This window comes from Solenopsis invicta, chromosome 16 (assembly GCF_016802725.1).
Source record: "Solenopsis invicta isolate M01_SB chromosome 16, UNIL_Sinv_3.0, whole genome shotgun sequence".
Taxonomy (NCBI): Eukaryota; Metazoa; Arthropoda; class Insecta; order Hymenoptera; family Formicidae; genus Solenopsis; species Solenopsis invicta.
The window spans coordinates 10,670,121-10,888,680 of NC_052679.1; the positions used below are offsets into that span (position 1 = coordinate 10,670,121).

Below are 218,560 nucleotides of genomic sequence, written 5' to 3' on the forward strand. Positions count from 1 at the left end.
AATATTAATTAGTAACAAAATAATTAAATAAAATGAATACCATATTATTATCTTTTCCTTTATATAAATTCTTGAACCTCAGTTTAAATATTTATATTATATATTAAAATGTGGAATAAAAAATACGTTAATTAAAAAAATTTAACCAGATTGAACACATTTAGGCAATCCTAATCAAAATATTTTATTTTAAAAATTTTACTGTGATAAATAAGATTAAAATATTATTAAATTTTATAAAAAAATGTTTTTAATTAATTCATTTTCAATGTCATTAGAAATTCAATACGTAAAAATTACAAAAAATTTAATAAAATTCAAAATAAAAACCAATAAACTGCAACAAAACTAAAAAAACAATAAATTTAAATAAAATAAAATAATTTATTTAGCAAATAATGAAAATGTTAGGAATGTAATCATAACAGAACAAATAATATTAAAAAATCTTAAATATTATAAACTTAAGGGGCAAACCTGGTTTAGTAAATCGAAAAATGAATGATTTTTAGGAACTTTTTTCTCAGCTAAAATAAAATCAATCTTTTCTAAATTTTAAGGACACTTTATTACAACTTTAAAGTGTATAAAAAAACATTTTTGATAAAATAATATTAAATTTTTGTTTACAAAATGGAAGCATGTTGGTAAGCACATTGCCGTTGTGATTTGTGTACACTCTAACGGTCTAATTTTTGTTTAAAACAACAAAACCAATTTTATACTTTATTTTTATGTCATTACTTTCCATATATACTAAAAAAATTAAAAAAAGAGCGAAAAATGGAAAATTTACACGACTTTGAAAAAAAATTTGCGATTTTTACAAAAAAAATTTTAACTTTTCTTGCAAAAAATTAGTATAATTTAAAATTTTTCAAAAACATTTTAGTACATATAGAAGAGACACTAATTATCTATAAAACAGGACCAGAAAATTCAATCGGATGATTAGATTTTTCTCGATTGTGTATACAAAGTCGGAAAATACGGTTTGGAGAAAAACGCATTTAAAGTTTTCGGAACACATAAAAGTATTACGTTCAACTCACGTTCAACTCACGACCTTTTCAAGGCTGTAACTCAAAAAAATACTTTGAATCTCGATCTAATATTTTAAAAAGATCTCAGATAGTGCTACTATTGATTAAGACAACTTGTGAAAAATCAATTTTTGTGACCCTATAAACCAGGTTCTCTCCTTAAACATTTGTAATTACAATAACTTTTAAATTTAAGTATTTATATTATTCAAGTATTTATATTATACAATAACTTTTTATATTTAAGTATTTATATTATAAATTATTAAAATATTTAAATAGAAAAACTTAATTAAAAACTTAACTTAATATTGTTTATTTTGTTTCTATATTACCTTATTAACAATTTCATTATTTGTTCTTATAATTTATAGGATTTATATATCTTAACATGTTTTAGTGTTAATAAATCTGTATAATTATATATTTTGCATTTCTTTTCATTCCACTTGTAACATTTTTAATAATTATTTTTCGAATTCATATTTGTACGTCACTGGATTATTAATATGATTTATATTGAAATATATTCAACAATATTTTAGTAATTTTTATTTCCCGATTCAGAATTGTAGCTTTCAAAGATTTTAACAATTTATTGTCATTAGGAAAGTTAACAACTTTTTTTCAGTGTAAATATAGACACATGAAATCGACTGTCGAAATGTTGGCGGAGCACAAATTTTTGAATTACACTGTATACTTGGCAATTGGAATGTTCGGAATGTATGCGACAAGGCCCCTCCGTCGATTCGACCTCCATCCTCCGCTCGACTATATAAAAGCTGGCCGCCGCTGATGGGCCGCTTTAGTTTTTCACTCTTGCCCGCAGAATCTTGTCAGCAAAAAGGAAAATTATTATTGTCCCATACTCCATCGATTTCTTTACGTATTGAACATCAGTCAATTTGCACGATGAAGGGATATTTTCTGGTTGTGTTAGTCTCACTAGTGGTTCTGGCCGTCGCTGATGAAAAATATACCAGAAAATACGACGACGTGAATGTGGACAAGATCCTCCAGAATAATCGCGTTCTCACCAATTACATTCGATGTCTGATGGACGAGGGACCTTGTACTGCCGAAGGCCGCGAGCTGAGAAGTAAGTAAGAATAAGAATGGAGAAATTAATAAGTCGAAAATACATGAGAACATCAACGAATTTAGGTCCTTCCCGATAAAAAATTATTTATATATAAATACGTAAACATGTATAATTATATGTAAAATATGTCCGTACATGTTTGTATTAATTTCTTTTATAAAATTTCTGTTTGGTAAAAGAGGTATAAGAAAAATAACAACAATAAGACAAAAGAGAGAGAAGACAAAAAATAATTAAAAAGATAATTTTCGCATTGTTTTTCTTAGAAAAAGTAATATTTAACGAAATGGGAAAAAATTGCCTTTATATAATTACATATATACATGTATATATACTTATATTATTATAATTATATATAGGCAATTTTTTTCATTTTTTCAAATATAACTTTTTGTAAAAAGAACAATGCAAAAATTATCCTTTTAATTATTTTTTTGTCTTCTCATTATTATTCTTTTACACCAAACAAATATTACAAAAGAAATTAATATGAATTTAATGGACATATGTAGTATATACTTATATATGTTCATATATAAACAATTTTTTATCGGAAATATATTTTTGCAAAAACGTTTTTATAGAAAAACAGAAATATTTTTAATATTTATCAACAATTAATTTATTTAAAATTGTACACGAATAATATATTATTGTTCTGATAAAATTGTAATTTTTTAAATCAAATTAGTAATATACAATACATTAGAAATTTAAATAAATTAAGTATTAATAAAATTAAAATTGAGTTTTTGTTTTTATTTTTTTCACTTGGAATAAACGTTTGCTCAAAATTATTTTCTCGCAATTAGAAAATACTTAAACGTACCGAACAAACGTAGTTGTAATTGTATAACTGTAATCATGGCAAAGAATTCGACATGTACTCTCTCTCCGTTACATAATTATCACAGTAAACTTTCTCGTGCGTTTTACATCCGGGCTTGCTTTTGAATTTACATAACCATTAATATGTAAAGTTTATATAAGTTTTAAAAAGTTTTATGATTTTTTTTATTATTATATCATATAAAATTGTATTTCTGTAAATTTTCATTATAATGTTCGCGAGCTTTTTAAATTTTATTATGTTTATGTAATAATATTAATTAAAATTATGTTTATATAAACTTAACAAAATAGAATGTAAAAATAGTTATATTTATATTCTTATAATATGTCAAATTAAATTTCCATAAATTTTGTTATTAAGTTTACATAACTTTAAAATGAATTTATATTATTAAGTTGCACTATAAAAATGAACGATCCAGAATTTTCATTAAATTAACCAGACAAATTTGATAACTTGTATTTTAGTTACTAGATAAATTTGATTCTAGATGTGACTATATATTTTATGATTATCTTGGTAAAGTTTTCATATTTTCAAAAATTTTTTTGTATTGTAAATTTATAAAAATTTCTTTAAAAATACCTTCAATTTCTTCAAGTAAAATTTTCTTCAAAAATTAGAAAATAAGGATAATCATACATACATGTATATACACTGCTCAAACAATTAGGGGATTCTTTTCAGCAAATTTTTGCCTATCTTTAAACTGTAATTATTTAATAAATAATTACCGTAAAAATAAATTTAGGTAAAAATTTTGTAGGTCAAACAATATATTAAGGTGCTTTAGTTCAAGTTTTTTCATCAAGACTATTCAAAAAGTACAGTTTGATACTAAAGACATATGGTCAGTTTTGAATAAGGATGTATTAATACATCCATGTCTAATTAGAAATACTACTGTCCAAAAAGTAAGACCAGTTTTCAATTTAAATCGTGCGAGTAAAACGCACATCATAAATATTTTTTTCTAAGTTAGCATTGTCACAGACATCTGTGGCAAATTTCATGTCAAAACATTCATTAGTTTTTGCTTTACGCTTGGTTTTGTACGACGCTAAAAGTGCATTCGGCGATTTTTACAATGTTTAATTATATTACGCAAAGAAGTTGCATTAAATTTTATTTGAGGAATGAACTTTCGGGTGTAGAAACGTTCAGGATGTTGCAGAAAGCCTTCAAGGACCATATTTTGTCAGAAAGAAATCTTGACAAGTGGTATAAACTTATAAACAGTTCAAAAAAGGTCAATCAAAAATCAAGATTATGTTGACAGTTTTCATCAATTATCGTGGTGTTATCCATTCAGAATTTCTTCCACCCAACCAAACCGTCAACAAAGAGTATTATTTAAGTGTTATGCGTCGTTTGCGTGAAGCTATTCGCAAAAAGAAACCAGAATTGTGGGCAGACAATTCTTGGTTTTTGCATCACAATAATGCACCTTCTCACACTGCACTCGTTCTTCGTGACTTTTTCATCAAAAATTCGATCCATATCGTTCCACAACCACCATATTTGCCTGATTTAGCACCGTGTGACTTCTGGCTATTTCTGAAATTCAAAAGACCACTGCGGGGAAATCGTTTTGAAACGATAGAAGAGATATAACGTGAATCGCTACGCGCTCTGAAAGTCATCCCGGAAGGAAACTTTAATTCTTGTTTCTGGAGGACTGAAAAATACGTTGGAATAAGTGTATTGTGTCAGGTGGGGATTACTTTAAAGACGACAAAATAGATTTAAAAAAATAAATAAATATTTTTTGAAATAAATAAAAACTGATCTTACTTTTTGGACACAGTAATATGTAAAATCACTCTTTCATCACTGTTGAATAAAAAATTGGCGAATATAATCATTGATCACCTTAAAGTACAAACTTTATTTTTTCAAATAAAAAAACAATTTTGTTCTACATCGATTATTTAGCTAAATAACGTTTTAAAGTTTTCATGATTTTAGCACGCTAACATTTATATAATCCAATGTGTATTACCCCAATGAGTAAAGCAATATTTTTTTAATATTTTAAAAAACATTTTCTGCAATAAAGAAAAATATTTTTAAAAACGTTAGAAATAATACAATTGATTTTTTTTTACATTAAAAAATATTTATTTTATTATTGTTAAAAATATTTTCTAACATTAAATAAAATAAAAGTAAATTCGTTCTGTTAACATTAAAAAAATGTTTATTTTAATAGACTGAAAAATATTTTTTTAACATTAAATAAAGTAAAAATAAAAATGTTGTTTAAAGCAAAACATAATTCGGAAATCTTTTTTTCATCTCTGTGAAGCTAGGTTCCTCGATATTAGAATTATACCTATATTAGAATTATATTCCTAATTTTTTTATGTGTGGAGATGCAACTTTGCAGAGGTCTTCTCAGAAAAGTTTTTTTTTATTTCCAAACCGTCACACATCCAAATCAAAACCTCTACCAAACATCGTTTTACTTCTGTGTAAAGAAATTGATACTTGATGATCCATAAATACTTTGTGTAAATACATATACCATCACTGACAGATCAGTTCAATAAACGTTGCTGAAAAGATCAAACGTACATAATTAAAGCATATTTTTTATACAAACATATATAAAATTATAACTTTTTTAATGATTTTTACAAATGCGGAATAGCATCTGGAATAACTTTTTCAAAGATGAGTTCTTGAAAGCGACGGCACTGAGCGCGACCGCGGCATGCGCGAGAAAGCGCTGATTGAGAGCGAAAGTGACAGAGATCGAATGAACGATCAGCTGATCGTTGAATAGAATATGAACTGGAGCAGGAATTAGCTGGTCGAGCAATTCAATCGTACATAGATTTAGGTATTTAAATTAATGGTCTTTAATGTCACTAAATTTAAATCTGGTTCTGCACACTGAAGTTTTAAGACTTGCTCTGTTTTGTCAATTTGGATTTAAAATTTTGTCACTCGGCGCGCGAGATCACTATGCCGCACTTCACAAATGTTTTAACTTGTTCCCTCGACGCTCCTGACACTTAATAAATTTCGCATTCGCGCGAGTTGTTTAGCTCAGATTATGGATGCGATGTTACTTGACTCTCGTCGCTCGCCGCGGTTACTCTGATCGCGCACCGTGATTTTCGGAAGAGCTAGCTCTGGATCAAACGTTGGGTGAGAGCACGAGTCGGGGAAAAGAATCGTTGCGGGAAACTTATTTATTGTCCGACGCCTCTCTGTCGTTTATTAAACAGCAACTGATTTGAACATAGAAGACCTTACCCCGGATAGGCAAATATTTTGGAGACTCACAACCACCAACTTTCTCTGATCTGTAAACTTAAAAAAAAAATGCTTATATATAGAAGATTAACGGGATTATTGTTTGAAACTGAAAAGATTGCCTGTTTCGAAATTTCTCGTGATTAACGGAATAAAATTATCACTTTGAAAAACGCGTATTGAACAGAAATTAATAAAATTAATATAATTGAAAATTACAAAATACATTCTGTTTAACGTGAACTGTCACGAATTGGCATTATTAACAATTAGTTTAGGATTTATTTTTATCGCAACTTGAATAATGTTATCTTTTTAACAATTTTACATTTTACGATGATGAATTTTCGATTAACATAAATTTAACGTGGCGAGATTTAACTGATCACAATTACAGTTCTGACCAACAACTATTATAGCGTTTTTCATTGGGAAAATTAGTGCGCACTGAGTGTGCACCCGCAGATAATTGGGCGTTTTCGTGGCACCATCATCGCGCGAACAGAAACGTCCAATTACCAGCGGCGAATGCACATTCAGTGCGCACTAGTTTTCCCAATAAAAAAATGATAAAAAACGCTATTATAAAAAGAAAAATGCCAATATAATACAATATGAAAAAAATTAAATATGAAAATTTTTCATTCTTTATATTTATCACTTTTATATTTATTATTTGCTCGTTATTGTCATACAATAATATCAATATTAAACGCCAGATACGAGCAAACTAAAGATGTAAATAATTGTTCTCCTTTTAGTATCTCGAAAGCGACGTCTACAATGGGGGCGTAGAATCGCAAGAACGATCGTAAACCCAAATAAAGTTTTAGTTAATACGAGATATACTATGTTTTCTTGTGATTGGTCAGTAGTAATGACGATAGTCTCTAGAACTGAAATTGAATCAACTCTGAACGACTACGACTACGACCGAAAATACAGAAATTTGCGATAGCTCCTGCGACTCTACGTCCCCATTGTAGACGCCGCTTTATTCAGACAGTCATTGCGAGACTAGTTTCTACCTAACTTGGTTTTTTCAATCGCTAATTCTAATTAATTAAGCACGTCGTTGATACATAATATTCATAACAAAAATAGATATAAAGTTACTTTTATGAAAGTCTTGCAAGAAGTAAGCTGTTCATGTTTACCATATAGAATTTTATAGAATATTACGTAGTGTTCTTTTAAATTTCCTAGTGGTAAATGTATAAAATCCATATAAGTAGTATGGCTTTTAGTTTCCAAGTTCCCATTTTTTTTTTCAAGCAAAGTCCAAATTTTATATATATATAAATTTTTTATTTAAAAGCAAAATCCGTACTTTGATTAACCATGCATTTAAACATTAAGGTTCTTGAGTAAGTGTTTAGAAACATCACTCAAGTGCACCTAGATATAATTTTATTCTTGTACCATTTTGTAAACAAGAATAAAATAATCGATATATCTGATGTTTCTGAATAAGCAGCCAGTTAGCTAAGAACTTCGCATTAACAGTGGTGGCATAGTATTGCGGAACGAAAACTAATAAACATGAAAAGTGATATGTTGACGATGAAATTTTGTCTTGTATGCAATTTCGTAATAAGCTTCATTGTGAAAATGTAGCTCGTATTTATCAAAAATCGGCCGCAAGTAAAATTATCTTTAAAATTTATACGTAGCATATTTTTCACTATGTCCGTGTGTCTTCCTGTCTGAATAGATTTCACTTCACATGCCTTTTACGACTATTTATTGTCAGTGAAGAAAAAGATAGTTGAAGTGTTATAAATTTTTATAAATTAGTGATAAGTGTTTCAAAGTAATCTCATTTTGTTTTATATAAATTCTTTTTATTTACAAATGGCAAAAAATTTTTACGTATTATTCCTCGCTTATGACGTCATGATTTCAATATGACCAGGGCGACTACTCAGGAGCCTTAAATTGAATAAAAACTGAACAAGCATTTTAAGTAAAGAATTTGCCCTGTAAAACCTTTTTAAATTTATTTTTATATTAATTAATCACTGAGTAATTACAATTTAAAGATAAGTAAAAATTTACTTAAAAAAAGATCCCTTAATTTTTGGAGCAATATATTGTGTGTGTGTGTGTGTGTGTGTGTACACATATATAAAATTAAAGGATCGTTTTCTTTAAGTAAATTTTAATTGTAATTGTATTACACACGCACACGCACACGCACACGCACACACGTATATTTGTATATGTATATACCTAGGCATATATATTTTAGAATTCACATATAAAAAACACTAGAAAAGGTAAATGTAGACTTTTAGCATTTTTCAAATATTTCAATACGTGTACAAATTTGAAAAAAATTCTGAAATTTATATATACCAATTCTAAAATATTATCTAAGGAATTCTAAGAGGAAAATTTTCATCTAAAAAAATGTTTCTATAAAACATTCTATAAAAGTTAATTTTTATCATGATAGCGATGTATTATTTGTATAATTAAAATCAAACAAATATTTTGTTTTTATAATATAATTGTTAATAATTTTACAACTTTAAATAGAAATTTGTAAAAATGTTCTGGCAAAAATATGCTTAATGCTACATAAAATATGCTTAATGTTACATAAAATATTTATAGAATATAATGTATTATATATATTAAATATATTTTGAAAAATTTAGTTCCAACTAGTAAATTTATCGATATCAAAATAATGACGTATACGTTTTTATTTGTAGAAACTGTGCCGGATGCCTTGTCGAGCGGTTGCGACAAATGCAACGATAAACAGAAAGCAATGACGGAAAAAGTGATAGATCATCTCAAAACAAAACGATCCAGGGATTGGGATCGTCTCGTCGCCAAATACGATCCAAATGGCGAATACAAAAAGCGCTACGAAAAATCGTAATTCCTTGAAAGTATTTTAATGAACATTTCTTTTTTATACGAAAAGCAATGAAAATCATTGTAAGATATAATTTGTTGAAATAATATAATATTGTGTTATGTTCATTATCAAAATTACAATTGATATTTATGAATAATACATGATCGATGACGCAATCGAATGGCATTAAGTCAGTATACAAAAGTTTGTTAAAGGTTTTATTTGATAAATCAGCAGTTTTTGCAATTTTATGCAAGTTATGTAATATGTCACTCACCGCTCATATCGTCATCATTTCTAAATAAAACAAAAAGATGCTATGTTACACAAGTGTTTGTAATAAATGTATTTGGCAATAAGTATACACACAGTTGTCGATCGTAAAATGAAGTTATAAACAGATATATCTGAAGAATATATCAAGTATGATTCTTTCTTCCAGCAATATATTTTTTCATTCAACACGTCTCTTCTTAACTAAAGAACCAAGCTGAAACACATAAATATCCATAGAATTTACATATATTCATATATAAAAAATAAATCTAACAAATGCGAAGATCCCCGATTCAAATATTTAAAAAATTATAAAACTTTGATAATATCTGAGAAAATATGCAGAATTGGGTCTTAAAAAAATTAAAAGTTAAATAATAAAGTTAAAAAATTAATAACTTATCTTAGTTAATTTTTAACTTCAACTAAATATTCTTGGACATTAACTTATTATATAAAATTTTCTTTCCCAAGTAATAAATTTACCTTTTATATTTTCCTATGAAAAAAATATATTCTCATATAAAAGATATTTGTCTTACAAACTTACTTTACAAATAAAATATGAAATTTATTTAATGATCCTTATCGTAATTATTTTGTTATGTAATCTAACTTCAAAAAGTTACAATATTCTAAATAATACTATAAATACTATTTAAAATTAACTTTCAACTTGAATCTTAATGCAATTTTTAACTGAGTTTTTTTTGTAACTTTTAACATAATCAATTTTTTTATTACACAAATTTTAACTTAATTTTGTTAAAAAATATATCGAAGATATGGAATAAATTATTTTTTTGTGCTACCTGAATTTATTCTCAAAGAATAAATTAGCTCCTTTTTAGTTTTTGTTTTGTTATTCATCAATGAAAAGAAATAGAACAATACTTTATAAAGAAAATTTAATTCTTTTAATGAGATTTGTCAATTATAAAATTTATTAAAACGTAATTGTTTAATAAAACAAAATAAAAAAATAGGTCAACTTTCAAAAATAATTTTAGTCTTTCAGAGTGAATTCAGGGAGTAAAAGAGATAATTTATTACATATTCTGTATTGCTAGTTTTATAATTTGTTGAATTTTCAAGTCGGGGACTTTCTTTCGTAAATAACATATGTATATATTTATTGTGTTCTAATAACGTACAAGATCTGAAATCGCAGGAAGATTATTAGTTTGGTCGGTAACAGTGGGTTCTTGTTCACGGTTTTCTTTTTGCGCAGTCGCCTTTTTCATGTTTCTGTGTTGTGGAAAAGTAGGCATAAGTTTTGGATCACAAGCTGCAAATATTGATATTAAATTAATTAGTTAAATTAATTAATTAATTAATAACTTAATTAATATTAAATGATAATATTAATTAAATAAATTTTAACTATTAGTTACATCGAAGGAACAAATAACAAAATTTTAATGATACTAACGTAAAGGAGCCTCTTTGAAGTAGCTGCTCTGCAAACATTCTTCAGCGGTTGCTCTTTTCTTTGGATCGTACATAAATAAGAAATTCAATAATCTAAGTCCTGCAGCGCTTAACCAGGGAAATCTTTGTTTCAAATTGTTATACGGTTGCTGTTTAAGGGTGAAATTCTGCAGCGCCGGCAACGAATTAAATTCTGGCCAGATAGCTTCACTGGGTGTACCCAATAAATCGACAATTAACTCTAATTGTGCAATTTCTGATCTGCCGGGCAATAAAGGTCTGTGTCCTAATAATTCTCCTAATAACAGAATAAGTAATCCTATTTTAAAATTGTCATTTAATTTGAAGCCTGTTTTCCATGCTTTTAATTGATTATAAATTTGCTAATTTAATAATTGTTTAATTAACATAAATATAATAATGATATAATTGGATTATTATAATTATTTAATTCAATAATTGTATAATTAGGTAATTATTATAAATATTTATTTAAATTCGTAACAAAAATCTGTGGAAAAAAGAAGGCGCGCGCTGTTATAACTTAGTACTATAAAAAATATATAATACACTCATAAATGTTATAAAACAAATTAATGTAACATGTTAATATAAGTTTCCTACAAAAATCAAACAAAAAAATGTATTTATTTTTTAACCCTTTCTTCATATCGTGGAGTCATTCATGTTCAAGAAAAATTTCCTACATCGCGTACACCAATACGTGCTGCATACGCCTGTACCTTGCCTAAAAAAAATTTCGTTGGTAGAAAAATACAGCGCCACAGTGGCATTTCTTAACGGGTTATTTCAATAGCTAGATCGGAGTGATAAATTCATAGTACACGACTGACCCCAGTCTATGGAGCGAAGGTGCTAAAATTAAAAGTAATTTTCATGTTTCTTATAATATTTTATTTTATCAATATATTTGTACGATATTTGTAGTTTTTAACTTATTAATAAAAGTATATGATTTTTATTTTATTATGTTTTGTTATTACAGAAATGTAGCATCATATATATATATATATATATATATATATATATATATATATATATTTTATATGTATATATATATATATATATGTATGTATGTATATATGTATGTATATATATATATGTATGTATATATATATGTATGTATATATATATATATATATATATATATATATATATATATATATATATATATATATATATGGTACTTGAGCCGAATAAGGCCCAGTACTAAATAAGGCCCACTTTTAAATTTACCATTTAAAAACTCGCTTTATGTTTGAAATATATGCTTAAAAGATATGTCATAGGAAGTAGATAAAAACTGAATAGGAAATTAATACCGCTGGCAACACGTTTATTCAGTGCAACGAAAACTTGTAACAAAGTGGATAAATCAGTCGTTTTAATAAAAATGTGTTGTAAATTTAATAAGTATACATTATTTTATAGTTTATTACAACGTAATTAATATTATTCAACTTTCTAATTATAGGAAAAAACAAATATGTATATCAATTTTTTGGAATAAATATAGTTTTTTCTAAATAATGTATTAAGAAATAAGGCTCACTTGTACATTAATTGTTATAGCCATTGTCATTTGTTTATTATGTATGTGGCTTGTAACAGAGAATAACGATTTTCAATGATGCTAACTTTCCATAAGCTAAAATTGCACTAAAATAGCGAGAATTTCTTATAGTTAAAATATTAATTATAAACAAAATTAAAAATAATTATGATGTTTTACTAGTATAATAGAGCTTAAAGGATTTCGTATCTGTGATTAATAAATTATTTTAACAGTGAGTTGAAAAATAATATTTAATTCCTTTATTTTCAATTTATTTTTAATTCGAGCCTTATTAAAAACACAAGAATTTAATAAGGTCCAATATCAGAGTTTAAAAACATTTTTTTTTTGTTTACTTAAAAATGTTTTATATAGAAGATAATTTTATTTTGGCGAGTGATTGAAATAAATATTTTATTCTCATTTAGTTTATTTCAATATTTTTGTAAATAAAATTTATAAAAAATAAAATAAAATAAGTTAAGTGGGCCTTATTCGGCTCAGGTACCTTGTGTGTGTGTGTGTGTGTGTGTGTGTGTGTGTGCGCGCGCGTGCGCGTGTGTATATATGTATATACACACAGGATGTCCGGAAACTAGGGAACCTACCGCTTTGAGAACATAGAGAAGATGAAAACGGACAAAAAAGTCTTGTTCCATTTTACAATATTCGCTATAATTATCGTGTTATAAAATAAAACGTCTGAGCCAATGTGCAGTGACGCCGCGCCATCGCTCCTAGCTCGTAGGCAACTGCGCGCGGCGGGACAGGTGACGCGTCGTTGTTTGAATTTGCACGGTGCGACGGTCTGAATTCACCTCACCACGTGTACATAGACTGCAAAAATCAAATGTGTTACTTTAACTAAAGCTTCTCCTTATACATTTGATAAATAACATATTTGATTTTTGCAGTGTATGTACACTGTGAAAAAAATTTTCATAGTTCAAGTAAATATGTTATTAGGACCATTCAAGCAAATTATGTACTTTACATAAATAAATATTACTTGTTTGTAGAAAATATTATTTCTTTAAAATATTATTTACTTCTTTGAAGTAATATTTATTTGTGTGAAGTAAATAATTTGCTTGAATGGTCCTAATAACATATTTACTTAAATCACAAAAATTTTTTTTACAGTGTACACGTGGTGAGACCTTTCCAAAACACTACAAGAAAGTTTATTTTCGTTGAGTACTTTCCGAGTTGCGAGACTTGAATCTACGGTGTACTGTAACTTTCAAGCGTCACAACTCGGAAAGTACTTAACAAAAATAAACTTTCTTGTAGTGTTTTGAAAAAGTCTCGAAATAAGCTACAAGAATATGCAATAAAAGATACAATATTAGAGTATCGGTAGTTCCCTAATTAAAGGGTATCAGTACTCCCCTAACATTCTATATTTTTTATTGCATTTTCTTGTAGTCAATTTTGAGAGCTTTCTAAAACACTATAAATAAGTTTATTTTTGTTAAGAACTTTTCAAGTTATGACGCTTGAAAGTTACAGTATACTGTAACTTTCAAGTCTCACAACTCGGAAAGTACTCAACAAAAATAAACTTTCTTGTAGTGTTTTGGAAAGATCTCGAGATAAACTACAAGAATATGTAAAAAAAAAGAAGGCAGTCCCATTTAAAAAATTGAAGGTGTCCTTCATGTGACTTTCAAACAACTATTCAAAGTCAAATTAATGACACCATCTTATGACCCCCTTGAAATCATACAACTCTTGTCTGAAATATTTTTGTTTACTGGGTTTAGTTTTCGAGATATTTGGCTGGATCATTTAAAATGGGACACCCTGTATGTATGTATGTGTGTGTGTGTGTGTGTGTGTGTGTGTGTGTGTGTGTGTGTGTGTGTGTGTGTGTGTGTGTGTGTGTGTGTGTGTGTGTGTGTGTGTGTGTGTGTGCGCGCGCGCGCGCGCTAATAAATACTTGCAATTAGTAATATGTAATTTGCGTGCAAATATTAAATGTTACAGAAGTGACATACTGCGGGGTCCTTATGTTTGCTGTGGCACATACGCGTACACACACGCGCGCGTACACACACGCGCGCGCGCGCGCGCGCGCGCACACACACACACACACACACACACACACACACACACACACACACACACACACACACACACACACACACACACACACACACACACACAAACACGCACATACAAACACACACACACAAAAAAAATCGTAGAGAAATTTTAGAAAAAGCATTCTGTACGCAAAATGTTGTAGTTCACGAACCTTTGCTTGAATTGTTAAAAAAAATTCTTTTGTCGAGCTGCAAAGTGTCAAAAATACGAAATTTTAAGGAACAAAACAAAGTGTGCTTTTTTACTGCATAAGACAAGAAAGTTAAAAGAACTTTAAAAATCTGTCGATTTAGCGTTAAAGTTGAAACTTCAAGCTTCAAAATGCTTTTTTTATTTTTTATCTGCAATGATTTTTTGCCGAGCTACAACCATTGGAAAATAGCCTATTTTTTAGTGTCTGGAAAGTGTTCCCCATTTTTTGTTGACGAGTGTATATGATGTAATGTGTGTATAAATTGGGTATATAAAATTATATTATGTACATGAGCCGCTTACATTACTAATATTACGACTATTCTTAAGACTTTACAACAGACGTTGCATAATATTTTTCAAAAAAGAATTATTTTAAAAAGTTATTTTTAAGCCAAAGAAATTATTTTAAAATTTATTTTTCTTTAAATAAATTTTATAAAGCATTCATAAAAGCTTGTTTTGTGACACTTTTTAGTGTGTAAGATCTGCAAAGAATCATTGATTTTTTTACATTTCAAAGTTATTAATATGTCACAATTCTTTCATTATTAATTGTTAGTATGTCATGACCCTCCTCTTATTTCAAACACATTACTTTTTCCCATTTTCAATAAATTGTAAATTACGTTTGTTCTATATACCTGATAAATTTTTATCTGTAGGGTGATTAATATAACTCTATGGTAACAAACTGATGTTTATAATTATGTCGCGTTAATATTTACCGAGTTATTTAAAAAAAAAAAAATAATATTCCATCACCCATTTTCTCCTTTAAATATAAAATTCCCACAAGAATAAAATAAGCCCACGTTTTTTTTTATTTTATTCGTTTAAATGGATCTTAAAAATATTAATCAAACCTTGTAACTTTGTTCTTAGATATAATATCTGAAGAAAAATTATCATATTTACACAATAAACAATTTGAAAATAAGAAACGTTTTTTTCATTTCTTGAAACATAGGGCCTGCGCACAATAGAGGAATGTTTGATATTAGGAATAGGAATTAAAATTTTAAGATAAGTTTCCTCAATAAATACTACAGATAAATAATAAGTTATGTTGTATCGTGTACGGCACATTTATGTCTTACGTTTTATTCGCATCAATTGCATTACATTTAATATTCATTGAGAAAACTAATACTTAACCTATACCCCTATAACGATTTCTGCAACTGCAAAGGTTGGTAACAGATTTTGGTCTGCATATGGTCCGCATACATTGGTATTTTTGCTACTGTTAGCAGATTTATACCAAACATACTACAACCTTGTTGGCAGAGTATATGACAAATTGGCGTTGAAAAGCAAGCAAATCTGTTAAAAGTTTTGACGACAAATTTATAAATATTAAACAAGTTTGTTATTGAAAAAATGTTAGCAATTTTCACGCAAAAATGCAATATTATCCCTTTGTCAAAATACACGACAGATTAGAAGTTGATAGCAGACAGATCTGTATGTATGATTGACAAATTGATGGCAGATAGTAAGCAAGCTTGCTATTACGAAAATGTCAGCATTTATTACACAAGAATGCAACATTAGTTGAGTTTCATAAAGCGCATAACATAATCCTTGTTGATCACCAAAAGTTAAACAAGGATAAAATATTACATTACGCACATCATGCTCTCTTTACGAAATTTGTCAAAACACTTATGCAACTAATTTGTTTATAAGTATAACAACTATAACAATTATAAAAGCGTTATATGTTTCTTTAGTAATTTTTTCCGGTGAATCAATTGGTGCAATCAGTTTTTCTCTACAGTCATTTTTAACAATTTGTTTATAACAATTAATTGCAAAATTGACTTTTGCAACGTACTCTTTACGTCAATAATGTTTTATTATGATACTAATCTACTTCTAATTGTTATTTTTTGACTGATCTGGCCATGGGCAGGAAAAGATTTTAATTATTTATATAGTTTATATTAAAAATATCTAAGGCTAAATAATCATAGGATTAGTGAGTATTCGCGCGATATTCAAAACGCAAGTTTCTTTCGGTTCAATTCAGCTTTACTTCGAATATAACTTTTTATTACGATATCACATGTGTACGATTAGCTCAGTGTTAGCGTGTTAAGTTGTTATTCCAAAATCTTAGGTTCGAATCACGCCGGAGCCGACATGCGTTTTCAAAAATTTATAAAATAATGCGTAATTGTAATAAGTGAATTAAAATGTTATATGTAAAACAGTGGATATAGATTAAGCTATAAAAATAATAAAATCTGTTAAAAGAAAAAATTAATTTTTTTGTTAGTCTTGGAAACATCAGATTTGATCTGTATTTAGTGTCATTCTATTAGCACGTTTGAAAACAGATTTGATTTGTATTTGGCATTATTTTGTCAACGCATTTGATAACAGATTTGGTTTGTGCTTGATGCCATTTTGTCATCACATTATAATTATCAAATTTGTTCTGGTATTGGTTTTAATTTGACTTCAGACATATATGTCAGATTTGGTTTACATTAGGCATCCTAATGCGGACACAGTAGGATACAGTTTTGGTACCAAATTCCACTGGAATTTGGTGCCAATTTGATATCCCTTTGCGTACAAAATGTTTGCTGGGTAATTCTTATTACTAATATCTTTATATTTCTCTATTATACACAGACCCTTAACTTTTTGGATTTGTCTGGTTTTTATAGGAAACCCTTTATAAACGTAATAAAAATATAAATATAAATAAAATAATGTAATAAGTTAAATTATAAATACAAATATTACAATTTATTATAAAATATTAATATATATTAATAATAAAAATCTTTTGAATATCTTATAAATCATAAAAAAGATAAATTATAATAATCTAAAAGTTTATTATTAAATTTAATAAAATAATAAAATACTCTATATTTAGCATTGATTTCTTACCCAATATACACCCAGCTGCCCACATATCGACTGAAGTAGTCTGTGTCTTGGCTTGCAATAACAATTCAGGTGCTCTGTACCACAGCGTCACAACTCTAGGAGTCATTGGCTTCAAAGGTAAACCGAACCACCTGGCCAATCCAAAATCAGCAATTTTCACACAACCCTTATCAGTCATAAGAAGATTCGAGACTTTCAAGTCTCTGTGAACAATAAAATTATGATGCAGATAACGTAGGCCCTTCAATACTTGCAACACTATGCATTTGACCTGACTTTCTGAAAATGGTGCCTGCATGTTGTCCAACAGGCTTGCTAAATCCTGTTCACAGTACTCCATTGCAAGAAATATACTTTCCAAACTTCTGCCTACTACCACTTCTCTCAAATGCACAATGTTCTCATGACGGCAAGACAGTAGGACTGAAATTTCCCTGAGACCACTCACTGGTAGCCCATCTTTCTCATGTTCCATTCTCACTTTCTTCAATGCAACAACTTTATCATTTTTTGTGTCTCTGGCTCGATACACAATCCCATAAGTACCCTCTCCAATGCGATTTAACTTTTCAAATTCAGAGACAAACCTGCATTTGCCAAGCTGCAAAATGTAATTAAAGTTTAACATTATGAGTGCTTTCCAATTGCTTAATATGCCTTGACACATACGTACACAAAAACGCACAAAGTGTAACGGTGTGCATGATTCAATTGGAACAAAATGTGTGCTAATGTGTACAGTTTCAAATAGAGTTAGGATTATTTTTCAAATTTATACCCATGTCTTATTCCTGATAATGATAAAAAGTGTGTTTGAATCACTTCGATTTCATTTATAGCTGCTGCAGTTAGTAACTATTTAATTGAACTTGAAACACAAGCTTACACATCCGACTAGTAGCTCTTGGGCTGAGTATGGATGTGTAGTGTTGTGTCGACGATTACGATAATTGGAATGCAACTTGTGTCACCGTGTGCACAAAAGTGTCTAGGAATATTGCAATTGGAAAGCACTCTATGTGTGCTTAAGAAAATTTCATAAATCTTTTAGAATATGAAAAAGAAAATAAATTTATTACTAAATTAATTATCAATTAACTAAAATAAAAGTAAATTAAATAGATAAGATTAAATATTAAATAGCTAATAAGTTAAATAACAATATTAAGGTTAAGTTTCAAATGTCCTTTCAGAGAAAAATTTTACTCAAAATATATAGTACACATAATGCATACAATATCATATCAAATAAAATTTTCCTCAAAGAGAACTTTTTAGAATGTAGTTCAAATCTATATTACGATATCTTGTTCTGGTATCTCCATAGCTTTGCCAGTTAAGAAGGATGTTAATACTCCTTTTCTCGTAATTGGAGCCGAGGGGTCGGGTCCCGAATCGGACACTGCTTTTTTATCGCTGTCATTACACTCCGCAGACTTTTTTTCTAAACTCTCTTCTAAAAAGCAGACATCTCATTAGTTTTTAACAATGATGAATGTAAACATTCATCGATTTATCTTATTTGTATTTAATCGATTTAAAAGTAAAAGCTGCATCCTTGTTATACTTACCCTTTGTCATTTTTCGCACTAAATTGTACGAAAAAAAGATCAATTGTTTAATATTCAAGGATTAAAAATAATAAAACAAGCTAATAAATATTGACAATGCCGGTAATATATGGTAATATATAGACGAGGGCACAAAGCAACGTATAAATGCGTTCCGATGTACTGTAGTATAGACTGCGTTCGGAAATACACACTGGTGTGTTCTAAGGCCACTACACACTAGCCGTTTGGAAAACACGAAGGTAGATTCCGGGGGTGTATTCCGAAAGTTCTATCGAAAATATCCTTTTTAATAATAAAGTTGGTTACACTGTAACAGTTACAGTGTAACTAACTACGGGCCAGTTTCACAACCATCGGTTAATTTAATCGGCTGATTATTCTATCGGAATTGACCAATTGTATTTGTCGTTAAGTAGAATTGACCAGAAATAGCCAATCACGGTTGACACTTAACCGGTCAGTTAAGTTAATCGGTAGTTGTGATACTGGCCCTACGCTGTGTTCCGTAATAAAAGTTGAGTTTGTGATTTCGGAACGCACCCAGTGTATGTTCTGTTGGCGAGCCGGAGGATTGCGGGGGATCCCCATTAGTAATGATAAAAAACGATAATATTCTCGCTTGGCTTTGAGCAGTTGCATTATTATTTGTACGTCTATTAAACAATTGAGTTAAAAGAGTTGTTGTTACATACGTGTAAATAGTACCGTGAGTTATTGAACTTCAGATTTGAGGTAATTATTAATATCCATATTAGTAATCAAAGTTAAAGTACGTATTTTATATACTTCGTCGTATCACTGCTGCGTAGTAAGATAATGACCTAGTTTATACCGAACACTTGATACACGTACTAATAATTTTCTATTAAATTATCTTAATTTCGGCAATGAATTTAAAAAATAGTATACTAAGCTGGTATAATATGAATCGAGATAATTAAATATATGTATCATATATATATATATATATATATATATACACATATACATATACATATATATATATATATATATATATATATACACGCATCGTCGAAAGAAAGATAATTTAATAGAAAATTACGAGTTAGTACACGTATTAAGTGCTCGGTGTAAACTAGACCAGTATCACAATTTGCGAATTTATTGTATATACATGTACATATATTTTTATTGTATGTACATTTTTAACTTTTAGAGTAAATGGTATTTTTTATATCTATTATCAATGATCAAGTGTGTGATTGTCATAATGAATGCTATTTTTCCTATTTTTTAAAAATTGAAATTTATGAAACATTTTTCCACATCATAATGAATTTTGTAATTATTTTAATAAACATTGTTTATTTTACTTTTAATAAATCTAGAATATTAGTTTTAGTTATGAGCTATGTTTCAGATGATATAGACCCATGTATCCACTTCGTTAACTGTCTTAACTAGGATTATTCCTAAATTGTATATAAATTTTACACTACAATAATTTTATGATTAAATTAAATTTTAAGATTTACATGGATTATTTATATATTATTTATATTATGTTTACATGGATCTCTTTGATGTAGTTAATACAGTGTAAATTGTTATAAATAAATAGGTAACAGTACAAAAAAAGTAATTATAGATTATTAATATGATTTCAATATTGATAAAATAAAAATAATATTGAAAGTAAAAAAAATAAAATATAATTTTTATTACGAGACTACCAATAAAATTGGAATGATGTATACATTGTGATTATTAGTAGATTGTTTATATCGATAACTCACCAAATATAGTTTACATTTCATACATGCAATGTAGTTTATTAATAATAGATTAATAACACTTTACTATTAATAATCTAGATTATTAACACTTTACATGTAAATATATATGGTTTTAAATATATGGTTTTAAATATGCTTAACTGTGCATTTAAAATAAATTTATAAAAGAACAGTGAAATTTTATGAAAGAAGACAAAAAGAAATATAATATAAATTTTGCAACTAAGACTAATAGATTTTCTATTCTAACAATTTAATTTTGGAAATTAGAAACAGGTTTTCAAACATTTTATCATTAAATTTATAAATTTATTTTAAGGACATGGCTGACGAACAGGAGGAAGTCAGTATAAAGGCAAGACTTTCAAAATTACATTGTCCGTTTACGTGGGAAATATTGGACAGCACCGTAAAGTACTCTACGATACATTCTAAAAGTGATGAAAATATGGATCCGGATGAAACATATTATCCTTTAGAACGGTTATTAGTAGTTTTGTTTAAATGTTATCAAGCTGTATCAAGTGCAGACAGTATCGGAACACAAAAAATTGAACAAGCTGGAGAATTGTTAATACAAATTCAGCAAGAGTATGATTATAATATATAATATTTATGTTTTAATTTTAAAGTTTCCTAAGTTTTCCAACTTGAAAAATAGAGGAAAATTATGATTTTTTATTAATCTGCACACATGTGCACACATACTGCTCAAAAAATTATATTACTTTTTAGTAAATTTTTGCCCATTAAACTAATTACGCAGTGAATAATTAATATAAAAATAAAGTTTAAAAAAAGTTTTACAAGACTCACTGTATAAGATGCTTTTATTCAATTTTATTTAGTTTCATACTCAAAGCGGTCAGCTTTGAATAAGAAGGTATTTGAGATATCCAAAATATAGAAATTTGCAATTTTTTGCTAACAAAAAAATTGGCAATCACAATCATATCGATATCATTTCAAAGTACAGATTTAGCTCTTAAATAAACAAATCCAAATAACAAAATGCGCGCATAGTGAATTCACGGAGCGCGCATGCTGTGCAGATTATCCGCACGATGTGAGCTTACGGTATCTGATAGATGCGTCATCATATGAGAATCATATCGGTCGCACGCGTGCGGTACTCATGCGTGCGAGCGATATGCACCTCAAATGCGTTCTCCAAATAAGACTCATATTGCTCGCATACATGCATACGGCACTCAAAAATTCTAATCATTGCCCATTTTTTTCATGTTCAATCAGCACATATTTAAAAAATGTTTTTACAAACATTTTAAAAACTTTTGCAATAAAAGTTTTTCAAAAACGTTAAAATTAATGAATTTATGCCTCTTTTTACATTAAACAAATTTTTTTCTAATATTGAGGTTTTTTCTTAAGAATTATTTTTCCGAAATTTCCACGCGGTTACTCATCCAAGTTGCGACCTCGGTGAACGTTGCTTGGAATCTATGATCGCTGCGAATTGATCCCTTGTGATAATCTGTAAACACTTTGTGCTAATACGTGTACATCACTGATATATCAGGTCAATATATGTTATCGAAAAGACGAAATATACGGGTGTCCCAAAATTCCCGCATTTGGAGTACAAGACGTGATACTTTACGATAAAAGAAACAACTTTTTTCTTTAGCAAAATTGCGTGCGACAAGTAGTTTTTGCAGGAGAGCACATTAAAGTTAACGAATAAGCGTTCTTGACTCTGCGGCGCTCAGGGCCAGCGCGCGCGCTCCTCACTCACTTGTACCTAGTTGTTGGCTAGTGGTTGTAAGTAATGTCTTAAGATGCTGATACAATTCTGTTATAATTAGTTACATTTTAAGAATGTAGAATCAATGAATATCGGCCGTTAACTTCTTCCGTATTGCTTAAAATATGAAAAGTTAATAAATTAAATATTGATTTCATTCTTTACGTAAAAAATGAATAAAAAATTATCTAATTCCGGTTTTTTAAATCTTTATTTTCACCTGAAAATAAAGATTAAAAAAAAAAAAACATCACGTCTTGTACACTAAATGCGCGAATTTTGGGACCTGTATATAATTAAAGTATTTAAATATAATATATAATTATTTAAATTACATAAATTATTTGAATACCTATATAAATATATATAATTAAGTAATTTTTTTACTGATTTTTATAGATGTTATTAAAACATTTTTTAAACGAATTTTAAAATTAATAATAATTAAAAAATAAATAGTTTGAACGATAAATAATAAATAAACATAATTTTATAGAGATGAAAAATAAAGAAAATAATTAATATTAAATAAACATTAAATAAATATTAAATAAACATCTAAAAAATGCTTACTAAAATCATTTTTTCAATTAAACAATTTCTGAAAATAAATACTTAAATAATATTAAATAAAAGTTTAAAAAACGTTTATTTAAAAGAAAAGAAAATAAATATAAAATAAATATTAAATTAATATTTAATAAATGAACGTTTTTGAAACTGTTTCAAATGAAAAAATAAATATTAAATTAATGTTAAATTAATGTTTTTAAAAAATGTTTTTTTAAATGAAAAATTTATATATGAAATAAATATAAATAAACGTAAAATAAACGTTAAGTAAATATTTTTTCAAATCATTTTAAATATTTAATTAATGTTAAACGTTAAATTAATATTAAATAAATATTTTCTCTAAATAATTATTTTAAATATTTAATTAATGTTGGACTTTCGTTTCCGGTAGCGAAGATGATTGACGTGTGTGTGGAGAGTGCGATTGATAAGCAGGTGTTAGGGGATAAGGTGAGACGTGGTGGAGTGCAAGGAGGTGAAGGGAAAGGGAAGAGGCTGGTGGTGGAGGATGAATAAGGGTAAAGGGCGGGGGTAAGGGAATAGTGAGACACGAGTGATAGTAGGGTTGAGACGGGATTTGGAGGTTAGACGGGAGAGCAGGTATAGAGAGCAGAGAAGAAGCAGAAAAGAAGAAGGGTAGCGACATCGGGCGGTAGAAGTGAGAAGCATAGCAGGAGAGAGTAAGTGCAGTTGCGGGAAATTTTGAATTGGAGTAACTTTTGAGTAACCGATATATTATCTCAGTATATAATTTTGTATTTTTACATTTGCTACATTTATATAATGATTTTACAAATAAGTTAAAAATATTATTTTATATTTAAAAAGAGTTATATTTTCTAGTAAATATTTTCTAGAACTGCAAAAAATATATTACTTAATTTAAAAAATTTTTTTTATTTACATAAATATAAATAAATAAATAAATATTTCAAAAAAAAATTTTTTTTTTAACTTGATTGCAAGTAAACAAACTCTTGAATAGGGAAAGTTGGCAGATTAGAAGACGAGATGGAGGAAGGAAAGGAGGGAGAGAAGGAGAGGGAAAGGGAAGTAGAGGAGTGAAAAGGGGTGGAGAAGAGGAAGACTGAGCAAAGCAGAAGGTTTAATGAGGGATAGAGTATATAGTTTGTCGTTGATAGATGCGTTTAAGAGAGGAGAGAAAAGAAAGGCGATAGATGCATTACAGGCAGATATTTTTAAGAAAAGTATAAAGGTATTGAGGTCGCCGGAAAAGCGAGAAGAAGGGGGGTTAAGTGAGATATTAAGAGAGGTGAGGGAGGGTTTTAAATTAAAGCGGAATTAAGAGAGGTAAAGGAGGGGAAAGCAGAGATGAGGGAGTGGATGGAAGATATTAGGAAAAGATTAGCCAGTTTAGAGAAAAGAGTGGAAGAGATTGAGAAAGGTAGGGGGAGGGAGGAGAAAGAGGAAGGGGGTGAAGAAAGGAAGGAGGAGGAAAAGGCAGATAGAGAGAAGGAGAAAGGGAGAGATAAAGGAATTAGAAGAAAGGATGAAGAGAATAGAGTTAGAGGGGAGAAAAGAGGAAAAGGGAAGAGGAAGAAAAATATAATCATAAAAGGAGTGAAAGCAAAGGAGAAAGGGATAGAGGGTTTAAGAAAAGAGATAGAAAAGATAGTGGGGGCGACAGCGAAAGTGGAAGGGATAAGGAGTATAGAGAAGAAAGATAAGGAAGGAAGGGAAATGGTATGGGTAAGATTAGCGAGTGTAGGGGCAAAAATTGAAGTGATGAAAGGAAAAGCGAAGCTGAGGGAAAGAAGGAAGTGGGTAGTAGATGATCTGACAGAAAAGGACAGAAGGATAGAGTAGTGGATAAGGAAGGAAGCGGAAAGGATAAGGAGGGAAGGTAGGAAAGTAAGAGTAGGATATATGAAAATATGGATTAAGGAGAAATTATGGGTATGGGATGAGATTAAGGATGAGTTGAGAGAATGGCACGGAAAAGAAGTAAGAGAATGGAGGGAGGGGATAGAGGAGGGTAGAGGGGTGGAGAAAGTACTTATGTAACAAGGCAAATAAGAGGTATTTTTGATTAAATCGTGTCTAAAATTGAAAATTGATGTGTTTCATGATATATTTCGGAAAAACTCCTTTTTCTACAGCATTTTATAGTATTCCAACTTTAAACAAAGTATATGCGAGTAACATTCGCAAACCTGTTCGAACGTATTTTGTCCAGCTTTTTTATTTTACGTAAAATACAAAAAAGTTTCACTTACACACTATATGGGTCGCATTGACCCTAACAAAACTTTGCTGCCGTGCCGTTCGAATTCTAGTTGTCCAAAAATGTTGATCAACCATATCAATCGAAAGAGATTTCAAACTTTTTTTACGTCTTGGTCTAAACCTCCTATCTCATTCCGTCTTCACATAGCAAGCGTTCAAAATTTCATATGGGGTCTCTTAGACCCACTTACGTGTTTAAGGGTTAAATAAATATTTAATAAATGTTTAATAAATATTTTTTTATAATGAATTGTACAATGAGAAATTAATATTAAATAAATATTTAAAAAACATTTAAAAAATATTGTGTGCTGACTGAGATACTTTTAATGCATTGTATTATACATCAATGTTTTTTATTTTTTTTATGATTTACAATTAAAGATTAATAATATTATTATTTACAATTCCTAATAGCACAGGGACATCTACGGGACGTCTTAAAGACGACCTGTCGTGACGAGCGGGATATTCTGGGGACAAACTGTTATAGTCCCGAAACGTCCTGTGGACGTTCTGTGGACTACCAAATAAGCGCCTCATTTTTGCCTTCTGGACATCCTGTGGACATCGGGAGTCCTAAAGATGTCCATTTGCAATCCTCGGGATATACATACGCATTTCAAGACTATTTTAGGATATTTAAGAAATATCCGCATAAATATATTATATTTTTACACCACATAATTCCAATTGAGCAAAACAATATTTTAATAACATTTTAAAAAACATTTTTTGCAAAAAAAATTTGGGAATTTTTTCTCGAAAATTCCCAAGCGGTCACCCATCCAAGTCGCGACTCCGGTGAACGTTGCTTGACCTCCATGATCGCTGTGAATTGAATCCTTTGCAATGATCTGTGAACACTTTATGTTAATATGTGTATATAACTGATAGATTAAGTTTTATATTATTGAAAAGATGAAATATGTATAATTAAACCATATTATTTATATAAATATATATAAAATTATAGTTTTTTTACTGATTTTTACAAATGCGGATTAGTATTTGGAATAACTTTTCTGTTATTATGTTTAAATAAGAATGCAACTAAAAAATATGTCAATATAATACAATAATTAAATTAAGTACACAAAAATTTTCATTAAAAAAACATTTAAAAAATGCTTTTTGCTGCTCATTAGGATGTAGATTAAGGTTTCTTTATTCATAGATCTATTTTGTCCATTGATACCGTTGTAAAATTCTTTGATTAATATTTGTCCTTTTCTTGTCTGAATGTATAACCATTTATATTCTAGTATAATGTCCTATGTCCGTCTATTGTTCCGGAACATTCAGGACGAATTCAGGATTATCTCGAGAACGTCTTGTGCTATTAGGGATATCTTTAGTGAATTAACATTGAAAGCATTAAAAACATAAAAAGTACTTGAAAAAAATGCGCAATGATTGGAAGTTTATATAGTATTTTGTAAATTTGTTAATTTAATATAATATATGAGAGGGTCTTGTTTGATCACGTTACGATTGACCACAGCGTGCTCTCATCACATCGTGAGGGCAGCGTGATATGTTCTTGTGCGCACGGTGGGATTATCACGTTACTCTCACGCCGTGAAATGTTCCCATCACGCGTGATTGCAACATGCAAGTTTTTACGCGTACACGCGTGCGCCCATCACATTGTGAGGGCACTGTGATACACTTTTGCATGCACAACGTGATTGTCACGTCGTGAGAATAACGTCAACTCACGAATTGTTATCTGGTTTTTTTTTTTTTTTTTTTTTTTAGACCACTGGCATTTGCGTAATTTGATTTGCATTATGAGGAGGTTGCTCAATCAGATTTTGCACATTATATGTGTCTGTATCCATATAAATTTTTTTGTAAGAAGTGTTGTCTCTTTGTTGTATCATGTCGTGTAATTGTGATTTAATATTGATATATTTTTTTTATATTAATTTCAGAAATTTTATTCTAAAATTGACACAATGCTTCTTCCAATAGAGTTTTTTACTGGGAAAACTGGAAGGGTTCCGATAGCGCACATCCCGATAGCCCACCAACCAATCATCTTGATTTATCTAACCCAACCTACGGAAAATCTCTAGGCATCTGCCATTGTGAGTGGTTTGTGTGCTATCGGGATGTGCGCTATCGGGACCCGCCGGAGAAAACTAGTGCGTCCTGAGTATGCACTCGCCACTGGCAATTGGACGTTTTGGTTCGTGCAATGATAGTGCCAACGGAAACGCCAATTACGTGCAGCGAGTGCATATTCAGTGCGCACTAGTTTTCCCAAAATCCTATGAGTCTGCCATAATTGCGGAAGGGTTCCAGTTGCGCACAGACCCAATTTGACACCACCAATGATAGGCCGATGCCTAGAGTATTTCCGTTAGTTGGGTTAGATTAGATTACGTGATTGGTGGTGTCCAATCGGGTCTTTGTGCATCTGAGACCCTTCCATAGTTGCCAGTTGTCTTCGACGATTTCTTAAACGATATTTTACCATGAACGTTATTTCTTCTTTAACTTAATAATACATTTATGATACATAATAGAACATTGTTACATTATGAAACAAAGCACTGTGTCAACTTTGAAATGAAATTTTTTAATCTAATATAAAAGAATGCATCAGTGGTTGCGTTCAGCAGACTTAACAGTTGAGTGTTTGCTGTTATTGATGTTCTTCTAAATCTAAGAGTTTGATTAGATGATTTAAAAGAATACATCAACATGTTGAGTCTGTTTAACGTGGCCAATATGAGATCACGATTGCGCGAGGTACAGCGAAAAGATAGCAACACTTCTTACTAAAAGAAAAATTTCTATGTGTATATAGCAATTTTAGGAAAATAGTAACTGACTAGGCAAATAGCATTTGCCTGGTCAAATAGCTTAGAATTAAAAACACAAAATACCTGCTTTAAAAACCCAATAATTATACAATTTTTGTGTTTTTCAAGCAGGCACGTATTTAAAGTAGAGAATTAAAAACACAAAATGCCTGCTTTAAAAACAAAATTTATATAATTTATTCTAACCTAATCTAACTTAACCTAACCTAACTTAACCAGGCAAATGCTATTTGCCTAGTCAGTTACTATTTTCCTAAAATTGCTATTTGCTTGCGACATATACACATGTACACTTCATATATATATATATGTATATATAATGTGCAAATTCCAAGCCAACAATCTCCATATGGTGCAAATGCTGGTGATCAAATCATAAAAAAACAGGAGTTACTTTAAATTGCGATATCTTGCTAAATAATAAGAGTAGAATAATTTTTTTTTTATTTGAAACAAAGTTCGTATTTTGAAATATCGATGTGATTGAAATCGCCAATTTTTTTGTTAGACGAAAGACTGCAAATTTCAAGATTTCAAGATTTTGGATATTTTAATACATTCTTATTTATAGCTGATCACACCCTTGAGTATTAAACTGAATAAAAATTGAACAAAGGCATCTTATTGTAAAGTTTTCCCTGTAAAATCTTTGTTAAATTTATTTTTACTTATTTGCTGAGTAATTACCGTTTAAACTAGATAAAAATTTACTAAGAAAAAGTAATTTCCTAATTTTTTGAACAATGTGTGCATGTGTGTGTGTGTGTGTGTGTGTGTGTGTGTGTGTGTGTGTGTGTGTGTGTGTGTGTGTGTGTGTGTGTGTGTGTGTGTGTGTGTGTGTGTGTGTGTGTGTGTGTGTGTGTGTGTGTGTGTGTGTGTATACAGGGTGCGAGAAAAGTTCCGGGACGGCGAAATATCTCGAAAACTAAGCATTTTAGGAAAAAGTGTTTCAGACAAAAGTTGTAGGGTTTAAAAAGATCTATTTACTGATCTTATCAGCTTGACCTTGGATGGCGTCGCCAAGGTCAGATCGAAATTACATTAACTTTTTTAAATGGAACACCTAACTTTTTATTGCATATTGTAGCTTATCTCGAGACCTTTCCAAAACATTACAAGAAAGTTTATTTTCGTTGAGTACTTTCCGAGTTGTGAGGCTTGAAAGCTACAGTGTACTGTAGTGTGGGTCCAGCCACTCTTGCCTTAACTGGCCGGACACACGCCACACTTGCCTTAACTAGCCGGACACACGCCACACTTGCCTTAACTGGCCGGACCCACACGCCACTCTTGCCTTAACTGGCTGGACCCACACTACAGTACACTGTAGCTTTCAAGCCTCACAACTCGGAAAGTACTCAACGAAAATAAACTTTCTTGTAATGTTTTGGAAAGGTCTCGAGATAAGCTACAATATGCAATAAAAAGTTAGGTGTTCCATTTAAAAAAGTTAATGTAATTTCGATCTGACCTTGGCGACGCCATCCAAGGTCAAACTGATAAGATCAGTAAATAGATCTTTTTAAACCCTACAACTTTTGTCTGAAACACTTTTTCCTAAAATGCTTAGTTTTCGAGATATTTCGCCGTCCCGGAACTTTTCTCGCACCCTATATATATATATATATATATATATATATATATATATATATGCATGTCATTTATCAAAGAAGCATTGTCATCTACAAAAACACGAATAAAATTTGAACAATAAAAATGATAGTTCGTTATTTTAAAAAAGTATATTTGTGAAAAAGAATTATTTATAATTTAAATTTAGTAACAGAACGCCATATTTTTATTAATGTAACTTTATATTTAAAGAGAATTTGTATAATTTCAAAACATGTTATTTTCTTACATAGAAATGATACGATAAAACTTTATTTTTTAATTCCAAAATATTCTTCAAACTCCATTTTATTCTTATGAATATAGTTTTTAAAGTTATATTTTGTTTACAATTAAATTACTTAAAACTTTCTACACAAGTAAAAAAATATAAAAATACATAAATGTTACTTATAAAAACTATATTTATCATTGAAAATATATAAAAATGTGCGGTTTTTCCAAAAATTACTTTTATCTTAATTATGTAAATATATATCTTTGTATTAGTTAGAAAATTATAATAATAATACGTCTATAGTTTTTATGTAAATTTATCACAAGTAAATTTGAATAAGTTATTATATTTTTTTAACTTAAAGTTAAAGTTAATGGCTTACAAAATTATTTAGTTATGTTAAAAATTATATGAACAGAGCACTAATTATTAAATTCCATTAAGATTATTAGGACCTTAACTTAGTTTTCGCTCGAAAAAGACTGAGAAGAAGCATTTATTTGTACAAATTATTTCAATGAAAGTATTTTCCAACACAACTTTTTTCCATCTTTCTGGCAACTGAGCGATACCATCTCGATAAAACAATGTCGGTTTCGAAGCAATCTATTTGTCCACTTATTCTCGGACTTTTTCAACATTTCGAAAGCGTGTACCACTCAAGCCGTGCTGCATCGATCTGAACAAGTGGTAATCAGAAGACGCCATGTCTAGTGATTACGCTGGGTGAGGAAGAGTTTTCTATTCGAGCTGCGTCAGTGTTTTCTTGACGATTTTTCCAGTGTGTGGCCAAGCGTTATCGTGAAGGAGAATAACTTTGCGCCTGTTACTCGCTATTGCTGGTCTTTTTTGCAACAGCTCATCATTTAATTTGTTCAATTGACGTTTGTAGACATCGGCAGTAACAGTTTCGTTCTGTTTCAACAGCTCGTAGTACAGCACTCCTTGCTTATCCCATCAAATGTAAAGCATTATCTTATGACCATGGATGTTCCGTTTTGGCTGCAATATTGATGGTTGTCCTGGCTCTACCCATGATTTCTTGCGTTTGGAATTGTCGTAGTAGATCCACTTTTCATCGCTAGTCACAATATGCCACAGAAAACTCTTCTTTTTTTGCTTGGCAAGCAAGGAAACCGTGATATTGAAACGGTTGTGAATGCCACTTTCAGATAATTCATGTGGTACCCATTTTTCTTCCTTTTGGATCTTTCCTATGGCGTATAATCGTTTGAAAACAGCTGCTTCAGTAACTCCTAGCTCTTTTCCAAGATCTTCTAACGTTCGAGCTGAGTTTTCATGCAATAATGCCAGCAATTCATTGTCTTCGAATTTTTTTAGCTGTCCTGAGCTTGGTTTGTCATTGACATCAAAATCATTACTTTTGAATCGTCTATACCACTTTTTACATGTGGTATGCGATGGAGCTTGATCATCATAACCTTCTTCAAGTAATCGATGAACTTCTACTGCACTTTTTTTCAAATCAAAGTACAAAAGCACATGTCGAAAAAACACTTTATTGCTTTCCATTTTTCACAAAGCAAAAAAATTGTTTACGCAAATAATTGTGTATGCTATCGAGAAATATCAAAACTAAGAAAAAAGTATTAGATGCGTTAGTAATGACTACTAAAATAGAGACCTTATAATAAGAGACTGGTCATCAGCCAAATTTTGTCAAATTTCTGTGAGTGAGAAAAGAACATCTCACTATCTCGCTCTTTCACAAATGACAGAGTATACGTGATATGTTCAGTGTAATATGTATGTGTAAGTTTCTTTTACGCAGTGGTGCAGCGTGATTGAAGTTTAATATGGTGGATGTTCAGCTGAATTTTGCAGTAATTCCTCATCAAAAGGATACATCATGAAAGTATTCCCAAGAAACTCGAAACGTCATGCTAAATGGGCGAAAAATGTTGGACATTAAGATTGGACGCCTACAAATAATTCGTATCTTTGTGAGGTTAAGGAACATATTCGTTATAACAAAATCATTAGAAAATTAAAGATTGTATTAATAATTAAGAGAGAACATTATATATAAAAATTATTTTAACATATATTATTTAAATTCATATACAAAACAAATTTGTAGTATTTTTTATAATATTTATTGATAAATATTACGTATATTTAAAAGAAAAGAGTAATTACAGTTTGAATTTAAGCAGAAGATGACGAAAAATTTTGCTTCAATTTAAAGTGGCCCCTTGATGGCCAGTCTCCGATTATAGGATCTCTATACTAAAACTGTTTATATCGCCATCTAACATTTGCGAAACTAAGTTAAGGTTCTAATAAATTAAAAATTAATTTTGTGCATTTTTTATATTAAATTAGAAATAACTTTGTGAAGTTAGATTACTTAAAACTGTTATAACATGGAATATGAAATTTAATATTTTATTTGTTAATTAAGTTTATATGAAATAATAAAGAAATATTTCTATATAAAGAAATATTTTTTATCTGGAAATGTACTTTTTTACAATTTTTTTGTGTTTTACATGAATAAAGGTTTAAAAAAATTAATAAATTAAAGTTTGTGTATCAAAAATAATTAATTAAAGTTAAAAATTAAATTATTTAAAATTAACTTAAGTTAATGTGATTATAATTTTGTAACTTTGTTATTGAATTTTTTAACTATAGTTACTACTTAATCTTAAAATTTATTGATCTTTGTAATATTGTATAGAGAAGAATGTAACCTTGATTGATGTAACTCTATTTGCATTTTGTACAGTAACTTTGTAACAATTGATATTTTAAATTTAAAAATTTAATGATTTTAATGTAAAATATCGATTATTATAAAATTATTGTACAAAACTTTATTGTATAAATATTTTGATCATATTGTTCTCTTTAAACAAAGCTGTTTAACGAGAATTATATACAGGGGTTGGACAAAATAATATGAACATCTATTTTGACTCCAAAAAATAGGCGTAATTCAAGAAAGTAACTTTGTCAAAAATCGTAAAAAAATTTTTAAAACATTTTAAAGCTTGAAATTTCTAGTTTTGAAATTGATAAGTCATTAAACGATTTATAGATTGTTTACGAAGTTACACGGATTTAAATGGGGATACGTCAAATCTTAAAGTATTTTACAAACTTTGCAAAGCTCCACGACGCGAAATAAAAATTGCACGCAAATGCAATTTGCAGCAGTCGAAAGCGTAGATCTTTACCTTTAATTTTTGATGAGCGTTGTACGACTTTTTTTCACTAAGTTAGGCAACTCTGAAGCAAAAATGGCCTTTTTTTTCTTGAATTTCTTCCTTTACTTTCTAGTGTAAAAGAATCTTCGAGGAAAATCAACTTAAGTAATCAAAAGGTTTCGGTCTTTAAAATAGCTCTGAAAGATTTTATACTTTTTTTTTACGAAGTTCAAATATCGACTTTAGCAAAGTTTAAGTGAGCGTTCAACAGCAAAATTAAAAAATCACCTACAGTTACTCTCCAAAAAAATGTGTAACGTGATAAATCAACAAAAATGATAAGTCAAATGTTTTAAAACGCATTTTACAGCTTAATGTTTCTACATTTTGTTGTGCCCCGGTGATGGCTCCAGGGACGTCGGTAGGTATATCGGGATTCGCTTTTGCCCAAAGAGTTAGAACTCACGGGAAGGCAGCAGCTCAGACGGGTTGCCAATCAAGAAACACCTTTCTTGATGTAGTATAATGTAGATTTATTCTCAATACTTCTTCTTATACAGTGGTTGCTTACACTTAGATGCCCTGTTACTACGGGCTGCGGTGCGCGGTATCTTCTTATCGCTTCACGGCTCGACGTATTAGTTACGCACGGCCGTGATGTTGCTCTAGCGGTTGTTCGAATTATTCTCCACCGTTTCCCGATTCGGAGGCCCTTTTTATCCTCCACTATTGCTGACGCTAAATTGCAGGTCGGCTATATGCTGAATCGGCGGCGATGCGGCATCCGGCGAAAGACTATCTTGTCTTCCGTCGTTGTCGCGTTTTCTGCACGTCTTTCGGGAGGAAGTCTCGAAAGACGATCCGTTACTTTCGCGTTTAGCGAATATATGCATAGCAACGAAATCGCTTTTTGTTGCTATGCACTGGTGTTAGCTTAGGCTACAACACTCTTCCCCCGTTGGGAAAGAAAAACGAAGGGAAGGAGTTTTTCTGCATACCCCTCCCCCGTCGGAAAAGAAAACGGAGTTTCCAAAAAAAAAAAAAAAAAGGTTATTAAGTTAGAAACGTGCACTTCTGTTACGTTTGAAAATTGATTTTGGTTCATCGTTATCTTTTAATTCTATTGTTACACGTTTCTCGGAGTTACTCCGTTTCTTTTTCCTTATAACGTATATTATTAGGCTTATAACAATTATTGTGACTATTATCATGGTAGAGCCACTGGTTGCCATTGGATAAATAAAATGTTTTGATTGAAAATACGTATTATTATTTTTATTCATGTCATCATTCAATTCTTGTAACTCTGTTTGTAGATTTTTCAATTCTGAATGTTTTGTATTGATTTTCTGTATTTGTATCGCTTGAGATATATTTACATTATCTCTTGGTAGTGAGATATTGTACTCTGGTAGATATGATTCTATTCTCGTTTCATTCATTACTTTTGGTGATTTTAGTATTATTTCATGACTTATAATTTCACAATTATTTCTTAATTTTATTTTACCAGTATTTTCAATTTCTTGTTTTATTTGTCCGTGGTCTTTACAATTTATATTAATATATTGTTTCGTTGGCGATGAGTATAACCATGCATGTGGATTTTTTAGGGGTATCCACATGATGTTACTTGTTATGATTTGCTTTATCTCGCAATTTTCTTTTTGAATTTTATTTTCTATATATATGTTTACCTCACAAATTGGGTTGTTATTTATTTTTTGTATTTGGAAATTTTGTTTGCATAAATAATCAGTGTTAGTAAGTTTACACGCTTGTAGATCATTATGCGAAAGTGTTATGTACGCGCGTTGCTCGGAGCTTATCGCTATTAACGGATTCTTTATCTTGATGATCGTAGCTATATTTTCGCTTTCCGGTACAGGTAACGAAATTATATTTAATATTTTATATTTTGGATGTGATATTAATGGAAATTCTAATATCGAGAATATATTGTTAGTGTCGCAGTACGCGCTTATAGTTATTACTTTTTCTATCTCGAACCATTTATTTTTGTTAATGCGGAATGGGAAGTAGAGTCCTTCCGGCAATTGTAAGCTCGCTTCTTTTAGATTTTCTATTATATTTTTTATCGGTGCTAATCTGGGATGTAAGATCCCTTGTTTTATTGTGGTTAAATAATCTAGTGTATCTTTTATGTCGCGGTTTAAGTCTGCTACGATTGCGTTGATTGTGATAAAATGTTCGTGAATATTACTTTGACGTTCATTGGTTATTAGGTGTTCCCTTAGATTTTTTGTCGCGTTTGCGAGAAGATTTTCGTTTTTTTGTATTATTTCTTCCGTGTTATCCATATGAGCTATTGTTTGTTGCAGTATTTTAATTTGATTTTTTACTGCATGTTGTGCCTTTTGTTGTTCGTCATGTAATGCGGTTAATTGTTCGTTAATTATTTTTTCGTCGTTGGAATCCATTGTGCCAAATAAAGACTTGGCTATTGTGCCTATTCCGTCAACTAGGCCTCTTTTTCTTAATTCTGATGATTCGCACATGGAATTTATTTTTATTAGCTCTTTATTTATTTCTTCATAGTCATCTTTTGTAATCTCGTATAGGTTTTGACATGTATCTTTATTTGCGACTGCAAAAAAGTGGCACATACTTTTTGTTTTTTGTAGATATTGTCTCAATTGTTCCAATCGATTTGTTAACGATGTGGAATCTATTCGGATCACCATTTTCCATGTTGAGTCTAATTGGTGAAGGTTTCCTATTATCTCGAAATATATTCCTGGATGGTGGACAAATCTCTCTATTTCGTACGGTTGATTTTCTGTTCCTTTAGTTGGTGCGGTCTTTAGTTTCGTTCTCACGATGTTGGTCCACGCAATGCAACACCTGTAAGCATCAGGGTTTTTATTTCATGTTATCATCTCTCTTGATAATTATATTTTATTCAGCAAGATTTTATTCTCGGCTTTGACTATGTCGTTTTTGATTTTTTATTCGGCCGACAGTCTTTCCTTGACTGTTGGTGGTGTAATTAAATTAATCTAATTATGTATTTTTATTCGCCGATTTTTCCCTTTTGGGAGCATGAGGGCATATATCCTCTCCTTCCTGAGGATGACTTTGATTTCGAGGATCCCGGTCCGGTCCTCGTAATGGATTTTGTTGATGACGCTGATTTTGAGCGTCGATTTCGAGCGTTTTTTGGGGAGGATGGTAAGTTTTCTTTCGTTTTGTTATATTCCGTTTCTTTTCTTCCTCCTCGTATCTTCTGATGTCAGGTTTCTACACCTGGTGTCTCTTGACTTTGTAAACTCTTGCTGCCCTTTGCTCGTTAATTTTTTTCTCAGTCTTTATTTGACCGTCAGACTGTTCACGTGAAAAATGTATTTCTTAGTGCCGCCTGCTCCTGAAGAGGTGGCTCCTGAAGAGTCAGTGGCCACCGGCGATTTCGACGATCTCTACGAGATTGATCCGGAGCTTTTAGAGCTCCATTTTGGTGCCGAGATTCCGGAAGAAGGGGTCGAGATTCTGGAGGAGATGGAACTGGAGGAACCTCCTGTGAATGAGGAAATCGTCGCGGTGGGCGAGGTTTTTGATGAGGCCCTGGACGACCTCGTTGACCCCCGAGCCTTTGACGATTTTGATCTATTTATTCTTTCCGATGATGAGTGGGAGAATATTGCTGCCATTGATCCCTTCTTTGGTGATCCGGAATTTGCTGAGGAGCTTCCCGAGGAGGGGGAGCAGTAACATTCTTGTGGTTGTGTGTGTTTTCTTCCCCCCCCTTTTTTTTTTTTGTAGTTTCATATTTTTAGTGTTTAACGTAGTTAAGTGACTTTGGACTTTTATCTCGTTTTTGGATTTTATTTGGAGTCATTGGCTTATCCTCATGTTGGTGAGTTTTTATTTATTTCTTTTATTTTCTTTTATTTATTCTATTATTATCTATTATTGTATATTTATATTTTTATTTGTTATTGTCCTTTATTATTATTTTATTATATTCTTATTATCTATTTGAGCTCCTTTCGCGTATATATAATTATATTTATCTCTTCGTTACTCGTGTTTGTTAATGTTCGATAAATAATTTCAGTCTGTTCGCATGTACGCGTATTTCTTTTCGGCCCTTTTTTATCGTATAATTTACGTCACTGTGTTTTTTGATCACCGTGTACGGCCCTGTCCATTGAGAGTCGAGTTTCTTCGATCTTCCTCTTCGTAATGTTTCGTCAAATAATAGTACTTGGTCTCCTATTCGAAAATTTTCTTCATTGGTTTTCTTGTCGAATTGAAGTTTTGCTTTTTGTTTTTCGTTTTTTAATTTCTCCCTTGCCACTTGATTTGTGGCTCTTATTCGTTCTCGTATTTCTTGTGCATAATCGTCGTATGTATATCCTTGTTTCGGCGGTTTTGTCAACGCCGTAGGTATGGTTGCCTGGTATCCATATAATAATTCAAATGGCGTGAAACCTGTAGCTGTGTGGGGCGTGGTATTGTATGTGAACATCGCGTACGGTAACCACTCGTCCCAGTTTGTTTGATCTTCATTAATATAATGCCTTAGATATTCTGCTAAGGTTCTGTGCGATCGCTCTAATGCTCCATTCGTTTCTGGATGATAGGCGGTTGTCTGAATTTTCTCGATTTTTAGAAGTTTACACGTGTTCTTAAAAATTTCACTTGTAAAATTTGTACCCTGGTCTGTTAGGACTTTTTCGGGTATTCCGTGTTCCAGCACTATTTTTGTTACAAACTCTTTTGCTATTGTATTTGCCTCTTGATTTATTAGTGCAATTGCCTTGCTGAATTTTGTTAAATTATCTTGGAATGTTAGTGCGTATTTATGCCCGGATGTAGTGACTGTCAATGGTCCCACTATATCCAATGCACATTTCTCGAACGGCTTCTTAGCCGTATCCGTTATTACTAACGGCATTTTAGTTTTTTGCCTTAATTTATTTTTTTGGCAATATTCGCATTTCGCGATATATGTCTCTATATATTTTTTCATTCCGTGCCATTTATGCTTTAATTTAATTCGCTCAAGAGTTCTTTTTGCTCCCTGATGTCCTCCGAGGGGGGCATCGTGATATTCATATAATATTTTCTCCTTTTCATCTTCGGAGTAATTCGTTTGTTCTTCTTCATCTCCTTCGTTCTCTCCCTCTTCGTCGTCGTCATCTCTTATCAAGTTTATATGCTCGTCCGCTCGGATCGGATTTCGACTCAAAGCATCGGCGTTCTTATTTATTTTACCAGCCTTGTGAATTATTTCGTAATCGTACTCTTCTAATTTGAGTCGCCATCTGATCAATCGTGAACCCGGATCGTTTACATTGAATAGCCATATTAGTGGCTTGTGATCCGTGATAATTTTAAATTTTGTACCGTATACATATGGCCGGAAGTGTCTAACAGCCCAGACTATTGCTAATAATTCTTTTTCGGTCGTATTATAGTTCTGTTCGGCTTTTGTTAATACTCGGCTTGCATACGCGATCGGTTGATCTTGGCCTACGATACCTTGCGAGAGCACGGCTCCGACAGCGTAATCTGATGCGTCCGTCGTGACGATAAACTCCGCGTTGAAGTCTGGATACTTCAGCACGGGTGCCGTTATCAATTTATTTTTCAATGCATCAAATGCATTCTGTTGATCGTCCGTCCACTCGAATCTTTCCCCCTTTTTCGTTAATTTTGTGAGCGGCTTGGCGATTTTTGAAAAATTTTCTATAAATTTTCTGTAATATCCTGCCAAACCTATAAAAGCTTGAATTTCCTTTACTCGTCGAGGAGTAGGAAATTTACTCACAGCTTCGAGCTTGGATGGATCTGGTGAGATCCCCTTTTCTGTTATAATGTGTCCTAAGTATATTACTTCCTTCCTTAGAAATTCACATTTGTCAGGTTGTAACTTTAGATTATTCTTTCGTAGTCTTTTAAATACTTCAATTAATCGTTTATTGTGTTCTTCTAAACTCGGACCGTATATTACGATGTCATCGAGATATACTAGACATTTTAGTCCTTGTAACCCCGTTAGAATACTATTCATAAGACGTTGAAAGGTTGCAGGCGCATTCTTCAATCCGAACGGCATTCGATTAAATTCGTAGTGTCCGTATGCCGTGGAGAAGGCCGTTTTTTGTTTATCATTATCGGACATCGGGATTTGATGATATCCCGACGCCAAATCTAGCGTTGAAAAATATTTCGCATTGCCTAGCTGGTCTAAAATGTCAGTGATATTAGGTATTGGAAACGAATCTCCAATTGTTAAGTCGTTTAGTTTTCGAAAGTCGACTACGATACGTAATTTTGGTTTGCCTGACGCATCTAATTTTTTTGGGACTACGAGTAATGGCGCATTCCATTGACTCGTGCTCGGTTGGATTATTTCTTGATCTAGCATGTTTTTTATTTGCTTATTTACCTCGATTTTATGTTTTTCGGGTAATCGATAAGGTCTGACATTTACATTGGCTGTATCCGAGCGTGTTTTTATTTCGTGCGATACCTTTGAGGTGCACGTTAACCGTTCTCCTTCTAAGTGGAAGATATCGCTAAACTCTTCGCAAATGTTTAAGAGAGTTTTCTTCTCTTCTTTATTTAAATGGCTTATTCTTAAGAGGTTATTTATCTGTTCTTTCCTTGAAAGTTTTGGTACATTTCCATTCTCGATTTTATTTATTGATTTTTCGAGCGTATCTTCGTGTATTAATTCCTCGATTTTGACTTGTGGCGCTTGGATTTCTATTTCCTCCTCCGTAGTGTTTAATATACTCGCAGGACACGTGAACTCACTTGGTTCTACCAAGCAGCATCCGATATAAACTCCTGCTTTTAATTCTTCTGATTTGACTATACCAATTTTATTTTGGTTTGTTGACACTTGTACGATCGTTTCGCTTCGTGGTTTTAGTATTATCCTTCGATATGGAAATAAGCTGAAGCTCGTTGTGCCAATGGTCACTTTTCTTGATCCATAATCGCACGTCAAATTATTTCTCCTGACAAAGTCGGCCCCGAGTATTCCATCGTACTCTAGAGGTTCGTTATCTTTAATTACGTATACTGGGTGGCTTATTTTTCCATCTTGTACATGTATATGTATGTACGTCTTTCCAAGAGTAGTAATTGAATGGCCTGTTATCCCAGTTAGTTTTATTTTTTCATCTTGTATTATAGTCTCATCTTTTAATGTTTTCAATTTTATAATCGAGATTGTTGCCCCTGTGTCGAACAAGAAAGCAATTTGATTTCTTTGCGCCTCTCGTACCGGCAGGGATATCATATCCAACCCGGTATCTTCCCTCGGCGCGTGCCGCATGTGTGACACTCGATACGCGGCGGCGGTGCGCGGCGTTGTCTTAATCGTCTCTTCTCTCTCTTCTTCTTCGCTGCTTTGTGCGCCCGAGCTTTTTATTGCTCGTATTTTTTCTGTTTTATTATCCTTACCGTTCTGATAAGTTTTCGTTTCCTTTGTTGCGGTGCCTTTTTGATTGTTTAGCCACCAGCATTCCTTGCGGGTGTGCCCCTTCTTCTTGCAATGATTGCAATATTTTTCGAAAGTATTTATGTGAGAGCGATTTTCCGGTCTCGGTAATGAGAAGCGGTTTGCATAACGGCTACTACGGCAGTCTTGTCCGTAGTGCCCGGTTTTCCCGCATTTTTTGCATTGCGGTGTTCTATACGAGGGGATCCGTTTTTGGAACTCTGATTTATTCCTTGGATAAAAATTCGGATTGCGATTGCCTGGGCCTTTAACTTTTTCCTCGGCCGTTGCGCCGGTTATCGCTTCAGCCAGTGTCGGATATCGCTGTGCGCGTACGAGGAGCTTGATATCCTCGTGCAATCCGGTTTGATAATTATGGAGGGCTTGTTCTCTAATGCTTTCTAGAATGGCTCGTTGTTGTTCTTGAGTATGCTCCTTGCCCTCTTCCATTGATTCGTACAGATCCATTGCCAGTTTATCTACTCGGCGTCCGAAGTCTTGTGCGCTTTCTCCACTTTTTTGTTTTAGTGAGTTAAATTCGATTTGTAAATGCGCAGTGCTTCGTTTACTTAAATATTCATTTTCTAGCTCTCTTTTTAATTGTTCGTAACTTCTTATATCCCGTGTTTGGAAATCCGTCATTGCCTTTCCTTTAAATTTCGTGCATATCATGGCCTCAAGCAGTGAGTGCTCTTCTGCTGGGTGAATATTTTTCATAGCGTATGAGCTAGCATTTATAAATTCTTTTACGCGATCTCGGGAAGTTCCGTCTATATTTGGGATCATGTTTCGAGCGTCTTTTAACGTTAAGAAGTTAACCGTTGATCCTCTCTGATTTCTAATATCGTACACTGATCGGCCATAAGAAAGTTCGCGGGCGTGATCATGGAAACTCCTATTTTCTTGGTTCGGGTCCCTAGGTGGGGTACCGCGGGCTTCGGGTAAGGTTCCCGTGAAGGATACCCGAAGTTCCCTTATTTCACGTAACAATTCGTGTAAAAGGAGATTATCCGCGCCTGGCATATAACTAGCCCTTCTATTTTGTTCAGATTCATTGTTATGCCGACTTGTACTTGGTAAGTTTTGCGTTTCGTTATCTACCGTATTATTTGATAAATTGAACGACGGTCCGGCAGGAGAATTTGCCGTGGTGGCGCCGGTTTGGTGTGTCGTACCGTTTAATCCGTCTCTGTCCATATTTAAGAGACTAAAGTCGAGCGGGTTTATAGGGAACTCCCTTTCTGTTATCACGTTCTCCGTGTTGCTCGTTTTTATTTATTTATTTATTTGATCGCGGATCAATTTTAGCGCAGTTACCGCGATTTTTTATGAAGTTATTTGAGGGATCTAGCCTACCGTTACTGCTTACTAATTTATCGTGTCGGAAATTTACGGAAGTAATTCGACTTACAGTAGTAGCGCAGTGCTCGCTCGCATGTTGGTGTCGGGTTGCGCCTCCTCTGGTGTTATCTGCACGCTCCAGCTGGGCTCGCGTTCGTCGGCTCGCTGGTTGTTGCGGTAGGTCGGCGGTGATCTCAGGGATGGCCTGTTGTCTCGTTTCGGCTGACGGGACTGTGATCCTTCGCCCTGGTCCTTTATTTCGCCGGTTGTCCCTTGAAGTATTATGATTTCCTCGATGTTCTCGATTAATGGCAGGTGTCGTCCTTCTTTGTGCGATTTCCCTGGCGTTGTTTCTCAGCTGACGTCGATGCGACTTGCAGGATTACTCTCTTCCTGGCTTCTTCTGAGCGATATGTTAAGCGGAATCCCACCGCTGCCACCAATTTTACTGTTGTGCCCCGGTGATGGCTCCAGGGACGTCGGTAGGTATATCGGGATTCGCTTTTGCCCAAAGAGTTAGAACTCACGGGAAGGCAGCAGCTCAGACGGGTTGCCAATCAAGAAACACCTTTCTTGATGTAGTATAATGTAGATTTATTCTCAATACTTCTTCTTATACAGTGGTTGCTTACACTTAGATGCCCTGTTACTACGGGCTGCGGTGCGCGGTATCTTCTTATCGCTTCACGGCTCGACGTATTAGTTACGCACGGCCGTGATGTTGCTCTAGCGGTTGTTCGAATTATTCTCCACCGTTTCCCGATTCGGAGGCCCTTTTTATCCTCCACTATTGCTGACGCTAAATTGCAGGTCGGCTATATGCTGAATCGGCGGCGATGCGGCATCCGGCGAAAGACTATCTTGTCTTCCGTCGTTGTCGCGTTTTCTGCACGTCTTTCGGGAGGAAGTCTCGAAAGACGATCCGTTACTTTCGCGTTTAGCGAATATATGCATAGCAACGAAATCGCTTTTTGTTGCTATGCACTGGTGTTAGCTTAGGCTACAACAATTTTAATATTGGCTTTTACAATTTTAATATTGACTTTAAAAACGTATACTAATTTTTTACGGAGCTATACGGATAAAAATAAAGATGCGACAAAATTTATTATGTATTTTGCAAGTTTATTTGACGTGAATTAAAAAATTGCACACAAATGCGGTTTACATCATTCGAAAGTGTGAATCTTTACTTTTAAGTTGCATTTTTGTTGAGCGTTGTACGATTTTTATTTACTGAATTATACAATATTGAAGCAAAAGAGGCTATTTTTGCTTCAGTGTTGCCTAACTTAGAGAAAAAAAATTGTACAACGCCCATCAAAAACGCAAATTAAAGGTAAAGATCCACGTTTTCGAATACTGTAAACCGCATTTGCGTGCAATTTTTATTTTGCGTCGTGGAGCTTTGCAAAGTTTGTAAAATATTTTGAGATTTGATGCATTCCCATTTAAATCGCGTAACTTTCTAAACAATCTGTAAATCGTTTAATGACTTAGCAATTTCAAAACTAGAGATTTCAAGCTTTAAAATGTTTTTTAAAAAATTTTTTTACGATTATTTTTGACAAAGTTATACTCTCTTGAATTACGCCTATTTTTTGGAGTCAGAATGGGTGTTCATATTATTTTGTCCAATCCCTGTATAATAAAAAATTTTGAAAAAATTTAAGAATGCCTGTATTAATCAATAACTTATTCTTAAAATTTTATTAATTTTTAATGTGAAAAGAGAACTTTAATATACTGAGTGTCCTTAATCTATAATATTATTATGTAATTATAGGAAGGATTTTCAACAAATTATTAGAGCAATTGAACATGTGTTTTATGGTACAAAATGTTTCGTTTTATACGAAACTGATAACATGGATTATCTAGAAGAAATATTAAATAATATTATTAAAGTTGAAGACTTCACTAACGTCGAAACCGGCGCCTTATCTGGTTGTGAAAGTGTGATATGGTCTTGTCTAAATGATTTTGGCATAGACAAAGCAATTGATGCTGCCAAAAAAGCAGTGGAGAAAAATGAAGATTGCGCATTATGGCACTATATTCTTGCGAAGAATCTCAGACGTCAAAGGCGTTTAATAAACGTCTCGTCTAACGTGTCAAATAGTGAAAAAAAGCATTTTGAAATAGCATACGCTATGAGTAATAATCACATATTTGGAATGTATTATTTGCAAATGCGTATTGAATGTTTTCATAGATTCAGTAGAGCAAGCGATTATGTAATGAAAAAAAATGTTAATGAAAAAGAGGTAATGTGTTTAGCTAAAAAAATTTTAAAGACAAAACCTACTAACAAGAAAGTACTATTACGACTGGCTCTTATGTTTCTGCGTGCAACTTCGGATGAGAGAGTATCAGCAAAAGAGTGCCTTGATGCTCTAAAAGAAATGGTGCCAAATAATCCCACGTATTTGCATTATACTGCGATGTTATACGAGCAATGCGGAGATTATAAAGTGAATATAACAAAAGAATTACGTAATATAAATCTTATTTGTATACTATTTAAAGACAACATATATGTATACACGCGCGCGCGCCTACCCACACATATACACACGATGTTCGAAAAGTGTGGCTTTCAAACACCCTATATGTATGTGTGTGCGTACTTGTGTGTATATATACATATATTGTGTGCGTGTGCGTACGCGTGCATGTGTAAAAGGAAGAGTGAGTTAAATTGAACCTTTTTGCTTTCTATAAGGCGCAAATGAAATTTGATCATTAAATTAAAAATACTCTTGGAAATTAAAATATTTCTTGAAAGCATAACTCTAGCTTTAAAACGTTGTATTTTAAAGTTCTTAAAAGTTTCTTTTGTTGCAAAAATATGATTTTTTGAAGAAAAAGTGAATTTTTATTTATGGAAACAGGTTTCATTTTTGCTTAATGGTTTTTCCTTTATAATTTCACAATAAATCATTTTTCGACAATACCGATTGTTCTGTTACGTTTCTACGATTCTGAACTTTCAAAAAAATTGTTGAAAAATATTGATTGAAATCAAAGTTATAGCTCCTCAAAGTTGAAAAAGTTTTTTATACCGGAAAATGTGTTAACGTAATTTTCCAGATTGGTGTATATAACGGTTAAATTAATTACCTTTTAAAACTTTTACACGTTTTACACAGTAATGAACTACATGGTTTGTCCGGAAAATAATGATTTTTTCTCGACCGCCAGAAGCGTTGGGAGACGAATATGTCGGCTTGGGCGAGTGGTGGGTGATGTTGGCTAAACAGTAGACCGGAGTAAGCCGTCTCTGAGTTTGCGCAGAGTGTAGATCGCTATTTAAATAAGGTGCTGTTTCATTGATGCGTCACGCACCAAAATGCAACGTACACTTGAAGAACGGTACGCGATAAAGTTTTGTGTAAAACTCGGAAAATCGGACACAGAAACACTTGAAATGTTACGACAAGCCTACGTAAAAAAAGCTCTGTCCTCTGCTCAAATTTTCCGATGGCATAAGGCCTTTAAGGATGGACGCGGAAACGTCGAAGACGAACAACGTTCTGGACATCCCTTAACCCTTAAACACATAAGTGGGTCTGAGAGACCCCATATGAAGTTTTGCTTGTGAAGACAGAATAAGATAGGAGGTTTGAACCAGGATATAAAAAAGTTTGAAATCTCTTTTGATTGATATGGTTGATCAACTTTTTTGGTCAACTAGAATTCGAACGGCACGGCAGCTAAGTGTTGTGTTTTGTTAGGGTCAATGCGACCCATATAATGTGTGAATGAAATTTCTTTGTGAGTAATCTTATGTTAAAAAACTGGACAAAACACGTTCAAACAGGTCTGTCTGCGTATATTACTCTGTCTGCGTATGTTACTCTGTCTAAAGTTACAATACTATAGTGCCATGAAAAGGAGGACTTTTGCGTAGGATCCAAAATATATTATCAAATACATCAATTTTTAACTTTAAACACCTTGAGTTAATCAAAAATACCTAATATTTGCCTTGTTACGTAAGTATATTTTTCAATAGAAATGGCAGTGACATAATTTTTTTTTTTAAGTATGACTCTTTAAAACGCCATATTGTAAAGTCTTTAAAGTTTTTTGTTGCAAAGATATGATTTAAAAAAAAAATGGATTTTTAGACACCTAAAAATACTTCACATTCTCCTTGTTATATAATTCTACTTTATAAAAGAAATGACAATATCATATTTTTTTAAGTATGACTCTTTAGTTTAAAATGCCGTATTTGAAAGTCTTTGAAAGTTTTTTATTGCGAAAATGTGATTTTTTAAAGGAAAAGTGGATTTTTGAACAATTTTTAATTTTTGCTTAATGGTTTTTTTTATAATTTAATAAATCATTTTTTGGCAATATCGATTATGCAGTCACATAATGAGATTCTGAACTTTTATATGAAAAAATATTGTTGATTAGAATCAAAGTTATAACTTCTCAAAGTTGAAAAAGTTTTCCAGACCCGAAAATGTGTTTACGTATTTTACGGGATCGGTGTGTTTAAGGGTTAACGATGATATCGGACCAAAATGTACGAAAGAAATGTTGGACTCAAATCGACGTCTCAGTGTCATAATGATCGCCAATATTGTTAAATTGCCTAAAACAAATATGCATAAAATTATTTCTGAAAATCTGCATGAGAAAAATTTGTGCGAAATTTGTTCCCGAAGTTTTGACTGCTAATAAAAAAAAATGTGTGTCTTGTTTTTACGCAAACTGACTGATCGTTTGATAAGCGAACCCAATTTTCTTCGGCAAGTTATAACCGGTGATGAAACTTTGGTATTTAAGTACGGCCCAGAAACAAAAAGTCAAAGTTCCGAGTGCCACACTCCGGCTTTATAGCGACAAATAAAGACGCGAATGAGTAAGTCAAAAATACAAAAACATGCTCCCCTCCCCCCTTTTTTTCTGTAGAGGAATTGTTTACAGAAGTTTATACCGATCGAACAAACAGTAAACGCAGCATTTTACGTCCAGGTACTTGATTGTTTAAAAAAAATAAAAGAAATCCAGCACACTTGGATCCTTCACGACAACGCATCGAGCCGCACTGCGTTAACGATGAAGGAGTTTTCGCCTACGAATAACATTCCAACGTTTCCACAACCTACAACGCATACATGACCCAGTGCGACTTTTTTTTATTCCCATTTGTTTCCATTGGAAACATCCAAGCGGCTATGACGAAGATCTTGACAGTGTCTCCGTTGAAGAATTCCAGCACTGTTATGGACAGTGGCAGCAACGTTGGACGCAGTGTATAGACTCTTAAGGGGACTACTTTGAAAATTATTAAGTATATTTATATATAAGTGAACCTAATTTCAATAAAAGTATCTCTTCAGAATCATTCTTATTACTTTCCGGACAAACCATGTATTTTTGATTTTTAACATTTTTACACAAAAACTGAAAATACACATTCACAGTTTTCTATAGATGTTATTGTATAACAAAAAAAAACTGCCCACAAATTTGATTTTTTATAATGACTTTAAATTATAGATGGCAAACAAATCTGTTAAACCATATTCATTTAAATTCAAAAGGTTCTATTTGAGACTAAGGTTCGATATACTCCACTTTCCTTTATATAGGATCTTAAGAGAATCATTTTAAATTTCACGGCATTTTGTGCCTGTCATAAATGGAATTGTCATATTTGACAGTTGTTGAGTAAAAACTGCGGTTAATAACAATGGATCGATATTCGCTTGAACAACGCATAGAAATAGTGAAAACTGACTACAAACATGGTGAGAATTTTGCGGAGACAGTTTGTAAAGTCATGTCTCAATCGTAGAGAAGTATCTTCTCATCCAGCAATTGTGAATTTAATCGATAAATTTGAACGTCTCGGCCAGGTTAGTGATGTTAAGAACCTAACCCGTTTAAATTTATTGATTAAATTCAAAAATGCTGCACGAGAAGGTGCTTCTCTACGACTGAAACGGATTTTGCGAAGTGTCTCCGCGAAATTTTCACCATGTTTATAGTGAGTTTGCACTATTTCTCGGCCAGGTTAGTGATGTTAAGAACCCAACCCGTTTAAATTTATTCATTAAATTCAAAAATGCTGCACGAGAAGGTGCTTCTCTACGACTAAGATGAATTTTGCGAAGTGTTTCCGCAAAATTTTCACCATGTTTATAGTGAGTTTGCACTTTTTTTATGCGTTGCTCAAGCGAATATCGATCCATTGTTATTAACTGCGCAGTTTTTACTTGATAATTGTCAAATATGACAATTCCATCTATAATAGGTACAAAATGCTGCAAAGCTTAAAATAACACCTTTTAATAGAAGACCCAATATATCTTATAGAATTTAATATTGAGCTATTTTGTGTGCGTGCGTGCGTGCGTGCGTGCGTGCGTGCGTGCGTGCGTGCGTGCGTGCGTGCGTGCGTGCGTGCGTGCGTGCGTGCGTGCGTGCGTGCGTGCGTGCGTGCGTGCGTGCGTGCGTGCGTGCGTGCGTGCGTGCGTGCGTGCGTGCGTGCGTGCGTGCGTGCGTGCGTGCGTGCGTGCGTATAATTAAATTTTAAATTTTGTGTACGATTTCTATAACAATGAGAAAACAAGTGTAAATTGTATGATTTTGCTACTGACGCAAAATTTATGTTTTTTTATATTTAATTTAAATTTTTACATTTTAGTATAAACATTTAATTTGTTTTTAAAAATTAAAATTAAATTTTATAAATTTAAATATATTTATATTTATAAAATTTAATTGTAATGTTTAAAAGCAAATTTTAATTTCTCGAAGATATATTTTTTTACCATTCATGTATTATACTTATTTATTAATATCTCAGTAGTTCAATATTTCTAATATATCTTTTTTCTAGTTTATTTTAAAAATTACATATATTGCATTTTTTAGGAAGCTCTGCAGTATTTCAAGAAAGCTGCTGAATGTAATAACTTCGTGGCAGAGCTTTCTTATATACAATATGGTTGGGAAGTGGGAGAACTGGAACCAATTCCGCATCTTTTACGAATGTTAAAAAAATACGAGCAGTCGATTAAAGATCGACAAATAACTGTACTATTAGCGATTGCGGTAGCATATTATTCGCTACATAAAGATATACCAAATTCTTCGGAATTTTTTTTAAAAGCTCTTTCCGTGGATCCATTAAGCAAAAAGTTCGAGGTATTTAAAAATATAAAAGATATAAAAATTGAAACATACGTATATATGTTTTATAATTTATTATTGTTGTATTTAAACTATTTTAATATATTATTCATACATAGAGGATGTGACTAAAATAAGGTAATAAAGTTCGGATACGAGTTCCTTACATCAAAACATGAAAAAAGTTCATGTAAATATATATCCGCAAATCCATTGTTATAGAAATTAAGTCAAAATGTTCAAGTATTATACAAAGTAATACATGATCCTCTGATATCAATCCTCAAAATTTTTATTTGTGAGCACACTCAAAGTTCTTAGTTTATGAAGTTCCAACAAAGATACACTACGCTAACGCATCTTTGATTCTCGTAACATTTGTAATTGCCCCTCTATTTAAAAGAGTACGACAGTTCATGATCCGACGTGTGCAAGCGTGTATTGAATCAAATAGAAAACATTTTGAATATTTGTTCTAATTAAAAATTGAAAATAAATAATATTGCATAATAATAAATATTACTTTTTTACTTTTCCTTGTTAATAAATATTTTGAGCTGTATCTCAATTTGCAGACATGATTTCAACTTTTTTTTATATTTTAATATAGAAATCTCGTTCTCGAAGTTTGTTACCTTTTATTAGTTACAACCTGTATATTTATATAGCCAATAAAAATTAATTATACAATTAGAAGTATTGTAGCTCAATAAATGTTGTACATGTGTGCGTGCGCGCGAAATACGTAGACTAGTTTAAATACTCACAAGGGTAGGACGCGGTGACCTGAGATTTCAATCCCGGATCTTATGATTGTAAAGCAAGCACCTAACTCACGGAGCCAACTGCACTGGTTGAAAGGAAAGTTACCGGGAAAGCTCATACGGCGCGCCGCGGTATAGCCAATTTTCACAAATTTATTACTCCGAAACCAAGGCCTATTCAATCAAACGCCGGGAGACGTAAACTTTTTTTTCATCTCTAGAATAATTAAAAAAATTGAGATAGAAATCCCAGGGTAAGTCACCGCGTCCTCCCCTTGTCAATAATAATCAATAAATTTAATATAAAATGTTGAAATTATTGAAATTACTTTTTTTTTCTAGGTTTATTATAAGTGCTTCGACTTTAAATCCTTGAGTATTTCATCGTTTTTAAATAATGAGTTTTGTCCTCTTCTGGAGAAAAAATATTCAAGAACACTTAAAAAAACGTGTGAGGAAATAAAAAAGCTTCTGCATGTAAAGGATGTAAATAATTTATTGGGAGAATTGTGTAACTTATCTGTAGATATCACAGAAAAAGATTCTAACTTAAACATTAATTAGAATTACAGAAATGTTTTTAAGAAGTTATTGCTATTTAAAACGTTTTAATTTCATATTTTGTGACATATTGTTTTAAATATTTTTATTCTTTATTTTATTTCATATTAATTTTATACCAGTTATCTAATTAATTTAAAATACAAATAGATTACAACTTGTGTATATCAACCCAATGAATAATAAACAATATTTATAAAAGTTGATTTCACGTGTATTAATTTTTTAAACATTTTAAAAATGATATATAAACATTTAAACAACATTTGATACATGATTTTTTTTAATATTGAAATTTTTTTAACGCATCATGGTCAAAGTTAATTTATATTAATGTTGTATAAATCTTGAATTAGGCACATTTAAAAACGCGAGATATCGCGATGCGTTCAAATTTCGATGTTTTACATCCTAAGAAGCGTCATTATTATTATTATCGTCGTCAAGCGAATCTTGTCCAGTACATGTTTCCGACACAGAGTGGCGCTCGTTAGTCGTTCTTGTGGGGACTGGCAAGTTCCCCCACTACTTATCTAGTAAGTTTGTGGTCTAAGGAAGCCCAAGGTCCGTGGATTGGCGTTGGAGGGGAAGGAAGGTCGTTGCATCCACTTCAACGATGTGGAACAAAAATGGCGGCGGCCATACTTTTACTGCACACTCGCTCACTCACACAACTAATAGCTGTAGTACCTACGTACACTAACACTGACTCGCTGTCTCGAAAATGGCGGCTATGCAACGACCTTCCTTCCCCTCCAACGCCAATCCATGGACCTTGAGGAAGCCGAGCACATTCGTTGTCGCCTTGTGATGCTCGCTTATTTAAGTTTGTCGTTGTGACACACACACGCTCGTCAGCTCTCGCATAGTTAACACGCTTTTTCGCGTCCGCGAATTCTAAGTATTAAGTTGCGTCATTCTGTATAACAGTACCCTTAATAAATTTGTATTGTTACATTAAAATTTGCGTACTCATTAGTCGAACTATTTAATTCTCGTGGGCCTTTGCCTACATTCTATGCGTTCTATACAAAATGAATTGTCTCATAAAAGAGAATACCTTTTGTAAGAGGCTCAGAAACATTATTAAATATCAGGTTACACAACGAGATTACATTTTATTAAATTACAATTAAAGGAGGCTAAATATACACCTAGGAGGCTAAAAAAATGACAATTTTCTGGAATTTTTTTTTTTGGAAACTGTTGGAGTTACCGAATTGGAGTTTTGTTTTAATGCAAAATAAACATTTTGAAGAAACTTCATGATTTTTTTTATTAAGAAATTGCGTAAAATGACATATAGTGTCGTGAAGAGACAGTCTTGAAAAAATCTCCCAAAACGGTGCCAGGTGTACATATCTTCGTCAAAAATCAACTGGAACAAAAAATGTTTGTGGAATATTAAAATATATAATATCTTGCGGAGCCGATTTCAAAAATATGAATTTTTGACAAAATGGCGGGCGTTTAAACTTAATGTTGCAATTTTTAAGACAAAATTCGTTTATTCCCTCGCTCACCCCCCCCCAAAAAAAACTATGAGTTCTAAAAAAACCCCCTTCGATACGCGATAGATAATCGTGTGTAAAATAGTCAGGATAAATTTCAAGCAAATCATTTTAATGGTTGTCGAGATATTTCTGGTACCAGTTTGAAAAATGTTGTTTCGAGAAAAACGCGTTTGAATATTCAATATATGTTTTTGTTAATAAAACATGAAATTTTTTTAACTTACACAGAATCATCAATTCCAGGCCTATAATACAAGTCTTCTGTAGTAGATGCGATGCACATATCGTCTAATTTTTGTTGTCGGCGACGTATTCGCTTTTTTTTCATCTGTTTCTGCGCGCGTACTTCGGCTTGCGCTATACGGCGATCATCTTTGCGCGCAGCATATTGGTGTGCATTCGATCCGAGAGAAATGCCTATAATGCTCATTATTCGTAATATTGAAGTTACACCATTGTTGAATATGCAAGCAGCTACGTAATGCAGCAATTTCTACTGTAATAGCATTGAGGCTGTTTTCCAAATTATATTGTTAAAACTTTTATTGCTATTCTGAGTATAGCTACCAACACAGCACTTTAATAATGCGTCTTTACTAAGGTATTAGACACGAAACCGAAGGGGTTCAACCATGATGGCGCGCGGCGCGGTGCGACGCGCCAATGTGCTACCAGGGCTGTAACTTCATTTTTCGGAATTTTGATTTTGAATTTTCACCAGACATTTTCGAAATATTAAACATTATAATTATGTAATAATCAAAAAATCGATTTTTTTTACCTTTCTAGGCGTATATGCCCCCTTAACATTTATTTTGTAAAACAGCGAGCATATACAGGGTGTTAATTAATGGTTGTATACACCTTTTACCATAAGAGGTGACTTACGACTTTACTCCATATAAATTACATGGAGTGTAGTCTGTAAGTCATGGTTAAGGCGCGCTCTTATGGTAAAAGGTGTATACAACCATGTGTACACATTAATGAACACTCTATATTTAATATCATGTATTATTATTTTAGTTTAGTAAAGTCTATATACATTGTAAAAATTACACTTAACTTTATTTAACAAACAGGATTCAAAATGTACTTGCCTTGTTAATCCAGTTACAAATTTTTGAAACTAGAGAGAACACGCAGCGTTCAGGCCTCTAAGACTCAACTTGTAAAATTAAACGTACAATAGGTATTAGAATCATCTTTATATTTTTATTCAATCATTTGACATTTGACATCAAAAGTCAATTCATTCAAAATGTACATTTACATTAACGCTAGAGTTAAAAAATTATGACTTAGAGGCAGGGTATCAATCATATAACTTTTTGGACGGAATCCGATAACGTACGGTGCGATAGCCCACATCCAGATAACACGTCAAATTTAAAATAATTCCCGATAACCCACGTCTCTTTAGCACACGTCTCGATAAGTCACGAAGTAGAATACGCAGCTGCTCGACACACGGAGTAAAATGTACACCTGCCTGATAACGTACGAAGTAAAATGCGCACATACTCGAAAATATATGTCCCGATAACCCACGTCTTTCTAGCACACGTCTCGATAATGCCCCTAGGTCGATAATGCAGGCAACACGCAGTGCGGCGAATTCAGACAACGACTTTCCTACCGCGCGCCATTGCTTACGAGCTAAGCGTGATGGCGCGGCGTCACCGCACATTGGCTCAGACGTTTTATTTTATAACTCAATAATTATAGCAAATATCGCAAAATAGTTTAGGACATTTTTGTCTATTTTTATTTCCTTTATGTTCTCAAAGTGGTAGGTTCCTCATTTCTCGGACACTCTGTATACTTTCTAGTTGCATTCTTATATTTGAACATAACAGAAAAGTTATTCTAGGTGCTATTCCGCATTTGTAAAAATAGTAAAACTATTATTTTATATATGTTTATATAAATATGTTTTAAATTTCATCTTTTCGATAACGTGTATTGACTTGATCTATCAGTTATATGCGGGCAGATCCCATTTGGACATAGCACTGATTGGACACCACCACTAACAGCGGTTGATGCCTAAAGTTTTTCCGTTGGTTGGGTTAGATAAGTCAAGATGATTGGTTGGTATCCAATCGAGCTGTGTCCAAATGGATGTCACACATTATATACACCTATCAGCACAAAGTGTTCACAGTTCATCGCGAGAGATCAGTTTGCAGCAGTCGTAAAGGTTAAGCATTTTTCACCAGGGTCACGACTTGGGTAACCGCTTAGGAATATCCGAACAAAATTTCCTAGAATTTTTATTGCGAAAAATGTTTTGAGCAGTAGTACTGAATGCACTCAATTAAATACATATGAGAAATACATGAAATACACGTCTTTTTTTCGTCTAGTGCATACGTTTATTAGACATTTTGTAGACGTCTAATAGATACGTCTGTTAGACTTGAGATCTAAAAAATAACATTTCGACAATTATCTAGATGCGTTTATAGACTTACTTCAAACGGTCGAATATACGTCTATTAGATGTCTATCTGATCTCGCGTTTTTTCCTGGGAAAGGATAAAATTCTTAAAAAATATAAAAAATAGGAAGAATGTTATAAAATACAAGTTTATTTATTAAAGTTGAGTTTTGTGATTATCAAAGTATATTGCGTGTCTGCGGAGATTTTTAATATATTTAACATTTTTAATACATTTCTTCCTATCAAACAATATTATGGATTACATTATTGTATTTATATTAATGCAAATCGTTCCTATATTTTAAGTACCATATAGTAAACATTACAGATAATTATAACAGCTATTCTATGCAACTTTTGCACAGATCGAAGAACTGTATAAATACCATATTATGTAAGTTATGTAAAAAAATTAAAAATATCTTTTATATTTTCCCAATACCAGTCGTCATGTTTTTAGAAGAATAAAGAAATTAAAAATCTACGATTAAATAATCTTGATTCTCTTTCTTCTCATTCTTCAATACTTAAATATTCCAACTTCGGCAAACCAGGTTCAAGTTCTGTAAAATATATTAAAGTTAACTCAGAAGCTTTGCAAAGGGTTAACGTTACTATTTAATAAATTCATTTAATATAAAAGTAATGTTAATATATTACAATAATTATACATACATAATTTATATTGTATTATACATATTTATTATATTATATTCTTACTGAAAGGCTCCCGTTTGGACACAGCACCGATTGGACACCACCACTCATAGCGGCCGATGCATAGAGTTTTTCCGTTAGGTCGGTTAGGTTAGGTTAGATAATTCAGGCTTTAGAAGCCTCTTGGTCGAGGGCACTCGAGTCGAGGTGAAGTCCCAGATGAAGTATCTGGGACTGATTCTCGACTCGAAGTGGGGATTCCAACCCCACTTTGAGTGGATGGCCGCCAGATTGGGCGCCGCTGTCTCCAGTTTCAGCCGGCTAATGCTTAACCTGCGCGGTCCATCCGAGAGGGTACGCCGCCTCTACATGGGGGTGGTGCGGTCAATAGCGATGTATGGAGCACCCGTATGGTGTGGGGCTCTGGTGGCCAACAATAACATAAGGTTGCTCCAAAGGGAGCAACATAAGATGGCCATGTAGCAATTACTTATTGTATAAATCACTAGATTTATATTTGATTGAGAGAAATTTATTGAGACATGTAAACTATTTGACAAGCTGAATAATAATAATAAAGAAGTAAATGTTTATAATAACAGATGTTTAGTGTGTTGCTAAATAATAAAAGATAGTTGAATATGTTTACAAGGAAAATCGATAACAAGTGTAGAAAGTGTAAGTGTAAGTGAAAGAGTGTAAGAACGCCACAGTACTCCTCCCAAAGCGACGACTACGTTGCGAAATGAACTTTTTTTTTAGCTGGGTAAGTTCTTAAAAGTCTTGAAACAGGAACGGAAATAGAAGCGGGAACATCCAAACTGGTTGCAGGTTCCGTAGACGAAGAGCAAGGTGAGGAAGTAGAAACTGCAGAGAAGTCTTCTCTAGGAAGGAAAGCTGGTTTAAGTCGTTCTGTAGAAATATTGACAATTTTACCTGAAACGTTTATAGAGAACAAATAATCAGAAATGCGTTTGACAACAAGAAATGGTCCAGTATAAGGAGGTTGAAGAGATTTCTTGACAGCATCATCACGAATCCAAACATGAGTACAATCAAAGAGATTTTTATGTACAAAAGGAGATTTCTTGATGTGATGACTGGTTGGTGAAGATCTGACATTTTTCATATGAATTCTGTGTTTTTCTAAAAAGATTTCAAGATCTGCAGGAAAATCCTCTTCAATAAAAAATTCTCTAGGAATCCGAAGAGTGGTTCCATAGAGTAATTCCGCAGGTGAAGCTTTTAAATCTTCTTTAACATGAACGAAGACCAAGAAGAACAGAAGGAAGAGAGTCTAACTAATTCTTCGTCTGATAACACATAATGGCAGTCTTGACAGTCCTATGCCACCTTTCCAAAATGCCATTTGAAGCAGGATGATAAGCAGAAGTTCTTTTCCTGTCACAACCAATCAAATTGGTTAAAGCCTTGAAAAGAGATGCTTCGAACTGCAATCCTTGATCCGTGGTGATAGTTAAGGGAGAACCGTATCTAGCTACCCAATGAGTGTAAAAAGCGGTAGAAACAGTATCAGCAGAGATTTCCTTAAGAGGGATAGCTTCAGGCCAACGTGAAAAACGGTCAATAATCGTAAGGCAATAACGAAAATTTTGACAAGATAGAAGAGGACCAATCAAGTTTAAATGGACATGTTGAAAACGTTGATCAGGAATTACGATTTTAACAGGAACATTCTTCGTGTGTCTTGAAATCTTAGAGCGTTGACAAGGTAGACACGTACGAGTCCATTCTTTAATGTCCTTTTTTAAAGATGGCCAAATAAATTTTTGTAAAAGTTGTTTAGCTGTTGATCTTCCACTGGGATGAACAACATCGAAAATTCTCTTGCGGTTTAGGCACATAAGGACGAATTAGTTCAGAAGAACAATCACAATAAATAGGAGAAGTTGAGCCAGTAAGAATAAGTTTCCTTAATTGAAGAGAAGAGTTCGAAGAAAGTAAGTCTTGAAGTTCTTCATCTTCTTTTTGAAAATCAGCCAACTCATCAAGAGATACTATAATTGGCATTGAGACTGATTCAATTCTTGAAAGAGCATCGGCTACAGAATTTAACTTGCCTGAAATATAAACAATATCAGAAGAAAATTGGGCTATAAAATCCAATTGTTTGATCTGCCTAGGAGATGCTTTATCAAGTTTTTGACGGAAAGCGTAAATCAAAGGCTTGTGATCTGTTCTAATAATCAGTTGACGTCCTTCAAGTAAATATTTAAAGTGCTTGATAGCTAAATAAACACTAAGACGTTCTCTATCGTAAGTGCTATAATTCTTCTGAGTTTGATCAAGTTTTTTAGAAAAGAATGCAATAGGTTTATTAACATTATCGATGGTTTGTTCTAGAGATGCTCCAACAGCAAAATTAGAGGCATCACAAGTTAAAATCAAAGGAACGTAAGGTGCAGGATGAGAAAGAGTAGTAACTCGAAGAAGTTCTTTGCAATTTTGAAAGGCTACTTCAGATTCATTATTCCAAAGGATAACTCTTCTATCTCTCTTGCGACTATCCTTTAAAAATTCAGTAAGTAAAGCTTGATGTTCGGCTGCATTTTTAAGACAACGACGATAATAATTGATAATGCCAATAAATCTACGCATATCATGAATTGTCTTAGGTTTAGGATAATCAAATAGATTTTACTTTTTCTGTTGTAGGTCTAATACCTTGATTTGAAACTAAGTATCCGAGGAAAGAAAGTTCTTTTTGTCCAAAAAGACATTTGGATATGTTAATTGACATTCCGGCTTGTGATAAACGATTAAAAATAATGCGCAAATGGGCAATATGTTCTTGTTCATTTTTGGAAGCTATAAGAATGTCAAGATAGCAAAAAGCAAAATCTAAATCACTGAGAAGTGAATTCATTAATCTTTGGAAAGTTTGAGCCGCGTTACGAAGACCAAAAGGCATGACCAAAAATTCAAAAAGTCCAAAAGGTGTGGTAACGGTGGTCTTGTGAATATCCTCTTTGGCGACGGGTACTTGATAGTACGCTTTTACTAAGTCAATCTTGGAGAAGATATTCTTACCGTAAAGTCCAGAAGTAAAATCTTGAATATGAGGCAGTGGGTAACGATCAGAAACAGTGACCGAATTTAACGCACGGTAATCACCACAAAGTCTCCAAACATTTTCCGATTTGGGAACCATATGTAGAGAAGCTGCCCAAGTACTACTCGAAGGTCAAATTCCTACACTACAAATTCCTTGTTCCATCATGAACTTAAATTCCTCCTTGGCGAACTTGAGTTTTTCCGGAGAAAGTCTTCTGGGAACTGAAAATTTAGGAGATCCTTCCGTGATTATATGATGTTCGATTCAATGAGACTTCACCGAAGAAAGAGGAGCAAATCGAATAAGTCCAGGAAATTCTGCTAAAATCCTGTGATAAGGAGAGTCGGGAGACGTAGTACATATAGATAATTGTAAAACTTCTTGGATCTTTCCAAAATGTTTAAGGCCAGTAACAGAGTCGATCAAACGTTTGTTTTTAATATCAACTAGGAGATTAAAATGTCGAGGAAATCAGCACCTAAAATGGGACGTTGAATATCCGCGATGCAAAATTTCCAACGGAAATTTCTCCTGAGGACAAGATCCAAAGAAAGAGTTTTAGAACCATAAGTATGAATTTGAGTACCATTAGCAGCAAAAAATTTAAAATTAGTTGATAAACTTTAAACAAAACTGTCTTAGGAACTAAGGAAATATCAGCGCCAGTATAAACAAGAAAATGTAAATTAGAAGATTTGCCAAAAATTACGAGGCGGTGACAAGGTAAACCGTTGTAAGCAGCCTCAATCTTCAACGGCGCTTCTAGTTTTCCTGAGAGTCAGTAAAAGTTTTTGACATCGTACAAGGAATGGTACATTTCTTTGCTTTATCACCAAATTTTTTATGATAAAAACAAATTGACTGATCTTTAGAATTAGGTTTTTTATTTCGTGAATTTGATCTAAATTTTGATTTGCTTCTAGATCGGCTAAAAGATCTGCCACGACGACGAGAAACTTCAAGCGTAGCAATTCTTCGTTCCAAATCAGAAAAATCCGATTGTTTAGAGGTTGATTGCGTATTAACTTCCGTGATTTGAAAACCAGTATCACGTTCAACAATTTTATCCGCAAGTTCCGAGAGCTTGACTAAAGGTACGTTTTCAACAACAGCAAGAGTCGCTTGAACTCTATATGGTAAGCGTTGTAGCCAAATCGAATGTAAAATATTATCTGCTAAAGAACCACCAGATAATTGACGGATTTCACGTAAGAGTTCTGAAGGTTTCTTGTCATTTAACTCAATACCGGCTAATAATTGTCTCAAACGTTTTTCTTTCGAATCCGTGAAGCGGTGAATGAGTGCTTTCTTTAATTGATTATATTTATCAATTTTAAGCGGATTTTCAACAATTTCCGAAATCGCGACTAAAGCTTGTTCATCGAGATGACGTATAACGGAACTATATTTAATATCTTCGGAACGGATACGGTAAATTTACTCTCAATCTGAGCAAACCACAGCTTAGGTTGCTTATGCCAAAAGGTTGGAAGTTTCAACAGGCGAAATTCATTAGAATGGATCTGAGTGGACTCTCCCGATGATTGATGTTCAATACCAGAAGGTAAATTTAAAATTTCCATTCCGACTTGTTGTTGAAGACTCACAGTTGACGCTGAAGTTGAAGTAGTCGAAGTCGACGGAGTTGACTCAGATTTAACAGGAGTTCTATCCACAGGCATCTTATTAATGGTTTGATGCTTCCAGAGAAGAACCAAGACAATCCAGGAATCAAAATTCGAAGATTCTTGTTGACACCAAATAGCACTTCAGAAATCAAATTTCCCGCGTCAAAAGATATTTCAGCACACACCGTTATCACGTCGGGGTCACCAAAAATGTAGCGATTACTTATTGTATAAATCACTAGATTTATATTTGATTGAGAAAAATTTATTGAGACATGTAAACTATTTGACAAGCTGAATAATAATAATAAAGAAGTAAATGTTTATAACAACAGATGTTTAGTGTGTTGCTAAGTAATAAAAGATAGTTGAATATGTTTACAAGGAAAATCGATAACAAGTGTAGAAAGTGTAAATGTAAGTGAAAGAGTGTAAGAACGCCACAGCCATCAGGGTCTTGCGCGCGTACCGCACCATCTCCTGGGAGGTGGTGTGTTTGTTGGCGGGTTCGCCTCCGTGGGCTTACGTGGCGTGTTCCCTTGCGGACACCCACGAGTGGAAGGAGGAGCTTGCCCGCGGGGGCGAGCCTGCCACACAGCAAATGCTGGAGGCTCGGCGGAATGAAGCCCGCCGAGAGGTCGAGCACTGGCAGGGACCCCTGCCCCACGCCAGGGCTGGTTTGAGGGTGGTCGAGGCCATTAGTCCCGTTCTCAGGGAATGGGTGAGCAGGGGGCACGGGTGTCTCTCGTTCCACGTGACGCAGGTCCTCTCCGCATGGGTGCTTCGGAGAGTACCTGCACGAGAAGGTTGGACGGGAGGCCATCACAAAGTGCCACCACTGCCCAGAGGCGAGGGACACGGCGCAACATACCTTAGAGGTATGCCCGGCCTGGGCTGTCGAGCGCCGTGCTCTCGCCGACAGAATAGGGGCCGGTCTCGACCTCCCCACGGTGGTGGAGCGGATGCTTGCTAGTGCCGACGAATGGGCGGCGGTGGCCTTCTTCTGCGACACTGTCATGTCGCAGAAGGAGGCGGCAGAGCGGGCGCAGGAGGAAGCTCCCGATGCGCCGCCAGAGAGAAGGCGAAGGGGGGGGGGGAAGGCGCAGAAGGTTCCTGCAACATCAGCAGGGACTTCTTGCTCCCCCTAAATGATAAAAAATGCAGGCAGTGGGTAGGGAGAGGGTGAGTTCTGTCGCCCTCTCCCTGCCCGCATTCAGAGATCGCCGGTGTCCTGGCGGCGACGGATCTGTTGCCGCTAGGGACAATCCACTGGCGTGGCTACATTTCTCTCCTTCCCCCTTCCTCAGGGAAGGGTGAAGGGGGGATGGCCGGGAAGGAACAGTGGGGAGGGGGGACTCACAGCGCCGGCTAGACCGGACAAAGAGCCCTACCCTCTCCACTGTTGAGGAGGTACGCCTCGGGCGGAATCAGCGGCGGGGTAGTTGCCCGGCTGACCCGTCTCGGGGCTTGGGATGCGGGAGTGCATACCTAGGGCCCTCTTCTAGGGGGTCCGACGCATACCCGGTATCCCGGTTCGGGCGGCTGGGGCACGACTTCGGTCGAGCTCTGGCCGCTAACTCCGGAGGGGGGTTCCTGCTCTCGGGCGGGAACCTGTTTGGGCTAGGACGGATCGCGGTGCATGCTTAGTTCGATCCCGTGATCCGTTCCGAGCCCAGACGCCGGAAAAAGTTGGGTTTTAGTGAGTATGCTGGCTACTAGCTAGGTCGTCTCACATACCCCGCGTTCCTGTCCCCATAGGACCGGGGACCCATAAAGGCGTTTTCCAACTATTAAAAAAAAAAAATAAATAAAAGGTTAGATAATTCAAGATGATTGGCTGGAGTCCAATCGAGCTGTGTCCAAACGGGTGTCACCCATTCTTACTATATATTTTACTAAAAACTTTTTACTGTTAAAATTATTGTATTGCTAAATCAACAAACTTATTATGAGATATATCGGACTTTCAATTTTGTCGTTGCAAAAAAAATTTTTCTAAATTAAAAATTAATTTAAGGTTATAATAGTACTCTACAGCTTTGCTTAAGTCTACTTCGACCATGACTTGACGAAGATCATCTTATTTAGCTGTATATATGTCATACAAGACGTTTTATTACGACTATGAATTCATGACTAATAAGATAGTCTTAAAATAAGCAGGAAAAAAGGAAAAGAATTAAACAAAATGTAAAAGTAAAGAAGGAAGAAAGTAAGAGGAAAAAAGCATGTTATAAAGTTCAAAGGAGGAAGAACAGAAAAAAGCGAATATAGTGAATGAAAAATAAATCAATTTTTTAATATCCAATTGAATCGGGCATACCTTGATTATTGGTACCAGCATTACCAGTTGCACTTTTTTTAGAATCTATGAAAAAAATTTCATTAAAATAACAAAGTTTGAGGCAAAAGAAATAAGACTGATTAAAAAAAAGATATTGGATTGCAGAGAAAACTGCAACTTTTAAATTTAAATGACCCCAAATATCTTTAAAATAGAATATCTTTAAAATAGAAAAATAAATAAACAATAAGATTGATCATTTGATGAGTCGTACTTAAGCAACTCATTACATAATTGTGTCTTATTTTCTTGAAGTAGCAGGAAACATTTGTGTTTATGTGTTTTACAATTACTTGATTTATATTTAGTACAGTAAATGCTGTCTTAATGACAAAATTTAATTAAGATTGGAGTTAATGAAGGACTCTTGAAATTTCAAATAATTAAATCTCGTCAAAAAGTCCAATGAGAGTCAGCGAGGGTATAAGTGCGACTGATGATGATGAGAGTCTGTATATATTGCGCTGAAGATGACTCAAAATGAGTCGAAACGTCCGTAGTTATTGTAATTTGAAATGAAAGTAACACGTTGAAATTGTTTGTTGACAAGAAATAAACATTTGCGCACTTATACTTGCGCTGACTCTTATTAGCCTTTTTGACGAGATTTAATTATTTAAAATTTAATTAAATTACATTTAATTTCGTATATGTTAACATAATCTAATAAAAATCAGTCATTACTCTTATGGTAAATCTCATATCATAATGTAATAAAAATTTAATAGAGTATATAAAACATTATATATATGTGTACTATACATATATATATATATATATATATATATATATATATATATATATATATATATTACTCATACCTCTGAGATAAAGAATCAGTCTGGCAACAGTACCCAAGTATTCTTCCTATAAGAAAAAAAAAATAGTAATGTTGAAACGCTTGCCTAAAACAATATATAAAATGATATAATATAATCTACGCGATAACAACCTATTACATGATAACTCGGAGATAAACTTTTAAGAAGGGATTTTAGTCTAAAAAGCGATGTTTATAATAAGTTTCATTGTTTCTTTAAAGAAAAACTATTGAATATAGAAATGTAAAGTTTTGAATACATATTTACTCATATTTAGACGATATGTATAAACTTTTCTAGGTTCAATTTAGTTTTAATGTTCAATATTCGCGAAACTGCGCAATCAGCACACAATATTTTTTAAATGTTTTTTTAATATTTAATATTAATTTTTCATTGTACAATTCATTATAACAAAAAAATTTATTAAACATTTATTAAATACTTAAAATAATGATTTAGAAAAAAAATTTATTGAATGTTTATTTAACATTAATTAAGTATTTAAAATAATGATTTAGAAAAATATTTAACTTTTATTTAACGTTTATTTAATATTTATTTTACATTAATTTTCCATTTAAAAAAAACATTTTTTAAAAACATTAATTTAACATTTATTAAACATTAATTTAATATTTTACATTAATTTTTCATTTAAAAAAACTTTTTAAAAACATTAATTTAACATTTGTTGAACATTAATTTAATATTTATTTCACATTAATTTTTTATTTGAAAAAACATTTTTTAAAGACATTAATTTAACATAAAATAAAATAGAATAATAGAAAGCTAACGAGTCGCGTAGGTTATTATACGCCAAGAAACGAACAAGACAATTAAGTTTACGAGATTCAAACGTTTCGACTCTTTAATTATTGGTCATCTTCAGTGAAATATAAAATAATCTATAAACAATAAGCTTGTGTTACAAATTCCGCAGTTAGGATATAATTAAAAGAACATATGTGTAAAAATATACCAAAAATTATAAGTCAAAAAACTCTGCGCTATCCGCTTATTAAAATGAGACGCTTTATTCCGTAGTGGCCTTGTGGAACGTGCTAAAAAGATAGAATTCTTGGAACAGTTGATAGCAACACAGACTGCAAGTTAAGGAAAATGCAACCGGTCACATTAAGATAACAAAAAAATATTTTTTTTAATTAAAAAGAGTAATAATATAAGCAATAAGTCGAAAATTTAAAAAGTTGTAAAGAAGGACGTAACAAATAAATAAAATAAAACCGTGATAAATTAAAAAAATGATAATGTAAGCTGTACAAGTCAATAATTATAAAATTGTAAAGAAGTAAAAAATTAACAAAAGATTAACAAACCTAAAAGTTTCAAAAATTATATCACAGATACTTGAGGAAGGATGTTGACGAAATGCTTAGAGACGAATATCAGGGAACATATAAGAGAGAATTGTCGAAATGGTTAGATAAGGATAGGAGAAGGGAGGGATACAGACTCTAAGAGGGGAAATACGTTCGAGAATGGGAAGATATGCCTCTGAGAGGAGTTCGGTATCGCTTTGCTTGTTGAGTCCGTTTTGTTGTTTCTTAATAAATAACATTTCAGGTATAGATCTTTTCCCATACAGCACAAAAAATTGCAGCAATGTTGCAATGTTGCAGATTGCAATGTAATATTACGGAGACATTGCAGAAACATAAATTAACAATATGCTTGCAACGTCTCATGGCACATGCCAGTAATATTCCGGAAATATTGCAATATCATAATTTTTTAATATTTATATCAATAGACGAAATGGGCCCATACATGAAGAAACCTTGATCTACAGCCCAATGAACAAACAATATTTCTTAATTGTATTTTTAATAAAAATTTTTTTATGTTTAATTTAATTATTATATTATATTGATATATATTTTTTAATTACATTTTTATTTAAACAAATAACAAAAAAGTTATTCCAAATGCTATTCTGTATTTGCGAAATTAGTAAAAAAAAAACTATAATTTTATATTTGTTTATATAAATACTGAGCTTTAATTATACATATTTCATTTTTTTCAATAACGTATATTGACCTGATCTACCAGTTATATACACATATCAGCATAAAGTGTTCACAGGTCATCATGAGGAATCAATTCGCAGCGATGGAATCACGGAGGTCAAGCAACGTTCACCGAAGTCGCAACTTGGATGGGTGACCGCTTGGAAATTTCGAAAAAATATTCCCAAGATTTTTTTTACAAAAAATGTTTTTTAAAATGTTACACAAATATTGTTTTGTTCATTGGAATGATGTGGTGTAATAATATTTATGTGAATATTTTGGAAAAATGTTTCAATGCAATATTTCAAAAAGCGGACATCTTAATGTTGCTGCAATCTTCCAACTATGTTGCAGCAATGTTTCGCAATCAAATTGCAATATTACAATGTTTCAATGAAATCATTCTGCAATGTTCCTGGAATCTCTCTGTGCTCTATGGGTTTACATACAAAGATTCTTTGTCTAAAATTTTAACATTTTTTAAATCAAAATCATGATTATTTCCCATACGATGTATGAACATAACAGAAGAGGAGCTGGCCTTCTTAATATCTGCTTTATATTCTGAGACTCTCGTTTTTAATTGTCGTTTTGGCTCTCCCAAATTCATAACTACGGGGAAAGATCATATCAATCGTCTGTTCTGTAACAATGTAATTTATAAAATCAATTGTAAGGATTGTAACTCATCTTATGTGGAACAGACAACATCCTTTGTCAAGTGTCTGTGATATAACTTTTGGAACTCTTAGGTTTGTTAATCTTTTGTTATTTTTTTTACTTCTTTACAATTTTATAATTATTGACTTATATAGCTTACCTTATTATCTTTTTAATTTATAACGGTTTTATTTTATTTTATTTATTTGTTACGTCCTTTACAACTTTTTAAATTTTTGACTTATTGCTTATATTATTACTTTTTTTAATTAAAAAAATATTTTTTTGTTATCTTATTGTGACCGGTTGCATTTTCCTTAACTTGCAGTCTGTGTTGCTATCAACTGTTCCAAGAATTCTATCTTTTTAGCACGTTCCACGAGGCCACTACGGAATGCAGCGTCTCATTTTAATAAGTGGATAGCGCAGAGTTTTTTGAATTATAATTTTTAGTATATTTTTACACATATGTTCTTTTAATTATATCCTAACTGCGAAATTTGTAACACAAGCTTATTGTTTATAGATTATTTTGTATTTCACTAAGGATGACCAATAATTAAAAAGTCGAAACGTTTGAATCTCGTAAACTTAATTGTCTTGTTTGGTTTTTGGCACATAACAACCTACGCGGCTTGTCAGCTCTCTATTATTCTCTTTTATTTTGTATTTATTATATGAGCCTAACTATATTTATTTATTTTATTAAATTAACATTTATTGAACATTAATTTAATATTTATTTTACATTAATTTTTCATTTAAAAACAGTTTTTTGAAAACATCAATTTAACATTTATTTAATATTTATTTTACATTAATTTTTCATTTAAAACAACAATTTCAAAAACAATAATTTAACATTTATTGAACATTAATTTAATATTTACTTAATATTTATTTTTTTTTTTAAATAAACGTTTTTAAACATTTATTTAATATTGTTTAAGTATTTATTTTTCATGAATCATTTAATTAAAAAAATGATTTTAGTACGCATTTTTTAAATGTTTATTTAATATTTATTTAATGTTTATTTAATATTAATTTTTTTACTTATTTTTCATCTCTATAAAATTATGTTTATTTATTATTTATTTAATATTTAAGCTCTTTATTTTTCAATTATTATTGATTTTAAAATTCGCTTAAAAAATGTTTTAATAACATCTATGAAAATCAGTAAAAAATTTACTTAATTATATATATTTATATAAATAATATACTTTAATTATATATATTTCGTCTTTTTGATAACATATATTGACCTGATCTATCAGTGACGTACATGTATTAGCGCAAAGTGTTTATAGATCTTCACGAGAGATCAGTTCGCAGCGATCATAGAAGTCAAGCAACGTTCACCGAAGGGTGACCGCATGGAAATTCCCGAGAAAAAAATTCTTAAAAAAAACTTCATTAAAAAAAAATTTGTCTAATGTAAAAAGGGGCATAAATCCACTAATTTTAACGTTTTTGAAAAATTTTTTTATTGCAAAAGTTTAAAATGTTTTTTTTTGTTTTTTATTGTTTTGCTCATTTATGCTTTGTAAAAAGTTTTTATAATATAACATATAAAAAAACATTTTTGTAACGTTAAAATAAATATTCTTTTAATGGAAAAAAGGCACTTAACCCATTATTTTTAACATTTTTATAAATGTTTTTTAAATGTTTTTAAAAACATATTTTAAATATTGTGTGCTGATTAGATGCCCTCCTTAACAGATGCTCCTCAATGATAGACATGAAGGATTAAGGCTAACAAAATTTTTCATATACATAAATATTATGTAATTGAATAAAAGTTGTTAAGATTTAACAAAATGACAACATAGTAAGCATCAAAGTTTTATTTTTACCAAAAGTTCTCTTTTTACTCAATAAGAAAACATAAAGAATATAACTTCGCCCATTTTCAGAAAAATTTTAGGCCATCCGCGTCTAATTGTCAATTATATATAATTTCGTAGATAATAATGGTTTAGTATTTAATTGTAAGAAACAATAAATTTAGATCCTCAAACTCCTGTCGAAAGTAGTTCTATATTTATCTTACGTTATCTTCATTTTGTTCTATATAATGTTTCGTATTTTCAATCACCTAAAGATTTTTTAGGAAGAATTCACACCTTGACAGAAAAGCTGTTTGCAAACCGAGCTATATTCACTTGAGTTTGACAGAACGAGTGGATGATTTCGCTCGAGAACGGAATGAGCGTGCGACATACCTTAGATTTAGCTTTTTGAAAGACATGATTCTCCATTTCAATGCTATTCTTTGATGTACACATACCAGACTCTTTTATCTCTTCATCACTGTCAATAAAATGTTTACAATTGGATATTAAATAAAATATTGGAATTATTTCTTTTCATTGCACTATCCATATGTTATAAAACAGCAAAAAGGAAAAAAACAAAAAATTTTTAGAAAAATTATACAAAAAAATAAAAAATAAACATTAAGAAAAAGGATCACACATACATACACAAATAATGTACCACTTTATGTCAAACAAAATAAAAATATATAAATAATAATAAACAAAACCCAAAAGATAAATCTATGTAAAAGTTTGTTATTCTTTAAATGATAAACTTTTATTGATATCAATTGATATAAGTTTGAACAATATTTTTGTTTCACAAGAATGATGGTAAACAGATTCGACTTACATCTTCGCGACTACGCTCTGTCGAAAGTGCGACGTTTTCCAATGCGAATCATCTGCGGCCATAATGTCAATTATTGTAAGTGTGAATAAATAAGACCCGATAAAAGTATACACAAGAGAAGTATACATCGAGAATACACAAGAGTAATATGCACTGCAGTTGAAGTCACATCAAAAGCAGTTCAGTTTAGTTGAATTTTGGTTTGACTAGTTTTCGTCTCTTGTATTTCACAGGGACGATACTATCTCTTAACACTGGTAACACTTAATACTATCTCTTAACACTTAGATTACAAAATCAAACTTGGAATACAATGGCAATTGATTGTATCAATATCTTATCTAGACAAAACAGATTCCAACACGGTTTCGTTCTCCACGAAGTTCGAAGTTCAGTCAAGTTAGTACTCGTCTCTCAAACGGATTGTAGAAATAATATGACCATACTACAAAGGCATACTACAAAGTGTGAAATACAAAGTCTTGATATGTAAATGAAATCAAATTTATAACTAAAACACAAATAATTGCCGATTGTGATGCATTTAAAAATATTTCCGATAAAGGGGACAGAGCGGACTTTGTTTTCCGCGAACGCTTCACACCAAACACAAGGACCATGAAATCTAACACTGCCGACAGCACAAGAAATTTTATTACGATAAAAAAATGCTGATAGTACTGATAGTGTATGTACACGCACCGGCAGAAATGGTGTCTCTCCGCGTTGACGCTCGGCTGCCGAACACACGCGAGCTAAGTACGCGAGGCGCGCACGTACATGTTTCGCGGCAGCGCGGCGGAGGTCGGGGTGCCGGCAGAAAGTAGTGGGAGTCGTTTTAATAGCGCATCTTCCTTGCTAGACTCTGGGTCGAGAGAGAAGACACGAATCAAGGTGCTCAAGAAACTAGGCAGAAATGGTGTCTTTTGCGCCTATACGGCTGATATACAAGATACCACGGTTGGTCGCGCGCTGTTTTAATTTTTAATTGCATAAAGAAATTTACTCGGATACGAAGATTTTTTTGAAAAATAATGTAAATAGAAATACAATTTTTAATAATAAATTAAAATTATTTTATCACGACAATACAGCTTCAATTCTTGGGACTATTTATGTCGAGACATAATTTTAATTAATTAATGAAATTTGTAAATTTCTTTAAACAATTACTTATTAAAATATTCTATATTAGAAAATAATTTTAATTCGATAAATTTATAAAAATGTTAACATTATGTAGCAAGCCAGTTCACTTTGTAATTGGCGTAAAACAATATTCTGAGAGAGGACCCAAATGAACGTCTGATTCTGATTTTTCTTAAAGAATCTTTCTTCTCGTCTAGCGAGAAGAATGTGGGACATTCGGAAAAGTGACAGACTTCTTCATATTTTGACGTTACTGTACGAAATTTAAGAAAAATCAGAATTAGACATTTATTCGGATCCTCTCTCAGAGTATTGTTTTACACCAATTACAAAATAAACTGGCTTGCTACATAATGTTAACATTTTTATAAATTTATTAAATTAAAATTATTTTCTAATACAGATTATTTTAATAAGTAATTGTTTAAAGAGGTTTACAAGTTTCATTAATTAATTAAAATTATGTCTTGACATAAAGTAACAGTCTCAAGAATTGAAGCTGTATTGCCGTGATGACATAATTTTAATTTATTATTAAAACTCGTAATTCTATTTACATTATTTTTCAAACGAATCTTCGAATCCGAGTAAACTAAAAGTTTAAATTAACAACACAAATTCATTGTTATTCATCTAAAGTTGAAGTTAAGTTTTTTATATTATATTTATTCAGTTTGAAATACATAGCTGACTATTGCATATACAACTTAAAAAATTATTTAAAAAAAGAAAGTATTAACTTAGGAAAAGTTTTTATTTCTTAAGTTAATATTTAAATTAAATATAATGAGATTAACTTCATTTTAATAGTATTTTAAAGTTCAAAATAGAATACATACATACTAAAAACACAAGTTAAACATGCAAACAATAAAAGTCATTATTAATCATCATTAATGTATTACATACCTTTGGTCGTTCTAAATAAATTAAAATTCCTAATAAAATTTCAACTTCTTACGCTGCCCTAAAGATCGCAATCACAATTGAAATAATTGCATAAATCTTAGATTAGCAGATGTTATCACAGAGAAGTTTACTATGTAAACTTCTTTGAAATAACTGATATAATGATATCAGTTTTTTGTGTTTGTTTTTCTGAAATATTTTGTATATTTAATACACATGTGTATTAAAATATTTTTGTATCTTATTATTAAATACTGTGATTTGTAAAAATCACGGTATATAATATATGTATATACATAATATATACATATCAACATATTAACATATGTATGTACTTGTATGTATAATTTATTACCAACATAAAATGTATTTAATGTATTTCCTTTCATTCTTTTTTACTTTGCGTCTTGCATTACATCATTAGTAATAAGTAAATGTATGATTTTACAATTTCGTAGCATGATCACATTAATCTTTTATTTGTCCTGTGATAACATCTGCTAATCTAAGATTTATGCAATTATTTCAATTGTGATTGCGATCTTTATAACATGCTTAATAACAAAAATACCAACATTAAGTAGAATTTTATGATTTTAAAGAAATTCGTATTTCTGTAAACATGCGTTCTACGTTGAAAATAGATATATAGGTTATATTTTACAAACCAAGAGAGGGGTACGCTCTTTCTAACTTCTTACGTCTTTTTTCTCTATTTTTATATTTTAAAGAAAATACAAATTTAATTTCTAGCTGATGTTGCTTCCCATTTTTTCCCCTTCATGAGAATCACCTTGACGTGGTGAAGGGGCTCAGCTATTTAAGCTGCTAAGATTCTCATGTACGAGTATGATGCAAACATAATTTAATTCGCATGTGTGTATATCAGTTTTATGACGAATTATGTAAATTATTACAATTAAATGAATATTATTACAATTAAATCGTAACTATATTAATTTCAATTTGTGCATCATACACGTGCCGTGTGTTTGTGTGTATGTGTGTGTGCTGTGTGTGACACAAAGAATTTTTTTTTAAAGATGAATGTAAAAGAATATTTTCTATATATATTTTATTGCATGTTAACATGTACTTTATACTTTGTATACAAGGTGCGTATACTAATGGTGTGTATACTATGTGTATACTAATGATAATGAGCGAGTATAAATAAAAACATGCATATTTATAATTGCAAATTCAAGATGAATTGTAACTTTACTTTTAAAAAGAAAAAAAGAAACATTTTTGAAGAGAAAGAGATTAAAATTATGTAAAAATAAACGTTACAATAAAAAATAAATATATGTAGAAAGGAACTTATTTATTTATTTTTATTTCTAACACTTTTAGCTCTATACTTAGATATCTATTTGTACTTATATCTATTCTGTATTCTGTATTCTGTATTCTATATTCTATTTTATTCTATACGCTTATGTACAACCTACACCTTACATCCTATCTTTTATTCTATAATTTTATGTAAAGTACAACGTAATAAAATAAATATTATATTTTTAAAATTGCTTGCCGAAAACCTGGCAAACTTGTACGTGTATAATGCTCGCGAGTCAAAGCACTTGTCCGTCGCCGCGGTAGCGTGACGGAAAGTAAACAAAAAAGCATAGAGCTTCCAATTCAGGCACGTTAGCGTCTATCCTTTTTCGTTTACTCTCTGTCTTGCTGTATCGTGATTATGAAGAGATGACACTGGATTCTGGCCACATACACACACACACACACACGCGCGCGCGCGCGCGCGTGTGTATACATATGATTATAATAAAAATAATTTTTTAATTACATTACATATTGTACACTGCGGGTACTGACAAGGAGAGACCACGCGGTGATCAAAGCCAAGGTCCGTGGATTGGCGTTGGAGGGGAAGGAAGGTCGTTGCATCCACTTCAACGATGTGGAACGAAAATGGCGGCGGCCATACTTTTACTGCACACTCGCTCACTCACACAACTAATAGCTGTAGTACCTTACTATCTACGTACATACACTAACACTGACTCGCTGTCTCGAAAATGGCGGCTATGCAACGACCTTCCTTCCCCTCCAACGCCAATCCACGGACCTTGATCAAAGCTGATGATTTTTCACCTGTCGTCGTAGGAAAAGATTGACAAAATACGTCATCACTTGGACGACGAAGTCAATGAATTTTTTTTTTTCAAATCAAAATGTGCAACTTTACATAAAATAATTGTAAAAATCACACGGGTTTATATATATTTGTTATCATTTGCCTTAAAAAAACATTTCCAAAAAATTACTGCGTATATCATATAAATAAAATTAAATATTTTTACATATGTGAAAATGTAAAACTTATGAATAATTTGTTCAAAGTGAAATTATTCGTGATATTCTTACGTTTCTAGATGTAAACATTTTTACATAGTTTTATCTTAAATAGACAGCAATTCACAGAAAAAGAATTTTTAAAGCAATGGATACCTAAAGGAAAATGTATAAGTTTTTTTAAATGGAAAAAAAAAAAAAAATATATATATATATATATAATGTATAAACTTGTTTGATTCATTATGATTACAATTATTTTGTGTAAGAATTGTACGCATATGCCATTATAACAAAATATAAGACATGTATAAAAAGTGGGCGCTTTCTGGCCTCTCTACGTTCCTGTCCAGAAATCGTCCGAAATCCTCTGAATTTTACGGCCAAAACGTGGAAAACGAGATGGGCGAGAGGGGAGTGGAGAGGAAGGTATCCGTAGAGATAACATCGCCGCTCGCTCCGTGTTTGCCACCATGATGCTTTCTCTCTCGAACCGATGGTCTAAACAGACGACGGACAGAGACCGATTGTCCGTCTTTATCTAACTAACGCATCTCTCACTCCTGCACATAGCACGGAGGAGAACCGTAATATCGACATAGCGCTGCTAAGAACCACGAAAACGTGGACATTACCGACGTGGAAAATGGACCTTGGCTACGTAGTTCAAGGTCCATTTTTCGTGAATCACAGAGGCCCTCTCAAAATAAAGTCGCACCTAAAATCGAAGCATGACCGCTCTCAGGTTCCTCTCTGCCTAGAGTCCTATATAAAGAGAGAAGTGACATCAAACCCCCACCACAACCTTCAATATCCAATTGAGTGGCTCCACCGCCATTTTGGGACCGCTCTAACGTCATCAAACACCATTCGTATCATTCTGCAACAGCTGTGTTCACAATATGGCTGCTCGCTTAGCCAATCAAGTATCAATCAGATTACCAATTAGAGCTTCGGACATCGATGTCGCTTCTCTCTTTATATAGGACTCTATTACAGCCTAAAAGAGCCAACTAGCAGTCCATATTTATATAAGGCTTGTTTTCTATTCCTGCACTAGACTGCACTGGAACGTTCCTTCTTGCTTTTATTAACTTTCAAATATATATCTATTTTATTTTAAGTGCACACTAATTCAGGGAGTTCAGGAACAGAAAACAAACAGATAGTCAAAAATGTTGCTGCCCTTTTTGAATTAATTTCTTCGTCGTCTCTCTCTTTCTCACGGTTGAATATATATTTATTTCATCTCGAGTGCAAAAATTTTTGGGGATTTCAAGCAACTCGAACAAACCTATTGACGTCGCAATGCAAAATCTGCACATTTTTGCCAGCCAATCACAGAGTCTGTTAAATGATCCCCCTTGACGATTCTCTCTCCTAGGCTGAGTTCAGATTCCTCACCCGGTGCCGCTGATGCGCCGATTTGCAGCACACCGCTGCCAGAAAGAACAGCACTCGCTAGCATCCGTTAGCACTTTCTCCCCACTTATCGGCCTGCGTCGAGCAGCCGAGGCGCCGAGTGGGGACCATGGTGGAAGGGATAGCATGGTATGTGCAGTTTGGCTAAACCACGCCCACTTTTGCTCTGCAAGGGCTACAATGTACCAGACAGTCAACTGTGAAAAGTAAAATTATTTAGTGTCAGCCTGTTGGTATGCTGGATCTACCTTCTTTGTTTCACACATGTTAGTTTCTCTTTCTACCCTTGTATGTATATTTCCATGGCTCGATTTACATATATCAGAAGGAAGGTGTGATTTGCATGTAAGTGATATTTTTTAATATTTTACAATTGAACAAGTTTGTTGTTATATTAAAATTAAATATTAAATTGGAAAGGCTTAACAATAAGACAAGCAAATATAGTTATTTTCGCTCAGTTAAATTCTGAGCGTCCTCATTATTGTATAGATTTTTAGCAATAAAAAGTAAATAGATAAAAAATAAATAAGTAAATAAATAAATAAATAAAAAATAAAAAGACAATAAAATTAAACCTAAAAAACATAAAAATATAATAATACGAAAAGTCTTGTAGTCATGAAAAAAAAAATATATGTATTAACAATAGACGCCATAAAGCAGAGATGGATGGGGCGCGTATATAGCGATATAGATATTTTTAGTTTATTTCTGAAAAATGTGTCAAACTATAACTTTACCATGTTTGAATTTGTTGTTAAATATGCTATAAGTTTTGATATAAAATAAATGTTAAGTTTTTCAGAAATTTAGAAGAGAAGGAGAATTTCGAGAAAAATGACATTTAAAAAAAATCTAAACAAAGTGTTATAAAATACATAGAAATATATAAAACTTTTATTTGAAACTTTTTTTTATATTTTTTACCATTTCGACGGTTTTACTTCAGAAATTAAAAAATCAATTTATTTCAAGAGCGTGTTTTATCCTCTTGACAATCATGTGGGCCCGTTGTAATACATATAAAAATACGTGGCCCATATTTTTATCTGTATTGCAACATATTAAAGGCTTGTCAATTTCTTGCAAACTCTTACGCTGTTTCCTAGGGTTGGTCCCAATAGCACACATCCCGATAGCACACAAACCACTCACAATGGTAGATGCCTAGAGATTTTCCGTAGGTTGGGTTAGATAAGTCAATATGATTGGTTGGTGGGCTATCGGGATGTGCGCTATCGGCACCCACCCGTTTCCTATTTCTTTCACACGTGTCTCGTGATGAAGAGGAAATGGAGGAAACTAACCTAATGAACCGAATCTTCGGTCAAAAATTAGTGTAACACTTCACGTGCATAACTGTTCCCGATAGAAAGAGAAGCAGATACTTGAATAAGTGCATGAAACAAGGATAGATAACTCAGCATACCAACAGGGTAGGCTGACGCTAAATAATTTTGCTTTTCACAGTTGGCTGTCTTATTAACTATAACCCACCGATAGACGAAGAGGGCAAATTTTTAGAAAGAGACACGCGCGAACTGCACACACCATGGGCTGCGTTCAGATTCCCCACCCGAGTGCACCCAGGCACCTAAAGAGCGTTCAGATTCCTTTAGAGTGCCCCTACCGGACATTAGGTGGGTCGTTCACTTTATCACTCTGTCTATCCCGAGAGAGTGGAAAAACCACATTGGTCCTTGAGCCGGGCGAAACGGGTGGGTGACGTAAAGGTGCGTTCCAAAATGTATCGCTATAAAAATTTCTATATATTTGTGATAAAGCTCGTATATTTAAAACAAATTTAAAATAAAAAAATAAATTTAATTTAAAATATTATAGTAAATAAAAATTAAAATATATAAATATAATAAAGAAAAACGTTAATAACCAAGTAAAGTTTAAACGTTTTGTTTATTATTCTGTTTATGTAATTACAGATTAATAAATATTAATCTTTTATTCTATTAATGTAAGGTTTCTTGGTCTACAGTCTCACAAAACCGTTATATAAATATTTATATTTGAGGTTAGTATGTTAAAGATTTTTAGTATTATTAAATATTTTCTGATACTAATAAAATATACTGTTTGTTTTCTGTTCCTGAACTCCAATAATTAGTGTGCACTTAAAGTGAAATAGATATATATTTGAAAGTTAGTGAAAACAAGAAGGAACGTTCCAGTGCAGTCTAGTGCAGGAATAGAAAACAAGCCTATACATATAATAGATGATATGCGCAATATATATCTTCATCTAATTTGTTAAAATAAAAATTTATTTTCATTGTTTAAATTGATTCGTCCTATTCTACTAACATTTAATTTTCATCTACTTTAGCTATATTGATAAAAATATTCATAGTAAAATATTTATGTATTATCTTTATCGTTTATCTTAATTTATTATGTAATTTATTCTGAATCTGAGATATTTATGTTACTATTTCTCAGCGTTATTTGCTAAACACACCCAATGTTTGAGAGTGCGTTCAGATTCCATAAACCACTAGGGAGCTTTTCATTAGCTCCGCCCATTTACCCAGTCACCCAGAGATCACTCACCGGGTGGAGAATCTGAACGCAGCCATGGCTGTGTTCCGTTTTTACTGGCAGTGCAGTAAATGTGACGTCATGACAGTACACTGTCACAACTGTTCCAATATTACTGCATTACTGCCAGCACTGCTATAGCATCGTATTTCGGAACAGCATAGTAGCCATATTGCACTGTAGCTACCTCACCTTGGAAGCTGCAGTAGTCACAGTGGCAATATGGCTACCATTCATGACGTCATTGATGTTACTAGATGCTGTCGCAGTGCGCTGCGTACCAATAACGGAACGGATTTTTCACCACTGCCAGTACTGGCAGTTATATCGGAACACGGCCTATGTAGAAAGTGGTGACTTCTCAGTTTAGAAAATTTCCCCATGGACAGAATCAAATTCCATGGGGTCGATCATGAAACTTTTTCCCTAAGGCGGAAACGTGAAAAGTGAAAAATTTCTTCATTAACTTCAATGGTAAAAATGTTCACTTTTCACGTTTCAGCCCTAGGGAAAAAGTTTCATGATTGACCCCCATGGGTGTACTCTAGATAGAATAGGTTTGTTCGAGTTGCTTGAAATCCCCAAAAATTTTTGCACTCGAGATGAGATAAATATATATTCGATCGTAAGAAAGAGAGAGACAATAAAGAAATTAATTCAAAAAGGGCAGTAACACGAACAGGCCTAATGATGTCTTGGGTTGTGTTCCGATATTGGCTGTGTTCCGTTTTTACTGGCAGTACTGAAAATTTATAGTTCATGTCACCTATACTATACATTTTCAGTACTGGCAGTTAATATCGGAACACAGCCATAAACTGCCAGTACTGAAAATGTATAGTATATGTGACGTGAACTATAAATTTTCAGTACTGCCAGTAAAAACGGAACACAGCCTTGGTGCACCCTGGTGGGGAATCTGGTGGGGGCCTAGTCTCGAAAAATATCGCATACGAAAATACTAGGGAACTCTATAATATTTGTAACGTATACTATAGCATTTTCGTATATTTTCGTATGCGATATTTTTCGAGAATAGGCCCCCTGAGGGTCGATTATGAAACTTTTTCTCTAGGGCGGAAACGTGAAAAGTGAAAATCTTTACCATTGAAGTTATGCCTCGTGCCCACAGGACGCGGCAAGGCTTGCCGCGAGGCGGAAATTACATCCAGGCGAACGAGACGTTGATTGGCTATCGAAATATTCCTCAGCCAACTTCTGCCGCGCGGCAAGCCTTGCCGCATCCTGTGGGCACGAGGCATTAATGCAAAAATTTTTCATTTTTCACGTTTCCGCCTTAGGGAAAAAGTTTCATGATCGACCCCCTGAACGCAGCCATAGAGGTTCTCTAATAGGCACCTATCAGCGGCTTTTTTCGCTCCATGAAATGACACTTTTATTTTTATAGGATCGATCTTTGGTTTCAAGAATCGATTTATTGGCTTAATCGAATCTTCGATTCTTCCATTTCTACACCCAGAGACGCGCGTCTATGAATGTGAAATTCAAACGTCAAGACACGATCGTTGCCGATATGCGAGTGAGGATATACGACAAGGAAAAATGTATCTACGAGCGCGAGATCGTCCGGTCTGACGGAAAAAACGACCTAGAAATATTGATGCAGAATCTGCGAGACGTGCAGTCGGATGTCAACGATTTTTTAACCACGTTAATTCAACGGCAAGATCCGTCCGTTGATGGTACGCAAAGCATAATTATATTTATGCGTAAATAATTTTCTCCCTCCCTTGCAATCTACAATTTGATTTTTACAATTTGCACAATAGCAGCGAATCGATTAATTCCCTCGGATACTGAATCAGACTGCATCGAGGATGAAACTGAGGAAGAAGAGAAGGAAGACGAGACGCGGACCAATTCCAAGAAATGCAAGCTGTCGACTTGAGTCGTGTACATTCCATTAATAGAAGAATAGAAAAGATATTTATTGGTCCTCTTGAGGTTATATTTTATTTACACTTCGCCGCAACTTAACCTGAACCTGAACTTAACTTAGCTATGTCTTTCTTAGTTTGCACCAGTAGATTAACAATAAATTTAGTTTAACTTACTATCTTTTTCTAATTCTTATAACTAGGTAAGAATAAAAGATAAATCGAGTTTAAAGTTAATCAACATTGGTGCAAATGGACCTTAACCTTAACCTTAACCTAAACCTCGCTCCACTTTTTCGCTTATATTCCGTTAATAAATATTGCACCGGTGCTTCGACGGAATATTTGAATGCCATTTTGCGAGTATCATTGTCATTTCCATCTACGTCGTGTTCAAACACGCGGGACATTTTCATATTGGATATATTGTGCGTAGCTGTAGTGATAAGTTTCCAGAACGTGATAACGCGCTTCCACCGCGTGAGAACGCGATTGCCGTTGATCGACGGCAACGAACGTGGACAGCGCGCGTACAACCTAAAGCCGAGGCTTCGAGAATACGACCTGGTAATTTGCCGTTGCGAGCTTCAGATGGATTGTTTTTATCAAGGACGGGCCACCCGGTTTTCGGGTTCGGCACCGAGAATGGCGTTCATAACCTAACGAGAAGCATTTACGCGATTCTTTTTCGTCAATTTATACAAAAGACATCTTTATAGGATATTTAAGAACATTTATATGTTCCGAGGATATCCTTTGGATAAAATGTGCTGTGTGGAACTATCATTTATTGGTTTTATTTGTGTGTCTGCGGTAGATAATATCAATTTGATTTATTTAGCAATGAAGATGGGATGTAAACGAAAAAAAATAAGCAGTTGACGGTTGTTTTAACAGATTTCCTCGTTTTCTGAGGACAGTCTTAGGATTGATCTTTGTATCCTTGAGGGGGGCAAAGTTTATCCCTGGCATGTTTCTCCTAAGTAAATGCCTTCAAATTTACATGTCATATCTGTTTAAGTTTTGATTATATTTGAATTGTTAGCACACTCTAATTGAAAATTTGCTAACATCTGCTAGCATCAATTGAAATCAATAACCTCAACTGAAAATTTTTTAAAGTTGTTCCACATTGTGGAACGCTTCAAAATTTCAGTATAATTATAGCATGATTTGGATATAATTAAAGTTGAAACAAAATTGTACATTTTTTATGAATATCTTTATTGAAATTGATTAAAATTCAGCAATAACATTCAATAAACTAAATTGTCTATTGTCAAAATATTTACTTTCACTTGGGAGCTCAATTTTAGAGGCTCGGTTTTGAGAAATTTTTTTTGGAAATAAAATTTTATTATTTCAAAATGTATATACTCTTGTCAAACAAAAATAAAGCATCACATAATACTACGCCTCTCAGTCTATGATTATATATAGTTTGTTACTTACAAGAAATATAAAATTTCTAAATAATATTTACTTAGCGGTGATGCCATGTATTACTTGCAGTTAAACAACTTCCATGATTTTCAATATCTGCATATTTTTATCAATTTTGCAACATTTTGATACACTTATAAAATTTAATAACTTACAAATAATGTTATGAAAATTTTAATAATATAAAAATTTCAATACACTTCCAAAGAAATATCAAATTCTTAGAACAATTTGGCTGATAATCATTTTTAACAAAAATGTCAAAAAAGTTTCCATAAATTTTCAAAAAAATTTAAACCAATTTTCAGATAAATTTTTAAATAAATTTCTAGGCAAAATTTCAGCTCAGTTTCAGTAATTTTTCATTATTTTTGTTGAAAAAAATCACTTTCATTGATTTTTAATTGCAGCAAAATTTCAGTAAAATTTTCCTTCAATGACAAGAACAATATCTTTATAATTTTTTCAACATGATGCTCCATACAGCACAAATGTTGAATTAAAATTTCAGAAATATTGAATTACAATATTGTAAATGTGGTATTATTTCAAAATATTGATTCAATGTTGAAAAGACATTGTAAAAATGTCTAATGTCCATTAAATTAATATCCATTGAATATCTTGCAGATATTGAAATTCAATATTCAGAAATATTGTTTAATATTGATTCAACATTTATTTAATGTATATGCAATATGTGGATTTCATACACACACACGCACACGCATTATAATGGCCTAGTTTACACCGAGCACTTGATACGCGTACTAACTCGTAACTTTCTATTAATTTATCTTACTGTCGACAATGCGTGTATATATAATACATATATTTAATTATCTTGATTCATATTGTACCAACTTAATATACTATTTTTTAAATTTATTGCTGAAATTAAGATAATTTAATAGAAAATTACTAGTTAGTACGCGTATCAAGTGCTCGGTGTAAACAAGGTCAATGTGTCTATTATCACAGGCCCATACCTCAAGTAGATTAATAAGTCATAACAATGTCAAAATGACACAAAAATAAATCGTAATTCATCCAAAAATTAAATTTTAATTGTTTTGGATCATTTTGATGTCATTTTGATTTCATGAAGACGTTTTGTATATTTACTTTCATATATTTACTACGACCGGTATACATAGTGTGCATTCTGTTTCACGCATGATTCATCACTTATTCTTATTGTTTACTGAATATTAAACAAGGATAAATAATGCATTATGCATGAAATGGAATGCTCCCATAATCGATTCTTATATTTTAGACCGTCTTAAGTACTGTTATCAATCAATCACAAAATTGTATTAGTATAAGCACACAAAATTTTGTAGAATTGTTGCACATGAAATGTGAAAGGTTGAAAATTTTCCGCAACTGTCGGTATGAGTAATTTTTGTCATCATAGGGTATCTATGATTATTTGTTCAAATTTCGTTAATAATTCATTACAATTTTCATTAAAATTTTCTTCCGTTTTCATTAAATAGTATTAATTTTTCACTAAAATTTTATTACATTTTATTAAATTAATTTTCATTAAAATGTTATTTATTTTTTATTAAACATAAAAAATATTTCAATAATATAATTAAAATTTTATCAAATTTAATGAAGCATTAAATTTATTTCATCAAAATTTCATAAAATTTTTTTTATTAAAGTTCACAATTGAGTTAAATTATTCTTTTTTCTTTTTTTTCAAGAGAGGAAACATGTCTACTATGTTGTCGAACGAGGCTCAACTGCGCTATATGATAGAATGGTTTCGTGAGTGGTCCGAGATGCAGCGGAGCGATTTTCTGGGCATACTGCTGGAGAACTGCGGTCCCGTGGGACTTGTGAATGGACTGGTAGCTGGTATGGAGAAGTTGGGCTGTGAAGGATCCGATAGGCCTCCGAGCTTGTTCCAGTGTCGCGTCAAGCTTTTTCGAGAGTGGAGCAGCAATTGGTCGCAGTGCGAGAAAGATTCTTTGTTAGCAGCTATTAAGAATACGGATAGTAAGTTCGCCGAAATGTACGAGGAAAGATTATTGTCACTGACGGAAGACAAGCAGTAACGAGTGAGCATTTTACGCTTTACGACTTATAAATTCTAGATAGATATAGTTACTCCTAGCTTTTTTAATTTAATATAAATGTAGAGAGAGCATTTTTATATTTATATATAATATTTATTTACTTATAAATGAACTATTTAATTTAAAAGTGTCATAAATAAAATTGTGATGTTAATCTTATATAAAGTTGTTCCCATAACATAATTAGAGCCACTGCATCAGTAACTGAATAATCACTAGTAAAGGATTGTGTGTGAAAAAAGGTATTAATATAATAAAATTTCAAAATTAATAAATTGCAAACTAATTGATATTTTTTAGATTCAACTTTCATACAGATTAAAATATAATTCTTTATTTGAAAATGTAATTATATTAAATTGATTTTATTTGTTCATCGACTCGTGCAATGACTCTACATTCTTTTTGTATCAAAATTTAGTTTATGCCACTTTTAACGTGAAAAAATTCTTTTTAATTTCTGTGGAAATCGTGAAGGATTTAAAAAAAAGTTCATCATTGTGTGAAATGGATTTATATTTTGCAGCTATATGATACATCAACTTAATAAAAAGCTTTAGACAAGCTGATGAAAAATGAAAAATTGTACAAATGCTTGCGAAATTGTAATTATTGAAATTTGTTTCTTATTGTACACATTCCTCTGTTTTTGCATTTCATATTCTTTATATTTAAACATTGTCATTATAGTCAGGTTTCATCTTATTAATTACAGTTACTAGACTTCGTATGCATATACAAATATAACGTAAACGGCTACAAAAATAAGACAATGTGAATTAGGGATTATTTTAGATTTAAGAGAAGCGCATGTAACTAGTTTTCTAAAAAGAATTAGAGAATATTGTATGATTTTTACTTGTTATTATTAACGATTATATAGAATTTATAATAACTTTTAATAAAATGAGAGCGAGGCAGCTCTACAACAGAAAAATGTGGCATTTAAAATCCCAGGTCGAGCATATTTTTCATAAATTTAACTCTAATTTTGAGATGAAAGACTATTTTTTTTAGATTAATAAAGCAGAATGGTTGACTTATCATTTCAAGATAATATGTTATATTCTAAGTTAACAGTAACGCACAATAACTGTCTTGTGTCTAAAATCTCAAATTAAAAAACCGTTCTGTTTGTGGTTGATGACAAACCGCTGTTAGTAACACAAATATTAGAGGAAGGAAGGAAGTGTTGGAATACCATTGTGTTTTTTTTTAATAACTCAGTAAATTTTAATGCGACATAATTCTTATCAACCCTAATTTGTTAGCCATAAAGTTCTATCAGTTATTCTATGAGTACAAATTTGATATATGGAACAAACATAATTTATAATTTACTGAAAAGTGAAAAAAGAATGTTTGTGAGATAGCAAGGAGATCGTGAAATACTAACGACTAATGTTGTGAAATACTAATAACTAATGTTATAAAAGCACTTTTAATTATAAAAACATCACAAATTAATGATCCTTCGTATATCTATACCTACTAATAAGTGCCACAAAACAAAACTTTATGAATACTTTAATAAAATATATTTTATTAAAAAAAAAAAAATTTTTTTTTATAATTTCTTTGGCTTAATAAATAATTTAAAAAATTTTTTAAAATAATGTCTTTGCTGTTAGTAAGCATTTTGAGTCCAATAGAAAGTCACAAGAGCAGTCTTCTGCTCACGACCATTTCATAACCCCTTTCACTACATGATGTAATTCTATTATATGAATTCATACACACATTACGGTACATATTAAATTTAATTATTTTATTCGAAAGCTATATTCAAAACTTTTAAGTTAAACTAAAGTTAAAAAATTAATATTTAACATGCTTTTCAAAATTATATAAAGGTATATACTTGTAAAAATCGTTACTATTTCTAAAACTTACATTCTTCTTTTATAAAAAAAGCTTTGAACACTAATGACCAGTAACCATCCTATAATATCTATAATAGACTGTAACGAAGTAATTTTAACGATTGCTCTTAGAATTCAATGCGAATTATACAAGATCTCATGGTATATCCACATATCACGTATCTCACGACCTCCATCTTTCCTCTAATAATTTTATTTTTAGATACAAAGTATTCGGTAACATATTGGAGAATATTTAACAAATAATTGTAGCTGATAAAATAAGACAAAAGTCAAGACTAACAAACTTGCGATTAAGACTTTGTTTTTTAATGATGAATATTTGAAATCACATATTTTAGGCATTTTTTACAAAAATTTAAATATTTAGAATTATAAGATCAAGAATAACGAAATTTCTTTTGGTAGAAATATTGTTTGTAATTATAATGTCTAAATATTCATATACTTTAGGCACTTTTTACGTAAATATTTAAACATTTATAATTGAAAAACAAAGTCTTAATCGCAATTCTATTGTTCTTGATTTTGGTCTTTTCTAGAATTATTCTATAAATTTCCTCCTACTTGTCCCAAACATCTTGTATATTACAAAAGTATCAGTATGTAATAAATAATATTATCTTGAAATTACAAGTAACTTTGGCCTTTGACTACGGCCTTTATTCTAGATTATAAAAAAAATTTAGCTTTATATTTCTTTATCTGTGTGTAAAATATACAAGTATATAATATGTATAAACATAGAAACGGAAACCATTGTAATCGATAAAAAACTTTATTACAATAAATACATTCCTTAAATAGGATTTATAATATACATTTCAGTTATATCTTGTCTTCTTTATCTACTCCAGTCCTCAAATGATACGGAATATTAAAAAAGATATTACACTCAAACTGATAGTGATCATCAAATTGAATAATAAATTAGATAAATAATAGATATATTTTTTAATTTTGTCTTAATGTTTTTATATGTAAAACAGGATTGATAAAAATCATGTTTAAATAAAATTTTTTTTAGTACATGTTTAAAACATGATTTTATGAATCTCAATATAAAATGACGAAATACATATGTGTATGTGTGTATGCAGTTATTTTATGGCTTTTCGCCGTCTTCCTGCTCTTAATCATCACTCTTGTCTGTCCAATGTATTTTGTTCCTTCAATTCTCACCAAGGCTTGTTGTATTCCTTCATTTTATGATTTCCATGGTCTGCCAGATTTTTGTTTTCCAGGATATGTCCAATAAAACAGGAGCTAACGTTTTTAGGAGGTATCTAAATTATTTTAACTTTTGTTTTTGAAAATGAAATATTTTATAAAATATTTTATACGTCCACAATATTTAATTGACATATTGTTCAACATAAATAAATATTTATGATTTATCTTAACCCTTAAACATGTAAGTGGTTCTGAGAGACCCCATATGAAGTTTCGAACGCTTCCTGTGTAAAGACGGAATGAAATAGGAGGTTCGGATCAAGACGTAAAAAAAGTTTGAAATCTCCTTTTTCGATTGATATGGTTGATAAACTTTTTTGGTCAACTAGAATTTGAACGGCACGGCAGCAAAGTTTTGTTAGGGTCAATGCGAACCATATAGTGTGTAAGTGAAACTTTTTTTGTGAATATTTTACATAAAAAAGCTGGACAAAATACATTCGAACAGGTCGATTCGCGCATGTTACTCGCATATACTCTGTCTTGGAATACTCTAGAATGCTCTAGAAAAGAGTTTTTCCGAAATATATCATGAAACACATCAATTTTCAATTTTAGAAACGATTTAATTAAAAATACCTCATATTCGCCTTGTTACATAAGTACATTTTTTAATAGAAATGACAATGATATAATTTTTTTTTTTTTTTGAAAGTATGAATCTGTAGCTTTAAAACGCCATATAGTAAAGTCCTTAAAAATTTTTTGTTGCAAAGATGATTTTTTTTTTTTAATGGATTTTTAGATGCCCAAAAATACCCCATATTCTCCTTACATAATTATACTTTTTAAAAGGAATGATTTTGCCAAATTTTATTTTGAAAGTGTGACTCTTTAGCTTTAAAACGCCGTATTTGAAAGTCCTTAAAAATTTTTTGTTGCGAAGATATGATTTTTTGAAGGAAAAGTGAATTTTTGACCAATTTCTCATTTTTGCTTAATGGTTTTTGCCTTTATAACTTCACAATAAATTATTTTTTCAATGTCGATTGTGCAGTCACACTCCTGAGATTCTGAACTTTTATTAAAAAAAAAAAAAAAAAAAAAAAAAAAAAATATATATATATATATATATATAGAAAAATATTAATTATAATCAAAATTATAGCTTCTCAAAGTTGAAAAAGTCCCAGACCCAAAAATGTGTTTCTGTATTTTACAGGATCGGTGTGTTTAAGGGTTAATATATACACACACACACACACACACACACATAATCAAAAGAGAGAAAAGGATTTATATATTTCAAAATCAATAATTTCATGAAAAAAATATAATAGGTCATTTATATCATCAAAATTATTCTTATTTCTGACAGATTAACTGTCCCTGTTTTATATTGATTAGATATTGTACCTAGCAAGTGTTTGGGCTTTTAAATCTTGAGATTTCTTTTTGGACACCTTGTTTACATAATTTTAGTATTCTTTTTTTGCCAGAAAGATCCTTAAGAATCTTTCGGTTCTTGTTGTAGCCACTTCAAACATATCGCTTTAATTGCACTTTGACCGAGTCTGTCTGACTCTTTAAAGATTTTCCGTATATCTTGTGCCCTCGAATGCTTAACAGCAAGTAAATATGCAGCCTTCAATTGTTTACTCTCTATGTATGCATTTATCTGGAAAAGAATATATAGTATATTACAAAATATATTAATATTACATTAGAATTTTTTTTACATACGTAACCTTTAAACTGTAATATTCCATAAAATTATACTTTTGGTAAATAGAGATTTGATAGATCGTTATCTTGTTTATTTTATAAATAAAAATATAACAAAAAATAATATTTACAATTATTCTGAAAATTCTTGTAAATAGAGGAGGCGGAGAAAGATGTTTTAATGTGAGGATTAGCAAAAAATCTTATGTATAAGGTGTCTCTAAAGTCTGTAGAACATTATTCGCTATATTTCGGAAATGGTTCAAAATTATGAAAAAAAAAACGCGAAATACGTGTTTGATCATTTCAAGGTGCTATTTTTTTAAGGGGTTATGGAGATTGCCTCATTTAAAGGATGTCCTAAGAAACTCAAATATTTGAAATGAAACCTGCCATATTGTAATATATCATTTAAAAGAGTATGAAAAAAGAAAATTTTTAGTCTAAAGAGGTTAATATAATGACTTGTTCGAGAGTTATCTAGAATTAAAATTCGAAAAAGGCCAATTTTCAAAAAAATTGTTATTCTTATTCCAAAAATGTTTTAAATCTTAAAAGAATCCTAAGAAAGATGAACCATAAAAATTTTCCTAATATTAAAATATAATATTATACTAATAAATAAGAATGAAAATGTGTAAATAAGACGTAAATGAAGAAATACATAAATATTTAATACTGTGATAAAAATGCAAACGGTAAATTTCGGTCTGTGGAACCGCTACAATTTTTCAATCATCCCGTATTACATGTTCCCAACGAATGACAACGAAGCCACTGCAGTGTTTGATAGGAACAGAACGCATATGTACTATGTGTTTAGAGGGCTTCTTGTTGATGTCAAAGAAGTCATTGACAAGCAAAGGAGAATGTTGAATGAAAGCCATTTTTGGTAAAAGCAATAGGTAAGTTATTTATTAGAAACTGTTTATGGGACTCTCTAAAAGCAGAAAAAATAATAATTTGTCGCAAATTGAACAAGAATGCCTCAAGTTCAATGAACTGCGCGCCGAATTAATTTTCAGTCATAACACAATTCTAAATTAAACGAGATTAAGCAATATCACGTATTATTAAATATTAACCCTTTTTCCCCCTGAAAAAAGGGTTAATATTTAATAATACGTGATATTGCTTAATCTCGTTCAATTTAGAATTGTGTTATGACTGAAAATTAATTCGGCGCGCAGTTCATTGAACTTGAGGAAAGTATATAAAATCACATAGACAATACAAGCACGAAGACCTAGCTACGACTGTAGTAGGCATTCTTGTTCAATTTGTGTTGATACAGCAACGGTTAAAATATCTCTGTATTACTATAATAATTTGTAGATCAGATCCAGAGAAAGTTACAAAAATCGGAATTTATTATTGATTGCTGAAGTAGTCATATGAATGTTTTTTAAGTTTTATACTATTAAAATAAAATAAATTGTGTATTTATGTCAAAAAGGTAAATAGTAAAAGTAGAGAGTATAAGATTTTGGTTTGCATAATATACAGGATGTCTGAAAATTCCAATACTAGCCTGCGGAAATAGACAATTTTATCGCGGCTGTAATAAAACGACGTAATTTTTATACATTTTTGCATACTGAACACGAATCCGTTGTCGGAATTTAGCTATCACGTTACAATTTTGAGAAATGATATTAAAGAGTTAAAAAAAACAATTTTGAAGGTTTTTATGATGCTGTAGCACTCGCAGCAAAATGTTTTTCTAAATTCCGTTTACGCAACGTAAAGGTATGAACTTTTAGCTTTAAAATCCATTTTGTTTCATTTCGCTGAGATTTTTCGTTTCTTAGGTTTCTTAGATATAGTTGGAAGAAAAAATATTAGTGTTCGCGTGTATTACCAATATAATTGCGTGGTACAATGTTTCTCCAATGAGTACAAATAGTTATTTCGGACGTATTTTTGAATACTAAATATGAAAACATTAATAGAATTTGACTATCACATCACAAAAACAACGGAACATTATAATTGTTCTTCGCTACAGTGGTACTCCAACAGCTCCAAAACAGCATCAGGCGTAGCAGGATTAGCGGACCCAACTGCCACATATCGATCTCTATGGGTGATGCGCCTTTTATTTTTCACATAAAAGTATACGCCATTAACTCCTGCACCATAATCAACCGGGATAAAGGTATGAAAAGCGCAACTATTGATATCTTAACAGACAGCCGAGCAGCGTTAAGGACTCTTACGGCTCACACGTGTAGCTATGTCCTGGTCTAGGAATGTATCACCAACCCCAAGCAATTGGCCAGGGACAATCAGGTCACACTCTGATGGATCCCGGGACACGAGGGCATTAGAGGTAATGTGGTGGCAGATGAACTCGTAAAGAAAGGGGCGCGCTTAAAACTAAAAGTTCATACCTTCACGTGGAGTAAACGGAATTTAGAAAAATATTTTGCTGTGGGTGCTATAATATCATGAAAACCTACAAAATCATTGTTTTTTTTACCTCTTTGATATAATTTTTCTCAAAATTATAACATGATGGCCAAATTCCGGATTCGTGTTCAGCATGCAAAAATCTATAAAAATCATGTCGTCTTATTACATCTGCAATAAAATTCTATTTCACAAGCTAGTATTATTTAAAGGATCCGGGAATTTTCCTTGTATATTAGGCGAATCAAAATCTCATATTTTCTACGTTTACTACTCATCTTTTTGAGCATATAAATGCACAATTTATTTTATTTTAATAGTATAAAACTTAAAAAAATACTCATATGACTACTTCAGCAATCAATAATATATTCCGATTATTTTTTGTAATTTTCCCTGGATTTGATGGACAAATAATTATTGTTTTCTGCTTTTAAAAGGTCCTGTAAACAATTTCTAATAAATAACTTAGATGTCGTGCCTAGGCGAAAAATCGCCTTCGTTTAACATCTTCCCTTATCGGTCTATAAGACTGATGTTACAGTTTAAAGATTAAAGGAATTTTTTTTTATGTAACATAAATACTTGATAAAATTTTTGAGAATAGATTTATAATTAGTAGGCACTTCTGAATTTTTTGATTGTAACGTTTTCTTCAAAATCTTTCTAAAATAGCATTAAATCTTATGCAAGAGAGTTTTAAGTAATCGAGTAATTTAATTGTAAACAAAATAAATTTTTAAAAACTATTCATAAGAAAAGAGTTTAAAGAATATTTTCTAATTACAAATTGAAATTTTATTATTTTAGTGTAAAAATATGAATTTTTTATAAATTATATGATTTTCTTAAATATTACATTAGTGAAAATGTGGCAATGTCGCTCGTTACTACAATTAAATTATTATAATAAACAATTTCTTTTTGATTTTTTTATTATACATTAATATTTGTCAATGAAAATAAAATATTTTGAATTAACAAATTATAGTTTGTATTACTTAAATCTCTGCAACTACCTTCGAATTTGTTTTTAAGCTAGAGAACTTCCTTAGTATGATAGTTTATGTGTTTGTGTCCATATTTTGGTATATATAATAAAAAGTAAAGTCTTATCTAATCTTACTCTGAGTTCTGTGTCGATTATTAATCTGACTAAAGTATCTATATGGTTCTTGAGCGTTGGATTCTGTTCGCTGTACGAATGAGTTAACAATAATTTGACACAATGCGCCAAAACATGATCAGAAATAACGTGGGCACTGGGCGTTCCAGAGCTGCGGCAACACTTGATCAATTGTTCGATTGCAGCTACGTCATTTCTTAAAGCCAATACATGGCCAGCTAAAGAATACACCTTTTGTTGTGGAAGATTATAATCTGTGAAATTAATATATTAACGAAATATTAATTCATTTAGCAACATATATTATTATAAAATTGCATTTCAGTTATATGTATATGTATAATTATTATATTTTATTTTTCTAAAAAAAAACAATCACATCACCTTGGTAAGTATTTTTTAAATATTTTAAAGAATTTTTTATAATTTTTAATTATGACGACTTCTAAAAAAAATATTTTAAGTTTTTTCCATATTCTTCAAAATTTATAAAATGTGATATCTTAAAAAATATCAAATTTCTCACATATGATTAAAAAAAAAAATGTAGACATTTCTTATATTTTTAGGGAGTAAGATAGGGTATTTCTGTATCGTGCGATTCAAATGCAGGAGTCACAATGAAGTATATGCCTTGTAAGCGCTACAATATTATTTAACATTAAATAATATTAAAAAAAAATAAATTTCTATAATATATTAAATTTTATTATAAAATTTGAGCGGTAAACGAGGTCGAGTCGAGCAATTTTCAGATTTAATCAATAATAAATTAAATTTATGATATATCTAAGAAACAAATTTAATACATAAATTTACTACATAAATATGTTTCGGACTTGTCCTTCAGTATGTTACAATTTTGAATGTGTCGTTTACATAAATATAATGATTTTAGTCTGAAAATGTAGAGTGATGACCCGAGTACATAATTAAACTGTCAATAGTAGAAAAACAGTCAAACTAAGTAGTGTCTCGATCTTACTAGCAGTCATCTTTCTAAGTCTATTCAGTCGAGATCAGACCGCCGGTGTGTTAAGATCATATACAATGTTATCGTGCTGCTTCAACTCTGTTCAATATCCTTATAGTCTCACTGAATTAATAATGTAATCTGATGACACAATAGGCTTGAAAAGATGACTGCTAGTAAAATCGAGACACTGCTTAGTGTGTTTTTCTACCATTAATTATGTACTCGGGTCATCACTCCACGCTTTCAGACTAAAATCATTATATTTATGTAAGCGACACATTTAAAATTGTAACATATTGAAGAAGGACAAGTAAGACCGAAACATGTTTATATAGTAAATTTATGTATTAAATTTGTTTCTTAAATACATCATAAGTTTAATTTATTATTGATTAGATCTCAAAATTGATCGATTCGACCTTGTTTACTCTTTTTATACGAATACATAATATTATATGGAAAGAGCAAAGTGAAGTTTGAAAAGATGAATCGACAATTATTTCAGAAAAGACAATTGTGAAAAAGGTAAGACCATATAATATATTGGGTGTACAACTTAATTCGGTCCGTTTTTTTGCTTGAAAAACGCATTTATGATAAAATAACGCATGAACAATAAAATAAATTAATACCTTATTCAAAGTATTGTCCATCGCTAGCCACTACTTTTTCTCATCTTTCTAGATGAGAAAATCATTTTTCTCATCAATTTATGGATTCTAGCGCGGAAGAAGCGTTTATCTTTTGAAGCTAAGAATAAATCGAGCCAATTTTTGATACCCTGTTCTGAAGTGAAGCGTATTCCAATCAAAGCGTACTGCATCGATCGAAACAATGGTCGGAAGGGGCAAGATCTGGGCTATAAGGCGGGTGAACCAAAACTTTCTATCCGCTATTTTCCAAATAGTTTTTAACCGGAACAGCAACATGAGGTCGAGCGTTGTCATGGTGAAAGATTATGGACTCGTGTCTGGTCGCATATTCTGGACGTTTTTCGGCTATAGCTCGCTTTAAACGATCAATTTTTGCCTGTAAAAGTCTCCCGTGATGATTTTACCAGGTTTTAGCAGCTCATAGTGGATCACACCCTTCTGATCCCACCAAATACAGAGCATTACCTTGGCACCATGGATATTCGACTTCGGCGTTGATGTTTCCGGTTGACCGAGCTTTACATACAATTTTTTGCGTTTCGGATTGTCGTAGTGAATCCATTTTTCGTCTCCGGTAATAATTCGATGCAGAAAAGACTTCTTTTTGTACCGTTCAAGCAATATTTCGGACATGTAAAATTGTCGTTTGATATCTTTCGATTTCAATTCGTATGGGACCCAATTTCCTTGCTTTTGGATGTATCCCGCAGCTTTGAGTCGTTTCGAAATAGCTTGTTGAATAACTTCCAATGTTTTTGCGAGCTCTTCTTGCGCTTGACACAAATCTTGATCGAGTAATGTTTCTAATTCTTCATCTTCAAACTTTTTCGGTTGACCAGAACGCTCTTTGTCTTCAACACTAAAATCACCACTTTTAAATCGTCGAAACCATTCTCTGCAAGATTTATCCAATGGTGCAGATTCACCGTACACTCCCACAAGCATTCGATGCGCTTCAGCTGCACTTTTCTTCCAATTGAAACAAAAAATCAAAACTTCCCGCAAATGGTGCTTGTTTGGAACAAAGCTCGACATTTTCAACGCACTAAAAATTAAACTTGTTGTGCAAAACTCAAAGGCTTGTAAACAATGTTTGATTAACAGATGTTGACATTTCAGCAAAAATCAGCTGTCAACCATTTACAGCACCTAGAGCCATTTTTTGAAAACGGACTGAACTAAGTTGTACACCCAATATTTAAAATCATACAACAAATACTAACCTTGCATTATTCTGAAAGCTATGCCAAATCCTTCTCCAATATCACGACCGCATAATATAGCTAAAACGGCCAAGTGTATTTTCTGCTGTTGATTACCGAATAAGGTGGGCAACTGAAGTGTCTGAGAATTATCGCTGTCAATATCCGGAAAGAGATTTAAAAATTCAGCTGAGGCTCTCCCTTCCTTTTCGCTGTTTGCCAGGAATTTAACAATTTCCGTCTGTCTACATATAGTGTTTATATGTCTGTCTATTTCCGAGGGTTCCATTTCCATCGCTACAGTATTTTGACCGCTGTGATCACCCTGATAAGAAATTTTTAATGGAATTTTACTAATAATTATAATTAAAGAAAGAAAAAATGGTTAGGTAGCTTATACAATTTAAATTGTATAAGCCTGCATATAACAATTTTTGGAATTGCCGATATAAAAGTATGGTCAAAATTGTTAAATATATTGTTTGAACAATAATTGTTTGAAAAATTTGATTTTAATAAAATCTAATTGCATCATTAAATTATACAAGAAAAATACATATAAATACTGCATTTTTTCCACCATCCTATTTGTAAAATAATGATTGTTTATATGTGACATATTACATATTATATTTGATAATTTTGACCATAGATTTATAATCAACAAATCATGTAGATGATTATAAACATAAGCGGACCATTATTATATTTCTTTTTTTAAATCTTTTAATACAACACGTATGTTTTATAGATTTTAGATTGCTGAAAACAAATTCGTAAAAAAAATTATTCTATTTTGGCTCAAAAGTACTGAAAAATGCTATTTTTAGTATTTTTAAGTCTTATTTTCTGTGAAATGTGATAGAGCAATTTCATTATTTTTGGATTTGTTTTCAGCGACAAAAAATCTGTAAAAATCATTTTGTCTAAATTGTGGTCTAAAATTCGTGTCACACAGTTTAACAATTATTTAAGAGTTTTATATGTGTTGATATTAATTTTTCTTAGATTTTAATCTTTCTTGATAAATTAAAATTTTTTAAAGATTATTATTAGATCCAACTTAAAAACTCAACAAAGCTTCAGCAAAGAAAACGACTTGCCATTTCAAGGGCCAAAATCAGCTCATTTTAAGCATCCTTTCAATGATATTTTGTTGAATTTTATATTTTGAAACAATTTAATCAGTAATTTTACTAAAGTTTCATAAAAAAATTATTACAATTATTTTTAATAAAACTTTCTCATTCTTTAATTAAATAGAGGAGAAGAGAGTAATATGGCATTCATTTTCATTTTATTGAATACCTTTGTTTATAATTAATATTTTCTATTGAAACTTGAACGATTACATTCGTCAGAATGTTGTTTGACAGATTCCAGATTCAAAGAGTAATAAAATATATATTATTTAGGACGTGATTTATAAAAATCTACTGCACTGCATAATCGATGAAAAAAAAGTGGTTGTAATACGGCTATGCATAAAAATAATTTTAAAAAATTAGTTTAATTTAAGGCTCCTGAGTACTCGCCGCAGCCATATTGAAGTCATGACGTCAGGAGCGAGAAATTGCGTAAAATGACACGTAATTTTGTCAAACATGCCATTTGTAAATAAAGCCAATTTGGATAAAACAGATTAATCAGATGGCTTTAAAACACTTCTAAATATGGGTCACGACTATCCTTTTTTCGCTTAGCAGTCAGTAAAAAGTACGTAAAGTGACGCCTATTCAGACAGGAAAACATACGGATAGCTATTGAAAGAAGTGAAAAATACTTTTATGTATAAAATTCAAAGAAACTTTATTCGTGGTCTATTTTTACGAATTTGGTAAATACGAGACAAGTCATATTTTCACAATGAAACACATAATAACAAAATGACATGCACAATAACATTTCATCGTCAGTCTGTCATGTTTCACGTGTATTAGTACTAATTTTGTCCGCGACGGAATGTCGCTACCGTTAACGCGGAGTTCTCGACTGAAAAGTCAGGAGCCTTAAAAGAAACACCGTACCTTGTAACAAAATTATATATTTTTAATTTTCCATTGTTTAAAATTTTCCTGCATTCAGAAGCTTTAGAAATACCAAAAATTCATTAAAAATATCATTTTATCCCTGTTTAACATTAAACAAGCATAAAATGATGGTTCTAATGTTTCTAAACACCGCTCTTTAGAATGACAATCGATTTATCAAAGAAATATTTCGATATAAAAATTTCTTAAAAAACCATATTAACAAATTTCTATGTTATTGTTTTAACTTTATATAACTCGAAATGTATACGACCGAATAAAAAGTGAAATAACAAAAAAATATTTGAGTGTATGTACTTTCGCGTGATAATATACTTAAGTTTAAGAATATTGAGGAAGTGTATGTAATTAAAGGTGAAAGTGTACCTTGAAAAAGTTTAGAAGTGCTCAAAAGTAAAAATGCCTTACAACAAATGTCAGTCAGTATAGGTATATGAGCATTATTAAAAAACGGCGGGCTACTAAACGAATAACTCCATGAGCAATTGTTAGAATACGTCACCTAATAACGGAAATAATAGGGGTAGTCAACAGTAGTACCCTCTTCTCCTCTACAATTAATAATTTTTCTTTGAATTTATACTGAATTCTTATTAAAATATCATCTTTTTTTTTTATTAAATGCAAACCATAATCTTTTCAGCAAAATAAAATTGAAATTTCATCGAATTTAATAAAACATCAAGCTCATCAAAATTTCATTAAAATTTTTGTACCAGAACAGAGTTCTTTCTTCTCTTAGTGAAGCTCTCCAGTTGTAGTTCTGACTCTAAGTGCTTTTGAGCATCTTGCAATAAATGCGCCCTGTTGTGTAAGTCTGAATAGGTGTTCGCCTCATCAGTGTAGAAACGAATACACGTCATCGATGCTCTCACGCAATCCCGCATAAAAAGCTGTATCTGATACAAAATATGCCAATATTGCTTCCTTTCCATGAAGAGGCACACCGATATTAGGTATTTCCTCCAAACAACTAAGGTGGGATCTCTTGCCTTCATCGCGTCATGAAGTTTCTCGACGTACCCGTTCCTCAAACAGTATAAATAGACTCCGTTAAGAAATAAATCGCGCTCTATGTCGTTGTCCAAAATGTATGCCACACACTTGTCGAACTCTTTGTACCTCAGGAAGAATTGTAAAAGAGAGGTATAACTTCCGTACGCTAGCAGATAATACAGACTCTCCTGATAGTAAATCGTCTGATTGGCGGGCATTAAATATTTAACATTGAACTGATTCTGGCTCACGGCTTTCAAGCTGTTGAGCGTTTGCAGAATTTCCTGTGCTGCATCGGACTTAGGTTGTGGGTTTGGATGCTGCGTGCGGGACCGATGTATACTCAGGATATCTAATATCTGCAGGATCTCCGTCAACAGTGGTGGATCCTTCAGCGGTCGACACTTGGAGTACTCGCTTCTTTTCAAATAACTGCCTTTGCATGCCTTTTTCTCCATCGTTTCCATTGACTCTTCTCTAGAGTTTTCGACCGGACTTTCCTTAGGGCAGGACAGTACGACCCAATCGTCGATATCCTCGTGCACAATCTTGTCGAGGCAGTGATGAAACTTCTCCTTCGCTTGATCCAAGTATCCCACCTTCAGACAGGCCTTTCCCCACGCGGCCCACACGCCCTGTGTGTCGAGTCCCGCCTTCGTGCTAACGTCTAACGCTAATGTCCAACGTTCCTTCTCAGTGAGAAGATCACGCAATTTCCTCAGCGTGTGTTCGTCCAAGTCATCTGTTGGTATAAGTGCTACGCAGTCGGAATGGACCAGAGTCGCAAGTAGATCCACCTGCGATAGGAATCGGTCGCAGTGAGCGAGACCAGTGTTAAAACCGAATTTCGCGCATTTCATTTTGGCAGCAACTAGCAGAGAACGTATCATCTTGATAATCACTGCGTAGTCAACTTCGGGATTTATCCTGCCATTAACGGGCTGAAGCAATTGCTTCATCTCATCACAACGATCCAGTAGGAAACTGTACGGTAAAAGAAATGAGTCCATAAACAATCGTAAACCGAAGCAAAGTATCTTAAATTAATTTGAACGTCACATTTAATAATGATCAAATATCTTAAAAAACTGTAAAAATCTTATTGCAAAAAATATTTAAAATATTAAAAAACAAAATTAAAAACTAAAAATAATACTAGCTTTTAATTGCAAAATGTTCTTTAAACTTCATTTTTTCTAATGAATAGTTTTCTAAAATTTGTATATTTTATTTGCGATTAAATTACAACTCTTCTTTTCAAAAGATTCAATGGTATTTTAGAAAATTATTAAAGAAATATTTAATTAAAGCAAATGATCAAAAAATTTGTAAAAAATTCAAGAATATATATATATATATATATATATATATATATATATAAATCATAAACTTACTGTCAACATTTCATTAGGTTTTTATATTATATAAAAAAATCGAGAAAACATTTTTTATAAAATAAACTTCTTTTGATATTTTGATAATTCTTAATTATATCCTTTCTGCTAAGAAATTTTAGAAATTACCTAGTGTATATTTTAGGATCAAAATGCAAATTAAGAATAGCAAGACACAGAGAAATATTCGGTGCATGTTCGAATGAGAACTCTTCTCTTATAGTATGATTGTGCCTCTCATCTTTTGTTAATCGCCAATAATCAAATAGCTCACTGCTGGACGTCGATGGAATATTTTGCGCCGCGCGTATCTGCAATACTGTTTGACGTTTGCAATCATCGCACACGCGTACTAATACGGAACTGGGATAACCAGCAACTTGCATGCGATGCTGAGAACACACGGCGCAAACAACGCGACCACATCGTCGACAGTGATGTCGTCTGTTAAACATCGAAAATATCACAGTCTTGCAGCAACCACATTCTTTTGCCTGTTAAACAAACAATTTTGTAAAATTTATGTAAATTTTATAACTAGAAGACATATATGCATTCCTTCATTTTGGACAATTTTATACATATACAAATGCACAAACACACGCTCATAAAATATTGTCCAAAATTAAAGTGACCTTCATGAGGTTTTATCTGTTACTCGTTATCCGTTAAAAAGTTATAATCATAAAAAGATTGTAAAAATTATTTCTATAATTTACATAATATAGGAAATTTTAATGAAAAAAATAGCCAATATATATTGAACCTGTATATACAGGGTGTCCCAGAAAGGGTGAGGAACGAGCCGCTTTGAGGACGAAAGGCAATGAAAAGGAATAAAAAAGTCTTATATCATTTTGCGATATTCACTATAATTATCGAGTTATAAAATAAAACGTCTGAGCCAATGTACAATGACGTCGCGCCATCGCGCCTATCTCGGTGGCGGTGACGCGCGGTGAAGGAGGTAATATTTCGCTATCTGAAATGGCATGGCGCGAGACGATATGAATTTGCAGTACCGCGCGTCCACTGCAAAATCAATATGTTATTTTAGCTAAAGAACGAAGTTGTTTTACAAAAAAATAATGCAATTTGCAAAATCTAACTACACATTTCTTTTATGAAATCATGCAACATTTAAAGATTCAAAAATTATTAAAACATATGCAATCGCTGAAACTCTTCTTAAAATATGAGCATTGAACAGTCTGCTAGAACTACTGAAAACTGTCGTTAGAACTGCGATAAATTGTAATCAGCATAATACTATTTATCCGAGTGTTATCATGTTTAATATGAAAAGTTTAAAAAAATGGTAATAATTTAATTTTTTTCTTGAAATTACACATAATCGTGAGATTTGAATAGTATTAATTAGAACTGTTGTTCGAAGGGATAATCTTTACTATGTTCTTATACTTTAGAGTAGAGGGAGAGGTGTTATGCTACATTCGCAAAGTTAACTACATTATTTAACTTTTGGTTATTCGCTATAAAAAATGCTATAAATATTACGAAGAACGAAATACTTAATAATTGTGATCGGGAGTGTATAACGTTGACGCGAGCCTTGGTGCGGTGCGACGATATGAGGAAGCGGCGGTGCCAAACTATCTTTCACCTCGCCGCGCGTCACTCACCGTCGTTTACAGTCGGACCGCGATGAGCGGTTCTACGACTCAGACGGACAACCGCTTGTCTCTCCGCGCGCTCCCCAGATAGAACACAAAGTTCATAATGATATCATCAGGATATCATCATAACTTTATTTTTTATTTAAAAGTCACCGATAAGCAATGACGCAAAAATGATTTAAAAATGAAAAAGAAATTATACACTATTTATAGACAAAATCATTCTTTATAGTTTCCAAAATACTTATATTGTTTTAATATAATGTTAAAACAATGTAAACAATAGAAAATACAATTATAAATGAAAATTAAAATATGTGACTTTATTATGATCGCTGGATGAGATATGACACCGTCATTATGTTCCTATAGTGTTTTGCTTATTATAGGTTAATGTGTTTCTACAGGGTGTCCCAGACTAATGTATAAAAATTATCACGATGAGGTAGAAGGGATCGAGATAAATGAAAAAGTTTAATACCATTTTGCGATATTTGCAATAATTTTTGAGTAATAAAATATTAAGGTCAGGCGAATAAGAGCGCGCGGAGAGACAAGCGGTCGCTCGTCTGAGCCGTAGGACCGCCCACTGCGGCTCGATTGTAGGCGACGGTAAGTGGCGCGCGGCGAGAGAAAGGATAGCTTGGCACCGCATCGTGTCGAGCCGGGCGGTCTTACGGCTCAGGCGACCAACCGTTTGCCTCTCCACGCGCTCTTATTCGGCTGACTTTAATATTTTATTACACGAAAATTATTGCAAATATCGCAAACTATTATTAGACTTTTTGATTTATCTTGATCCCTTTTACCTTATCGTAGTAATCTTTATACATTGGTCTGGGACACCCTGTATATGAGAATGTTGATTTCAAAATACATACAGTTATGAATGTGGAATACCTCATTTAAATTTTATAGTTGGTGAATGTAGATAATTCAGCCGAATCAATGTGTAAGGCCCCACGCGAACAAGTGAGTGCTGGCGCCACCGCTAGGCGGCTACACCGCGGGGGATCTTCTCATGAGTCGAGTGCGGTCACAAGCGTTATATCTAGGCGCCACCGCGACCAACTCACCAACTCACACTTTAGTGAGTCTTAATTAAGAGCTGTTTAATATAACCTTGAGACGAATACTCGCTCTTATTTTTTTCAAATGTGACGTTTATGTAGAACGGTGTTCCACATAAAATTTTACATTTGTATAACATGCCGTCAATATGCTGTTAAACGCGCAGACAGCAAATCGATGGCAACAGTTGCTGCTATCATACGTATCCCTACCGCAAATTTACTTTAGAACATTATATAATAGAAAAAATGTCTATAGTTTTCGTACGTTCATTATCTTATTAAAAATTATAAAAATTGTTATAAGAAGAACCCCATTCCGTACATGCAATGCCTGATTCAAAAAACACATTCAGAACTATAGATATTTTTTCTACAGTGTTCTAAAGTAAATTTGCGACAGGGATAAAATTGTGATTCCTTTATTACGATTTCCTTTAGTACGTAGTTAAAAAATCACTTAAAAATCATTTCTATATCAAGAATTCATCACAAAATCATCATAAAAAGTGTATCAAATGACGTCATGGTGATTTTTCCATGAAATGACTTATATTTGCTGTCATCGTGATTTTATTATGATTTCGTGTTCTACCTGGGTCTTATTCGTTTGATTTTAATATTTTATAACTCAAAAATTATTGCGAATATCGCAAAATAGTATAGAACTTTTTGGTTTATCTCGATTCCTTTTACCACATTGTGACAATCTTCTGGGACACTGTACATACTAAAAAAAATTTATATATACAGGGTCTGACAATTAATGATAAATTTCTCGCATGTAGGTAGAATAGATCAAACTGAGTCGAAAAGTCCTGTACCATTTTGCGATCCTCGCAATAGTTAACAAAATATAAATTAATAAAAATTCCGAATTAGTCCTGTCTATCGCCAAATCCAAGCGCGTGATCGAGATTGCTAAGCGCGCAGGGCGTGGAGTTTACTGCTTTACGCGGGCCGCGTTACGCGACGTTCCTGCGTAGCCGTTGGTAATCTCAATCGCGCGCTTTAATTTGACGGTGGTCGGGATTAATTCAAAATTTTTATTAATTTATAACTCGTTAACTATTGCGAGGATCGCAAAGTGGTGCACAATTTTTCAACTCAGTTTGGTCCATTCTACCTACCTGCAAGAGATTTATCATTAACCCGGCGAGTATGTGGTAAAGAAAGATTACTTTGAGTATGTGGCAAGGTGTGACATATTTCAACACAATAGTGAAATCTGTGAAATTTTATTTACCCCAGAATCACGTCAAATAACTGCAATATATTATAAAAAGGGATAATATAAGAAACAATTTCAATAAAAAGCAAATAATATTAAGCTCTAGCTACTCAAAGTTGCTAAAATGTCGCAATAAAAAATAAAAAATATACCAATGAAAAGAACAGGTGGAGTATGTCACACCCCGCCACGGACTCGCCGGGTTAATTGTCAGACACCCTGTATATAAATTATTTAAAAAGCAAAAAAATCATTAAAAAATGCTTGATTATTATTTTACATGTGTATCTTTTAATTCAGTAGTAATGAATTGTTATAAATGCTTTTTTAATTACCCTATCATTTGGGATCCATTCCTCTTTCGTGGGCACATTAACAGGCATAACAAATTCGTTATTTTCCACTTCAAGATTAGATTGAGATATGTTTTTGGCTTTATTTTCAATACCATCACGTTGGAGCGACACGCGAAAGTCTAGTGATTTTTTGGCATAAAACCTTATAACTTTGTCAAAATTATTAAAACCTATATCAGGATGTTCCAAATTCTCTTGCAGTGCGTTTAAAATCATTTGGATATTTTCAAATTTACAATTCATTAATAATTGCTCCAACATCAATAATGGTTCTTTTATCAAATGAACGTATAATGCTCTGTCTTTGTTTTCCAATATCTTCAGAATTTCCAATCCCACCAAGGTTTTCCGATACTTCGGACGCTCCGCCGTTTTGCAGTGTTCCAATAAATAGTCGGCGATAAACTGCAAAGCGCTGGTAGATTCTAATTGCTTAAGAACTCCTTTACATATCTTTAGCGATTGGCTCAATGGTAATGCTTGAAGAAACTGAAATATTTATTATTAAACCATTGATAAGTAAGTGTTTTCAAATAATAAGTGTTTTCAAAGATAAAATTTGGTAAAAATTTTTCTTAAAAGTTTTTATATAATTTGTCAAAATTTTTAAAAATTGCTGTATGATTTTATAATTTTTAATAAAAATTTTCTCAGATTTTTTAATTTATGAATTAGTTATATTAGTCATATTCCTTTATATACATATATTACAAAATGTTGAATTTGTACTTTTTAATACAAATCTTAATTTTTGTATCTGTCAAATCATCAGAAAACAGAAATCTGAGTTATTTTTTGAGCCTTTTGGTACTTTAAAATATGCTTTTTTATCAAGATTTTTTTGTTTTCCTCTATTATGAGTTATAAAGAAAGAAAGTTCCTCTAAAGAAAGTTATAAATTTTTCAAGCAACTACAATAAAATAATGTTTTTCTTAGATCAATAAATAATATATTTTAACACACAATTTTGGTACTTATTATGATTCTATACTCTGATACTTCATTGACAAAAACCAAACAGCTCGGACATAAATTCGTCCACTTCGCGCAGGTTCCCTTTTCTATTTGGATAGGCCCGTATAGGCTCGTATGCCAGCGAGTTTAAGCATATGGCATCAGAACATATCGTTATAATTATTTATTCACAAAATAATACCGTCGAACAAATTGATTCCATATTTTTGAAAGAAGTTTAATGATGAATAAAAATGAATAATTTGTTTACATCATATTGGAGGTTATAAATTAATTTAAAAATTTAAAGTGTCCTTTTTAGTGTGAGTTCACTACAAGACAATTTTTGGATTCTTTAAATATTTAAAGTGTTTTCTTAGTATTTTTTAATTTATGAAGTTTTCTTTTAAGCTTTGAAGCTTTTAAAAAGTCCCATAAATAGTTTCCAATAAATAACTTAAGTATCGGTTCAGGGTGAAAAATTGCCTATTTCTAACATCCTCCTTTAATAAATTGTATAAATAATCAGAAGTAAACTTTTTGATAATCTAAGCCCAGACTCTAACATGTATTTTGTATACAGTACTAGATAGTATACTTCGTTCTCTTCACTATACTGTCCATATGCGCAGATCGATTCGATTTCTCTCAGTGAATAGAGTATAAAGTACGTTTGAATAGACATCCCAGTAAACAAAAATGAATTTAAATGGAAAATTTGTGATCTATTTTAATTCATTTGAATGCATTTTGGAATAAAGAATAGTAATTGCGTCATTTCAATCCTATGTCATAGATTAAAATGGATTGCGTTACTTACGAACATTTCTTTTAAATTGAAAGAATAAGAATAATTTCATTTCAATTCTATTTCATGGATTAAAATAGATTGCCTGATCCACATAACTTTTTTATTCATTATTCTTTTTTTAAAAGAATAGCCCGTAGTTTTAATTCCACTTCATAGCTTAAAATAGATGCAAGGAATGCTTAAATTTTAAATAGATTAAAATAAATTTAAAAATATCAAGAATTTTGATTCGGTAATGATCACTCAAATCCATTTTTATCTATTTCTGTTTACGGGAATATTTTTCAATTTATTTACGATTGATTGCAAAAAATTAATCATGCAATAATTTTCTCAAACATTATGATGAAAAGATTGGCAAAAGAGTACCTCAGACGCAATGCGATAATCAAGTATACGAAAAATAAGTATGTAATACTTAAGATGAATGGACTTTTCAACAAATAAAAATGAAATAGATAAAAATATTGAAATAGATAAAAATAAATTTATTTTGATATTTTGGAATTCGCGTTTAAGATTTTTCACATCCATTTGAATCAAAAAATAATATAAGTAATAGGGACATGAATCTATCTGAATTCGAAATGATAAATACGCATTTCGTATCTCAATCCATTTGAATTCAAAAATACTCTGAGATTCTAAAACACGAACTCAGATAAATTAAAATAAAATGCAATTCTCAATCCATTTGGATTTATTTTTATTTGGAAGTCTTCAACAAATTTAAAATATAAAAAATATTATAAAGAGATATTATAAAATTTGTTTTCATCAAGGCGGTTAATAACTGATCTTTACAAACAATTCTTGCATACCTTTAAAGCTTGCTTGAAACCTTGTTGCTCATTCTTTAAAAGACCTGTCAGAATATCCTGGATCACAGGAGTTTGCATTTCTAGGGAAAACGCTTGACATTCTAGCCACTCCAGACACAATTTGTACTGTTCTGCATCGATTAAGGATTTCATAATCTCAAACGGATTGATCTTCTCCGTGCAGTATACTATGTCGTACCACGTGCTGTTAGACCTACTCATGCAGTAGGGGATCATCTTGTGAAAGATCATTATTCTACACAGGACGCCATTCATCCGATGTCTGCAATGCGTTGGCAATTTGTGACTATGATCGTGCTGCAACGCGTGACTTAACGCGTGTTCACATAGGATCATAGGCCACTTGCTGATGTTGTGCAATATCGTTTGTGCCAGTACATGTATATCATTAATCTGGTACAAATACTGCAACATTCGCGTGATAGATAGAACACCCAGATTGGAGAGAGTATGGCTCAGAATTAAATCCTTGAAGCGCTGCAGCTCCGTGTTGCATTTCACGACGCTGTCATCCAACGCATTTAGTATTTCCAAGGAAATATGCCAACTGTGATCTATCTTGAGCTCGAAATAGTGCCACAATTCGTGCAAGGGCATGCTGTCATGAACAGCGGCGAGGGTTCGATTATTGTTATACAGAACCTTCAGCTTGTCGACCCACGGGGAGTTTAACAAGTTCTCGAGACACGCAATACGTTCCAGATTATCAAAATTGTTTTCCAAGATGGTTGGATTCTCGTTGTGCATCCTTTGTACGAGATAAGAGAGGAACCAACAGTGTCTCTCCAGATATTGCAGTAAACTGGATCTCAGCGTCTGAGTCTGCCAGACGGATGTCTGCGCGACATTCGCGGTTGCAACGCTAGATACACTATGTTTGGAATACTTTAGTATCACTTCGTACGTATAACTGGGCGTCGTGTATTCCACATCTACATTTTCGTTGAATTCTTCAAAACCGACTATTGGAGGCAAACTTCTGTTGGTGTTTGTCACGCCAACATCAATATTTCGTGAAAATGTGTCTTGATACCTTTTCACGAGATCAGGTAGGTCGATCTTTTGTCTTAGTCCTACGAGCTTGTTGTCAGGCGATATTGCTGAGTAGTATGCGATGTAATCGCGAGCCGCATCGTCCAATGCATCATTTAACGTCTGCGCCTCGTACACCTACAATATTCAGCGTATTGATCATATCAATTTGCATATCGTGACAAATAATTAACAGAAGATGGGAACTTTGGTCAAATTCAAGAAGAACTTTACAAATTTATTTCAAGGAAAAGAATAAATGGACAAACAGTATAAGCGTCATTTTACTGTAATCATTGAATGAATTTTTCCATTTTATTAAATTTATTCTGTTCAAGTTTTTATAAATGTCTCTAAAGTATGTTACCCAACCCAAAAATTTCAAATGGGACTCCCATACAGTAGTATTATATAACGTTTGAAAGGGCATAAACAAGAAAATTTTTGTTTAACGCAGAGATTCAGGAGTCAACATATTTATTTAGGGTAAAATTTTGAAAAAAAAAAAAAAAAAAAATCAATTTTTAAAAATTTTTACTTCTGTTTGGAAAATTCTAAAAAAAAAAAAATTGAGATATAAAAGTATTCATCTTTTTAAAGTCTTTCCATTGTAGGCAGATAAGACCGCACAATGTCGCACAATATAAAAGATATTTAAAAAATTTTTGAAGCGTTAGACATAACAAGATAAATATTCTATAAGAATTTAAGACACATTAACCTTTAAATACAGCAATCTTGTAAAATACGGAAACACATTTTCGGATCTGGGAGACTTTTTCAACTTTGAAAAGCTATAACTTTGATTATAAGCAATATTTTTCTACAATTTTTTTAAAATGAAAGTTCAGAATCTCAGAAGTGTGACTGCACAATCGACATTGCCAAAAAATAATTAATTGTGAAATTATAAAAGAAAAACCATTAAGCAAAAATGAGATTTTGGTCAAAAATCCACTTTTCCTTCAAAAAATCATATCTTCGCAACAAAAAACTATTAAGGACTTTCAAATACGGCATTTTAAAGCTAAAGATTCGTTCTTAAATTAAAAAAAAAAAAAAAAAAAAAAATTAAAAATAAAAACATTGTCATTTCTATTAAAAAATGTACTTATGTAACAAAGCGAGTATAAGGTATTTTTGATTAAATCGTGTCTAAAATTGAAAATTGATGTGTTTCATGATATATTTCGGAAAATCTCCCTTTTCTACAGCATTTTATAGTATTCCATCTTTAGACAGATATATGCGAGTAACATCCAGGAATCGACCTGTTCAAACGAATTTTGTCCAGCTTTTTTATGTAAAATACTCACAAAAAAAGTTAAACTTACTATATGGGTCGGATTAACCCTAACAAAACTTTACTGCCGTGTCGTTCGAATTCTAGTTGACCAAAAAAGTTGATCAATCATATCAATCGAAAGAGCAGATTTCAAACTTTTTTTACGTCTTGGTCCGAACTTCCTATCTCATTCCGTCTTCACACAGCAAGCATTCGAAACTTCATATGGAGTCTCTCAGACCCACTTACGTGTTTAAGAGTTAACGTGCAGATAAAGCAAAGATTGCAAATTATAAAACACATTGTCACATTGTTACATTATGCCAACTTTGCTAGTGATGCTCGATTACATCTCCATGGCAATTTTTCATGGTTTGTTGAAAGTTGAGTTTTTCCAAAAAAGTTAAAGATAATTATAAACTATCACATAAATAAACTATAATTATAAATACAAACAATTATATAAGTAATAAGCCCAACAATAAGTAACACTAGAAATGCAATATAAAACAGTGGAAATAAAAATATAGCTAAAGTGCATATTCGAACTTCGAAATAAAAATCATAGAGACGTAAATATCCACTCAAAAGATTAATTAAAAGACTATGCAGATATTTAACATAGATCCATTGTTTTAATTACATCAGTCTTACATCATTTAACATTTTACCTCTATTTTCGTTATTGTTTCACTAGCATGTTATTGCTTTATATTGTTAATCTTCACGCCTTACGTACAAATATTTTTGTATTATTACGTTTGATATACTGATCGACTTTAAACAAATGTTTTAATTTAACCATATAATTCAATATACGCGATTAAAGACTGCAATTAAATTGAAACTAGTACCACTATTTATTGTACAGCATATTAATTTGTAATATAAAGATTTAACTACTTTAACATTCATACTTTTATTCATTTTTTTTACCTTTAGATTATTTTTCATTTATTTTATTTTGTTATTTTAATTATTTAAAATAAGTTTTTAAAAATAGAATTATTTCGATGCCAATTCTATCAAGTCCGGTTTTGTCAAGTTTTCTTCTTTCAGCGGCCGGTAAGCACATGGAAGGGGCTCGCAAAGGCCGAGTCGGACATGGTGTCTGTACATACATGTAAAAACATGCGAACGTATTGATGAGAATTCCGCGACGGTTGGTATCAAAATACATAATAGCAAATAAATAAACATGGAGCCGAACAAAAAGAAACCGCGGACCTATGAAAATCGCTATAAACCTTTTTAAATAATACAAATATTTATAACATTAGTTATATAGTGATAAATAATTTCGTAAGTATTTAAAGAAAGAGCCGCTGAAACTCAACTACGGTACTCAGCGCGTCGCTTCAACATCGCGCGATTGGACACCGATTTTATCAGGTTCCAGCCTACCGACTTGACAGAATCGGCATCGCACTGTATACCACTACATTGGATTTTCAATAACCAATTTAGAATTTTAATTTTAAATGGATACGTGGAATTTTAATGGAAAAACGTTAACTTACACGAATTTCAGGCGTGCCATAAAACTCGTTGGCCATAGCAAAGATAATTTTCGGATTCTGCATGAGATCCAAATCCTGCCACGCTAATTCGTTGAGTTCTTCCACTCGCGTGAACAGTTTAAGATCGTTTGCGAGACTGCCCAATAACTTCGATCGAAGTGCGGAGAGGCTCACCAGGCCCAGATCACCGATCATGTAGCCAATCGATGTCAAGGAAATCGCATGCCTTAAACTTTCGAGCGGTGGATTCTTGGACCACACATCCAGATTTGTGTGAAGAAACATAATGTTCCAAACATTTAGAAAAAACGTCAGCGTTTCATCTCCCACGGATAATTCGCCGAGATCAAGATTAGCAAGGTTTGACGTCTTACTTAAAATCATTCGTACATCTGCATGATCGGAAATGCTTCTCAAATATAAGTTATCCAGATGAAACCGTCCCGAACCGACATTCCGCAGAACCTGTAGCAGCTCTGTCAATATTTCCGAGACACATTGATTTGGTCCTTTAATCATGACATTTTTTATATTCTGTAAAGATAATATTCCTAGCATTGTACTACATATTCCCAGCAAACATCAAATATAACATGATGTAATAAATATAACATTATAACATATATATGTGTTACATCTATATCCTATTCACTGAGAAAAAACTTCAAGGTCGCACAAATGGCCAACATAGTGGCAAAGGTGTAGCGCGCTACCCAGTACTACATAAATACAGCATATTTGGGTCCAAGCCAGGAAAATTAAGCAGGTAAAACAATCTTTACATTTTAATTAAATCAAAATCGTGACAATATTTTTAAATTACACACTTCTTTCAAAAATATTGAACCAAACCGTTTGATATTATTTTCTGAAACAATATTCACAACAATATGTTTTGATATCACCCGCTCTAACATTACGAGTCTATACGAGCTTTAGCGAGTGTAGAAAGGGATTTCCCAACTGTTTTGTGGACGAAGTCTGCGCGAAATGGACGAGTTTTCGTCCGACGTGTAGAGTTTTTTTTCAGTAAATAGGGTACATATTATATAGCATTGCATCTATGTTATATTTAGTGTTTGCTGGATCGTTTCCTGGTGAAAAAAATTTTTGTAATGTCTTATAATATTTTTGAAAATTTTTCAGATTTTAAATTTATAAATTTTTGAAAAAATATTTTGAGATAATCCTTCAGTCACATAATAAAAAAATTTTATCAAATTTTGGAAATAGTTTACAATTATCGTACAGCTTGTCTCACAAGAGCATATACATCACATCTGCAAGTTCAACAAACAGAAATGGATTTAAAATATTTAAAATGGATAGAAATGGATTCAAAAAATCAAGAATTTAGATTTGGGAATGATCACATAAATCCATTTTTATCCAATTAAAGTTTAAAAATTCTTTGAAACTATTTTAATCCATGAAGTAAAATTGAAATTATGGGATTCTATTTTTTTCAATCCAAAAAAGTTATGTGAGCCATATAATTCATAAAATGGGATTGAAATGAAATGATTTTTATTTTTTTAATCTAAAGAGGTTTTCGTAAGTCATCGAATCCATTTTAATCGGAAACCCGGACCGAAATAAAATTTCGGTCCGGTTATGGTTATGGACCAAATTTATACCCAATTTTTGGTTTCAGTTTAGATTCTGGTTTTTTTTATCGATAATAAAGGACTTGTAACCATAATTGTGGATTTCGTTTTTTTTTTCGGTTATGGTTCTGGTAATAATCTATTGTAAAATTTATAATATATAAAAATAATAATACAAGTATAAATTGCGTATTATAAAAAATTTATGTTTATTAAAAGTTGTTATACAAATAATAAAAAATTTATAAATTATTAGAATGGAAGGTTTGAGATCTTTCAAGATCATGTTTTTTTTTTGCTGTTTTATCTCAGCAACTTGCAGCGTTGTCAGTGGTCGTTTTTTTAAATAGTTTTCTATAAAATAGCAATCTTACGCAAATTATAATAAAAGCAAAGAAATAAAAAAGTAACCCTCCGTGGATACTCTGTAATATCGTTATTTAATTAGGAACCTGGAACTAGATATCTACGGTTTTAAAAATTCAATTAAGATTTTTAAACTTTTTTAATGCTATAAAAGAACCGAAAAAATTAAAATATAATTTTTAAAGCTTTAAAAATTTTAGTTTTACTATTATAAAGATCTCATTGTTTGTATTTATTTTATGTTTAGAAATTGGAGAAAAAATTTCTTTTTAAAATCAACTACGTATATACAAAGCGTTAAAAATATGAATGTAAGATTACAAAAAACTTTATAGAAATTCGATTAGCTCTGACCAGTAATTGATCCTCCAGGATTCATTGATATTTATTCTTATCGAGGATAACACAAATTTTAATCCTGAGAATAGCCTTTCAACGCTCACTTGCGTAACTGATCATTGATTTGTACATACAATTCTGGTCATACTTTTTTTCGCAATTTTCATAATTAATTATATAGTGATATTTAATAACATTAAAAAAAACCGAATCAAAAATTGGACCAAAAAACAGTACTTTTTACTGTAAAAATGTTTTCGGTCCGGTTACAATTCCAGTCCATTAGTCTGCACAATATTTCGATTTCGGTTTCAATCCGTCTGAAATAACAGTTATGATTCGGTTATCGGTTTCGGTCCGGTCCGGAACCCTGATTTTAATCCATGACATAAAATTAAAATGACTTAATTGTTGTATTTTAATCCGAAATGTATTCAAATGAATTATAATGTATTACAAATTTTCAATCCATTTCCGTTTACTGGGAGGTTTATAAAGTATATTTTAATTTATATAAAAATTTGATAAATTTTGTAAAAAATATAAAGTTATATAAAAATTGTAAAATTTACATAGAAATTCTCAAAAATTACATAAAAAATTCTAAAAAAAATATTTACCAAAAAAACAGCTTACAAAATAGTAAGGAAAAAAACTTGTGTAATCTAAAATCAAAAACAGCTTTTTATTATATTTTAGTAAAAAAAGTTCTCATAATATCTTCTATTTTTGAGTTTTCTTCAGTTAAAATTTATAAAAATTTCTAACAAAAAAATCTTAAATTACTGAGCGAGAAGTTTTCTGTGGAAATTATAGAATAAAAAATCTTAGAATATTTTAAAATTTATAGATATAAATATAAACAAAAACGTTTTTAACAACTTTTTAAAAATATTCCAATTCGTACAAAAAAGAAAAAATTTCAAAACGTTATAAAGTTATACGGAATATATACAATCTATAATTCTTCAGAATTTCTATATAAATTTGATATTTGATAGATATAACATTTTTGAAAATATTTAAATTTTAAATTCATAAAGATTTTCTACAAAAATACCATGAATTTTTTCAGTTATACTTTTCCTTTAGAATTTATAAAATGTTAGAATATTTCAGAATTCATAAATATAAAGAATTCTAATAAAGATGTAAAATTTTTCTTAGCTGAAATATTTTAGTCCATATAAAAAAATCTAAAATCTAAAAAATGTTCTAAATAGTTGTAAAATTATATAAAAATTTTGAAAAAAGATCTAAAAATTATATAAAATCTAAAAAATTAGTGCACATTAAGAATTCTAAGAAAAAATTTCACCAAAATTAAGAATAAAAGTTGCATATTTTATGAATTTGTACCGATTCATCTTGATTTTGATTCAGTATAATGCATTCAGAGTCCTTGATGCTACTGCAGTTTCGTATATTATAACAGGAAATACTTGGACACGCGTTTACAAGAATGCTGTATATTAAATTCACTTGCAAACTAGAAGCAACTTCTTCGAGCTTATCTGGCTCTGTATTCAAATCGAACATCTGATATCCAAAATAATGATGTAGCGACGTCTTCAATAAATCGGACACTGTCTGTACGTTAGTATCGTCTAGAAACAAAATAGTAACATATTAATATAATCAGGTTAATGAATAAATGCAGCATTGGGTAAATTAATTTAATTTTTAAAATCAAATTAAATAAAAATTAATGGCTTATACAATTAATTTAGTTACGTTAAAAGTTGCACGAATAAAAAATTCAATTAAAAGTTGCATTAAAATTAAATTAATTTAAATTAAAAGTTAATTTTGAAAAAACTGTATTTATACCAAATTTTAAAATTAGATTGCTCTAGATAACAAAACAATTACGACATGGATTATCAAATTTAATATTTTATTTGTAAATTCAATTTGTATGAAATAATAACAATTATTTATAGTGGGTGAGTGCAAAAGTGTCTGATTCCAATAGATGTCATTAGAAAAGTTGTAGCGTCATTGATTATTATGTGTGTACAACTACACTATTTTCGTCCATTTTCGACCTACTTCCGCTAAAATTTATTTTCGTGTAATACATACAACATCTAATTCGACTTTTTTCAACTGTTTTTTCCTTCTTCCATTTATTTCTTTTAACACTTTGACAGAAATATTTTCTCCTGAACACTACACAATTGTTTCTTTTTACATATTACCTATACTTTCTATTCGAAAATAAATTTTAGTAGACGTAGATTGGAAGTAGAAAGAAATGATATAGGATACGAATGAACTAAAATATTTGGAAAAAATCACATTTCTCGATCAAAAGTAGAAGAAATTAATATTTTACTTTTATCTACAACTGATTTTGTGGAAACGTGTAGTAGATTGGAAGGAAATAAAAATTTCATTTTTGTTTCCATTCACTTCCACCATCTGACCAGAAATATCACATCCATCGTATTCTTTTGACCCTGCATCGAATTACCTTGTTTCGATCATTGCAAAACGATTTAAATGCGAAAAAATTCGTGTTTAGAAACCAAACTTCTCTCTTAAACGTAAAACCGAAGTTTTTTTATAATCGAGATATTCATATGCATATCAGAACATTGAAAAAAGATTGTAGAAAACGGCGCGGTGATTACATCCTGTAGTAACAATCTCCCGCAAAACTGCTGTAATTCTTGCAGCAGACTTTAATAGATACCGCCAGCAAAATATTATGATCTGCTACCTCATTTTACTCAAATCTCCCAAAAGATTATGCAGGCAAATTCTGCTGAAAGAATCTTATACTTAAAAGACTGTTTCCAGACTGCAGTTATCGGAAGAATCTACTTCAAGATAGCTCGATTTTTGTAGCAAGTATGTATCTGCAAACAGTTTATTTGCGTGTACAATGCACGAATATTATAGCAGACTGTTGACAGATTGGAGTATTAAGAATATTGTTTTGTACATCCGATTCAATTCTGTTGCAATTAACCGTACACAGATTCTATGCGGAGTCATTAATTAGTAAAAAAATTTTATACATTAAATTATTATTTAAGTTTTGCTGAGAAATTGAGTACGAATTTTTGCACTCACTCAATACATGGAAATTTTTAAATGTTGTTTTTATGTAAGAGTGTGCTTTTTTCTTTTATAGAGGAGAAAAGAGTAATATAGCACCCACTTTCATTCTATTAAATAACTTTGCTTATAATTAATATTTTCTATTGAAACTTGAACGATTACATTCGTCAGAGTGATGATTGACAGATTCTAGACTCAATGTAATGAAATATTTATTATTTAGAACGTAATTTATAAAAATCTACTCCATAATGGATGGAAGATAAAAAAGTGGTTGTAATATGGCTATCCATAAAAATAATTATAAAAAATTGGTTTAATTAAAAAAAAAACACAGTAACTTGTTGCAAAATTATATATTTTTAATTTTCCATTATTTAGAATTTTCCTGCGTTCAGAAGCTTTAGAAGTATCATTAGAAATTTCATTAAAAATAACATTGTATCCCTGTTTAACATTAAACAACAAGCACAAAATGATGTCTCTAATGTTTTTAAACACGCTCTTTAGAATGATAATCAACTTATCAAAGAAATATTTCAATATAAAAATTTCGCTTAAAAAAACCATATTAACAAAATTCCATGTTACTGTTTTAACTTTGTATAACTTGAAATGTATACGGCCGAATAAAAAGTTAAATAACAAAAAAAACATTCGAGTGTATAGTATGTACCTTCGTGTGATAATACACTCAAGTTTAAGAATAATGAGGAAGTGTATGTAAAGGTTCAAAATGTACCTTGAAAAAATTTAGAAGTGCTCAAAAGTAAAAATGCCTTATAACAATTGTCAGTCATTATGTATTGGTATATTAGCATCACTACAAAACGACGAGCTATTAAACAAATAACTCCATAAGCAATTGTTAGAATACGTCATCTAATAACGGAAATAATAGGGGTAGCCATATTGTCGACAGTAGCCATAATACCTCTTCTCCTCTATTATTAATTTTTAACTTATGAAAAAAAGCTTTTAATAAATTAAAATTTGTTTTAAAAATAATTTAAAGTTAAAAATCAGTTCATTTAAAATTAATTAAATATAGAAAACATCGATCCATATGTGAAAACACAACTACGAATATTAAACAAAAAACCTTATTTTTAAAATCATCATTAAGTCATGGCTAGATCTTAGTGCTAATAGATCTTAATGCTGATGCTTCATTCACATACGCTTCTTAGTAAAAATTTTTCTTTGTTGTTGTGAAGAATATTACCACAAAGGTCGAATTGGTTAAAATACCAGCACCAGAAAATCAGAAGTTCTCAGTTTCGACCTTTGGCTGAAGTGTTATTTTTCGTAACAAATTCTTTACAGTTTTTTAGGGGAAAAGGGTTCTCACATTCAGGTTGCTGGTTAGCATCAGTTATGTTAAATTAATTTTCAATTTAACCATAACGTGATATTACTAATTTTTGTTTAATTTAGAATTGTTTCATGATCGAAAAATTTATTTGGCCCGCAGTTTAGTAAACTTGAAAAGGTTTATAAAATCATACAATAAATATAATACAGCACTAAGATCTAGCTTATATGATTAAAGCACTTCGTTTATATTGTAAAATTAATTACATAAAGTTAACAGTTATTAACTTTTAACTTTATTATTTAATTTTTAAAAATATTTAATAAGTTCTTATTTAACCCTGTGAGAATTAAGATAAACAAACAAAAGAATTTATTAATACCTGGAATAATAGTGGATATAAGCCGCAAATAAGAGTAGATGCTGCGAAGATATTTTTCGCTATTAAAAATATTAGATATTCTTTCTATTGTTTTTAATCCTGTAACATAATTATTGTTGCAAGATTGCGCATCTGTAATCCCTGTTCTTTCAAAGTTGTGTAATGTGTCATAATTATCCTCGAAATCATGCCAAACGGCATCGTTCTCTTTCCATTCTTTTACATGCAACGGAATTCTGGCGTCACATAGTATAGCAGCCACAGAAGAATCATTTCTATTCTCATAAAACAATTGATAAATCCTTAAAAAAAAATTTGCGTGTGCTGTGCTGTCAAATGTTTCGCAGAGTTTAAGATACTTCATCGCTACGTCGCACAAGTTACTTGAGATTTGATATGTTTGGCTTATAGTCAAACTTAAATCCAACACACTAAAAGTTAATATCTCGTTGCTATGTAAAAATTTCGTGTCCAACATTCGTAAATGTGTTTGTTGAGACGCCAGAAATGTTTCGAGTTGATTGATGTATTTAGAGGACTGTACGCCTTCTTGCGCAGCAAATTTTATGGTCTGCAAACATATTGTAACATCTGATACTTATATTATTTAAATTAAGATTCTTATTCCAGGCTAAATTGGGTAAGTAAATATTTTTTTATAAATAAAATAAAATAAAAGTTAATGGCTTATAAAATTAATTTAGTTACGTTAAAAGTTGTAGAAACCAAAAAAACTAATTTAATTAAAAATTGTATTAAAGTTAAAATAGCGTCATTTAAATTAAAATTAATTTTAGTTAATTTTTAAAAGCATTATTTACTAATTAAAACGTAACAATTTTTAAAAATTTGATTATTCTAAATAATAAAACAATTACAATATAGATAATATAAATTTAATATTTTATATATTAATTAAATTTATAAAATAAAAAAAGATGTGAAGAAATGTCTATATCTTTTCTAGAAATCGTGAATTACTTTTGTTAAATTAGAGAATATTATTTTAAAAAATTAAATTATTTAAAATAATAATTACAATATATCGTTAAATAGATTTAATATTTCTTTTCTAAATTAAATTTACATGAAACAATAAAAAAAATTTATTTTAATAATAAAAATAAGAGAAATGTTTTAAACATCAGAATGTATTTTTTCTCTTATTCTACACAGATAAATTTTTAACATAAAAAAGTTAATAATATGTGTTTTAAAAACTACTCATGTTAAAAGTTATTTGAAGTTAACTGACAATAAGTTAATTTAAAAATTGATAACTTTTTAACATTATTATTTAAATTTAAATTTTAACTAGTTACTTGCACAATAATGGTAAGATTTAACGATAAGATTAAAAAAAATATATATATTTACCTCTAGTGTGGAAGTTGTTGAGCCTTCTTTAGAGGAATTTGCTGCATCTAAGATATGAACATGCTTACATATATTCCGTTTAAATTTGTAGAGCGCCTCCGAAAATCGAATCTCGCCATCTAATTGTGTGTTTTCCATGTGGAACATCTGAGGAGTAAAATATATTTCTAAATAATATTAGAAAAAGCTTATAAAAATGTTAAGTCAAAAAGCGGCTATGTTTCTGTTAATTCAGATTCATATCTTGCAAGCAATTTCTCAGACAGTTGAGTATTTGACACAAACTGCTTATATTCTATAATTCAAATTATATCTTACTAAATAAAATAATTTAAATGAATAAATGCATTTATTTATTACTATAACAATTGAAATAACGCATTATTTAATCACTTATTCATTATTTAATTAGTAATTAATATTTAGTCATTAATTGTTAATAATTAACGCATAAAAATAATTATTCGTTATAGATTAATACAAGGGATACAAGAGTCTTTGAAATTGCGTTGGACGACGTAAATTACGATGAGGAAAGCGAAAATGAAATGATTCAATCAGTGGATCTTGCGGATTTAAAACCTCTTGCGGAAGATGAGAGCAGATACGAACCGTTGCATTCTCACGTGAAGTATTACAACGAACATAATGCCGAGAGCAAAAAACAGTATTCGGATATATTACTCTCCTTGCAACCACACACAAAAGAAATGTTTAATTTGGAAGAAAAAGATAAATTTGTTGCTGGTTTTAAGCATAATTTGGATAAGGTAAATGTCTTATTAAAAGATAAAAAGTCGAATATTTTCTTTATATATATATATATATAATTCAACAATAATCTGGAATCAATAAGGCCTAATAACGAGGAAACAACAAAATTATTTCAAATTAATATATGTATGTATTTAATAAATTCAAGCCAAATTAACAATAGTGACTTTCTATATAAACAAGAAACCGATATATATAGAAATATTTATTAAATTAAGAATAATTACTTTTAACGTGTCCGTCGGTTTCGAGCTATACAGATCCTTCTTCAGCAATAAATAAGTGACATAAACAAAAACTAATTTGATAATATAACAGCATCTTTGAAACAAACTGATATTGGTGCGACATCTCTTATTTATTACGCAAATAAACCAAAAAATCGAAACATAGAGCCAATATCTAAAATAAGAATAACACGCACATAAATAAATGTAATAAATAATAAATAGTTCTTTATGTCCATAAGAAAATTGTAAAATTAATATAGATAAATGTCGAATATTGAAAGAAGTTAAATGATAACAATTGTGTTGATAAAAGTTATAAATATCTTAATGTATATTCTTCGTTAGTAGACGAAAACCAGTAAAAGTCGTAGAGGTAGTCAAATATAGTTGCGTTAGTTGTTCTTGATGTCAAATTGATATTATAATTAGAACATATTAAATCCAAAGGAGACATTAAGATAAATTATCAATATGTTAAAATTTGAGATCGCAAAGATTAGGAAAAATGACATGTCAATTCTAAATAAGAATCACGAGGTTTCTATGAGCCTATTTCTATAAAAATATTATAAAAATATTATAAATATTAATTAAATATAGATTTCTATTTAACACTTTCTGTTTGACACACACAGATCAAATTTTAGGTTTATAGCTATCATATTGTTCTTTTAACTTCTTAAAAAAAGCGATATAAAAATAGTAAACCAATATTGCTCTTTATATCTTTATCTTTTATCTTGTACCTTTGCTTTTTATATATAAACAAAAATATTTCATGCTCGCATATGAAACAATAATTACTAAATAAAATACATTTATTTTAATTTGATATTCATTTTTTATTAATATTGATTTTTTCTGTGTATATTTTTGAATCAGTATTTCCCTAAAACGGCAAAACAGATAATTGCTGTATCATCAATTAATCATACTAATAAGAACAAGAAAAGCATGCAGACTTCTGCAAGACTACAAAATTACAGAAAGAATAGAGCAAACGTAGCCACAGGTATAAATCATAATAGACCTATAAAATTATATCAGACTAATAAATAGAGAGAAGAAATAAAAGGAATATTCTTCTAATATCAAACAAACAGTCAAAAGTGTAAAAAGCATTAGAGTAAAACGCAAAGAGAATCATTACGAGACAACAATGAACAAGAAGACAGATTTTTCCCAAGTGATGAAAAATAGAAATGTCACAACTGACAAGACAGAAACGACGGAATACTTTATGAAAACTCAGCGGACGCAATATGATTTGTACGAATACAAAGAAACTATGAATAAAGATATAAAAGATACTTTGGATCAGATTTTAATCTTGGAAAAAGGCGTTACTTCTCCAATAGATAACGAAAGCTCTTACAATGAATCATACGATTACGAGAGATTCAAAATGGAATACGAACATCAATTGGAATATGACATAAAGGAAGGGAAGGTGTTAAATTACACCGAGACGGAAGAATCGAATAACACACCGAAAAAAGTGTTGAAAAGAATAATGAATTTAAAACAACCCGAGAACTGTACGAAGGAGGAACTCAGCCAAATTGGAATTAAAGCGATAGAGTGCCTTTTGTACGATTATCAGCGCATGAAGGATATAACAACTGCGAAAGTAGTTCTTTCGAGGACGTGGTTGGTTTTACGAATATGGATCTTCATTTATATTTGCTTGGCGATTCTCTGCTGGTGTCAACGAGGTAATTTTAGCTATTCTTGCATTACATCTTTTCTGAAGAAAAAAATAATATATAGAGATTTCATATTGAAAATTACACACTATATTGCACTGTTGGACATTAATCGATTAATTTGTCAACTAAAATAATTGACTATAAATTTAAAAAGTACATAATTATGATTAATATAATCAATTAATAAATTATAAAAACAAATTGATAAAGGGCTAATAAAAGTCAGGACGTTGATGTTGATGCACATAATTCTGAGTTTATTTTAATATAATTTAAAAAGTTTGAACGTTTCGATCCTGTTTCGGGTTATTCTCAATAAAAAATAGGTCGTAAACAGAAGGCCTCCACTTCACATAGCGTAGTCGTTGTTGTTGGAAAGTCACAATCGGGTGGTTATCCGAGTGAAATTGAAAATTCTAAAAGTTGATGACCAACCACCAAATATACAATACAAGGATTAACAATCTGCAATGTTTTTTGTACTTACAACATGAAGCAAGGAACGGATACAGGGTACAAACGCAAGAATAAATTCATAAATAGATACATAATTAACATTGTCAGTGACACTGTGAAATAAAACTCTCTTAGAAGCATTGTACAAATACTTCTCGTTTGTGTCACAGTCAGAGCAATATTGCTTTCCGTTAGTAAGCAATGCCGGCGATGGGATCAAACGATTAAAAATAAATATTCAAATAATGAGTCACAAAATTAAAGTCTTTCGAGGATACAAATGTAGGCCTAGTGTAAATATTTCGTGTCGGATTGTCTATTTAGCCCATTGTTTTGGCACTTAATATGTAGCATTTCAGGCGAAGACACACACATATGGAGTTTAATTAGTACCATAAATCCACATAAGATAAAGAACACAAGAAGCACGTAAGATAAAGTACGAATACCGAACCGGTTATTACGGAGCACAGGATAAATAGTGACTATTTCAATTGAGACAATGTTCTAATTTTAGATAAAGAACCTTTCTGGGGAAAACGCCTGATTTCTGAAATGCTACATATTAAGAGCCAAAACAATGGACTAAATAGACAATCCGACACGGAATATTTACACCATACCTACACTTGTATCCTTAAAAGATTTCAATTCTGTGACTCATTATTTGTATATTTATTTTCAACCGTTTGATCCCATCGCCGGCATTGCTTACTAACGGAAAGCAGTATTGCTCTGACTGTGACACAGACGAGAAGTATTTGTACAACGTTTCTAAGAGAGTTTTATTTCACAGTGTCACTGACAATGTTAATTGTGTATCTATTTACGAATTTATTCTTGCGCTTGTACCATGTATCCGTTCCTTGCTTCACATTGTAAGTACAAAAAAACATCGCAGATTATTAATCCTTGTAATGTATATTTGGTGGTTGGTCATCACCCTTTAGAATTTTCAATTTCACTCGGATGACCACCCAATTGTGACTTTCCAACGACAACACTACGTGAAGTGGAGACTTTCTGTTTACGACTGTTTTCTATTTTTCGCTGAGGATAACCCGAAACGGGGTCAAAACGTTCAAACTTTTTAAATTAAATTAAAATAAACTCAGAATTACATGCACCAACATCAGTGTCCTGACTCTCATTAGCTCTTTATCAATTTATTTAATTTTCGAAAGTCCTTCTAATTATTGTAATTATTAAATTATAAAAAATTTTGTATAATTAAGTTTTCGCTTAAAGCAATCAACTAAAAATTAATGGTAAGCATAATCACGATTGATTTAATCAATTATTGAAATAACTTAATATCTTTTAATTGAAAAAATAATCATTAATTATTAATTTTAATTATTTAAAAAATTATATTTACAATTTTTACGAAACAAAATGATTATGACCTTAATGTTTTTGTTATATAGAAAATATAGTTTTAAAAGCTCGGGAAAAAAACCGTTTTTTTTTTTCAATTTTTCCGCGGATTTTTTCGGTTTTTTTCCCAAGGATAGAAAAATTCAAAAAGTATCAGTTTTACGACATGATTTTTTAACTTTAGTTCACCATACTTATTTTCGAATCCGTAGTTTGCCATACTTCGTGAGATAGCTCAATTTTCCGTCTTATTACTTTCATACTAATTAAAGTTTTTAAGCTTGTATTATAAAAATTAAAAGTCTGTAGTCTAAATTTAATGTTTATAAGATAATAGCAGGTCGAGAAAATAATTTAAATTTAAAGTAATTACATTTATAACAAAATATGTAGGAAAAAATAAACTATAAAACGAGACTACACTTCAGGAGTTCATTAACCTGGAATATAGAGAACTAAAGTTAGAAATCTGTGTTAATGAGAAATAACTACAGAATAGTCCATACAAAATTAGATTAATGTTAGTCTCTGTCTTTAAGTTTTTCTCAGACAGCATAAGAGAAAGAACGTTGGCTCTATGAGCTTGTGCGAGCAGTCGGTAAGCCATCTTTTGTAATCTCTTATGGTAAAATCTCTTATGGTAAAATTTCTTATGGTAATTGGAAAAATTATGATTCACATGTCTAAAGCTAATGCTGAGTTCATTTTATATGTATATATCTTCACAATAACCGCTTGTGCAGAGAATATGTACAAAGTGCAGTTATACATTTAAACTCTATTATGTTACTACTGGAAATTTAGACTATGTTCTACAATAAAAATAGAAGAAGAAATAAAAATTTTAACAAAAAAATAAGATTACATAAACTTCCAAGATCATATTAATGTGATGAAAGACATTAACAATTAAGTAACGTGTCATTTATATAGTAAAAGCAGCAATTTTTTGCAAAAAAGCAATTTTTCCGAAAAAAAACCGGGAATTTTTCCGGTTTTTTTCCGGCGATTTGAAAAAAGCGGTTTTTTTAAAACTATAATAGAAAAAATAGTTAAATCAAAATATTCAGTCAATAAATTATTTTATTTAATATATTAATTAGTGCTCTTCAGCTATCAATCAATGCTGTAAATTAGACTAAAATAAACGATTAATAATTAACAATAAATTTTTATTCAACAGTATTTTCAATCAATCGAATTATCGCAATTTATTTTAATCAACGCATTTTTAATAAAAAATTTAATTATTTTATTTAAATTATTTCAATGCACTAAAAATTTTAATCGTTCATTATAATCAATAACTAATTTTTAGTCATAAAAATTAATAGATAAATTAATTAAATTTTACCTAACATTAATTTTAGGATGGTGTTGCTGTTGTTTCCGTTGTAAATTTTGCTTTCCGCGAAAAAGGATTATACTTGTTAAACAATATTATACAATGAATCCACCTGGCGTTTTCATGAAGGATTTCAAAAAGAAGAAAGATGTGAAGAAAGAGGAACCTATTAGATATGGAGCTACTAAATATGAATACGATGCCTACAAGACTCTTGAAACTGCAATAAGAAATATATGAATGTTAATGCATTTGCGTTTTATCTGCTAACGGGTTTATACATACCATGGTAGGAAATAGAAATGTGATTTTAAAATATGCTTTGTTGTAAAAGATAGTTATTTGTGTCTATATTAAGAATTCCTAGCCCAAAACTTCGAACACTTCTGAATTTTTTCAAAAATTAACAATAAATAAAACTTTTGAAATCATTGGATCGATTAATTACTTGATGAAAAAATAAATCTCAGGGAGAAAAGAAAAAAAAAAATAAGTACCGCAGTGTTCCAGAACCAATAAATACAGTTCAGATTATGTAATGCATTTTCTTCATTTCAAACAGTAGCGTTAATTAATATTCGAGAATTTCAAATTCGCATTAATATATTAGAATTATTAAATGTATAAATAAATAATCCGCTATTTTTTTATAAAATTCAGTATTTATTGTCAATACCTACTAAATTTTAATTCAGTGCTGAACGTAATTTTTGTTATTTTTCAATATTTTCCATTATGATTCAGGCAAGTTATGGATTCCAGATTGATAAAAAAATTTAGTAATTTTGTGTAAATAATTCACGTCTTTTTACTTTTTCAATGTTTCTAAAATTTTTTTGTTAAACAAAGTATACTACACCAAACAAAATAAATAATAATCCATGGATCTATATCCAATGAATATATCGAATATGATAAAATATTTCAATCAAGTTGCAATAGTGTGTCTTTGTTCAATTTTGTCATACAAGGCCAAAAATTGTCATGCAGCAATTTGATTGGGAGACGACCTTTTCTTATCTCATCGTCAGTTATACATTAGATACATTTGAATGAGATGCTTCACCTTGACATATTCTCGTTGAATATAGCGCCCTTATATATATATATGTTTTGTTCGATGCAACACGCTTTCTAATAAAAAATTTATAAAAGTCAAAGTAAAAAAGTAGTTTGGTGAATTCATCACAAGACCAAACTTTTATTGAGCTGGAATTCATCATTTGCCTAAAACATGAAGAAAAGTATTGAAAAATAATAGAGATTACTTTCGTGATTAAACTATATCGGTATGTTTCGATAATATTGAATTTAAAAAAATAGTAGATTATTTATTTGTACATTTAATAAATTACATTTATATATATTAAAAGTTTTAATCCTATTATTATATTATAATAACTTAACTTTTTTTACCTTTTCCTAAAATCTATTATCCTTTCAAATAGTTCATTGATCCAATAACATAAAAATTTCTTTGCTATTAATTCTTGAAAAAAAAACTAAGGGGTACTTGAAGTTAAAATTTGGAATTTTAAAATAGGGATGAAAAACTATCTTTTGAAATAAATCACATTTAAAAAAGACCATTTCTACTTACAACCTTCTCTTTGTGAAGAAAAAGCTATTTTAACTTGACTTAATTCAATTAAATTTTTTCAGTTGAAGTATTTAGTTTAAATATTTAAAAAATATAAACATATCAACTATCAAAATACATAAAATTCTATGACCTTTAGTTCATACATATTTTTATTTTTTATATTTATACTTAACTTAATTTTTTTAAACAAGAATCGCCTTCAACGATTGTAGCTGGATCACCCAAATAAATATAAACACTAAGATCTAGCTATAACCGTTAAAGGCGTTCTTGTTTAATTTGTGTTGTCACATTATCAGTCGAATATTTCTCTATTCTAATTTTTTTGTTTGTATATACTTAACTTAGTTTATGTTAATGTTTATACATTTAAGTTAACCCTCCGTGTATTAACTCATATTGACCCCAACGATTTTACCCATTTTCTCGAATCTATCTCAAATTCGGACATGTAACAAAAAAAATAAAACAAAAAACGTTTTTGATTATACAATTTTACAATCGTATTTCTAAATGTTGAATGTATCAGAGCTTTTTAGAAAACAAACCCTTTGAAAAACAACACCGTTTATCCATGACCCACGAAGTCTGACTAATGTCTATTTTCATCAATGTAGATTAACTTTGATCTTGACTTAACTTATTCTGTATCTTTTTCTAATTTTTAAACTAGAAAAAGATAAAGGCTAAGTTAAACCGAGATTAAAGACAATTAAAGATGATTTACGTTAATAAAAATAGATGCAACAGTGAAAAATAGGGTAATCTGCAAAATGTTAAATGTATAAATATTCAAACTGAAGAAATTTAATTAAAATTTAATTAAAAAATTTAATCAAGTTAACATTTTTTCGCAGAGTATAATTCAGAACAAATTAAATTCAGATGTTTATTGACTTATTTATTAGTCAAATTTTATTGACTAGTAGTCGCTTTTGATAGAAGTAGTAAAAATATTTTCCTGGACGTACAAGTGAATGTTTATATTTATGAATAGTAAACATGCTCACATTCAATTAATTATAATTATATTTAATGTTATAATTATATCCAATTTTAATTTGATGTTACTTGTTTGTGCAAGCATTTCAACTATCAAAATGTTTCTTCAATGTAAAATAAATCTCATTTTAATTTCTACAGAAAAAGAAAATATAAAAAATTATTACACAAATTAGAAGTTTACAATTAACTGATGGAAAGGTTAAAGGAACAGTCATACCAGAATCTCAGTGCTTAATATTTCTTATGTGATTTTATATACTTTTTTCTAATCAAATACAATTTTTAAGTTGCATCAGAAAAGTAATATCACAATTGATAATTTAATAATATTGATGCTAATATGCATAATTTATCATATTATTATTAATAAGCTTAATTCAAACTTACAAGAGTGTAGATTTTTTGTGAGAAATCCTTTCAGCTTTAGAATGAGCCCAGAAAGAAGTTGCTATCTTTACTTTTGGCAGATATGAGTTTTTGAAAAAACAAAACATAAATGTTCTATCGAAAAGATTAAGATTCTTGCTATGACCGTTTCTTAGCCTTTCTCTTTATTTAATTATATTATACACGTTAAGATCTTATTTCAATTAAAAGTTCATACTTTTTGGAAAAAATGGTTTGCATTATTTACATAAAGTGATTACCTCAATTACTTCTCGTGCTTTCTGAAAATCGCCCTTCCACAAACAGTGCAAGATCAGACTTTCCCTCGAAGCCAACATTAAACTGATCAAAGACAGTCTGTTTCTCGTTGAATTATAATCTGATGCTGCCGCGGTGTGCCTGGAGTGTTTTCTGCGTTTACTACCGCCCAACAAACTGGACTCCGAGCTGCTGTCAGATTTAACTTTAGTCTCGTCCGAGGTGTTGTCTCCCTTATAAAAAAACGTGTCTCCCTTGCGATGCAAAATTGCTCGGTTGATGCTTGGTTTTTGAAAGACTGAAAATTCCAATTTATTTATAACGGAGGAATTGTCAAACTCGTCCGACGGAGCACCAACATCTTCAACGAAATGAGGTCCCAAATAAAATTTCAGTCTCCAACGAGTGTCCGTTAATGCCAACGTAAGAGTGGACACGTTTTCGCGAAGTCGTTGCGTCTCTTCGCATTCAGGCACTTCATATAATTCATCAATCTCCTCTTTTGTAATCGAAGTACTCTTCCATAAATAATACAGCATATCTCTCACAGCGTAATTATTAGCTATGAAGCCCGATCTCTCATATTCCATTGAACTATGAGTATTGCAGTCGTTATCTTTAGAATTGGGATTCGTAACGTTGAGATCATCATAACGTAAAAATAATAAGGAAAAAATGCTCTCTATCGTCTCTATCCTTAATGATAGTGGGAACAAAGATGACAAGTGTGATACCATTCTAGTAAAATATTTAGTAATCTGTCTGTATTCCGTATTATAAGATTCACATAAAAAAATAGCTTTCAAGGCGCTTATTGTGCAGCAATACGCTTGAAAACTTGCGGATTGAGTCGGAGTGGTCTCTTCCAGTAGATCTTGAATGTCGCCGTGATCTTGATCGTGAATATTTGTCGTGAATTTCAAGACAAAAAGTACATTGTGTTTTTGCAAAAGGGACAAAATTTGTTTCACAGATGCTATCTGTTCGATTGCATCAAACTGCAAATTTTTAGATTCTTTGGTATCTAATTTCACATTTGTTAAGTGTCTCTTCTTCCACTGTAAAATATATACTACAATTCTAATGTGGTTTTTTAAGAGCGTGTATAATCCATTTAAGTCATAATCGTTGCATAGATCAAGATAACATTTCTCCAAGAGGAAATCGATAGATTCGCAGATAGCAATACCATTGTTGTAGCTTTCACTGGTGTTAAATATTTCTTGCGGACATTCGCTTAGTGCTTTAAATAATAACACTGGATATAATCTCTTTAATAAGTCGCATGATAATAGTAATTCGACTTCGCTGTATTTTCCTTTTGTTGTTAAAATGTAACATATGTCCTGTAACATACACAAATTCCGATAGTAATAAATATGTACCCTGCCTGCATAAAACAAAATAAATACATCATTGTGACGTGCTAACTCGTCGTAGGTCATCGTAGCGACGTCTTAAATAGTTTGAAATGTAAATGAGATGTCGCTATCATGTAACTAACAGCTAAATTTCTAGTGATAGAAATGGTCGATCAATTTCAAGAAGTTAAGATTGGTTTTTACTGTATTATATACATAAAATATTTACCAAGCAAAAGATATATTCGGTTTAAACATGATTAATTAAATTCGATTAAAACATGATTAATTAAATAATTAAAATATTCAAATTATTTAGTTACATCTTATTGTAAGTAAATTCAAATGTATAGTATATTGAATAATTAAGCAAAATTAAAATTACTTTATCGTTAAAAATTATATTTTATTACAATCTTATTTAGCTCGTTTTACGATTTTAACTTTTTTTTTACTTTTTTAAAACACATTTTTTTTTTATAATTTCCAGAATATTTATAAATATTTATGATAAATGTTTTATGCTATCTAAATAAAAGAAAGTTTAAAGTTTGAAACTTACCAAAATATCATTCAACCAATGTGACTTTCTCACACTTGTTCTTTTAAGTAACTCCCATTTACATAGAAAAATTTCAGAGTCTTCTGTTAATTTAAATATACCTTCACTTATTTTATATGCCATGAGTAAACTAGTGGCGCTTTCAAAACACGCGTGTGTCTTATCCCAAAGCGAAACCCATTCATATAACAGTTTCTCATTTTTCCTCGAGTATAATGCAAGTTCAATATCCTTAATATAATGCGATTTCGAAAGAGTAGGACAAACTGTCTTTAGAAATTCAATTTCCGCATTCGCATCTATATTTATTTTTGACAAAAGTTGTAGAGCCGTTCGTAAAAAATTGTCACAAATAGCTGAATCAATTTCAGAAGGCGAATTATTTGTTGCGTAGTTTGAGTACCAGCTTCTCCCAGCTGGAATGCGGTCTAGACACAACTTCAGAGTAGAAAAATAAATATTCTGTAGATAACTAATAATATCGTGTTCATTTAAAACCACAGATAATTTGTTTATAATCCAGCATACGATTTCTGTATCAATAAATATGTTATCCTTTAGAAGTGTAAGGATCCGCTGAAATATAATACTTGAAGTATATTTTGCACTAGATTCCGTGCTAGTTCCCTGAAAAAATTCTAACAATTCCTGGAAAATAATATTTTTATTTTTAGAAATGAAAATAATACAATGTTGCAAAATATAAATTATGCTAACTAATTTAGATTTAAGCCCAATTTAAGATTTAAGAGATTTTGAATAAAGAGCTTTGAAATAAGCCAACAAAGTTATGGGAGAAATAAAGAGTATTTTGAAAAAAACCTCAATTAATACTATAAAAAAACTATAAAGTCTTGTTTAGAATATCTTTTTAAAATTTCGCATTATTTTTTTTGATAATTTTCTTGAAATTAAAGCTTTACACATTTGAGTTGATTTATTACTTAAAGAAGTTATCCAACAAACAAAAATAAATTGAAATAAACGGATAGTAATGAATTCATTTTCAAATTCGTCCTTTACATTTTTCGAGTCCATTTAAATTCAATATAATATAACATAGATATGATAACATCCGAATTCAACATAATGAATAGTTCATTTCGTATTTCAATTTATTTGAGTCCATTTAAATCCAAAAATACTCTAGAACTCTAAAGCGCAAACTCGGATAAATTAAAATAAGTTGCAATTTTTAATTTATCAGAATTTATTTTTATTTGCTAGGGTATCCAATCTTTTGATAAATATTTACTATACGGGAAGCGATAATCTTAATTTCTTGACATATACATATTATGACACCTAAGAGACTTTTAGAACATTTTAGCCGTCGCTCGTCACATCTCAGAAAATGAATCAAAAATATTAGAAATAAATTTATTTCGACATTTTTGAATTTGCGCTTCAGATTTTTCGAATCCATCTAAATCCAAAAATAATATAATATAGATATAAATATATTCAAATTCAACATGATGAATAGCTTATTTCAATTCATTTGAATAAAAAAATAATATAATAAAGATATGAATCCATCCGAATTTAAAATGATGAGTAGCGCAATTCGTATTTCAATCCACTTGAGTCCATTCAAATCCTACAATACTCCAAGATTTTAAAGCGCGAACTCAAATAAATTAAAATAGATTGAAACTTTTAATTCAATTTTCTGAGTCGTTAAAAAGTTATTAATCATCAAAGATTAAATATTATACTTAATACATTATAAGTAATTCGTTTTCATTTGAATTTCCTTAATATATCGATATGAGCAAACAGAAGTAGATTGAAATAGATAGAAATAGATTCGTGTAGTTATTGCCAAATCCAAATTTTTGATTTTTTGAATTTATTTCAATCCAATTAAAGTTTAAAAATATTTTGAATCCATTTTAATCTACAAAGTAGGATTGAAACTATGGAATTTACATTTTTTCAATTCAAAAGAAGTTTTTGCGGGCACACACTCCATTTTAATTGAATAGAATTAAAATGGCTATTTCAATAAAAAAAGGATTCGAGTTTTAAATGTTTTTGTCCATAATATGGGTTTGAAAGAAGGTATTATTTGTTTCAAACAAAATAAAACAAAGGTCAAGGCTCTTATAAATAAATTAAAATTAGGAATTAATGAGCTCAAGAGCCACACAGGATGTCAGACGCAAATAAATAAATCACAGCATAAATTCAATGTCAAGCAAACGTTTCAACCTTTAATGACGGTCTTCTTCAGTACAGATTTACAAGTCTATAAAACAACAAATTGATCGCATTAATTAAGATATGAATTTATCGAAATAAATAAATAAAGATCAAAAATAAAAAATAAAAACAAGTTACCGAATAAATAGAGATTGTGCAAAACCGCGATTACGTCTTATTATATTAAGACGTTGAAAGAAGATGTACATCTTAATTAGTGCGATCAATTTGTTGTTTTATAGACTTGTAAATCTCTACTAAAGAAAACCATCATTAAAGGTCAAAATGTTTGCTTGACATTGGATTTATGCTGTGATTTATTTATTTGCGTCTGACATCCTGCGTAGTTCTTGAGCTCATTATTTCCTAATTTTGTATTATTTGTTTCAATCAAAACAAAATTCGCATGTCATAAATCTATTTTAATTCGTAACACAGGATTGAATTAAAATCAGTCTTATCTCATCGTCAGTAAAAAATTTTTCATGTATAATGATTGCACATAATTTTATGTAGTCATTATATGTATATAATCGTACACAATCGTACATAATTATGTACGATAATATAATATTGTATATAATTATATGTATATAAAAATCATGCATAATTATATATAATTATATATAACTATATACATTATAATTTTAAATTAATTAATTATATATTAATTATAAATTTTTTCTTTATTTTAAAGAAAAATTTTTAAATAATAAGTTATTATTTTTATTACCTAAGTTTTAGTCATTATTTTGAAGATGACAATGTCAAAAGCTTCTTTATTAAAAAATATACATGAATAACGATCACATAATGTTATTTCATTTTTCTTAAACTAGAAAACCTTTTTAAATTTCAAATTGGGACGATATAAAAATATGTTCCTTAAATTTGTGTATTTAACATATTGCAAGAAAAATCAAATTAGTTTTGCATTTAAGAAAAATACCTTGTATAAACAGTCTGGTATATTGCCACACAGCTCTATTGCACTTTTCATTTGTATGCAGTCGAACTGTGCTTGAATATTGCACTGTATATCACAATCGACGCTAGACGACTTGCTGTTTATAAGTTTCCATAGCAATACATAGGCGATCCATTGATATTGTTCCTCATTTGGAGAATATCTATAAACACATATTTGTAAAATATAAAAATAATTTCTATACATTTCTATAATTAATTTACACAAATATAATAATTAATTCTATTTAGGATTAATTATCCTCCTTATAGAAAATGCAATAAAAGATATAATGTTAGAGTATCGGTAGTTCCCAAATTAAAGGGTATCGGTACTTCCCTAATATTCTAATTTTTTATTGCATTCTTTTGTAGTCAATTTCGAGAGCTTTTCAAAACAATATAAATAAGTTAATTTTTGTTAAGTACTTTCTGAGTTATGACGCTTGAAAGTTACAGTAAACTGTAACTTTCAAGCCTCACAATTCGGAAAGTACTTAAAAAAATAAACTTGTTTATAGTGTTTTGGGAAGCTCTTGACATCAGCTATTAGATTCTGGAATCAAAAATAGACTGTCCCATTTAAAAAAATTAATGTGATTTTGATGTGACCTTGGCGACACCATCCAAGGTCAAACTGACAAGATCAATAAATAGATCTTTTGAAACCTTACAACTTTTAAAGTAGAAAGATATTTGACGTTATTAAAACAACACAACTTGAATGCCTTCTACGGTCGCAACTAGATCTTCATGCTAATTTTTATTTATGATTTTATATACCTTCCTCAAATTCAATAAACTGCGCGCCAAATTGTTTTTTCAGTCATAACACAGCTCTACATTGAACAAAATTAAGTAATATCACGTACTATTAAAATTGAAATTAATATTAACCCTTTACTCCCTGAAAAACTGTAAAAAATTTATTGCAAAAAATATCACCTCAGCCAGGGTTCTCAAATTTGGGACCTCCCGAATCTTCGGTACGGGTGTCTTAGCCAACTCGACTACTGAAGCTGTAATGATATTTCTTGCAATAATCGACTATGCCCAGTCAGAAATAGTTCCTCAAAACAATATCGTTTAGACATCGTTAAGATCGATTCGAAACTTACGTCGAAATTATAACATTTTCGAGTAAACAAAAATTGCGTATGTAAAGAGTATAACGGAAGTTTCATACATTTTTTAATATTTCTGGAATGTATATGTAATAATCTTATATTCTAGAAAAATTTGTTTAAAAATCGAATCGATATCGATTCGACATCGATTCGACAATGCAATGATGCAAAAAGAAAATTAACTAATTGCATTTCTAGTTTTTCATCGTTCATTTTTATTATTTATTACATGAAAGAAAAGTAAAATGATTTTCGCATGTAATGATTAATAGAATCAACGTCATTCGACATCGATTTAAACAATAATTTTATTAGTTATCTGAAATTTTTTTTAGAATTTTTATATAAATTGGAACACTTTAGAAATATTGCGAAATCCATATTTTTCTCCGAATTTTTCATATATGTGTATTTTTAAATATTCTAAAGTTTACATTAAAAAATCTTAGAACTATTCTAAAAAATATGTTATACAGAAAATCAGAAAAATTCCAAGAAAAGTTTTTATCGGAGTATATAAATTTGTCTCAGATTTTTAAATATAATTTTCAAAATTTTTAGGTATTTTTTAGTCATTTCCAGAATTTTTCAAAATTTCTGTAATATTTTATAGTTTTTAGAAAATTTATTAGTTTTTTAATAGAATATTAGAATATTTCAGAATTTATGCATACATAAAAAATTTAAAGAAAAAACTTAATTAGTTAATTAGTTAATATTTTTGAAAAATGTTCTGTAATTTGTATAAAAAGTATATCTCAGACAAATTTTTATCAGCAATAGAGCTAATGATGTCTTTCTTTTCAAACCGATTTTTCTAGTTTTATCTTTTTTGTATACCAAAGTTATTACATGCGTTTATAAACTATATATTTTTCTTTCATTTTCTTCGTTTATTTTGAAATAGAATTGTTGCAACATAAAATACCTTCTGTGTTTGATCAAATTAACCAAAGCATGTGTACTCCGATTAGATAATCTTAATCAAATAATCGATTTTTAATAAAGCGATAAAAATAAAGCAATTTTTGAAAAAATAAATTTAATCAAAAGTGTTATTATCTTAAATACACAAAAATAAAAAAAAAATTACCTTTAACAATAATCCTAATTCGAACCAATATCGAAACAATCTCAATTTTTCAATTATTCTAGTCAGAAATAATTCTTTAAAAAGAAAAAATTAATTATTTTTTCGTGTTTGACGGGATGTTCTCGGAAAATATCAAAATAGCTCCTCAAAACGATATCGTTTCAATGTCAAATGAAATCGAAAATTACTCGAAATTGGAGTCAAAAATCCATCAAAATTAATAAAAATTTCGAAAATTTTCGACTTGCATTTTCGACATCGAAACAACATCGTTTCGAGGAACTATTTCTGACTGGGTAAGTTAGAACGCTTTTCGAGACAGCGTGATTTCAAAATAGAGAGATATTTATCCTGAATTTGAGGAAAGTATACAATAAAATCACACAAATAAAAACAAACAGATCTAGCTGCGACCGTAGAAGGCATTCAAGTTGTATTGCCTACAACTTTATCTGAAACATTTTCTTGTAAAATGCAAGGGAACGGAAATATTTAGAAATTTCCACACTTTTTGTACTCTCTGTATATCGCGATAGATATATTATATTTAAAAAATCACCTTCAGGTTATTGACTAACTTGACTTTGCAAACAACCAATATTTGAACTAAGTTATTTTTGTTTTAAAGTTATAAATTTTTGAAAATATGCATTTCTTTGATTTTATTAACTGTAATTAATTATAATATAAAAAAATTTAATTAACAAGCATATTTTTTTAGAAATGTTCTAATATGTAAGAACTGCTCAAAATAATTTTTTATACTTGTAATGAAAATTAGTTCTAACATGAATAATCCAATCATGTATGCAGACTTAAAATAACATGTAGATAGAGGGTTTATATAAATTATTCAATTTATCTCAGCAACAATATTAATAAAATTATGCTCGTTAAATGTATTTTTAAGCGAAACGACAAGTGACAGAGAAAAGTGTCACTCTACTCTGTGAGGCGATATTAATAGTTAAAATTAATGATTATTCAGATTAGAAAACCTTACAAATAGCACAATTAATCCTTTTGAATTCAAAAGAAATTTACTTTCTTGAATTCTTATTGAATTTGTGTAATCTATTCCAAATAAACTAAAAAAAGAATTTCTCTCCAATAGTTAAAAAAGTATATTTTTTTTACTTCTTTTGATATTTAACAAAGTTGCATAATAGTTTAAATAAAAATTGCAAATAATATAGTTTTCATACATTAGTAGTGATGACAGTAGTAATGGTATTGGTAGTAGTAGTAGTATTGTAGTGGACGGGATCATACAGTTCCCAACGTCACCAAAATTTTTGCAATTTCTGTGTGACTACCCACTATTTTACGAGGCTGGTTTTAAATATAAATCAAGCCCAACACTTTCTTCCAGGCTACATAGCCTGTACATTAATAATAAAGTATGTGTATTTAAGTATCGATCATTGACAATTTACCACCTAGCTTTCAATTACATTTATTTCAACAACTTTTAAAGTTTTTAGGCTATTGAATACAAATTTGATGTCAAAGTTGATAAATTTAAAATAGTGGATTCAATATAACAAATGTCAAAACTGAAAAATCTCCAGATTGTTGCAAAAAATGTAGAAGTCTTTCATGGTAATACGATTCCGCCATCAAAATTGACAAATTCAAAATAAAGAATAAAAATTAAATTATATTGTTGAAATAAATGTAATTGAAAGTTAGTTGGTAAATTGTCGATCAAATTCGCAGCTTTCCGCAATTTACTCTATATTTAACCATGAATATCTTATTAAGCCAACAACAAAAATTCCATTTGAAGATTGGAAATCCTAATTACATATTTAATTTTGATTTCAGTCGAACTTCTTCAACACATCACATTTCGTAGTTATAATGTGACAAAATACATAACATTTCTTTGCAACTTTAATTGTAAATTTCTCAAAATTGTGATGTGATAGAGCAATTTGGACAGCGGATTCGTATTCAGTAACAAAAATACTATAGAAAACGGCTGGTTTCGTTCCAGGTTTACTTTTTGTGCTACTGTGTTATTGACAATTAAGTTGACTAGTATTATATTATAGTCCTATATAAGACAAGCGTGACCAGTGTGACGAGTACTAATTGGTTCTGTTAATTTTTCTTTGATAAATATCGTTTTTATGAGAATGCACATACAGTATACATGCGTAAATTAGTAATACAACTTAACACGTTCTCAAATAATATTAAAACATTCACAATAAACAGTCATTTTCTTTTAGGTAATTCATATTATTTTATCACGTTCTTCTTTATATTTAAAACTTGGTTAATATTAATAATGAATTATGTTGTCATCTAATATACAAAAAAAATTATTCATCTATCTGATTAAGATTAAAATTATGAACATAAAAAATTAAAATTTTTTTTTAATATGTGTGTCTTGCTGTTTTGCATCGTTTAACACTTTATACGTCTCATTTAAACAATTAGATGAATTATTAATGACTAAGATAAAAAGAAATTGTTATTACGTTTTTCGATGTAAACTGATAAAATTTCATGAACTGAAAAAGTATTATTAGTATGTAAGACAAAATGAATGTCAAACGTGATGAATTTCACATGTCTTTATTAATAAAGCAATTTTTTACATTTAACGTTACATAATAACTAATCCAGCGGATAAACCAAATAAAATAGTTCGTGATCAGATCGACTACATATTAATAAATAATCGATATAAAAACGCTATTAAATCAACACAAAACTATCCTGGTTTTGATATATCTCATGAGTATATGATAGACATCATACACTCATACTAGAAAGGATTAAGATAAAACTAAAAAAAATCACGAAAAAATATAAATGAATGAATATATATATATATATATATATATATATAAAATATATATACATACATATATATATATATATATAATATATATATATATAATATATATGTAGGGTGTTCCCACGTTTTACCATAGGAGCACACATTTATTATTTCTAATATAATAATACGCTAGAAATACATATCCGTCGGTAAATATTGGGTACTCCTATGGTAAAAAATGGGTACAACCATTAAGGAACACCTTATATATATATATATATATATATATATATATATAAAGGTGTCCCATTTTAAAAAAACGCACCTCGATAATTCTTCAATGAAACATTTTCAGTAAAAATGTTTCAGACAAAAGTTGCATGGTTTCAAGGGAGTCATAAGATGATGTCATTAATTTGATCTTGAATAGTTGCTTGAAGATCACGTAAAAGACATCTTCAATTTTTTAAATAAGACTGCCTACTTTTTATTACATTTTCTTGTAACTTATCTCAAGACCTTTCCAAAACATTACAAGAAAGTTTATTTTTGTTAAGTACTTTCCGAGTTGTGAGCTACGGTGTACTGTAATTTCAAGCGTCATAACTCGGAAAGTCCTTAACAAAAATAAACTTATTTATAGTGTTTTGGACACTTCCGCTTTTGGTTGATTAGGCGTAAGTTGACAACATAATTGAGTGAAGGTGCGAAGTGCAATTGTGAGAGATGGAGTAGAGTGGTGAGAGCGAGTGTGTGAGAGGAGCTAGAGGACGGGACGAGGGGAGTGGAGGAGTGAAGGGAGAGAGGGGCTGAAGGGGTTAAGGTAATAGGGAAGGAAGGAAAGTCGGGCGATAGTGAGGTTAGGAGTTAAGTTAGGAGTTAGGTAAGAAGGAAGTGAGACAGAAAGTCTAGGGAATTTATCGAGGAGAGGCCTTGGGCATAGAGTATAGAGAATGGAGAGAGTGGATAACGTGGTAAATACGGAGCGTGACGAAGCACAGATCGTGAAGTGTGCGATGGAAAACATAAAGGGGAGAGTGAGAAGAGAGAGATTAGGGAGCGCTGGGGATATACAGGAGCATATGAAGAGGAAAAGAGAGTGGCTAGGTAGAGACTCATTAGGAGACAAGGAGAAAGCAGAGATATTTAAAAGGAGTAATCAGACGGTCAGATCACCGCAAGGAAGAGGGGGGGTTAGAGAAAGAAATAAAAGAGTTATTTGCCAATTTGAGAAAGGAATTAAAGTTAGAGGTGAGAGAAGGTTTGGAGGGGGTAAAGGAGGAAATAAGGAGGACAGGGGAAGGGCAGAAGGAGACGCTAAAAAAAGAAGTGGAGAAGATGACAGAGGAATTGAGGGTCAGAGAGGAGTGGGTGGAAGAAAGAAAGAGGGGAGTTGGTAGAGAGAATTGGGAAGTTAGAAAAAGAGTTAGAGGATGTTAAGGAAGGGAATTTGGAGAGAGGGGCGAAGTGGGATAAGAGAAATGAGGAAAGGAGAGAGGGGAGGGGTGGGGAGGCGGAGGAAAAGGAATGGAAAGAAAGAGTAAGGAAGCTAGATAGAAGATGGGAGAGTAAAGAGAGAAAGAGCAGGAGAAAAAACGTGATAGTAAAAGGTTGGAAGGGAGGGGAGAGATAAAAGGTGAATTAGAGGAGCTGTTTAGTGGGCTAGGATTAAGAAGCAGGGCTAAGGTGGAGAGGATAAGAAGAATAGAAAAGGGCAGGAAAGAAGGTGAATGTATGTTAGTAGTGACAGTAGAAAAAGAAGAAATAAAGAGAGAGATTTTGGAAAATAAATGGAAAATAAAGGGGGAAAGTGAAATTTGGATAGATGAAGACCTGATATAGGAAAAAAGAAGAACGAGATGGAGGCTGAGAAGGATAGCAGTTAGTGAGGAATTAAAAGGAAGAAGAGTAAGAGTGGGTAAGAGGAGGATTTGGATAGAGGGGATATGGTGGAGGAATAAAGAGAAAGAGGAATTGAGGGATGGGAGAGGGAGAAAATGGGATGGAGATAAGGAAAGGGGAACGGGGTTAAGCAGGCAGGGAGAAGGAGGAAGAAGTGAGGAGGAGGGAAAGAGACAAAGGCAGGGGGAATAATTGGGAGAGGGAAATGGGAGTTGCAGAGACAGATAAAGAGAATACGGAGATGGAAAGGAAGAAAGGAAAGAGGGGAAGAGAGGAGAAAGAGAGAAGAGAAAGGAGGAGGGAGAGGGGAAACGGGCAGTAGGATAGAGGGAGGAAAGGATGAAGGAGTTAGTATAGCCTTATGGAATGTAGCAGGTCTGAGGAATAAAGATAAGGAGTTTTGGAAAGGAGTAGAATGGTGGGAAGTGATGGTATTGATAGAAACATGGATAGAGGAAAAAGGATGGAAATATATTGAAGGGAAGTTACCGAAAGGATATGAGTGGAAGGTACAGTGGGCGAAGAGGAAGAATAAGAAAGAAAGAGCTATAAGGGGTATGATGCTAGGAATTAGGAGGAAGTCAGTGGAAGGGGGTAAAGATGACCGAGGGGAAAGAGAGGAGATCATAAAGGGGGAGATTAAGTATGGGAGGGGGCGATTAAGAGTAGTAGGAGTGTTTGCAAATCAGGATTTAGGAGAAAAGTTAGAAGGCCTGAGAGGATGGATGGAAGAAAAAGAGGAAGGGATAAGAACAATATGTGAGGGGAGATTTTAATGCTAGGACGGGGGAGGAGGGAGGGAAACTAAATGAAGATGAGTGGGGGGAGGAGGAGAAAGGAAGTCAATGGATAAGAAGGTGAATAAAGAGGAAAGAAAGTTGATAGAGTTTATAAGAGAGAGGAGATGGTGGATTTTAAACGGGAGAATAAGCGGGGATAAGGAGGGTAACTGGACATATTCAGGGGGTAGAGGGGAATCAGTAATTGATGTTATTTTAATAAATGAAGATGTGGAGGAGGAGATAGAAAGCTTAAAGGTAGGGGATCAAATAAATTCGGATCATCACCCAGTGGTAGTAAGATTAAAAAGGGAGAAGGAAAGAAAAAATAGAAAGGAAGAAAGTGCAAGTTAGGACATAGAGGAAGATGGGATGAAGAGGGTAGAGAGCGGTTCAAGAGGGAGCTGGGAAGGATAGAGGTAAAAGAGGAAGGGGTGCAAGAAGAAATAAAAGATGTAGGAAGGAGAATAAGAGAGACGTTGGAAAGAATAGAGGAGGAGGAAAGAATGGTGGAGAAGGGGGAGAGGTTGGTGGGATGAGGAATGCAGGGAGAAGAAGAGAAAGGTTAAAAGGACACTAAGAGAGTGAAGGAAGGGGCGGAGATAGGGGCAGAAATATAGGAAAAAAAGGAGGGAATATAAGGAGATATACGAGAAGAAAAGAGAGGAGAACAGGAGATGGGAAAGAGAGGCGGAGAAGGCAAGATCGGTGGGGCAAGTGTGGACGATAGTAAATAGAGAAAGGAAGAAATGGAAGGAGATAGACAGAGAGATAAAAATAAAGGAATGAAAAAAATACTTTAAGAGACTAATGGGAGGAACAGAGAGGGGAGTGTTGGGGGGGGGGAGGAAGAGAGGAGAGGCTATAGGAAGAGAGTGAGTTGGATAGAGAGGGAACAGTTAAAGTTTTGAGAAAAATAAAGGAGGAAAAGGCGATAGAGATGGATGGGGTGTCGGGAGAGGCTTGGAAATATGGAGGAGAGGAGATAAACGAATGGATTTGGAAGATGTGCAATAAGATTTGGAGGGGTGAAAGATGGCCAAAGGATTGGAATGAAGGGGTGTTAGTGCCAATATTGAAGAGGGGGAAGGATAAAGTAGTGGGGGACTATAGAGGGGTGACGATTATGCCGACAATGTATAAGATTTATACAGCGGCATTGGCAGAAAGACTAAGGGAGGAAGTGGAGAGAAAAGAGTTGATCCCACCGAATCAAACGGGGTTCAGAAAGGGGATGGGGACACTGGATAATATATACATTTTAAATTATTTGGTGAATAGGCAGATAGAAAGAAAGAGAAGAAAAATGGTGGCAGTATTTGTTGACTTGAGAGCGGCGTTTGATTCGGTGGACAGGGAAATTCTGCTAAAAGCAATGAAAAAGAGAAGGGTAAGAGAGGAATTAGTGGAGAGGGTGACAGAGGTCTTGAGGGAAACGAGGAACAGGGTAAGAGTGAGTAGAGAAGTGGGGGAAGGTTTCTGGACTGCAAGGGGAGTAAGACAGGGGTGCCCACTAAGTCCCATCTTATTCAACTTGCTAGTAGCGGACTTAGAGGAGGAGATGGAAAGAGTGAAATGGGGAGGGGTAAGTTAGGGGAAGTTAGGGTATACATTGTCGTATGCGGATGACGTGGTGTTACTGGCGGAGGGGGAGGGAGAAATGAAAAGTATGTTAGAGCGGTTGAAAAGGTTTATGGATAGGAAAGGTTTGGAAGTAAATGTTGAGAAGACAAAAGTGTTGAAGTTCAGGGAGGAGAGTGGTAGGATGAGTAAGGCGGAATGGAGATGGAAAGGAAAAAGGATAGAGAAAGTGAAAGAATATAAATATTTGGGGTACATGTTTCAAAGGAATGGGGAGCAGGAAGCACAGATAAGAGACAGGGTAGCAAAGGCGGCAGCGGTTATGGGACAGGTGTGAGGTATTGGAAAGAGATTTGGGAGGGACTGGAAAAGGAGAGTATGGCTGTTCGATACCTTAGTGTGGATGGTAATAGGGTACAGAGTGGAAATCTGGGGATGGAAGGAAAGGGAGGGGGTAGAGAGATTATATAAAAGGTATTTGAGATGAGTGTTGGGTGTAGAGGGAAGAACGCCAGGGTATTTGGTGAGAGAAGAAACGCAAAGAGAGAAGTTGAGAGGTAGAGCAAGGAAGAGAGTTTGGGGGTTTGAAGAGAGATTGGAGGGAGGAGGGAAAGCTTGTTAGCAAGGATGTGTTTGGAAGAGTTAAAGGAAAGGATGAAAAAGAGAAAGGAAGGATCAAAGTAGGAGAGGGAAAAGTTTTTTTAGGGAGAGAGGAGTGAAAGCACTGGATTGGAAGAGGAGGAGGGCAGAAGGGATGGACTTTGAGGAGATAGAAAGAAGGGATAGAGAAAACCAAAGAGAGGAAAGGTGGGAAAAGATTAGGAACGGGAGGTTTAGCAGATGGTACGGAAGAGTAAAAGGAGAGGATATTCCAAGATATCTAGAAATGGACTGGGGGGAGAGTAGGTGGAAGAGATTAGTGAGGCTGGGGAATAAAATGTTAGAAGGAAGATATTGGGAAGAGGAGGATAAAAAGTTGTGCAGGTTGTGCAGGTTATGAGGGGGTCACTTGGAATCCTGGGAACACGTGTGGGAAGAGTGCAGGGCATGGAGAGAGGGAAGGGAGAAAACATGGCAGGAGGCGTGTGAAAGGATTTTAGGAGAGGAGGGAGAGGGGGAGGGATGGCTGAGAGAGATGGAAAAGGAGAGAATTGGAGGGAGGGGGAAGAGGGGGGATGGGGCGAGGGGAGGATGTGGGAGGTATGGGAGGGAGAAGGAGGGTATGAATGAGACAAGTGTCAGAGAGGGAGTGAGTGAGGAGTAAAAGAGCAAAGGTTGTAAACGGAAGCAGAAGTCCCTAGGGTTGCGGTAATGAGAGAGAGAGAGAGAGAGAGAGAGAGAGAGAGAGAGAGAGAGAGAGAGAGAGAGAGAGAGAAAGGCATTAGGTATAAGCGAGCGTAGCGAGAGTAATGGCGCGACAGGCAGGGCATGCATGCGAGGCGGTACTGTGTAAGATGTACTGTAAGTATAAGATTAGAGTAAGAGTAGGTTAAGTTAGATGTAAGTTGACTTGTAAGTATATGTAACCCCAAGGGGATCATATTACTACTACTACTACAATGTTTTGGAAAGCTCTCAAAATCGACTACAAAAAAATGCAATAAAAAATATAGAGTGTTAGGAAAGTACTGATAGCCTTTAATTAAAGAACTACCAATACTCTAACATTGTATCTTTTATTGCATATTCTTGTAACTTATTTCAAGACTTTTCCAAAACATTACAAAAAAGTTTATTTTTGTTAAATATTTGCCGAGTTGTGATACTTGAAAGTTACAGTACACTATAGTTTTCAAGCCTCACAACTTGAAAAATACTCAACGAAAATAAACTTGTAGTTGACAGTAATTTGACAATTTGACAGTAAAAAATAAAAATGTTATTAAAAAAAAACAAATTAGTGACAGTTTATATAGTTAGACCTTTCTCGGTCATGTTATGATATTGTTATTATATAATTAAAGTTGAAATCAATAAAATTCAATTATTCTAAGTCTGATGACTCATAATATTTTACTAATTTAACATTTCTAGGACCAGATTTGGTTGACCAATTACCAGTGCTACAATCAAGTTGCAATCCGACGTAAAGTCCGATTTAGACAAAAGTCTTTTCAAACTTTGGAACAACTTTTACAATAAACCGCAAAAAAGATCACAAAATAATTTATATTTTTTAATTCTACAATCTTTAATTATTTTAAATCAATTATCTTTCAAATTTTCAACACCTTTTAAATAATGATTTACAAGGATTTTCTTTTTTAACAAAATTTTCGCACGATGGCTGAAAATACATATTCGCGTCTATTCTGTGAATGATATAACAGAGAACTATCAAACTGCTATCACATGTTCGTGTCTTATAAGGACTTTACATTATAAATGGCAAGAAAATTGGCTTAACCGTATTCATTTAAATTAAAAAGGTCCGATTTGGAACACGGTCCGATTTATGCCACTCTCCCCTATAATAATGATTTTCCTCGGTGATATTCTTCACGAGGAATATTCTTTCGCATTTCGGGAATCATTTTATCATGCGAGATGGATAGCTAAAGCTATTTATAGCTTAAAAATATTTTTATTCCGTGATGAATTCAAATTAACTGCGAAAGATATGCCATTTCTGACATTTATTTATTTTTAGCACTTATGTTCAAGCTTGATTTCGTGCGCCTATTGCTGTTGAACCACTGAATCACAATTTGCACTTTTTAAAAAGTTTGTTCGTTACCAAACCATTGATTTTACCATATTTTGCGCTGCTTTGAAAATGTATGTTAATCACTTATGGTATTTAACTTATGAAACTGTTGCCCTTACGTTCTTTGATCAAAACATACAAAAAAGAAAATAATTGAAGCTACAAATCTAGAACAAATATCGACGAATAAAAGTGTTAAGGGCGTAGTTATAAAAGCACACAATTTTCCTGACTTAGAAAAAGACATCGGAAACTTCATAACTGAGAAAATAACTGTCTTATTTGACAGATTCAATATAAGTCGGGATTTTATGCATACTAATCCGTCAACATGGTCGGAAAAAGAAATCTTTAAAAAAAGGTTTTCAAATTGTAATCAAATTGAAATTAGTTAATACAGCGGAAAGACTCGTTAAGTCAAAAAAAAAAAAAAAAAAAACTACAATAAATTAATTACTAAAAACAAAAATCAAAAACAGCATTTATTACAAGTTGTACAATATTATTGCCACCGCTTCTCAGATTCGAGAAAAGAAACTTTATTACAATAATTATTATATAAATGTTGGCTAAAAAATGTATTTTTGAAATAAACCTTTAATTTTTATTCTTCTTTTGGTTCTAAATATACTATTATCTTTTCAGCCCATTTTTCTGTACTAAAACAATAAATGCATACCTATTTTTTTAATTATTAAGAGGATGCTAAATCAATGGAAATTGCCGGATGCATTACAGAATAATTTAATTTTCGAATTAGTTTAACAGATCACAAAATCCTTTTGTAAAATAAAAGTACGCACTAAAAAAAATTGAATAAGAGAGATGTTACGAGAAAATCAAAAAAAGTTAAAAATTTATTTATTTTCAGCTCGTAGATCTGTTCTCAAAATTAACTTTAGTTTTTTTACTGATGTTCTGTAACTCGTATGTATGAAATGAAAACTTCTGCAAGTGCGGAAAATTCTAACGAACAACTGATCAAGTGCCATTCCGATCAAAAGCTAAACAAAAAAGTTTAATTATTGAACAGCTATACGCGTATAAATTTGACTTAGCGCATGTAAATAATAACAAGCAAAGCAGGAATTGTGTCCAACATAATTGACAAAGAGCACTAGTCTGGTTGCCTGGTATTAGCGCTATTCCCCTTATCCTTCACCTCGCGGGTGACCGCGTGCTACTCGACTCTTACTCGAAAAATAATCTGTAGTACCGATGTCGAAGAAGTTTAGCTTTAGATTTAGTATCCTCTTAAGGCGATGCTGGACCGGTCTCTATACGTGCTTATTTTCGGACACTTAATTAGCTTTACAGATCTCAAAATCTTTTTACACAATTAAAGTAGTGACAAAAACACACCCCGCTGACTATAATTTAATACAGAAAACAATAGTTGATTAAAAAATTATAGTTTAATTATCGGCTTCTACAGCCGACTTGTGACAACATGTGCCCATATAAGTTTTAGACATTGTGTGTTTGAAATAAGTAGCTAAAGCAGAGTATGAATTAAATGAATGAACAATACGGCGCTCGCAGAATAATCCTAAAAGCTTTAGTATAAGAGATATTAATATTTGAAAATTGTTTATATAATTTTCACATGTATTGGTGCGAAGAGCAGAAATTGTGTGCATGGTTGTTCAGAGATCTTGTATTAGAGGCGCTAAAGTCAAAAGAACAATGACAAATGAGTACGTTTGACAAAGAGCGTTAGCCTATTCCCCTTACTCTTCATCTCAAGCGCGACCCACAGTCAAAGAAAAATCTGCAACAATCTGCAGTATCAACATCGAGTGAGTTACATTGTCAGTCCAGCATCGCCTTAACAATTCATTTACTTGTTTAAAAAAGATGTATAAAGTCTCCAAAGTTTAGAAGAGCAAAATACACAAATTAAGACTCTTGGTGACTCAGCCGAGAATCCCGCGTTGACGGTAGACATTCCGTCACAGAAAAAATTAGAACTAATAGGTGTAAAACGTGACAGATTGATGATGAAATGTTGTCGTGCATGTCATCTTAATTAAAATTTCGGGGAGTAAAAAAGGATAAAATTTTAAATTAAAAGTTCCTTTTTCAAATTTGGCTCAGATCATTATTTACTAAGTTATTAATAACGATATTAAAGTTAATCAATCAGATTGCACCTAGTCTGAGTACGTAAAAACGTAGCATACCATCGGGCTCCTCGCGCTTACTGTACATTCTTTCTATTAACATTTCATTCTAACTTTTCATTTTAATAAATAAATTAATTAATTAATAAATGGGTTAATAAATATAATTCTTAATTTAAATTTATTGAAAATTGTAACAATAACAGTTAAGGCTTATTAAGTTTTAAAATCAGCAAATAGTTCAATAAAGCACAATGATATAATTATTATTGCGCCGCGGTCCATTTACATCTTGATATCACTATTTTATTATTTGACTTCTCCATTCCTCTTCTATTTTACTATCATTTTATATAGTTTCCGTTACCACTTGCAAAAGGACACAAATTAGGTGTGGTGACAATTGGTCGAAAACAATTGATCGAAAACAATTTGTCGAAAACCAATTCATCAAACGGACAATTGATCGAAAGACAATTCGTCGAAAGAAAATTAGTCGAAAGAACAATTGGTCAAAGGAACAATTGGTTGAAAGGACAATTGGCCAAAAATACTATCTATTGAAATTAATAATTATCTAAAACGATCATATACATATTTTACCTAACTTCAATACTTTAGTCGTTATAGTAGAAAAATTGTTTTAAAATAAGTTTTTTTTTAAATAAAATTTCGGAAAAGCTACAGCAGCCAAAAATTAAATGATTGTGCAGTTTTCCTATGTATTTTTGGCTCCTGAAAACGAATTTCGGTAAACCTTTGGAAAAGCGTCCTCCTCGCAAAAATGAATAAAAATATTCAATTTTTATGTATTTTTGCCTCCAATACGAATATGCAATTTAAAAATGGCGGTCGAAAGCGGAAATACTGCAAAATCGCAAAAAACTCCCGAGAAACCCAGATAGTAAAGAGAACGCGTGGGCGGGGTAGAAACTCCGCCCCTCCCCCTGCACCACCTCTTTTTATTTTTCCTAACCTAACCCAACCCTATTTTAGTTGTAATTTGGCCAAGAATATCCAATTGACGTTGCGATATTAGATTTGAAATTATGGCCAAATTGCGATAATTGGTTCTAGATAATTATCAATTTTGACAGATTGTATTTTCGACCAATTGTTCTTTCGATCAATTGTCCGTTCGATGAATTGCTTTTCGATGAAATGTTTTCGATCAACTGACCGGATACCCAAAAATTAGCCATATCAAGACGTAGGAGTGTTCTAAGACAAATTACCGTTATGACATTGCATTGAAAATGACTCAACAGAGAAGTCGAAACGTTTACGATTGCTGTTTTGTAAATTATATTGAAGTTTTTTGTAATGAGAATTATTTAATTACATCTAATAAAATCTCGTACGTATATCTAACGCGGCTTAATTATATTATTATTGTGTTCTATTGAATCATTCGTTGATTTTAAATTTATTGATTTACACATTTATTGATCTACGCATTTATTAATTTATTCACTTCAAAATTTCGGTATTTCAGTAAAAAAAATGGAAAAAACAGTTATCATCGATTTTAATCCAGTTGGCTAGAAAACAAAATAGTAATCCATTTCAATTCGAAATATATAGGGTGTGCCAGAATTAGCAGATGTGCAAGGGTATCTTCACTAATGTGCTATATGCCATTCCTGAGCGCGCGAATTTTAGGCGCTACAGTTGGACAATTTTAAAAATTTAAAATTGGAAAAGTATTATAGCCTCGACATTTTTGTATTAGGATTTTCGACTTGGAATATTCCGAAGAATTCACTCATAAAAGGACCTTTATTAATTCTGGAACACCCAATATATATCGTTTAATTATTTAATAAATAATATTTTAATAGTTAAATGTCATATTTTTATAAAATAATTTCAGTTTCATATGCATCGTAAAATAGTGGATTAAAATGGATTACAACAGAGGTTTAATTCCAAATATACAGGGTGTCAGAAAAAAAGATCACATATTTTGATAGCAAGTAGTACTTGCTATCAAAATATGTGACCTTTTTTTTCTGACACCCTGATCAAAACAAAAAGAAAACAAAAAGAAATAATTAACATGGGTCCTGAAACTAATATCTTCAAAGATACAAGCTATTTTATTATTTGAGCTCTTTGTCATTTTCTTATTAGTCGGGTCATCTTTAGAATGTAATGAACAAAGGAGTAGGGAAGAGTGGGGTACAATGGGGATATCTTTTTTCTAAGTGCCTTAAAAAATAAAAAATAAACAAAAAGAGATAAAAAAATAATTTTTATATTAATATAAAATGTAATCATTAATCTTCTATAAAAAAAAACTGAAATAAAGAAACTAAATGTATGTACATATGATAACAAAATAAAAACTCCTTTTTTTACAAAAAATAAACAATTTTAATGCTGACTGAGACGATTAATCTCGTACTGACGAACTCTCGTATAGCAACAGTAGTAAACACTCTTTTGTTTACTAGGGCTGCTCACATTCGTCAAGGGCTACGTTTGACTTGTAGTATCTACTGCAAATGTAAATATCAGGAGACATTCCAAGATGACACGATTAATAAGAAAATGACAAAGAGCTCGAATAACAAAATAGCTTGTATCTTTGAAGATATTAGTTTTAGGACCCATGTTAATTAGACCTTTTCTTTTTGTTTTGATCAATACTACTTGCTATCAAAATATGTGACCTTTTTTTCTGACACCCTGTATAATTGTAGAATGATGGATAAAAATAGATTATATGAGACTATTTCAGTTTTACACGCATAATCGTAATATATTATTTTAATGCAAATTACAACCCCGTGCATGCACAACTCGATTCTTTTAAATTTGATTTTATTAAAATCAAAATAAAAAAACTTCTTATTTTCTTTCCAAGGGCAAACCAGTTTATTTTAACAATAATTGACTTACATTTATACTTATAAATGTATGTGCTTGTTAATGTATTCAGATCATTTAATGCAAATTAGAATAAATTTCTTTACAATACCATTACATTGCTGATACATTGTATAATATTAATAATTTTGTTACAATGGATTAAATTGTAAATATATTTCAACAGCATTCACACTAATTATATTTCATCTATATTTTGATCTATATTTTCTAATATTAAAAATGATTAAAAACTGCCAAAGATTCAAATGGATACTTATCTATTCATCCACTTCAGATTAACAAAAATATGAATTATAAAAAAATTTGGATTAAAATTAATCATTGTATGATATATTATAAACATTTACAATTAGTTGAATTATCTTTCAATCCAGGCAATGGATTACATCTATTAAAATGGATCACAGTGGATTAAAATAGGTTTTTATCCAAATTAATCAGTTCTAATTGCCCTTTTTTAATAGTGGTTTGTAATTTCAAATATCACACATTTTTAATTATGACACACAACCAATGTGTTCATGCCAATTTCGTTGATATAACAAGTATCCCAATCTAAATAATAGTCAACTGTAAGGATTAATATCTCCTTTTTGCGGAGCAGAGCTTTTCTCTGCTCTACTCTTTTGTTTCGTACTAAAATATATTATTATAATATTAGTACTAAAATAGCTAAACTAATGAAGTAAATTTTTACTTACCTTAAACTTTCGATTACAGTTTTCAATTCTGTTAAATCGACACAGCAATTGTAATGAAATTCTTTCAAGAACTTGCTATCATTGCTTGTGTTGAAAATATTTAGAGACGTGTACCATAACCGAGATGAAATGCAATTGTTCAACTCTAGCACTCTTATCTGTTTCGACATTATTGTATTTAAAAGCGTACGTCACAATTAAACTTAATAATTAGATTTATATTATTTCTCTTTTTCTTCTCGATTGTACATCAGCATTGTAGTCTGTAAAATTCGATGCACTCTTTACTGTACCGTGCTTGCAAAATGCAAGAGAAAAAAGGTCAACATGATAAACATCGTACATTATCATAAAAACAGAAAGCGTTATCGGTCAAACCTTTTCTTACATATAAATATAACCTATATTCTGTTTTATGCCATGTTGTACAAGAGAGGAACCTGTGAGAACGACCACGCCGGCTTTTTTTCCATAAAGCCTAGTGCAGACTAAATGCAGCAAGCGGCAAGTGTCAAGCAGCAGACTATTGGTTGCTGCTTACCCAAAATTCAATAGGATTGGATTTTGGTCTAGTAACAGCCAATCAACGAAATCTGCTGCTTAACGCTTGTTGCGTGCAGTGGTGCAGTCTGCATTAGGTTCATAGGTTATTTAGGCTTTATACAGTGAATAGTAGTGTCGCTTCTATAGGTTATATATCGTATTTGAAGCATGTGTACGCAATTTAAAAATAATAAGTTATTAACCAGTTAACGATTTTGTATTGTGTTTATAGTGCTGCTGACATTACCCGTAATTCGTCAAGGTACAAAAATATTAGTAATTATATAAGTGCAAAGAATTCAATATTCAACAGTTTCTAACCTTTTGTTTTTCATTAGGGATTACGCATCAGTCATTATTTGCGAGTATTTAGCATTAATTAACAGTTTTGTGTCTCAAATAACATTTTCCAAATTTGTTTGTATGAATGAAAAACTTCCAAACGGATTATTTCATTATTTCAAACGGAAATATACCAAAAAGCGTCCATTTGAACGTGCATCGGAAGATCTAATAAATGATTGCTTTGTTCTTTCAAAGTTGTGTTAGATACAAGATAATGCCTTTCTAATGAAATTTAAAATTTATTTTTTAAAAAACAGATTTAATGTTTGAAATAATTTCCATTATTTTCTATGATTTTGGATATGGTTAAGATGATGCTGCAAATGTTTTGAAGCAATTGTTGATTGGTCAATTTGTAAAATTCTTTGTTTTGATTAATTAAATGCATTTACAATGTCTGATTGATTGCAGCCTTTGTTGCATCTTTCAAACAAAATGATGAATATGATGAATACTCTTCCAAAAAATGTGGCGATTTCAATTCAATGAAATTTTCAAGACTTTATGAACTTTTCTCATTGTCTTAAAATGTGCATCAGCCTGATCAGCTGGGTAGTGATGGGCCAAATGATTATTTTTAGTATTGAATTATAACAATTACTATTATTTTAAAATAACTGGTTATTTGAACAGTTATGCAGTTAAAAGATTGTTAATATTTAACCATACTATAGGTTTGTTCACGTTGCTTAAAATCCCTAAAAATTCTTGCATGTGAAATGAGATATGTAGGATTTGAGTGTAGGAAAGGTAAACAACAAAGATGCTTAATGCGTAAGGTGTAAGCAATGCAAACAGAACTTATAATTTACAATAATTTATTGATGTTAGGAAACACTTTAACTAATTATGAATAATTAATCTACAAATTTTTAAAGTGTATTAATTAACAGCAAGAGACATTCTCCAGACTTTAAAAATTTATCCTATGGCCAATCAACACATGTAAAAAATTTGTTGTGTGAAAATTTAATATTAACCTTATTGTGCTTGTGAAATTGTAATTTGATGAAAATAACAATAATAAAATAATTTAAAAAAAAATGTAATTAAAAAAATTAAAAAAATTTTTTTGATCACTGTTATAAAGTACTGTTTAAGCCATTCAACTTTTATTTAGAACATTTTTTTTTATTTCTTATAATTTTGATGATATTTGCTTTTAAAGAAAAATATTGATTTTCTTCAAATGTGCATTTTATACATAAAAATGAAAACAGGCTTGTATAAAAAAATATGTGTCCTTTATTTTCATCCATACTATAACATATTAAAGGCTTGTCAAAATCAGAGAATGACACTTTCATACCTTTCCTTGTCAGTAGCAGATAACAAAATAACATCTATCACTATAGTCAAGTGATGTTGAGATGATCGAAACAAATAATATTTTATCTAAATACCTCGTCAAAAAGCAAAGTGTGGCATAAACAAGTTGAAACTTACAAGGGGAGCACCAGACACTGTCCCTTCCGATTTCGTTGAACTTTATACATGTTATAAACCTATCCTCCCACTAATTCATCTTAAAGTAATAGGACCCGCCTCTCAAGCATTCACGAGAAAAACGCGTTTAAAGATTTACTTGTGCGTAATGTACCATGTAGTAAGAACAGATTGACACCTAAGCAGCGTAGCCTAGTCAGTAAGGCGCCTAACTACAATGCTGCATATTACTGGTTCAAATCTTACTTTTTCCATTTTTTTTTTTTAATTTCCTCGCAACGTACTATTGTGTGTGGTGTATGTTTTTAAATATTTAGCCTTCTTGTTAGATCTAGTACTTGGTGTAGTATTCTATTTTTTGAAAAATTGTGTTTAAATGAAATAATAGCTGGTCAAAATTAATATAACAATTTTTTAATATATATTTTACTTGTTTTGGCTGTAATAAAAACTAAATTGTAAAAAATTCTATATTAATTACACTAGTGTATAGAGAAAATGTAAAATTAATTAGATGAACCATCTTCGACAGATTGCAGTCACGTTTTGAAAACATAAAACAACTAGTGCGTTACATAATTTTTTATATACAGGCTCATTGAAAAGTATCGGAATTGATTATTTTGGAAACTAAGTATTTTAGAAAAAAGCGTTTCAGATAAAAGTTGTAGGGTTTCAAAAAATCTATTTACTAATCTTATCAGTTTGACTTTAGATGACGTTACTAAGGATCAAAATCACATTAATTTTTTTAAATAGAACATTATTTCTGATTTCAGAATCTAATAGCTGATATGAAGAGTTTTCCAAAATCCTACAAGAAAGTTTATTTTCATTGAGGATTTTCCGAGTTGTGAGGCTTTAAAATTACAGCGTACTGTAACTTTCAAGCGTAATAACTCGGAAAGTACTTAACGAAAATAAACTTATTTATAGTGTTTTGAAAAGTTCTTGAAATTGACTATAAGAAATAAAAGATATAACGTTAGAGTACTGGTAGTTTCCTAATTAAACGGTATCCGTACTACCCTAATATTCTATATTTTTTATAGCATTTTCTTGTAGTCGATTTCGAAAACTTTTCAAAACACTATAAATAAGTTTATTTTTGTACTTTCCGAGTTATGACGCTTGAAAGTTACAGTACACTGTAAGGGTGGTGACTGGCTTCGAAGGCTTCGATATTCGAACTTTGAAGCTTCAAAGATTGGAAACTTTGGTATTAAAATCTTTGAAGTTTGAAATTAACTTTAAAGCTTCGAAGGTACTTCAAATTTTGAAGCTTTGAAGTTCAAAATTAACTTCGAAGCTTTGAAGTTCAAAATTAACTTCGAAGCTTCGAAGTTTCGAAAAATACGTTTGTGCCCCGCGAACTGAGATATTACTGTTGACGAATATTCATTACCGTAAACACGAATTCTTAACTGCTGGTAACATTGTTTTGCCACAATGGAACTGTCTTGTTTTTAAAAATATTTCGACAAATGTTTTTATTTTTTAAAATAAGTTTTTATTAGAGTAAAGCCATGTATATTCATTAGATATAGTTTCAATAAATAAATATTTTTGCGTTTATTTTATTTCTTAAAAAATATTTTTTTACCATTCTCGAATCTTCTTTCAATGTTACGGTGCGATTGAAAACAAGATGAAATATATATTTTTTTAAATATATGTTATAATGCAAGTTTTTAAAACATGCTATAATATATTGTAATTGTATTAATCTTTTAATTTGCACAAACGTATTATTCGAAACTTTGAAGCTTTGAAGTTAACTTTGAAGCTTCGAAAACGCCTTAAGCTTCGAAAGATTGAAGTTAACTTCAAAGCTTTGAATTCTTTTGAAGCTTTGAATCTTCGAAGTAAGTCAAAAGTAACAGCCTTAGTACACTGTAACTTTCAAGTCCCACAACTCGGAAAGTACTCAACGAAAATAAACTTTCTTTTGAAAAGCTCTTGACACCAGCTATTAGATTTTGGAATCAAAAATAGGGTGTTTCGTTTAAAAAAGTTAATGTGATTTTGACATGATCTTGACGATGTCATCCAAGGTCAAACTGATAAGATCAGTAAATAGATCTTTTGGAACCCTACTTTGGAACTTTTATTTGAAACACTTTTCTAAAATGCTTAGTCTTCAAAATCAAAGGATCCAATACTTTTCGATGACTCTGTATATTTTATAATACTTCAGACATATATGTAGATAGCCAAGAAGGGGGACTTGATTTACAAGTCAAAACTACCACATTTATCCGACCATTCCTTAGTGATACCTATTCATATCTATGTATTTGAGCCTAAAATCAAAACTTCAGACTTTTGTGTCTTTACCTTTTTTTCTTTTTATACATCTCTATACATCTTTATTTTTACTATATTATTACATAATTTTATACAATTTATCTTTATTACTTTTTTTATTATTTTTTTCAAATTTTTTCTTTTATTTTCTTAACTATTATATCTCTTATAGTCTTATTTCAATTTTTTTACAATTTTATCTCTACCTTCCAGCGAGAAATGATAATGGAATCGATATCGAATCGACATTAAAATGATGTTTTCGATGTCGAATCGATAACGATTCGATGTTGATTTTATTATCATTTTTCGCTGGGACATCTTACTTCTGTATTTATTGTAAATATTAAATTTTTACTACTACTACAATTACTACTACTACTTTCTCTTAAATCTACTTTCTCTTTGCCTTGTACCCTTTTTTCCCCTCTTTCTTCTTTAATTTTTTTTTTTTCTATCTGAATTTTACTTTACATGATCTATTTGTAATAAAATTGAAGATAGAATTCTACTTATAATTTTGTATTAGATTATATATAGAATATTTGTTTGTTTTACATGGTTGAGTCATTAAAAAATATGACATGATTAAGAAATATATATTGTTACTCTCAGTATAGACGGTCGGGCTTGCGAACAACTGACTTGCAATATGTCCGATGTCGATATTTGATTTACGATCAATTATCGTCAACTATTGTCTTTCTGTCACAAATTTTGTGTTTCACGTTGTGTTAATAAAATCGTTACTTTTTATAAGCCAGCTCCTTTTATTGACGAGTGCGGAAGTCGCGAATGTGAATCCGTGAGAGCGTGAGCGCGAGTTTTCTTACGTACGTAACATTTTAGGGGCTCGTCCGAGATCGAGCGGACGAGCGGAACGATCGAGCCATTTGTGTGGAGAAACGTAATGACTTCGGCGGCTACGGCGTATTTGTCAATGGGGCGGCTGAGGAATAAAGCACTCGAGTGATTTCCTGAGGATGTGGAGTTGCGTGGGATTCAGGAGGAATTGCTGAAACTACGGGAAAAAAGCGAACTACGGCAGGAGCGAGAGACAGAGCCAGTCTTGGCTGAGCTGCGACAGAGAGACGAAGTGCAGCTTCTACAGGAATGCATTATCCAGTTAACTGCCCTCTCCCCTTCAGATTGTTGTCCCGACAATCAAACGGCAAACAGCTTTTTTATTCTTTAAAATTTCTCACTTAGTAATCTTCCTAAAGAATTCTCTTCGACGCTGACTCTTCTTTCTTGAAATCTTTGGACAAGGGGGGATTAGTTTTCTGAAGACCTAACGCCATTAAGGCTCCTTAAGTCTTTGCCTCGGCATTTGTCCTATAGCCCACGGAAAAACCTCGGATCAAAAAGAACCGGGGCGAGGTGGTCTTTTTTAGGAAAGAAGTTAAATTCCACTAGAGACGATTTTCCTCCCGCACCAAGAATGTTGTCACACATGCACTTTTAAATTGAAACAAATTAAAACATCCATTTTGAAAAATAAAATTCCGCATGAAAATAATTTTTTTCTAGTTCTAATATTTTTGTTCTCTACATTCTAAGCAGAATTTCAAAATAAAACCTCCTTGCACATAACTCTAATTCAATGCATCTACGACAAGAATCTTTACTTATTTGTGCCAAAAATAAAAATTTTTTTATGCAATAGAAGCACGTTTTTCGCCTCCTTCCAGGAACATGGGAGTAAATGGACAATTTTTTGTGAACAACATATCCGTAAGGTGCGCACTTTTGTCAAGAAACTGTGATCATTTCTTGAAGCATGCGCTGAATGTTAGGTCGAATGTATGAACGAAGGCAGTACACTGAGTTCTCATAACCTGTAACCGGTACAGGTAGTGGGGTCGAACGCCACGCATCGAAGTGGCCTGTAAAAATTGTGCGTTTTCAAGCAGATGAGGATGAATAACAAAGAAATGGAAGAATTAATGCAGTGCACGCCGTCGGAACTTGCTGAATTGCCCAACAGTGCACGCGTTGACACTTTGCCAAAAGTCTCACGCAAGAAATACGACGCGGCGTACTCGGCGTTTACCAAGTATAAAAAGCTGCACAAAAGGACGGCGACAACGCAAAATGTGTTGTGCGGATATTTCAAAGAGTTGAGTAATAGTTGTAAGTAAAGGAGTGGGAACGTTTCGCGAACGCGGCGCGTGGCGCGCGGAGTAACGCGTGATCGCGGAAAGGTTAGCCGGGTGCACGCACGTGCTTGGCTTACGCACGGTGGTCGGGTGTTTGGACCGGAGTGTTGCCGTGCAGTGGAGAAATGTATTGTTACAAATTTTAGAGTTGAGCAACATCAGAAATAGTGATTTTATTAGAAATAGTTTTGTTTGAGTTGCCCCCCGAGCCCCCCCCCCCCCTGACCTTTGCGCGCCTCTCACGCGTAGCTACGCCTTGTACTGAAAACATCGTTCTCAGTCGAGAACGGCAAAACTCGGCTCTGGGGTACATAACGTATTTCCTTAGCCATGTAGAAAGAAATTTTCTATTTCATCTTCTTGAGCAAGGATTTTCAGGAAACACAACGTCCTTCTGCTCCACCCCGAGCCGTTACCGAAGTTGTCCGTAGCGATCACAATCAAAACGACGACTTCCTATTCTAACCTGGGTTCCTGCGACAGGTTACCGAGTCTTCTGCGATCCAGACCAATTCCTTCTTGCTTTAACCTGGGCTCCTATCACGGATTACCGAGCGTCGTCCTCAGCAATCATAATCAACACGACGACTTTTTGTTCTACTCAGGCCTTCTGCCACGGCTTACTGAGCATCGCCCGTAGCGATCACAATCAAAACGACGACTTCCTACTCCGGGCTCCTGCTACGGGTTACGGAGCATCGTTCGCTGCAATCCCAATTCTACGCCTTTCTAGAAAGTCCAAAAGAATTAAAAGACTGACTCCTCTCCGCTGAAGGAAAAACCTAACACTGACCGAAGAAATTCCAAAAGCTCCCTCTCAGTTTCCGAGAAAACGTTTCTCTGAACCTGTTTTCTAAGGTGAGGACTCTCGGGAAAACACAATGTTTTCATGCCCTACCTCGGACTCCTGCCATGGGTTACCAAGCGTTGCTCACGCCATTCCCAATCCAACGCCCTCCAGGAAAAAAAAGGAAACCTCAAATCGTCTCCCCTCCCTTTTCTGAGAAGAAATCTTAATATCGAAAAAAAATTAAAATCTTAAACCGAAACTCTCTATTTTTTTATCTACTTCAAAACTTAAACCAAAACTCTTTTTCCCCTAGATTACATCTCAGAAAATTAAAAATTTTAAGAGAAAACGATACGCCATGCGTCAACTAAAATAGTAAAAATTAATAGAAGATATAAGCGTAAAATGCGCTTGACAAGAACTCTTTCAACCACAGACGCGCCCTCTCCACAAAAAAAATCGTGCTCTCTGAATCCCAAACTGACCAATAAGACGCAAAAGTAACGCAGACGCAATGCGTCTCGAACATCCGACGCAAAATGCCTCGCGTCAAAGGAAATATTTTTTGGGGAACTTAGCTGGATAATGGGTTCCTGTAGACACTGCACAAAATGTTACGTACGTAAGAAAACTCGCGCTCACGCTCTCGCAGACTCACACTCGTAACTCCCGCACTCGTCAATAAAGGGAGCTAGCTTTTAAAAAGTAAGGATTTTATTGACACAACGTGAAACACCAAAATTATGACGGAAAGACGACAACGATAGTTGACTAATCATCAATCAAATATCGATATTGCAAGTCAGCTGTTCGCAAGCTCGATCGTCCACATCAGGCGTAACAATATTAAGAAATACATATAAATATAATAAAAATGTATCATGGAAAATTTATTCCCAGATAGCACATTGACGTCAAATTGATGTCAAGTAACAATTTTGGTGTCATTTTGGTATCAAAACAACAACAAAGACGGCAATGTGCTATCTGAGTTAATAATACATCAATTTTAATATCTATAATTGTAGTAGTATTTATTCATAGAAATAAACTTCATAAACGTAAAAGAAACATTTGAGCCGATATTCATAGTTGATTCTTACTTCAAGACCGTCTGAAGTAATGTCTTAAGAGGATGCTAAATTAACGGAAATTAGTTTTTTTTAATCTCCGAATTCGCTTGACGAATTGGCTTCACAAAATCCTTTTGTGGAATGAACGTACGTAACAAAAAAGTGCGAGAGATTTTACGAGAAGATAAAAAAAATTAAAAATTCATTTATTTTTGGCTTGTGGACGTGCCAGTTGAGGTTAACTTTTATCATTTATTGACATTCTGTAGCTTTTATGTATGAAATGCAAACTTCCCTACGTGCAGAAAACTCTTAACGAATAACACTGACTGTCATTCCAATCAAAAGCCTAACAAAAAAGTTTGGTTTTTAAACAGTTATACGTGTACACCCAAGGACTTTGATTCTGTCCATGGGAAAATTTTCCAAACTGAGAAGTCGCTATCTTTCTACATACTTCTACATACTACTACAGTTCATGATTAACGTAACGACCAATAAGCTCTAGTCGTTTCATTAATCATGAACTGCGAGTATGTAGAAAGTGGTGACTTCTCAGTTTGGAAAATTTCTCCATGGACAGAATCAAAGTCTTTGGGTGTACAAATGTCGCTTAGCACACGTAAACGATAGCAATCAGAGCAGTAATTTTTTCAACAGTAGTTAATAGGTCTTTTCGTAGATGGCGCTATAATCGAAGAACAAAGACAGATGATTCACGAATGCGTTAGATAAAGAGCACTAGCCTGGTGTAGAGACCCTATAATAAGAGACTGGCCATCAGGGGAGCCACTTTTGATTGGAGCAGAATGTTACGTCAACTCCCGCTTAAATTCAAACTGTAATTACTTTTTTTTTTTAATATACGTAATATTTATCAATAAAGATTATAAAAAATACTACAAATTTGTCTTGTATATTAATTTAAATAATATATGTTGAAATAATTTTTATATTTAATGTTCTCTCTTAATTATTAATACAATCTTTAATTTTATGATTTTGTTATAACGAATATGTTACTTAAACTCACAAAGATACGAATTATTTGTAGGCGTCCAATCTTTACGTCTATTTTTCGCCAATTAATCATGACGTTTTGAGTTTTTTGGGAACACTTTCATGATGTATCCTTTTGATGAGGAGTTATTGCAAAATTCAGCTGAACATCCACCATATTAAACTTCAATCACGCTGCACTGCTACGTAAAGGACACTTACACATACATATTACACTGAACAAATCACATATACTCTGTCATTTGTGAAAGAGCGAGATAGTGAGATGCTCCTTTCTCACTCGCAGGAATTTGATGAAATCTGATAACCAGTCTCTTATTATAGGGTCTCTAGTCTGGTGCTATTCTCCCTACTCTTCGCTTCGCGCGCGACCACATGCTCTAGACTCTCAAAAAATAATCTGCCGTACCGACGTCGAGGAAGTTCAGCTTTAGGTTTGGCATCTTCTTAAGACATTACTTAAGATCTTGAAATAAGAATCGACTATGCTCAGCAAAAAATTCCACATTTGGCTGATTTTCAGTTTAAAGTTTTCCTCTCACCTCACTGTTTCCCGCGCGATTGACATTTGAACTGCATGTAGGGTTGGTGAGATAAAGAAAATAACGCTAATTAAAAATTTATCGAAATATGCATTTTTTGCTAAGCCCTATTTTATGCCATTTACATTTTACAGGTATTGTACACTGTGCATATTCCATGTCTTGTTCACATGTATTCTGTATAAAATTATAAACAGAATCTTGTTGCAAATTATAGATTGTGTGATTAGTGAGGTTAAATCTTATATTTTCTCTATAATCTGTTTTTATTTCCTCCTAATCTACAAACTATTCTTTTACTTTTTCATATTTTTTAATATAGTATTCTAAATAATCTTTTCTTATTTCGTAAAATTTACAAATCCGGTGCCTCTCTTCTAATCAATATTGGTTAGTCTGTTCTAAGTTTTCATATCTTAATTGAATTAATGTCTTTGCTAATTTTTTAATAAAATGTAAATATTAAATGGAACCAAATATAAACTTTATAATGTAAGAAACAAGACTTAGTGAATATTTGTTATATTGATAATTGTTATCAGGTTAATTTAGTAATTTGTAGACACAATAAACTTTAATTAAACATAGTAATTTCAATATATGAAAATCATTTAAATGCTTTGACTTTGTTTTGCCTATCATTTAATGTGTGTTTTTGCATTCGTGCGGTTGTAAGGTTTTACAAAGATGATTGGTTTATTCTATTTAGATCAATTAAAATTAGGAAATAATGAGCTCAAGAGCCACGCAGGATGTCACACGCAAATAAATAAATCACAGCATAAATCCAATGTCAAGCAAACATTTTGACCTTTAATGACTGTCTTCCTCAGTATAGATTTCTATAAAATTAGATTTCTATAAATTCATTCTATAAAACAACAAATTAATCGCACTAATTAAGATATGAACTTATCGAAATAAACAAATAAAGATCAAAAATAAAAACAAATTACCGAACAAATAGAGATTGTGCGAAACCGCGATGTACATCTTCTTTCAACGTTTTAACATAATAACATAATAAACGACCTCACAGAGCGTGTGCAAAGACAAGAGCTTCGTAAAAACAACATGAATTGGTTGCTAATAAATAAATAAATAAGAAAGTAATATTAAAATGATGACTTTTAAACTTGTAACAGACAACAATACAAATTAAATAGTTAAAAAAAATAAACGGAAAATAAATAAAAATAAAAATAAATATGAAATAAAAGAAAGCTGTACAAGTCATAAGATATGAAATTGTAAAAAAACATTATAAAAAAAAATTATGCAAAATTAAAAAAGAAAAAAGAAATAAAACAAAGCAAAAAATTATATACAAAATACCTTTAAGCACTAAAACTCGTGTCACAGCATTGTGAGATAGGATTACATCTCGGTGAGAATGGATACAAATAATAAGGACCGAAACGAGATAGCCTCGATGGCCCCTACGAAAGGAATAGAAGGAAAAGGGATGACGAACCTAAAATTTATGCTGTGATTTATTTATTTGCGTCTGACATCCTGCGTGACTCTTGAGCTTATTATTTCTTAATTTTAATTTATTTATAAGAGCCTTAATCTTTATTTGCTACTCAGATAAGTTTAGAATCAAGACATTAATTACTTGAACAAAATTGTGTTTGATGAGATATATGATTAATTGTGTGAATTTATCATTTAATGTTTCAATCTTCAATGAATATTATTATTTCTTACAACCATTAAATGTATGTTTCCTTAAAGATAAATATAAATGTCATATTTGTGTTCTAAATGTGATCTAATTATTTTAATGAATAATTAATTTAGATCTAGTAAAATTTTATGAACCTTTACCAATACTACATGTATTATTGTAAATATTATACAGGATGTACCAAAACGATTGCATCTGAAGTATACCATGAGATAGAGGATATGAATCCAAGTCGAAAAGTTCTGAGTCATTTTTTGATTTGAACTTTCTGTTAGATGTTATACGATGCTAAGTTAGCGAATCAACACCCGTCTATACAAGAAAAGCAGGGACGGACAATAGACGGGCGCGCGGGCAAAACGGAGCTGACAAATTATACCGCGAGAGAACAACGATGAGCAGCGAAATGGTTGTACACACGCGCGCGCGCATACGCACACGCTTAAACACGCACGCGCACACACACACACACACACATGCACGCACGCATCCCCTCCTCTCTCCCTTCCTCCCCCCTTTCCCTTTCCCTCCCTTCCGACCCCTCTCTTTCCCCTTTCCACCCCCTTTCTCTTCCTTTCCCCCTTTTCTATTCTTCCCTCTCTCCCTCTTCCTCCTCTCTCTCCCTTCCCTCCTTTCCCTCCTTTCCCTCCCTCTCTCTCTTTCCCCCCTTCTCTCTTTTTCTCTCTCGCTCTTGCTCTCTCTCTCTCTCTCTCTCTCTCTCTCTCTCTCCTCCTCCTTATTTAAAAAAATTTTAAACATCCTAAAATGTACAACTATAATAAAATCCAATAAATTCTTTGGGATGAGAGGGATGGGGGGGGATATAGTAGGGAGTAATATGGAAGGTCTGATTAAGAGGGAGAGAGAGATGCAGAGGGAGGAAAGATGGGAGAGAATAATGAAGACGAAGGGTAATAGGGAGTATAAATGGATTAAGGGGGAGGGAATTCCGGGGTATTTAAAGGGTGGGGAGAGAGTAGGTGGAAAAGGGTGACAAGATTTAGGTTAGGGAACGGGATGAGGGGTAACAGACACTGGGAGGAGGATGAGCGTAAGAGGTGCAGGATGTGTGAACGTATGAATGAAACGTGGGAGCATGTGTGGGAGGAATGTGTGAGTTGGGGGAATGGGAAGGGATGGCAGGAGATGAGGGGGATTGTGCTGGGGGGAGGGAGGATGGGGAGGGAGAAGAATGGTTGAGGAGGTTAGAAGTATGGAAGGGTGGGAATGGACGTGAGGAGAGGGGGGGGAAGAATGGGTGGATGAAGATTTGAATGAGTGAGTGGAAGAGGGGATGATTGAAAAGGACTTAAAAAGAACACCGGAAGCGGAGGTCCCGATAGGTTAGGTAGGACTGCGGCGTGTATGTGTGTAAACAGTAGGAGAGATAGGATAGATTTAAAAAAAAGTGTAGATTGCGGCGTCCTAGTTTGTAAGCTAAGTAAGTTAGTCGGTAAGGAATAATTGTACGGACTTGTACGGAGATGTAACCCTAAGGAGAGGCAATAAATTATCTATCTAATAAAATCCAATGAACGTTCCGGCGTTTTTGTAATAATTTATTAATTTAATGTGAATTGATTAATTGTTTATTTCATTACAGTTACAATAAATGTTCGAAGTGTGCTTTTCCTTCTTCGATACACATTCTTGCTCTTCGTGCATTTTGTATACATATGAATGTTTGTTTACAAGAAGCGGTATGTTCAACATTTATAATTCTCATTATTAAAGCTATAAAAATACATTTGTCAGCCGAGAAAGTTCCTTCCAAGATCGATATTTCATAAATGTTTGATCTGGATTGTTGGGAGATCAAATCGTATTTTAAGACAATTTATTAATCAAATTGAAATTAATCTATTTTTTTTCTTGTTTTTTTTCTGATATATTTTTTATTATGTCTTTTAACGTCTCTCCAAATTTGAAATTTTTTTCCTTACAAAATTAGATTGCCTTCTTTGATACTTCAAAAATGTTTATTTAATCGAAATAGAAGAAGAAAGATTAAATTGTCTTGAATCAAATATCAATGTTTGTAATAAATGTTTTAGTGCAAGCAACTATTTAATGATGAAGATACTTATTGTTAGTGAAGTGAGTTTTAATAACTTTGTGGCATGCTCTATCTCCGGATTACAACCCATGCGAGTTTTTTCTTTGGGGAACAATAAAGGAAAAAATATTTATGCACACCAACATCGAGACAGTTGACGAGATGACGGAATTAATATTCCGCACTATTGAAAGAATTGATAATGATCAAGTTCGAAGAGTTACGCAAAATGCACAAAAAAGAGCAAGAATGTGTATCGAAGTAAGAAGAGCACACTTCGAACATTTATTGTAACTGTAATGAAATAAAAAATTAATTCACATTAAATTGATAAATTATTACAAAAACGCCGAAACGTTTATTTTATTATAGTTATGCATTTTAGAATGTTTAAGATTTTTTTTAAACAAGATGGAAAGAGAGAAGTGCGTGCGTGCGTGCGTGCATGTGCGTGCGCGTGTATATGTATACAGCCGTTTTGCTGCTTATTGTTGTTCTCCCGCCGCGTAATTTTTCAGCTCCGCTCCGCACGCTCGCCTGTTTATTATCCGTCCCTGCTTTTCTTGTATAGACAAGCGTTGATTCGCTAACTTTAACATTGTATAACATCTAACAGAAGGTTCAGATCGAAAAATGATTTAGAACTTTTCGACTTAGACTTATGTCTTCTATCTCATGGTATACTTCAGGTGCGATTGTTTTGTTACTTATATGCATTAAACATTACCATTATGCTCACTGCTATTTTGTAAAGTTGTGTCGTTTATTTTGTCAAAGTATCTAGTATTGTGAATTTATTTGCAAACTGCGAAAGAGTAGAAAAATCTGGAAAATATTTATTTTTAAAATTCGGTTCTTAAGTCTATTTTTGGTAACATTGTTAATCGATAGAATACATTTAAATTTGTTTGTAACTTTTTTATTTTTGCAATATACTTTATATTTATAAAGTTATATCAATTTTAAAACATTGTTGGGCGTCTGATCATTTAAACGCTCCGGAATTACCCGAAAATATCTGAACTCGAAGATGATGTCACGATGTTGTTGCCGAAAGCGCATAGTATGGTTGTATTCAGTACAGCTGTATGCTCGATTTTTATTTAATTTAGGCTGTGCGTGTTATAAACATGACTAATTATTGATGGTGTTTTGTGCCATTGTGCAAAAATATTACGAAAAGTGCACCCGCTAAAGTATTTGTGACAGTACTACGCGAAGAAGTAATAAGATAGTTCAGTGTGGTTTCAATTGCCTCGACGTCCGGATGAACCAACAAAATTGAATTATTTTTGTTGTGAGGATTATTTTGTTGTAAATATTCAATATCAAACTATTATTTCCATTAGTATCTATATTTCTAAAGTTTTGAGGCTAGGTTATGAGAATAGTATCTAAAAATGACATTTACAAATAATTCTTTAGTTGATATTTTCTAACTAAAAGATGACATGGAAAATTATATTTGTTTCTCTTCAATGGGTGGACCTATAAAAATGAAATCTGGAGTTATGCCACATATTTTTTCCTGTCAACTCGATAGAGAACGAACTGCAAATTATTTCCTTTACCTTACTGAGAAACGAAAACGTAAAGTAGAGGTTACTGATATTTTGGCTGCAAGATGCTCTTTGTCTGATGATAGAAATAAATAAACTTACATTAATTACATTGCAGCTTTTGTATTCCTAACTTCAGCAGCGTTGAATTTGTCTCTTTCCTTAATAAACTCACAAACCATAAATGCGTCTGTTTTAGCCAAATTTTTTCAGTCAGCTTTAATAAAACCTAATTTTAAAATATTTGCCATATTTGAAGCTACTTTTTGCTTATAATATGGTAATAATAATTGTGCAAAACTATCACGCAGCAGAAGGCTTGAAGCGCGCGGAAAGGAACAACATCGTGACGTCACACCAATAGCGTTGCGTTTTCATCCATTTGAATTTCTATGAATATTTGAACTTTATTATTAAGTAAATATAAACAAATTAACTAATTTTATTTTAATAAATCGTTATCATAGTACCTATATTTTGATAAAATAATTAAATTTTCCAATTTAAAAATTTATTTACGAACCCAATTAACATGCCAAATTAATTTGTACAGATAACAATATGCTTCAGTTTGACACGGATCTAAACGATAAATCTGAAACATTTTTAAGTGGCTATTCTATTATATTTGTTTTAACATATTTGGTTTATCTGTCAAAAATCTTAAAAAAGGAATATTAATTAGAGTTTTTATACAAAAATGTTGATTTAACATTTCTGAAACGTTGAATTATAATATTGTGAATCAATGTTTTGAAATAGATAGATTCAACGTTGAAAAAATATTGGAAAAATGTTTAATGTTGAATTAATGTTTGTTAAATATCTTTTAGACATTCCAATCCAACATTTAGAAACATTTTGTTCAATATTGATTCAACATTTATTTAATGTAGATTTTATATACATTTATGTACATTGTATTGTTAAAAATATTAAATGATATAAATATAAAAAATGGAAGGACTCGAAAATTAATAGAACTGAAAGAGGGGCTAATGAGAGTCAAGACGCTGATGTTGGTGCGTATATTTCTGAGTTTATTCAAAATAAATTCAAGGACGTTACGACTCTGTTTCGGATCATCTTCAGTAAAGAAAGTCGAAATCAAAAAGCCTCGATTTCACATGCCGTGGTCCTAGTTTTTAACGAGTCACAATCGGATGGTTATCCAAGTGAAATTGAAATTCTAAAGGGTGACCAACTAATAATATATAACATTACAATGATTAATTAGCTAAAATGTTAAATAAAACTTACAAAAACTTACCATGTGAAGCAAGGAGCGAATACATATTAAACACACAAGAACGTAAATAAATATAAAGTTAACATTATAAGTAAGATGAATTGACAATCATGTAACAGCGTAAAGACGACACATCTCGCCTGTGTCACAGTCAAGGCGATACTGCTCTCCGTTCGTAAGCAGTGTCGGCGATGAGATCGAACAGTTGAAAATACATATACAAATATTAAATCAAACCGTTATAATCTGTCGAGGATACAAGTGTAGGCATGGTGTAAATATTCAGTGTCCGCTTGTCTATTTAGCCCGTTGTTTTGGCACTTTATATGTAGCATTTCAGAAATCAGGCGCTTCCCCCAGAAAGGTTCTTTATCCAATATTATAACGTTATCCCAATCGAAGTCGTGGTCGCTATTTATCCTGTGTTCCGTAATAACTGAATCAGTTTGCATTCCATCTTATGTGGTTCTTGTGTTCGGAAATTCTTTTAAGTTGTCTACGTGTTTGTTCCACATACGAAACAATTTTTACATGAAATTTTGTAAACCACGTTTTTTTGAGATAAGTCAGAGAGCTTGTCCTTATGTGTTTTAATTACTGTACCCAGTTTATTGAGACAAAAACGAGATTCTGGAATTGAGATCTTTACTGATATTTTTGAATTTTTGTGAGATGGAGTGAATGTACGGGATGGTAAACCATCTATTATTTGTCGTACTATTAATCAATGTTTTAGTGTTAGAACGCATTGCATCTCGTTTATATCTTTTAAACAAGAAATCCAGTCCTGTATTGATAGTATTGAAAATTAAGTTCAGAGGGTAGTCATTATCCAGGAGAATGTCGATAATCAATCTCAAATTTTCACGTTAAAAAATTGGATGCGACAATAAAATCGCCCTGTCCACCATGCTCATAATTGTACCTATTTTTTGTGAGAGAGGGTGTTGCGATAAAAAGTTAAGGTATTTTCTAGAGAATGTGGGTTTGTGATACCAATTGAACTCTATATGTGTGTCTTTTTATCAAAGTTACATCGAGAAAATTTAGTGTGTCACCACCCATTTCCAATGTAAATTGTAACCTAGGATGGAAAGAGTTAAAATTGTTTAAGACCAAATCCTCAGAATATCGTGGTATGGACATAGCTGTGTCATCGACATATCTTACATAAAAAGAGGGCACAAAATCCACATTTTCCAGAGCCCGCTCTTCTAAATCACGCATGACTAAATTCGCAATAATTGGCGAGAGGGGAGAACCCATGGGTGTCCCAAAATTCTGTTTGTAAATAAGATTATTGAAAGAGAAGTAGGTCGAGTTCAAAACCATTGTCAATGCTTCAATAAATTTATCTTTAGGTAAACTACAATTTACTGAGATATTGTCTCAACGTCTTAGTACACTGTTGATGGCCAAATCAGTTGGAATATTCGTAAATAACGAGATGACGTCCAGCGAGATTAAAACGTGGTTTTTATTAATACGAGTGTCTTTCAATTTATCAGTCAATTTGAAACTGTTGTCAATATGGCTAAAAGTGTCTGAATCTTAGAAATTAAATCTTGTAAATAAGAGCCCAAGGAGTACAAAGGACTGTCAACAGATGAAATAATTAATTTAAATGGGTATCCCGTTTTATGAATTTTGGGAAGCCCATAGGCTCTCGATAAAATTTCACTACTATATAATTTACTGTAAACATTAGCCGATATATGTATATTCTTTAGCTTTTCATCTTGTCAACAAATTTTTTAGATTTTTAATGATTTGTTTTGTTGGATCTTTTTTGACATTAGAGTACGTGTTTTGACATTAGAGTACATCTTGTAGCATGAGTGTTATTTTGTTGATGTAATTATTACGATCCAAGGCTACTGTGATATTGTTTTTATCGATATGTGTAAAAATAATATGTTGATTATCTCTAACAAATCTTTTACACGATTTTATTAAATTGTTAATTATGTGGTTGTTATAGTTGTTTAGAGAAGGTTTGTATTGTAAATTCTTAATGATTGGGATGGTACGATTCCTAATATTTAATTGTTGTTCCGGGTCAACCTTACTTATATTGCATTCAATGTTTTTAATAAGTTTGATCGTCACTTTATCAATCCACTGCATCGGAAGAGAAAAATTTTTGCCGAGTTGCAACAATCACTGTACATCATGGGGAATGGCATTAGAAGCCAAGTTGACGAACCATTTGTTTTTTACTGTATTAAGTGAAGATTTAAAAAAGTTAACATCAAAAGAATTGGCTTCTATTTTTATTTTAGCAATCTGTTTATCCGGAGAGGAATTCATAATAGCAACGTCTTGAGCAGCCCTGGAATATGTAATATTATTATCCTTATTATTGATTTTACCAACATAATTGATTGGTTTAATCCTGTCGTTCATCATTTTATTATGTTTAAAAACACTCCATTTTCTTATCAATTTTGTCTCTTTCAAGATTGTTAAAGTGAAGGAGAGAGGTCTCTTGATAGTTAAAAAATTTGTTATAAATGTAGTAAGGGACATTTTTGGAGATTTTGTTAACAAGACGGAAGGCTTCAATCTATGAACTGTTACGAGTTCTGTAAGTGTCATTCAACTCAATTTTTAGAATCTTGTGAATGAAATTGTGTAACGTATGTTTAAGTTTAAATTTAGATTTGTAGTTCGACACTTCTAAATTTGTGTTTTTTTAAATGCAGCAAGTGAGACGGAACGATATCATGCTGGATACAAAATTTCAAGAATTTAATCTTGTTACAATTCTTAATAATAATCTTGCGCTGTTTGATCCATGATTTAAGTAATGTTAATGTGTAAATTCCAAAGGTCAATCGGATAAATTGAAAAATATTGTTAAAATGTTGGTAACGCATAATTATTCGCATAAAATACAAAAAATGGAAGGACTCTTGAAAATTAAACGTCCTTGAATTTATTTTGAATAAACTCAGAAATATACGCACTAACATCAACGTCTTGACTCTCATTAGCCTCTTTTTTAATTCTATTGATGTAAATATGTAAAATTAGTTTTAAATTGTAAAAAAAATTAAGTTTTTTAACTGACAATGAGTAGCTTTATTATATCTATTAATTCATTTTTAGTCAATAGCATGCCAGTTGTAAGGATACGTTCAGACTCCAGGATTATTTTGTCGCGGTGTAAATCCAAACGCCCACTTGTTCATACGGGCCATTTTGTGGCGGTACAAACATAAGCGCCGATACGTTTAGACGAGCCATTTCGTGATGCAAGCGGCGTAAATGCAAATGAGGCCTTGTTCGGACGAGCCACTTCGCGACGCGATAGAAAAACTTTTCCGTCACGTCACGCTACGATAAAGTAGCCCGTCTAGATGCACCCGAAAATTCGTAAGTCGAGGTATTTTAACCCTTAGCGTATACACTATACTGGATTCGATATTTTGCCACATATGGGTGTACGTTACCGCACCATTTTCAATTGCGTATATCTCTGTATCTAATGCATAGAATTTGAACAATTTTTTTTTTTAATCGAATATGCCAGAAGGTCAAGAAGAAGAATAAATAGGTGTGAGAATTGAAAAATTGAATATATTAGTTAAAATATTCAGGAGAGATGGAAACGTACTCGCGAAAAAAAAACGGTTTTTTTTTTAATTTGTAGTTTTGAAAGGAAAACCATTAGAAAGATTTTTCCAATAGATTTTGAAAGGTAATAGAACGTAATTTAAGGAAAAAATATTGTTATTTTAATTGTTTTTAAAAAGTACATTTATTCTGCAAGGTTAGGTGATTTTTTAGCGTAAGAAAAAATGAGTTGATTGAATGAATCATTCGTTATCGGTAATAAAACTTGAAAAAACGTAAAATATATACAGTATTATATATTTTATTATTATTTATTACATGGAACCTTTGCAACAAATTGTTGCTGTATGATGCTTACACATCGGTTTGTCACATTTTAAACATTTATACATCGTTTGTCGATCAAGAGTAGACCGACATAATGAATCTTTTTGACTTGGCCATTTTATTATCTACCAACAAATTGCGAGGATCTTGATCTTCAGGAATATCTGTGTAGTCTAGAAAACTTTTTATTTGTACACGCAATACCGTTTGCAACGTTGAAAAAGCGAGACAATGTCAGCGAGTCAGAAATAGCTTGATGAGAGCTATAGTTAGCTCTTGTATGTAATCTTTACGACATTTTTCTGGGTTATCTTTTAATAAGTTATAAATTATAAATGAATTAATGCTAGCCTGATCTAATAAAAGTATTGCATTAGTAGGCCATTTACGTGTTTCCATTGCAGTGATAAAATCTTGACGTTTTTTGTCAAAACGTAGAAACAAACCAGTCTCTCGTTGGTCAGAGTACAAAAATAAAGTAAAAAATTATATAAAATGCTATTAATCAATTTATTTTTGCTTGATAAAGAAAAATTAATTTTTTTTTTTACAATACATACGTTTTTGGCACACTGAGTGTAATGTATCCGTACCGTGAAAAAATATGACTATAAAATTTTCAATCTATTCTTAGAAACTACTATTATGGGAAGTCAGTAGTGGAGATATTGATAGAAATATTCCCCGACTGCTGTCCCCACAATCCTTACGGTTTATAAATGCCAAGCATTGTAAATAGCTCGGGTATACCAGACCCAGTGTGGCTGTTGAGGGTTAAAGACAGATTAGTCAAACATTAAAAACGGTTCATATAAATATGTCTAAATAAAAATATTTAGTTTCTGAGATAAGAATCTTTCTGAAAACAAAGCAAGTAATTTTATTCAAAATATGTCAGACTAAAGTATAAAATCTTGAAAACTATTGATTTTTTGATAGCTTTAGTACTTTATACATATATAGAATAATTTAAATGAATATTATGCAAAAAAATTATGTAATTCCATTTTTTTAAACAGAATATATAATCTTGAAAAAATCGCTTTTTTTTAAAGTTGATTTTATCATTATTTATCCCTCTTTAAATTATTGGAATTTTAACTCGTGTCCAATTTAGCCACTTCCATAAGGATATTCCATGTCAATGTTCACATTACACACTTAAATATAAGTGTGAACATTGACGTGGAATTTCCTTATTGATGCGGCCATAGTTAAAATCCCAATATAACTTTTGTTTGAAACATTTTTTGTCAATTGCTTTATTTTGAAAATATTTTACAATAAAATGCTTTTTCGAAAACTAAGCGTTTCTATATTTTATTTACTGAATCGAACGAAAACTCATCCGTTTCGCGCAGGCTCCGCCTATAGAACAGTGGGAGAACCTTTTTCACTACTTACTCAGGCTTGTTGATTCATAATGCCATCGGGTTTAAGCAAGCATCAGAACGTATTGTTGTGATTATTGATTCACAAAAATATGCCAAAAGTAGCCCGTCGTTTTTTAGTGATGACTAATATACTAATGCACAATAGCTAACAATTGTTATGAGGCATTTTTACTTTTGAGCACTTTTAAATATTTGCAAGGTACATTTTAGCACTTAATTACATATACTGCCTTATTGTTTTTAAACTTAAGCGTATTATCATACGAATATATTGTACTACTTGAGTTTTTGTAATTTAACTTTTTATTTGGCTATACATACTTTGAGTTATGCAGAGTTAAACAATAATATGGGATTTTGTTAATATGGTTTTTTAATCGAAATTTTTATATCAAAATATTTCTTCAATAAATCGATTGTTACTCTAAAGAGCGATGTTCAAAAATATTAAAGATATTATTTTATGTTCGTTAATATTAAATAAGGATAAAATGTTTGATGGGGGTTTAGCCAGTAAAAGTCCGGCATAACTTCCCTCTCCGTCTCGGGGAAAGGGGGTGTTCATTTCCCCATGATAAAAAAAAAGATAAAGTGATATTTTCAATGATTTTTCTAAAGTCTTGGAATGCAGAAAAATTTTTTAACGGAAAAATTCTAAACAATGGAAAATTAAAAATATAGAGGAGACCGGGACTATTTCAAAAATGGAAATATTTTTTTATAGGTACATGTTAAAAATTTATTTTAAATAGTGTAAACGCCTCCTAATATAATGACTTTGCTAACAAAGTTTTGTTGGCATCTGCGTCATATTAAAGTAGCAGTGAAAAATGTGTTTTGCGACAGTTGAAGTAATTTCTGACAGTCAGTATTTGTTTGAAATTTAAATAAGATATACTGGGTGATTCACAATAATCCATTGTCTTTCAAGGGACGTATTCCTGGTCGAATTCTAAGACGATTTTTTTTTTTTTTTTTTGGCAAAAATTTGGTAGACGCTTAGATTTTGAAATATAAGCCGATTAAGTTAACAAATCACGGGTCGAATATAGATAGTACGCAGGGGCGGCGCACTCACCGTTACGTGCGAGTGTGTTATGAGACGCCTTCAGCTGATACAACACACAAGAATCCCCACTGTCTCCCCTCTTTCACTCTCTCACACACACGCACGCACACACACACGCGCGCGCACACACACGCACGCACACACACACGCGCGCGCACACACACGCACGCACGCACACATTCTCTCTCTCTCTCTCTTTCTCTCTCTCTGTCACATTACAATGCTATCTTTAACTTAAAAATGTAATTATTTTACGTCTTGATTTTAATAATTTTGATAAGAGAAGTGCCAAAAAATTTTTTGTATAGTTGAAGAATCAAACAAAGAATTACACGAAAGTATTTACATCGAGTTTTTAAAAACAATAGCACTTTTCTTGTCACAGAGAATGAATGAATGAATGAATAAATGTGCATTTATTCAGTCCTAGGACAAGCCCTCTAAGGGCAAACGGAATACAAAAAAAAAGTAGAAAGGTAGTCAGTGTCACTTACAAACTAAAACTGAGCAGAAATACAAGAAGAGAACAAACAACGGAGATTAAATTGTAATGGACAAAACAAAAAATAAAATATAAATACAATAGAGAACAATGACGCGAATGGTAAGCAACAGGAAAAATATATGTAAATAAAATAAGAAAAGAGGCAACGCAAATAAAGATAAAAATAATTGCAACATTAAATAAAAATAAACTAAGATGATGCAGATAAAGATAAAGATAAGGATTGCGCAAAATATAGCGTAAAACAAAAATAAAAAAATAAAAAAACAAATAAAATAAATATAACGTTAAACGAGTGGCGCAAAAGAATGAGAAGCAAATAAGAAGAACCGAAGAAAACGCAAAATATAACGCAGGCGGAAATAAAGATAGAGAAAAACGCAAAAGAAAAAGAAAGAAATAGAGACAGAGTTGAAGTCGAGGATAAGGAAAGGAAAGAAGAAGTAGATAGAGAAAGAAGTGCCAAGCTAGGTGAGGAATGAGGGAACTTTCCGCTGCCTCAGAAACTGAAAAAGACCGCGCTAGAAAGCGATGATAGTGTCGACACAGCGGATGGGAAGGGGACGGGAATTCCAGAACGTGGGGGCGGCTGCGGCAAAGGACCGCTGAAAGATGGAGGTTTGACACGCGGGGACGGCGAGGTCCAGAAGAGACTCTAGAGGCTCTAGAAGTTGCTTTAGGTCTGGGGCAGGGGGAAAGCTTAGAGGCGAGATAGGACGGTGTGCTACTGCGGAGAACCGAAAAAATTAAGCAGCCGAAGAGATAAGATCTCCTATCGTCGGCTTGCAGCCAGCCGAGCTGAGAGTAGAATGGCGAGACGTGGGCATCCCAACAGAGGTCGAATGTAAATCGCACGCAGGCATTCATTAGTCGCCTAAGTTTGAAGCTGAGCTGTCTGGTGAGATCGGTCTGGATAGCAAAGCAGTAGTCGAAGAGAGGGAAGATCAAAGAGGACACAAGGTGAGCGCGCAGGGGGCGCGAAAGACGGTGTTTGTAATATTTGAGGCGCCATTGAGGAGGCCGTTTATGCGCCTGGACACGGATTTGACCTCATTCCAACTAAGCGAGCTGGTTAGGCCCAGGTTCACTACCTGATTGACTTTGATGGGAGTGCCCTTGAGTTCTAAAACTATCGCGTTGTCTGCGCGGATGCTGATAATGTAACGGGCACTGCTCAAGAGGATAGCCTTGGTTTTCATAGCGTTTAAGGTCAGACAGTTAACGCGCACCTACTGCTTGATCTCGGAAATGTCCTCCTTGATCCTCCCGAGCGCATGCTCAAGGTCCGCAGGAGAAAAATCAAAATAAATTTGTAAATTGTCCGCATACAAGAGATGACGGCTATGGTGAATGGCCGTCCTCAGGTCGTCAATGTAGAAAGCGAAAAGAAGAGAGCCGAGAACAGATCTCTGAGGACGCCGTCTTAGATAGAAGTTCAGGAAGAGAAGCCGTTGCGACCACGGACACGTTAACTTCTGCCAGAAAGATACAACGAGAACCAACGGAGGACAGGATGGGAAATGCCAAAGTGCGGAAGCTTACGCAAAAGCAAATCATGTCTGACGGAATTAAAGGTCTTAGAAAAGTCGAACAGGATGAGGAGTGTGATTCTTTTGAGGTCGCCTGCTTAGCGTCATCCGCCGGCTTAACCAGAGTAGTTTGCGTGCTACAACCGCGATGAAAGACGAATTGGAGAAAATCTAAGAGATGGACGAAGAAGAGATGGAAGGACAATTGGTTGAAAACAATACACTCAAGGACTTTGAAGAGGTAACAGGAGAGAAATGGGACGATAGTCGGAAAGAGAAGAGGGGGTCTTGACCTTAGGAAGAGGGATGATATGGGAGCATTTTCACAAAGAGGGAAAAGTGGAGGAATTTAAGGAAAGATTTAGAAGTTTGAAGATAGGAAAGAAAAGAAGAGGGAGGCAGTCGTGGATGAAACGACGACTGAGATTGTCAGGACCAGAGGCATTCGATGAGCACCGGGTGAGCGCTTTCTGGAGGACGTCAGGAGTGATGTGCAGGAAGTAGAAAGTAGATGGATTGGATAAGGTGGACGGTGAGGAGGAGGAGGAGGAGTTGAAGGGGTAGAAATAGAGGGCCAACGATGACGAAGAAGCGGGTGAATAAGAAGAGAGAGCAGGGAGATGAATAGAGGAAAAGAAGGAGTTGAGCTGATTGAGGGGAGGTCAGTAGGTAGAGTGGAGGAGCGTGACTTTGCGAGGGCCAGCGAATGAAGCTCGGACCAAAGCCGGGCAGGTGAAGGAGCTGAGTTCAGGCTAAAATAGTCGTTTCTGGCAGTATCGAGGAGTGCATTAACCCGGTTACGTAGAGCACGGAAGGTGCCCAAATTGGCAGGAGGAAAACACCGGCGAGCGGCTCTTCTAGGCGAGTCACGCATTAGGAGTCACATTTCACGATCTATTTAGGGGGCAGGAGGCCTTCTGACGTGAAAGGTGCGGAGTGGAGCAAGGGAGTCAAGAGCTGGAGGAAACCGGTGAGAATGGCAACCTTGTCATCCAGTACAACGGACGAATTGAAGGAGATCCAGTCAAGGAAGTCCAAGTAGTCATAGAGCATCTTGAGATTTAGGATAGAAAGATCACGGATCGAGATGATGCGAGGCGAAAGCCTGTTGAAATGGCAGTCGAGAGTAACCTCGATCGTGGAAGAAGAGGAAGGAGAGAGTGTATTGGTGGTGAGACAACAGGAAGGACCGACTACTAACAAAACAGTGGTCAATACGAGAGTGCGAAGTGGCTGTGTGGTGAGTGTCGGTAAACGGGACGATGTATAGATGATTATTCTGGCAGAAGTCACGCAACGAGGCGACGTCAAAGGACTGACGGTTTAGATCAGTATTAAAATCACCGCAGCCGGAAAGGAGGGAAGAAGTTTCTCGAAATTGTTCTTGACGAGAAAGCCTAGCTTGGGCAGACGGTAGACAATGACTAAAAGAAACGGTCTCTGTCCAGCCGCAGAAATGCGCACGAGCATATATTCGAGTTGACCGCAATATTGCTCGGGCGATGACGCGGCACGCCAGCAGAGAGCCCGTCGCTCAATCCCGTAAACGCCAATCTCTTCTCCGCCCCTGCCCACTTTGTCGACGCGCAAGAGCGAGAAGCCAGAGAGACGAGCAAGATCATCTACAGCGTGGGGCTTCAGCCATATTTCAGACATTGCAATTATGTCGTAGCGATTGTGGGGGGAAAAAATCCCGAAATTCAATAATATGGGAAAGAAGGGACTGGCAGTTTACGTGGCAGCCGGAGTGGATCGTCGGCGAAAAAAAAGGTAACCGATGGTCAGGCCCTACGCGCCGACAAAGGCCGCGTGGCGGCCGCACGGCCAGCTTCCGATCCGCCGCCGGAGGCTGCCAAAGGCGCGCAAAGTCTGACAGCCGGTACCTGCTTAAAGCGAGGCGCAGAGGAAAGAGGGCCAGACTGAACGGTTGCAGATGTGACTATGCGCCCGCCCGCGGCCGCAGCCAAAGTAGACGCGGAAAAGGCCGACTCGGCGCCCGATGCGACAATCGGAGACGGAGGACGGACTATGAAGTCGCCAAGATGCTCCCGATGGCGGACCCTGATGGGCGAAGTATCAGAGTCGCCTGACGAAGATGAGGTCGTTGCGAACTCAGACGCGATGTAGCTAGCCCCCGTGAATTTTGCCTCACTAAATATGTTTCTCGCAGATGACATCAGCCTTTTGTTAAGGTCGATCCTGGAACCAGAGAGCTCCTCCAACATCTCCGCGCTCTCAAGGACACCTTTAGCCCTCTTTTCATCAATCCATCGATTGCAGGCCTCATTTGACGCCAATTTGACTATAATCGGGCGTGGTCGATCTCCCTTGGCCGGAATCCAAGAACAGGCAGAGATCTCACTAGGAGAGGCCGTGACTCCCAAGGCAGAGGCGATGCTGGTAGCGACGGTACGCGTATTCTCCGAGGGGAGCTCCTTAACTCCGAAAAGGATAAGCTTATTACTGAGCTTGGCGTGCTTGAGCCCATCGAGTCGCTCCTCAAGATCGTATGTAGAGGCGCCATGGCCGCCGGAAGGTCGCACCTCCAAGGCATGAACACGAGCATTCAAACCAGTCTGCCTCTCGTTGACCCGACGCACAGAGGCAGCTCTTCGGTTCTGGCCTCAATGGCACACAGAGACTGCCTCGCTTCAGAAAGGTTAGCTGAGCCTCATTTCCAGAAGATCCCGCAGCTGCTCCCTCATCGCAGGAAGATCCTGCAGCTTATGTTTAATTCCCTCGACTTTGGCCAGCATCACAGCGATAAGGTCCTTGATGGAATCCGGATGAGTGGCAGGAGCAGCCGACACCGATCCACCCTCCACAGGCACGGGACCGTGAGCATCAGATAGACTCCTAGTGAGACTCTGCTCTCAACAAGTAGGATAGAAGAGTATCGAGGAATCGAAAGATTCCGATACCGGATCCCGCAGATTACGAGCGCAGTCCTCGTGGTAAATATGTTTTGGGTTACAGTCACAGCACAAGGCATCGGCTGCGAAGAAGCGCTTACAGTTTGAACAGGTAAGAGTCATAATGGATGCTGATTGATGGGCGACTTGCAAACAGACGAAGGTGCGACGCGCGCAGGCGAGAAAGACAGCGCACGAACAGACTCGGCAGCCGATGGCGCGGGCGTAGGGTGACAGCAGCCAGCAAGCAGAGAGTGAGGTCAGATAGCACGTTAGAAACAGCAAAAAGAATACAGAAACAGCTTGGATACGCTTACCTCGGACACAGATGCCGAGGAAGAAAGACTTTTGACCAGAAAACCTGCAACAAGCTGCTCCGGGCAAAACGCAGCAGCAAAAAAGCGAAAAATAGAGAGCAAAGCAAAGCGCGTTAACACTACTTGAGAGAGGGGTAGGAGGAGAAGGGAGAGAGAGACACTTGTAGGTTGTATCAGCTAAGCGCAGCAGGCTTACGACATACCCGCGCATAACGGCGAGTGCGCCGCTCCTGTGTACCATCTGTATTTAACCCGTGATACGCTAACTTAATCGGCTTATATTTTAAAATCTAAACATCTGCCAAATTTTTGTCAAAGAAAAAAATTGTCTTGAAATTTGACCAGGAATATGTCCCTTGAAGAACAACGGGTTATTCTGAATCACCCTGTATATGATTCTTTTTTGAAAACTTTGAATATATCGTATCCAGTTGAATGTATTTGAAACATTTCGTGTTTACTTTTTGCTGTGTGATGTTTATTTTTGTAAATTATACGCAATAATGCGCACAGTTGACGTCGGGGCTATTTGAAATACCAAACGTTTGGACGATTTTTTTTCTTTCATATTCGCGTTCTATGTACCAAAACACACAATTTAATATTCAGATGTAATTACATTAAATACGAGTAGTCCCTGACTTGTTCCGAAAACGTTAAAGCAATAAAATTCTCTATTGTGCGTTTGTATTTTTTTATTGTATATAACATTTTTTCATACTACTATATATTTTTCATACTACTATATATTTTTTTCCGAATAAAACAAAATCTTAACAATAGCTTTTTTATATTTTTTTTATCTTAAAACATAAATTTAAGAATATTCCTAAACTAGCTTCGAATTACCGCGGGCTCGGGGCTATTCGAAACACTTGGTATTGTTTGACATTTTTATATATAGTTTAAAGCAAATACATTTCCGCCTTCTATTTATAAGGGCATTGTGAAAAGGAAAATTTAACCTTTCAAACCGTCCCAAATTTTTTTCTTTTTAATAAATACAAGACTCAGGGGACGCAAAGGAAAAAAGTGTTTTGAATAGCTCCGGTCTCCCCTATAATTTTGTAACAAAATTATGTTTTTTTTTTAAACTAAATCGGTTTTAAAAAATTATTTTTGGGCTAGCCATATTATTACCACTTTTTTTATTTACCGATTATGCAATGCACCATTTTTATAAATCACGTGCTAATAACAAATATTTTATTACTTTGAGTTTAGAATCTGTTAACACTTTGACGAATAGAATCGTTTCATTTTCAATATAAAATACTGATTATAAACAAAGTTATTCAATAAAATGAAAATAGGTACCAGATTACTTTCTTTTCCTCTATAATTAATATAACATTCGATAAAAATTGCGTTTTTTTATTTTAATTTATAACAAAAAGTATTTTGCTTTATTGAGTAAAATAAAAATAGAAAATGTTTACATTAAGTTTTTAGAACTGTAAATTGTATCAATATGTATGTATCAGTAATTAAATGACAAAAATCATTAAAAAATCGAGAAGAAAAAGATGGGACGTATACCTGTATGTCCCATCAATCTGGTAAAGATTAAACCGTTTATTCGTAATCACAATTGTAATTCAACATTTTTTAAATGATATAATATTTATGTGTTGTATGGGTAAACAGTTCTTTCCTTTTTTTTAATTTTTCTTTAAATAAATGTATCATGTTTACTTAATAATGTATGTATTTTAAATATACAAAAGTACGCAATTAATATTTTCTAATTTTCAGAATAATTATTGTTGCGACGTAATAACAACTTTATCAGTAGAATGAATAGGACTCTAAAAGGACTTCTACGATTATATCCAATAACGCGGAATTGGGCGGTTTTATCAAAGTACATAGTGCCATTACAATCAATGCAGAGAGTGTGGCGAGCTTACAGTACCAGTTTAACAGGTAACAGAATATTTTATACATGTTTGCATTACACATTTAAAAAATAACAGTAAAGGACATCGTTTTTAAAAAATAGAAGAAAACTGTTTAGTCTTTACAACTGTAATACTAAAAACAATTAAAAATATACAATATTAACGAAATCTTAATAACCAAGAAGTATATCAACACACTTAAATAATGAAAATGACTATACCGGTCAAATATTTTTATTACATTTTTGGATTCTTTTTAAAAGCTACGTTTGAAGTCCGACAAATATGCAGCACGCAATTTGGGAACTTTTGTAAATGTTTGTAGATTTACCTAGAAAATTATTGTAGGATAATATGATTTTAAGAAGGATAAAATGGAAATAAATATAATGATTAAAGGTAGTCGTTGTTAATAATGTCGCAATTTAATTAAGTATGCGATTTAAATAGTTACATATATAGAGCGAATCTTGTCGTTTCAGTCGAATTAATAATATCAATCGTTTCTTGCAAAAGTTCACGTAAAAGAAAAAAACGAACTCGTGGCTAACTCTGAATTTCCGCACTCTGTCTCTGTTTCTCTCTTACTCTGTCCTTATACACTCTGTCTCTGACACGGAGCACTGTCTCGACTCGCGACTCACAGCGGACTCCCGCTCGCTCGCGCTCTTCCAAATACCGACAACATATAAGGTCGACCGATAACAATCGATCTTCGATCCCTCGATCCTTGTCCGATATCTATTCTCCTACATTATTGAGCACTAAAAGATCTGCTTTTGACTGGTATAGTTATTTTCATTATTTAAATAAATTAAGCATATTGTTATGATCGGGAAGGTCGTCTCGTTCTCACACACTCACGCTGTGACAATAGCACGCGCACTCCCAAAATAAGAAGACAAACAAGTCTTAATAAAGATAACTTTAATGTAAACACATGACAGCTCGTTTGAAAGATCAAGACAATGACAACAACAACAACAACCGTTGACAGGAAACGTGTTGTATCTCTTACTTTGTGGGTGTGGGTGATTCACAATTAAGCAAGAGGGATATTGATAATGCAATGCCGAGTTTATTGTTACGGGATACAGACAGACTAAAAGAAAAGACTGAATACATAGATTGACTCTCTGGGAAGGCCCGGAAGGTTACCGGATAATATAGATGGGTCAGTGATCATGAAAAGAAAGGCGGCTTCTTATTGGTCGAGAGAGGTACACGGGTGTAGTGTGCGAAATGCATATGGCGGTAATTCCAAACATAACATTTCCTCCCCTCAACGGAAATTCTCCCGATTAGCGACTTGGAGAGAATCTGTTCGGAAGACGACGATCCCTTGTCGATCTCCGAGGAAGAACTGGAGGTGAGGCGTGCCCGTTTCTTATAACGCCTCTATCGGATGCTGTTGATGGGATCTGTTCTGAAACCGTTGTAGTACGAGTCGAAGTCCTTGGTTGTGGCACTGGAGACGACTGTATTTTTGCGTTCGTAGGTGCCACCGGTGTGTGTGCTTCCGAAGTATCCGGATAGAATCGTACTCGCCGGGGTTGACGGCTTTCCCAATTGTTACTCACATCGGGTGCTGGAGTAACATTGGATTGCTCTGTCGTCTTACCTTCTTCATGTCCTCGAATTTGATCTATATGGCGTTTGAATCTTCGACCGTTGTAATCAATCTCGTAATGAAGGTCTCCCAGACGAGTCGTGATAATTCCTCGGATCCATTTATCCATCCTAGGATTTCCCGAAAGGAAATATACGACTTGAGTTGGCTTCAGTGAGCGAAACGTTGGAACAAACTGTGAGTTCCACTTTTGAGTAACTTTTGTGAAGACGTCATCAGGTCGAACCAAATCCAAGCGTGTGCGTAATGTTCGACCGAGGAATAGCTGTGATGGTGATTGTTCCGTAGTTGAGTGTGGTGCGATGCGATAATGACGAAGGAATCTGTTTAGATCCTCTTGAAGTGTACTACGAGTAGTCCCCATGGCACGAAGGGCAGCTTTGACTGTCTGCACACTTCGTTCGGCTTGTCCATTGGTGGAGGGATGATAAGGCGCTGTTAACTTGTGGTATTTAACGCCACTGGTTTGTAAGAACGATTTGAATTCAGATGACGTAAACTGCGTTCCATTGTCTGAAACTACAGTGGTAGGAACACCGTGAGCTGTGAATAAGTTATCAAGAATGGCAATTGTTGCAGCCGTCGTCATCGAGTTGGTCGCCTTGACTTCAAGCCATTTGCTAAATGCGTCGGAGACAATCAAGAGCATCATTCCAGCGACGGGACCGGCGTAATCGATGTGGATACGTTCCCACGGTCCTTTGGGGTAGTCCCAGTGATGCTGACGAAACTTTGGGGGAGCATGTGCATGTTTAGCACATTCAACGCATGATTTCGCAGTACGTTCAATTTCCGGATCGATGCCAGGCCAATAAATAAATGATCGTGCCATTCCCTTCATTTTAACGATACCTAAATGTGCCGCATGTAGATCATCCAGCATTGCTTTCCGTAGCACGAGTGGTATCACGACACGATGTTCGAACACCAAACAATTAGAGGCCAGTTTATAGGCTGACTCCGGAGCTTTGTAACCTGCACGTTCGAGGTTTTGTCCTGTTTCTAGTAATTTGATAATTTTTCCGAGTGCAGGGTCCTTTCTTGTTTCTCGAGCGATTTGTTCCGCGTCGATTGGTAATTGCTTAATTTGCTTAATGATGAAGTGATCGAATTCATCTCCATCGAACTCTTCCTTCTCTCGTGGCGAAGAATCCTGTATGGCGTTAATCGTTGATGATAGTGATGCTCTGGAACAATAATCAGCGTTAGTATTCTCTTTCGTGGATTTGAAAATCACATCAAAGTCGAAATGAGCTAAATAGTCTGCATAATTAGCCATTCTGCTAATACATAGCACCGGTAGCGATTTTTCTGGATGAAGGATTTGAGTTAGTGGCTTGTGATCAGTGATCAAGGTCCAATGACGAGCGTAGAGATAATGGAAGAACTTCTGTACAGCCCAGACGATGGCAAGCGCTTCTTTGTCGATCTGTGGGTATTTCTGTTCTGTAGTAGTCATCGTACGACTGGCATAAGCTATTGGTCGCTCCCGACCATTGCTGAGACGATGTGAGAGTACCGCGCCCAAGCCTGTTTTGCTGGCATCGGTTGCCAAAAGTAGAGGTAGCGACGGGTCGTATGGCATAAGGACTTGAGGTGATATCAATGCTGTTTTGATTTCCTTAAATGCCTTTTCTGCAGCAGGCGTCCATTTGAAAGTCTCCTGACGAAGTATATCTCGCAGCGGACGGTCTCTCGTCGAAAGATCCGGGATGTATGCATTGTAGTATGTGGCTTTCCCCAGAAATAATTGGAGTTCTTCATGCGTTGACGGTTTCGGCGCATCTCGGATTGCCTCAATGTGTTTATCCGATTTGTGGATGCCCTGAGCGTCGATCTTATGTCCTAGAAATTCCACAGAGGGTGATGCGAAGACGCATTTCGTGCGATTGAGTCGTAAACCATGAGAGCGCATTCTTTCCAGCGTTTTTTCCAAGGTTATCATTAGATCGGCAAAGTTATCGGCGAAAAGTAGTACATCATCGAAAAAATTGCGTACTTTAGGAAGATCTTGGAGGACAGACTCCATCCGTCGTTGCCAGATAGCTGGAATATTTGCGGCGCCGTACACTGCGCGTGTCGGTCGAATCAAGCCATGTGTAGGTGTGTTAAGCGTAAGCGCGTGACTGAATTCCTCATCCACAGGAAGATGTGAATACGCATCTGTAATATCGAGATGACAAAAGGTTGTTGCGCCTCTCATTTGATTGAATATTGACTCAGCCCTCGGGATCGGATGTTCATCTATAATGATACGCGGATTAAGTGTTGGCTTGTAATTACCCGTGATGCGGATTTTGCCATTTTTCTTCGTTACAACGTGCGTAGTCGACGCCCATTCTGAATAATCGACTTTTTTGTAGAGTCCTGACTTGATTTTCGCATCGATTTCCCTCGCGTAAGCATCACGGAGTGCGTAAGGTATTTCACGTGCTTTGGCGAAGACTGGTGTCGCTTCTGGTTTCAAATGTATCTTGACAGGCGGGCCCGATAGCTTCCCTGCTACGTCGTCGAATACATCTTGAAATCGATTCAGGAGTTGATCTAGCTGACCTTTTTGCTCTGCGGTAAGACAGGGCGGTACCGTTGACACCGCGTGAATCCCGTCTGGCGATGAGAATAGTTTTGCGAAATCTATTTCGTGGGTGAAGTGTGAGATCCATTCTCGACCCATGAGCGTATCGAAATTACCATCCACCACGTATAAATTAAGCCTCTTGGTAGTTCGGCCAATTGTGACATTGACTGGCAGTCGTCCAATACAATTGATTTTGTGAGACGTATAACTGGCGAACTGTCTATCGGTTTTCTGCAACAAACATGTAGGCTTAATGGTATGTAACATTTTTTTACTTACGATACCGCAGGGTGCTCCAGTATCCAGCTCCATCTCTAAATTATGGCCATCGATCGAGACATTGATCATTCGTTTCCGTGCTAGGTTGGAAGTGTTGATGTCATTGACCTTGTTGAAGTATTGAATAGAATCGACGTGATCTGCTGGTACGAGTGCGTCAGAAACTTGATCGGATTTTTCTTTCTTCTTGGATCGACACACTGTAGCGATGTGTCCCTTAATACCGCAATTATGACATTCGGCATCTCGGAATTGACATTGACTCCGTGGATGGTCTCTACCACATCCTTGGCATCGCTGGTCCTGCTTCTTTTTTGAGAAATCTTTCTGCTTGTGTTGGTATTGCTGCTGTCGATTGCGTGATGATGATCTCTGGCGTCCTTGTTTGTTGCCGTACTTTTTTTTCGGTTGTGTATAACCTAGTTTATGCGTAGCTTCGGGAGCTGGTGTCATCGTAGTTTTAACCTCATTAGCGGTAAGTCGAGTTGCTTCAAGAGTGTGTGCGATATCAAATGCCGCGTCAAAAGTTGCCGGTTTCTTTGCTATAATTTCGTCGCACGTGTCACTAGATTCGAGCCCATGCAATAATTGTTCTATTAGCATTCTGTCGAGAAATTCTCCGTACTCGCAGTGAACTGCACCTTGCCGTAAACGAAGAGCAAAACTTGCTACCGTTTCGTCTTTTTGTTGGCAGATTTTCCGAAATCGGATGCTTTCCGCAAATTTATTTTTAGCGCGATCTATATGGTTCTTAAGGGTATCCCGTATTTGCTCAAATGTGAGATCTTCAGGTGATCGTGGGCTTACCAAGAATTTGAGTGCCTGGTTGAGCTCTGTTCCCATGTGAACGCGAGCGAAGTTGGCCCAATGTTCTTCGGCGATTTTACTTAATTTGAGTGCCCACTCGAACCGTTTAAAATAATCTTCGACGGTGGCCCCATCAGAGGATCGATATTCACTTATTTTAAACGATGGTGGCTTTGAGTGCGTGGAGGTTGTGGTCCCCGTTGTCGATTCCGCGGCCATTCGTGTTGCTTCTCGAATCGCTTCCGTGAAGGCGGTCGACAATGCCATCAACGCTTCGGGTGTTAACGACATTTTGCACGCTTGCTGTTTTGCTGATTGATCTCATTCCACTGCTGACACCACTGTTGTATCTCTTACTTTGTGGGTGTGGGTGATTCACAATTAAGCAAGAGGGATATTGATAATGCAATGCCGAGTTTATTGTTACGGGATACAGACAGACTAAAAGAAAAGACTGAATACATAGATTGACTCTCTGGGAAGGCCCGGAAGGTTACCGGATAATATAGATGGGTCAGTGATCATGAAAAGAAAGGCGGCTTCTTATTGGTCGAGAGAGGTACACGGGTGTAGTGTGCGAAATGCATATGGCGGTAATTCCAAACATAACAAAACGATTTTTTTTTTGTTGCACTTATCGATTGCCTCGCGCGATTCGATAATAGTCGCTTTCTTAGGGCGGGCACGCAACAATATATTAAAAAATGGTTCTTCATCTGATATATTACGTAAAATTATATTATGTGAAACAGTACTTTTTAAAATTTTTTAAAACTTATTCTTAAAAAAGGAATTCATTTCGAAAATTTTGAACTTATATTGTTACGAAACGAGCATTTCCATATTTATAAAATACATCTTTTAATTACACAAAGTTCTAGAAATTAAGAAATAATATAATGACTTATTATCCATCTTATAAAATAATAGGCGTTTTATTATATCTTTAACTTTATTAACATTATGGGAAATACTCTATATAGTGTATATAAATCATGTAACAGCAATCTCACTCGTTTACTCGCTCGCTCTTTCTTACATAGAGCAATATTGTTTTTTGTAGCAACGTTACAATAAGATAGAGCATGAATATTGCAAAAATATTACAGTAATATTAACTTTTTGTTGAAGAAAATTTTGTGTTAAACGTATTTTGCTAAATTTGAGTACATAAGGGTTTTCGAGACCGCTGGTTTCGCAAATTTAAAGTCAAAATTTAAAATATTAATTTAAAGGGATGCCGTTTTTTTTTTTACCGACTGAAAGCGATAATTTTCTGTCGGCAAGCCGTTCTTTCTAATTGCATTTACAGATTTACAAATTCTTCTCCACAATTAAAGTATAGACAATAATCTACAACGGACGTTAGAATTTTATAAGAAAAAAAAAAAGTTGTAAAATTACAGTTTTGTTGTTGGCTTCTGGCGTTGACTCGTAGAAAATTTTCTTTGTATAAAATTTTCACACTTTGCACGTATAAAATAAGTAGCGTCCGTTGTGGAGTGGACATTGAAGAACAATATTGTGTTGTTCAAATATAGCTTAGGTGCTTAATATAGAAGATTGATTTTCCAGAAAATTAAGTGTATACTTTGTGTGTATTTTTGCGTGCGATACCGGTGGGAAGAGTCAAAAGAGCAGTAGATTAGATCTTGGATGTTGCGATAGATGTCGTTATTTTAATTTTCTCTCTCTCTCTCTTTCTCTCTATCTATCTCTTTCAACAAGAAAGAGCTTCAAAAATTAAATAGAATAGTTTTAAATTAACCTCAAAAGCGTCTTGGATTGTACAGTGTATACAGTGTAAAGTGTACAGTGTGTATGTGCCTGCATGCGTGCGTGCGTGCGTACGAAAGTAACAAATCGTGAGATTCTTATTTCTACTAAACACACACACACACACACACACACACACACACACACACACACACACACACACACGCAATGTTCAAAAGTCCGACCGGCAACTTCTATGTGGTGCACATTGAGTAATACTAATACCGACGGTAAAGTCATTTTTCGCAAAAATGTACTATAAAAAATGTATTTCTTTGAAGTCTTATAACTAGATAAAAAAAAACAAAATTGTAGGAAAATTAAAAAAATGCATTTTGTAGAGAAAATGTCATACTTTGACACTTGCATTGCATTTGTCGAGAAAAAATTTTTTTATTGAGCTACAGATTGTTAAAAATACGTAATTTTAAGGGAAAAGTGTATTTTTTGGGGGCATAGCATTGAGAAATTGAGAAAATTTTTAAAAACCATTGATAGCATGTTGAATCTGAAACTTTGAGCTTTAAAATACTTTTTTAATTTTTTGTTTACGATGATTTTTTGTCGAGTTACAGCCATTTGAAAATAGCTTAATTTTTGCTGTCTGAAAAGTGTTTCCTATTTTTTTTTTAGTAGTGTGTATATATATATATATGTATATACAGGGTGATTCAGAACGACCCATGTGTCCCTGTAAAGACGTGTTCTTGAATAAATTCTGAGACGATTTTTCCTGTACGAAAAATTTGTCCGACACTTACTTTTTGAATAATAAGAGGATAAAGTTAGCGAATCACGGGCCGTGTACACATGGTAGACAAAGGCGGCGCAACTCACCGTCCGACACAGATAAGCGCCCGCGTCGGACAGTGAGTTGCGCCGCCTTTGTCTACCATGTGTACACGGCCCGTGATTCGCTAACTTCATCCTCTTATTATTCAAAAAGTAAGTGTCGGACAAATTTTTCGTACAGGAAAAATCGTCTCAGAATTTATTCAAGAACACGTCTTTACAGGGACACATGGGTCGTTCTGAATCACCCTGTATACACACTATTAAAAAAGGGGGGGGAGGATTTTTTTTATTTGGTGGGACTTTCTTTACATTTTTTTGATAAAACGTTTGCTTTTATAAAACAAACTATCATCAACTGTTAAACTCATAGCTACCAAACTCATGATGTCATCGGCCAATCCGTGCACCGAAAAATAGTAATGCCAGCTATTTCGCACATTCTTCAGATAGCTTCGGTGGTCCGAACGGAAGGAAAAGAAGAAGGAGGGGTGATGAACCTAAGAAGGGGGAATACGCTCGAGGATAGGAAGATACGCATCCGAGAGAAGTTCCGTTCCATTGATTTTCCCTTTATTCACCTTTTGTAATTAATTAATTTTTATGGTTGTTTGCCACAAGTTTTAAAGTCATCATTTTAATATCTTTCTCTTATTTATTTATTTATTTGTTAGCAACCAACTATGTGGTTTCACAAAACTCTTATCTCGGCACACTCTCTGTGAGGTCTTTCATAATATTTTTATTCCAAGACGTTGTAGTAAAATATACACCGCGGTTTTGCACAATCTCTATCTATTCGGTAACTTGTTTTCATTTCTTATTTCTGTTCTTTATTTGTTTATTGTGATAAATTCATATCCTAATTAGTGCGATTGTTGTTTTATAGAATTGTATTATCACTGAGGAAGACTGTCATTAAAGGTCGAAACGTTTGACATTGGAGAATTTTGTTATTTATTTGCACCCGACATCCTGCGTGGCTTTTGAGCTCACTTTTCTCTAAATTAATTACAATTATTATTTTATTTATTTATTGTAAAAAATATTGTAACAAAAATTACATTTGTTGAATGTTTTTATCTTTGTTAATACTATTTCCACTGTATAATTTTAAACAAAATTTGGTATTCGCAATAGCGTTACATATTAATTTTCTTTGCTCATCAGCGTGACTTATTTATCACATATTAACTGAAAAATATGTCTACAAATTGTTAAATTTTTTATTTATATTGTTACGACCGGGAAGGTCGTGTCGTATTCGCGTACTAATGCTCTACAATAACACGCGCGCTTACGGAATAATAAGACAAACTTTTAAAAAGATAACTTTAATGTAAGAACGTGACAGTTCATAAAAAAGATCAAGACCACGATAACAACAACAACCGTTGACAGGGAACGATCTTCTCCTATCACGCACATCAATCGCGCGAATCGATATTAGTCGCTTCCTCAGGGCGGGCACGAGACAATATTAAAAAAATTGTACATATATTATTTTTTATTTCGCATATATGTATATGAATTATCATTTGGTACCCAATTTAAAATATAGTGCCCAAATTGCTCTTCTGGTAGTATTTTTAGGAAATCCTTAGGTTTCATAAGAAATCCTTTCTTGGCACTATTGAAACAACTGGTACACAACACTTGGTATTGTAACGTTATTTTTATTCTTAAAACCTAATATTATTGTTACGTCTGGCGTTTAAAATTTTTCCTTTCTCACGGCATCCGATAATATTTCTAAATCAAAACATTTCTAAAAACTGTTACGTTAATCTATGGATTCATTATGAAAAATTCCCTTTGATATTAATAATCGCATAAATAACTAATATATCGGTTTCATTCGACGTGGATGTGTCGATTTTTAAATTTAAAGAATGCGAGCGCGCGCGGCCGTACAGCGTTCTTGAACATTCGGCGGCGCGCGGTCGCGCGACGGAATACGGCCGCCAGCGGAACCCAGCCCCCCCCCCCTACCTCTGCGGCTCGACCCCGCGCGAGTACCTACAAGCGTGGGAGCCGGCGATAGCCGCGAGGGCGCGCCGCAGCGCCATTTTCGAACCCATAACCACCCTCACGCGTCCGGAGCATATAAAAGGAGCGCGCGGAGCATTTTTTTATTAGATCCATGATGTAAGAAGAAAGGTGAAACAAGTAACCAAATGCGCAGTTGACCATACTCTAGACCAATCAGAAGTGGGTCCAAATTTTGAGATTCAATATGGCTACGGCTCCGGTACTGGGGCCGTATACTTGTATTTATACGTGAATCGGAAATAATCGGTGAATCGGAGAAATTCAAAGCTATTTAAAAAAGGAAGAACGTAAAGGAAGAAGGTAAAGTTGAGACTTTGTACATTAATGAAAATTGTGATAATTGTTTTCTCAAATTTTTTAAACTTGAATTAGAAGAAATTTGGAAAATTATAAGAATGAGCTTATGTGTATGGCTAAATTGTTGTATTTCATGTTTATAACAACAGTTTATTGAAACAGTAACTTGTGTTAAAGATAATAAATTTCAAGTATTTTTACATTTTTATATTTATTTTTTTTAACATCTCTTTAAGTACGTGCGACTACATATGATTGTTTCGTATTCAAATTGCGCGGATATATTTGGACCCAAATTTCATTGGCTCACCACATCGAGCCACGCCTCTTACCGCGCATCGAGCCGCCGACGATGCGCGTTGTTTTACCTTGTTTCTTACATCATGATTAGATCGCTCTGAACAGTCGGAGTGTGCGCTTGAACTGGCGGCCAGCCAACGGTAAGACTGGCAGAGGGATCCCAACGACAGGAGGGTTATTCTTACAAAGGCAGCCGAGGAATAGCAACGGGATGTTTCCTTCCTTCACTACCTCTCCTTCGTAGGACATGGCAGTTGAACCTCACCGAGCTTATGCTTGAGTGCGGCCTCGGCCTAACCTACACTCCTTCTCTCTTTCCTCGCTCTCCCTTCCTCAGATTGGTCGCGGCGTAATTAGCCTGCATCACTTCTTGACCACTACTTTCATTTTTTCCTTTATACCCTGAGATGTGTATTTTCTCGAGTTGCGCGCGACCTGGTGTCATGCTTGTGATTGCGCCTTCTTCGGCATCTCTTTTCCTTTCATAATCTCTTTCCCTTCCTAAAAATCTTTTCACCGGCATCCTAAGTTATTCTTCGATGCTCCGGTATTCACATTTTGAATTAAACTAAAAAAAAACGTTTAATTTTAAATTAAAATCAAATATAACGTAAAATTAATTTAAATAACTTAAAAATTAATTTTCAAGATCACTCCCACTGTTCCATTCATCGCACTCCTGCGCATACGCTTCCGTAAAACAATCCTCTCTCTCCAAATTAAGTTAATATTCGGAGAAGCGGTAAGAATTTATTTCTTTCATTTCTTTAATCGAAAATTTTTTTTAATCAATCAAAAATGGCAATTCTTCATAAAGCAACATGGGCAAGAAGACCCATCGCGGTAAAGCAGGAAGCCGAAGACGCTTTATGCGTGCACTACTTCGAGAATCAAAAATAGTCCGCGAGTTCGATCCGACGGAGTTTTGGTCCGAACCACTTCCTGACCTTCCGTTATTGGAGGAATCACCGAAGCCAAAGCCTCTCATCATCACTCCTCCTCTTCCTCCTTTACTTCCCAAACGGGACGTTAAAAAAGAGATATAAGAATTTCGAAGAAGGGCAGCCAAGCCCATTATCAATTATATCCCCGAGAGGAAACCCACTCGGCCGACAAACCCGGCTGTCTATACAAAAAATTATTAAAAAACATTAAAAATACTATCGAGCGTCAAACCTAAATTCTGGATTCAAAAAACCCCCCGTGGGCTTACCATAATTAATTTTAATTAAAAATCTTAAATACAAAATATTTGTAAATAATAATATTATTATTACATTATACTCAACTTTTGTAAATAATCATTTCTTTCACTTCTTTCCATTTCAATAAATTTATAAATCCATTTTTCTTATAATGATAGTCTTATAAATCATTTAAACCTTATCCCACGCCACCGTTCTTAATCATGCTTCCTAATAACCATAATAATTCAAAAACATAGAAATAAATAATTTATTAAAATTGTCCAGGATTAAAACCTGGACTGATGACAGCAGCCCATTCAATAATCCAAAAAAGAATCTAAAAATAACAAACTAATCAAATCATCCCTTTATGGAACGTCCGACCCACGCCCGGAGGCAACAATTATAATAAAACAATATGACAAAAGATATTATAACATAAATGGCGCTACATAACTAATGTTACCTAAAATTTATCCGAACGCATCCGAAAAGTTCTGACTTTAGTATATTATGGCAACGTAATGGCTGCACCAATTAAAACCTGAACACTACTTTTCCAGACTTTTCTTTAAGAATCTCTAATAATAACGAAATGCTGTGATAAATCTAAAGATAATTATTAAAAAAAACAAAAATTCTTGCAATTTATATATATTTTTACTTAATAAAATTAATAAAAGTTGCAGCCTAAAGTACTATAAATTTTAGGTAATTATTAAAAACGCCGATAGAGAAATAAAACTAATACAAATTTGTTTATATAAATTTATAAATAAAATTATTAAAAAACATATTGAAATATACTAAAACGCTATGAATTTTATGGAGAAATAATGAAAATGTTAGAAAAGTAATAAAACAAACAAAATAATCAATACAAGTTTTTACTTACAAGGAGATGACGCCAATTAGAAAATCGCTTTTCCAACGAGTCATAGTGCGTTTAATAGTTTACATGTAGCTAATAAAAACCCTAAAAGCGTTTGTGCCAATGGGCCTTTGTTTAGGAGAAATTACAAAACAAAGTTAGGGTCACGCAACTATGTCCCATGTAAAGAAGAACATTAGAATCTTTTTTGAGTAAGCGGCGTAGCTGAGCCGACTAAGGCTCCCGCCCATACATTTTTGCGCCGGCGGCGTGCGTTCGAGTCCCGCCGACGATTGCTTTGCTTTTTTTTTTTTATTTTGGATATATAAAAGACACTACATTAATCATTATTTATGTTTTTTAATTTATTTTGTTTTTTTATGTAAAAATAAGGACATTTTGGGATGTTTGAACGCAATACGAAATAAAAAACAGTTTTAAAGTCATGAACTGATTATATTTCTCATGCAATGTACATGTGTTATTTTGTCAAGAATATTTTGTACAATATAAACTTTCTTTTATAATTATATATTTATTTACATACGGTAAAAGGTTTCCATCGCTTCGCAATGTTGTGGATGAAAATTGATGTAAAAATAAACATCGCATATCGATGTACATCTTGGCGGTATAAATTATAAATTATATTTTGGTTTATTATTTTTGTTGTGGAATTTTTTATATGTAGAATAAAAGTGTGAAATATTATAAAAAGATGAGACTCGCAAAAGGACAAGCAGGTATATTCGTCAGTGTTTACTTATAAGAAAGGACCTTTGTTAGGTAGAGTCCCCCCCCCCCTCCTTTCGATCTTTTTAACGGTTTTCACAGAGGGACTCTCACACATTGTAATGGTCTGACCGTTTCGTTGTAGCATTTGTAAAGAGAGCGTGGTACGAAACATCAATAAAAATGGAGACAACATTTATTACGATGAAACTGTCGAATATGTGCAACTTCTTGCAAAGTACGATATTTTGAAGGAAGACTTGACGGATGCGGTCGAATATTTTCGTGGTAAATATATTAATGAAGAATTAATTATCTGCTTTCATAACGTCACTGTATATTTCAAATTATAATGTAAAATAATTGTTTGTAGATATTGCTGTACGCTTTAATTTAATATTTGCTGACGCCCCACGCAAATTTCCGAACAATGCTAAATTAATTGACGGCAAACTTTTTGAAAAATTTATTAAACTATTAAGAGAGCATGAAATTTTGGACAACATTGAATATTATACAGAAGAAGAACAAAACGTGGTTGTATGCGAAAATATGCCGAGTACAAGTAAGAATATATCCGATGAATTGGAACCTCCAAAAAAAATTTCTACGCATAAAGTAGTGCCATACGATACAAAATTAAATATCGTACTGACAGCTCAAGAACATCCACAGTGGTCTTTCAAAACATTAAAGCATCATTTTAGAAAATATTTAAACCATCCATCTGATGTTACGAAATATAAAAAAGCTGTTTTGTCAGGCGGTACTTTTAGAGATAAATTAAATACAATAAAAACTAATGTGTACGATCGCTTCACAGAAGCAAGAAATAAGAATCAATTAGTTACGCGACGTTTGATTCAACAGTGGGCTATTGCTGCAGCCGCACAATATAACAAGCCAAAAGAAGAACAAGACAGCGAAGAACATACAAATGTTTTTCATTTTGTAGCATCCAGCACGTGGTTGATCAACTTTTTACACGATTATAGGATATCGAATCGTCACGTTGTTCGATATGTTTCCAAAAAAGAAGCAATTACACCAGAAATTGTCATAAAATCAGCGTAAAATTTCAAACATTAATGCAAGCAATTTTGCCAGATTACGATCCCGATTTTGTAATTAATACAGACCAAACAGGATGTGAGTATAGAGTTAATGTTTCGCGAACTTACACGCACACTGGAAAAAAATTAGGTCAATTGTACATAGGCGATTTAAATAAAGTTTCGCATTCATACACCACCCAGTATTCGCTGACGAAATCCGGGAAGTTATTAAATAAAGTATTTGTTTGCAAGAATTTTCTGATAATTTTGGAGTACGCGTACAAAAAGATGTAGATGAATTATTAGAATTATGTAAAAATGTTGTTATTACATACTCTAAATCGGGCAAATTAACAACATCATTATACGCACAATATTTGGAAAATGTTGTTAAGCCGTCGGGGATAATTTGTTTTTATTTATTGTTGATTCCTGGGGAGGACAAAAAAACATCCGAATGTATAACAAAATATTTCGCGACAAAAATAATAAACCAACATGTAATTTAAAAATTATACCGCCAAAATGTACTCCGATATGTCAGCCGTGCGACGTTTATTTTTATCAACAAGTGAAAGTTATAATTAAGAAAATACAAAACTGTCCAGATGTAATTTCACAATCAGGTGACGAAAGCAAACAATTAAATACTCGTGCTGATGCGATTCGTATACAATCTTTAACTCATTATCTGTTATCAGCGCCGAAATTTAAATGTATGCTTCAATATGCATTGTATGCATCCAAATTAGCTGACGATAGAGAAATATTTTTAAATGTGAATCAATTATGCTTCCCTTCAAACATTTATAATAAAACATGTGTATGTGGACAACATAATTCATTTATTAAATGTTCGTGGTTTGAAAAAATTTTATGTTTCCAATGTTTTTACATCAATTTTCATCCACAACATTGCGAAGCGATGGAAACCTTTTATCGTATGTAAATAAATATATAATTATAAAAGAAAGTTTATATTGTACAAAATATTCTTGACAAAATAACACATGTACATTGCATGAGAAATATAATCAGTTCATGACTTTAAAACTGTTTTTTATTTCGTATTGCGTTCAAACATCCCAAAATGTCCTTATTTTTACATAAAAAAACAAAATAAATTAAAAAACATAAATAATGATTAATGTAGTGTCTTTTATATATCCAAAATGAAGAGAAAAAAAAAGCAAAGCAATCGTCGGCGGGACTCGAACGCACGCCGCCGGCGCAAAAATGTATGGGCGGGAGCCTTAGTCGGCTCAGCTACGCCGCTTACTCAAAAAAGATTCTAATGTTCTTTACATGGGACATAGTTGCGTGACCCTAACTTTGTTTTGTAATTTCTCCTAAACGAAATCCTATTGGCACAAACGCCTTTAGGGTTTTTATTAGCTATATGTAAGCTATCGAACGCACTATGACTCGTTGGAAAAGCAATTTTCTGATTGGTGTCATCTCCTTGTTAGATATTTGCAAGTTAATTGTAATATAAATTGTTTAAGTTTACAAGTTATTGTGTAATTATAAATATTTAAAAGATTACAATATTTGTATTCAAACAATTTTTTTAATGCATAAAATTATTTATTTTTTTATTTAATAATTTTAAGACTTACTTAGAATACTTTTATTCGAATCCATTCATCTACAGTACTGAATTTTACTATATTCTGTATAATATAATAGTTGCATAATTTCATTAAATTCATTGATATTTATTTTGAACTTTATTGAATTTTCTATAATTTTAAGTTTTGTATTGAATTCTTATTGAAATCTTAATGATTTTGAAAGTGAGTCTGAAAGAGAAATTTTTTCATGCGATTGAATAATATTTCATTGTTCATTACAATTTCAGTAAAATATTTCTATTAAGATATTGAAGAAAATTGTATATCTTTCTTGATTCTGAATTCCGTATTTCAATTTTGACATGAAATTGACTTGTGTTGTTTCTCAAAATGATCAATTTATGATATATGCATGATACTTTAACAAAATTCATGCTTTTTTTTTAGACCACACACAATTGGAAGACTGTATATCACCGATAGAAAGAAATTATGCAACCACTGATATCAAGCCAGCATACAAATCTATGGAAATATTAGAGAAAGCAGCGAAGAATTATACAGACATGACTGTGCACGACGCCATTGATACGATATTTATTTTATTTAAAGCTTCCAAAAATATGCAAGAGGATCTACAAAATATCAAACAGCACATAGGCTTTATACGCCTATGGGAGGTTTTGAACAGGAATGTTAGACTGATGAAAACCAACGAGATTATCAGCAGTCTGAGAATGTTGACGTATTTCAAGATTCCAACAAATTGCGTTTTAACTCAATCGCTATTACAAATGATTCGTGCGAATGTAAATGAAATATCTCTTCAGGACATAATTAATATCATTGTGTTATTAAAAAAAATGGACAGTACGCCATTAAGGGACGCTCTTTTGATCGCACTGCCCGTTGTATTCGAGACGCAACTGCCTACAAAATTGGATTCTGACAATATTTTTATGCTGGCACAATCGCTAAGACTTATAAGCGAAAATAATATTAATAATCCAGAAGTACAAAATACGATACTCAAATCGTTGCAAAAATTTGAGAACACTCTAAACGTGCAAACGGCTTGGTCTATTTTTTGCAGCTTGTGTGTTGCCTCTTATTTGTCTCCTATAGCTTTTGAATTGCTATTTAATATTCAAAAGGTCCTAATAAATGACGCGAAACAATTAAGTATTCCGGACATAATAAGAGCGCTCCACAAATTGGTTCTTGTCACTGCAAGAAAGTACGTTTATAAGATTCTTATATTAATCCTAGAGTGCATGCTATTTGAGTGAATTTTTATCTAAGTATTAATTCAAGTTTAATACAATTTTTATTATCAAAATTTTAATAGCTTAAAATAACATTTTAAATTATTAAAATTTTATATAAACAATTTTAATATAAACAAATCTTGTTAATAATATCTTGTAATAAGATCTTATTTAAATTAAAATAATATTAGTTTAGTTATTCTAATACCTTGCAACTAAGAAAAAAGTTAAAAAAATTAAAATTTTAATTTTGTAGATAAATTTTCACCTAGAATAGTACTAATCTAAGAGAAATATGATTAGGATTAATGCAGGTATCCTTCTATTTATGACATAGGTTACGTTTTGAGACTTTAGTCAAAAATTCAACTGATCGTAAATCGAATAGCATTTATATTTTATATAAAATATTTATGCAAATTTTAATTATTTTATTACTAAAAACGATTATACAGACTTTTATTTAGGAAATGCTAAAACACATTTTTTTAAAGATTGTAATTCCTAATATTTGTTATAAAATTAATATTTAAGTTTAAATACAGATTAACTTTAACAAATAAAAATTAATGTTTTTTTTCTCTTAAAAAAATATATCGCGTAATATAATATTTAATATTATAAAATCAATGTTGAACTTTGGAATTGCTTAATCAGCTTCGTTATAATCTACTTACTCATTTGACCGGTTATAATTCCGAAAATTTATAAGTTGAAATAGAATCGTAAATAAAAGGATACCTGTATTTGGCATTGTGAAAAATAACGTATGTAATACAACAACATCACAGTAATATTTCTTTTTTTGTAACAATATTACAATGAGATATAGTTTGAATATTATCTGGAATTGTTTAAATTGTGAAGCCTTATGCAGGCCAATTACAAAAAAGAATTAGTGAATATAAAAATTACTTCAAAAGAAATAATTCACTAGCATCCGTAATCACAGAACGTGACTTATAATGCTCTTACGAATTTGATTGGAGCAACGTAAGAATAAAAATTTTGAAAAATTTACAAAATGCCTGTTTCTAAAAAAACCTGTTTTTTGCAAATGATTTTTAATTTGACGTGTTATCTAATTTGAAGTCTGTTTTTTTATTTGGTTGTAAATTTGTTAATTTAATAATTATTTAATTGTTTAATTAATATAAATATTTATTAACGTAAAAGAATCGCTGTGGAAAAAAAGAACGCACGCGCGTAGCGCGCACTGTTAATGTTCTAATTTTTATTAAAAAAACAAACAAGGTTAAATTCACAGAACAGTATTTTTATTTACCTCTTAAATAATATTAATTAAGTTTAAAGTTTCAGTTTCTTATTGGTTGATAATGATAAATTTAGGATTTGGAGGAGATATTTATTTAAAAAATTGCTTTCTTTATTTCACTCGATCTATTTCACTTACCAGCACATCATTATGCTGCGATGTCTGATTTCTCTTCCAAATATGTAAATTATTATTCTGATAATTGACGTTTGCATTCTATCAATAGTTACTCTTAATTTTGTCTCCGTTGATTTTCCATTCGAGCTAAAAAATTTATTTGACACCTATCTAATTTTTAGTGTTTACATTTGACTTTATTTGGATATTAGCACAACTAGTGGGAAGAGATAAGGCCGCAGCACAGACTTTTGCATAGCTGCATAACCGTAATCATAAGGAAGTTGATTGGTCCGTTATCACATGCATAAGGAAATGGACCAATCAATTTCTTTATGCATACGGTTATGCAGCTATGCAAAAGCCTGTGTCGCGATCTATACGGGGCTATTTTATGGTTTCACTTATGGTTTTGTTCTGCGCACTAAAGAGGATTCAAATCCAGGATTACAACGTATGCATTTGTATAACTTCCATGAACTATGATTATAAAGTAATTACACACTGGGATGATGCGTATTGGCATTAATATATGTGATTTTTATTGATTTATTCTTTTTCATTGTGTTTGTTCAAATGTAGCAGTCGTGTTATCGTATATAATTTACCTTTATTTCTGGAAGCTTAATTTTAAGAGCTTAAGAAATATGATTTTTTATTATTATTTCATTAGAACATAACTGCAATTTTATAATGCTGCGTCTTTTATTATGTCCTATGTAGTTTTTTAATTATAGAGAAATATATCGTTGCAGTATTATTTATATTGGTGCTCTGTACTATTTGGCCATATTGTAATATTTATACAATATTTTAGTATCTATATTAGAGCAATACAATTATATGTCATTATTATATGATTCATTTTGGCGAACATTTTAATATTGCGATAACACTTCATATTGTATCTCATTGTAAAATTACTAAAAAAAAAATTGCTGTTACATTACGTGGTACATGTTATTAGTAATATTGCAGTGTAATATACCATTTTTTAATATTTAAACAATATTGCTGTAATATTGTTTATACCATATTTTAATATTCATAAGATTTTCGTAACATTTCATTACAATTTATAATATTACTATAAAATTGACATATTACATAATGCGTAGGGAAGATATTGATTACGTATTATTATTGCAGTAAAGAATACGGATGTAAGTTTTACAATGAAGCGCTGGTGGATGCTTTCATCAATTCGGCTTTGTCCGCGGAGATTTCATTCGACAAAAGTATCCACCTACTGAAACTTTTGAACGAATTGAATTATGCGCATATACCATTTCTAGAATACTTAGCAGCAAAGTGCTTTGAGCAGCCAAATTTGCTAAAAGATGCGTCGTATTTTAGAGTATTTATTTTCCTAGAAGGATTAATTAACGCCGACTATAAACCAGTATTTTGGGATATTATACGGGACGCTATACTGGCGAACAAAGTGGAAAACAAAGTCTTCAATAGATCCATGATCAAGTTTGCCCTTCACTTGATCGCTTTGGATTGTTATAGTCCAAGTTTAATCAGCAAAGTCTTTTCCCAGATTATAAGAACTAACGAACCGATGAATAGTATTCACATGAGGGAGCTATTACTTTTATATCAGAGCGTCAAGACACTGTATCCTGTATACAATGGACCGTGGCCTTCACAGAATATACTCGAACATGCTATAAACATACATAAAACATTGCTTAGTCCAATATTACCCACGTTTTCTTTAAAAACAGCGTTAGAACTGGCATTGGGTGGCCCTCAATATGTTCACAATGAATTAAGGACAAAACTTGGACATTACATTGGTAAGTTATTAAGAATAAAATAATTTTTTCATTTTACTAAAGAAAAAACATGTCAAGTTTCAAAATATTCAATTTTTAAATGTACATAATTAATTTTCCGTAAATAAATAATATTTGAAGATCATAAACTAAAGCCCATAATCTATAAATTGCAATAAAATTCAAGACAAAATTCTATTTATAATTTTATATCAAATTATATAATATATAGAATATTTGTTTCTTTGATATAGAGGATTACTAAAAAATATAGCATAGTTATTAAAAAAATACATGTAAATATAAGAAAAATATGCCATAAAATTTTTTTTTAAATAACATTATAATTCTAATAATATCCACGATTATAACAAATTATCCATTTATAGAAATAAATTTTGTAAACATAAAAAAATATTTGGCATAAAAGTTATAGTATATCAAAAGAGAGCAAAATAGACTTAATGTACATAACAAATTTTTAATCAAAGATATAATAGTATATCAACATTTTTTTTAAGATAAAATAAAATAATTTAAATATTTACATAAGTAACATTTTTAAAATAGTTTAGAATCTTTTCTAATACATTAGCACGAGCATGTTTATTTTGTTAAATTTTATTATGTATAGGCAAAGATATTTTTTATGTTCAATTAATAAACAAATAACTTGCTCCTGAGATTAAGACATGGTCTTGTAGATGATCAGATATGATAGCAAGTTGTATAGTTTATATCATTTACAATTTACAGGTATTTATACACTACGCATATTTCATCCACATTATTTGTTCATATGTTTTCAGTGTAAAATTATAAATAGAATTCTGTCGCAAATTGTAGGTCATAAAGGTAATGTTGGAGTTATCTGCATTATTGAGCAAATTATACTTCATTTATTTTGTTTTTTTTATATAAAATGAAAAATTTTTCTAAATAGAGAAAAATATGCAAATAAATGGGCAAACACAGAACGATATAAAAAAGAAAAAAAAAGTTTTTGAATAACAGTTTTCTGTGCTATCTAGATTAAAGTACGTGATCATTTTTTAGGTAATACTAACAATGTAAATTATTATAAATTGGATAATGGAAAAACTTACAAAGTAAGTTACAAAATTGTTAATATGTCTGACTTCAGATCCTAACAGCATAAGATATATAAATATATTCTAGAATATCGCAATATCATACGAATATTCGTACAATACCACAATATCGTGTACGATATCATATGCTGTTAGGGTATTGATAAAATAAAAATATATAATATTGAAAATAAAAACGAAATATAATTTTTATTGTTTGGGACAAAATCTAAATCATCTATAATTCATTGATTATTGTTTCCATAGATGATACGTAACACTTATTGTTACTTTACATTATACATTATACATATAATGTAGATTATTTATGTTACGCGTAGGACTTTTGGTTGGATAGCATTAGCACGCGATTGCATACCCAATAGACAGTACAGATAAGAGGTAGCTTAGAGCAGTTTAGTGATAAAAGAAAATAAGCGAAGAGGAAAGATGAAAGAGGGAAAGAGACGAAGAAAAGGTGTAAAAAACAAGGGAGGTTTAAAAGGGAAAAGAGAGTCCAGAAAATTAGGCCAAAAGAACAGATTAAGAAGAACATAAAGAGAAGAGGAAAAGTGAATACAAAAATGAAAAGATTGATGGTATCGGCAAAGATACCGACGGATGATAAATATACCTAGATAGCAAATCGTGAAATCTCAATATAAAGCAAATCATTGCACAGATTAAATTGCTCGTCAATTGCTATTACGTTATCTTTATTTAACCCTTAAACCCACCGATCCTGTAAAATACGGAAACACATTTTTGGGTCTGGGAGACTTTTTCAACTTTGAGAAACTATAACTTTAATTACAATCAATATTTTTTTACGATTTTTTTTTAAAACCAAAAGTTCCAAATGTCAGGAGTGTGTCTGCACAATCGGCATTGGCAAAAAATAATTTATTGTGAAGTTATAAAAGCAAAACCATTAAGCAAAAATGAGAAATTGGTTAAAAATCCACTTTTCCTTCAAAAAATCATATTTTTGCAACAAAAAATGTTTAAGGACTTTCAAATACGGCGTTTTAAAGCTAAAGAGTCACACTTTCAAAATAAAATTTGGAAAAGTCATTTCTTTAAAAAAATATAATTATGTAACATGGAGAATATGAGGTATTTTTGAGCATCTAAAAATTCACTTAAAAAAAAATCATATCTTTGCAACAAAAAACTTTGAAGAACTTTACAATACGGCGTTTCAAAGCTAAAGATTCATACTTTCAAAAAAAATTATATTGTCATTTCTATTAAAAAACGTACTCATGTAACAACGCGAATATAAGGTATTTTTGATTAAATCGTGTCTAAAATTGAAAATTGATGTGTTTCATGATATATTTTGGAAAAACTCTTTTTTATACAACATTTTATAGTATTCCAACTTTAAACAGAGTATATGCGAGTAACATCCGCAAACCGACCTGTTCGAACGTATTTTGTCCAGTTTTTTTATGTAAAATACAAAAAGAGTTTCACGAACACACTATATGGGTCGCATTGACCCTAACAAAACTTTGTTGCCGTACCGTTCGAATTTTAGTTGACCAAAAAAGTTGATCAACCATATCAATCGAAAGAAGAGATTTCATACTTTTTTTACGTCTTGGTCCGAACTTCCTATCTCATTCCGTCTTCACATAGCAAGCGTTCAAAACTTCATATGGGGTCTCTCAGACCCACTTACGTGTTTAAGGGTTAATGCGACGAAGTGTTTTAATCAATTCAGTATTAATATGCTGAGTTTTATTGTCGAGCAAATGTAGAACAATTATTGCAATCAATTTGTAATAAGTACTTGTATATTGCCGTAAGTTGTTTAGAACTTGCCATTATTATATTTTGAAAATTGTTTATAGCAATCTGTTAGCAACATGTCAGCAACATGTGAGTAACAATTACCATTTATAAGTTGTGATAAGTATAATGCTGATAAGTTATTAGGAACCTGCTAGTATTATATTTTGGAAACTGTTGCTGACAAAAACGTATTGACAAGAAGATATCCCCTTCTATTGCTTTGCTGATATTTATTGAAGTGACCTCGAAAACCTCTAAATAGCAAATTTCAAGCGAATCCAGTTGATTTTGATAATTTTGTCCTCCATATTGGATTCGCCATTTTGAATTTTGAATTTTTGACATCGGATTCGTAATCAGCGATCTCAAAACCTCCAGATAGAAATTTGGAGGTATAGATTATAGGGCAACATTTTATACAAATTTAATCTGTAAAAGCGGCAATTTTCCAGTATATATTTATTAACAACAAATTATTTATTTAAAATATTATTCTAAAACTTATTTTTTTTACTTAGAGGAAACTTTAGCAATCCAGTAATACCAAACATGCTAAAGGAATACTTGAAACAATTGATTTATTAATAAAATAGCCTTGGACTTTAATGTATATATGAGAAATTAATAATAAGATATTATTGTTGTTTTAATCTTTCATTATATTTGCTTGTCCTTAGCCTATTATTACGACTAAATTTTGTCTTTACAAACGACGAGCGAAATTTAAATTGTGTGCTAATTTTATTTTGTACATTTGAGATTAACTTGAAAAACATATTAAACTAATTAAAATATATTTTAAGTATATATAATTATATATGTTTATGTTTATAATATATTTATGTATATATCTAATATAACAAATTATTATATCAAACAAATTATTATTTAGAATACTTATAAAATATTTATTAAAATTTAATTCAAGTAATTAATCACGAAAATATATAAAATTAATAATATTAAAAGATTATTAAAATAAAATTTGGGAATAAGGAGCTCAAGAGCCATGCAGAATGTCAGACGCAAATAAATAAATCAGCTTAAATTCAATGTCAAACAAACGTTTCGACCTTTAATGACGGTCTTCTTCAGTACAGATATACAAGTCTATAACACAACAAATTAATCGCACTAATTAAGATATAAATTTATCGAAATAAACAAATAAAGATCAAACATAAAAAATAAAAAACAAGTTACCGGATAAATAGAGATTGTGCAAAACCGCGATATACATCTTCTTTCAACGTCTTAACATAATAACATAATAAACGACCTCACAGAGTGTGTGCAGAGACAAGAGCTTCGTAAAAACCACATGAATTGGTTGCTAACAAATAAATAAATAAATAAATAAATGATATTAAAATGATGACTTTAAAACTTGTAACAGACAACAGTACAAATTAAATAGTTAAAAAAAAATAAACGGAAAATAAATAAAAATAAAAATAAATATGAAATAAAAGAAAGCTGTACAAGTTATAAGATATAAAATTGTAAAAAAAAACGCATTATAAAAAATTATGCAAAATTAAAAAAGAAAAAGGAAATAAAACAAAGCAAAAAATTATATACAAAATATCTTTAAGCACCAAAACTTGTGTCATACCATTGTGAGATGGGATGTTACATCTCGGTGAGAATAGATACAAATAATAACGACCGAAAGATAGTCTCAGTGGCCCGAACAAAAAGAATAGAAAGAGAAGGGATGACGAACCTGAGAAGGAGGAATACGATCGAGGATAGGAAGATACATATCCGAGAGAAGTTTGGTATCGCTTACTGAGTCCATGCAATTGATTTTTGATGTGTAACATCTCGGATATAGATCTTTTAACATAAGATGGCTCTTTATCTAAAATTTCCACGTTCTTCCAATAACATCTCAAAATACAGAGAAAATATACAAGTGGCAATTAGGAATCGGTCTGTATCAATCTTAGAGGGCTTGTTCCGTAGTGGTCGTCCAGCAAATATCAATGACCAGCTAATTAAAGACTGGTTACGAACCACAGGGAGATTTGTTAGGGAGCATCCTAACATTTTGTTTACCAGAGCGGACAAGGGTAACATAACAGTTACCCTTGACAAGAAAGATTACATCTTGAAAATGGAAGGCATGCTTTCTGACGAATCTACTTACATTAAATTATCAACAGATCCGATTCTAAAACTAACCAAAGAAGCTCGTTCTCTTCTCTCCAATTGGAAAGAAAAAGGTTTTATTGAACAACATATATATAGGAGCATATTAATAACGATGTCTTGCCGAGAGCCTACGGTTTGCCGAAGATCCATAAACCTAATAACTTTTTAAGAATTATAATTTCTTCCATAAATAGTTCTTTACACTCTCTAGCTTATTTTTTACATAATATAATTTATAACAGTATACCAGAAGCGGATAGTTTTGTTAAAAATAGTGTCCATTTGGTTAATAAACTTAATGGCCTTCTCTTGGATTCAGATCACGTCTTAGTGTCATTGGTCTCTTTTCACCAACGTTGTGTCTCTTTTCACTAATGTTTCAAAAGACTTAGCGGTGGAAAGCGTCACGACTAGATGAGATTTGATTTCAAAAAACACTACTATTCCGGTCAATGAATTTCTCAAAGCTTTGAATTTAATAATAGATTCTACGTTCTATTTTAAATTTAATAATACTTGCTACAAACAGATCTTTGGACTGCCAATGGGATCATCGTTATCTCCTATTTTAGCGGATTTAATCATGATTTGGAGTGCAAGGCGTTAAAATCTTTTTTCATCTACCTTTTTAGATATGTAGATGACATTATATTAGCAGCCCCGGCTAACTCGTTATCGGGCATCTTTTACACGTTCAATTTCATGCATGACCGTTTACAATTTATTATGGAAAGAGATTGTATGGAAAATCAGTTTTCTTGATGTTATTCTTGTAAAAGTGAATAACAAGATTATTTTCGATTAATACCGCAAATCAACTTTCTCAGGAAGATACTTAAATTTCTTTTTGCACCATCCCCTGTGTCATAAAAAGGGTGTTATTTTTGGTATGGTTGACAAATTACTTTTATTATCACATCCTCAATTTTATCGTAAAAACTTCATTATTTTAGTGAATATTTTATTGGAAAATAATTATTCTTTAAATTTTATTTTCTCCATAATAAATTTCAGACTCAAACCCCTTTTTCATAAAGATGACACCTGCGTTGAGAATAAATGTGTGAGAAGATTTTTTACGATCTCTTACATTGAGTCGGTATCAGAGAAATTTTTGTTTTTCTCATGTAAATTTGACTGCAGTGTTGCGTTCACGATCCCTATTAAATTGAATAAATTTATAACTACTGGCAAAAACCATATAGAGCGTCTTGTAATAACGTAGTCTATAAAATTAATTGTAAGGACTACGATTCTTCTTACGTGGGACAGACGAAAGGCCAATTAAAAACAAGAGTCAGCGAACATAAAGCAGAAAGGCCAGTTCTCCTTCGGTTATCTCGCATTGGAGAAAACCACGAATTTGATTGAGAGAATGTGGAAATTTTAGATAAAGAGCCATCTTATGTTAAAAAATCTATATCCGAGATATTACACATCAAAAATCAATTGCATGTGGACTTAATAAACAAAGCGATACCGAACTCCTCTCGGATGCGTATCTTCCTATCCTCGATCGAATTCCCCCTTCTTAGGTTCATCCCTTCTCCTTCTATTCCATTTGTTCGAGCCACCAAAACTCGTTTCGATCGTTATTATTTGTATCTATTCTCACCGAGATGTAACATCCCATCTCACAATGCTGTGACATGAGTTTTGGTGCTTAAAGGTATTTTGTATATAATTTTTTGCTTTGTTTTATTTCTTTTTTTTTTAATTTTGCATAATTTTTTATAATGCGTTATTTTTCAATTTTATATCTTATGATTTGTACAGCTTTTTTTTATTTTATATTTATTTTTTTTTCCATTTATTTTTTTTTAACTATTTAATTTGTACTGTTGTCTGTTACAAGTTTTAAAGTCATCATTTTAATATCATTTATTTATTTATTTATTTATTTATTTGTTAGCAATCAATTCATGTGGTTTTTACGAAGCTCTTGTCTCTGCACACGCTCTGTGAGGTCGTTTATTATGTTATTATGTTAAGACGTTGAAAGAAGATGTACATCGCGGTTTTGCACAATCTCTATTTATCCGGTAACTTGTTTTTATTTTTTATGTTTGATCTTTATTTGTTTATTTCGATAAAATATCTTAATTAGTGCGATTAATTTTTTGTGTTATAGACTTGTAAATCTGTACTGAAGAAGACCGTCATTAAAGGTCGAAACGTTTACCTGACATTAAATTTAAGCTGATTTATTTATTTGCGTCTGACATCCTGCGTGACTTTTGAGCTCATTATTTCCCAATTTTAATTTATTTATAAGAGCCTTGACCTTTGTTTATTTTGTTTGATTATTAAAATAGTTAATTAATTAACTTTTATAATAATTTTCAAATTAAAAAAATAGTTTATATAAAGTTGTTAATATAAATCGTTGTTAAATTTATTTTTTGTAATATCTATTTTTCTAACTATAATTAGCAATATAAAATTTATTTAAAATTTTATCATTTTAGATCACGTCATTGTGATGAGGAAAGGTGGATATCCCATTGCAATTAATACAGTTACATCCCCTGGAACTAATGTAACCTACATTGAAGATATACAGACTCCAAGTGAAAGTCAGATGTAAGAACATACTTGATTTTAATATAAGGTTTTTCCATCTTTTTGCATTGAAATTTAATTAAATTTTAAAAATAAGTTTATAATAAATATATAAGCATTCCTGCTTACATATTAACCATATAATCACTCTAACGTGTTTTTTGGCACCCGTTAATTGTAAAGATAGGTCATTAATGTTTAGCATGATTTTTTAAATGGATTGTATTAACAAATTCATGTAGCTTAACTATCTAAATATTCTAAATGAAGGATTTTTACATTTTTTAACAAATCTATTTAAATATTTTATTTTTGCAAATATATAAACCAAAATACGAGTATGGTAGTGACGATGTATTAAAAAATTTGTAACTTTTGAACAAATCAATGAAATTTAATAAATTATTATTGAAAAATAAAGTTTAAGGTTTATATTTTAATTAAAAAATATGCCAAATTTTTAAAAATGTAATTGCTTAAGTTTAGAACATGAAATCTTACAATTTTGAAACTTATAAGAATAAGCATTTGAAGCAATGAAAAAAATATATGACTTTAAAAAATTCATTTTTATTCTACAATCTCATATCGTTCTCACTATTATCTTCGCCAAAATATGTATGATTTTGAGGACAAAATTTATCATAATATCTCTTCGGCACAGCGACTTGCCATATTTTTTTTTCAAACTGAGTAAAAATTTTGTTTATATATGTTTTACTTGTAAAAATAGTTCACGAATACGAAAAAAATCATTTTAGTTGTACAGTCGTGAGCTAAAAGGTTGCAACACATTTTCTTCGATTGTTTTTGGAATGTAGACTGCTCATCGAATGGCGAACGTCATTGGTTCCTACCTGTAGATTCAACCAATTAAGAATCGAACCATCTAACCATCGAAGAAAATGTGTTGCAACCTTTTAGCTCACGACTATACAACAAATATACGTTATCTGTTAAGAGGAGTCTATTTTGTCCGCGCTTAACTTTTAGTATTCACTGTTCAGTGGCAAAATGACGCACTTTGTCAGACTTCCAGGGGCACCTTCCTCTATTTTATAAATTTTTTCAAGAGATGCGTCCCTAGCCATTTATTTTTAAAATATCCATAATTTTAGAAATCGCCTGGACAAAAATAATCTCCCTTTACAGCACAGTATAAGTACATACAGTAAGTCAACTCCGACCGAAATCTGCGAAATGGTTGTCATTCGCGCATGACGGGAATGCACACTCAATAACATGGTGGCCTATAGGAAAACTAGGGAAACACCAAAAAACACTAATTTCTAATGTAAAATTGTTTAATATTGTCGTTTAAACTGAGCATTATATAAAGCGATTTGGTACGGATAGCACCCATAACAAATAATTAATGTAAACTAGATAATTTACTTATTGTTGTTTAGGATATATGTCTACATGATGTTTCTTGAACAAAGCGTGCTGTATAAGTTAGTGTTTAAATTGTCCGCGCCGCACACTTAACATTATGGAAGACTATTTCTCTTCAGATCAAAGGTGCCGACACAAAGTTGACTTACTGTATCTATATTGTGTTTTACAGTGTGAGGGTTAATTTAAAGTTATTTGAAGAAAAATCAAGTTTTCTCATATAGTTCTTTTCAAATAACTTATAAAATAGAATTGAATCTTGAGGAAAAAAGAGTTATAAGTAATTTAATCGCAAACAAAACAAAGTATTTTGAAAAAAAACGTTAAGAAAAATTAATTTAAAAAATGAAGTTTTATCATCTCATTTTCGTATAAAGTCTAGTTTCACACTTTTTGATTAACTTAATTGGCTGATTTCTCTATTGGAATTGACCAATCACATTTGCCATTAAATAAAATTGACCAAAAATAACAAATCACAGTTAACACTTAATTGATTGATTAAAGTAACCGAAGATTGTGAAACTAGCTCTAAGGTCGGTATTCATAGTCAATTTTTATTTGAAGACTGTCTTAAGTAATATTTTAAGATGCTAATATGCTTCTGCGATTGGTGGATAATACATTAAAAAGATACTTAAGGAGGCATTCTACTGTGTTGAGTAAAAAAAAAATCCCTGCAAAATTTATAAAAATTTCGAATATTTACGGAGCTACAGCAGCAAAAATCGAACACTACACATTATTTAGAAACTTCAATGTAAATTTTAAACGTGATTTTCTCGAAACGTGTTTTTTGGAACTGATGTTTACGACTAAGAGAGAAAATTACTAAACCAATATTCTTCTAATTTTACAGAATTATAAATTAAACACTCCTTTATTGTACGTGCTAAAGTTATGTTGATAATGTTATTTTTTATATTTTTTGAGGAGAAGAAATTCAAAGACATAAACAAAAATAGAGTAAATTTGAATTTATTTTTTAAACAAGTTCTATATTTATTTAATTATTCAACGAAATTAATAATTTTAATATCGACGGTGTACTGAGCCACAAGTGCACTGATCTAAATGACATTTGGTTTCTTAACTTCAGTCTACTAGGAGAACCGGGATAATAATGAACACCGACGAACGACAATGCAGAGATGAATCAGATATTACTCCATCATTATACTCCATTATTCTTATTTTTTAAATATAATAAATTTTATCTATAAATAAATAAAAGGAAGAAAGAAACTTTTAAAAATATTTATTTGTTTTTACCCAAAAAATCCTAAAACTCGACCAGAAAACAGCATGATACAGTAAAATATCCCTTAAGACGGTCTTAAATATAAATATTGAATATCGATCTTTAACTATGAAATGTTTATGAATTGTACGAAAATGCTGAATGCAAAAGTGCAAGTAACGGAAATAGATCTCGTGTTTCACTTTAAGTGTATATAGACAGTACAAAAACAACACGTGTTTCCGTTCATTGTACAATTCTTTTTAAATATGATGTCTAATAAAAATGTAGCAATGACGTTTATTACTACATTTAAATCATTGTTATACAGAATTATTTTTCAATTTTTTCACACCAATATTTAACAATACTACAAAGAAATATTTTTAAATAATAAATCATTATTCTTACTACGTAAATTTTGTGTTTATTAGAGGAAAATTACCAATACTGATATACTATTTTGTTTTCAAGTATTTTTTAAACAAAAACTGGAAATAAAAGTTTATAAAGATGAATTAAAACTAGAAAATCTTCAATTGGATGGTATAATAGTTTTTATAATACCTATATTGTTTCGTATTTTGTAATAATTAATGTTTTCGTAACATAATCTAAAAAGAACGTCTGAGAAATTGAGCTCCAAAACTGGTACAGTAGACAGCAATTGCAGAATTCAGATATAGCCCCATAGGGAAGAAGTTAAATATAAAATAAACTTGTGAAGTAATTTTTATGTATTAAACAACAAATTTTATAAAATTAGAAGACTGGAATGGAACCCTCTCACTTTGTTCTTTTCTTTTGCACTTTATTATTAATGTATATGTAAATCTGTTGCGTCCGACGTTATTTTTTCTATCTTAAGATATTTAAAAAAATGTGAAAAAAATTCTAAATTGAAACATCTGTCAATATTGTAATCGAAGATAGTTATTTTCACGGAGAGATGTACCATTTTACGCTGTATAGCGATTTTATGTTCCAAATCGCACTACGAAGAAAATATGAAAGAGAAAAATATAAACAAAACATTGTTCCGTATCCACAAATTTTGCTTGATTTTAATAAATTATTTAAATAACAACCATTTTTGCTCATTTATGGCCTCAATTATTATGTGATAAACAAAAACAGTTTTAGAAAACTACAAATGATCTAATAATTATCAATAATATACTCACTATTGTTTTGAACTATACATTTTGCAAAAGAAAATCGTTAAAGTTTTATTTTCGCATTTCAAGAATTCGTTTCTAACAGATTTTATATAGAAAAGCTATGATTATATGAACTATACAATAGATTTTTATTTCTTTAGTTACCTAAGCAGTCCATATTTTTAATAAAAGAATGCTACTTTATGAAGTTTATGCGGTATTGACGACTTTCCTCTATGTATTATTTGAAAGATATAACAAAAACTCATATATTAAAAGATATAGATGAATGATAAGTGACTCTCTTGCACTTTAAGTTTGACAATTTTAATAACTTACAATTATATCTTTCTACTAACGTGTATATTGGATTTCAGGATACTCATCTTCAATTTACCTGACGCTGCGTACGCTGTAAATTCTCAAAGAATAAAAAGTACATGGTCATTGAAAATAAAGTCTGTGGAGGCGTTAATAAAAACCAATGCGATTGCTATAAACTCTAGTTCATGGATGAAACTACCCGAATATGAAAGACTTCCCTATTTGATGCGAGCAATAAGGCTAAAGTGCGAAGACGACTCATTCTTAATAAAATAAAATATTTTATAATCATTTATAAAAAATATGTTATGTAGGATTCCTTGTCGGATATATTCTGAATGATATATTTTGAACAATACAATCGCGATGTATATTAACTACTGATGTACAGTTGTACAAATAATTGAAATATACATGTAATAAAATAATTCGTTTATTTTTTTGTAGACAAATGAAGAGCATAAGTTAATGTGTAGATACAATAATTTATGCAAAAACCAACTTTTCTTTATGTAAACTAAAAATTGTGTTATTCTCACATAATGAAAGACATTTGCTATAGAGCAATATTTACAATTATTGGCTCATGTACATTTATTTTAGTTATACTTTGTTTAAAATGAACTTAGAACATAAAAGTTGTATTCTAAAATTATAAAAGAAATACAAAGTTATATAAAACCGGTAAATACGAGTCAAGCGCGGTAAACGGTGCGCGAAAGAAATTAACAAAAAATTATGACTTTTATATAAAGTGAAATTAATTACATCAAACGAATGTTTTGGTTTTAATTTTGAGCCATCTTCAGCGCAAATACATCCTTAGTGTGACTCTTCGACCACCGTACTTGACGGTACTTATAACGGTACATTCCTGCGACATCTTATTCAATTAAGTTAAATTCTGAGTGCTTTTTGATGCAGTGGCTGTTCTTGCATTTGTGCATTAATTATTAAATTTTGACTACGTCTGTTTTTGAATGCGAGCATATACACATTTTTCGAGTCGAATAACTTACAATTTATGTCATTTCTTTACGAGGAAGCCTTCAACCTCACTATAGGCAGAAAATTGATTTATCAATTCTAACACTTTTGGATGTATTTGCGCTGAAGATGGCTCAAAATTAGAGCCGAAATGTTTGTTTTATGTAATTAAATTCACTTTATGTGAAAGTCATAATTTTTTGTTGATTTCTTTTACGTTTACTGTGTTTGACCATATTTATCGCTTTTATATACCTTTATATTTACGTTTTTACGAGTCCCACTATTTTTTATACTTATAAAAGAAAGAAATAACGTACACTATGTACATTTAATTAAATAACTAGTTTAACCCTTAAACACGTAAGTCTGAGAGACACCATATGAAGTTTTGAACGCTTGCTATGTGAAGACGGAATGAGATAGGAGGTTCGGACCAAGACGTAAAAAAAGTTTGAAATCTCTTCTTTCGATTGATATGGTTGATCAACTTCTTTAGTCAACTAGAATTCGAACGACACAGCAGCAAAGTTTTGTTAGGGCCAATGCGACCCATATAGTGTGTAAGTGAAACCTTTTTCGTGAGTATTTTACATAAAAAAAGCTGGACAAAATACGTTCGAACAGGTCGGTTTGCGAATGTTACTTGCATGTACTTTGTCTAAAGTTGGAATACTATAAAATGCTGTAGAAAAAAGAGTTTTTCCGAAGTATATCATGAAACACATCAATTTTCAATTTTAGACACGATTTAATCAAAAATACCTCATATTTGCCTTGTTACATTTTTTAAAAGAAATGACAATGATATAATTTTTTTTTTGAAAGTATAAATCTTTAGCTTGAAAACGCCGTATTGTAAAGTTCTTCAAAGTTTTTTGTTGCAAAGATGATTTTTTTTTAAATGGATTTTTAGATGCCCAAAAATACCTCATATTCTCCATGTTACATAATTATACTTTTTAAAAGGAATGACTTTGCCAAATTTTATTTTGAAAGTGTAACTCTTTAGCTTTAAAACGTCGTATTTGAAAATCCTTAAATGTTTTTTGTTGCAAAAATATGATTTTTTGAAGGAAAAGTGGATTTTTGACCAATTTCTCATTTTTGCTTAATGGTTTTTCTTTTATAACTTCACAATAAATTATTTTTTCGGCAATGCCGATTGTGCAGTTACACTCCTGAGATTTTAAACTTTCGTTTAAAAAAAAAATCGTAGAAAAATATTGATTGTAATCAAAGATATAGCTTCTCAAAGTTGAAAAAGTCTCCCAGACCCAAAAATGTGTTTCCGTATTTTACAGGATTGGTGTCCCACTAACAAATTTTCACAAATTTATTATTTCGAAACTAAGGCCTATTCGATGAAACGCCGGGAGACGTAAACTTTTTTTTCGTCTCCAGAATAACTAAAAAAATTGGGATCAAATCCCAGAGTCTCTCACCTGGTCCTCCCCTTGTAAGTTGTACACGCACGCACGCACGCACGCACGCACGCACGCACGCACGCACGCACACACACACACACACACACACACACACACACACACACACACATACAGAGTAGGGGAAAAAGTACCGGAACAGCAAAATATCTCGAAAACTAAGCATTTTAGAAAAAAGTGTTTCAGATTGTGGCGACTTTTCGCCACATGCCCAACGGAAGGTTCAAAAAATAATAATATTCAGGAAAATAAATAACATGTTTGTCAGAAGATTCGCAAACAAGGAAAATCATATACAGTTACGAATTTGCGGACCAAACGGTTATATCGAAGTTTATATAAAGCGAGCGAGAGAAGAAACGCTCTCACTCGCCAAGTAACCTTTTGACACAACACATCGTACTTTGTAACTCAGGCGTTATATACTTAAAACGTTAGATATTAAACAGATAGAAAACTCACTCGATCTCTTAGTTAATTCCTTCACAACTACATACACATACAGACGATTAAATACCCAAAGTGGTGACACCGACGTGATCGGACAATTTTCCTTTTTTTTCTTGTCATTGCGACAGTTAAACGCAAATTTTTTTGTGTGTGACATTTAACGCGAACTTGAACAGCGAAACCGCGCGTGGAGTGTGAGTGAGTGCACGAGCAGGACAAAAGGTGCAGCATCGCGATCATGAAGGATGGTGAAGACGCGATGCATCAGCAGCAGGGAGAGCCGACAGTGCAGCCGCTTATGCAGCCGACAGGACGAGCTGCTGTCGTAGAACCGGCAGGTTACTTCATGCTCGGTCCCGAGGTGAGCCGTGTCGGGATGAGTACGAGGTGTGTTCAAAAAGTATCGCGAATTTTGAATTTTCGCGGGTTACGTATATTCGAATTTCGATCTTTTTGTGGCGTTATGTTGGTACTCATGTCTCTCACTTATGCCGACAAGCTCGGCCATTTTGAATGTTCACTTAATTGTTGACAGCTGCTTTGCTTGCACGTGTTTTGGATCGTCTTCGATTTTTACCTATTCAAAAAAATGGATCAAAGAACCTGTATCAAATTTTGTGTGAAAAACGAAATTAAGTGCGCGGATGCATTCCGAATGTTGACTGTGGCATACGGAGAAGCTACCTTAGACCGAAGCAACGTTTATCGGTGGTACAAAATGTTCTCAGAAGGCCGAGAAGATGTGAACGACGAAGAGCGTTCCGGACGCCCGAGCACTTCAACAACAGACGAAAAAATTAATGAAGTGGAGAAAATGGTATTGGCCAATCGTCGAATCACCGTTAGAGAAGTTGCTGAGGACCTAAACATATCGATTGGCTCGTGCCATTCGATTTTTATCAATGATTTGGGCATGAGACGGGTCGCCGCGAAATTCGTACCAAACGCCCCTGCTCACACATCGTTGCTTGTGCGCGACTTTTTGGCCAAAAACAACACACTAATGATGCCGCAGCCACCGTATTCCCCAGATCTGCCCCTCTGTGACTTTTTCTTGTTCCCTAAACTGAAGAGGCCCATGAAAGGACGACGTTACGCTACGCTTGACGAGATAAAGACGGCATCGAAGGAGGAGCTGAACAAGATAAAAAAAAATGATTTTTTGAAGTGCTTCGAAGATTGGAAAAACCGTTGGCACAAGTGTATAATATCTCATGGGGATTACTTTGAAGGGGACAAAATAGATATTCATGAATAAATAAATAATTTTTGAAAAAACACAAAATTCGCGATACTTTTTGAACACACCTCGTATGCCGCAGTTCACGCCCGATGACCCTGAGCTGTGGTTCAGCATCGTGGACCGCAGTTTTCAGGCGGCCGGAATTACGGTAGATACAACAAAGTTCGGGTACGCGTTAACGGCGATCGATCCGCGTTATGCCACCGAAATAAACGATATTATAATGAATCCGCTGGTGGAACGAGCGTACGAAACTCTGAAGACCGAGTTAATTAAGCGTCTTAGTTTGTCGCAAGAACATAAGACCCGTAGATTACTTGAACACGAGGAAATTGGTGACAGAAAACCGTCACAATTTTTGAGACATCTCCGCGGTCTTGCCGGAAACGTGGTCGGAGATCCGGTGCTCCGGACGATTTGGCTGAGCCGTCTACCAGCATATCTACAGCCACATCTCGTTACGCGCGCGACGGACACGCTTGATCAGCTCGCGGATATCACGTACACGATTTTGGAGGCCACTCGAGTGCCCGCGCTCCAGGTAACGGAAGCAGCACAAGCTCCCGCATTTAACAACCACCGCGTCGAGGATACGATAGCAGCCGAGGCAAGATTAGAATTTAAGATTTGCACAGATGCGTCTAGCGTTACAACAGGAGATGACGGAACAACTTACATCTATTCGAAAATCTATCAAAGCTATCGGAGAGAAAAGAGCAGATGACCGTCGTGAAGAAAGCCGACGGCGGCCGCGCCCGCGTTCGAGGTCGCGTTCGCGTGATCGCGGTCATCCAGCAAACGGATTATGCTGGTATCACTGGCGTTTCGGGCCGGATGCTCGACGTTGTGACCCGCCCTGCACAAACCAACAGGGAAACGCGGCGGCCAGTTGCTAATGACAACAAGCGATGCAGGCTCTTCTTGCGCATCCGAGAATCGACTCAGAACTCGCCTTGTTTACGGACGCATCCAATCAGAGTATCGGAGCGGCGTTACAACAACAAGGATAAAAAGTGGATGGGAACCGTTAGCTTTTTTTCCAAAGAAGCTAAGCCCAGCCGAGTCAAAATATAGCGCGTTCGATCGCGAATTATTGGCCATCTACCTCGCCATCAAGTATTTCCAGCACATGCTTGAAGCAAGAGTGTTCACCGTATACACGGATCATAAACCGTTGATTTTTGCCTTTAGGCAGAAACTGGAGAAATGCACACCGCGACAATTCCGTCATTTAGCTTTTATAAGCCAGTTTACAACAGATATCCGGCATGTGTCGGGCGACGAGAATATAGTGGCGGACGCATTATCAAGGGTAGAGGAGATGCAATCCCCTTTAGACTACTTCGCGTTAGCGGCAGCACAGGAGAACGACGAGGAGCTGAAAGAACACGTGCGACGAGAGTCCGGTCTGTGCTTAGAAAGAATCAAGATTCCTGGAACAGGAGTTGCGACACGGCGACGGCGGCACCAAGGCCGTTTCTGACAAAAGCTTTTCATCGAGCGGCATTCGACAGCGTCCATAACCTGGCTCATCCGAGTATCAAGGCGACAGTCAAACTCATATCACAGCGATATGTCTGGCCGTCGATGAGAAGCGATTGCCGGAGCTGGGCCCGTGCATGCATACGGTGTCAACGAGCCAAGATCACGAGGCACGTGGTCGCCCCGGTCGGAGAATTTCCTATACCATCCAGGAGGTTCGAGTATATTCATCTGGACATTGTTGTGATGCCGAGCTCGGAAAGGAAAAGATACTGTCTCACCTGCGTTGATCGGTTTACTCGATGGCCAGAGACGTTTCCGCTGGAGGACCAGGAAGCAGAGACAGTCGCCAGGTCATTTTACGAGGGCTGGATCTGTCAATTTGGAACGCCTCTTCGGGTTACCACCGACTAAGGACACCAATTCGAGTCCCGACTTTTCCGTCAGCTGAGCGAGCTGACGGGAACGGCGCACCTGAGGACGACAGCGTACCATCCGCAAGCGAATGGTATGGTGGAGAGGTTTCATCGCCAGCTCAAGGCGGCGATAAAGTATCATGGAAGCAGCCGATGGACCGAGGTGTTGCCGACCGTTTTATTAGGAGTGCGGGCAGCCTGGAGAGAAGACCTTCAGACAATGGCAGCCGAACTAGTCTACGGAGAAGCGTTTCGTCTTCCGCGACAATTTTTAAGCCAACGACCAAGCGAGGATGTAAATGATGACACTAATTTCGCCAAGGAATTGCGCCGTCATTTTGACGATTTGCGCTCGGTCAGTGTGACCTGCCACGGAGAGCGGCGTCCGTTTATTTTCAAGGACCTGGAGACGGCTGATCAAGTTTTTGTCCGACACGATGGTCCGAAGACGATGTTGCAGCCACCTTATAATGGCCCGTTTGCAATCGTGAGGCGTATGGACAGGGATCTTGTCGTACGCGTGCACGGCAAAGATGTAACAATCTCAATCGACCGCGTTAAACCGGCATATCTGTTTACAGATTTGACAGCAGGTGCCAGCGAGGATCGAGCAGCGACAACGCAAACGGGCAGCCAGGACATCAACACGCGAGGCCTTGACTGAGAACAGAGCGAGAACGCACCGACTCCCGAGGAACGAGAAGAGAGAGTGACGAGAGCAGGACGAGGGGTTCGTTTCCCGGACCGATTCTAGGCGGGCTTACGACGATAAAAAAATTACCTTACTTAAACATATCTCTGTGTTGTATGACGAAAATGTCAAATTCATAGTTGATTGTGAAAAGACCCAAGACGCGAATCAATATAGTTGTTAATATATATTTGTGTAAGTTTTTTTTTGGTTACTGAGACAGTCGGTTTTATATACTTTTCATTTATTTTCTTGACTCAATGTATATAATAATAATAATAATATGTATATAATAATTGTAATACATAGTTCTATATTAGTGTTGGTTATAGTAAGTTATGT

General features: G+C 32.5%; 10 protein-coding genes across 22 annotated transcripts; 5 read left to right on the forward strand and 5 right to left on the reverse strand.

The window, feature by feature from the left end:
* Positions 1 to 1,822: 1,822 nt before the first annotated feature.
* LOC105200326 (ejaculatory bulb-specific protein 3) lies at positions 1,823 to 9,782 on the forward strand. The gene is made up of 2 exons (XM_011167806.3): positions 1,823 to 2,145; positions 8,986 to 9,782. The coding sequence occupies exons 1-2, from the start codon at positions 1,842 to 1,844 to the stop codon at positions 9,156 to 9,158; spliced, it is 477 nt and encodes a 158-aa protein (XP_011166108.1). The 5' UTR covers positions 1,823 to 1,841; the 3' UTR covers positions 9,159 to 9,782.
* Positions 9,343 to 19,388, reverse strand: LOC105200327 (cyclin-dependent kinase 10). Of its 2 annotated transcripts, XR_005576634.1 has the most exons (7): positions 19,203 to 19,388; positions 18,933 to 19,087; positions 17,632 to 18,232; positions 10,846 to 11,142; positions 10,568 to 10,701; positions 9,507 to 9,627; positions 9,343 to 9,434 (listed from the first exon to the last, which is right to left on the reverse strand). XR_005576634.1 is itself a non-coding variant. In XM_011167807.3 (6 exons), the coding sequence occupies exons 1-6, from the start codon at positions 19,210 to 19,212 to the stop codon at positions 9,592 to 9,594; spliced, it is 1,233 nt and encodes a 410-aa protein (XP_011166109.1). In that variant the 5' UTR covers positions 19,213 to 19,388; the 3' UTR covers positions 9,343 to 9,591. The 2 variants fall into 2 exon arrangements, 1 of the variants encoding a protein (XP_011166109.1); XM_011167807.3 differs by having other exon boundaries at positions 9,343 to 9,627.
* A 353-nt stretch (positions 19,389 to 19,741) lies between these two features.
* Positions 19,742 to 50,913, forward strand: LOC105200328. Its single transcript, XM_026139777.2, has 5 exons — positions 19,742 to 19,937; positions 21,282 to 21,553; positions 44,011 to 44,698; positions 49,125 to 49,397; positions 50,489 to 50,913. The coding sequence occupies exons 2-5, from the start codon at positions 21,285 to 21,287 to the stop codon at positions 50,708 to 50,710; spliced, it is 1,452 nt and encodes a 483-aa protein (XP_025995562.1). The 5' UTR covers positions 19,742 to 19,937; positions 21,282 to 21,284; the 3' UTR covers positions 50,711 to 50,913.
* LOC113003882 lies at positions 34,324 to 43,348 on the reverse strand. The gene is made up of 2 exons (XM_039459211.1): positions 42,295 to 43,348; positions 34,324 to 36,271 (listed from the first exon to the last, which is right to left on the reverse strand). Exons 1-2 carry the CDS (start codon positions 42,318 to 42,320, stop codon positions 34,465 to 34,467), a joined length of 1,833 nt encoding a protein of 610 aa, XP_039315145.1. The 5' UTR covers positions 42,321 to 43,348; the 3' UTR covers positions 34,324 to 34,464.
* Positions 50,914 to 54,795: 3,882 nt separating the features above from the next.
* LOC113004997 (mediator of RNA polymerase II transcription subunit 15) lies at positions 54,796 to 69,318 on the reverse strand. The gene is made up of 6 exons (XM_026139781.2): positions 69,274 to 69,318; positions 68,572 to 68,623; positions 68,124 to 68,211; positions 63,194 to 63,239; positions 62,352 to 62,396; positions 54,796 to 55,230 (listed from the first exon to the last, which is right to left on the reverse strand). The coding sequence occupies exons 3-6, from the start codon at positions 68,184 to 68,186 to the stop codon at positions 55,181 to 55,183; spliced, it is 204 nt and encodes a 67-aa protein (XP_025995566.1). The 5' UTR covers positions 68,187 to 68,211; positions 68,572 to 68,623; positions 69,274 to 69,318; the 3' UTR covers positions 54,796 to 55,180.
* An 8,934-nt stretch (positions 69,319 to 78,252) lies between these two features.
* LOC105198484 (uncharacterized protein C14orf119) lies at positions 78,253 to 85,063 on the forward strand. Of its 2 annotated transcripts, XM_026139779.2 has the most exons (4): positions 78,253 to 78,269; positions 78,335 to 78,629; positions 78,717 to 78,891; positions 81,986 to 85,063. In XM_026139779.2, exons 3-4 carry the CDS (start codon positions 78,817 to 78,819, stop codon positions 82,337 to 82,339), a joined length of 429 nt encoding a protein of 142 aa, XP_025995564.1. In that variant the 5' UTR covers positions 78,253 to 78,269; positions 78,335 to 78,629; positions 78,717 to 78,816; the 3' UTR covers positions 82,340 to 85,063. The 2 variants fall into 2 exon arrangements, with proteins under 2 accessions (XP_025995564.1, XP_025995563.1); XM_026139778.2 differs by lacking the exons at positions 78,253 to 78,269; positions 78,335 to 78,629; positions 78,717 to 78,891 and adding an exon at positions 79,037 to 79,391.
* A 1,632-nt stretch (positions 85,064 to 86,695) lies between these two features.
* On the reverse strand, positions 86,696 to 149,573 carry LOC105198485. Of its 5 annotated transcripts, none has more exons than XM_039459132.1 (16): positions 149,467 to 149,573; positions 149,089 to 149,351; positions 131,367 to 131,547; positions 128,213 to 128,860; positions 126,292 to 127,635; positions 117,146 to 117,292; positions 115,769 to 116,339; positions 112,362 to 112,609; positions 108,691 to 109,224; positions 104,833 to 106,023; positions 102,225 to 102,734; positions 98,081 to 98,445; positions 96,278 to 97,541; positions 93,532 to 93,835; positions 90,680 to 90,933; positions 86,696 to 87,094 (listed from the first exon to the last, which is right to left on the reverse strand). In XM_039459132.1, exons 2-16 carry the CDS (start codon positions 149,256 to 149,258, stop codon positions 86,924 to 86,926), a joined length of 7,902 nt encoding a protein of 2,633 aa, XP_039315066.1. In that variant the 5' UTR covers positions 149,259 to 149,351; positions 149,467 to 149,573; the 3' UTR covers positions 86,696 to 86,923. The 5 variants fall into 5 exon arrangements, with proteins under 5 accessions (XP_039315066.1, XP_025995560.1, XP_039315068.1 ...); XM_026139775.2 differs by having other exon boundaries at positions 149,432 to 149,559; XM_039459134.1 differs by lacking the exon at positions 102,225 to 102,734 and having other exon boundaries at positions 149,089 to 149,536.
* On the forward strand, positions 117,780 to 123,467 carry LOC105198483. Its single transcript, XM_011165198.3, has 3 exons — positions 117,780 to 117,915; positions 119,032 to 119,864; positions 123,062 to 123,467. Exons 2-3 carry the CDS (start codon positions 119,309 to 119,311, stop codon positions 123,274 to 123,276), a joined length of 771 nt encoding a protein of 256 aa, XP_011163500.1. The 5' UTR covers positions 117,780 to 117,915; positions 119,032 to 119,308; the 3' UTR covers positions 123,277 to 123,467.
* Positions 149,574 to 149,744: 171 nt separating the features above from the next.
* Positions 149,745 to 211,932, forward strand: LOC105198482. 7 transcript variants are annotated; one of them, XM_039459143.1, is made up of 7 exons: positions 149,745 to 149,893; positions 168,979 to 169,245; positions 179,255 to 179,425; positions 195,778 to 196,567; positions 199,141 to 199,796; positions 200,832 to 200,884; positions 201,208 to 201,571. In XM_039459143.1, exons 3-7 carry the CDS (start codon positions 179,296 to 179,298, stop codon positions 201,250 to 201,252), a joined length of 1,674 nt encoding a protein of 557 aa, XP_039315077.1. In that variant the 5' UTR covers positions 149,745 to 149,893; positions 168,979 to 169,245; positions 179,255 to 179,295; the 3' UTR covers positions 201,253 to 201,571. The 7 variants fall into 7 exon arrangements, with proteins under 7 accessions (XP_039315077.1, XP_039315075.1, XP_039315074.1 ...); XM_039459140.1 differs by lacking the exons at positions 200,832 to 200,884; positions 201,208 to 201,571 and adding exons at positions 207,292 to 207,406; positions 211,558 to 211,932 and having other exon boundaries at positions 149,749 to 149,893; positions 168,979 to 169,255; XM_039459137.1 differs by lacking the exons at positions 200,832 to 200,884; positions 201,208 to 201,571 and adding exons at positions 207,292 to 207,406; positions 211,558 to 211,932 and having other exon boundaries at positions 149,749 to 149,893.
* On the reverse strand, positions 180,457 to 185,455 carry LOC120359827 (uncharacterized protein K02A2.6-like). The gene has a single exon (XM_039459136.1). The coding sequence runs from the start codon at positions 184,983 to 184,985 to the stop codon at positions 180,702 to 180,704; it is 4,284 nt and encodes a 1,427-aa protein (XP_039315070.1). The 5' UTR covers positions 184,986 to 185,455; the 3' UTR covers positions 180,457 to 180,701.
* Positions 211,933 to 218,560: the final 6,628 nt, after the last annotated feature.

Coding starts and splice junctions, on each gene's coding strand:
- LOC105200326 (XM_011167806.3), top strand. CDS start 1,842: ATGGGCCGCTTTAGTTTTTCACTCTTGCCCGCAGAATCTTGTCAGCAA. Junction 2,146..8,985: donor CGAAGGCCGCGAGCTGAGAA/GTAAGTAAGAAT, acceptor TTTTATTTGTAG/AAACTGTGCCGGATGCCTTG.
- LOC105200328 (XM_026139777.2), top strand. CDS start 21,285: ATGGCTGACGAACAGGAGGAAGTCAGTATAAAGGCAAGACTTTCAAAA. Junction 21,554..44,010: donor TTAATACAAATTCAGCAAGA/GTATGATTATAA, acceptor ATGTAATTATAG/GAAGGATTTTCAACAAATTA. Junction 44,699..49,124: donor AGCAATGCGGAGATTATAAA/GTGAATATAACA, acceptor TGCATTTTTTAG/GAAGCTCTGCAGTATTTCAA.
- LOC105198485 (XM_039459132.1), bottom strand. CDS start 149,258: ATGTCGAAACAGATAAGAGTGCTAGAGTTGAACAATTGCATTTCATCT. Junction 127,636..128,212: donor ATTGGTTGAATGATATTTTG/GTAAGTTTCAAA, acceptor TGTATGTTACAG/GACATATGTTACATTTTAAC. Junction 116,340..117,145: donor CAACAACTTCCACACTAGAG/GTAAATATATAT, acceptor ATATGTTTGCAG/ACCATAAAATTTGCTGCGCA.
- LOC105200327 (XM_011167807.3), bottom strand. Junction 10,702..10,845: donor CTTCAAAGAGGCTCCTTTAC/GTTAGTATCATT, acceptor CAATATTTGCAG/CTTGTGATCCAAAACTTATG. Junction 9,628..10,567: donor TTCCTGCGATTTCAGATCTT/GTACGTTATTAG, acceptor TATGTGTTTCAG/CTTGGTTCTTTAGTTAAGAA.
- LOC120359827 (XM_039459136.1), bottom strand. CDS start 184,985: ATGTCGTTAACACCCGAAGCGTTGATGGCATTGTCGACCGCCTTCACG.
- LOC105198482 (XM_039459141.1), top strand. CDS start 179,296: ATGAATAGGACTCTAAAAGGACTTCTACGATTATATCCAATAACGCGG. Junction 196,568..199,140: donor GTTCTTGTCACTGCAAGAAA/GTACGTTTATAA, acceptor TTATTATTGCAG/TAAAGAATACGGATGTAAGT. Junction 199,797..207,291: donor AAAACTTGGACATTACATTG/GTAAGTTATTAA, acceptor TTATCATTTTAG/ATCACGTCATTGTGATGAGG.
- LOC113004997 (XM_026139781.2), bottom strand. CDS start 68,186: ATGTGTACATCAAAGAATAGCATTGAAATGGAGAATCATGTCTTTCAA. Junction 63,240..68,123: donor TTCAAAAAGCTAAATCTAAG/GTATGTCGCACG, acceptor TTTTTCTTATAG/GAAGAATACTTGGGTACTGT. Junction 62,397..63,193: donor ACTGATTCTTTATCTCAGAG/GTATGAGTAATA, acceptor TTTTTTTCATAG/ATTCTAAAAAAAGTGCAACT.
- LOC113003882 (XM_039459211.1), bottom strand. CDS start 42,320: ATGCGAGCGAGCACTGCGCTACTACT. Junction 36,272..42,294: donor GCGAGCACTGCGCTACTACT/GTAAGTCGAATT, acceptor TGATGCTTACAG/GTGTTGCATTGCGTGGACCA.
- LOC105198483 (XM_011165198.3), top strand. CDS start 119,309: ATGAACAAGAAGACAGATTTTTCCCAAGTGATGAAAAATAGAAATGTC. Junction 119,865..123,061: donor TCTCTGCTGGTGTCAACGAG/GTAATTTTAGCT, acceptor CATTAATTTTAG/GATGGTGTTGCTGTTGTTTC.
- LOC105198484 (XM_026139778.2), top strand. CDS start 79,077: ATGGACCTTAACCTTAACCTTAACCTAAACCTCGCTCCACTTTTTCGC. Junction 79,392..81,985: donor GGCTTCGAGAATACGACCTG/GTAATTTGCCGT, acceptor TTTTTTTTCAAG/AGAGGAAACATGTCTACTAT.